Raw genomic sequence first — 259247 nt, 5'->3', positions numbered from 1 at the left:
GCAGTTTACATTATAAACATTGGATTTTAGGATTAGCAAAGTTGACAGGAAGTGTACAGAGATGCAAGTTTTTATATATATTATGACCCGGTGAGAAAGGGGTCTAGGGTTCCCTCTCAGCTTTCACCAGGTCTTACCATTACAGGGTTTAATTTTAAACACACTGTGTTTTTAACTCCTCCTTGATGAATCCTTGTTCACTGCTTTCCAATTATAAGGCAAAGAAAGCAGCCAAACATATTTTCTTTAGGTTTAAAGAAGAAAGGTTGAAATTTATTAAACTTAAACTCTAATTCGGTTAACGCCCGCAGATACGCGATGTGCCCGTGCTAGCATGCGTACACGATAAACACATACAAATAGAGGCAGAAAAGAGAAGAAATAAAGTGGAAAAGTTTGAGGCAATATCTGAAGATGGTTTTGGTTACTGTTCTTCAAGCTCGCTGTAGAGTCCTTGCTTAAAGGTCGATCTTGCTTTTCGTTGGGGCCCAGTGTTCTTCTTAAACGTCGTTCGATGTAGGAGACTTTTTTTCTCACGAGGTTCACGTCCTGAGTGGATTTGGAGTTCCGTGAGAAAGAGATGAGAGCAGACAGGAGAGGTCTTCTCAGTCCAGGAGGAAACAGTCTTTCTGCCTCTTTCTCTGTGGAACAATTCAAAAACCCTAGGTTGCCCAGCAGGTTAGTCATGTGAGCAGCTGGTTTAACCAGTCCTGGCTCTGTGGATTGTATCATCTTAGTAGGGCCTAGAATGTGCTTCCTTTCCTTAAATGTCTGGTGATCAAAATTCATTTGGGGTTAATTGGAGCAGGGAATAGTCCTTTGTCTCTCCAAGCACTATCTGTTCGTATACAAATGTTTTTCCAGCCAAGTGTCTCGTGATTTTTTTTAACAAGTCCTTTCTTCACTCCAGCACCAGTTTAAAATCAATGTTCATATGACATTCTTGGCAGGTGGGGGCCCAGCATGACACTATTTATAGATCCAATGCTCTATCACGTCTCAGAAACATTCCATAGTGCGTGTCGTATAAGGAATTACTTTTGATGTGCAATCTGTTAATAGTCAAATATAGTGTACCAAATAATTGTACCAGTATACCAACCCCGCTGAGTAGTCTGAGCCCCTGCTGAGTGGGTAGGCAATGAATTACATTGCCTAGTCCAGGATTAATGGCTGCAGGCTACTCTTGTTTAATTCAAACTCACTCAGTTTTAATTATTAATTTAATTTTTGTTTTACGCAGGAAAAAGGAAGTTCTGGTTTTAATTAAGTTGCTGAATTTTTTTGTTTAAAGATGGCTTTGAATTGAGCAGGAACAGCATGGAATTAATTTGTTCACATGCTATCTGTCAGATTGAATGGACCCACTTCCTGCAGGCTAAAACAGCCAATTCACAATTATATAAAAAAGTAATTGGGGAAAATGCTATGCTGATATTTATACTATATCTAGAAACAGTACCAAGACAGAAAGACTTGCCTCATAGCCACTGGACACCCCAAAACACTTTACAGCCAATTAAGTACTTGTGAAGTAAAAGCTGGAAATGCTCAACCGGTTTGGCAGCATTTTTGGAGACAGAAACAGTTAACATTTCAGGTCTGTGACCTTTCATCAGAAAGTCTGAGAGTTAGCATTTTCAGAAATGACCGTTTTATTTCACTTGGTTTTGACACAGCGTACTACCCAATTTTATACACACAAGTGAGAAGGTGGAGGTTTGATTCCCGGTCTGGACTAACTTACATGGTCTCAGCTGGGGTGTTACAAATGGTCTGACCATTCTGGCAGTTCGGGCAGGGGAAATGGGGGAAGGTCCTGCCCCTGATCATTATCCAGGGACTCCTATGTCCCACCCTCTCCTGAATAATGTGCATCCAACTGATGAGGATCCTCCATAGCCAAAAGGTCTGTTGACGTCAACAATCATGGATGAGGAATGGCCTCCAGCAGAGTACTGGAGAAATACTCGCACTGAACAGTAAAGTAGCAGGAGTTGGTGCTTTCGGGCTGCTGAATAAGGAAGTGGAAAAATGATTAAAGACAAATCAATCCAGAAAGTATGACTGGCCAAATCCAGAAAGTATGACTGGCCAATTCGCATAGTTCCTCACCATTCCACTTTGTTTCCTATTATTTAGGCAATCTCTGCACAAATCTTGCTTGTGTATAGTTGAATTTTATATAACACATATACTGCAAAGCGCTTTTACAATGAATTACTTTTGGAAAAGCAAGTCATTGAACTGTCAGTGTTACCATCAGCCATCCATTCAGTTACAGCCCCATAGGAGTTCATATAAAAGTGCAACTGAAACATTGTTGGTGCTCGCTATTCTCAAAGGCAATCCGGATGTTCAAAGTATGTGCCAACTAACCAGTGACATGCAGCCAGGAATGTAGGCATCATTTTGAAGAATTTCTCCTGATTCAGCCTTACAGAGACCAGGCATTTCTCAAACTGAGTTACTTCCATAGTGTCACAATGCATTTGAACAGCTTGAGGGTGGATCTGGATAACACCTTTGGTGCAATTTATTGAAGGGGTGCAGTTAGGAAGATGCACAAGAGGCGGGGCTGTGTTATGGTCCAAGGGACTCCATCTGGGCAGACCCACGAAGCAATGACACTACTTTCTCTGTTGCACTCTCCAATTTTTTTCTGTGCATAAAATTTTTTGTACAGCTTTCATTCCCTAGATTTATTGCCCAGCTTTTGTTAATATTTAATTAGTTTTATTTTAAACAAGTAACAATGTTGTGACTTGTGCTTGAGCATTATGGAGTAATCCAAAAACTTGTTGCTTCACCTAACTATATTCTTGTGTTGTGTCCTGGCCTTTTAAAGCCATAATTATCACTGGACTATTGTGATCCATGTCCAATTTAATATCTAAGACCTTGAATATTTCTCAGTTATATCCTGGCTTTGAGCAAACATATCTCTAAACAAAACAAAACTTTCAATTCAGAATAATCAGTTGATTTCTATCTTGCTGGGAGTGCAACAAAACAACTAATTCCAAAGGCAGCTGTGCTTCAGTTCTCAAATCTCTGCCTAACAAACTAGTTATTTCCTTAAAAGCAAAATACTGCGGATGCTGGAAATCTGAAACAAAAACAAGAAATGCTGGATTCACTCAGCAGGTCTGGCAGCATCTGTGGAAAGAGAAGCAGAGTTAACGTTTCGGGTCAGTGACCCTTCTTCGGAACTGACAAATATTAGAAAAGTCACAGATTATAAACAAGTGAGGTGGGGGTTGGGCAAGAGATAACAAAGGAGAAGGTGCAGATTGGACCAGGCCACATAGCTGACCAAAAGGTCACGGAGCAAAGGCGCAAACAATATGTTAATGGTGTTTTGAAAGACAAAGCAGCTCGAGGAACAGCATCTCATCTACCGATTAGGCACACTACAGCCTGCCGGACTGAACATTGAGTTCAATAATTTCAGAGCATGACAGCCCCCCACTTTACTTTCATTTTTAGTCATTTTTAGTTATTTTTTCTTCCTTTTTTTTGCATTCCTTTTTACATTTTTTGCATTTATTTCATTTCATCTTAGTTTGTTCAGTTTGCTTACCCACTGTTTTTTTCAGGTTGTTTTTCTTCAGGTTTGCACTTGCTGATGTTCTATATTCAGTATATTCACACCTAATCTGTACTAATGCTTTGTCTTTCAAAACACCATTAACATATTGTTTGCCTTTGCTCCGTGACCTTTTGGTCAGCTATGTGGCCTGGTCCAATCTGCACCTTCTCCTTTGTTATCTCTTGCCCAACCCCCACCTCACTTGTTTATAATCTGTGACTTTTCTAATATTTGTCAGTTCCGAAGAAGGGTCACTGACCCGAAACGTTAACTCTGCTTCTCTTTCCACAGATGCTGCCAGACCTGCTGAGTGAATCCAGCATTTCTTGTTTTTGTGTGTAGTTATTTCCTTAGCTCATCTATTTTAACAATTGCTATCAACCAGCATTGATCTATTTGATTAAAAAGCAGCAAACTTTGCACCTGGTCACAAATTAATAAGTGCAGCTACTTCCAACTATGAAAGCTCATGGAAATTAATAACTGACAAACTAATTGCTGATAAATCTCATTGGCCTTTTGACAGTTTGGATCATTGTCCACAACATTAAAAGAATTTGCATTTATATAGAATCTTTCAGGTCATCCCAAAGCACTTTACAGCCAATTAAGTACTTTTGAAGTGCAATCACTGTTGTAGGACTTTAATATTCAATGTCATGTACTTCTATTATAATGAAGTCCACAAAACACAGGCTGACTCAATTGTGACATAGCGTAGGCAGATTAGTGTCTTTTCTGAGACTTACCCGAGGCTTCATGTTTTAACATCTTTTATTACTTGTTTTTCTTGCCTGGTCCGAGTGTTGTATAAGCCACCCCTTTCTGCCTACCTCTCACTTCAGATCAATGATTTGCAAAATGAGTTCAAAAATAAAAGCAAAGTGCTGGAAATGCTCAACAGGTCTGGTAGGAGCGGTGGAGAGAGGAATAGAGTTGATAGAAATGAATTCTAGTTTAGTTCTCATGTTTTCTACAAGTCGACACGAAAACCTGGTCAGTAAAGAATTAACACCAAGCACAGCTCCCAAATAGTACATGTAAATGATGACTAGAATTAAAGAGCACAGATGGAGGTAATTTGGCTATTCATGCCAGCGTCAGCTATCCAATTAGGCCCTCCCTCCTGCTCTTTCCTTTATAACCTTGCAAATGTTTCCTTTGTGTATATACAATTCCCTTTTGAAAGTTACCATTAAATCTGCTTCCACCACCCCCTCAAGCAGTGCATTCCAGATCATTCCTGTATTAAAAAATCTCCTTTCCCTTCTGGTTGTTTGTCAATTAGCTTAAATTTGTTTCCTCTGGTCACTGATCCTCTTGCCAGTGGAAACACTTTCTCCCTATCTATCAAAAGATCCCTCATCCCTTACCTCTATTGAATCTCTCCTTACCCTTCTCTGCTCCAAAGAGAACAATCCCAGTCTATCTAGTCTCTCCACATAACTGAGGTCACTCCTCCCTAGTACCATTCTAGTAAATTTCTGATATCCTTCATAAGGTGTGGTGTCTAGAATTGGACACAAGGCTTAAGTTGATTCCTAACCAATGATTTGTAAAGATTTAATGTAATTTGCTTTTTTTACTCTACACCTCTTATGAAGCCAAGGATCTTGTATGCATTTTTAATAGGTTTATCAGCTTGTCCTGCCACCTTCAAAGACTTGTGTAGGAGAGTCCTTAGGTCTCTGTTCCTGAACCTTTTTAAAATTGTACCATTTAATTCATATTACATCTCCCCATTCTTCATTCCAAAATGCATAATCACTCTTTTGAACACCATTTTGTCTGCTAGATACAATTTGTGACCAGACCTGTTGGTGATAGCAACAGATCACATCTTCCCTCATGTGACAAAATAAATTTCACAGCCTGCGTGCGCAAGCAATGGGATTATTTTAGTGTGTGCTAGCCTGATCTCAGGGGATTATCCAAGATAGAGATAAACAGTGAGGTTGGGCTGAGAGGGGAAAACAGGAAATAAAGTACAGCTACAGTTCTTAGGACCTTAAATTTGAAAATTGACAGCTGTGCGAGTGAAGGAAAAAGTCAGGAAACTGCAAAATGATGCACCAGCTGCAATTATGTTAGCGGGAAGAGGCCTGGTGTTATCAGAATTTGTGTCATGGTGTTACCAAGACTTGCAGGATGTTTAAACCTTGCAGGGTGTTACTGTGACTCATCCTGTGCAAGACGTGTGGTTGCTGGGTCAAGCTGTTCAGTCACCACTTGACACTTCTTCAGAGCTGGGAAATTTCTGGTGATCGAATCATCCATGGTACAAGAGGTACCATATATAATAGGGCAATTACTGCCCTCTGGCTGCAAATACAGGGAGGCCGGGCCGGAGTGGGCGCTGCCGCGGGAGGCCGGGCAGGAGGGGGCGCTGCCGCGGGAGGCCAGGCAGATCGGGCAGGAGGGGGCGCTGCCGCGGGAGGCCGGGCAGATCGGGCCGGAGGGGGCGCTGCCGCGGGAGGCCGGGCAGGAGGGGGCGCTGCCGCGGGAATGTCCGTGACCGCTGGCTAATCAGAGCGCACTGTGCAGGGCGTTAAGATGGCGGCGCTTACTTACACACTGATATTTGCAGCCAGGGGTCAGTTGGTGTGAGATGGAGGCCGAGACTTTGGATCATTGAGCTGGAGTCGGAGTTTCCTCAGAGCGAGTGCGGGATTGAACGGGAGCGGCTCAGGACCAGAAGTCGGGGCCCCGGGGTAGTAAAAACCAGCGCCCGGACGCAGGCGGCGGGGGCAGCAGGGTGACGGTGGGGGCGCAGTCGGGGAGGGGAGGAGCCGGGAGGTAGGGGCGGGGCCGGAAAGGTGGGGGCGGAATCGGGGAAGGGTAAGAGCCCGGAGGTAGGGGGCGGGGCCAGCAGGGGGAAGGCGGGGCCGGAGAGGGGGTGGAACCCGGAAGTAGCGGCGGGGCCAGTAGGGGGAAGGCGGGGCCGGAGAGGGGGAGGAGCCCGGCAGTAGGGGCGGGGCTATCAGCGGGGGCGGTGGAGGGGAAGAGCGGAGGGGCGGGGCCGGAGAATGAATCTGAAGGATGTGGCGCGCTGGAATGTCCGGGTTTCCCTGGTTTATGCCGTTGGCATCTGGACCATGCTTGGTACCTACGGCTATTTCCAACTGAAGAGGAAGCGGGAACAGGCGACCATTGAGAGCAGCGCCGAGGACACTGCAGGTAAAATCACCCTGTGCAATACATCACTCTGTACAGAATAAACATCACCCTGTGCAATACCTCACTCTGTACAGAATAAACATCACCCTGTGCAATACCTCACTCTGTACAGAATAAACATCACCCTGTGCAATACCTCACTCTGTACAGAATAAACATCACCCTGTGCAATACCTCACTCTGTACAGAATAAACATCTCCCCTGTACAGAATAAACATCACCCTGTGCAGGATAAACATCTCCCCTGTACAGAATAAACATCACCCTGTGCAATACCTCACTCTGTACAGAATAAACATCACCTTGTACAGAATAAACATCACCCTGTGCAATACCTCACTGTACAGAATAAACATCACCCTGTGCAGGATAAACATCACCCTGTGCAATACCTCACTGTACAGAATAAACATCACCCTGTGCAGGATAAACATCACCCTGTGCAATACCTCACTGTACAGAATAAACATCACCCTGTGCAGGATAAACATCACCCTGTGCAATACCTCACTGTACAGAATAAACATCACCCTGTGCAATACCTCACTGTACAGAATAAACATCACCCTGTGCAATACCTCACTCTGTACAGAATAAACATCACCCTGTGCAATACCTCACTCTGTACAGAATAAACATCACCCTGTGCAGGATAAACATCACCCTGTGCAATACCTCACTGTACAGAATAAACATCACCCTGTGCAATACCTCACTCTGTACAGAATAAACATCACCCTGTGCAGGATAAACATCACCCTGTGCAATACCTCACTCTGTACAGAATAAACATCACCCTGTGCAGGATAAACATCACCCTGTGCAGGATAAACATCACCCTGTGCAATACCTCACCCTGTACAGAATAAACATCACCCTGTGCAGGATAAACATCACCCTGTGCAATACCTCACTCTGTACAGAATAAACATCACCCTGTGCAGGATAAACATCACCCTGTGCAGGATAAACATCACCCTGTGCAATACCTCACTCTGTACAGAATAAACATCACCCTGTGCAGGATAAACATCACCCTGTGCAGGATAAACATCACCCTGTGCAATACCTCACTGTACAGAATAAACATCACCCTGTGCAGGATAAACATCACCCTGTGCAATACCTCACTCTGTACAGAATAAACATCACCCTGTGCAGGATAAACATCACCCTGTGCAGGATAAACATCACCCTGTGCAATACCTCACCCTGTACAGAATAAACATCACCCTGTGCAGGATAAACATCACCCTGTGCAATACCTCACTCTGTACAAAATAAACATCACCCTGTGCAATACCTCACTCTGTACAGAATAAACATCACCCTGTGCAGGATAAACATCACCCTGTGCAATACCTCACTCTGTGCAGGATAAACATCACCCTGTGCAGGATAAACATCACCCTGTGCAATACCTCACTCTGTACAGAATAAACATCACCCTGTGCAGGATAAACATCACCCTGTGCAATACCTCACTCTGTACAGAATAAACATCACCCTGTGCAGGATAAACATCACCCTGTGCAATACCTCACTCTGTACAGAATAAACATCACCCTGTGCAATACCTCACTCTGTACAGAATAAACATCACCCTGTGCAATACCTCACTCTGTACAGAATAAACATCACCCTGTGCAATACCTCACTCTGTACAGGATAAACATCACCCTGTGCAGGATAAACATCACCCTGGTGCAGAATAAATATCACCCTGTGCAATAGTCCACCCCCTACAAAATAAATCCTCCTGCTCCCTAATGGTAAAGGTACTGTAATGTTGTATATAGCCCAATTGAAGGTAAAAACTTCACCCTGTGTAGTACGTTGCCCGTTGCAATTCATTTTTTTACCTGTACTTCACTCCCCCCCCCCCCCCCCCCCAGTGAAAGGCCCATCTCACTCAAGCATAGTGTAGCAACAATGATAGAGTAAATCTATTTTCATCTCTTCTCTAATACACCCACCTCCCCTGGTCCAAGCTAAAACTCCCCTAGTAAAACAGGTAGTGGATAATTTTCACCATTGTAATGTAGCCAGAATGATGGGTAATTATGTCCTCACTCAGTGCAGTAGGTCCACCCTTCACATGGTCAATTTGGCTCATTGTTTAGAAAAACACAATTCACATAAGTGAACAGTTGTGAAACCAATAGAACAAACTACCATCATTGATTTTTCACACCTATTATGTGTCCTGAAGGATATCTGAACCAGTCCATCAATACAACAGAGGAGTCTGGCTCACTCTTCCGACTTTTCCTTGGTCACATTATCCGAAAACATGTCAGTTTCCACATGTACGCTGACGACACCCAGCTCTACCTCAACATCACCTCCCTCAAGCCCCTCCACTATCTTTGATTTGTTACGCTGCTTGTCCAAGATCATGTGTTGGATGAGCAGAAGTTTCTTGCAATTAAATATGGGTAAACTGAAGCCATTGTCTTAGGTCCCTGCCACAAATTCCACTCCCTAGCCATGGACTCCATCACTCCCCCTCGCCACTGTCTGATAGTGAACCAGACTCTTTTTAATCTTTCATGCGATGTGGGGTCTCTGGTAAGGCCAATGTTTATTACCCCTCCATGGCCTTGCCCTCCTTATCTCTAATTTCCTCCAGTCCCACAACCCTCCCAGATCTCTGCCCACTTTCAATTCTGGCTTCTTGCACATCTTCAATTGTAATCACTCCTCCGTTGGTGGCCATGCCTTCTTTGCCTGGGCCCTAAGCTCTGAAAGTTTCTCCCTCATCCTCCTTGTCTCTCTAACTATCTTTCCTCCTTTAAAACGCTCCTTAGAACCTACCTCTTTGACCAAGCTTCTGGCTATCTATACCAACACATCCTTACGTGGCTCGGTATCAAATTTTGTTTGATAACATTCCAGTGAAGTGCCTTGGGATATTTTACCACGTTAAGGTATGATATCAATGCAACAAAAACAGAGAATGCTGGAAATATTCAGCAGGTCGGGCAGCACCTGTGGAGAGAGAAACAGAGTTAACGTTTAAGTTCAATGACCCTTCATTAGAAACTTCAACTCTGTTTCGCTCTCCGCAGATGCTGCCTGACCTGCTGAGTATTTCCAGCATTTTCTGTTTTTGTTTCAGATTTCCAGCATCCACAGTATTTTGCTTTTGATATAAATGCAAGTTATTTTCCAAAATGATTCCTTAGTGTGCTTTTATCCTTCTCCAGGTAGGTGTTTATTTGTAACATAGCTGCCCTACATTCTTAAACTATTCAAATTGGATGACTTGGAACACCTTCCCCCAATCAATGTTTTGGGGCTAATCATATTGGCCTTTCTTCTGCACTAAATAAAATTGTTAATTAGTTTTTCTTTTTTTAGAGGCCACTTGCCAACAGGAACTCCAAGAGGGAACCACTTTTGAGCTTCAAGAGGAAACTAGGAAAGAACTTGTAGAGACAAATGTTGTTGTAAAGGAAGGTTTTGTTCCTTTTTCATCCAGAATCTACGCCTATGGGAAGTCTGTCTTTGGTGTTCCGTCTGATACTTCAACGGAGAAATAGAATTCAGCATAATGACTGCTTTGGAATGCACTGTTAAAAGGCTTATGCTTCAGTTTTTCTCTGGCACTGAGGGTTTCTCAAATGAATGTACCCTCAATTTGTACAGTTGCCTGCACAGTGCAAACTGTGCTTGAGAGCCCGGTATCTCTAATCAAGTGAACCTTGTTTGATCTATTATCCTTGTACACAAATTGTGTCAATTTCTAATGGATAATATCTGTAGCATCAATACAGTGCTAACATCACATCTTGTGTGGAGTGAGACTTTAGTTCTGTTTTGAGAGAATCCAGCTATTTTTAAGTTCTGGAGAAAATTTGGTTCCAAACAGTTGAAGGTTTAAACGCACAATCTTTTTGTAGTTGAATAATCAAACTCTCCAGAACACCGCTTTGTAGTTGCAAACCCATCTCCTTTCTTTTATAACTTTCTCCAAAAGTGCTTTCAAAGTAGTCAGCTTGACGTGGCTGAGATGATTCTCTATTCAGAAGGCCTTAGCTTTTTAAAAGCCTGATGAAGATCCAAAGTAGAAGGGAATATATAATGTAAAACACTTCAGGGTCTATTGTATTTTTTCCATACTCACCTAAGAGTTATATATCACACAAATTCATTATCACTGTATACATCCATGTGTTCAATTGAAATATCAACCAACAGGTGAGAAAAGATCAAAACTTGTCTAAAGCAACATGCATTTTACTGCCATCACAATAAACCTTTTTTAAACTTTGAAAGAAAGGTTTAAGATGGTTACAATGGCTTAGCAGGTGAATAGGAATTTTAAATGATTGAATACAGCTCATTAATACTGGACTGTATAAAGTTAATCATTGTATATTTAAAAATTAGCAATTTGTTTTGGATTCCTGCTGATCCTGAGATTCACTATGTATGATTGTGTATAATTTTCATTGTGATGGATTGTTAATCATTTTCATTGTGATTGTTTTAACCTCCATGGTCAAAGTGACACTCCATTTGAAATTATAAGCAATCACTTAGAATCCACTCTTTTGTTGCTTGTATCCGGCACAGTTAATACACTTTGGATCCAAATCTGTTGTGAAGTTATGTCTCCGAAAGCTCATCAAATATCCAGAATGCAAGATTTAATTCTGAATTTGCCTGTAATTTGATTTTTGTAATGGTTTTTAAGTTGTGGAGGGATACATAAGCTATCTGCTCTCTGGCTCACATTATCTAAGTGATAGAGGAGCTGGAATTTTCTACTGTGCTGGCCAGCCCACCAGTTTTTGCTCAGTCTCTTTTCTGGATAAAAAGTTGTGGGAGTTTGGTGAGCGCAGAAGTGAAACACCCCAATTTCAGTAACCAAACCTTAAATTACAGAGGTTGGACTTAGATGGTTGTGGATACTGTCTGGCTAAAGCATGTAATGACTAACCTGGGAACTGAGTATATTTAGATCTGAATAACTGTATTTTTGATCATGGCGATCCATTATATCTAATCATATACCCAGAATTTTGATCTGTGATTTCTGATTTGAAGTTTTCAAAAATGTACAATTATAAAGAGCCAAGAGTGTACTTCTGATCTGTGACTTTTTATGTGTTGTGTGACTATTATAATCTAGCATATCCTCCAAATCAATGTGAACAAGGTGACTTGTCAACTCAGTTTCATCACACTTCCTGTGTTACACCTTTTTGCCTGTTAAATTTTCTATATTCATATTATTCCATTATTGCAAATTTCTTGCAGATGATTGGCAAACTTATTAATTGTAATTTAAATTTAGTTGTAATTTCTTAAAAAGTGGAACCAAACAAATCAGAATATTTCAGCTGCAATTTCTTTCTCAGTAACTGAAATTTCTAATGTCCAAAATAATGTTTGGAATATAATAAACATAAAAGCGCAACTCCAAGAAAGTATGATTACCAGACACAATAAAGGAAAACAAATATCAGGGAGAAAGACGGACAAAGGGACAGAGAAAGTCGTAGGCAAATCCGATTTTATTGAGCAGACTCAGAATGCATATATTTTGTCTCAGGCTGCAGAACCTTGGGGAAAGTTTCTGACTGTTTACTGCAGCAAATGGCTGTACAACCAGCAAGCACCCAGCTCACTGACAATATTTAACAATGATTTTGCATTAAATTACCAGTAAGCGGAGAATTTGCTAACTGAGCAGCTTTTTTAGTAACTATTTGGAAGCTTATTTCACCCTTTGGCAAGTTAAAAAGGGCAGAACCTGGTAGCTGAAAACTTCAATTAAAGCTAAATTATTAAAGCTGTTGTTATTAAGCAGCATTTTTCAATACGATTAAGTTTTAGTTTTACATTTCAGTTAAAAACATTTAGTTTTGCAGTTAAATTTTAAATTTAACGTTATGGTATTCTGGCCTCTAAAATCAGGTTGCCACCTACTTCTTTAGTCATTTTTAGTCTTCATTAACTCCTGGATTATAGACACTATTCTGGGGCTCTAGATACTGCTGTACGCTCGTGTTTTTAATTTCACTATCAATGTTATATCACCTCTTGCCCCTCGCCCCCACCCCCCACCCCCCCACTGCTCCACTACCCCTGCAAGCCCGATATTTTCCAAACCCCCTTCTCTCTTTCCTTGTTCGGCCATCATAGCCGATATCCTGTTAACCTGCTTCGCTAATATGCTAGGTACTAGTGATTTGTCCGAACCCATAAAAAACCCATGTGCCTCTGGTTGTTCCTGCCCCAACCCTGGCCTGGCTACTGCTTTCATGTGTGATGGAGAGCACCCCAGTGCCACAGATGCTGGTTTGCCAGGTGGCACCTCCTGCTATGGGCTTCCCATCTGTCCTGGGAGAATTTCCTCCAATATCTCCACAGCAGAAGACCCAATCCCTTTGATAGAAAGGTAACCACAGGATAACAAAGCTGCGACACCTTCTACATTCATTGGCATGGATGCTTTAATCACTAATAAAATTTCCTTCATTTTCTTAAACATAGAGACAGGACAGAAGGAGGCCATTTGTTCCATGATGCCTATGCTGGTTCAATGAAAGAACTACACAATTAGACCCACTCCCCTGCTTTCATCCCCATAGCCCTGCTAATATTGCCACTCCATGTATTTTATCAAATATCCTTTTGAAACTCATTGAATCTCTCTCAAGATTATTGCCGCTTAACAGATTTTCTATCTAATTATGTTCCTTGCTGCAACAAAGGGCTGAATTTTCCCAGCCCCATGGGACAGTCTTGGAGGCGGGCGGCCGGGATACTAAGGGAGGGGCACGTCAGGACAGCGGCCCGATGCATTCCTGCCGCCTGGGAACTTTCCCAGAGGTAGGCTGGGAAGCGGATCAGCTGCCCGCTCCACAGAGATGGGCAGCCAATTAATATTGTTAAGGCCCCACTTCGGGGCAATTTTACGGCCTCGGCAGCATTTTACTGCCAGTGGAGCAGTCCCCTGCTGCATGCGGAGGCTGCCAGCTCAATGGGGGTGGTGTGCCGTTAAAGCCAGAGGCTCCATGCCTCAACAACGGGGCCGTGGGCAGGAAAGGCCACACCTGCGACCCAAACGGTTTCGCCGGAGGGGTTTCTCCTCCGCTCCAAGGGACCTAACGGCTTCGGCCCTGACAATTTATTTTTTTATTCGTTCATGGGATGTGGGTGTCGCTGGCTAAGCCAGCATTTATTGCCCATCCCAAATTGCCCTTGAGAAGGTGGTGGTGAGCTGCCTTCTTGAACTGCTGCAGTCCTTGGGGTGTAAGTACACTGACAGTGCTGTTAGGAAGGGAGTTACAGGATTTTGACCTAGCAATAGTGAAGGAACGGCGATATAGTTCCAAGTCGGGATGGTGTGTGGCTTGGAGGGGAACTTGCAGGTAGTGTTCCCATGCATCTGCTGCCCTTGTCCTTCTAAGTAGTAGAGGTTTGGAAGATGCTGTCGAAGGAGCCTTGGTGAGTTGTTGCAGTGCATCTTGTAGATGGTACACGCTGCTACCACTGGCGTCAGTGGTGGGGAGTGAATGTTCAAGATGGTGGATAGGGTGCCAATCAAGCAGGCTGCTTTGTCCTGGATGGTGTTGAGCTTCTTGAGTGTTGTTGGAGCTGCACCTATCCAGGCAAGTGGAGAGTATTCCATGGCTCCGAGAGCGCCTGGTCCGTAGCCTTGCAGGTTACAGCACTTCAGGTGCATGTCCAGGTACCTTTTAAAAGAATTGAAGGTTTCTGCCTCCACCACCAATCCTGGCAGTCAATTCACACACCACCCTCTGGGTGAAAAAGTTTTTCTTCATGTCCTCTCTAATCCTTTTACCAATCACCTTAAATCTGTGTCCCCGGTAATTGACCTCTCCGCTGGGGGAAACAGGTCCTTCCTGTCTATTCTAACTGGGCCCCTCATAATTTTGTACACCTCAATTAAGTCATCGCTCAGCCTCCTCTGTTCTAAGGAAAATAACTCTAGCCTATCCAATCTTTCTTCACAGCTGCAATTTTCAAGCCCTAGGAACATTCTTGTAGGTCTCCTCTGTACTCTCTCTAGAGCAATTATGTATTTCCTGTAATGTGGTGACCAGAATTGTACATAACACTCCAGCCGTGCCCTAACCAGCGTTTTATGCAGTTCCAGCCTTACATCCCTCCTTTTGTGTTCTGTACCTCAGCCAAGAAATGAAAGTATTCCATATACCTTCTTTACCACTTTATCTTACAGTCTTGCCACCTTCAGGGACCTGTGGACATGCACTCCAAGGTCTCTCACTTCTACCCCCCTCAATATCCTCCTGTTTATTGCGTATTTCCTCGCTTCGTTTGCCCTCCCCAAATGCATTACCTCACACTTCTCTGGATTGAATTCCATTTGCCACTTTTCTGCCCACTCAACTAAACCATTGATATCATTCTGGAGTCTACAGCTATCCTCTTCAATATCAACTACATGGCCAATTTTTGTATCATCTGCGAATTTCCCAATCATGCCTCCCACATTTAAGTCCAACTCATTAAGATATACCACAAACAGAAAGGGACCCAACAATGAGCCCGTTGGAACGCCACAGGAAACTGCCTTCCATTCGCAAAAACATCCATCGACCATTACCCTTTGTTTCCTGTAACTGAGTCAATTTTGGATCCAACTCACCACATTCCCCTGTATCCCATGGGCTTTTACTTTCCTGACCAGTTCGTAAAGTAAACTCCCAAGAAAAGAATTAAAAAGACAACTTTTAAATCTTAATTCCGATCCTCTGTAAAATAAAAATTGCACTTTTTTGGTGGGAGTATTGAGCTTAACAAAGAGGGGAATGGAACACGTTCCATTTCACACATACAGTGTCAACATCTAGCACTCAAACAATATAGGAACTAAAGCTATATCTATTCTACACCAATATTGAGCCTTAACTCCAGAACAGCATCCCATATTGCAGCAATGTGATGTTTTTTGTTTTCTACACCAACCATTCTATGTTCTGACTGAGCAAGATTGTTGATTATTTTTGCCACAATTATTGATTTGTGGCTTTGTGACCTAGGATGAGTTTCTGGATTAAACTGCAACATATTTCTGATATGAACTCAGGTTCAAGGTTTTTAAGGGTTCACTGTCCTTTCTATTAAATTCATGGGAAGAAGACTGGTACCAGCGAAAGAAAGAGAGGGAAAGTATGTTAATGAATCACCCAAGAGTAATCGGGTTGGCCATCAAAATTGTTACCTTTACAAGATCAAGATGAATGGATAAGTCATTAACACGTTCAAACACTTCCAGTAAACATTCACCTATTAAGGATTAGAATGGGTCATTCTTCTGAACTCTACAGGAGCTAATTTAAAGAAGCTGGGTATGGGCAATACATTGAATCATAGAATAGTTACAGCACAGAAGGAGGCCATTTGGCCCATTGTGTCCATGCCAGCTCTTTGTAAGAGCAATAAAGCTAATCCCAGTCCCCCACTCTTTCCTCATAGTCCTGCGAATTGTTTCTCTTCAGGTACTTATCCAATTCCCTTTTGAAAGCCATGACTGAATTTGCCTCCAGCACACTCAGGCAGGGCATTCCTGATCCTCACCACTCGCTGTCCAAAAAGGTTTTTCCTTACCTCGGCATTGGTTGTTTTGCCATTCTCCTTATATCGGTGTCCTCTGGTTCTCGACACTTCCACCAATGGGAACAGTTTTGCTTATCTACTCTTGTCTAGATCCCTCATGAACCTGAACACCTCTATCAAATCTCCCCTCAACCTTCCCTAAGGAGAACAACCCCAGCTTCTTCAATCTATCCACGTAACTGAAGTCACTCATCCCTGGAACCATTCTTATAAATTTTACTGCACCCTCTCTAAAGCCTTTTCATCCTTCTGTTATGGCCACATGGTGAGGGCTGTGGGTGGTTCCCACTGTTCAACTCCCCACCTGACCACAGCAAGTGTTTTTTGTTATTATGATTTAACCCTTTTGTATTTTATTTGTCAAATAAACAGACAGCGACAGTTTTTTTTGTAGCTTTAACACAGAAGATTCATTATTTATTGAGCAATATGTCTTATCCCAAAATTGTTGCAACTGCATCCGTTCACACACTCCCTTGCACACACACACACACACACACACACACAAAAAGACAGATAGAGAGGAAAAGGGGTAAGTGGTTTTCAAGCGAGGTGGGGCTTCGGGGTTCACGGTAAAGCTGTTGAGTTCTCTCAGAAGTCAAATTCTCATTGGTTGCAGGCCTGAGGTGCTTATAGGTTTCCTCTCTTGGTGGAAAGTTCAGTTTGAAGACAGTGGATCACTTTCAATTCACTGCTGCATGGGTTCGAAATGTAGAATTCATAGCAGGGCACCATGCCTCAGGCTGGCAGGATTTTCTCCCCAGCTCTTAGCTGGGCAAGCTTTTTGGTGATGCATCTTTCTGGGTGTCTCTCTCTCTCTGTCTCTCTTTTCAGGTAAAAGTTTGTCACATCATATTCTGGTAGGAGAGTCTTTGGTTTCTTCCCCCATGGTGATCACACAATGGCCCAGGATGAGAATAATCCATTTATGATATTTCCACTTCATACCTACTTTGTTTCAAGTAGAACCCACTCAATTCAGGAATGTTTCAAGTTGGGTGTAATTGACACCTCTCAACCTAGTTATGCTTACTTTGTTCTAAACAGACAGTGTGGCAATGTTCAAATACACATGCAGTCATCTTTTGCAGCATGACCATTTTTAAAAAAGATAAAGTCAATATTTGTAACTCTTCAGTTTTAGTCTGTTTTAGATTTTTTCATCCTCACAGTTCTCGTAAGCGTGACACTTCCTAAAGTGTGGTGCCCAGAATTGGATACAATATTCCAGTTGAGGCCAAACCAATGTTTTATAAAGATTCATCATAACTTCCTTGCTTTTGTACTCTATGCCTCTATTTATAAAACCCAGGATACCATATGCTTTTTAACCACTTTCTCAACCTGCCACCTTCAACCTCTGGTCTGTCTGCTCCTCAACCCCTTTTAGAATTGCATACTTTATATTCCCTCTCCTCATTCTTCCTACCAAAATGTATCACTTCACACTTCTCTGCATTAAATTTCATTCTGCCACGTGTCTGCCCATTCCACCCTAGTCTAGGTCATTAATATTTATCAAGCAAAACAGGGGTCCTAGTACCGACCCCTGGGAAACACCTTTCTCCAGTCTGAAAAACAACCATTCACCACTGCTCTTTGTTTCCTATGACTCAGGCAATTTTACATCCATGGTGCCACTGTCCCTGTTTTTCCATGGGCTTCAACTTTGCTGGTGAACCTATTATGTGGCACTTTCTCAAATGCCTTTTGGAAGACCATGTGCACCATGGCAACTGCATTACCCTCATCAACCTCATCAAAAAACTAAAGCAAGTTAGTGAAACATGATTTGCCTTCAACAAATCCATGCTGGCTTTCTTTAATTAATCCACATTTGTCCAAGTGACTGTTAATGTTGTCCCAAATTATCATTTCTCAAAGCTTTCCCGTCACTGAGGTTAAACTGACAGGCCTGCAGGTGCTGTGTTTATCCTTACACCCTTTTTTGAACAAGGGTGTAGCATATGCAGTTCTCCAGACCTCTGGCACTGCCCCTGTATCTAAGGAGGTTTGGAAGACTGTGGCCAGTGGCTCCACAATTACTTCCCTCAGTATTCTTGGATGCATCCCAGCTGCTCCTGATGACTTATCAACTTTAATTTTAGCAAGCCTTTCTAATACCGCCTCTTTATCATTTTAGCTTATCCAGTGTCTCAACTACTTCCTCTTTCATTATGACTTTGGCAGCATCATTCTCCTTGGTTATGACTGATGCAAAGTACTCATTTAGTACTTCAGCCTTGTTCTCTGCCTCCATGCGTAAATCCCCTTGTTGGTTGCTAATCGGCCCACCCCTCCTTTTACTACCCTTTTTCTATTTATATGCCTAAAGAAGACTTTCAGATTCCGTTTTACGTTAGTTACCAGTCTCTTCTCATACTCTCTCTTTGCTTCTCTTATTTCCTTTTTTACTTTCCCTCTGAACTTTCCATATTCAACCCAATTTCGACTTGTATTATCCACCTGGCATCTGTCATACCCACCTGTTTTCTGCTTCATCTTATTCTCTATCTCTTTCACCATTCAGGGAGCTCTTTTTTTTTGTTTGTCTTACCTTTCCCCCTCATGGGAATGTATTTTGACTTTACCTGAACCATCTTCTCTTTAAAGGCTAAAATTGTTAAAATTGTTCTGTTACAGTTTTGCCTGCCAATCTTTGATTCCAATTTAGCTGGGTCAGATCTCACCCCATTGAAATTGGCCCTCCCCCAATTAAGTATTTTTTTCCTCTTGATTTCTCCATAGCTAACCTAAATCTTATGATACTAGTTTCCCTACTGACACTTGATCCACCTCATTCCCCAGAATCTGATGCCGCAATGCCTCATTCCTCGTTTCCTCATTGGGCCAGAAAGCTACTGATCAAGAAAATTCTCCTGAACACACTTCAGAAATTCTTCTGCCTCTCTGCGCTTTACACTATTACTATTCCAGTTTTAGGATAATTAAAGTCCCTCATTATCACTACTATTTAGTTTCTGCACCTCTTGCTCCTGGGATAATTGGCAGCTTCATTGGCCAACCCCTGGACAGGGAAGGTGTCAGAGGTCAAACTGCCAAAACATCCTCTTGAGGAGTACCACAGAAGAACAATGGTCAGTTGGGATGGTATGCTAAGACAGTCCAGTCTACCTTAAGAAGAGGTCCAACCAGGATGAGAGAACTCTTTGTTCTGGTTCAGTAATTGGGCTGACCAAAAGAGAGTTGTGGCGTGGACAGCTAACCAGGACAGTGTAGCTTATTTTCTATCTTTTCTTTCGCATGGGAGGACTGAAGCTAAGGCGAAATAAGATGAGATTTGCTCTAACTGTTACTCTGTACTTTCACTTACTGACTGTAATGTAAGGAAAATTAAGGATTTGTGTCTGAACTCATCTCACTGGAGTGTTAATCAGTCCGTGTTTTGGAAGACTTGATGCAGACAACGAGGACATGTGCAAGGATCTCCATATCCAGTTCATGTAACAAGGGAATCTCATTGATACACCAAAGTATGCTTTTGTATGTGTAGATACTGGGTAGCAACAGTAAACTCTTGTTGAAAAGGAACACTCTGCTTACAGGAGCAACCAGTAACCTGAATCTGGGAGATACCTAAGGCCGAACTGCAATTTGTAGCAATTGGCAGTGGGGACCTGAAAAACTGATTTATACTGGTGACAAAGGATGTGTAAAATGTTTAAAGTTCAAAAGTAAATGGAGCAAAACTGTTATGTTTAGCAGGAACTGAAATGAAAGAACTTGCATTTATATAGCAACTTTCACAACCTCAGCATGTCCCAAATCACTTTACAGCCAATGAAATACTTTGAAGTGTAGTCACTGTTGTAATGTGGGATTACAGCAGTCAATTTGCTCATAGAAAACTCCCAGAAGCAGCAATGTGATGATGACCAGATAATCTGCTTGAATGAATGTTGGTTGAGGCATAAATATTTGGTAGGACCCTGGGGAGGACTCCCCTGCTTTGAATAGTAACATGAGGTCTTTTAAGTGCATCTATGCAGTTTATGGTCACATCCAAACATGTAGCCTAGTGTGTCAGCCAAGATATTGTGGTTAAGCCTTTGGAGGGGGTCTCAAAGCAGAAACCTTCTGAATCAGAGGCAACTGTGCTACCCACTCTTTTCTTTCTTTTGGGCCTCCTTATCTCGAGAGACAATGGATATGTGCCTGGAGGTGGTCAGTGGTTTGTGAAGCAGCGCCTGGAGTGGCTATAAAGGCCAATTCTGGAGTGACAGGCTCTTCCACAGGTGCTGCAGAGAAATTTGTTTGTTGGGGCTGTTGCACAGTTGGCTCTCCCCTTGTGCCTCTGTCTTTTTTCCTGCCAACTACTAAGTCTCTTCGACTCGCCACAATTTAGCCCTGTCTTTATGGCTGCCCGCCAGCTCTGGCGAATGCTGGCAACTGACTCCCACGACTTGTGATCAATGTCACACGATTTCATGTCGCGTTTGCAGACGTCTTTATAACGGAGACATGGACGGCCAGTGGGTCTGATACCAGTGGCGAGCTCGCTGTACAATGTGTCTTTGGGGATCCTGCCATCTTCCATGCGGCTCACATGGCCAAGCCATCTCAAGCGCCGCTGACTCAGTAGTGTGTATAAGCTGGGGGTGTTGGCCGCTTCAAGGACTTCTGTGTTGGAGATATAGTCCTGCCACCTGATGCCAAGTATTCTCCGGAGGCAGCGAAGATGGAATGAATTGAGACGTCGCTCTTGGCTGGCATACGTTGTCCAGGCCTCGCTGCCGTAGAGCAAGGTACTGAGGACACAGGCCTGATACACTCGGACTTTTGTGTTCCGTGTCAGTGCGCCATTTTCCCACACTCTCTTGGCCAGTCTGGACATAGCTACCCACTGAGCCACAGTTAAAACTGGTGGAAAGAAGAGAGGGAGCAATGCAAATTCAGGGCTAATGGGAAAGAGACCTAACGCCAGGATGGGGCCGACGTTTAGGGAAGTTTGCACTAGCGTAACGCCAATGCAAAGGCTTTTGAGATGGCAGAGAAATACAGAACTTGGGGCCCAGCGTCTTATTAACTCAAATATGATCCCAAATTTTAAGGAAGGTGATGATATTGATAACTTATAGAAACTGAGATCAAATCTGTTCAGTAGCTATCGAAAATGGTTGTTGTGCTAGGAAACAAATGGTTGGAAAGCAAAGATGTAACAGACTATAAAGGCCTTTGTCATTTAATGTCCAGGGGCAGATTTATGGAAATAGTTCCAAAATGATTTCGGAGCTGTTACTTGATCAGCAATATAAAGCTGTCCGGCAGCTGGGTGTGTAGTAATGGGTAAGGGTTAATGTTGAGACAGTGTAAAGAATACCTTCTACCATGATGTAAGAGATCACATGTGAGAGAGACTTGAAGAGAGTTGCATCATGGCTTCAAAGGAGTCACACAGACTGGTGTGAAGCCGTACATAGTTATAATGTAACAAAGGTTAATGTTCCAAGTATTCAAGACTGAGGAATCTTTCTAAGCCAGACTAACTAAGCGTACTCAGGTGGCAGCACACCAACCAAACATACAACAGGGTTCACACATGTTAGGGCCTCACAAGTGCAAGAGAGTCACCCCACGGGTCAAATATCCAGTGAGCTAGCTGCTCAGTCCACAAGGGATGAGGGATAGGGCAGCTGATGAACTCAAGTGTTTTAAAAAGTAGGCCACTAAATGAACCTCTGCTGGTCTCTTAGAAATGCTGTGATGCAAATCAGGATACCACATGAGCTTGGAAAGTACAAGATGGCCAGATATGTGCTGGTTGCCACAGTTGAAATTTCCCTCTTCACCATTACTCAGTCACAGTGAATGCGATAGACGTAACAGGGTTTGAGCCACTAGAAGCTCCTTTGTAATCGTGCATGGCTGCCTGGTGAAGGCCTGCCATTGCTCAGATTCAGAACGTGGATGCCAGAGGTGAGAATACATTTATCCACAACATTTGATGGTTTGATAGGAAATGATTATGACACCGAAGGGGCTATAGACAAGCAGCTGAGGGTGACACAGTGAAGGACAAGCCTTGTTAGTCCTGTGGAGGCAGCTTCAGAAGCCACTGACTGAAGGGCACAAAGTCCTCTGCTGCTCCCATCAGAGAGGGACTTATGGAATAAGGTGATTTCAGGCAGAGGGCTTGCTGAGACAGCTCCACACCAAATAATTTTATTAATTTAGTCATCCAGGGTAGTACACTCGATGGGCGTTGGGATTTAGAGGTGGAGGGAAGGGCAGGCAGGACTGGAGGAGGTGCAGCTAATTAACCATTCCCGAGAATTCAGGGAAAGAGAGAAAAAGCTTACTGCTCACTTCACAGACTGAACTTAAAAAGATGCCTAATCTTAGGAGGCACACAGGGGAACTTGGGGTGTTCAGGAAGAGGTTCTCTATTACCCCTCATTCAGCAGGAGATAGCTTAATGAGTCAGTTCAGAGGGTGGAAGTGGGATGTCACGTGATACATTGTTTAGGCAGAGTAACCTGTTCAGTGAGCAAGGCTGATGGTGGACGACAGACATATAAGTGTGGACATCCCATAGCAAAACCCCCGGCTACAGGGGGCCATGCAGACAATTTGAGGGCCATCAGACAATGCAGGTATTCCATGCTGCACGATGCATAGAGCCACGTCTGGAGCAATGGTTCAGAAGCACCAGGTATAGATAGGGTTGACTTGACTCTTGGGCAACCTGTGGCCTCCTGGAGTCTAGGAGGATTGGCAGCTGTGCTTCATACCTAAAGTGATTGTAACCCAAGACAATATCTTAAGCAGACCTGTAATTTGCAAAGCTGCCCAATTAGGGATATTTATGGGATGGAGCCAAGGGCACTAGTAATTGGTTTGAGTCTATCTAAATGGTTTTAAATATGAAATGAAGCCCTATCCCATATGACTTGTTTATTAATATCTGCCTAGGATTGGATTCTTTTGGCCTCACCAATTTTCCATCCATTCCTGCCCTGGCCTCCTCCTCTAAGATATAGACTCCTTGAATGAGTACAGTTCCACAGTGCTGAGAGCAGTGTATTGATGGCGGGGAAGGTTGAGCTAGATGGGCTTACCACATATGAATTTACCGTCATGCTGTTTTTTTTCATAAAAGCAAATTCAATTGGCTTTCAATTAACCGACCTTCCCTATCTGCAGGGAATGTGCCAGCAATTCTTGGTTTTGCATCTGAAGCTTTATTCTCTCCTTTCTTTCACTGGGCAGTGATACTTTACAGCCCACGGTTTTAATAGCACCTTTTCGTGATTCCATAGATGATGAATCAAATCCTTCCCCATAGAGCTTTCTTTTTCTTGCCTTCTAGGGGAAGAAAGAAAAGGCAAAGGAATTAAATCCCATGGCAAAGTGGGCTGTGAAAACAAATAGAGAACTAAAAAACATGAAAGTAAAAGAGAGACCAAAGGAAAACAGCAGAAAAATGAACAGATAAGGTAGGTACACAGATTGCCAAAAAGAGATGAAGACAAAAATACAAACAAGAGAAAATGCTATGCTTATATGCGACTGAAAGATACTGATTAGACACTGAGCGGATCCTGACCCCAACCCCTTATTCTCTCCATCACCAAGACTGCCTACTTCCATTTATACGAACATACGAAACAGGAACAGGAACAGGAGGCCATACAGCTCCTTGAGGCTGCTCCACCATTCAATAAAATCCTGGTTAATCTACAACCTCAAATTCACTTACCCACCCAATCCCCATCTCCCTTGATTCCCTTAGTATCCAAAATCTATCATTCTCAGCTTTGAATATATTCAACAACTGAGCATCCACATCCCTCTGGGGAAAAGAATTTCAAAGACTAACAACCCTATGAGTGAAGAAATTTCTTTTCATCTCAGTCCCTTATCCTGAGACCATGCACCCTAGTTCTAGATTCTCCAGCTGGGGCTAAGAGCCTCTCTGCACCTACCCCGTCAAGCCCTCTCAGAATCGTACATGTTTCAATTAGATTACCTCAAAACTCTAGAGACCATAGACTCATTCTACTCAATCTCACCTCATAGGACAGTCCTCTCATCCCAGGGACCAATCTAGTGAACCTTTGATATACTGCCTCCAATGTAAATATATCTTTCCTTGAATATGGAGAACAAAACTGCACACAGTACTCCAGGTGTGGTCTCACCAAAGCTCTGTACAATTGTAGCAAGACTTCCTTATTCTTGTACTCCGATCCCCTTGAAACAAAGGCCAACATACCAGTTGCCTTCTTATTTGCTTGACGGTACCACCATGCTAACTTTCTGTGTTCCTTGTACGAGCAGACTCAAGTCTCTCTGAACAACCATTAGAAGTTTCACACCTTTTCTGTTCTTACTACTAAAGTGAATCACCTCACACATCCCCTTATTATACTCCATCTTTCACATTGTTGCCCATTCAGTTATCCTGTCTGTATCTCTTTGCTGCCTCTTTATGTCCTCCTCACAGTTTATACTCCCACCTAGCTTTGCATCATCAGCAAACCTAGATCCATTACTCCCATTTTTTTGTCAATGTTATTAATGTAGTTTGTAAATAGCTGAGGCCTCAGCACTGATCCTTGCGGCACTCCAATAGTTACAGCCTGCCAACTTGAAAATGCCCTGTTTATCCCTACTCTCTGCTTTCTGTCCATTAAAACAATCTTCTTTCCATGCTAACATATTACCCCAAACTTCGTGAGCCGTAATCTTGTGTATTAGCCTTTTGTGTGGCACCTTATTGAATGCACTTTGGCTATCTAAGTATACTACATCTACTGATGCCCCTTTACCTACCCTACTAGTTACATCCTCAAAAAACTCTAATAAGTTTGTCAAATTCAATTTCCCTTTCGTAAAGCCATGTTGATTTTGTCTGGTCATAGGATCATAGGAAATAGGAGCAGGAGTAGGCCATTCAGCCCATCGAGTCTGCTGCACCATTCAAACAGATCCTGGCTGATCATCTACCTCTATGCCATTTTCCCCCACTATCCCCATATCCTTTGATGTCATTATTATCCAGAGATCTATTGAATTCTGTCTTGAACATGCTCAATCATTGACTTCCACAGCCCTCTGGGATAGAGAATTCCACAGATTCATCACCCTCTGAGTAAAGAAATTCCTCCTCATCCCACCCTTAAATGGTCTGCCCCTTATTCCGATACTGTGTTCCCTTGTTCTAGACTCACCAGCCAGAGGAAACATCCTATCTACGTCTATCCTGTCACGCCCTGTAAGAATTTTGTAAATTTCAATGAGATGACTTCTCATTCTTTGAAACTCTAGAGAATACAGGCCCAGTTTCTGCAATCTCTCCTCATAAGACAATCTCTCCATCCCAGGGATTAGTCTGGTGAACCTCCATTGCACTCCCTCTATGGCAAGTATATCCTTCCTTAGATAAGGAGACCAAAACTGTACACAATACTCCAGGTGCGGTCTCACCAAGGCTTCATACAATTGCAACATACTATGATTTTCTAAGTGTACTGTTAAGACTTCCTTAATAATAGATTCTAGCATTTTCCCTATGACTGATGTCAGGTTAATTGGCCTGTTGTTCCCTATTTTCTCTCTCCCTCCTTTCTTGAATAGCAGTGTTACATTTACTAACTTCCAATCTGCTGGGACCGTTATAGAAAAAAGGAAATTTTGGGAAAATCATAAACAGTGCATCCATTATTTCTGCAGCTACCTCGTTTAGAACCCGATAGAGCATGGTTACCCGACCCGAACCTTACAGGATCCGCGGGTTTGGGTTGGGTTGGGTTGCACTTTTGGGTCTGGCAATGGGGCTCGGGTCGGGTCGGACACGCTCTATCACCACCTCCGGTGCGTGGATCCAATGTTAGTGTACTTTTTGGACTTGAAATGTTGTTTAGTTACAGTTTTTTAAAGTTTGTGCAGATAAGCAACAAAGTGAAAAACAGAAGCTAGGTTAACTGATGGTGGGATCGGGTCAGGTTGGGCACGGGAAAAAATGAAAGGACTCAGGCCGGGTCGGGCTCGGGTCGGATGTGGTTCTGTCGGGCTCGGGTCGGGTTTCATTTGCAGACCCGAACCGGCCTTTAGAACCCAAGGATGTAGGCCATCAGGTCCCGGGGGTATGTTGGCTTTTAGTCCCTTAAGTTTCTCTAATACTTTTTCTCTGCTGATATTAATTGCCTTAAGTTCCTCACTTTTATTTGTCCCTTGGTTACCCACTATTTCTGGTGTGTATGTAATTTGTGTTTTCTACTGAGAAGACAGATATTTGTTCAAAGTCTCTGTCATTTCCTCATTCCCCATAATAATTCTCCTGTCTCTGCCTCTAAGGAACCATTGTTTATTTTAGCTACTCTCCTCCTTTTTATATACTTGTAAAAGCCCTTACAATCTGTTTTTATATTTCTGGCTAGTTTACTCTCATTCTATTTTTTTCCCTTTTTATCAACTTTTTGGGCATCCTTTGCTGGCTTCGAAAACACTCCCAATCCTTAGGCTTACTACTCTTCTTTGCAACATTGTAAGCCTCTTCTTTTAATCTAATACTATCCTTAACTTCCCTAGTAAGCCATGGGTGATTCTTTCTTGATGAGTTTTTCATTTTTTAATAGAATATACTTTTGTGGAACATTTTGAATTGTTTCTTTAAATGTTTCCCACTGTTCATTTATCGCCATATCTTTACCCAATCAACCATAGCTAACTCTCCCCTCATACCTATGTAACTGACTTTGTTTAAGTGCAAGATTCTTGTTTGGGCCTGGGGTATGTCACCTTCAAACGTAATATGGAATTCAATTGTATTATGATCACCTTTCCCCCAGAGGCTCCTTTACTATGAGATTATCTAATTAACTCTGCCTCAATACACAATGCTAGATCTAAAAGAGATTTATCCCTAGCTGGTTCCAGGTTCCACAATGTATTGTTCCAGGAAACTGTCACAAAAACATTCTACAAATTCATCTTCCAGACTACCTTTGCCAATTTGATTTGTCCAGTCTATATGAAGATTAGAGTCCATAACAATTATAACATTGCCTTTGTTACAGGCTCCAATTATTTCTTGCTTACTGCTCTGTCCAACGGCACAACAACTTTTAGGGGGCCTATAGAGTACTCCCACCAGCATTTTCTGACCCTTTTTATTTCTAATCTCCACCTATACTGATTCTACTTCCTGATCTTCCGAACCAAGATCCCTTCCCACTACTGTCCTTATGTCATCCTTTACTGTGAGGGTTACTCCTCCTCCTTTTCCATTCTGTCTGTTTTTTCAAAATGTTGTGTAACCTAGATTATTTATTTCCCAACTTTGGTCACCTTGAGCAATTGCTCAAACTTGAACAATAAGTCCTGCTCACCCATTACCCTTGTGTTAGCTGTCTTACATTGGCTCCCAATCCAGCAATGTCTCATTTTAAAAATTCTCAGCTTTGTGTTCAAATCCCTCCATGGCTTTGCCCCTCAATATGTCTGTAATCTCCTCCAATTCTACCAACCCTGTGGGATCTCTGCACTCCTTCAATTTTGGCTTCTTGTGCATCATTGGGTTTGCATAGGATTACATCAGATATGGCACAGAAACAGGCCATTTGGCCCAACCACTCCATGCTGGCATTTATGCTCCACTCGAGCCTCCTCCCATCTTTCCTCATCTAAATCTATCATCATAACCTTCTATTCTCTTTCCCCTCATATGCTTGTTTAGCTTCCCCTTAAATACATCTAGACTATTCGCTTCAACCACTCCCTGTGGTAGTGAGTTGCACATTCTCAACACTCTCTGGTTAAAGAAGTTTCTTCTGAATTCCTATTGGATTTCTTGGTGACTATCTTTTATTGATGGCCTTTTGTTATGCTCTTCCCCACAAATGGAGACATTCTCTCTGTATCCACTCTATCAAATCTTTTTAAAATTTTAAAGACCACTATTAGTCACCCCTCAGCCTTCTTTTTTCAAGAGAAAAGAGACCCATCCTGTTCATCCTTTCCTGATATGTAGACCCACACATTTCTGGTATCGTTGTGCCTAACACGCACTTACTCTTAAAGAATCCGCGGAATCCGATTGGTGAAAGGTATATCAATATTTTATTCACACACTAAATCATCAAGTACAAGCTCTCACTACTTGTACAGTATACTACCCATCATGACACGAGGTGATCAGTCTCGGACGTGCGGCTGCTCTTCTGTTCTCTGAGCCCCTGGCTCAGGGTATCTTCTCGAGTGTTCTTCCCTGGGGTTCTCGTACCTTCCTCAGTTTCAGTCAGGGGTTAAATCTTGTTTCTTAGACCCGCCCCTCTTACTTACTCATAGGGGTCTGGTATAATGACATAATGATAATTCCTTATTTGGCTCAGTGAGAACCTGATCACAGCTTCCCATTGTCTAATATGAGTTTAATCATATCTAGTGTCCATGATGACTCCTAGTTTCTGGGATCCTCCTCAATACCTTTTCTATAATCATATCTACAATTCTTCAGCTATCTGTGTGCTGTGCCCCTTTCTACTCATCCCGCTTCAACACACTGTTCATTGTTGTGTTACTGGCCCTTTTGTTTTAATTAAGTTCTTATGTGTTTTTGCAATATGTATTTTTACTGTATGTGTTTTTATTGGGTCTACAGTATCAGACTTGTAAATCTTCTCTGCACCTTCTCCAGTGCCTTTATATCATTTCCATAATATGGTGAACAGAACTACATGTAGTACTCTTAAGTGTGGTCGAACCAAGTTTCAATACAAGTTGAGCATAACTTCCCTATTTTTCAATTCTAGCCCTCTAGAAATAAATCTTAGTGATTGGTTTCCTTTTTTTAAATAGCCTTGCTAACCTGTGGCACAACTTTTAGTAATTGGTGTATTTGTACTCCAGGATCCCTTTGTTTCTTTCCCCCACCTAGACTTGCACCTTCCAAGTAATAAGTATTCTTTTTACCAAAATGTGCTACCTCACGTTTACTTCTATTGTACTTCGTGCCAATTATTTGCCATTATTTTGCAAGTTTATTAATGTCCTCCCGTAATTTGTTGCAGCCCTCCTTAGTATTGGCTATCCCCTTCAATTTGGTGTTATCCGCAAAATTAAAAATTGTGTTTTTGATGCCAAAGTCCAAATCGTTAACGTAAATTGTGACCAGCAGTGCTCCCAGTACTGATCCTTGTGGAAAACCACTTCCCACCTTCTGTCGCTCTGAATAACCCTTTACTCCCACTCTCTGCTTTCTGTCTTGAAGCCAGCTTAGCAATCCATTCTGCCACTTGTCCCTGACTGCATTCTCTGACCTCATTTATTAGTCTATTATGGGACACCATATTGAAGGCCTTTTGAAAATCCAGATAAATTACATCAATGGCATTACCATTATCTACTCTCACTGTTACCTCCACAAAAATTCAATAAGGTTGGTCAAGCATGATTTTCCCTTTTGAAATCATTATTATATTCATTATTTTTCATTTTTAGTTGTTCTTCTATTCGATTATTTTCCAACCAATGTTAAGCTGACTGGTCTGTACTTCCCGGGGCACGTTCTGTCCCCCTTCTTAAATATAGAAATTATGTGAGCTAACCACCAGTCTGCTTTATCAATGTATGAATTATCAATTATGTGTAGTAATGCCTCTACTATATCTTTCCTAGGTGCTTTTAAAATTTGTGGATGCAATCCATCCGGACCAGGGGCTTTATCCTCTTTGTGTTTGATTAGTTTATTCAATAAATCCTCTTTTTTATTTTAAATGCAGTTATCTCATTACTCAGCTCATCATTCAATGTCATGTCTTCCTGTTCTTTCTCCCTGGTAAATACCGAAGCAAAATAATTATTTAGTATTTCTGCCATCTCTCTTATCGTTACTTGTGGTGTTATCCTGTCTGTCCCTTAATAGTCTTACTCCCATCCCAGCCTTCCTTTTTTATTAAAAGCAAAATACTGTGGACACTGGAAATCCAAAATAAAAACAAGAAGTGCCGGAAATTCTCAGCAGGTCTGGCAGCATCCGTGGAGAGAGAAACAGAGTTAATGTTTCAGGTTCTGATGAAAGGTTACAGACCTCTGTTTCTCTCTGCACAGATGCTGCCTGATCCGCTGAGTATTTGCAGCACTTTCTGTTTTTATTCCTTTTTTAAATTGATGTGTCTGTAAAATATTTTACTATTTTGTTTTATGTTCCTTGATAATTTAATTTCATAGCTCTTCTTTGCCTACCTAATTGCTTTTTTGACTTCTCTCCTAATCTCTTCATATTCTCTCTTATCGTGCACTCTTCTGCTGTCTGTGTACTTAATGTATGCCTCTTTCTGAACCCTCAGTTGTTGCCTTATGCCTCATCCATGGATTCTCACTAGTGTTTAGTTTGTTCTTTGCTTTTGTGGAATATATTTTGCCTGCACTCTGTTGAACACTGTTTTAAATGCTTCCTATTGTTATTTGACGTCGTTGTTTGCCAATATGGTTGCCCATTTTATATAGAAAATAAAATGGGATGGCCAAATCCAGAGCCCCCTGGATGTCAAGGAGCTTACATGGTATGATAAGGCAAAAAAGGAAAGCTTATGTCAGACACTGAGAACTCAATACTACAGAAAGCCAAGAGGAGTATAGAAAGTGGAGGGATGAAATCAAAAAGGAAATTAGGAAAGCAAAGAGAAGGTATAAAAGAACATTGGAGAACCCATAGATGTTTTATCAATACGTTAAGAGTAAGAGGATAATTATGGAAAGAGTAGGGCCCATAAAAGACCAAAAAGGTAACCTTATGTGTGGAGGTGGAAGATGTGGGTGTGGTTCTTAATGAATACTTTGCATTTGTCTTCATAAAAGAGGGGGCAATGTAGACATTGTAGTTAAGGAGGGGGAGTGCGAAGTATTGGATGTGATAAACATAGGGAGAGAGGAAGTATTAAGGGGATTAGCATCCTTGAAAGTGGATAAATCACCAGGGCCGGATGAAATGTACTCCAGGCTGTTAAAAGAAATCAGGGAAGAAATAATGGAAGGTCTGACCATCATTTTCCAATCCTTACTGGATGCAGGTGCAGTGCCAGAGGATTGGAGGACTGCTAGCATTGTTCCTTTGTTTAAAAATGGTTTGAAGGGTAGACTGGATAATTACAGGCCAGTATGTCTAATCTCAGTAGTGGGCAAATTATTGGAATCAATTCTGAGAGAGAGGATAAACTGTCACTTAGAAAGGCACGAATTAATTTTTTTAATTTATTCATGGGATGTGGGCGTCGCTGGCCAGGCCAGCATTCATCTCCCATCCCTAATTGCCCTTGAGAAGGTAGTGGTGAGCTGCCTTCTTGAACCGCTGCAGTCCATGAGGGGTAGGTATACCAACAGTGCTGTTAGGAAGGGAGTTCCAGGATTTTGACCCAGCGACAGTGAAGGAATGGCGATATAGTTCCAAGTCAGGATGGTGTGTAGCTTGGAGAGGAACCTGCAAGTAGTGGTGTTGCCATGCATCTGCTGCCCTTGTCCTTCTAGGTGGTAGAGATCACGGGCTTGGAAGGTGCTGTTGAAGGAGCCTTGGTGCGTTGCTACAGTGCATCTTGTAGATGGTACACACTGCTGCCACTGTGCGCGGTGGTGGAGGGAGTGAACGTTTGTGGATCTGCCAGTCAAGTGGGCTGCTTTGTCCTGGATGGTGTCAAGCTTCTTGAGTGTTGTTGGAGCTGCACCCATCCAGGCAAGTGGAGAGTATTCCATCACACTTCTGACTTGTGCCTTGTTGATGGTGGACAGGCTTTGGGGGTCAGAAGGTGAGTTACATGCTGCAGGATTCCTAGCCTCTGACCTGCTCTTTTAGCCACGGTATTTATATAGCTACTCCAGTTCAGTTTCTGGTCAATGGTAACTCCCAGGATGTTGATAGTGGGGGATCCAGCAATCATAATGCCATTGAATGTCAAGGGAAGTTGGTTAGATTTTCTCTTGTTGGAGATGATCATTGTCTGGCACTTGTGTGGCACGAATGTTACTTGCCACTTATCAGCCCAAGCCCAGATATTGTCCAGGTCTTGCTGCATTTCTACACTGACTGCTTCAGTATCTGAGGAGTTGCGAAAGGTGCTGAACATTGTGCAATCATCAGCGAACATCCCCACTTCTGACCTTATGATTGAAGGAAGGCCATTGATGAAGCAGTTGAAGATGGTTGTACCTAGGACACTACTCTGAGGATCTCCTGCAGTGATGTCCTGGAGCTCAGATGATTAACCTCCAACAACCACAACCATCTTCCTTTGCGCTAGGTATGACTCCAACCAGTGAAGAATTATCCCCCTGATTCCCATTGACTCCAGTTTTGCTAGGGCTCATTGATGCCATACTCAGTCAAATGCTGCCTTGATGTCAAGGGCAGATACTCTAACCTCACCTCTCGAGTTCCGCTCTTTTGTCCATGTTTGAACCAAGGCTGTAATGAGGTCAGGAGCTGAGTGGCCCTGGCGGAACCCAAACTGAGCGTCACTGAGCAGGTTATTGCTAAGCAAGTGCCGCTTGATAGCACTGCCGATGACATCTTCCATCACTTTACTGATGATTGAGAGTAGGCTGATGGGGCGGTAATCGGCCGGGTTGGACTTGTCCTGCTTTTTGTGTACAGGACATACCTGGGCAATTTTCCACATTGTCAGGCAGATGCCAGTGTTGTAGCTGTACTGGAACAGCTTGGCTAGGGGCGTGGCAAGTTCTGGAGCACAGGTCTTCAGTACTATTGCCGGAAAATTGTCAGGGCTTTTGCAGTATCCAGTGCCTTCAGTCGTTTCTTGATATCACACGGTGTGAATCAAATTGGTTGAAGACTGGCATCTGTGATGCTGGGGACTTCAGGAGGAGGATTAATCAAGGATAGTCAGGATGGATTTGTTAAGGGAAGGTCATATCTGACATACTTGATTGAAATTTTTGAAGATGTAACAAGGATTGATGAGGGCAATGCAGTTGATGTGGTCTACATGGACTTTAGCAAGGCTTTTGACAAGGTCCCACATGGTAGGCTGGCTAAAAAAAAAAGGGCCATGAGATGCAGGGGAATGTAGCAAGCTGGATACAAAATTGGCTCAGTGGCAGGAAACAAAGGGTAATTGCTGATGGATGTTGTTGCGACTGGAAGGCTGTTTCCAGTGGGGTTTCGCAGGGCGCAGTAGTGGGTCCCCAGCTTTTTGTGGTATATATTAACGATTTGGATGTAAGTGTAGGGGGAATGATCCAGAAATTTGTAGACAACATAGTTGATAATGAGGAGGATAGCTGTAGCACAGGTCGATAAGGTGGTTAAGAAGGCATATGGAATTCTTTCCTTTATTAGCCAAGTTATGGAATATAAGAGCAGGGAGGTTATGCTGGAACAGTATAAATCATTAGTTAGGCCACAACTTGAGTACTGTGTGCAGTTCTGGTCACCTCATTACAGAAAGGATGTAATTGCACTAGATAGGGCACAGAGGAGAGCTACGAGGATGTTGCCAGGACTGGAAAATTGCAGCTATGAGGAAAGATTGGATGGGCTTGGGTTGTTCTCCTTGGAACAAAGAAAGCTGAGGGGACATTTGATTGAAATGTGCAAAATTGTGTGGGGCCTCGATAGAGTGGATGTGAAGGGCCTACGTACCTTAGCGGAGAGGTCTGTGACTCGGGGGCATAGATTTAAAGTGATTGGTAGAAGGATTAGAGGGGAGATGAGGAAAAGCTTTTTCACCCAGAGAGTGGTGATGGTCTGGAACTCACTGACTGAAAGAGTGGTAGAGGCAGAAACCCTCAACTCATTTAAAAGGTGCCTGGATGTGCACCTGAAGTGCCGTAACCTGCAGGGCTACGAACCAAATGCTGGAAAATGGGATTAGACTGGGTGGCTGTTTTTTTCAGCTGGCGAAAACACGACAGGACAAGTGGCCTCTTTCTGTGCCATAAACTTTCTATTATTCTATTTTCCCAAGTTCTATTCTCAGCCCCTCAAAATCAGCTTTTCTCCAATCAATTTTCATTATACTTATCATCACTCCACCATTCATGGCTGTGTCTTCAGCTGCCGTGGCCTGAAGCTCTGGAATTTCCTCCCTAAATCTCTTCGCCTCTCTACCTCTCTCCTCCTTTAAGTCGGTCCTTAAAAATCTACCTCTTTAACCAGGCTTCTGGTCACCAGTCCTACTATCTCTTTATGTAGGTTCGTGTCACGCATTTTGTCTGGTAACATTCCTGTGAAGTGCCTTGGATTGTTTTCCCACATTAAAGGTGTTGTACAAATATAAATGTTTATTTCCACAAAAATACATCATGCTGATGTAACTAAACACCTGCGTGGAGCCTTGCTCACTCGTCTCGTCTCCCGCTGTCAGTGCACTATTTAAAGATAGTCAGTTTTTTTCAATTATTAAATGTGAATGATTGCAGAGTTGGTCACTGAAAGTTTTTTTTTTACGTTTTAGTTTTCTGGTGGCTCTTTGCACATGTTTCTTTTTCATTACAGTAAGTCCCATCCTTACCACGATGAGACCATGCCCTTTCAGTGACAGTGCAATATATGTTTGGCTATTTTATGCTACAGTTTTTGTGTTGCTTCTGCATCCATTAAGGGTCCGCATACACACTAAAAGTGCATTATAGAAGAAAGGTAACTGATATAATATAAATTCAAATTCTTTGCAGGGGCCGTAGGTTTAAAAGATGAGTTACTGTGTCTTACAAATTGAGGCTCAAGATGGGTGGGCTTGAGGTGTTACATATAGTCGAAAGGCAGTGTCTGTTTTATGATTGCCTTTAAGAGTGATGTTCCTTAAGATCTTAGAATGCCAATGAGCCAAGTACCAGGATGCAGTCATGTGACTACAAGCTTGGGGCACTCTGATACTTCAATACCTAGAGCAGGTCCTGTAAATAGTTAGCTCTGCACTGTATATAATAGTTATAATAAACCTGTTTTGAGATCTTCAATAAAGAGGACTCCATGCCTCTCATTTATGTTGCATCAGGCAACGTAAAAAGATCCTCATTATAGTGTCCTTAATTTTTGTGGGATATGAGGGATTGAGAGGTGCAGTAAGGCAATAAGAGCTGTTGAATCTGATTTACAATTTGACATAGTACAATGTAAACAGCCCCCAACCAGCCTCTCCAGGGATGCTGGTTAGGCTAATCTTATCTGTGCTGTTGATTGTTTTGTGCATTGATAAAAGAGTAATTTTAAAAACTGTGTTTGGTATTATGGTCATTATTTTATATTGGCATCAGTGCTAACATACCTCAATCAGCAGTGAATATATAGTGACATTACTCCATATGAGTTTGCTTACTAGTACTGTTGGGTGGGGAGGGTTTAAACTATCTTGGCAGGGTGCTGGGAATCTGAGAGTAGATTCAGCAGAGATGTTTGGGATAGAAATGTAATACTGTACTAATGTGCCTCCTGGCTTGCTATAGTCATATGACCTCTACCATGAGGCATTCACTGCAGGCATCCATCAGCAGGCAGTTCAATAAAGACACAGTACAAGCAAGACTGTTGTCCTGTGAGCTTGTAACATGGTGTCAGAGTGGAGCTGAGATTGAGTGTTGAAGAGCTGTATAGAAGCACAGTTACTAAATGAGGAACACAAGAATGTTCAGAGCTGCTGAAAGCTGTTAAAAGTCACAGGAAGCCACAGAAAAGGAACAAAGAAGCACTGAAAGCACTGGGTAAGACACGATGGCTGCAAATCTTCCTCTCCCGGCGCCGGTCAAAATGAAAGTTGATATGAAGCAGAACTGGCAGTCTTTCCACTCGCAATGACAAAATTATGAAATTGTGACAGATTTAATTAACAAACCAGAGCAACTATGAGTTGCTAGACTTTTATCACTGTTGGGGAGAGACTGTTACAAAATGTATTCCACCCGAAATCTTTCTGAAGAACAAAAGAACGGACAGCAGAAATTTTGAAAGCTTTGAAGGCACACTTTGAACCCCAGGTGAATGTAACTTATGAATGGTATGTGTTCAATATTAGGGCCCAAGGTGAAAAAGAGTCAACTGTGAGTGCATTAACACAGCTCGCAGAATCCTGTGAATTTGTGCAACTAAAAGATTATCTAATTAAAGACGGGATTGTATTAGGCATAAGAGATCCCGCAGTTAGAGCACGTCTACTGAGAGAGGAGAAACTAACTCTCAGGAAAGCGATTGACATGTGCATAAGCACTGAGGTTGTAAATCAGCAGCTAGAGCATATTCATGGCAGAACAGACCAGACCTTGCATTATGCTGATAGACATTCCAGGCTAAAAGGGCAGGATACAAATACTGCGGAGGATATCACACAAAGGAAAAAAAGGCATGTCCAGCATGGGGAAAGCAGTGTTCTCACTGTAAGAAGCCGAATCATTTTGCACCCAAGTGTTCGGCTAGAAGGAAACACAACAAGCAGGTACGGATGGCCACTGGAGAGACAAAGATTCTGACAAATCACTATACACCATACAACAGGTTGGTTCAGTCAGGTCGATAGGTGATAAGTGGTTTGTGACTGCTGGAATGATGACTGCAGAAGGAGAATATCAAGTCAACATAAAATGTCAGATAGACATCGGTGCGTCATGCAACATCATGACTTTCACAGACCTGTGCAAAGTGGCTCAACATGGCGATCCAAAAATGAAGCCCTCGAAAGTAAGGTTGAGGTTATATGATGGCACCATACTAATGTTGAGAGGACAAATTATTCTGAGAGCCCAATACAATGGCAAGAACCAAGATCTGGAGTTCCAGATCATAGACGGCAAGCAAAACCCACTCATCTCAGCTGTAGCAAGTCTAAAGCTTGGACTGGTAACACTCAATGTGCAAAAAGAGATTTGCAACGTGTTGCAGTGCACTAAACCATTGACCACAGAACAGATCCGAGAGGAGTAAAACTATGTATTTACAGGTTTAGGATGTCTTGCTAGAGAATATCATCTTGAAGTAGATGAGAGGGTAAGACCAATTCAGCATCTGCCGAGGAAAGTTCCAGCTGCCCTCAAGGCCAGCCTGAAAGACAAAATAGAAGAGCTGGAAAAGAAGGGAGTAATTAAAAAGTGACAACTCCTACAGAATGGATTAGCAGCATGGTAGCGGTGAAACAACCTGGAAAGCTGAGTGTATGCATCGACCCAAAGGATCTAAATAAAGCTCTGAAGAGATCACACTACCCCATACCAACCATCGACGGAATTTTGCCACAACTTGCAAAAGCACAAATCTTCACTACCCTAGATGCGAAGCATGGTTACTGGCAAATGAAGCTGAATGAAAGCAGCAGTTTTCTAACCAAATTCTGGACCCCGTTCGGGAAATACAGATGGTTGCGCATGCTGTTTTGCATTTCCACAGCTCCAGAGGAGTATCAACGCAGACAGCATGAGATAGTTAGTGATCTTTCCTGAGTGAAGCTATAGTGGATGATCTGCTAGTTTATGGATGTGGAGACTCAATGGAAGAAGCCATTGCTGACTGTGATCAAAACCTCTGGAGAGAGCGCGCCAGATGAACCTGAAGCTGAACAAGAAAAAAATGCAATTAAAGATGCCCGAAGTCATATTCATAGATTATGTACTGACAGTAAAAGGTCTTCGCCCAGATCCCGAAAAGGTGAGAGCAGTAGCAGTGATGGGGCAACCAACAAATGTAAATTTAATGCAAGGATTTGTTAGATTCGTCAACTATTTAGCAAAATTCTTGCCCATTTGTCATCGGACTGTGAACCATTACGCCAACTCACCGCCAAGGACGTGCAGTGGTATTGGGGCACTGAACAAGAAGCAGCGTTCACTAAAATCAAGGAACTAGTGACGGCAAAGCCAGTGCTGAAATACTATGATGTAAATGATGAAGTCACCCTGCAGTGTGATGCCAGCACGACAGGACTTGGAGCAACCCTAATGCAGCAAGAACAACCATTGCATTTGCATCCAGGGCATTAATGCAAACGGAATGATGCTACGCTCAGATTGAGAAAGAGTGTCTGGCTTTGCTTGTGAACATTTTCATCAATACCTACTTGGAAGAGACAAAGTGACAAAAAAACAAAGGAGTTGTTCAGTGATTAGTGGTGTATACTTCAATGCAAGGAATCTAGTGAATAAGGCAGATGAGCTGAGGGCGCAGATAGACACATGAAAGTATGGTATAATAAATATTACTGAAATGTGGCTTAAAGAAGAACAGGAAGGGCAGCTCAACAGTCCTGATTACAGGGTTTTCAGATGGGATAGAGAGGGGGATAAACAAGGGGAATCACAGTATTGGTTAAAGAAACAATCACAGCTGTGAGAAAGGGATAATATGCCAGAAGGAGCATCAAATGAGGCCATACAGGTTGAACTGAGGGAAAAAAAGGGGATATCACACTGCTGGATGTGTACTATTGACCCCCAAACAGTCAAAGGGAGATCGAAGAGCAAATATATAAGCAAATTGCTGAAAGGTCGAGAAAGAAAAGAACAGTAATGGTAGAGGATTTCTACTAACCCAACATTAACTGGGATAAAATCAGCGTAAAAGTATAGATGGCACAGAATTCTTAAACTGCATTCAGGAGAACTTTTTTACCAATGTGGAACATACCCAACAAAGGAGGGGGCAGTTCTGAACTTAGTTTTAAAAACAAAGCTGTGCAAGGTGGAAGGGTTATCAGTGGGAGAGCCTTTTAGTGGTATATGATCATTGGTCAGTCAGATTTAGAGTAATTATTGAAAAGGAAAATGACAGACCAAGAGTAAAAGTTTTAAATTGGGGAAAGGCCAATTTTACTAAGCTGAGATGTAATTTGGCAGAAGTGGACTGGAAACAGCTACTTGAAGGTAAGTCAGTATCAGAGCACTGGGAGGTATTCAAGGGGGGGATGGAGAGGGCTCAGAACAAATATGTTCCCAGTGAGAAAAAGGGTAGGACTCTCAAATCTAGACCCCTGGATGTATAAGAGCATACGGAGTAGAATTAAGGCAAAAAAAGAAAGCTTATGTCAGATACCGAAAACTCAATGCAGCAGAAAGCTGAGAGGAGTACAGAAAGTGCTGGGGTGAGATTACAAAAATTAGGAAAGCAAAGAGAGGGCGTGAAAAAATATCGGCAACTAAAATCAAAGAAAACACAAAGATGTTTTATAAATACATAAAGAGCAAGAGTATAACTAAGGAAAGAGTCAGGCCAATTAGAGAGCAAAAAGGTAACTAGTGTGTTGAGGTGGAAGATGTGGGCACGGTTCTTAATGAATACTTTGCATCTGTTTTCACAATAAAGAGGGACGAAGTAGACATTGTAGTTAAGGAGGAGGCGTGTGAGTATTGGATGTTTTAAACATAGTAAGAGAGGAAATATTAGTTACCAGGCCCAGAGGAAATGTATTCCAGGCTTTTATGAGATGCAAGGAAGGAAATAGGAGTGGCTCTGACTATCATTTTCCAATCCTATAATAAAAGCAAAATACTGCGGATGCTGGAAATCTGAAACAAAAACAAGAAATGCTGGATTCACTCAGCAGGTCTGGCAGCATCTGTGGAAAGAGAAGCAGAGTTAACGTTTCGGGTCAGTGACCCTTCTTCGGAACTGACAAATATTAGAAAAGTCACAGATTATAAACAAGTGAGGTGGGGGTTGGGCAAGAGATAACAAAGGAGAAGGTGCAGATTGGACCAGGCCACATAGCTGACCAAAAGGTCACAGAGCAAAGGCAAACAATATGTTAATGGTGTTTTGAAAGACAAAGCATTAGTACAGATTAGGTGTGAATATACTGAATATTGAACAGCAGCAAGTGCAAACCTGAAGAAAAACAACCTGACAAAAACAATGGGTGAGCAAACTGAACAAACTAAGATGAAATGAAATAAATGCAAAAAAAATTGTAAAAAATGTAAAAAATGTAAAAAGGAATGTAAAAAAAAGAAGGAAGAAAAAATAACTAAAAATGACTAAAAATGAAAGTAAAGTGGGGGGCTGTCATGCTCTGAAATTATTGTCGCTATGGGTACCCGCATGGGTCCTAGTTATGCCTGTCTTTTTGTGGGATATGTCGAGCATTCTTTGTTCCAGTCCTACTCAGGCCCCCTCCCCCAACTCTTTTTCCGGTACATTGATGACTGTATCGGTGCCGTTTCCTGCTCCCGCCCCGAACTAGAAAACTTTATCAACTTTGCTTCCAATTTCCACCCTTCTCTCACCTTTACATGGTCCATCTCTGACACTTCCCTTCCTCGACTTCTCTGTCTCCATCTCTGGGGATAAGTTGTCTACCAATATCCATTATAAGCCCACTGACTCCCACAGCTACCTCGACTACACTTCTTCACACCCTACCTCCTGTAAGGACTCCATTCCATTCTCCCAGTTTCTCCGTCTCCGACGCATCTGCTCTGATGATGCTACCTTCCATGACGGTGCTTCTGATATGACCTCCTTTTTCCTCAACCGAGGATTTCCCCCCACTGTGGTTGACAGGGCCCTCAACTGTGTCCGACCCATTCCCCGCACCTCTACCCTCACCCCTTCCCCTCCCTCCCAGAACCGTGACAGGGTTCCCCTTGTCCTCACTTTTCATCCCACCAGCCTCCACATCCAAAGGATCATCCTCCGCCATTTTCGCCACCTCCAGCGTGTTGCCACTACCAGTCGCATCTTCCCCTCCCTTCCCCTGTCAGCATTCCGAAGGGATCGTTCCCTCCGCGACACCCTGGTCCACTCCTCCATTACCCCCACCACCTCGTCCCCGTCCCAGGGCACCTTCCCCTGCAATCGCAGGAGGTGTAATACCTGCCCATTTACCTCCTCTCTCCTCACTATCCCAGGCCCCAAACACTCCTTTCAGGTGAAGCAGCGATTTACTTGTACTTCTTTCAATGTAGTATACTGTATTCGCTGCTCACAGTGTGGTCTCCTCTACATTGGGGAGACCAAGCGCAGACTGGGTGACCGCTTTGCGGAACATCTCCGCTCAGTCCGCAAGCAGGACCCTGAGCTTCCGGTTGCTTGCCATTTCAACACTCCCCCCTGCTCTCATGCTCACATCTCTGTCCTGGGATTGCTGCAGTGTTCCAGTGAACATCAACGCAAGCTCGAGGAACAGCATCTCATCTACCGATTAGGCACACTACAGCCTGCCGGACTGAACATTGAGTTCAATAATTTCAGAGCATGACAGCCCCCCACTTTACTTTCATTTTTAGTCATTTTTAGTTATTTTTTCTTCCTTCTTTTTTTTTACATTCCTTTTTACATTTTTTACATTTTTTACAATCTTTTTTTGCATTTATTTCATTTCATCTTAGTTTGTTCAGTTTGCTCACCCATTGTTTTTTTCAGGTTGTTTTTCTTCAGGTTTGCACTTGCTGCTGTTCAATATTCAGTATATTCACACCTAATCTGTACTAATGCTTTGTCTTTCAACACACCATTAACATATTGTTTGCCTTTGCTCCGTGACCTTTTGGTCAGCTATGTGGCCTGGTCCAATCTGCACCTTCTCCTTTGTTATCTCTTGCCCAACCCCCACCTCACTTGTTTATAATCTGTGACTTTTCTAATATTTGTCAGTTCCGAAGAAGGGTCACTGACCCGAAACGTTAACTCTGCTTCTCTTTCCACAGATGCTGCCAGACCTGCTGAGTGAATCCAGCATTTCTTGTTTTTGTTTCAGATTTTCCAATCCTTTCTGGCTATGTGTTGTTCCGGAGGACTGGAGGACTGCTAATGCTGTACCATTGGTTAAAAAGGGAGGAAGGGTTACTCCGAGTAATTACAGGCCAGTCAGCCTAACCTCAGTGGTGGGCAAATTATTGGAAAGGATCCTGAGGGACAGTATAAATCATCATATAGAAAGGCACGGATTAATCAAGGACAGTCAGCATGGATTTATTAAGGGAAGTTTGTATCTGATCTACTTGATTTTGAACTTTTTGAGGGGGTATCAAGAAGGGTCAATGAGGGTCGCGCACTTGATGTAGCCTCCATGGCCTTTAGCAAGGCTTTTGACAAGGTTACACATGGCAGCCTGGTCAGAAAATTAAAAGCTCATGGGATCCAAGGGAAAGTGAAAAGTTGGATTCCAAATTGGCTCAGTGTATGAAGTAAAGGTTAATGCTCAACGGGTGCTTTTGTGACTGGGAGGCAGTTTCCAGTGGGGTTCCACAGGGCTCAGTATTGAGTCCCTTGCTTTTCATGACATATAACAATGATTTTGACTTAAATGTAGGGGGCATGATTAAGAAGTTTGCAGATGATACAACATTTGGTCATGTGGTTGATAGTGAGGAAGAAAGCTGTAGACTGCAGGAAGATATCAATGGACTGGTCAGGTGGTAGAATTCAATATGAAGAAGTGTGAGGTAATGTATTTGGGGAGGGCAAACAAGGCTAGGGAATACAAAATAAATGGTAGGAAACTGAGAAGTGTGGAGGAACAGAGGGATCTTGGAGTGTATGTCCACAGATCCCTGAAGGTGACAGGACAGGTAGATAAGGCGGTTAAGAAGGCATATGGGATGCTTTCTTTTATTAGCCGAGGCATAGAATATAAGAGCAGGGAGATTATTCTGGAACAGTATAAAACAGTAGTTAGGCCACAGCTACAGTACTGCATATAGTTCTGGTCACTGTTTTACAGGGAAGATGTGATTGCACTAGAGAGAGAACAGAGGAGATTTACGAGGATATTGCCACAAATGGAGAATTTTAGCCAAGAGAAAAGATTGGATGGGTTGGGGTTGTTTTCTTTGGAACAGAGTAGGCTAAGGGGAGATTTAATTAAGGTGTAGCAAATTATGAGGGGCTTGGAATGAATGGATAGGAAGGATACTTAGCAGAGGGGGTCAATCATGAGGAAGCTTAAAGCCATTGGCAGAGGATTAGAGGGAAGTTGAGGAGAATTTTCTTTACCCAGAGGGTGGTGAAGGGTCCGGAACTCAGTGCCTGAAAAGGCGGTAGAGGCAGAAACCCTGATCTCATCTAAAATAACACTGTGGACAGGACCAGGTTCAGCTTGTGATGCCCTTCATGGTTGCCAACAGCACCGTGGGTGTACCTACCCCACATGGACTGCAGCGGTTCAAGAAGGCAGCTCACCACCTCCTTCTCAAGGGCAATTAGGGATGGGCAATAAATGCTGGCCTATCCAGCGACGTCCACATTCCGGGAACGAATAAAAAAGGCTGACGTTCACTTTCTAGGTTCACAAATTGCCATTTGATCCATGTGCTTCTTGGGTGCCAGTAGAATGTGCCCCAGCAAAGGTCAATCCCTCCTGGGGGGAGGTAAAGATGGTTTATAAACATATCCTCACCACCAAAGAAAACTTAGCTGACTGGAGATATCCAAGATTTCACAGTGTTGTTCTGTCTCGTATTATAAATTTCCGATCACTTTAGTTTCTTGGCAAAGTGGGGGAACTTATAAAGTGTCGTGAAGCAAACTCAGTTGTTGAGGAGAGGTGATGGGTGTGTGGGATAAGCCTGCTCTTGTACATTGCTGGCTTTTTGTTGTGTTAAGCTGCAGTCAGTGTGCAGCTCTGCTCCTGTCCTGTAGGGGAATCACTGCGCTGAGTTTCACCAGCCTGATTTTCCCCCCTGTTTCAACACTGCGACTGCACCAAGGCAAGAAAGCAAGCCAGCCAGTTTCAGCAACCACACCGCTGTCTTGTTACCAGTTAACTCTGTTAAACACCATGAAGGCCATTATTCAGAGAGTTGCAAAAGCCAGCGTGACAGGTCAGTCTGCATTTATGGCAAAGCCTGCTTTTTTCTTTGGTTGTGTGGGGGGGAGATAGGTTTTTCTGTTTGCATTATTTATTAATTGCTGGCACAAAGCAAGGCCGGGAACGCGTATGCACCTTGGAGGTGGATTTGGGATATTTAAGTGTGCGATAGACAGTGAACAGTTGGGTTGACAGGGCACAGGGCTGCTTGCTCCTCGCTTCTCAATAGCGATGTTCCTGAAGCTTATGAGCCGGCTCTCCGCTTCCTTCCGGCAGCGCCTCTATTTACAACCCACAGACCCAACCTACACTCTAATGTCTGGCACCTATTGTTCAGCGATGAAGGCTTGTAGTCCAATTAATTCCAGTCACACTGATAACAGGCCCTCCAGATCAGAAACATGCTCTTTGCAATTGGGCTCATTAATCAGTGATGGTTCACTGGGATTTCTGCAACCTTGAATATATTTACCGCGTTGGTGTTTAATAACGCTATATGAAAGCTTGCTTTCTAGCTGATGCACCTCAAATGTGTGTAATAAGCTTCTCCTGATAATTTATCATCCTAAACCCACCCCATTTCATCATAGTGTTCTGCTATACAAGTCAAGACACTCTCCAGCTTCAATCTAGAGTGCAAGTTGACAATCCAGATACATTTCACTCACTCGCTGCTTTTCTGTTACTGAAATCCTTTTGGAAAAATAAATCACACTGCATTTGAGCAAAACATTGTTCACTGAGATATCAGTGGCAAAACCTTTAGGATAACCAAGGCCTTGGGGGTAAAATACACTTGGAAGACTTGCATTTATATAGCGCCTTTCACGATCACAGGATGCCCCAAAGCGCTTTATAGCCAATGAAGCACTTTTGAAGTATGTTCATTGTTATAATGGAGGAAACACGGCACCCAATTTGTACACAGCAAGCTCCCACAAACTACAACGTGATAGGCCTCCTGGCATAACCTACTTCCTTATGTGGGTATCTGGAACAGTTTTGGCTTAATCCGGTTTCTTAAAAACTCTCAAAAGCAGATATTGGTAGTTCATATCTTCTAGACTGGCTCTATGCACGTAAGAAAACTTGTAGTATTGAAAACGTACTGATTTGGTGCTTGGATGATATTACTTTATTTAAATCCACATGGAACCCGACCAAGCATGTGAATGGTGAAACTATTGAAATGTACACTCGCCAGAATGTATTCGGTGCAACAGATGATGTTTACCTTAAAAGGGAATCTTGTCCTGAACAAGATTCCATCCTTGAGATTGTTTAGATTACACCGTTGGTTTTAATAAACTGTTGGATTTTGATGTTCATTTATACATAAGATTTGAAAAGGTTGAATTTATGAATGAAATGTTACCACTTGACCATTTATCACAAGGGCAGGCATTAGCCTGTCAATTTTAAGTAGACAGTTATTGATACTATTCAAGTGGCCTTGATGGAGATGAAGGAATAGATGGACTGCCTAACCAAAGAGAGATCCTGGGGGAGCGGGGGGATTGCTAGTGATCTTTGGGTATGGCTCACTAGCTAGAGGAGTGTCACAAAGCATAATGAAGAGGAATCTGTGATGACATAACAAGGGGAAGTTTCCATTGAACACATTGGGGATGCTGCAAATGATGGCGATGAGGAGTTAGAGCAAAGTGAGTTGGAAGGAGATATTTTGGTGGGTGAAGGGAAAGGGGAACAAGAGGATGAAAGATTTATTAGTCTACAAGAGGCCATTAAAGATGGGAGTCTTGAAAATATGAAAAGGGTGCTTGTATCATAACTTGCTGAGGGAGCAGGATTCTTCATGCCTTATTTGTAGAGTGACTTGGGTGAATGAAAATGAAAGTGATCAGTGATAGATCAAATACAAACTATAAATCTAACTTTGCTAATGGTACTGTGATCTTGGACACAATATAACTGTGATATTGTTATAAAGTAGGGCTATAGTACTATGATCCACTTAATTGACATTTATGCCTGTAATGATTTATAATCTGATAATTACTTACATACTTAATGTACCACTCCTTAGTTTTACAATGATGGTAACCATGTTACTGTTGATGTGATAATATAATTCTGAACTGGCCTTAGATTCATATGTAAACTCACAGCTTTGCCTTTCATATACATTATGGCCCATGTCCATCTTGGGACTACATACATGTACCTAATACATCCTTACCATCAGTTTATAGAATGATACAGCACAGGGGGAGGCCATTCAGCCAATCATGCTTGTGCTAGCTATTTGAACGAGCTATCCAATCTGTCCCAATCACGTGTTCTTTTCCCATAGCCCTGCAATTTTTTCCCCCCGGTTAAGTATTTATCCTTTTTGAAAGTTATTATTGAATCTGCTTCCATCACTCTTTCAGGCAGTGCATTTCAGATCATCATGACTCTCTGCATAAATGTTTTCTCCATGTCACCTCTTGCTCTTTTGCCAATTGCCTTAAATCTGTGCCCTCAGGTTACTCTCCATTCTGTCACTGGAACCAGTTTCTCCTTCTTTACTCTTTCAAAACTCTTCATGACTTTGAACACTTCTATCAAATCTCTCCTCAACCTTCTCTGCTGTAAGGAGAACAACCCCAGCTTCTTCATTCTCTGCACGTAACTGAAGTCCCTCATCCATTTACTAGCATTCTAGTGAATTCTTTCCACTCTCTCTAAGGCCTTGACATCTTTCCGAATGTTTAGTGCCCAGAATTGGCCACAGTACTCCAGCTGAGGCCTAACCAGTGTTTTTATAAAGGTTTGGCATTATTTCCTTGCTTTTGTACTCTTTACCTGTATTTATAAAGCCAATGGTCCCATTTGCTTTTTTAAACAGCCTTCGCAACTTGTCCTGCCACCATCGAGGAATACACCCCAGGTCTCTCTGTTCCTGCCCCCCTCCCCACCCCCCTCTTAAAATTGTACCATTCAGATGATGCATAAAATACCTATCCAGAGCTTGAATAAGATAGACTGATGAGATAATAGAACAGGACTAAGCTCAGAACATCCTTAAAACATTGGGAAGGATTCTGTTAGGCCCAGTGGTCTTTTTAGAATCCAGACCTGCCTGAGACAACCTTGATACTGCTCATAACATTTGAATATAATGGAGAAATATAGAGAAGTTGTTTACCAGGATTGTAGTTAGCAATGAAGGAGAAAAGTGGGTAAAGAAGGTCAGTTATCTGTATAGGAGAGTTAGTAACTACACCATCAGAAGAGAGGTGAATGCGTAGAAACAGCCATGCTGATGAGATGGTAAATGATAAATGGCACATAATAAAAACTGGGGGCGGTGGGTGTTCAGAATGGGAAATAAATGAGGACGTTGTTAAATTATTAATATTTATAGAGATGGATCTGAATTTAAATTAACTGTTTAGTGTGTGCAAACCACCAACCAGATGTTACTCTTTGTCAAATCCCACCTGCTCTGAAAAACCTACAGATACGTCCTACTGTGAGATTGTGCTCCTGCTGCCTTTGCTGAGTGTAACCAGCTTCGCAACTCAGTATGTTGAAGTATGATGGGGCGGTGGTGCCGTAGTGGTAATGTCACTGGACGAGTAATCCAGAGGCCCACGGCAGCTGGTGAAATTTAAATTCAATTCATTAAAAAAAAAGTCTGGAATTGAAAGCTGGTCTCAGTAATGGTGTCATGAAACTATCATCGATTGTTGTAAAAACCCATCTGTTTCACTAATGTCCTTTAGGGAAGGAAATCTGCCGTCCTTACCTGGTCTGGCCTACATGTGACTCCAGACTCTCAGCAATGTTGTTGACTCTTAAATGCCCTCTGAAATGGCCGAGCAAGTCACTCAGTTGTCAAAGGCAATTAGGGATGGGCAACAAATGCTGGTCTTGCCAGCGGCGTCCACATCCCATGAAAGAATCAAAAAAATGACCTGAAAGGTCTAAGCTTGATTATTGTTTGCTGGTTAAGTCATTCAAGTCAGCTTTGATTGCCAGTTTTAATGCAGTTTTTTGGAGGAGGTTCTCGGGTTTTATTTCTGGTGGAAAAGAGGATAAAAAAAAAATCAGTGGAAAAAGTCTAGACTTCAAAAATCCTGGGTGGATGTGGAGAAAATTAGATTTTATTTTCAGCATCCTTAAGAAAACAAGCAAACAACTAAAAATTGTACAGTCAAGCTCAATGAAAACCCACAGTTATTGACGCAGTTCATGGACACAACTTTTATGGGGTTTACCATTAGACTCTTACTAAGCTGCATTTAAGGGGAAGCTAGATAACATGAGGGAATAGCAGGATATGCTGATAGGGTCAGTATCACATTGCTGTTTATGGGAGCTTGCTGTACCCAAATTGGTTGCTGTGTTTCCTACATTACACCAGTGATTACACTTCAAATGCACTTAATTGGCTGTAAAACGTTTTGGGATGTCCTGTGGTCGGAAAAAACCACTACAGAAATGTAAGTCTTTTAGGGTTAGCTAATGTAGTGTGGGAGCAGGCTTGTGTGGAGCATAGACACTGACATGGACAAGTTGGCCCAATTGGCTCTTTTCTGTGCTGTACTTTCTATGTAAAAACTCCTAGGTTTAAGGGAAAGAAATGAAAAACAAAATTGAAGAACCTGACCTGGAATTTTGACTAGATCGTGCTAGTTTTGTTGGCTCGATCTGCCCGAGGTCGGCATAACTGGTGCAAAGGATCACGGAATTTTAAGTGTAAATTGTGTTCGGTGTAACTCAAGTTTCCAAAACACCTCACTAGAAATGGCCATGCCCACAACACTGGCCACGCCACCAGGGTAAATTAATCACCATTGGGAGTTTCTGCCAGTCGTGCTCGTTTGCAGGCCTGCGAGGAGGCTCCAAAAATTAAACCAGACTTTTTGGGCACCAGGACACAAATAGGTAGGTTTTGGATGAACTTGTTTTTAAAAATTTACTAAGGAACGGATTACTGTGCCCAATCTAACCAGAAAATAGTTTTGTAGAATTTTTTTACATCATTTTCGGCAATCCAAAATGGTGTTATCCAAGGATGGTGGGATGACACTGTGGTTTAAAATGCTTATTTTATGAGATAAACCCATTTTCAGCTGTATTAATCAAAACTAATCACGTTAGAACTCATAAATACATCAAGGGATTCTTTTTAAAATAAAAGTTAAAAAAAAATGTTTTAAAAGGCTGCCCAATTGCACTGGTTCATTACAGACTTTGTGTTTGGTGATTTGCAAGTAAGTGTCAGCAGAAACTCAACTGGGTGGTTGGGGGTGTGTGGGGGAAGAACAAACGAGACTTCCAAAGTGAAAATTTACCTGCTATATTTATGGTTAGAGCTCCAGTAATAAAAACTTGTACAATGTGCATTGGGGAACAGCTGTGATTCTGCTTTTAGTCCAACAGTACCTTGGTGAGTGCCCGGAGTCAAGCACTGTTTGGTCTCCTCAATGTTCAGGGGACTATCAATGTGGTAACAGTGTCAGTCACTGAAGTCCTTCCTTCATATCTAAACAGGAATGAACAGACTGATGGTTGCTGCACTCTTAAGAATATATTCCTCATGTGGCAACACATCCATTTTTTGAAAAGAGATCTAAATTTCCTAGCCCTCATTTCTTTTCCAACCACAAATGTGCATTTTATCTATAATCTGAGCACCACATATTCGGTGTGCATGCTCCTATCACAGAAGAGATGTACCACTCCGGATCTGATTTCTTTGTTAAGACGGTGGATAATTTCAAAGTTTTCCCTACAAGGAAGGTGGTGGCATAGTGGTATTATCACTGGACTAGTAACCCAGAGACCCAGGGTATTTCTCTGGGGACATGGGTTCAAATCCCACCACAGCAGAAGGTGGAATTTGAATTTAATTAATAAATCTGTAATTAAAAGCTAGTCTAATGATGGCCATGAAACCATTGTCGATTGTTGTAAAAACCCATCTGGTTCACTAGTGTCCTTCAGGGAAGGAAATCTGCTGTCCTTACCTGATCTGGCCTACATGTGACTCCAGACCCACAGCAATGTGGTTAACTCTTACATGCCCTCTGAAATGGCCTAGCAAGCCACTCAGTTGTACCTAACTGCTACGAAGTTAATAGAAAGGAATGAAACTGGACGGACCACCCGGCATCGACCTAGGCACCGGAAACGACAACGGCAAACCCAGCCCTGTCGACCCTGCAAAGTCCTCCTTACTAACATCTGGGGCTTGTGCCAAAGTTGGGAGAGCTGTCCCACAGACTAGTCAAGCAACAGCCTGACATAGTCATACTCACGGAATCATACCTTACAGACAATGTCCCAGACACTGCAATCACTATCCCTGGGTATGTCCTGTCCCACCGGCAGGACAGACCCAGCAGAGGTGGTGGCACGGTGGTATACAGTAGGGAGGGAGTTGCCCTGGGAGTCTTCAACATCGACTCCGGACCCCATGAAGTCTCATGGCATCAGGTCAAACATGGGCAAGGTAACCTCCTACTGATTACCACCTACCGCCCTCCCTCAGCTGATGACTCAGTACTCCACCATGTTGAACACCACTTAGAGGAAGCACTGAGGGTGGCAAGGGCACAAAATGTACTCTGGGTGGGGGACTTCAATGTCCATCACCAAGAGTGGCTCGGTAGCACCATTACTGACTGAGCTGGCCGAGTCCTAAAGGACATAGCTGCTAGACTGGGTCTGCGGCAGGTGGTGGGGGAACCAACACGAGGGAAAAAGATACTTTACCTCGTCCTTGCCAATCTGCCTGCTGCAGATGCTTCTGTCCATGACTGTATTGGTAGGAGTGACCACCGCACAGTCCTTGTGGAGACGAAGTCCCGCCTTCACATTGAGGATATTGTCCATCATGTTGTGTGGCACTACCACCGTGCTAAATGGGATAGATTTCGAACAAATCTAGCAATGCAAAACTGGGCATCCATGAGACGCCGTGGACCTTCAGCAGCAGCAGAATTGTATTCAACCACAGTCTGTAACCTCATGGCTCGGCATATCCCCCACTCTACCATTACCATCAAGCCAGGAGACCAACCCTAGTTCAGTGAAGAGTGCAGGAGGGCATGCCAGGAGCAGCACCAGGCATACCTCAAAATGAGGTGTCAACCTGGTGAAGCTACAACACAGGACTATCTGCGTGCCAAACTGCGTAAGCAGCATGCGATAGACAGCGCAAAGCAACCCCATAACCAACGGATCAGATCTAAGCTCTGCAGTCCTGCCACTTCCAGCCGTGAAAAGTGGTGGACAATTAAACAACTAACTGGAGGAGGTGGCTCCACAAATATCCCCATCCTCAATGATGGGGGAGCCCAGCACATCAGTGCGAAAGATAAGGCTGAAGCATTTGCAACAATCTTCAGCCAGAAGTGCCGAGTTGGTGATCCATCTCGGCCTCCTCCTGAAGTCCCCAGCATCACAGATGCCAGACTTCAACCAATTCGATTCACTCCGCGTGACATCAAGAAACGACTGAAGGCACTGGATACTGCAAAAGCTATGGGCCCTGACAATATTCCTGCAATAGTACATAGAACATAGAACATAGAACATACAGCACAGAACAGGCCCTTCGGCCCACAATGTTGTGCCGATCCTTTGTCCTCTGTCAAGGACAATTTAATCTATACCCCATCATTCTCCTTTATCCATATACCTATCCAAAAGCCTTTTGAAAGTCCCTAAAGTTTCTGACTCAACAACTTCCCCGGGCAAGGCATTCCATGCCTCGACCACTCTCTGGGTAAAGAACCTTCCCCTGACATCCCCCTTATATCTCCCACCCTTCACCTTAAATTTATGACCCCTTGTAACGCTTTGCTCCACCCGGGGAAAAAGTTTCTGACTGTCTACCCTATCTATTCCCCTGATCATCTTATAAACCTCTATCATGTCACCCCTCATCCTTCTCCGTTCTAATGAGAAGAGGCCTAGAATGTTCAGCCTTTCCTCGTAAGACTTATTCTCCATTCCAGGCAACATCCTGGTAAATCTCCTCTGCACCCTCTCCAAGGCTTCCACATCCTTCCTAAAATGAGGCGACCAGAACTGCACACAGTACTCCAAATGAGGCCTTACCAAGGTCCTGTACAGCTGCATCATCACCTCACGGCTCTTAAATTCAATCCCTCTGCTAATGAACGCTAACACCCCATATGCCTTCTTCACAGCCCTATCCACTTGAGTTGCAACTTTCAATGATCTATGCACATAGACCCCAAGGTCTCTCTGCTCCTCCACATGCCCAAGAACCCTACCGTTAACCCAGTATTTTGCATTCATGTTTGTCCTTCCAAAATGGACGACCTCACACTTTTCAGGGTTAAACTCCATCTGCCACTTTTCAGCCCAGCACTGCAACCTATCCAAGTCCCTTTGCAGACGACAATAGCCCTCCTCGGTATCCACAACTCCACCAACCTTTGTATCATCTGCAAATTTACTGACCCACCCTTCGACTTCCTCATCCAAGTCGTTAATAAAAATCACAAACAGGAGAGGACCCAGAACTGATCCCTGCGGCACGCCACTGGTAACTGGGCTCCAGGCTGAGTATTTACCATCTAAGACCACTCTCTGCCTTCTATCAGTTAGCCAATTCTTAATCCAACTGGCCACATTCCCCACTATCCCATGCCTCCTGACTTTCTCCATAAGTCTACCATGGGGGACCTTATCAAATGCCTTACTAAAATCCATGTACACCACATCCACTGGTTTACCCTCATCCACTTGCTTGGTCACCTGCTCAAAGAATTCAATCAGGCTTGTGAGGCAAGACCTACCCCTCACAAAACCGTGCTGACTGTCCCGAATCAAGCAGTGTCTTTCCAGATGCTCAGAAATCCTATCCCTCAGCACCTTTTCCATCAACTTGCCTACCACCGAAGTAAGACTAACTGGCCTGTAATTCCCAGGGTTGTTCCTATTCCCTTTCTTGAACAGGGGCACAACATTTGCCACCCTCCAATCACCTGGTACCACCCCCGTCAGCAGAGAAGATGAAAAGATCATTGCCAGCGGCTCTGCAATTTCATCCCTTGCTTCCCATAACATCCTTGGATATACCCCGTCAGGCCCGGGAGACTTGTCTATCTTCAAGTTATTCAAAAACCCCAACACATCTTCCCTCCTAACGAGCACTTCCTCGAGCTTACCAGTCTGTTTCACACCGTCCTCTTCAGTAATACACCCCTTCTCATTCGTAAATACCGAAGAGAAGTACTCATTCAAAACCTCACTTATCTCTTCCGGCTCAACACACAGTCTCCCGCTATTGTCCTTGACCGGACCTATGGTCCCCCTGGTCATCCTCATATTTCTGACATACGCGTAAAAGGCCTTGGGGTTTTCTTTTATCCTACCCGCCAAGCATTTTTCATGCCCTCTCTTAGCTCTCCTAATCCCTTTCTTCAGATCCTTCCTGGCCATCTTGTATCCCTCCAGAGCTATGCCTGTGCCCTTTTTCCTCAACTTTATATACGCATCCTTCTTCTTCCTAACAAGACTCTCAACCTCTCTTGTCAACCACGGTTCCCTCACATGACCATCCCTTCCCTGTCTGACAGGGACATGCTTATCAATGGCCCCTACTATCTGCTCCTTGAAAAAGTTCCACATTTCGACCGTGCCCTTCCCTGCCAGCATATGCTCCCAACTTATGCTCCTCAGTTCCTGCCTGACAGCATCATATCTACCCTTCCCCCAATTGTAAACCTTGCCCTGTTGCACATACCTATCCCTCTCCATTACCACAGTGAATGCTACAGAATTGTGATCACTATCTCCAAAGTGCTCGCCCACCAACAGCTCTATCACTTGCCCTGGTTCATTACCTAGTACCAAATCCAATATTGCCTCCCCTCTGGTCGGGCAGTCTACATACTGAGTCAGAAAAGCTTCCTGGACATACTGCACAAACACTACCCCATCCAAACTATTCGATCTAAAGAGTTGCCAATCAATATTTGGGAAGTTGAAATCCCCCATAATTACTACCCTGTGACTTCTGCTCCTTTCCAAAATCTGTTTCCCAATCTGCTCTTCCACCTCCCTGCTGCTATTGGGGGGCCTATAGAAAACTCCCATCAAGGTGACTGCTCCTTTCCTGTTCCTGACCTCAACCCACAGTGCCTCAGTCGGCAGATCCTCCTCGAAAATTCTTTCAGCAGTTGTTACACTATTTCTAACTAACAATGCCACCCCCCCACCTCTTTTACCACCATTCCTAATCTTATGAAAACATCTATAACCAGGTACCTCCAAAAACCATTCCTCCCCCTCACCTATCCACGTTTCAGTGATGGCCACAACATCGTAGTCCCAAGTGCCCATCCACGCCTTCAATTCACTCACCTTATTCCTGATGCTTCTTGCGTTGAAGTATACGCACTTTAACCCTTCTCCGTGCCCATCTGTCCTCTGTGACAGTGCTACCTTCCCCAATACCTCACTACACTCTTTGTCTTTCTGAGTGGACCCACTGGTCCCTGGATTACAAGTCCGGTTCCCATCCCCCTCCCAAACTAGTTTAAACCCTCCCGAACAGTACTAGCAAACCTCCCTCCCAGGATATTGGTGCCCCTCTGGTTCAGATGCAGCCCGTCCTGTTTGAACAGGTCCCATCTTCCCCAGAATGCAGTCCAATTATCCAAGAACTGGAAGCCCTCCCTCCTACACCATTCCTGCAGCCACGTGTTCAGCTGTGCTCTCTCCCTATTCCTAGCCTCACTATCACGTGGCGCCGGCAACAAACCAGAGATAACAACTCTGTCCGTCCGAGCTTTCAGCTTCCAGCCTAACTCCCTAAACTCACTTCTAACATCTGTGCCACCCTTCCTTCCTACGTCGTTGGTGCCAATGTGCACCACGACCTCTGGCTGCTCCCCCTCCCCTTTAAGGATCCTGAAGACGCGATCACAAACATCACGGACCCTGGCACCAGGGAGGCAACAAACCATCCGTGCGTCTCGCCTGCGCCCACAGAACCGCCTGTCCGTACTCCTCACCATCGAGTCCCCGATGACTAGTGCTCTCCCATTCTCCCTCCTTCCCTTCTGAGCCACAGTGCAGGACCCCGTGCCAGAGGCCCGGTCACTGCAGCCTGCCCCCGATAGGCCGTCCCCCCCAACAGTATCTAAAACTGTATACTTGTTGTTGAGGGGAACGACCACAGGAGATCCCTGCACTGACCTCTTCCCACCTCTAACTGTTACCCAGCTGCCTTTGATTTGTGGAGTAACGACCTCCGTGTAGCTTCTATCTATCAACCCCTCAGCTTCCCGAATGATCCTCAGTTCATCCAGCTCCAGCTCCAATTCCCTAACACGGTCTGATAGGAGCTGGAGACGGATGCACTTCCAGCAGGTGAAGTCGGCAGGGTCACCGGAGGTTCCCCTCACCTCGAACATTCTGCAGGAGGAGCAATACACTACACTGGCTGCCATTTCTTTTATTCAATTACCCCTTAGTTAAGTACAACTATAGATATTAACAAAAACAGTAAATAGCTTACCTGCTCAGTCCTTTTTGGTTAGAGGAGGAGGGTAAAAAGGGTCTTATTATTAGGTTAGAGGAGGAGGATGGGTGGGAGACACTACATGTGTAGTGGCTCGGGCTTACTCAGCTCCGCACCTTTAAGGAAAATACCTACCCAGGAGTCCTCGCTGCCGACCAGCTTCCGGTTCCTCCGGCGCCAAAAGAAACTCAAAGACAAGGAAAACAGTAAGTAAAACAGTAAGTACTTACTTTTAAAACACAGCTCCTGATGCCTTCACTCACCCAACGAAGAGTCGCTACCTTCTCCTGCTGCTCCGCCGGGAAATGAGGCCGAGTCCACGGAGCTCCGCACCTTTAAGGAAAATACCTACCCAGGAGTCCTCGCTGCCGACCAGCTTCCGGTTCCTCCGGCGCCAAAAGAAACTCAAAGACAAGGAAAACAGTAAGTAAAACAGTAAGTACTTACTTTTAAAACACAGCTCCTGATGCCTTCACTCACCCAACGAAGAGTCGCTACCTTCTCCTGCTGCTCCGCCGGGAAATGAGACCTGTGCTCCAGAACTTGCCGCGCCCCTCGCCAAGCTGTTCCAGTACAGCTACAACACTGGCATCTATCCTGACAATGTGGAAAATTGCCCAGGTATGTCCTGTACACAAAAAGCAGGACAAATCCAACCCGGCCAATTACCGCCCCATCAGCCTACTCTCTATCATCAGTAAAGTGATGGAAGGTGTCATCAACAGTGCCATCAAGCGGCACTTGCTTAGCAATAACCTGCTCAGTGACGCTCAGTTTGGGTTCCGGCAGGGCCACTCAGCTCCTGGCCTCATTACAGCCTTGGTTCAAATATGGACAAAAGGTCTGAACGTAAGAGGTGAGGTGAGAGTGACTGCCCTTGTCATCAAGGCAGCATTTGACCGAGTATGGCATCAAGGAGCCCTAGCAAAACTGAGGTCAATGGGAATCAGGGGGAAAACCCTCCGCTGGTTGGAGTCATACCAAGCGCAAAGGAAGATGGTTGTGGTTGTTGGTCAATCATCTCAGCTCCAGGACATCACTGCAGGAGTTCCTCAGGGTAGTGTCCTAGGCCCAACATCTTTAGCTGCTTCATCAATGACCTTCCTTCAAACATAAGGTCAGAAGTGGGGATGTTTGCGGATGATTGCACAATGTTCAGCACCATTCGTGACTCCTCAGATACTGAAGCAGTCCGTGTAGAAATGCAGCAAGCCCTGGACAATATCCAGGCTTGGGCTGATAAGTGGCAAGTAACATTCGCGCCACACAAGTGCCAGGCAATGACCATCTCCAACAAGAGAGAATCTAACCATCTCCCCTTGACATTCAACAGCATTACCATCGCTGAATCCCCCACTATCAACATCCTAGGGGCTACCATTGACCAGAAACTGAACTGGAGTAGCCATATAAATACTGTGGCTACAACAGCAGGTCAGAGGCTAGGAATCCTGAGGCAAGTAACTCACCTCCTGACTCCCCAAAGCCTGTCCACCATCTACAAGGCACAGGTCAGGAGTGTGATGGAATACTCGCCACTTGCCTGGATGGGTGCAGCTCCAACAACACTCAAGAAGCTCAACACCATCCAGGACAAAGCAACCCGTTTGATTGGCACCCCATCTACAAACATTCACTCCCTCCACCACCGATGCACAGTGGCAGCAGTGTGTACCATCTACAAGATGCACTGCAGCAATGCACCAAGGCTCCTTAGACAGCACCTTCCAAACCCGCGACCTCTACCAACTAGAAGGACAAGGGCAGCAAATACATGGAAACACCACCACCTGCAAGTTCCCCTCCAAGTCACACACCATCCTGACTTGGTACTATATCGCCGTTCCTTCACTGTCGCTGGATCAAAATCCTGGAACTCCCTTCCTAACAACACTGTGGGTATACCTACCCCAAATGGACTGCAGCGGTTCAAGAAGGCAGCTCACCACCACCTTCTCAAGGGCAATTAGGGATGGGCAATAAATGCTGGCCTAGCCAGCGTCGCCCACATCCCATGAATGAATTAAAAAAAACTTGAGGAATAACCCCCCCTCCTCAATGTGTTTTCGGCATATATTGGTAGTAATCTGTAAAATCTACTTGAGTTCAGGACTACTGTGAATACTGTTGTTAACTAGATAACTATTTTCACATTTATGAAGAAGCAGTTAAAACAATGTGACGTGAAAAGTGCCACTTGCTGTATTATTATGGGTTTTGTGGGTCTCCTGTGACTTTGCTTACTGTGAGTCAGAAGGTGTACTGTTCTTTAACAGTAGGATGCAGTATTATCCAATACACAGTGTATTATTAAACTATACAGTTGACCTTCTGAGCTAGTCTTTCTGGAGAAAAATAAACCAGGATTCTCCCTTCCTGCAACACTCTGTTCGTTCTTTCCCACTCGTTTGTTTTTCAGTGTTTTTTTTAGTTTCATTTTTTTTCCTGTATGTCTCTAACACTTCTGTCACTATGGTATCTGTCACTTCGTCTCATTCTTCCCTTCAGTCCTGCTCCCCTGTTGACATGACTTTTTCCTCTGGTGTGTCTCCTGTTCTTACCCAATAATTCTTCTGATGTACGTTACAAAGAATGTACAGTGCAGAAACAGGCCATTGGGCCCAACTGGTCCATGCTAGTGTTTATGCTGCATACCAGTCTCCTTCCACCCCTCTTGTATCGAACCCTATCAGCATATACTCGCATTCCTTTCTCCCTCATGTGCTTATCTAGCTTCACCTTAAATGCCTCTATGCTGGTTGCCTCCACTACTCCATGTGGTCGCAAAGTCCACATTGTAACCACTGCCTGGTTAAAAAGGTTTCTCGTGAATTCTCTGTTGGAATTATGAGTGACTTTTTAATATTTACGGCCCCTAGTTTTGGTCTTCCCACAAGTGGAAACATCTTCTCCATGCCCCGATGTCTACCCTAACAGGTCACCCTGCAGCCTTCTGTTTTCTAGAGAAAAGAGTCCTATCCTGTTCAATCTTTCTTGTTGGTTATAACCTCAGTTCTGCTATCATCCTTGTACATCATTTTGGCACTTTCTCTAGTGATAATATCAAGACCAGAATTGTGCACAGTACTGCAAATGTTGTCTAACCAAAGTTCTATGTAAGTTTAACATAACTTATCTGTTTTTCAATTCTGTCCCTTGAGAAATAAACCCCAATGTTTCATTTATGTTTTGGCCTTATTCTGTGTCCCTACTTCTAGTGATATGTGTATTTGTACCCCGAGACCCCTTTGCTCCTTCATCCCATTTAGACTCTTACTATCCAAGCAATATATGGGTTTCGCCAGGGCCACTCAGCTCCTGACTTCATTACAGCGTGGTCCAAACATGGACAAAGAACTGAACTCAAGAGGTGAGGTGAGAGTGATTGCCTTGGATATCAAGCAGCATTTGACCGAGGGTGGCATCAAGAAGCCCTAGCAAAACTGAAATCAATGGGAATCAAGGGGAAAACTCTCCTTTGGGTGGAGTCATACCTAAAACAAAGGAAGATGGTTATGGTTGTTGGAGGCCAATCATCTCAGTCCCAGGACATCACTGCAGGGGTTCCTTGGGGTAGTGTCCTAGGCCCAACCATCTTCAGCTGGTTCATCAATGACCTTCCCTCCACAATAAGGTCAGAAGTGGGGATGTTCACTGATTGTACGATGTTCAGAGCTCCTCAGATACTGAAGCAGTCTGTGTCCATATGCAGCAAGACCTGGACAACATTTAGGCATGGGCTGATAAGTGGCAAGTAACATTTGCACCACACAAGTGCCAGGCAATGACGATCTCCAATAAGAGAGAATCTAACCATCTCTCCTTGACATTCAACGGCATTACCATCACTGAATCCCCCACTATCAACATTCTGGGGGTTACCATTGATCAGAAACTGAACTGGAGCAGCTGTATAAATACTGTGGCTACAAGAGCAGGTTAGAGGCTAGGAATTCTGCAGCGAGTAACTCACCTCCTGACTCCGCAAAGCCTGTCCACCATCTACAAGGCACAACTCAGGATTGTGGTGGAATACTCTCCACTTGCCTGGATGGGTACAGCTCCAACAATACGCAAGAGGATTGAAACCATCCAGGATAAAGCAGCCCACTTGATTGGCAACCCATTCACCACCTTCAACATTCACTCCCTTCACCGATGCACAGTGGCAACAGTGTGTGCCATATACAAGATGTACTGCAGCAATGCACCAAGGCTCCTTAGACAGCACCTTCCAAACCCGCGAACTCTACCACCTAGAAGGACAAGGTCAGCAGACATGTGGGAACACCACCACCTGCATGTTCCCGCCAAGCCACACAGCATCCTGACTTGGAACTATATCGCCGTTCCTTCACTGTTGCTGGGTCAAGATCCTGGAACTCCCTCCCTAACAGCACTGTGGGTGTATCCCCACCAGATGGACTGCAGCAGTTCAAGAAGGCAGCTCACCACCACTTTCTCAAGGACAATTAGGGATGGGCAATAAATCTCTCACTTTTCCATATTGACATTCATTTGTCAATTACACAGCCATTCTGCAAGTTTATTCATGTTGTCTTGTATTTTGTTGCAGTCTTCCTCAATAGTAACTAAAGTTATTAACTAAAACTTCCAATTTGGCGTTATCTGCAAATTTCACTATATTGCTTCTGATTCCCAATTCCAAATTGTTTATGTGAATGGTGAATTGCAGTGGTCCCATCACCAATCCCTGTGTAACACCACTTACCATCTTCTGCCAATCTGGGTAGTTACCTTTTAACCCCCTGCTGTGTGTTTACAGTTGTTGGCCATAGTTGTGAACTTCTGGCTAAACTAGCAGCAATTCTAAACAGTGCTGCTCCAAGTCATTAATTGTGATCTTGCAAAGTATTGGTAGCCTGACCACACCTCTCTGATGTTGAAGCAAGCAGTCTTTGGTATGGAGAAAGCTGTGCTCATTTCTTTTTATTCTTTCATGGGATGTGGGCATCGCTGGCAAGGCCAGCATTTGTTACCCACCCCTAATTTCCCTTGAGAAGGTGGTGGTGAGCTGCCTTCTTGAACCGCTGCAGTTCCTCTCGTGTAGGAAAGGACTTCCAGGTTTTTGACCCCATGACAGTGAAGGAATGGTGAGGATAGTGTATGGCTTGGAGAGAAACTTGGAGGTGGTGGTGTTCCCAAGTGTCTGATGCCCTTGGCCTCCGTGGTGGTAGAGGTCGCAAGTTTGGAGGGTTGCTGTTGAAGGAGGCTTGGCGAGTTGCAGTACGTCTTGTGGATGGTACACACTGCTTCCACTGAGTGCCAGTGGTGGAGGGAGTGAATGCTTAAGGTGGTGATGGGGTGCCAGTTAAGTGGGCTGCTTTGTCCAGGATGGTATCAAGCTTTTTGAGTGTTGTTGGAGCTGCAGAGAGTATTCCATTACACACCTGTTTTGTGTCTTGTAGATGATGGACAGGCTTTGGGGAGTCAGGTGGTGAGTTACTTGCTGCAGAACTCCCAGCTTCTGACCTGCTCTTGTAGCCACAGTATTTATGTGGCTGGTCCAGTTAAGTTTCTGGTCAATGCTAAACCCGGGATATTGATGGTGGGGAATTCGGCGATGGTAATTCTGTTGAACGCCAAGGGGAGATGGTTAGATTTTCTCTTGTTGGTGATGGTCATTGCGTGGCACTTGTGTGGTGCAAATGTAACTTGCCACTTATCAGTCCAAGCCTGAATGTTGTCCAGGTCTTGCTGCAGATGGACTCGGACTGCTTCATTATCTGACGAGTTGCGAACGATACTGAACACTGTGCAGTCATCAGCGAACGTTCCCACTTCTGACCTTATGATGGAAGGAAGGTCATTGATGAAGCAGCTGAAGATAGTTGGGCCTAGGACACTACCCTGAGGAACTCCTGCAGCAACGGTGTCCCGAAATGATTGCCCTCCAACAAACACAACCATCTTCCTTTGTGCTAGGTATGACTCTAGCCAGAGGCGAGTTTCCCCCCTGGTTCCCGTTGACTTAAATTTTGCAAGGGCTCTTTGATGCTAGACTCGGTCAAATGCTGCCTTGATGTCAAGGGCAGTCACCCTCACATCGTCAAGGTGATGAGCCCGAATGACACTGGGTAAACTTGGTCTGGAGTAAGAGAAGTTGAAACAGGAAGTGTTGGTGATGTTGCAGCCCTGTATAAGTTAATGAGATAAAAGATGGACGGAGCTGAGGAACAACAATTAAGATGGTCATCAACTTGAACGTTCTTCCGCATCCACTGTGTATGTCACCTGAGCTCCCTCAATGGCTGGAACCCTGATGATCTCATCAGTACTGACACTCCTACAATTCTGGTCTCTTGTGCAGTCCTGATTTTCATGATTCCACCATTGGCTGTTGTGCTTTCAGCTGCCTAGACCCTAATCACCTACAAAGAATCCAGCTAAAAAAAAGATCTACGATTCGGTGTTACTGAAGGTCACGATTAGCTACGGCATTTACAGTGCATAACTCCACTACAGAGTGGTGGCAGTGTGGTGTTATAGTTAGCTGAGGTATGTGGAGTAATATCAATTTGCACTTCTAATTTTATTAACACATATGAAGTGGCAGTACAACCGAGTAAACAATAAGGGGAAAATGTTGTCTTATTAAAAAAAAAGATGTCACAGGAGGTTTGTAGAATTTGAAATGGCAAAATGGTCCCTCGTCAGGAATTTGGAAAAAATAGCAAATTCAGTCACTGTAAACAGCTCGACACAAAACTGCTCAATGCTCAGAGAAAGTGATTCTAAGGCAGTGAATTTCCCTCCCTAAACCTCTCCACCTCTCTCCTTCTTTGAAGACGCTCCCTAAAAGCTACCTCTTTCACCAAGCTTTTGGTCAGCTGTCCTGATATTTCTTTATGCGATTTGATAATCGTTTCTGTGAAGCACCTCAGGATGTTTCCCGATGTTAAAAGCGCTATATAAATACAAATTGTTGTTTATATAAATGGTGGGCAACAAATTGATTGAATGACACAAAGGACTGTTAACGTCAATCAGAATTATTTCCGACATTGAGGTTCAAAAGAGATCATAGTGAGACTCTCTTTAATTTAAAAGATAATAATTAGAAATAGAGGTGTATAATGACCCTTCAATTGTGCTACATCCTGTTCATGCAGAAAGTCGCAAAGTTATACAACTGTATGCAAATTTATGATCAATGAGTACACACCAGCCTGGCAGGAAGAATGCTGTGGGGTCTCTGGAGTTGTTGTGGACAGATGGGGACCTAGGGGGAAGATATTTGTTGTGGCACAGGGATGGCACAAAGGACAACACATATAACAGTATGAACCTTGTGTCCGATTGTAATCAGGATTTTAAGGGTGTATTTTGGTCTTTTTATTTTTCAGTGGGTGAAGAACAAATCAGCTCAATAGGACGAGGAATCTGTGTGCTATTGGGCATCTCTGTGGAGGACACCCAGAAAGACATGGAATACATGTGAGTGTACTTTAAAAATAAAATGCCTTTGTTCCATAAATAAATGTGTTGTTGCAAACCAGAACAGATGATGCAAATTATTGACCATCATTTTTATGTCTGGTGATAGAATGTGATGTTAGTCACCTAAAAAACTTTTGATTGAAAATATATTTAATAATTTTCTGCTGAATGCTGTAATTACTGAGCAAAGCATAAGGAATGAGGTCCTTATTACATAGCTTCTGGATCATATTTCTTCTGCTCAATGGGCAGTGCACTCAGCTCCTTGTCTCCTTGTGCATGAAGAATCCTTTCCTCCAGACAGCAAAGATATCCATTATTGACTACATTTTTTCACCTGGAATGCCTTTTCTTAATAAAACTACAACGAGACACTGAGTAATCAGACAAAAAAAAACTAACAAATGTTCTCGCTTATTAGAGGGGATCAACTAATGGAGAACTTTGTTATACTCGAGAATACTTCTTGTTATTGAAGGATGATGCTGGAGCCACTCTTTACCCAGTCTTGCATTTATTGTACAAAGTTAAAAAGATTACAAACATGCAGCTCCTCACTCAAACCTTCACCAATTTCAGTAAGTGTCTCCTTTATATATACTCAAGTAAGACCCTAATTAACACCTTCCACCCGCATATGATTAAACACAGCTAACAAACTAAACCATAAAAGAAAGGAAACTCAGAAAATTAAATAGTATTACATATAGTATCCATTATGTCCTCCGGTCGCCATGGTGCCTACTGATCACAGAAGGCCTCAAGTGTACTGGTGGACATCATGCTCCTTCTCTAGGGCCACCAGGTTATGGACATGGCCGTGGATGAGAGGCGGAACGCCAGATGATATCTGTAATGGAAGAGAACCGCTGATATGGGAATTAAAGTTTGCAGTTCCATTTTAATTTCTGCATATGAACATAAAAGCTACCCAAGTCCTTGCAGCTTGTAATATTGCAAGCCCCTCAGCTGCAATATGGAAGTTGCAGAATTATCGCCCTCTAACTGCCTCTGCATTTCCAATCTATAATTGGTGGTTAACACCTTTACTTTGATGTATTTTGTAAAGCAAAGGGAATATTGGGTGGAAACATCTTCACTTCAAAAATTTTCAGGTGGGAGGACCATTTGTGGCTCCCACCCTCACTTGTGTTGGAGGTGCCAACCCTGCGGCACAATCTTATGGGAGGCAGCATCCGCGTTTGCCATCCAATAAAGGACGGTGGGCGGGACACAGATAGGGAGGGCTGGCCCGTTGGCAGCCTGCTGGGAGAGGTGGGTGCTGCTGATGCAGAGGGAAAGTGTGAGGGTGCCTCAAAATGGAGGTGCTGTTGAAAGGCTTCAGAGGGTTGAATAAAAATGAAGGCCCAGAGCTGTTAGGGCCAAAGGTGTGGAGGGGGAGCCCTCCGCAGGAATGTGTTTGGCCACGGCTGTGTCCGTTTCAGCCTTGCAGCTCCGTTCTGGTAGCCTGGACAACAGCCTCCCATGTCCCTCTAACCTCCTGCCAGAAGGCTGCCTCCAATACATTACTGGGATCCAGACACAGTGTGGGGCCAGCTTGCCGCCTTTAAGATTGCATTGCTGCACAAATACTTTGGTTACAAAGATGGACAGCCACTGCCCACCTCCGGGAAAATCTGGAGGCGGGAACATGCGGGGAGGGAACCTGAACGCACCTCAGTCCGATTTTTCTAAGCCCCCTCGCCTCTCCCCGGCTGCCTCCATGGGCCTGGGAATATTCCGGCCATTGTGTGCACTTCCGTAATACAGTATTGCAATGGATAAACTAACCAATTGACTGAGGCACTCCTGGGCAAGCCATGATCATGAAATTAACAACTGCTTGTCCGTCTGGGAAATCACACGGAGCTTTAAAAATGGTGACTTTCAGCAGTTAACTTGCCAAACGAGCAATATTAAATTTGTTGCTTAATTAAGTACGCAAGGGGCCTGCCTTTTGGCTTTTGAGGTACTCATTGGATTACTGACTTGTAAGTCGCTGAAAACTATTTAACTATCATCCCTGAAGTGACATGATGACAAAAGGTTTAACTGAATACTTTACTATAGGACAGAATGTTCTTTTCTAACCCTTCACGCTGTAGACTGAAACATTACTGAGCTAGGATACTAATAACAGCATAAAATAGAGCTTTCTGAACAGCAATACTCTTATGTAAAGAATTAAACTGATCAGATACTTTCACATGGGGATAACTAAGTGAATAAAGCTGTTTGCACTATTGCCTTTTTTCAGTGTGGAGGATCCATAAATTGATGAAGTAATTTATATTTTAGTAGAACCCATCTTTTCTTTAATTTTTTTTTCCAATTTTGCCTCCTACACTCCTGACTTAGCCAACTCCTGCTGGAGTAATGTTCCCGAAATCCTGGAACCTCAGCCAAATCCCTGCTTTTCAAGTGTGAGTGTTGACAGGGCTTTTGACTGGACAGAGTGTGTCTCCACCAAGCCCCATACTGTCCAGACCTAGTCAAAAAAGCACATCTCAATGGAGGTCATTGGATTGCAGTTAGAAACAAGGCTCCTGGTTGATTCTTGTCTTTCTTCTCCGAGGATGCTTAAATAGACCATAGCACTCAACTGCTTCCCCAGTTAAAATCAATGCAAGTCACGATGAAGTAGTTTAATCTGCAGTATTATTAAACATTGCAGAAAAATAGATGTTTCTCTGTCATAATGCTTCCCCAGAGGGAAGTTCAGCCACAACGTCAGTCAACGTATTGGAAAAAAAATCAACAATGCTTGATTGCTTCTGCTAACTATACAATAAGCAGTTAACAACAATACAACCTTAAAAAGGAGAGTCTGTAGAATGAACAAAGCCAAGGTTCGATCACACCATTGACTGAGTGAACACTCTTTATGTTTACTGTCTTCTGCATTGGCGGACTCCTTCCCCGCTGACTTCAGTCTTCTCTCTCAATTAATGGCGCCAAGCTTCTCCAGGACCGGGAGCTGCCCATCAGAGTGCCAGCGGCAAAGGCAGTTGGCGGCCAGCTGGGGTCTTCTGCTGTTGCCTTGCCGACGACAGCAGGCAGCTCCTGTAGAGGACCAGCAGCATAAAAGGTGATGATGGTGTTGAAAGATCCAAACGTGAAGGTACTGCCCGCCATCCGACACAAGATCCCTGAGGGCCCCATAATTTTTAAACCGTTTAAAAAAAAGTTTCCCTTCACCTCACCCGACAGCTGTGCACACATGTGGCAACCCCCCCCCCCGGCGAAACCTCACGACTGCCGGTTCCCCATCTTCCAGGAGACGTCCAATTCAGAACCCGCTTCCAGGATCGTTGTCCGATTAGGGATGAAGGGCGGGTTGAGGATGCAGGAGGGCGAATCGGCACACGCGCGATTTAAAGGGCGGCCGGCGGCCTTCACTGTGGCAGCACTGAGAGCTGCTGAGGTGAATGGCTGAGAAGAGGGATGAGTGAGGTGGATGCGAGAGGAGGCTGAGGAACCGGCAACACCCGAGCACTGTCTGTGACATCAGTCTCCGGGAGTTACTTTTTTTTAATTATTTCCAAAATATACTTTATTCATAAAAATCTGCAAAAATTACATTGCCAAACAGTTTCAAACAGCACCAAAAAATACAAACATCGCAAGGGAGATCAGTTTCCTTCAATACAATCATGAGTTGCTTCACAACCCTTCCATTTCACATTTGTCATGCCAATTACATTTTTACATTTACAGCAAATGAAAATTTTCCCGATACAGTTCGAGGGGTTTCCCATGGGTCCAGCCCCTCAGTTCAGCTTGGTGGGGGGACCTTACGCTGTGGTCTTTCCCCCATTGAGCCTTTGCTGCGGCTGCCCCAAGCTTTAGTGCGTCCCTCAGCACTTAGTCCTGGACCTTGGAATGTGCCAGTCTGCAACACTCGGTCGTGGACAACTCTTTGCGCTGGAAGACCAGCAAGTTTCGGGCAGACCAAAGGGCGTCTTTCACCGAATTGACAGTCCTCCAGCAGCAGTTGATGTTTGTCTTGGTGTGTGTCCCTGGGAACAGCCCGTAGAGCACAGACTCCTGTGTTACAGAGCTGCTTGGGATGAACCTCGACAAAAACCACTGCATCTCTTTCCACACCTGCTTTGCAAAGACACATTCCGGAAGGAGGTGGGCAACCGTCTCTTCCCCACCACAGCCACCGCGGGGGCATTGTGTGGAGGGGGCGAGACTTCGGGCGTGCAGGAAAGATCTGATGGGGAGGGCCCTTCTCACCACCAGCCAAGCTACATCTTGGTGCTTGTTTGAAAGTTCTGGTGATGAGGCATTCCGCCAAATGACTTTGGCGGTCTGCTCGGGGAACCATCCGACAGGATCACCCGTCTCCTTTTCCTTGAGGACATTCCGTGCAGACCACTGCCTGATGGATCGATCAGGAGCTACTTTTGCAATGGCGTGCCTCTGCCTGCGGATGACCTCAGACTTGCTGAGTTCAGATTGCATGTTGTTTACACCCCCACCCCCACCTCCACCCCCACCTCCACCTCCTGCTGTGCAATCGCCTCCTGTTAGTCGTCGAGCTGCAGACACTGTGGGGGTCCCATGCACTGCTGGTAAAATACCACTTCCCTGGAAAAATGGCTGCTAATTGATTCGATAGCAAGCTCAATTGGCTTGCTGCTGCTGTTGGGTAGGTAGCTGGCCCGGCACACAAGCCGTCTCCAGGCAAAGCAGGGGGAGGAGGGAACGAGTTCCGGTCCGACGCCATTTTTAAAACTTTTTTGGAGTTCCCCTCCTGCTCCCCAAACCACCCCCCCCCCCCCCAAGTGCCTGGGAAAATTCCCCCCATAATTTCAGCTGCAGCATAAAATCTAAAGAGCCAGAGGCATTGATATGTGTAAAACATTTGCAACCTTTTGACCTGCACTGAACCAAAGTCATTGTGGGTGAAGGGTGAATCTGTAGCCTTTGGTCATTGAGTGTTACCAGTGAAGCTTCACCCAGAAATCTTTATATAGTTCATTACTGAAAGCCTTCTGTTTAATGACACCGACAAACTGATTGACCCTGACAAGTGTTATGTACATAAGAAGTACGATGATACAACATTCACAGACTAACTATGAAGAGCTATGAAAGAACAAATGTTGTCTTTAAGAAAAATGAACCTTTATTTGAAAAAGTGAACAATGGTCCAAAATGGCCACCAAAGAAAAAGCCTTCTGTGTAACCAAACAATCTGACAAAGACAAAGGTCAAATCTTCAAAGCCAAAAGGTGTTAATGAATCCCATCTCATACCGATCCTAAAAACATTCCAGAATTGAATGTCTTCTTCGAAAACAAAGGAGGTGTGAAATAGCCACGTCCTGGGCCATTGTGTGATCACCATGGAAAAGGAACCAGAATGTCTCCTAACAGGAGGTGAGAGGTGACCCAGTTTTACCTTTAATCAAAGACAGTTAGAGAGAGAGAGACTGACCCGGTAGGTGAAGCTACTTATAACAGCTGGCATTCCAGCAAGTCAGAAAGCACCTGCCTTACTGAAATAATCTGACATCTACATAATACAGCAGAGTGAGCTGGAAGTGACCCACCATCTTCACCAGAACCTTCAATCAAGAGAGAAATCTACACTCATTTCAGACCTGCAACTATCTAGAACTCGCTTCTCAAGAGAATTCAACAGGATTATTGTAACCCTTCTTCCCCACTAAAACCCATCTACCACTTTCCTTTCTCTATCTGTTTCTTGTGTGTGCGTGCGATCAGATGTGTGAATGAATGAAGTTGTGATAATTTTGGGATAAGACATATTGATCAATAAACAATTGACTTTCTGTTTTTAAAACCTATAAGAAAACCTGTCGCTGTCTGGTTATTTGAAAAATAAAACCCCAAGGGACTAAAACTCTTAATACAAATACACTTGCTGCAGTCAGGTGGGGAGTTGAACAGTGGGAACCACCCATATCACATCACGTGGCTGTAACACAAGCCGCTTACCTGTGCTGTCCATTCAAGCAGCCTTTAGTTTTGTGGCAAAGTATTGTCCATGGTGCAGTAGCAAAATGATGGGATTTGCCAACTGTCGCGATTTGACCAAGCTCACGAGATGACTCGTAATTTGCCCCACCGTGTACAGATAAAACTTTTCGCTGAAAACTTACAAACCAAGTTTGGGCATGATCTTGTCATGTTGCAATCAGCATCATGATCGTTTGTTAAAATAAACTTTTTTATAATATGTTTTTGACTCTGATGTGCTTACCATCTGGTAGCAGCCTGCAATTTCTTCCAGGTAATTAATGGGGTTTGTTTAACAGTTTTGATTTGGGATTTGACTGATTCTAGGCCATGTTCAATTGTTGCGGTCATTAACCCATCACCATTGGCTGTAAGAGAAACTTCCAAGCCTGTTTGTGAAGAAAATGCTGAGACTAGGATGCTTTGGTGGAGACTGTTTATTGCTCGCCACAGAGCTTACTTCTCCACTCCTAACAACACCCTGCCTGTACTGGCTGGCTCTTACTATATACACATTTGAGTACAATTAACTAATCAACATCCAACACTTGTTCACCCTATTATCATCAATATCAGGTATTTAACATCCATTAACAGAACCTTAGACCCTAACATTGGTGGCTGGACCTTCAGCTACCTTGGCCCTAAGCTCTGAAATTCCTTCCCTCTCCACCTCTCTCTGCCTTTAAGATGCTGCTTAAAACCTACCTCGGGGACCCAGCTTTTGATCACATGCCCTAATATCTCCTTATGGGGCTTGGTGTCAAATTTTGTTAATCTCTCCTGTGAAGCACTATGGCATGTTTTACTGTGCTAAAGATGCTATATAAATGCAAGTTGTTGTTGTAGAGAAGGTTAGATGGATTTACAGGGTAGAGTTTCTGCTTTGGCCACAAATGGTGATCTGGCCGCGAATTATGCCCAAAAGTGCAGTAGTTTTGAGAAATTTCTTTTACTGCGCCAGCTTCTGCTCCAAGTCATTTGCATTTTGGCAAACGCAAAATCTGCCATGAAGCATGCAGCTGGACAGTGGCTGGAATTTTATGCTGCCCCAGCGGGTTGGATGGTGGCATGGGGGTGGTGTAAAATTGAGTGGCAGGCTCTGGCAGGCCTACCCGCCCTGATTCCGCCTCCGGACAAGTTTACGGAGGTCAGGTGGTGGGTGGGAAATGGCCTGCCCGCCCAAGGCCAATAAGACCCTTAAGTGACGGTTAAGTGGCCACTTAAGGGCCCTCGCCCGCCTCCATGGGTATTTTACCAGTGGCAAGTGGGTGTGCTGGGGACATGAAAGGCCGCCCAGCGATAGCTGCCAGCCTTTCCGCGCCCTGGGGGCGGGGCATGGCAGTGGGGCACAAGGTTCCAGATTGAGGGCTGCCCCCATCTCACAACCCACCCCTGGGACCCAAGACACCCCCTCCCCCCAAAGGACCACTCCAACCTCACCAGGGAAGGACCGATCCCCCTGGTGAGGCATGCCCCTACTTACCCCCTCTTGGATCCAATGCCTTGGCTTGGCTGCAGTCCCAGCAGTGGCCACCGCTCCCGGTGGCGCTGCTGGGACTAAGAGCTGCCGGCCTGCTGATTGGTCCGCAGCTCACTGAGGCGGGACCTCCTCCCTCAAGTGGGTGGAAGTCCCGCCTTGGGACAATTAAAGCCCGGGGACCATTAAAATACGGGACGGATGCCCAGGCTAAGCGGAAGTGGGTCGCCACCGACTTTCACGTCGGAGTCCGGCTCCCGTCCATCCACCGTAAAATTCTGGCCAGTGTTTCAGGACATAATTAAAAAAAAATCCTTTTGTAAAAAAATGTCCTCCATTATATTTAAGAGTGGTAATTCAGTGTGTTTTGATTAATATAGCTAAAAATGGGTTTATCACAAAAAATAAGCTTGTTAATCAGAATGTATAGTCCCCCACCTGTAAGGATCCCCATTTTAAATAACTGAAAATGAAGTTATACAGAACCAATTGCTAGTTATATTGACATACATTAGTCTGTTTCTTAGTAAACTAAAAAAAATTCAAAGGCTTGGAAAACATACCTATTTGTGTCATTGCGCCTAAAAATAAAAGCTTAATCTTTGCAGTCTTCTTGAAGGCTCAGAAACGAGTGCAAATAGCAGAAACTCAATGGCGATTAATTCAATCTGGGCTACAGCAATATTTTTAAAACCAGTGCAGAAAGTCCTGGAAACTTGGGTTATGCTGGACAGGCGCTTAAAATTCATCGTTCTTTTGCATTGGCTTGGCTGCTATCGGGTGAATTGTGCCAAGAAAACTACTGCAACCCCAGGCCACAGCATCCAGGATATCTCAGAAAATATACTGGGGTCCAAAAAGATTATTTTCTTTCAAACTGTTCTCGACTCAGCTCCATAGCAATACTGGTAGTTTGATTGGTTTGTGCTCAAAAAACAGGCTTTTGAAATTGAAATGTCTGTGGAACAAAGTCATTAGACAAAATACTGCGCTGTAAATTTGTAAAAAAAAAAGAGATAGAAGCAGTTGTCACGATGAAGACCTGACTTATTTTGCTATTGAGCTACATGTCAGTTTGTTTTGCCTCTTGCTATTCCTCCACCACTTGTGCTGCCTATTGGCTGTAGTATAACTGCAACTGGTGCAAAGCTGGCTTTCTTCTTTCTCTGCCAATTTTCTCCCTATTAGTCTTCTTCTCTTGAAGGCACTGAGTCCGTGTTGGACCTGGTTTGCGCTCTGATACCTCACCCAAGTGGTCATTCACCGAAACTATTTTTAGAGTTTTTACCACCACCATGGACAACAAATCTGGGATCTTCCTGTTCTACATAGGTATCAGCCGTGACTTAGTAGTGCACTCTGAGACAGAAGGTTGTGGGTTCAAGTCCCAGCCCAGGAATAGTGCACAGAATCTAGGCAGACACTCCTAGCGTGTGTGCGTGTGTGTACTGGCCATTATAACACTGCATTTCCATTCCTACTGCTGCAAAAAAGAAGTATGGCTAAGACATTACTACGATTGTGGAATTAATGACACAGTCTGGAGTAGTTTGTCATATACAAGTTGGTTGAATGTTTTCCTAAATTATCTATTGATTTGATTTTGCAACAGGGTTCGCAAGATTCTGAACTTAAGGTTGTTTGAAGATGAAAATGGGAAGCACTGGTGTAAGAGCGTGATGGACAAGCAGTACGAGATTCTCGTCGTCAGTCAGTTCACACTGCAATGTATTCTGAAGGGCAACAAACCTGATTTCCACTTGGCAATGGGAGCTGAGCAGTCGGAGACCTTCTACAACGGCTTGTTACAAAACATCAGAAAGGCCTACAAACCAGAGCTTGTTAAAGGTATGGAAAAATTCTCAATCATGTTTCTGCTGTGCTGCCTGGAGTGTGGGGAGAAGAAGTCAGTAGGGGTAGATTTAACTTTAGCAGGGGAGTTAGTGGATTAGCCACCGTTTTACAGTTTGTCCAATTTTCTTTCTACTGACAGTCTGTTCGTAGAGAAATGGCGTGTTCCATCAGTGTGTGACTATCACAGCCCATTGGAGTAAAGCACTTCGTACAACAGGGGGTCTCAACCTTTTAGCTTCTGAGACACCCCCTGTTATAAAAAATCTACAGACCCCTTGTGACACCAGTATTTTTTCTGTATAAAAATTAGATAGACAATTAAACTTATATAGTTATTGTAAACTTACTTAATGTGAAACTTGTTGGTGCTGGATACCAGTTCAAGGCTCGGGGGAGGGGAATAGGCACCATATCAAGGCCTGGGGAGGGGAATAGGCACCAGATCGAGGCTTGGGAGAAGGGAATGGGTACAGATCACGGCTTGGGGGAGGGGATTGGGCACCAGATTGAGGCTCGGGGAGGGGAATCGGCACCAGATTGAGGCTCAGGGGAGGGGAATCGGCACCAGATTGAGGCTTGGGGGAGGGGAATGGGCACCAGATCGAGGCTCGGGGGAGGACTGGGTACAGATCACGGCTTGGGGGAGGGGATTGGGCACCAGAATGAGCTCAGGGGAGGGGAATGGGTATCAGATTGAGGCTTGGGGGAGGGGAATGGGCACCAGATTGAGGCTCGGGGAGGGGAATCGGCACCAGATTGAGGCTCGGGGGAGGGGAATGGGCACCAGATCAAGGCTCGGGGGAAGGGAGTAGTGACCGTTTGCAAGGTTTCTTGTGCCTGTGTGAGTAGCGAGGCTCAGTTACTGGCTGTTGGCTGAATTGAATGGTTGTGGCATTCAAGTGCGGGTTTAAAAATTCATTATAGAGAAAGAGGTGTAGGCAGATGTTGCAAGGCCTACATTCTACACATTGGTCACTCTTGCCAGACCCCCTGAAAGCTTCTCGCAGACCCTCGGTAAGAGAACCCCTGTCCGACAGGATCCCCACTAACCTCTTGAACCGGTCCTGTTCCTGCCAGCTGTGGTCATTGCACCCACTAGTTTCCTTGTCAGTTTCTTGAGTCCTATCCAATCAGTCCCTTTATTTCTTACCCCTTCTGATCTCCTTTTATTCCCCCAAAAGTAAAAGAAGATCATAAAATATGTTTAATAAAGTAATCTTCTCTGAGCCGTTCAGTGACGCATTTACAATAGATAATAATCACTGGTACTCGGTGGAGCTGAAGCTAATGGAAGATATTGGAATGTAACATGCAGCCTGAGAGGGTGATGGAAGCAGATTCAATATTAGCTTTCAAAAGGGAGTTGGATAAATACTTGAAAGGGGAAACACAGGCGCAATGGGCCGAATGGCCTCCTTCTGTAGCAGTATGATTTCATGATTCTAAGTGCCTTCATGCCAGCGGAAGCTGTATTGCTCGAATTCTGGTTTGGCTAAGAGTGACGACAACAACAACATCTTGCATTCATGTAGCACCTTTAACATAGTAAAACATCCCACGCGTTCCAAACAGATGTTAGGACAGCTAAACAAAAGCTTGGTCAAAGAGATAGGTTTTTAAGGAGCGTCTGAAAGGAGATGGACAAGTTTAGGGAGGGAATTCCCGAGGTTAGGGCCTTGGCAGTTGTATGTAGGCCGCTGAGTGTTGTAGGGCTGGAGAAGGTTCTAGAGCTCGGGAGGGGGAGGTCATGAAAACAAGGAATAGAATTTTTAAAAAGTGAGGCATTGCTGGACCTGGAGCCAGTGTGGGTCAGCGGGCACTGGGGTAATGGGAGAACAGGGTTTGACACAACTTGGGATATGGGCAATAGTGTTTTGGATGAGAGCAAGTTAATGGTGAGTACAAGGTGGGAGGCTGGTCAGCAGAGCATTGGACTAGTCAAGTCCAGATGTAACAAAAGCATGGATGAGGGTAACATCAGGGTTCAAATCAAGCAGGGGGAAGTAAGAGGTGCATGTTTACACCATCTGCAAGCTTGCAAATCAGAAGAGAGTGTGGGATGAGTGGGAAGTTGGATGTGAGAAGGAGCTTAAGTATGAGGATACCGCCACCTTTGATGCTTTTAGCCCCGCCGCTTGCCATGGCCTCAGCAATAGGTGCTCCACTAGGTGGCGCTGCATTGGCACATACGCCAATGCAGCCTGGCCGCAGAGAGCGGGGGTGGGGGAGGGGTGGGGGGGAGAATGGCCGCAGAGAGCGGTGGGGGGGGAGGGTGGGGAGAATGGCCGCAGAGAGCGGGGGGCGGGGGGTGGGTGGGGAGAATGGCCGCAGAGAGCGGGCGGGGGGGGGGGGGGGGTGGGAGGAATGGCCGCAGAGAGCGGGCGGGGGGGGGGGGGGGTGGGGGGAATGGCCGCAGAGAGCGGGGGGGGGGGGTGGGAGGAATGGCCGCAGAGAGCGGGGTGGGGGGGGAATGGCCGCAGCGGGCGGGGGGGGGCAGGAGCAGAGCGCACCCGCCGCCACCAAGGTCTTCGTCCGCTTCCTCCCCCGCTCTCTCCCCGCACACCCTGCGTTATGCGATGACGTCATCTGGGCATGCATGTACCAGTCCTGGCAATTTACGTGATGATGTCATCCGCGCATGCGCCAACTGGCCCTGGCAATGCAGAAAGCAGTGCACGTGCAGAGACCAGGAGCCCATGTGACCTCCCCACCGGCTGCGTTGTCAAGAATCACTTTGTAATAGCCGGCCCCACCACCTCCATGGAACTCAGGACATGCAAGTGTGCTTGTCACCTGCTGATTATCTCCTGTTGCCTCTGGTTGTGTGCACCTTGTCCTGCAAGGGAAAGCAAAGTGTCTCGGTGAGTGTTGTGCAATCTTTTTGGGTGATGTCATCCATGGTTGAATAGCTGGCAGTGTGTGCAAGCTGTGAGATGGGGATGTGAGGCTTGCAGCAGTGCTAAGTGGGTGAGGGTGAGGTGAAGCATATGGATGTTAGGTTTGAGGCCTGATTGACAGAGATTGTTGAAGGTGAGTGAAGGAGGTGTGGTGGATTGAGCCGTTTTAGAGACTAGTGGTACAGTTGGTAGGATATGGCATTTGAAGATGGGTTCACTGACCTTGACCACTCCTATGGGTCATTGAACTACAGTTTGCCAGTGACTGCAATGTTGCTCACTCTGCACCAGATTTGCAAGCCGCGCTCCATCTCTTCAATTCTGCATACAAGAGACTCGGCCTGTCCTTGAATGTTGCCAAAACAAAACTCCTATCAACCCACAGCTGGTCAGCCAAATATTCCACCTCCCATATATGTTGAACGAGAGACACTGGAATATGTTGTGCACTTCCCATACCTTGGCAGCCACCTCTTTCGAAAGGCCACCATTGACGAGGAGATCCAACACCTGATCAGCTGCGCCAGCTCAGCCTTCTACAAACTGCGGCAGCAAGTGTTTGACAACAAAGACCACCGCAAGTCACCAAAAGTCCCAGTGCACAGTGCAGATGTTGTCGCCACACTCCTGTACTGCAGTGAAACCTGGACTGTGTATCAGTGACACATAAGAGCGCTAGAGAAATTCCATCAGCAATGCCTCTGCCGGATCCTCCGGATTCAATGGGAGGATCATCGAACAAGTGCTAGTGTCCTTCTTGAAGCCAGTTCCACAAGCATTCAGGCAAAACTCCTGCAAAACCAACTTCGATAGAGCCATAGAGTCGTACAGCATAGAAACAGGCCTTTCGGCCCACTGCGTCCATGCCAACCATAATGCCTATCTATACTAATCCCACCTGCCTGCATTAATTCCATATCCCTCTATGCCTTTCTCATTCAAGTACCTGTCCAGATGCCTCTTAAGTGTTGCTACTGTTCCTGCCTCCACCACCTCCTCTGGCAGCTCATTCCAGATATCCAATATTCTTTGTGTGAAAAATTTACCCCTTTGATCCCCTTTAAACCTCCTCCCTCTCACCTTAAATCTATGCCCTCTAGTTTGTGATTAACAAATTTGCTGTGTGAATACTCAAATGTAATAATCAAGTTTGATTACAAAATGAACACGATAGACTGGCCGAAAACCAGCTCCCCCGCCAGGTCCTGTTTTCTCAACTCTCAAATGGCCAGCGTTCCAGGGGAGGACAAAGAAAACGTTCAAAGACACTCTGAAGCTCTCTTTGAAGCGCAGCAGCATTGACATTGATAACTGGGAGGAGCTTGCTACTGATTGTTCAAAATGGCCACTCTTGAAAGGCCTGGCTGTAATTTTTTGACTATGCCCACTAGTCCTAGCGGAAATAGTTTCTCCCAGTCCGCCCTATCAGTTCCCCTTCTTTTCTGTATAACCTTTTTTCTTCTTCATGGATCAAATCTTAAAGTGATGAGATGGATGGGCTCTTGGGATTTTCTTTTTCAAATGGGCAGTATGTAAAACAGATTTCATCACAGGGGAGTGCTCTCTTCAACCTGCTTTCATGAATAATAAATTTAACAGGTCTGCAGCATATTCCCACAAGTCTTCATCACGGAAGGAAATGTATTACAAATCTTTGCAATAATACATTTCTGGGTTTGACCTATTTCTGTCTCTACTTAGAGATACACATACTGCATTTTACCAGTGGTGAAAAAATACTTCTGTAGATTTATTTAACTGAAAAGAGAAAACTGTGATTTTTTTTTTAAACGCATCAAATTTAAAAACTCACCTCTATTTTAGGTTCTCCACGACAATGCAATCTCTGTATAAGGCTTTTACACTTTGGCTGCAGTGTTACATTTTACGCTTGGAGATTCACTACAGCCCGTATCTCATTATCATAGAAATTTACACACAGAGGGAGGCTATTCAGCTGTTGGATCCGAGCCGGCTCTCTGCAGGAGCAACTCAGGTAGTCTCACTGCCCCCGCCTTTCCCCCGTGGCCCTGTGAATTTTTTCTCTTTAGGCCATTATCCAACTTCTAGTTCACTGTTGTATAAAGTGTAGATGCAGAATTCTACAGCAGGGCACGTGCCTTCGGGTTGCTGGCAACAAGCTTCTGGTTTACTGCTTTTCTTCTTTCTGGAGTGTCCCTCTCTAGGCTGCTTTTTAAGGTAAAGCTGTGTTACTTCTCGCCTCTGGGTAGGAGACACTCTGGTCTCTTCCCCATAGTGATCACACAATGGTCCAGGATGTGGCTACTTCACATCTTTGTTTCAGAAAAAGACATGCAGTTCTGGAATGTTTTAGGATGGGTGTAATTGACACCTTTTAGCTTTGACGTTTTTCCTTTGTCCCTGTCAGACAGTTTGAAGATGCAGAGGCCAAACCCTTTTTTCTTTGGCGGCTATTTTGGAGCATTGTTTACTTTTTAAAAGGAAGGTCCATTTAAAAAAAAAAGACAAAGTCAGTATTTATAACTCTTCAGATTTTGTTCATAATATTTGTATCATCGCACTTGTGTGTGTGAGACACTTAAAACAAAATCAAAATAGTCTCAACAACAATTTGCATTTATATCGCACCTTTAACGTAGTAAAACATCCCAAAGTGCTTCACAGAAGCATTATTAAACAATATTTGACACTGAGTCACATAAGGGGATTTTAGGGCTGGGGACCAAAACCTTGGTCAAAGAGGTAGGTTAGAAGGAGCGACTTAAAGGGGGAGAAATTTAGGGAGGCAGTTCCAGAGCTTGGGACCTAGAGAGCTGAAAGCACGGCTGCCAATAGTAGAACGACAAAATTGGGGGATGCACAAGAGGCCAGAATTGGAGGAACGCAGAGGGATATAGGACTGGAGGAGGTTACAGAGACAGAGGAAGCAAGGCTCTGGAGAGATTTGAATATAAGGATTAGAATTTTGAAATTGAGGAATTGCTGGACCACAAGCCAGTGTAGGTTTGCAAGCACAGTGGTGATCGGTGAATGTGACTTGGTGCGAGTTAGGATTCTGGTAGCATCGTGACAAATTAGAGACAGCGGAGGGATCAAGAGATATGGTGAGAGCTGAGCGTTGTCCACGTACATATGAAACCTGACGTGTTTTTGGATGATGTTGCTGAGGGGTGGGGGGGGGGGGGCAAGGGTAGATCTTTGGGGTCTCCAGAGGTAAGGGTGCAGGAGAGGGAAGAGAAGGCATTGCAGGAAATATTTTGGCTATGACAGGGTACACAAGAATGGACCAAACAGTCCCACCCACTTTGACAAAGGAGGAGAGGCCTTGAGGAGGATGGTGTGGTCACCTGTGTTAAGGGCTGTCGACAGGTTGAGAATGATGAGAAGAGATAGTTTACTATGGTCGCAGTCACACAGGATGTCATTTGTGATTGATTAAGTTGATAAGGAGAAGTTTTCAGGGTTATAGGGAAAGTGCAGAGGGATGGGACTAATTAGATGGCTCTTTCAACGAGCCAGCACAAATACTATGGGCCGAATGGCCTCCTTCTACACTGTATGGTTCCAAGTTATTAATTTTAAACAAAACTGAACAGGGATTGTGTTCTCTAAAAGCTATTTGGCAAACCCATTTTGTATTCCGATGAGAGGACATTGCCCCGAAATGTTTCTCTCTCCACAGATGCTGCCGGACCTGCTCAGTGTTTCCGGCAATTTATGTTTCTCAGTAAATAACTAAATGGTGCAAATCACATTGAGACCAGCGACTGAATAACTTTTGGCAGCTCATGGTCCTGAAAAGGAAACAGTTTTGTTTGTTTTCTTCTCGCTTCCGAACAGGTTTCTCCCTCACAGAGGCGGGATTGTATCAATTGTAGCTCGAATTAGCAGTAGCTCAGTGAGTCCAAATAATATATCTGAGCCTTGAACTTCATGTCAGTTGGGCAAACTAACTGGATTAGCAATGTGATTATGTGATTTTCTTTACAGACTGCAGATACTGAGAAAACAATGACCATAAGAAGGATTTTCCATTTTAGAGTAGTTCCAAATCTCCCTATTACATGTAATGCAGCAAGTGTATTATTGTGCTGCAGTGGCCCAAAGCCTGACGCTTAATAGGGCAAGCTGAATTGATGGGCTGAGAATTTTAGAGCCTGTGGTTGAGGATATAAAAACTTAACCTTACACAAACTTTCCTTTTGACGCTTAGTTTTGCACAGTGAGTCAGAGGTATATAGTATACAGGCAGCAGACCCCATTGCCACATCTACTTTCAAATGTTTGCACCGTTCCCTCTCGGCAGTGGTAAATGTATCCCAAAGCTTTTCCCCCTTTCTCTCTCTCGCCTCCTGTCACGTTTGGTTAGTATTGAAGTTCGGCTCTTTCCTGCCCTCCCTGACTTTATACCTCTCTTGTTTATGTCCTCCAGCTTGTTCTATCTTTCATAATGCGCTCCTTGGGTTTCTTGCCCTCTCCTTCGAGCACCCTGGGGTGGAAATTGTTTTCGGCCTGATTTTGGGCCTGGAACAGGCACACCAACAGAGTGCATGCTGCTTGCCCCAACTGAGAGGCTAGCCCAAGGATGAGTCCTGTAAGGGATGGAAGAGAGCGGCAAAGTGGGTCGGGTGGGGGGCGGTGAGGCAGGAGCGATTGGGATGTCGTGGAACCTTTCTGGAAAAGAGAAAACCTTTTGTAAACCATATCTTTTGTTGGTGGCCTCTACTTACTGAAGAATCCTGGGAAGTGGAGGCCCAACTCTTGCTCCACTCTGCGAGGTCCAATTTGGTAGAGGGGGCCCAAAACTGGTGCTTGGCCCCTTATTTATGCTTTAGGCAGTTGACCTGAATGCCTGAAAATTTCCCCGAGCAAAATCAGGTCAAACGAGCACTGGATGTTTGTCCCCAAAGTGAACCCTCGTTGTGTCCGTTCACCCGTAAAAACGAGTGCCCCTCGATCTTTCTACTGGCTTTTTGTTTCTCCTCTACCCCTGAATTCCCCCAATTTGAAATGAGAAAGCAAAAATCGTTTTATAGAAGAGGGGAGTATAATGCATGCGATTGTAAAATTAAAAAGTGGTAAATTATAAAGATACACTTTAACAATTCCCTTTCATCCTAATCCCTTGGCAGTAAAAGCTGTGCTTTATTTTTTGCAGTTCAGTTTTATCTGATATGTACTAGCTGCCGTGGTCCTGAACGCTTTCTCACTAGGCATCATGTCATGCCCTATATATTAGGGTGACCATATTTTCAAAAGTGAATCCGGGGACATGCTGGGTGGGAGCACAGAAAAAGTAACGAGGACGGAAAACATAGGTTGCGTAGCACAGGCAAGGCAAAAGTTTTTGGCAACCTATATTTCAACATATATAGACCACTAACACAAAACAAATGAGCATATGATTACTTCAGATGTGACATCACACTATTCAAGCGCATTCAGACACCATTTATAAATGATGTGGTAGTACTGTGTTAAATTCCAGAAAGCTTGTTATGGAAAGATAATGCTGGAGCTTACATTTACTCTGTTTCACATTTATTGTCCAGTGTAAAAGGATTACAAACCTGTAGCTCCTCACTCAAAACCTCCACCAGTCCCAGTGAGTGTCTGCTTTTCAGTGCTCAACTAAAACCCCAATTAACATCCTTCCCCTGCATATAATCAAACCATTGACACACAATTAACATATTGTTCAGGAATGTCACCCGTTTGTACCCACTGTCTATAAGGTCTAGTCTATGTCAGCTCAGCTTTGTGAAAAGAATTGGTAATGGACCTTGAACTTAGTAGTACCTTCGTGTTCTTCTATAGATGACCTGCCTCCACTCGAAATGGAAAATACTGACTGGCATTTTGAACATAATGCCGATGTTTCTTTCGCGGTTGGTCATAAATATGGAAAATCCTTTTGAAACTGGTTGTTGCAGCAGCAATTGCACTTTCTTGACAACGCCAATCTCGCTTCACACTGAGTCTCGAATCATCCGCCATTCAGTCAGCGATGTAGCTATGACAACTGCAGTGGTGCTGTACCATCTGCCTTATAGATAATAACAATCATAGAAATGGTCTGGAAATTTCCCTCGTTTATTATTATTAGTATTTAGACATTTATCAGACACCTTTATCCAAGATGACTTACACTGTGCGTTTTGTGCTGTACCTTATGCAGTAGGCATATTCCAACATGAGAAATTAACAGTTAGGGTATCCAGGATGAGTTTTGTGAACCAAGGTCTCTTCCAGGGATATTGTCTGTATATCAGTCTCAACTCTTCCACTGGGGACTGGAGAGCAGGGCAAAGACTTGACAAGTAAGAGGAGAAGAAACATAACCAACATGAAACTAAATGGAGACATAAAGGAGGAATCCAAGAATTAAGGATGGAAGTGAGAAGGTGTTGGCAAAATGCCATGGAGCCCCAGTATAGCATGGAATAATAGGGTAGATATTAGCATCTGTTGTTCTCCGTATGGGGAGTTCCTGACCTCAGCCACATCAGTGTGAGACAGTGATGAACTGAGACCATGGGCCCAGTAAGGAAAGAGAAACAAATCGAAGGGATGGTTACAAAGGCAAAATGCTGCAGATGCTGGAAATCTGAAACAAAAACAGGAAATGCTGGAAATACTCAGCAGGCCAGGCAGAACCTGTGGAGAGAGAAACAGAGCTAACATTTAACCAGAATTGGAAAAAATGTTACAGGCGTATCAGGTTTTAAGCAAGCGCAGAGGCGGGGAAAGGAGGAGTAGGGGGTGTGAGTGCGAGGAGGGGAGGAAAGAACAAAAGGGAAGGCAGGGAAAGATTAAATGAACAACAGAATCATTACCAGTCTCTGCTTTCTGAAACAATGGGAGCAGAGGTTATGATCTGAAATTGTTGTACTCAATGTTGAGTCTGGAGGGTTGCCAAGTGTCTAGTTAAAAGGTGAGGTGTTTGTTCCTCACTTCTTATGAGCTTCAGTGGAACAATGTAGGAGGCCTAGGACAGAGTAGGAATGGCGGTGGGGGGGGGAGAATTAAAATGGCAAGTGACTGGAAGCTCAGGGTCATGCTTGTGGACTGAATGGTGAACCAAGGAATGGTTACTTTGGGCTGCATTCGCACAATCCTGACTGAAACCCGTGAGGAAAGCAACTGCCTGCCCTCTTAGTCAGGGAAAGGTGCTGTACGCTACAGGGAAACTTGACAAGGATTAAATATGTTGCTGCACAGTAAAACAAGTAGCGGATGAATGAACCAATACGGATCGGAGAGGTGCTGGATTAAATCCTCAGTCTGTGTTGGGCAAGCTGACCTTTGACGGAGCAGCGCTATCTGGGGGCACCCCGTAGTTTCCTCCTTCCTGGACAAGTGAGGAACAGGGAATCGCCCAAGATTCCCAGTCACAATTGCAATCCAGTGATTCCTGAAAAGTGTCCGTGTGGTGGAGGACATTGACTGTTACATTTTCTCCTGTCAGAACGCAGTGCAAGTCTAGCATCAGAGATGAAGAATGGTTATTTAGATCAGATTCTGGAGTTGTTAGTTTTTTTAATTAAAGGGAGTAACTAAGTAATCTAGAGGTAAGTCATGGCAGGAGAGCTCGCATCCGTGATATGCTCCTCCTGCACTATGTGGGAAATCAAGGACGCTTCCAGTGTCCCTGACGACCATGTGTGCAGGAAGTGTATCCATCTGCAGCTACTGGCTACCTGCATTACGGAGCTGGAGCTGCGGGTGGATTCACTGTGGAGCATCCGCGATGCTGAGATCATCGTGGCTAGCACGTTTAGTGAGGTGGTCACACCATAGGCAAATGCTGCAAAGGCAGAAAGGGAATGGGTGATCCCCAGGCAGAGTAGAGGAAGACAGGTAGTGCAGGAGTCCCCTGCGGCCGTCCCCCTCTCTAACAGATATACTGCTTTGGATACTGTTGGTGGAGATGGCTCAGGGGAAAGCAGCAAGAGCCAAGTTCATGGCACCATGGGTGGCTCTGCTGCACAGGAGGGGAGGAAGAAAAGTGGCAGGGCTATAGTGATAAGGGATTCAATCGTAATGGGAACAGACAGGCGTTTCTGTAGCCGCAAAAGAGACTTCAGGATGGTATGTTGCCTCCCTGGTGCTAGGGTGAAGGATGTCTCTGAGCAGCTGCAGGGCATTCTGAGAGGGGGCGGGCGAGCAGCCAGTAGTCATGGTACATATCGGTACCAACGATATAGGTAAAAAAGGAATGAGATCCTACAAGCTGAATATAGGGAGTTAGGACGCAAATTAAAAAGTAGGACCTCAAAGGTAGTAATTTCAGTATTACTACCAGTGCCACGTGCTAGTGAGAGCAGAAATAGGATATATCAGATGAATACTTGACTGGAGAAATGGTGTAGGGGAGAGGGATTCAGATTCCTGGGACATTAGGATCAGTTCTGGGGAAGGTGGGACCAGTACAAGCTGGACGGGTTACATCTGGGCAGGACCAGGACCAATTTCCTCCGGGTGGGGTGATTGCTCGTGCTGTCGGGGAGGGTTTAAACTAGAATGGCAGGGGGATGGGAATCTGAGCAGGGAGACAGAGGAGGAGGAAACAAGGATAGAAATGAAAAACAGAAAGGTAAGAAGCAAAAGTGGAAGGCAGTGAAAACAAGGGCGAGAAACAAATGGTGCCAAAGTGCAAAATAAAGCTAAGATGACTAACAATGTTAAAAAGACGTCTAAAGTCATTGTGTCTTAATGAGCGGAGCATTCGCAATAAGGTAGGTGAATTAACAGCGCAAATAGATATAAATGGTTATGATATAGTTGCGATTACGGAGACAGGGCTGCAGGGTGACCAAGCATAGGAACTGAACATCCAGGGGTATTCAATATTTAGGAAGGACAGGCAAAAAGGAAAAGGAGGAGGGGTAGCGTTGTTAGTAAAGGAGGAAATCAATGCAATAATGAGGAAGGATATTGGCTCGGAAAATCATGATGTGGAATCTGTATGGGTGGAGCTAAGAAACACCAAGAGGCTGAAAACATTGGTGGGGTTGTCGATAGGCCCCCAAACAGTAGTGGAGATGTAAGGGATGGCATTAAACAGGAAATTAGAGACTCATACTGTAAGGGTACAACTGTAATCATGGCACTTTAATCTACATTTAGATTGGTCAAACCAAATTAGCAATAATACTGTGGAGGAGGATTTCCTGGAGTGTGTACGTGACGGTTTTTTAGACCAATACGTTGAGGAACCAACTAGAGACCAGGTTATCCTAGACTGGGTATGGTGCAATGAGAAAGGATTAATTAACAATCTTATGGTGTGGGGTCCCTTGGGGAGGAGCGACCATAACATGATAGAATTCTTCATTAAGATGGAGAGTGAGGTAGTTGAATCCAAAACTAAGGTCCTGAATCTAGATAAAGGAAACTATGAAGGTCTGAGGTGCGAATTGGCTATGGTAGATTGGGGAACTTTACTAAAAGGGTTGATGGTAGATAGGCAATGGATAATATTTAAAGAATATGTGCATGAATTACATCAGTTATTCATTCCTGTCTGGCGCAAAAATAAAACCAGAAAGGTGGCTCAACCGTGGCTTACAAAAGAAATTAGGGATAGTATTAGATCCAAAGAGGAGGCATATAAAATTTCCAGAAAAAGCAGCAAGTCTGAGTATTGGGAGCAGTTTAGAATTCAGCAAAGGAGGACAAAGCGATTGATTAAGTGGGGGTGTTGACCCTCAAACTAGGGTGTCAACTGACGTGGCGGACAAAAGACACCTGAACGAGATACTTCGTATAATCACTTTTATTGATACTTAAATCACTTATCTGCTGTTTTTTCACTTGTTAAATCACAAGACCCACGGCTTGGACTTAAATTTTACTACCCGTTGTGAGGTGAGTTGATCAGTCTCCCTCTGATGGGTTCTCTTCACTGAAGTGGACTCAGGGTTCCCTTTCCGCGATGGTCCTGCAGGTCGTCTTCCTTTGGAGGCTCCTCGCCTCCTCTTTATCCAGTTGTTCCCAGCCTCGAGAATGTTCTTAGTCATGTACACCCCTGCCTTGGAGTCATCCGCTTTGCTTAGTGCTAGTTGCAAAGCAAAAACAAAATACATCTACTGGGCTTGTTCTTGTTTTCTGTCTTTGTCTAGCAGTAGCACATCTTATCACACACACTGCTAATTCAGCAGGGTTCGTTTCTCACAGTTCTTGCCCTTGTGTAAGGCTGGCTATTTTTCCCTTCATGCTTTCCAGATGTTTAGCTGTTAGCAATCTGGCTATAGTCCCCACTTTGATCCATTAAGTGTTCGCAAATTGGATCATAAAGGAGCCCTGATCATGCCCCACTTTGCAACAGCAGATATTCAAGTCCAGGCCATGTTACATTTACTTATATCTATCATTCGTTCGAATTTTCCCGCATACCAGTCCATTTCCAACTTACCTTCCATTTCAACTTTCCAACATTTAAACATAATACATTTGATACATCGAAATCACAATCATACCAATAATCACAATGTGCGTAACAATTCTTATCCATGGATGTATCTGTAAGTTGGTATCCCAATTTAAAATATCATCCCACCTGTTGGTTGCTTTAATTGTTTCAATCTTTCGCCCAGTTCCCTCGGCTTTCTGAATGACTTTGACAAATGTCTGGTGGGTTTTAGCTAACTGTTTTTTGATCCATTGCAAGTCCTCAGGTAAAAGGTTAATGTTAGTTTCGTAATTAATACACACTTGTCTGTTCAATGAAACACTAATAGTCAGTTCAAATTTGATGCCAACACACCATGTAAATACCGAACCAGGTGCCTCGACGTCCAGTTGTGGCCCCGGGAATGGTCCATGATATGGATGACCCTTACTTTCCGATGCATTACAGGTTGGAGCCACTTTGTGTTCCCTGGATATCACGACCTCTTCATATGGCTGTTCTCTGAAAGTGTGGGCTGGGCCAGACCTTGGTTCGGTGGATGTGGTGTTTAGCCGTCCGCACATCACAAACACGATTAACAGCTTCATTTCAAATCACTTATTTGTAAATCACAAGGTAATTTCTGCTCTTATTTATAGTTTCTTATTACAGGCAATTAACCTGACTGAGATCAATATCATCGTCCAGGTGATTTAAACGCCTGTTCCCCCGTAAGCGAGTCCAGGTCGGGGAGATCGGTATCTGCCTAGGTCTTCTTTGTCTTTGGTCCTGATTCAGGGCTGGTTGTTGTTGGGTCCCTTGAACATTCCCTATGGCCTGCCCTGCTTGCGGCACCTGTGGCAATGGCAAAGGGATAGGGGCTGGAGATGATGGCTCACTCGCGCCCAGCAACACATGGTGCTGGTGGTTACTCTGTTTGCCGAACAATTTTAATTGGTTTACATGATACCATTGGTCTTCCCAGAGTCCAGCAGGACTTTGTATACCAAGGGACTAGCTTTGTCCACTCTGGAGTGGGGGACGAAATACTTAGGGGACAAGAATGTACCTGGCCGGTGGACCTGGAGCACACTTCCTGTCCTGTATCATATTCGACAGGCTTCACCTTGCTGTCGAACGTCTGATCGACAGTGACTGTGTTTACTTGTTCACCTGTTGGGAGGTGTCATGGCTCTCCGTCTTGGGCACTTTGCTTTACCAATTCGTCTGTTCGTATGTTCCAAACTGGGGAAGATTTATGGTGCGCTTTCACTTTGATTATACCATATTCTTGTCCTTGGGCTGTCTGGATGATGTGTTTTAAGAGGGGCGCAGATGGTAAAGGTTTGCAGTCCATTGATACAAAGCCTCTTGTTTCCCACAAAGGCAGGAAATCAGTCAAACTGCAGCACACATACATGCTGTCTGAATATAGATCTACTGGTGGGGGAAATTTGTCAGTGTGGCTAACCACATATGCTATTGCTGCTAACTCGACAGTCTCAGCGCTCATTTTAGCTGGCAGTTTTAAAGCTATCTCTGCTAGCGGTGTACCTTGGTAGTCTTCTGCATAGATGCCACATCCTGTTTTCCTAATTCTGTCCTCCATTATGGAGGGAGGATCCATCAACAAAAATATTTAGGGTCTGATTGCCAGGGTCCCCCCCACCCTTTTTGTTCTGGCACAAATGGTCCCTTGGGATCATGCGCTGTCAATACCTGGCATTCATGCATACACCATGACTGATCTATTCCTTTGGATGTGTTAAGGGTGGTGCGGGAACCTCCAGTATCCCATAAAAATTCGGTGGGGTAGCCTCCTACCTCACCTTCCATCAGAGGTTGTCCCACACTATCCCATTTGGCGCTACACACCCATACTGGAGAGGCCTGACACCATCATGCGCTCAGATTTTGGGCTGGGCACTGAGGGTACAGAAGGTTGGGACTGTCTGTCTCCACGACTGGGGCCTTATGGGCGAACGCCTATCCCTGTTCCCAAAGTCCCTCCAATGGTGGAGGTGGTGGGGGAAAATGATTTTGATCAGGTCCCTGATCTTGGGGAGGTTGGCGGGGTGATTCTTGGCACTCTCTAGCCCAATGGCCCAATCGACTGCAATTATAACATTGGCCCTGATTGATAATTTGATTTTGATTCCGGCCTCTGCCTACTGGGCAGCATACGGGGGTGGAGGCTGCCTGGAGTTGTTATTTCCCTGCGCCCCTCTTCGACCTTCATTTTTCCATACAGGGCCCGGACTCTGATTTTTAACCGGGTTCATTTGCCCTTCTTCAGACCACTGCCTTGCATTCTCCTGCGCCTCCCTTTCCCAGGCGAGGGTCATGTGACGAACTGCCCACTGTTCGGTATGGCCACTGTCCACTGGGTCAAAAAGCTCGCATGCTTTCCTACTGTTTTCCTTTGCATGAGAGCTCAATGTTCTGACCCACTGGGTTCTCTTAGGGGCTTCCAATTCTGCCCAGTTAAGGCCTGACCCAAAGACATCGTTAAAATGGACCCACAATCTATTGGTGAATGCTGTTGGGTGTTCCCCTTTGCGCTTCCTGCATTTACTCAGTAAATCAATGGGGTCCCCTTTGTCGTATCCCATAGCTGACAGAATGGCGGTTTTGGTTTCCTTGAAGATCCCTTCCCCTTACCTGTATCCTCAGGCAGTGCAGTGAGGATTGTTTTCCCCAAACACATGAGTACTAACCTTTGCTCTTCCCCTGCATCTAAACCATGTAGGGTCCCAAGTCTATGACAATGACTAAAGAACTCCTAAGGGTCCTGTCCCGGCTCCAGAGGCGTTACCTGCTTGGCTATTTCCGACAATTGTGCCACTGTAAGGGGAGTACTATAAGAAGTACTTCTGTTTTCAGCAGGCGCACCTCGGGTCATTGTTATCGGGTTCATTGGTACCGTCTCAGGCGGTGCAGAAGGGACCACTGGCTTGTTGTTGTGTTGTGGCGGTGGATCAACCCAGCCCCAATCATGCTCTCCTTCCCCTTCTTGTTCTCCATAACTACAGGCTGCTTCATCTAGGCTGCCCCAACCCACATTGTCATCATCGTTCCCTTGTGTCTCCCGAAAAGCACATATCATACCTCGGCTGGCGGCAAGTTGACTTTTTAATCTATCTATTTCCCGCTGACACTTACTATGCTCGGCTGCTTTATGCTGCCCTTGTACGTGGAACTGGTGCAGCGCTTTAAGGGCTGCCTGCAAATTGTAACCTTTTTCATTTAAGTCGAACACCACCTTATTAGCTGCCTCTTTCTCCTGCCCTGCTTTCTGTCTCTCCTGGTGCGCCTGTTCATATTGAGTTTGAAACTGACTCATATGAGTAACGTACATTTGTACTTTACACTCTTCCTCACACACCTTTTTTTTTTCAAATCATCTGTCTCTTGCCTTGAGACTTCTGACTGTCCCCTCGAGTTTTGCTTTTAACCTAACATTCTCCATTTCCTTTTCACACAATTCCCTCATACAACTGGCTATTGCTGTAGCCTTACTAAGCTTGGAGGCTTTGCTTGTTATTTCCCAGCCTCTTCCCAGTGTTTCTGTCCAATGGGTCCCGGGCCCTCAAACACCTTATCAGCATATTCGAACCACTTGGGCTATTTATGCTTTAGGTACTCCCGGAGCACCTTCTCCCACTCTGGACAGGCATCCATCATTGTGCGGTTTGTCTGGCACGTCTGTGGGTCAGACACGGTGTAACTTTAAAGCGATCACTTAACCGTACCCACCCAGGGACGCCAAAATGTTGACCCTGAAACTAGGGTATCAACTGACATGGCGGGCAAAATACACCTGCACAAGATACTTCGTATAATCACTTTTATTGATACTTAAATCACTTATCTGCTGTTTTTTCACTTGTTAAATCACAAGACCCACGGCTTGGACTTAAGTACTACCCGTTGCAAGGTAAGGTGATCAGTCTCCCTCTGATGGGTTCTCTTCACTGAATTGGACTCAGGGTTCCCTTTCCACGAAAGTCTAGCAGGTCGTCTTCCTTTGGAGGCTCCTCGCCTGCCCTTTTTATCCAGTTGTTCCCAGCCTCGAGAATGTCCTTAGTCACGTACACCCCTGACTTGGAGTCATCCGCTTTGCTTAGCGCTAGTTGCAAAGCAAAAACAAAATCCATCTTCTGGTCTTGTTCTTGTTTTCTGTCCTTGTCTAGTGGTAGCACATCTTATCACACACACTGCTAATTCAGCAGGGTTCGTTTCTCACAGTTCTCACCCTTGTGTAAGGCTGGCTATTCTTCCCTTCATGCTTTGCAGATGTTTAACTGTTAGCCATCCGGCTACAGGGGGAAAATAGAGTATGAGAGTAAACTTGCAGGGAACATAAAAACTGACTGTACAAGACTGTGAAGAAAAAAAGATTATTGAAGGCAAATGTAGGTCCCTTACAGTCAGAAAAGGGGGAAATTATAATGGGGAGCAAAGAAATGGCAGAACAATTAAACACATACTTTGGTTCTGTCTTGACAAAGGAGGACACAAATAACCTCCCAGAAAGGTTAGGGAACCAAGGGTCCAGTGAGAGGGAGGATCTGAAGGAAATCAGTATTAATAAAAAAAAGTGCAAGGAAATTAATGGGTTTAAAGGCTGTCAAATCCCCAGGGCCTGATAATCTATATCCCAGAATACTAAAGGAAGTGGCCCTGGAAATAGTGGATGCATTGATGGTCATCTTCCAAAATTCTATAGACTCTGAAGCAGTTCCTATATATTGGAGGGTGGAAAATGTAACCCCACTATTTAAAAAAGGAGGGAGAGAAAAAGCAGGGAATTACAGACCAGTTAGCCTTACATCAGTAGTGGGGAAAATTCTAGAATCTATTATAAAGTTTGTGATAGCAGAACACCTGGAAAGCACAAACGGGATTGGACAAAGTCAGCGTGGGTTTACAAAAGGGAAATCATGCTTAACAAATCTACTGGAGTTTTTTGAGATGTTAGCTAATAGAATAGATAAGGGAGAACCAGTGGATGTGGTGTATTTGGATTTTCAGAAGGCTTTTGATAAGGTCCCGCATAAGAGGTTAGTGTGCAAAATTAAAGCTCATGGGATTGGGGGTAATATACTGGCATGGATTGAGAATTGGTTGACAGACAGGAAACAGAGAGTAGGAATAAACGAGTCTTTTTCCAGGTGGCAGTACATATTAATGACTTGGGTGAGGGAACTAAATATAACATTTCCAAGTTTGCAGATGACACAAAGCTGGGGGGAATGTGAGCTGTGCAAGAGGCACCAATTTGATTTGGACAAGTTGGGTGAGTGGGAAAATGCATGGCAAATGCAGTATCACATGGATAAATGTGAGGTTATCCACTTTGGTTGTAAAAACAGAAAGGCAGATTATCTGGATGGTGATAGATTGGGAAAGGGGGAGGTGCAACGAGACCTGGGTGTCCTTGCACACCAGTCGCTGAAAACAATCATTCAGGTGCAGCAAGTTGTTAGGAAGGCGAATGGTATGTTGGCCTTCATTGCAAGAGGATTTGAGTACAAGAGCAAGGATGTCTTACTGCAGTTATACAGGGCCTTGGTGAGACCACATCTGGAGTATTGTGTGCAGTTTTGGTCTCCTTATCTGAGGAAGGATGTTCTTGCCATGGAGGGAGTGCAAAGAAGATTTACTAGGCTGATTCTTGGGATGGCAGGATTGACGTATGAGGAGAGATAGGGTCGATTAGGCCTATATTCACTAGAGTTTAGAAGAATGGGAGGGGATCTCAGAGATCCTATAAAATTCTAACAGGACTAGACAGGCTAGATGCAGGGCGGATGTTCCCGATGGCTGGGGAGTCCAGAACCAGGGGTCACAGTCTCCGGACACGGGCATGCCATTTAGAACCGAGATGAGGAGAAATTTCTTCACTTAGAGGGTGGTGAACCTGTGGAATTCTCTACCGCAGAAGGCAGTGGAGGCCAAGTCATTAAATATATTCAAGTAGGAGATAGATATATTTCTTAATGCCAAAGGGATCAAGGGATATGGGGAGAAAGTGGGAACAGGGTACTGAATTAGATGATCAGCCATGATCCTTTTTGAATGGTGGAGCAGGCCCGAAGGGCCGAATGGCCTACTCCTGCTCCTATTTTCTATGTTTCTATGTTGCTGATAGCTGTGCACAAGCTGCTGCGGAGAACTTAAGAAGGCAAACAATAATGGCAAGTAAATGGAAACTGAAAACTTTAGAGATGGTAAAACTGAAATTGACATCCGAACAGAGTAGTCAGCTGTGGTGAAATGAGTAACTCAAATTATCTGTTTAATTTTAGACGGCAAGTTTGGAGCCTACATGCAAGTTCACATACAGAATGACGGTCCGGTCACTATTGAATTAGAGTCGCCTACGGGTCCCTCTGACCCAAAGCAGGTAAGGGGAAGGACTTTCTCTCCCTGTGGCTGAATGTTCATGATTAGTCGATATTTAATAACATGTGACTGGAGAAAGTCACCTTGGCCTGGAGAATTAAATTCCATGATTTCAGACTTTAATGTACACACATGTCTTTGGAATAATTACTGCACGGCATTCAGAAAACTCAGCTCCTCAGATTCATGCCATTTCCCCCGAAAAGAAGAGAAATATGTCACTTTGTAAAATTGCCTGTAAACATAATTCTGTGTAACTTTACTTTTGTATCTGGTTTCCTTTTGACTTTTTATGCTCCTCAAGGTAAGTGAAGTTGGTGCTGTGGAATTGACTGATTTTATTTCATCTGGCTGGACAATATGTGTCTGCTCCAAACTCCCTGCAGCGTCAATGTGACTGTTTTTCATTGGCCGTACCAGCCATCTGGTGGCCTCTCCTAAGATTGTCAATTCAGACCCAATTCAGGGCAGTTTTGTACTGTGGGCCCATGAATGGAGACTGTTCAAACTCAGTGCATGTACCACCTTTCCAGGTAGTGGATAGAGGAGAATTATTTGGGCTGAATTTCAACTCAGCTCTCAGGCCAGCCTGTAACCCAGTACATCACCCGATCCTCATAAAACAGTTTCTCTTTATTGCTGAGGAAACCTTACTATGCAGTCATTATTTGGACAATATTATACAGTGGTATCCACTGTGACTCTGAGTATCAGCACCTTTTCAAATTACAGGTTTTGTAATTGTACTCACGATTAGTCTCATTCACTGATGATTCCTGTAGAGGTTTGGAAGAAATTATTACATTTTAATAGCATTGTCAGGCAAAGGGAAAGAAGCTTAAAAAGAGGAAGGATGTTGTTATAGATATGTGACTACAGTCCACAGAGGGGTAAACAATGTTGCTGCTTATTCCACTCAGTAGGAATTGGTTGTTCTTGTTGATGAAGGGGAGAGAAAGGATTTTTTTCTTCTGTCTTTTCACATTTCCCTCGGACCATGTACTGACTGCAACTGAGGTGGAAGTTTGCTCTTCATAACTGTGCACTCTTGAGTGGGCTGCCCCTTTACCCACCTTCTCTTGGCTCAGCTTGGCATTCCTTTATCCCTCCCCCCCACCCCCCCCAACACACCTCCAGGGCTGGGATCAGTGTCTCTGCAGTGGCGGGAACTGCGGGTGAGAGGGATTGCAGGTACGAACTTTCTACGATGACTCGTGCTGGAGTTTTAACGGACTGTGCTGTTTATAGGCTCATTACCTTTCAATGGGAGTTAGGCTTGTGTTCTAGTGACTGGTACTGAAACATGGTGACATTACCAACAAGCACTGTTGTGCGTTAAAACTTATTTAGTGGGCCTCTTTCAGGTGGAGCCAGACTCTGTGCTGTAGAAGCAGGGCTTTAGGAAGAAATGCAACTAGCTTTCACCTCAGCAATGCCCCTTTAATTTAAATTTGTGTTCAGTAATCTGCTCCCCTGCCTGACCACTGATTTCACTTTTTGCACAGCTGAAACACTGGGCAAATTGTTTGCAGAAGCCTTGGGATTGTTTTTTCTCAATAGTATGGAAATTGGACTGAAGCTGGAGTTTTCATGTTACGGTGCTGACTGTTTTCTCGGCTGGGAGGCCGGTGGGTTGGGAAAAGAGTGGGAAGCTGTGTTGGGATGGCTCCCTGATGCTGTCCCGCCACCGGGGAGGTTTCCCAGCAGTGGAACCAGACGTGGATCAGCTGCCCGCCAACTACAGCCCCGATTAAGGGCGATTTTTTTTTTCCCCAGCACACTGGCAGCAAGATGCCAGCGGAGCAACTCCCTGTTACATTTGGAGGCCGCCAGCTTCATGGAGGTGGCCTCCCTGCGGCTGTCAGAGGGCCATTGGAGCGGGAGGCTCCATGCCTCAAAGAGGGGGCTACAGGCATGGAAGGCCATCGCACCCCCACCTACCCACAAAGGGCTATCTGGAGGGGACTGTCTTCTTCGCCCCTCTGATTTTAAATGTTTTACTTACCCGTTTTGAGGCACCCTCTGGATCCCTGACCTGCCTCAGCAGTTCCCCTCTCCCCCGGTGGGGCTGCCGAGGCTTCAGAACTGCTGGTCCTCTGACCAACATCCTGTCCACCATCCTTAATTGGACGGTGGTAAAATCCTGCCCTTAATCTCTATCTATTTTATTTTTTATTTAGAGATACAGCACTGAAACAGGCCCTTCGGCCCACCAAGTCTGTGCTGACCATCAACCACCCATTTATACTAATCCTACATTAATCCCATATTCCTACCACATCCCCACAATTCTCCTACCACCTACCTATACTAGGGGCAATTTATAATGGCCAATTTACCTATCACCCTGCTGTGGGAGGAAACCGGAGCACCCGGTGGAAACCCACACAGACACAGGGAGAAACTCCGCACAGGCAGTGCCCAGAATTGAACCCGGGTCGCTGGAGCTGTGAGGCTGCGGTGCTAACCACTGCGCCACTGTGCTGCCCTGACTGAGCTGCACTTTTCCTGGGCAAGAGCTTTGCAAACAGCAGTTTTCTTTTTTTGCAGAAAATCTGTAGAAATCTACGAAACGTGAGCCTTTTATTTTGGTTCCCCTCGCTCCTCACACTCACCCACCCCATAAAACCCATTTGACGTGGGGAAAGTCTTTTCAGCCTTGTTTATATTGTTTGGTCAGACCAGACAATATGGGCAATGCGACTTACCCTTGCTGAAGTGGACCTTATTCAATTTCAGGTCCTCTTCCTAATAAAACATGAATATAATGTGTCTGTGTAGAGTTCTTGTGAGGGACTGTTGCAGCAAAGTAGTAGCTGTAGCTATAGCTGACACTGTGGATGGATGTGACGATCAAGTCTGGATTACACCACCAGGGCACCATATGTATAACAAATCTAACAAACTGCTCACAGACTGTGTTAAACCTGTATCCCTAAATTAATCAAATTGCAATTGCAGCACTTTATAAAAAAAACGCACCAGTCTGCAATTAAATACATCTGTAAGTTTTAAGGAATTGCTTGCAAAACTTCATTTTGTTATTGTTGCAGCAAGAGTTCTTGGTATTCTTTTTGCTATCTTCTGAATTTCTCTCTGGACAAATGCCCCAGCTCTAGCCAAGGGTGGGCACAAGATTTGAGGACCACTGCTCATGGCCTGAATGAACTGGATATCAGCAAGTGTGCCCGAGTGAATGTGTTCATTTTATTATTTTTGTTTTTGCCTCTTTCCTTCGGTGGAGATGCCCACAGCAACACAGCCAAGGGCAGGAGAGCAACAAGGTGGGGAAATCAAACCTGTATCTTTCCTACTCACACTCGCGCTATCACTGCACCAGTCTCACTATTTTAAATGTGTTCTTCTGGCTTAAACTCCGACTGTAAATGGCCGCGTTTGCTGACAACACAACCACTAGGTGGCACAGTACTGGCACATGCACAAATGCAGCCTCATCGACTGAAATGTCACTGTCTGCGACGTCTCGGGCAGCTGCCAAGAATAAAGATGGCGCTGCTCAATTTAACGGAAAAGAAGAATTGAACCCAAACCCCCTCAATGGCTGTGATTGCCGCCTCCATCTCCCACCCCCTGTGATTGCCGTTTCTCTTCACCACTCCCTCCCGCGATTGTTGCTTCGTCCCAATCCCATCTGCTCGCCACTTCATCCCACTGTTCCCTCCCGCTGCTCGCTCCCCGTCTTGCTGCCCGGAGAATTGGCGGTATGGAGTGAGCGGGGTGCTCGTGGCGAGTTGGGGAAGCGACGGGATGGAGCGACGAGCAGGTGGGCACAGAAGGGGAGTGGCGAGCAGGCGGGTGCGGAAGGGACCAGGGAAGAGAAGCAGCGATTGCGGGCTGGAGTGGGGACGTGAAGTGTCCAATGAGGCAGCGATTGCAGAAGGGAGTGAGGTCTGTTGGGGGGGTGGAGGAGCTGATTGTGGCCTTTCAGGTGTGAGGCAACGCTCGGACATTATTACATCTGACATCATTGCGTGGTGATGTCGCCGTGCGCATGCGCGGACTCATACTGATAAGCTGGCAAATGTTCGGACACACTGACGATGTCGGCGATCGCTCTGCGCATGCTCTGCGTTGTCAGGAGACATTCTGATTGTAAATTGAGGGATGCATCGGCATTGCTGTTATTACAATTAAGTTTCACTGGGGGGCAGCATTGCAGCATCAAAGCCCCCAATGTCGGAGCTTTTTACTGGAGCCACAATAACACAAGGAAATGAACCATCTGTAGCCCAGCCCATTGGTCCTGAGTCCCAGCAACATTTTAGATAAAACTACATTTTATATGTCAGAACCTTTTGGTTCATTAAAAAAAAATTAAATTTGTAAGAGCAAGGACTAAATGCCGCAATCTGCCATTGCCTGTCTGGTGCTAAAAGCCTCATCTGGCTGACCATTAACGCAACATCACAATAATAGTGACACTTATTTGAGTTTGAATTTCACACAATTCTGGAAGCTTGAACAATCAAAATTTGAAAAAAGAAGCTTTTTTTGTTGTTGTCATGGGTTTCTTACTGTCTCTGGAGCCAGTCTCGTTGTCCAACCTGTTGAAAAGCAGAGCTATTTTTTACATTTCCTTAGTGACAAGCTATGCAATTGTTTAGTGTTAAATACTGTGGAGATGCGACCGCTGTTATGCTTGGATTTCATTGTGTAGTAAAGTTGTTAATGTACACACTGATTTTAGAACTGCATTTTCTCTGAAGTCCGGTGCCCATTTCTGGCATATTGCCAATAGAAGCAATACAGGCATTCCTGGCATTTTAGGATCATAGGAAATATGAGCATGAGTAGGCCATTCGGCCCCTCCAGCCTGCTCCACCTTTCAACTAGATCACGGCTGATCTTCTACCTCAATGTCATTTTCCCGCACTATCCCCATTTCCCTTGATATCTTTCATATCTAGAAATCTATCGATCTCTGTCTTGAACATACTCAATGACTGAGCCGCCACAGCCCTCTGGGATTCCACAGATTCACCACCCTCTGTGTGAAGAAATTCCTCCTCATCTCAGCCCTAAATGGCCGACCTCTTATTCTGAGACTGTGTCCCCTGGCTCTAGACACCCAGCCAGGGGAAACATCCTTCCTGCATCATCCCTGTCAAGCTGTGTAAAAATTTTGTATGTCGCAATGAGTCTCTCATTCTTCTAAACTCTAGGGAATACAGGTCCAGTCTCCTCAATTTCTCCTCATAAGACAATCCCACCATCCCAGGGATCAGTCTGGTGAACCTTTGTTGCACTCCCTCTATGGCAAGTATATCCTTCATTAGGTAAGGAGACTAAACTATACAATACAATACTCCAGGTGCGGTCTCACCAAGGCTCTATGAAATTGCAGTAAGACTTCTTTACTCCTTTACTCAGATCCTGTTGCAATAAGGGCCAACATACCATTTGCTTTCCCAATTGCATGCTGCACTTGCATGTTAGCTTTCAGCGACTTATGAATAAGGCACCCAGGTCCCTTTGGACATAAACACTTCCCAATCTCTCACCATTTAAGAAATACTCTGCATTTCTGTTTTACCTACCAAAGTGGATAAGCTCACATTTTTCCACATTATATTCCATCTGTCATGTTCTTGCCCACTCACTTATTTGTCTAAATCCCATTGAAGCCTCTTTGCATCCTCCTCACAACTCACATTCCCACCTAGTTTTGTGCCGTCAATAAACTTGGAAATATTACATTTGGTCCCCACATTCAAATCATTGATATAGATTGTGAATAGCTGGGATCCAAGCACTGATCCTTACGGTACTCCGCTAGTCACAGTCTGCCAACCTGAGACTGACCCACTTATTCCTACTTTTTCTGCCCTTTAACCAATTCTCAATCCATGCCAGTATATTACTCCCAATCCCATGTGCTCTAATTTTGCTTATTAACCTCTTGTGTGGGACCTTTATTGGAAACCTTCTGAAAATCCAGATATACCACATCCATTGGTTTTCCCTTATCTATTTTGCTAGTTACTTCCCCAAAAAACTCCCAACAGGTTTGTCGAACATGATTTCCGTTTCATAAATCCATGTTGACTCTGCCAAATCCGACCATTATTTTCCAAGTGTCCATTTATTACATCCTTTATAATAGATTTTAGCATTTTCCCTGCGACTCATGTAAGGCTAACAGGTCTGTAATTCCCTTTTTCACACTCCCTCCTTTCTTAAATAGTGGGGTTCCATTTGCTACCTTCCAGGAACCGTTCCAGAATCTATAGAATTTTGGAAGATGACCACCAATGCATCCATTATCTCTACAGCCACCTCTTTCAACACTCTGGGATGTAGATCATCAGGTCCAGGGGATTTATCAACTTTCAGTCCCATTAATTTCTCCAGTATTACTTTTTACTAATACTAAATTCTTTCAGTTCCTTATTCTCGCTAGTACCTTGGTTCCCTAGTCTTCCTGGGAGGCTTTTTCTATCTTCCTCCGTGAAGACTGACACAAAGTATTTGTGTAGTTTCTCTGCCATTTCTTTGTTCCCCATTATAAATTCTCCTGCCTGTAGTGGGCCCACATTTGTTTTTGCTAATTGTTTCCTTTTTACATACTTATAGAAGCTTTTACAGTCTGTTTTTATGAAATTCCAGTACAGACTTTCCTGACGTATTGCTGACACAGGCTGGGACATCAGGCCAAAGTATCTAACTGATGAGTTCTTGAAGTTTTGACACCGAGGCTACCTCCTGCTACTGTGATTCATTCTTTAACTTCTAGCTAAATACTGAAACCTTTTTGTAAATACTTTTGCTTTAAACTAGTTAAGTGCACTTTACCTTTCAGTTAATAGCATACAGAATCTATTGGAAATAATAAATGGCAATTAATTTGTCTTTCTTTCAGCTTAAGCCATGTCAGTGTTTGTTGACTGTGTCAGTTTGCCTTGTATCATAGCAGTCACTGGTATGTGCTTGCCATCTAATTTACTGTTCCATTAACGTCTATGACCTGTTATATCAAACGGTGATACTGAATGATGTGTCAGCAGGTATTGAGGGCTAGCTATAATTGTCCTCAGCAAAGAACAACAATAATTTGCATTTATATAGTGCTTTTAACATAGCAAAATGTCCCAACTTGCTTTGTGTCAATTGGATATTAATTGTGTTAAATTGCTTGCAGGTGGTGGACATTAACTGGGGATTCACTTGTACCCCTGTAAATAGAAACAGACTGAAACAGTGGTTATATAATAAAAGCAAAATACTGCAGATGCTGGAAATCTGAGACACAAACAAGAAATGCTGGAAGTACTCAGCAGGTCTGGCAGCATCTGTGGAGAGAGAAGCAGAGTTAACATTTTAGGTCAATGTGACCTGAAACATTAACTCTGCTTCTCTCTCCACAGATGCTGCCAGACCTGCTGAGAATTTCCAGCATTTCTTGTTTGTGTTTCTTAAACAGTGGTTGTTGGATTAGGAGGTGCATGCTTGTAATGTGTAACTCTGTAAATAAGTGCTTAGAAAAGGGTGTAAAGATTGTTCTACCCTTCATTAACTGGATTGTAACGCTTGACACCCCTTAAAAACCCACCACTTTGACCAAGCTTTTAGTCACCACTCCTAATATCTCCTTTTGGCTCAGTGTCGATGTTTGTCTGATTATGATTCTGTGAAGCACCTTGAGATGTTTTACTACATTAAAAGCACTATAGTGCAAATTGTTGTTGAATGAGCTGGGTCGTTACTGAGCATTAAGAATTGTTCATGGGGGAGGCAGAAGAAGTATTTGACGTAACAGAAGAAAATGTGGCCTCTGTTTAAACCCATCCCCATTTTATAATCAGCGGATATCCAGTGTCTGAGTGAAGGCATTAACTTAATAACATACATAAATTGGGCTCCTACAAAGCAGTTGGCAGCTCGAATTGAAACGAACTGGTGCTATCCTCTCCAAGCTCTGCTCAGTTAGTCAGAGATGCTGAATCTGGGGTTGGGGCGGAGACACCAATTAAAAGGAGCATGCTGGAGGCTCAGCAGCAACTGTACAAGGTAGTTGGCAAAATGCTCGCATCTATTATTAGGACCTATTAACAAGACACTTAGAAAATCATCATATAACTGGGCAGAGTCAACACGGATTTATGAAAGGGAAATCATGTTTGACAAATTTGTTAAGAGTTTTTGAGGTTGTAACTAGCAGGCTAGATGAGGGGGATCAAAAAGAATTCGCTGAGGTGCCACATGAGATTATTACACAAAGATTAGGGCTCATGAGTTTGGGGGTATTATAATCGCATGGATTGAGGGTTGGTTAATTGATAGAAAACAGAGAATAGGAATAAATGGGTCATTTGTGGGTTGTAATTGTTTGGCTGCTGCAAGGATCAGTGCTGGGGCCTCAGCTATTTACGATTTATATTAATGACTTAGATGAGAGGACTGAGTGTAATGCGTCCAAGTTTGCTGACGATACAAAGCTAGGTAGGAAAGTAAACTGTAAGGAGGATACAAAGAGGCTGAAAAGGGATAGTGGGTTCAGTGAGTGGGTGAGATCATGGCAGATGGAATATAATGTGGGGAAATGTGAAGTTCTCCAATTTGGTAGGAAAAATAGAAAATCAGAATATTTTTTAAATGGTTGTAAGACTGGGAAAAGTTGGTGTACAGCGGGACCTGAATGTCATGTACACGAATCAGAGAAAAGTTAACATACGGGTACAGCAAGTTTTTTAGGAAAGCAAATGGTATGTTAACTTTTATTACAAAGAGATTGGAGTTCAAAAGTGAAGAAGTCTTACTGCAATTATATAGGGTCTTGGTGAGAAAACAACTGGAGTACTTGTACACAGTTTTAGTTTACCTTACCCTAAGGAAGGACATACTTTCCTTAAAGGATGTGCATCAAATGTTCACTAGATTGATTCCTGGAATGAGATGGTTGTCCTCTGAGGAGAGATTGAGTAGCTTGGGCCTCTGTTCTCTGGAGTTTATAAGAATGAGAGGTAATCCCATTGAAACGTATAACATTCTTAAGGGACTTGACAGGGTTGATGCTGAGAAAATGTTTCCCCTGCCTGGGGAGTCTAGAACTCAGGGCCACTGTTTCAGAATAAGGGGTTGGCCATTTAGGACTGAAATGAGGAGAATGTCTTCACTCAAAGGGTTGTGAATCTTTGGCATTCTCTACCCCAGAGAGCTGTGGATGTTCAGTCATTGGGTATATTCAAGACAAGAGATCAAAGGATTTTTGGATACTAAAGGAATCAAAGGATATGGAGTAAGGGTGGCAAGGTGGAGTTGAGGTAGAAGAGCTGCATAATCCTATTGAATGGTGGAGCTGAATGGCCTACACCTACTCCATTTCTTAAGTTCTTTTGAGGTACTGGCAGTGGAACAGAAGATAGAGGAGTCCAGGTCTAGTATTTGTGGAGTGATGTTGCAGGGCTTTTCAACCATGCAGTCTTCTGTTGAGCGTCTGGCTACCTAAGTTTCACACAGTCAGCTTTAGCAGTGGAGGAGCAGCAGGAGGTGAGGCAAAGATCGCTGATGGTTGAAGAAAATGAAGTATGGAGCCATCAGATGTAAGAGCTGGTAACTCTCAGACATGCAAGCGACGTGAATCATAGAACCTTTTGGCCAGAAGGAGGCCATTTGGCCCATCGTGACTGTGCTGGCTCTTTGAAAGACCAGCCATGGTTAGTCCCACCCCTTGGCTTTTCGTTCATAACCCTGTAAGTTCCTAACCCTCAAGCATCTGTCTAACTCCTTTTTAAACTTAGGTTCAGAGAGCTCAGGGTGCAGACTGACAGAGTCTAGGCTTAGTGATTCCCTTATGTGTGCTGGGGTGCTGCTCGAGATTAAACAGCTAAAACTATAGATCTTATCATAACAGATTATGAGTAAGTGTCCTGCTGCTCTCCCACCTGGGATACACCTAATTATCAGGGCATCCAGGACAAAGCAGCCCACTTAATTGGCACCCCATCCACCACCTTTAACATTCACTCCCTCCACCACCGATGCACGATGGTAGCAGTGTGTACCATCTACAAGATGCACTGCAGCAACTCACCAAGGCTCCTTCGACTGCACCTTTCAAATTCGCGACCTCCACCACCTAGAAGGACAAGGACAGCATGGGAACTCCACCACTTGCAAATTCCCCTCCAAGTTACACATCATCCTGACTTGGAACTATATCGCCGTTCCTTCACTGTCGCTGGGTCAAAATCCTGGAACTCCCTTCCTAACAGCACTGTGGGTGTACCCTACCCCACATGGAGTGCAGCAGTTCAAGAAGGCAGCTCACCACCACCTTCTCGAGGGCAATTAGGGATGGGCAATAAATGCTGGCCTAGCCAGCGACTCCCACATCCCCCGAACAGATATAAAAAAAATTTGCTTGCAATCTAGTGTTGAATCCCAGAGTCCAGACCAGAGGTCAACCTCTCCAAACTCTATTAATGAGCCAATTTGGCAGGTCAGTCATCAACAGGGTCTCGGAGTACTTCAAATCTGTCTGGTTCCGTTATCAGATCACTAACTCTACGATAGAGGGTTGACTTGATTCCAGCTGTGTCACCTTGGAGCCAAGGACAGTCTTTGTACAAGAAAACACTATCAACCTAAACCAGCTTTTAGGTTTGGGTCACTATTTCAACACACAAAATTTGCCATGAATATTTCCCTTTTGTTTTCTTCTTTCAGCCCCCGATATTCTGAACAGCGATAAATTGATGGCCTCCAATTTGTTACTGAAATGTTTCAGACCTTTCAGCTGTATGTCACCATGTTAATATCTGTCTATAGAACATAAATGGCAATAAAAATTCGGATAAAATGTGCACTGTACCTTTCAAAAACTTCCATAAATGTGGATTAGCCTTGTACATTAGGTTTTCCTGTTCTAATGATAAAATCGCCCTCCTAATGCCCAAGTTTTCCACACTGGTCATTGAACCCTGCGAGGGGATCCCAATAATTCCCTGAGGACATGAAATAATTGGCAAAGGAACCAGAGGAGACATGAGGAGAAATTGTTTTCATGACGAGTTGTTATCATCTGGAATGCACGGCCTGAAAAGGTGGTGGAAGCAGATTCAATAATAATTTTCAGAAGGGAATATAGGTGAGAAGGAAACATTTACAGGGCTTTGGGGAAAGAGCAGGGGAGTGGGATTAACTGGTTAGCTCTTATACTGCAAGGTGATGAGATTTCTGAGTATCCGCCATCAGGCTTCTGTATTTTTCTCTAATTGTTGATCTATGGGCACATTACTGAACACTAATAGGTAAAACTGTTTGCAGTTATGGAACTAATTCCTTTTGGGTAGCTGGAAATTTCTTTTGGAGGTTAGTATAGAGGGTGGTGGCAGCTCTGTCAGTATTTGCAGGGGGACCTCAGGCGTGTGTTAATACTTGCAGGGTTCCCCAATGCAGAAGTGTTTGAAAGTCACTGCTGTAATTTGAGAAATGCTTTTAATTAAACACTTTGGCAGTAATATTCATCTTTGGCCAAAATGGGCAATAGCGAAGCAGCCTGTTATACACTTTGCTCAATTTTCTGTCAATTGATGTCACTGGAATGGAAAATCAGGTGGAGTGTGCCAGTTTGCCCACCATTCCCCATTTGTACCCTCTGCCAAAGTTTAATTTTACCTCCTAGTCTGCAAACTAGTATCATATGTTATCTTTTGTAATGCATGTGGTACTGTTCATCCAGATCTGGAATGTCTGTACAAGTCAATACGTTGTACAGCAGTAAGTCTGGATGTGTTGGTTTTGAATTCAGCCTTTCAAATTGGAGTGTGGCCAAACTGAACAAACTGAAGGCAGTTTGCAAACTGTCTTTAGTGTTTTGTGGAACGATGTGGCCGCTTCTGGCTCAACACATCCTCGTTCCAAGCGCGCAATTGTTTCAATTGTTAATCAATCTGGCAGCTGGACCTTCTTATCATTCTGAAAAAGTGGGCGTTGTCCCAGATCTGTCTGTCAATCATTTTATATTGCACGGAGACGCGCTGTTGCAATTTTTAAAGAAGTTTCACCATTGTGCACCATGTGAATAACCATGACATTAAAGAGTGCTTCATCGCAGAGCTCCTGGAGGACAGCTGATGGATCTGACCAATGTCAAATTTGACCACAACTCCCTACAAGTCGAAATCTTTCAAAAACTTTTAATTGATGATTTGTAGTTCCTTAATGGTGTGTAGCAAACTCCGTGCTGTTGTCACATATTGTTACTATCACCAGGGGGTGCCATTGGCTTGTGAGAGTTAAGGTTATTTTAAGAGACTGGATTAAACCTTTAGCTGAACTATTTAGGTGTTATATTTTCATAGTTCTCCCAAATCTGCAGTAACATAAGATAACATCCTCTTTTTATAAAATGATTCCTAAGCTCTAACAAGGTTTCTGTATCCACAAGAACACAAGAAAGAGGAGCAGGAGTAAACCATATGGCCCATCGAGCCTGCTCCGCCATGCAATACGATCATGACTAATCTTAGGATTCAACATCATTTTCCTGCCCGCTTGCCATACCCCTTGATTCCCTGAGACCAAAAATCTATCTATCTATTTCAGCCTTAAATATATTCAGTGCTGGAGCATCCACAACCCTCTGGGGTAGAGAATTCCAAAGATTCACAACCCATTGAATGAAGTAATTTCTCCTCATCTCAGTCCTAAATGAGACTGTGCCCCTGTGTTTTAGATTCCCCGACCTGCAGAAATAATCTCTCAGTGTCTACCCTATCCAGCCCCTTTAGAATCTTCTATGTTTCAATGAGATCTATGCTCACTCTTAACTCCAGAGAATACAGGCCCAATTTACTTAGCCACTCATCATAGGACCACCGCCTCACCCCAGGGACCAATCCAGTGAACCTTCGCTGTACCGCCTACAATGCAAGTATATCCTTTCTTAAACGTGGAGACCAAAACTGAACCAAAATACTTTCCTGTCATTTCGCCAAGCTTGTGTCTAAAGTGTTTTCTATATTAGTTGGACAAAGAATTGGGACGTCATGTTACAGTTGTACATAACGTTGGTTAGGCCGCATTTGGAGTACTGCGTGCAGTTCTGGTCGCCGCACTACAGGAACGATGTGATTAAGCTAGAGAGGGTGCAGAAAAGATTCACAAGGATGTTGCCTGGTTTGGAGGGCTTGAGTTGTAAAGAGAGATTGGATAGGCTGGGTCTGTTTTCCCTGGAGCGAAGGAGGCTGAGAGGGGACATGATAGAGGTATATAAAATTATGAGAGGCATAGATAGGGTAGATAGCCAGAGTCTGTTTCCCATTGTAGGGGTGACTAAAACTATAGGGCATAGAATAAAGGTGGGTGAGAGGAGGTTTAAAGGGGATCAAAGGGTAAATTTTTCACACAAAGAATAGTGGGTATCTGGAATGAGCTGCGTGAGGAGGTGGTGGAGGCAGGAACAGTAGCAACATTTAAGAGGCATCTGGACAGGTACTTGTATGAGAAAGGCATAGAGGGATATGGAATTAATGCAGACAGGTGGGATTAGTATCGATAGGCATTATGGTCGGCAAGGACGCGGTGGGCCGAAGGGCCTGTTTCTATGCTGTACGACTCTAAAGTAAACAGCTGGGTGCACTGAAGGTACTGATATTGTATTGCTACAATCATCGTTCGAAGTGGAGTCTAGTGTCAGCAGTCACCTTCTCACCATAGCATGAGACTAACAAACTTGTAGTCAGCACCAGCAGGTAGTATTGAGTATTAAGCATCTTGAGGAGGCATATCTATGATCAACATGTTGATTTACATTTGCTACAGACCATTTGACCTGATTTAAGTCATGGTATCTGAGTGAAGACTGGAGTTTAGGTTACATGACTGGTATTTGGTGATTGGAAGGTCTGGTAGCACTGTGAACATTGGCCGTGTATTGTCTTGTGTTAAACTTATTCATGAGCTCCGGTTTGATGAATATGTTCTCATGACCCGCCACCAGGATGATATGTACACGATTATGACCCGCTGTGCAACAACTTGTCTGCAATTTGACATGACAGTCAGCCTTAAAAAGATGGGGGTACTCTTCCAACCAACCCCAGGCAAGGAATAAACGCTGTCGTCTCACCTCGAGGCAGTGGAACAGGAGGATCCAGAACATCAGGAAGGCATGACAGGTGAGTGGCATAACACTTTCAGGTCCCAGTCGGCACACTCTGACTTGCCCAGCATTCTGTTGCTCCATCTGAAGCATGTTGCAGTGGAAAGCACCCTGCCCTACACCTTCAGCAGAGGGGGAACAGTGGAGCTGCATAAGCTGCTCCTGTGCTGCTGTGAAGGCTGGCAGCAGGGAAGCGCAGCTGAGGATGGGTGAAGTGTTGGTCAGGTGAAGTGCCCTTCCAAGCAGTTGGCACTCATTTGCCAGCCAGTGATGGCACTCTCTGACAGAAGGAGCGCTTTGCAAGGCAGTCTCTCACCTGGTGATGTCCGCAGCTTCACAGCTTGTCAGTTTCACTGAGGTTTTCCCTCCCTCTGTGCTCTCACCTTCTCCAGCCTGCCTGGTTGGAGACACAGGGACTGCTTCCCTGTTGGGAAAGAGGAATTCTACACAGAAGATCATCTAAATTGCCTCCTTAATGAGTTTAATTGCCTTCCTGCTTCACCTGCGGGAGTTCCCAACTTCTCCATCAACCCATCCCTGGGAGAGATGGGAGGAGGTGGGAACATGTCTGGATACTGGCTCAAAATGGCATTTTTCCCCCAATTTTCAAGTCTTTGACCCCCACGTCCACCTCTAAACCCATATCCAGCGGCCTGGCAAAAGTCCCCCCCCCCCCCTATGATTGTACGTCATGCTGCCTGAAGGAGCTCTGGCAGCAAACATGGAGAAATAAAAAAGGAAAAATAATTAAGAATTATTCAGATCAACTGTAAATAAAATGCATTGAGTTTTGGGAACCTAGGCCCTGAAGCCTGTAATTTAATTTATTCTTGATTGCAAACATTTAGAATTCTTATTAGTTTTTGCTTAGCTAGAACAAGTTTTAAAAAAAAATTAAATGAGCTCCAATCACCTGTAATTTTCATTTTAATCTTATCTGTTCTGTGACCACTCTAAATTTAGTGAAATTAGTTACATTTGTGCATATAGAAATAAGTGGAAAGATTAAAGCAAGACCTAGGAGTTTTCTGGAGTATACTATGTTGGCAAGCTATCATAAAGTATAGCAGTAGGCTTTGTATTCACTATTTCTGTTTTTACCAATGTCTAATTATGCAGTATTGAGCTCTGTGGCCCCTCCAAGGCTAATGTTGTACTCCAATAACAATATTGCGTAGATGTTAAAGTTAATTGGAATTCCTAGTAGATTCTTAATTTTTTAAGGAACATGAAGAGTTCCTTTTTAATTTGACACGGGTGAAGAGTTCAATCTGTGTACAGATGTCACATTGATTTGAACCATCATGAGTTGGTGCATTGGAGCTGGAGTTGTACGTTAAGCTCTGCTTTGCCTATACGATGATATACTTGACCTTAATCCCACACTACAAGATTAAAATCAGTAGGTGTGCATTCTTTGTCTTTCTAGTCTGTGGCAATGTTCTTGAACCACAAAACTGCGAAACCAAAACATGAATGCATTTATATCAGTGTTTTCAATTACTTACATACATTGTTACTTGAGGATCTGGGCAGAAATTCAAGTCTGTGTTGTTTGTGAATTTTTTTTTTAAATAAAAAATTGCAAGCTTATTTAGCTGTACAAAATTACACTCACAGACTCAGAAAACCATAAAGACACGATCACAGTAGATCAGCCTGCACTTGTGGTCAGCTTAGTGTCAATATGACCCGTACCATTTTGTGTTGTCAATTATGATAATTTGTTTCAGTAATGATGAGGTGTTTTCATTTTACAGCGGCAGATATTGGGTCATCCAAGTGTCCTGCCATTGAGAGGTGGGTGCTTGTTGGCATATTTAAATTGGGTTCCTTTAGTGCAGTCGGGAGCCCCATTTGAAATTAACTGGTGCTGCGCATGTTTGCCGGAGATCGGGAAACCGGCATTGAAATGGAGTTAGGAGCTGGTGCTCCACAAAGTAAGTGGCATTTTGAGCATTTCTTGGTGGGCCGGGGGAGCCTTCAATCTCTCCCAGCCCTCCTGAGCCCATTGAGGATCCCCTTTGGTTCGGCTACATTACCATCCTGCTCAGCATGGGTGAGTTTCGTGGAAAGCTCCATAAACAGACAGTCATCCCTTTGTAAACAGAGCTGAGGGGCCCAACGGCTGCTTTAAATGGCTGCTGGGATCATCTGACTATCGCCCTGCCGAATAACGGAGTCAGATGTATTTCAGATGCCCTCAGTGCGCGGGAAATTGTGCCCTGAAATTGGAACCTTCAGTCCCTGGTTACTGTCGAGAAAGCAGAACAATGAGGACCAATTTCCTGCTCTTAAGAGGTGAAGTTGTTTTTGACAAAAGCAAATCGTTCTCCAGTTTTACATCACACCCGACTTCTCCATTCACTTCAATGGGAGAAAATGGGATGGGGAGTAAAACTGGCTGCTGGTTTGCCATCACCTGTTGTGCCTTTTCCAGGGCAACTTAGGCCTGGGGATCCAGGCTGGATTTTATGGTCCCAGGGCCCTTAATTGGTCTGAGGCGGGACTTCCACCTCATTGAGGCAGGAAGTCCTGCCTAATGGAGCTGCCGGCCAATCAGCGGGCAGCAGCTCTTAGTCCCAGCAGCGCCACAGGGAGTGGTGGCCACTACTGAGACTGCAACCCAGCTTCGAGAAGAAGAGGAAGGACGACCCCGGGAAAAGGTAAGTTTTTGCGACCTCGCTGGGGGTGATCAGTTGAGCCCCAGCGAGGCATGGGTGGTTGATTGGGGGGAACGGGGGGGGTGTGTTGGGCGTTGGGGGTGGTTGGGGCATCAAGGGCTGCCCTCTGTCGGGCACAGGGTTCCTGATCATGAGGCACCCCTCCCAGGCCGTCAAAAAGCCGCCTCCTTTTAACAGGCGGCTTTTCTTGGGCCTGGGCGGCTTGTCTGCCAACGGTAAAATAACCGTGGTGGCGGGCGGAGGCCCTCAAGTGGCCCTGCATAAAATGGCAGTGGAGGCGGGAGCGGGTTGGGAAGGGCCCCCCAAGCCTCCCACCCCATTTTACACCCCCCTCCCAGCCTATCTGGCCACCATCCCACTCTTTGGGGGGCTGGGGGCGTAAAATTTCAGTCTTAGTGTTCTGGTCGGAAATTTAAATAAATGGCTGTCATATGGACCAGAATAAGAAACATGACAAATGCGGAAGACCAGTTTCAGCTTTTTAATTGCATAATTATGGACAGTTGTGTTTTCTTTTACTGCTTTTTACCTCTCTGAAAGTTAAAAGTTGTTTTTATATAGTGTCTTTCCAAGCCTCTGAACATCCAAAAGTGCTTTGCCGCCAATGAAAGTTTTGTTTTGGAGTGTTGTAATGTAGGAAAACAGGGCAGTCAATTTGCACACAGCAAGGTCCCACAAACAGCAATGAGATAAATAACCAGATACTTTTTTTTAGTGATATTGGTTGAGGGGTAAATAGTGGCCAGGACATCGGGTGAGCTCCCCTACTCGTCTTGAACCCATAGCCTGTGATGAGAAAGCGAGCACTGAGACAAGGCTGGCAATCCTAGTTCTTTGATGAAGCATTAACTGGGAAAAAAAATCTTTCCAGTCTCCAGAGAGCCAATGGAAATGTCCCAGTGCTAACAGAAATGGACGAGACATGTAGAACGATGCTGATTTGCAAGTGGAACATCATGAACATTGCAATGTCAATCAGAGGAGAAAGATTGTGAACTTACACTGTTCATTTAAAAATTAAACTATGGGCTCTGAAATCTATAGGGGTAACATTCTGGGGAGCTGTGTCACTAACCCCTTCCCCCCACCCACCCCCAAAGCATGTGGGTTGGAACAGGTTCCCTCAATATCGCTGACAGACACCTGCGGAACTAGGACTGCAGTTTGGGTACATTCCATTTCGGGGAAGGCTGTAAAATGTAATGAAAGCTGCAGCTTCACCCCAGAGAAATGCCAGTTTATAACGGGGCTCAAAATTACTTTTGAAATTTTCAAAATCTTCAGGGGTCTGAGCAGGCCCCGTGTACGGCAGCAGTCAGGCCCCGTGTACGCCAGCGGGCAGGCCCCGTGTACGCCAGCAGTCAGGCCTCATATACGCCAGTGGGCAGCCTCTGTATAAGCCAGCAGGAAGGCCCCGAACACGCCAGCAGTCAGACCCTGAACACGTTAGCAACGAGCCCTCATATATGCCAGTGGGCAGGCTCCCTATATGCCTGTAAGCAGACTGTTTCGCCTGCCTGTATTGGACATGCTGGCCTCACCAGTCGATTCCCAAGCTGCGGATGAGGAAACACCCAGATAAGGATTCCCCTTGTCCACCCTCCAAGCCGGGCCCCACGAGCCTGGTTCCTGGTCTAGTTCCCAGCCGTTCCGTCACGCTCCTGCTGGATTTATGGTGGGGCTTGCACCAGAGAGGCTGCAGAGGTTTGGCAGACGGATGGATTATATGCTGAAGCTGATTGAAGAAACAGATGTTCCAAAGAAGCAGTTACTTCTGTTCTGTGTGAGACGAGAAATATTGGCACAAAATCTCGTGCTTTTATTTTGGTGACTACCTTTGAAGAACTTGGACAGCAACTAGATTCCGTTTGATACAAATGTGGTCTTGCAAATCTGTCAAGTGTAACCTAATTGATCTGACTCCTTAAAGTAACCGCATCAAAGTACCCTACCATAGGGCTTGTTAACACTGTCCTCAGAAATGTGGAAATAATTAGATTTTAACACTCAATTTGTATATAATTTCCTTAGTGGGAGGCAAAGAAATGAGAGAGACAAAACCTAATAAATCTAGCATTCTCTGCAAGGTTTGGAGTGTTGGGTCACACTTTGGCCCTTCTGCACAGAGCCATTGCCATGCTTTAAATACTGAGTTTCCTTTTATAAATGACTTGAACTAGAAGATGTGAACAGAATGTGGAAGTGCTTAGTAAATACACAAGCGTTGGTTTTGGTTGGGTGATTCTATGGGATTATATGAAGGGATGTTTTCAGCATTAATGGAGCGTTCAGTTTAATTCAGTGTCTAATTTCGTTAGATATTGACTTGTGGATCCTGTGGGACTCTCATACGAAAATGAGAAATCTATGGTGGATCTTTCTTCTTTAAGCTGCTTCGGTGCCTTCCGTCCTCTTATTTTTTGTCTCCCGTACTTTATTTCTACTCTGCCTGCCTGTATGTCCATCTGTGTGCCTTTCTCTCTGTGCCTGTATGTATTTCATACGCTTCTTGTTGTGTCTGATACTTTGTCTCTCTTTCTTATTTTCTGTCCCTTTTGTTTAAGTCTCTTGACTCTCTCCCCTCTCCTCAGTGTTCTTCTCATGTAGTATCTCTCTTTTTATTTGTCTCTCTCTCAGTCTCCCTTTCTCTGTGTCTTCCTTTTTACTCTTTCTGTATGTCTGGTATTCTATTTGCCTGCCATACACTTGATACACCCCTTTCCTTTTTGTACATTTCATACTCTTTCCCTTTCCTGAGTGTCAGCTGTGGCTCAGTTAGTAGCGTTCTCACCTGAGGCCGATGGTTGTGAGTTCAAGTCCCACTCCAGAGCTTTGAGCACAAAAATCTAGACTGACACTTCAGTGCAGTACTAAGGAAGTGCTACACTGTCGGAGGTGCCGTCTTTCGGATAAGACGTTAAACTGAGGCCCTCTTGTCGGGTGAATGTGAAAGATCCCATGACACTATTTGTAAGAAGAGCAGGGGAGTTCTGCCCAGTGTCCTGGCCAATAATTAACCCTCAATTAACATCGCTAAAAACAGATTATCTACTCATTATCACAATGTTATTTATGGGGGCTTCCTATGTGCAAATTGGCTGCTGCATTTTTCTACATTGCTATAATGACTACACTTCAAAAGTACTTCATTGGCTGTAAAGTGCTTTGGGATGTCCTGCGGTCGTGAAAGGCACTATATCAATGCAAGTTTTTTTTTCTTCTTTACTGTCATGTATCAAGTAGACTTGAAATCCAAAACTCTGGTAGCTGCTGGAAGTATGGGTTTTGTGTTGTCCTGAGGGAGTTGGGGGCAAGGGTCTGGGTTGAGAATGAGCCTGGTCATGGATGGCAGGACCAGGGCATGTCCTAACTCTAGGAATGAAAATACTGCTGTGTTCTACCTATCATAAGAACATAAGAAATAGGAGCAGGAGTAGGCCATGTGGCCCCTCAAACTTGACCCACCATTCAATAATATCATGGCTGATCTGCCCCAGACCTCAACTCATCTTTCGTGCCAGCTCCTCATAGCCCTCAACTCCCTGATATTTCAAAAATCTATCTACTTCCTCTTTAAATACTTTGTGATCTAGCCTCCACAACTCTCTGGGGTAGAGAATTCCAGACATTCACTACCCTCTGAGAGAAGAAATTCCTGCGCATCTCAGTTTTAAACTATGTAACTATGTCCCCTAGATCAAGATTCCCCCACTAGTGGAAACATCTTCTCAACATCTACCCTGTCAAGCCCCCTCAGAATTGTGTACGTTTCAATAAGATCACCCCTCATTCTTCTAAACTCCAATGAATAAAGTCCTAACCTGTTTAGCCGTTCTTGATAAGACAACCCCTTCATCCCAGGAATCAGCCTAGTGAATCTCTTTTGAACTGCCTCCAATTCCAGTGTATCCTTTCTTAAATACGGGGATCAAAACTGTACACAGTACTCCAGGTGCAGCCTCACCAACACCCTGCACAGTTGTAACAAGACTTCCCTATTTTTAAACTCCAACCCCCTGGCAATAAAGGCCCAAATTCCATTTGCCTTCTTAATCACTTGCTGCACCTGCATGCTAACTTTTTGTGTTTCATTCACAAGAACACCCAGATCCCTCTGTGCTGCACTTTTTTGAAGTCTCTCTCCATTTAAATAATAGTCTGCCTTTTGATTCTTCCTACCAAAGTGCATGACCTCACACGTTCCTACATTAAACTCCATCTGCTAAGTTTTTGCCCACTCACTCAACCTATCTCTATCCCTTGCAGATTCCTTATGTCCTCTTCACAACATGCCCTCCCACCTATTTTTGTATTGTCAGCAAATTTGGATATATTACACACTGCCCCCTCCTCCAAGTCATTAATATAGATAGTAAATAATTGAGGCCCTAGGACTGATCCTTGTGGCACTCCACTAGTTAAGTCTTTCCAACCTGAAAAAGACCCATTAATCCCGACTCTCTCTCTTCTATGAGTTAACCAATCCTCAATCCATGCTAATACCGTGAGCTCCTATCGTGTGCAATAATCTTTTATGTGGCACCTTATTGAATGCGTTCTGGAAATCCAAATACACTACATCTACCGGTTCCCCTTTATCAACTCTGCTTGTTATATCCTCAAAGAACTCTAGCAAATTTGTCAAACATGATCTCCCCTTCACAAAACCATGTTGATTCTGTTTGATTGCGTTAAGCTTTTCTAAATGTCCTGCTCTTTCTTCCTTAATAATGGACTCTAGCATTTTCCCAACGACCGATGTTAGGCTGACTGGCCTATAGTTTCCTGCTTTTTGTCTCCCTTCCTTCTTGAACAAGGTATCATATTAGCGGTTTTCCAATCTGCTGACACCTTCCCGCAATCCAGTGAGCTCTGGGATGTTTCAACCAATGCCTCCACTATCTCTACAGCCATTTCCTTTAAAACGCTTGGATGTAGGTCATCAGGTCCTGGCGACTTGTCTGCCTTTAGTCCCATTAGTTTGTCAAATACTTTGTCCCTTGTGATAGAGACATTAGCTGCTTGCTTATCTGATATCTGTGGGTTAATCTATCGATTAATCTATTGATTAATCATTATGGCTGGGCTGCTATAGATAGCTGATGCAGGACACATTTTTTACTTTTGTTTATTCTTGCTGTTACTCATAGAATCATACAGCACAGAAGGAGGCCATTCAGCCCATCATGCCTCTGCTGGCTCTTCGAAAGAGCTGTCCAGTTAGTCCCACTTCTCTGCTCGCTCTGCATAACCCTGCAATTTATTGCTGGTATGCACAGCAGCGGAGTCTGGAATTCTTGGGGTGAGGGGGTAGGTGGGGTCGAGGTCTGTGTGCCTTTGTGCCTAGAAAGCTACAAGAAGTATGGAGCCAGAAACTGTGAAGCGTTGAACATGGCTTTGTGCATGTATTGCAGAAAGACCACTGCAGAAATACATTTTAAAAATAGATAAATGTTGTGCATATTGTAGTTTTCCTTCTGGTGACAATTAAGTTTAAATCGAAACGGAGAGAACTCATTACAGCAGTTTCCGCCCGCCCGCCGCCCCCCCCCGCCAAGAAGTAGTTCATTCAGTGAACTCACATGTCCAGTTTTAAACAATCTCTATCACAGGTACTACCCAGAGGCTCCCAAAAGACCCCAGGCAGGATTTTTGCCCTCATGTGGGGCTGAGTATGGAGGTGGGTGTGAAAATTTGCACGCCGGCAGCATCTCACTCCCAGGCCATTTTCCCAGAGGTGGGATTGGCAGCTGAAGGGCTACCCACCACTTGCAGCAGGTAGCCAATTAAGGGGAGGCTTAATGGCCGATTAAGGCCTATTGTCAGAGGCTGACTGGAATTATCCGATCAGCCTACGAGCCCCCTGAGGCATCGGGAACTAGGCCAGCTGCTTGGCTCCCGGCAGCAGACTGGGGGAGGCCTTGGCTCCCGACAGGCATCAAGGCCTTCCCTGCCTGCCTGGCCACAGCTGCGGCTACAGGGCTGCCCTCCCCCTCCACAATGTTGGCCCGGTTGCTCAGGCCATTTTTTATTTCAAAACTTTGAAAATGTGCAGAGAGGATGCCTCACGATGGAGGTGCCCCCTTTCTCTTATTTGAACTGCAGGCTGCTGCTCCGTCCATGCTGGAGGGCCTCATCTGATCTCTAATTGGCCAATCAAGGGAAAATCACTGCTGGGTGACTGTCCCCCACACACAGTGCGGGATTGTGACCTCCACTTGACCCCAATCCAAAAGGCAAAATCCTGCCAACCCCCCCCCCCATCCCAAAGCTGGGCCCATGTTAGTAGGCTAAGTACAGCCTGCTGTTAGGCTAAATATTACATTTTGTGCACTTGCTGACTTTAGTTATTGTAGGAATGGAGAGTGAAATTTTGCCAAGAATAAGATTTTGACAGGCATAAAAATGCAGGCCTCATGAATGCGGCAGACTGAAAACAGCTGGAGCACGTGCAAGGCCCAGGAAAAATCGTCAGAAAAACCTTGGTAACAAGTGGTAACACTGGGAATCTAGTAAACTGCAGCCCCAAGAGTTCATTTGTAGAAAAATAGAATACAAAAGGAGAGAGGTCATATAGAACTTTGGTTATAGTGTACAGTTCAGTCTCCATTCTACAGGACTGTGTGGAGGAATGTTGCTCCTATGATTTCACAGATAAAAATAGGCACATAAATCTAGATTTTCTGATTTGCATTATTTTAACACTGGTGGTCACCCATTTATTTTAACCTGGTTAATACCAGCGTTAAAATAATGTTGATCTGAGTTATTTGTAGGCTGTATATTCACCAATGGAAAATGCGCCAAAAGGTTTTGAAAAAAACATTCAGCCTTTTCCGTAAAAGGTTTAGAGGGTTTCAAACGTTAACTCTGTCTTTCTCCACTGAAGTTGCCCTGAGCTGCTGAGTGTCTTCTGCTTTTAGTAGTTTGGTTATTTGGTTTTCTGCTGGTTGCTGGTTAATGAATGGCAGCTTCGGTGAAAATGTGAAGCGGATTCATTTTATGCTGGTGAACCATTACTGATCTGTAGCTTGTGCTACCGGTCTAGTGAACGGAACTGCTTTTGATTAACTTTAGGACTTGAGTGTGTTGTTAAAGTGCGTATGGCAGCGAAGGATTGCTTTCTGAGGTGAATTAGCGGCTGATGGTGGCTCTTAGCTGGGCCTTGGGTCAATTAAAGGACAGACTGCTTCCACCCCTCCCCCTCCCCTGTTTTTTTAAAGTATCACCCCTGAGGTTAATTAAGTATTTTACAATATCCTTTTTGTAGTATGGAGACTGAACTGTACACTATAACCAACGTTCTATATTACCTCCCTCTTTTTGAATTCCATTCTTCTAGAAATGAACTCCAGAACCTTGCTCTCTTTATGGCCATGTCAGATTCTGTTGCTACTTTCAGTGATTATCTATCTGTATTCTTAGATCTCTTTGCTCTTTTACTCCAATTTATTCTTACCTTCCAGGAAATATTTGGCCTCTTTATTCCTCCCGCCAAAATGAGCCACAACATACTTTGCTATGTTCAATATCATTTGCCTTTGACCTGCCCGCACTGCCTTCCTGTTTTTGATGCAGTTCCTCCAGTCCCAACGTTGTATCATCTGCAAATTCCGACTTCCTAGCTCCAAATTTCTAATTCTAAATTATTTATGAATATGGTGAACAGCAGTGGTCTCAGGGCAGAATCTATGGAAGGATTTTCCCTGTGGGTTTCTGGACCCCACCGTCAGGCTCAAGTGGGGGTCCGAAGCCCCCACTGTGTGGGAAACAGTCACTTAATGTGATTTTCCTCGGAGCTGCCAATTAATGGCCAGAAGGTGGGCTCGCTGTCCAATTAGGGATAGTGGTGGGCTCTCGAGGCTGGAGGGCCAATCAGAAGCCTTCCAGCTTGAATGCAGCAGCAGGATACCATGGCAGTTAAGTGAGGGAGAGGGCACTTCAAAATGGAGGCAGGCCACCTCTGTGGTGGTGCAGGTGGGGGGGAGGGGGCAGGTGGTGTTGTGGAGCTCCTCTGCAGCATCCTGGCAGTCGGGGAGGGATCAAGGCCTAACTGGAATGCTGCCACAACTCTCTGCCCGCCTGCCCTCGTCCGCCGCCCGGAGGCCGTCTCCACACGTTTAAACCGGCCCTCTGCAGCCTGCGGGAATCTGGAGGCCAACTGGAAAATTCTAGCCGGCGTGCTTCAGCTGGCCTTAAGTGGCCCTTGATGAGCCTAAGCGGCTACCTGTCGCATGTGGGCGATATCCCTGCCAACACCCCCCCCCCCCCCCAGTCCTGCCTCTGGAAAAATGATCCAGGTGTGGGATGCAGCCAGGGAACTGGCATGTAGGCCGGTGGTGCTTTTTTAGTACCCCCCGCCCCCGCCCCCCTTCCCACTTCTGCTGCCGGCCGCAGTGAGGCCTAAAAATCAGGTCCCATGTCTCACTTTCTGCCAGTCCAAAGTACTTCCCTTAACTCCTCTGTCTTTCTTGTAGCTATCAATCAAACCATACTGTTACTTGGTCCGGGACTGCACATGCCCTGACCTAGTGACCCCTCATGACGTATATCAGTAAAATGTTTTCCGTTGCTGGGTAAGTTTACCTGCATTTTTCAAATGACTGCCTTGCTTGCATTAACCATTTAAAAAAAAAATGCGACAGTAAAATTTGTATGTGTGACAGTGTGAAGGACACAAACACTGGTTAGATGGACTGTTTTTATTATATGGAGTACAACAATTCAGCAGAATTAATTAAAAACTTGGGAGAGGAGGCAACAAAGAGAGGTATTGATTTATGTCATGGCCAGGTGATTTCGTGAAAAATAATAATGATATCTCGGAGGGTGGGAGTTGGGATGGGGGAAGAACTGAAATTCTAGCAAAAGTGATGCGTTTCATGTTGACAGTTTGAATGCACATAGCTGAAAGATTCTGCTCACATCATTTACAAGACGGTGAAGAGAAAAAACAGAAAATGTCTTGGGAAAGACTAATTTGGGTTTGCAGAAGATGTGGAACACGAGAGGCAAAATGGATTATGAGGGTCCTGTGTGAAAGGCGTATAGAGCATAATCTAGAGGCTTTATTGATTTGGAAAAGTCTTTTAGAATGAAGTAGTTCAAACTAATGGAGGTGCTGGGGAATATTAGTGTGTATGAGAGAGATGGATGTCTGATAAAGCTCAGTATATGGGAAAAACTGCAAGGGTTAGGGTAGCAGATGGTGAATCAGACAAATGGAGAAAGTGGTGGGTAAGGAAAGTAAGGAGGAGGTGTTGGCGATGATACAAAAAGAACATAGTTTGATTGTTACCATCACAAATGTAAATGAATGTGCTGAGAGGATGGGATGTTAAAAGAGGTGATGGAAGGAAAGAGATCATGAGGGAGGAAAAAGGATTCTTCTAGACCATCTGAATAGTGGAAGATCATGTGGAGAATTGAGGAGAGAAGCTTTGGCAAAGGGAGAATTGAGCCAGACCTGACATAGGCAGATGTGAAGAAGCTGGTATGTGTGTTTGCTTTTTTCATTGTTTTTGGTCATCACTTGTCGATAGGTTCTAGCACGAATATGGAAGGTTTACTTAATTTTGCAATATAATTGCAAAGCATTGTGAAAAACACTTTTTTTTAGAGGTCTGATGAGATTCCAGAGTAGGTGGTTGCAATAACATTACTTACTATAGTATGGCATGGAATGTTGGAGTTCCTGTCCGTCCCATAAGTAATATATATTTGATTATATTCAATATGCACGAGCAGATAAAGACTGACAACCAATGGTGGTGATTTCATGTTGGCCTGATAATTACATCTCAATTTTGAAATTCTCATTTTCCAAATCCTTCATGGCCTTGCCCCTAGCAATTTTTATAATCTTCAATTCCAATTCTGGCCTCTTATGCATTCTTGTTTTTATCATTTCACCATTGGCAGCTGTGCCATTGGCTGCTTTGACTGTAAGCTCTGGAATTCCCTCCCCAACCTTTCCAGCTCTCTTTCCTTCTTTTAAGGTGCTCCTTAAAACCTACCTCTTAACCAAGCCTTGATTCATCATATTCCAATTAAATATTGCAAAGACTGAAGCCATTGTTTTCGGTCCCCGCTCAAACCTGTTCCCTAGCTCCTGACTCCAGCCCTCTCCCTGGCAACAGTCAGCAACTTAGCCAGTCAGTTCACAACCTTGGTGTCACATTTGAGCTTCTGATCTCATATTCATTTCATCACTAAGACCACCTATTTCCACCTCTGTAACATCACCCAACTTCACCCTGTCTCAGCTCATCTGCTGCTGAAACCCACATTCATGCCTTCGTTACCTCTAGACTTGACTATTCCAATGCACTCCTGGCTGGTTTCCCACATTCTACTCTCCGTAAACTTGAGGTCATGTGAAACTCTGCTGCTCTTGTCTGAACTCTCACCAAGTCTTCCCCTAAGACCCCTGTGCCTGCTGACCTATATCAGCTCCTGGTCAAGTTTCGTCTCGATTTTAAAACTTTCATCCTTGTTTTCAAATCCCTCACTGGCCTCACCCTTCCCCATCTCTGTAATCTCCTCCAGTCCCACAACCCTTCAAGATATCTGCACTCCTATAATTCTGGCCTCTTGTACATCCCTGATTTTAATCGCTCCACCATTGGTGGCCGTGCCTTCAGTTGCCTAGGCCCTAAATTCTGGAATTCCCTACACCTTTCTGCCTCACTTTCCTCCTTTAAGACACTCCTTAAAACCTACCTCTTTGACCAAGCTTTTGATCATCTGACCAATATCTCCTTTTGTGGCTTGGTGTCGTACTTTGTTTTATAATGCTCCTGTGACGTGCCATGGGATGTTAAAGGCGCTATATAAATGCATGTTATTGTTGATATTTACTCTCTGGTGAAGAAATGTTGTCAGATTTTGTCATAATGGCTGCCACAATCGTTACTTGTTTCCATTGCTGTAATAAAAAGTTTGCAATGTATTTAGTAGGCACATTTCTTCATAATTGACAAAGTGTCCTCAAGGGAATTGGCAAGTCATTGGGAAAGCAGTCCTGTTGTTTGAGAGAGCCACAAACCAATGCGCTTTCAAAACACGCTTTATGTGACAAAATAGACAAAGGGCTGAATTTTATCAGCCCTGGAGGGCCAGGAAGGTGGTAGTGGGGGACCCACAAAGTAGCAAGGGAAGACAGCGGAGTGGAGTGCCCGTTGCCTTCCCCATGCCATTGAATTTTGTCAGGGGCTGACGCCTTCCCGCCCAGTGGCCAGCAGCTGCTGGGAGCCCTGCCACTTTGGGAGACTGCCCAATAAAGTCAGGCAGCCTTCCTGCGGCCTGCGGGGGCTGGGGAGAGGTCCTCCTGCTTGGGCAGTCTGTAGCCGGCCGAGGGACCCCGGTGGTGAAGGCCACCCCTGTGCCAACACCTGACCCTGACGTTGAGAGGATAGGGTTAAGGAAGCAACTGTACCTGGCCTAGGGACACTGGCCCCCCCGCATAATGGAGAACAGTGTTACTTCACATAGCAAAGCACAAAACCTACCCCAATTTTTTTCCCAATCTCTTGCTGGAAAATGAGTAGAAATTAGTAACTTTTGGGATTGGAGAGGGAAGAGGTGAATAATAACTAACTACTCCTCTTCCCCAAAGGGGAAATAGAAAATTGTCAGAGCAGGGTGACACCTTGCAATTGTTATTTTTCCCCGGCCTGGCATAGCATGGGTCAACTGCAAGATCAGACTAACTGTGAACTGCCCTAGCTGCAGAGGTGGTACACCAGCAGAATGATTTTATTGCAAAATCATCTTTGAGGAAAATTGCTCAATTTATGACTGAACAATGGCCTGATTTGTGCTGTGGATTTGCACATTGTAGGGACCGTATTGTAAGTATCTAAACCCAATTTCATTAAGTGGCCTCAACAGCGAATGGAGACTGTGTTGGGTTCAGAGCCATTTTCATAAATATCAAAAGATTGTCATGAACTCCTGGTGCCTTTATTCTCTTGTGTTTGCCGCATTATTTATTCTCCAGTTTTCTCCCATTCCCCCAATGTGTTGATGCCCTAAATGATGCTTGGATCCATTGGCTGCTCCTTATGTGAGTGTTGACGATGCGTGCCAGTAGCCTATTCTCCAGAGTGGACCATCACAGCTGAACCTGGATCTGTCTGCACTGATGACTTCCAGTTTTCTCTGCAGACCCCTGCCACCCTGCCCCAAAACAATTGTCTGTCTGCTGAGTTAGCTACACTTGTTCACCGTGTTCTCGGGCTAAGGAGGGGCAATAGCAGTTAAGTTTGCCGATTTTTCATCTGAGGCATGCTGGAAAGTGTGGGCGGTATTTTATGCTCTCCCCCCCCCCACCTCCTCCATGGTGAGTTTGGAGGTGGGGAGGGCATTTAATCGGTGGGGTGTGGGGGGTGGGGGGGAGGGTACTGAACCCCATCATCCTCCCGCCTGCACCCCAGTTAAGTCCGTGGCGGGAAGGCTCGTGGATGGCCTTCCCGTCCCGCTGCCAATTAAGGCCCTTAAGGGGCAATTAATGCCCATTTAAGGGCCTCTTCCTGCCACCGCTGGTATTAACCCAGCGGCGGGTGGACCTGTTGCCACCCGGGGGGAGAGTCCCCTCGTTCAAAGGTACTCACTGCTTGATTGAGAAACCGGGCATCGGGAAGGTAGGGGGCCCATTGGGAGCCACCCCTGCACTTGCTGCCTATCCCCCTACACCCCAATTCTCCATGACCCCCACATTGCGAAACCCCTCCCGCCATCACTTACCTGTGCCCTTGGTTGCTCTGTGATCCTGGGCCTCCGATAGGTGTCTTTCCTGCAGTAGCCACTGCTTCTGTGGTGGCGCTACTGAGCAAAAGAGCTGCTGGCCTCTGATTGGCCGGCAGCTCTCAGTGGGACAGACTTCTGCCCCGGGCGTCCTGATCCCGGGAAAGGCCTACTGCTGACCTCTCAAGAGCCTGATTGGCTTGTGATACATCGGGCCTACCCATTGGCTCTCCAGCCCATGGCCAAGACTCCCATCTCCTCTGTAAAATTCCCCCCTATGTATCTGAATGCTCTGTGGGAACAGGATTGGGCTAAAGTGTGTTGGTCACTGTAACAACAACCACTTGTTTTAACTATCACCTTTAAAATAGTAAAATATCCCAAGGCACTTCGCAGGAGTGTTATCAAACAAAATTTTGCACTGAGCCACAGAAGGAGATATTAGGGCAGATGACTGAACGTTTTGCTGAAAGAGGTAGGTTTTAAGGGCGTCTTAAAGGAGGGAAGAGAGACGGAGAGGTTTTGGGGGAGAATTAGGGCAGGGCCGCCAATGATGGAACAATTAAAATTGGAGGAGGACTGGGACTTTGGAGGGCTGGCTGTAAGGCTGGAGGAGATTACAGAGATCGGGTGGCCACAGAGGGATTTGAAGACAATGATGAGAATTATAAAATCGAGATGGACTGGGAGCCAGTGTAGGTTAGCGAGCAGAGGGGTAATGGGTAAACGGGACGTGATCCAAGTAGAATACTCTGCCAACACTGACAGTCTAGGTTGATACACGAAGATTGCTTGCCTGGGGTGAGATACCAGAGGACCACTGATATTTGTGGGTCTGTAACCCTAGCATGAGGCAGCACCTTCAGGGAAGACGGCAGAAAACTGGAGGTAAAGAAGTCTATGTCAGCCAGATATCTTTTTTTCAATTATCTTTCTAACTGCTGGGACTAAGTATTAACTGGGGGAGGCACCTGCAAGGGGAAACAATCCTAGAGGGTGGAGCTAATTCTTCAGTGACATGTATCACAATTTTTCCTTCCAGATTTAGACCCAGTAGTTGAGTACTTCTCTCTAAGCTCAGTGTTGCAGTCAAAATGCTACTTCCGAGCATAATTAGGTCTGCTAGGTTACCATAACATTTATTTATTTTCAACACTGAGCATTCTAATAGTGCGACAGCCTTCCATGTGAAACCCACAAAGTGGCAAGAATTTACGTGACGATATCTGGATGTCAGTATTTTGTGTAAAGTAGGTTTGTGCCAGGATCTAACAGCTCAATGACATTGTGTACTCGGAGGCAGGATGCAAGTGTAATGAATGTTCGGACTGTGGAAACAATGAAATGGAGTAAGGAATGTGATGCACACCGGTTCCAATCTGCACATTTATTTACCCTATAGATGACCGACGGCAGAATGCAGACTGACTCCCTTTCCCTCTGGTTCTGTAACCTTTCTGCTCTCACATGGTGATGCAAAAAATACTACAGTAATATAGGTACTCCAAACATTACGCATGCCTGAATTAATATATTAACCCTAAATTGAATGCCTGAACCACAATTTAAATTCAATTAATAAATCTGGAATTAAAAAGCTAGTGTAATGATGACTGTTGTCGATTGTTGTAAAAACCCATCTGGTTCACTAATGTCTTTTAGGGAAGGAAATCTACCGTCCTTACCTGGTCTGGCCTACATGTGATTCCAGACCCACAGCAATGTGGCTGACTCTAAAAATGCCATCTGAAATGGCCTAGCAAGCCACTCAGTTCAAGGGCAAATTAGGGACTGGCAATAAAGGCTTGCCGAGTCAGTGACGCCCATATCCCACAAAACGAATAAAAAAAAAAGCAACACTTTGCTTTAAAATTACACTTTATCTGAAAGAAAGGGATGTTTTCTGCAGTCACAGGTAAGCGTGCAATGTTATGAGATCTTGGTAAGGTCAATCAACAATTTTTGTCACTTTTTTTTGTCTCCTGTACCCTCCTGAAGGCATTGACTCCTTGCGGGGTTACAGTTCCATGGATTCCGGTCATCCTCCAGTATCTCGCCTTTAAGTGCGAGTCCTGACAGAGACTGTCGGATAGGTTTTTAGGGGCACCTCAGGTGCACTCAAATCTGTCTCATACAACATCCACATAAGCACACTTCCAGAATTGTCCGCTGGAAAGTAATCAGGGATGGAAACGCTGCTTGATTGTCCTCTCCCTCACCCAAGGTTTTGTGAGGCCAGTTGTTGAGTCTCCTATGAGACCAGTTAACCTAGTGCAGACCAGAGGTTGAGTCTGGGACCTTCCTGACGTTCATGGTTCAGCCATTCAACGACTGAACCCATTGAGCTTTTTTGTGAGGGAGGGGATTAAGAGAAAACCAATATTTAAACAATCAAAAAACAAACTTCTCTGATGGACAGTATTTAGTTGGAAACTTTGAATTTTCCTGCTTCTGCATTGTTTCTTGGTAAGCTACAGTATTCCTAATTTATTGCTCAGTTAGACTTTCAGCCGCTCTGGTGCTGCACCTTATAAGGTAGTTAAAAATGATTTCCATACATGAATCATAAATTCAGAATAATGGCAGTGGGTATGTTTCCAGCTGCAAGCCCAGAAGGCATTGATCTTATTTAATCAAGTTTGTCTGCTTTGACAGAAGGAGGCCAAACATTCTGCATATGAAGTGTAATTTAGTCCGTTATGATTCAACATTTCCTTCCCAACTTTCTGGCAAGTTGCACTGTCGGAGAAATATTTTATATCACAGTCGTGAATATGAACCCAGTCAGGAGATACATCTCTATGATGTAACACAATATGCCTTGCGGTGGGCGTCTTTGTCTTGGGAACCTCGTCAGATCTTGTTTGCCCTTCTGATTTCCCTTTGTGTAATTGCTCCCATTCTGTCTCTTATAGGAGGCAGAGGTGACATTGCCCTGGGTAAAGTCTTTCATCCTGACATTCAATCAGCTCTTCTAATTATCAAGGCTCTCTTTACAAAGCACTAATAAACTCAAGAAAATGCCTTCAGTTTTGAGTCAGCTGTACCTCACCACCAAACTCTCGACTGCTCCACTCCCTCTGAATTGCATGCTGCTTGTCTGACATCCACTACTGATTGAGCAGAAATTTCCTTCTAACTAAACATTGGGAAGGCTAAAGCTATTTTCTTCAGTCCTTACCACAAATTCCATTCATTCGCCACTGATTCCATCCCTTTCCCTGGCCACTGAATGAGGCTGAACCAGACTGTTCACAACTTGGCATCCCATTTGACCCCGAGATGAGCTTCCAACCCCATATCCTCTTCATCACCAAGACTGGCTATTTCCACCCCTGGAACATTGCCTTTCTCCACCCTGCCTCAGCTCACCTGTTAATGAGACCCTGATCCATGCCTTTGTTACTTCCAGGTTCAACTATTCCAACACTCTCCTGTCTGGCCTCCCTTCTTCCACCATCCGTAAATTATGCTAACTCGTACCAAATCCCGTTCAATTGTCACTTTTGTACTCACTGACCTACATGAGCTCCCAGTCCAGAAACTCCAGATTTTAATTCTCCTCCTTGATTTCAAATCCCTCCATGGCCTTACCCCCCTCCCTATCTCCTGTAACCTCCTCCAGCCCCACAACCCCTCCAAGATCTCTTCACTTCTCCAATTCTGGCAAGGTGCGCATTCCCAATTTTAATCATACCATCATTGGCGGCCATGTTTTCAGCTGTCTAGGCTCTGTTTTGAATTCCCTTTCTAACCTCTCTGCCTCTGTCTTTCTTTAAGATGCTCCTTAAAACCCACCTCTTTGACTAAGCTTTTGTCAACAGCCTTACTATCTCCTTCCACGGCACATTTTGTCTGGTCATGCTCCTGTGAAGAGCCTTTGCATGTTTTATTGTGTTAAAGGCACTACATAAATGTAAGTTGGGTGTGAGTGAATGGAAAATAGCAATCTCATGGCTCTTTCCCTGACAGCTGGCAAGGTAGCAGGACAGATCGATAAGGTGGTTAAGAAGGCATATGGAATCCTTTCCTTTATTAGCCGAGGTATAGAATACAAGAGCAGGGAGGTTATGCTGGAACTGTATAAATCATTAGTTAGGTCACAACTTGAGTACTGTGTGCAGTTCTGGTCATCCCATTACAGAAAGGATGTAATTGCACTAGAGAGGGTACAGAGGAGATTTACAAGGATGTTGCCGGGACTGGAAAAATGCAGCTGTGAGGAAGGATTGGATAGGCTGGGGTTGTTCTCCTTGGAACAGAGGAGGCTGAGGGGACATTTGATTGAGATGAACGAAATTGTGAGGGGCTTGGATAGAGTGGATGTGAAGGGGCTATTTACCTTAGCAGAGAGATCAGTGACTGGGGGACATAGATTTAGTGATTGGTTGAAGAATTAGAGGGGAGATGAGGAAAAGTTTTTTCACCCAGAGGGGTCTGGAACTCACTGCCTGAAAGGGTGTAGAGGCAGAAAATCTCATCTCATTTAAAAGGTGGCTGGATGTGCACCTGAAGTGCCCTTAACTTGCAGGGCTAGGAACCAAATGCTGGAAGGTGGGATTCGTCTGGGTGCCTTATTTTTTTCAGCAGACGCAGACACGATGGAACAAGTGGCCTCTTTCTGTGACATAAACTTTCTATGATTCCATAATTGCCACTTCAACAGCAGTAACCCAAAGTTAGTGACCAGTCAGCCTGATAGAAACCATGCTATTATAAATCAGAATTCAGTTACTGCTGCTAGACTCAATTCCTGGGATAAGTGGAAGGAATTAATCACCTCTCCACGTTTGGATGATCTCTACAGAATTTCTGTTTGCAACAATGTGAATGGGACATAGATGTCATTGTTTTGGAGCTGTCATTGTTTCAACATGGCGTGCATTTAGATTGCCCTGTACCTTCCTAATGCCATGAGTCAGAGTTGTTGGGCTACGAGATATAGTGCATGTGGCCAAGCTTTGCTAGTTTCATCTGAAACATTCTGGTTTCCTTGGAGCACAGCTTCACACAAGCAGGCATTATGCAGCAGGCACATACTTGATGTAAACTGCCATGTTGTAAGTTTCTGAGGATACCAGAATGCCCCACTGTGTGCAGCAAATAACCCTGCCTGGCACAGATGGAGCCATGTTATTTCAGGCCAGTCAGTTACAATGAGAAAATGGATTAGAACAGCTATGAAAACCTGCCTGCCTGGCTTTACAATTTCAGTCTTAGTTGATTCAGTAGGTTAAGTGGTAAGTACACCAAGGAACTGTTGCAAAGACTTGGGATTGGGTTGGGGGGAGGGGGGGGGGGGTCAGTGATTTTAACATCACTCATCCAGAAGCTGATGGAATTCAATTGGCCACCATTTTACACCCAACCGGATTTTTACTTTGCATTGACTTCTGGAGACTGAATATATATGGTACTCAAGTCATAGTGAGCTTTTCAATTTGGCTAATGCTAAATGTGAAGCGCATTCCCTTCTCTATGGTTAGAGTTATTCGGTAACTGTGCACAGAAACAGCTCTGATAGGTCCAAAGTTCACTCCTGGAAACCAGTCTGAACTCAGACGTTCCGCAGTGTGCTGCGATTGCCCCATAATGCGCTTCTTCTGGCTATTCGAGGCCGTTTGGTGGCTTTCATTCTTGGCGGTCCATCCTGCTCCTGCTCACCCCTCCGACTTCGGATACCCTCGGCTGCCTTCCAGTTTGGGAACCTCTGCACCAGATATTTACTGAAGTAGAAAAGAGATTTAAATGTGACATATAAGGAAACAATGTACTTGGCGATCGACTAGGAAAGCATATTTTAAAGTTTTTCGCACAAAGCCTTTTTCATCAGTGAAGTTTCTTTTCCCAAACAGCAAAGCATTGCCAGCATGTGTACAATTGTATTAGCAAACCCGATATGGTGACGTATATTTCTGTTAGTATCTCTGTGTTCTTCACAGTGTTTCCAAGGCAGTAATTGAAGTTTTATTTACACTGGTCTAGCGGCACCTTATTAATAACATCTTTGAAGCATTGCAGAATTATAGTACGATTATATCCCCTTTCCCCCCCTGCCCCGCCAATGTTCCCCCACTCCCAAACCAGGAAAGAGGATGTGTAATTGAAGTGACAAATGCAGCTCTGCTTACTGCCTGCTGACATAAAGTTAGGGAAAACAGGATTGTCAGCTCTTTGCTATGGCTAGAAATGTGAAAGAGGTTCAGCTGACCAGGTAACTCCTTAGGAGTTTCAAAACTCCCCATTGTACAGCACAAGCAGTGTGAGACTGCCTTGATCAGGTTTTGGCACGATTGGAGAAGAATGCTGAGTTCAACAGGGATACCTGCAGTTTTTTATACTGCACAGCTTGAGATAGATACAGTCAGTTTTTTTTTCACGAGTCAGTACTTTATACATTTCTGGCCTTGCTTTGCAATTTTTCATGTTTTTATCTTTTCCTTTAGGCTTTTCTGCACTGTTAGAAATTCTGGGTATGAGAGTAAATTAACTCTTTAAACCCTTATTCTCAAAATTATTCTCTAAAATGATTCAAAGTGGTAACCTTTATTGATGACAGTGGTTGGATTTTATTCTGTCATCACAAATAAGACCTGACTCATGCTAATGTCTGAGCAGCAGTATCAAAACACAACAGCATTACCATTATGCCCTAGGTACAATCTCCACATAACTACTCCCTGGTGTTATGAACACTGGACCTTGTAACATGAGTATATCTTAAAAATTGTGATCTTTAAAAGCTCAAAATGGGGTCTAGAAGGTCAGCTGACCTCCCCTCCACTCTGCAAAAGGTTACCAGGACAACAGAGAGAACAGATCAAAGACTGTCTTCTGAAGAACAGAGACTGTAGCACTAACACCTGAAGAACCATGGGTTTCGCCCTCTTTTGTATTGTAAAACAAGGAGTCAGCCATTGAGAACATGCAAATTGAACCAGGCGGGTGTTAACACCTGGGGACAATGGAGAGGCCGAGTAGCTTTGTGGAACTCAAACTGATGGTCTCTGCATTTTGGAGCAGAGCAATAAACTATTGAATTCTCAATCCAGATAAATTTAACAGACTTTCTGGAGAAAAAAAGGCTGTAAGGAAGGAACCATCAGGTTGTGGCCTCAAACAGGCTGTAAGAAGAGAACCCATTGGGGTGTGGCCTCGGCATACTTTAAGAGAAGACACCCAGCAGTGGCAGCTAGAGAGAGAGAGAGAGAGAGAGAAGGAACGCCTGCTGTCTGAAGATATACAGCGGAAGGCTGTGGAGATTTGAATCTGTTTTGAGGGTCGAAGCTTGCGGAAGAGTAAAGGGCCCACAGGATCACTGGAAATCACATTATTCATGAACGTCCAGGTTGGAAGTGCTTGGAGAAGGGAGCGAAGAAAATATTGATTTTTGAAAAATCTGGGAGATCCAACCCATTGCAGTTTTGGACTTTTAACTGCAAAGGATTTCATCATCAAAAAGGACTGTGTAATGTATAAGTGTGGTGTGAGATTTTCAAGTGTTGAATATGTAAAGAAAATACCTTCGTTTGTAATTTGGGGTATCAGCTACTGATAAAGTACGATTCAGTTAATTGGGGTTTTGACTATAATAAAAGATTTAGAACGTGAAATCTTGTGTAATTTATTAAATTTTTTGAGGGGGGGGGATTCTGGGGAGTGAACAAAAATCTGTCAGATGGAGTATAATGTAGGAAAATGTGAAGTTGTTCACTTTGGCAGGAAGAATAAAAAAGCAGAGTATTACTTAAATGGAGAACGACTGCAGAATTCCGAGGTGCAGAGGGATCTAGGTGTTCTAGTGCATGAGTCACAAAAATGTAGGTACAGCAGGTATTAAAGAAGGCTAATGGCATGCTATCCTTTATTACGAGAGGAATTGAAAATAAAAGTAAGGATGTTATGCTTCAGTTATACAGAGCATTGGTGAGACCACATCTCGAAAACTGTGTGCAGTTTTGGTCCCCTTATTTAAGGAAGGATGTAAATGTGTTGGAGACAGTTTAGAGGAGGTTTACTAGACTGATATCTGGAATGAGCGGGTTGTCTTATGAGGAAAGTTGGACAGACTGCACTTGTTTTCACTGGAGTTTAGAAGAGTGAGGGGAGACTTGATTTAAGTATATAAGATCCTGAATGGTCTTGACAGGGTGAATGTGGAAAGGATGTTTCCTCTTGTGGGTGAGTCCAGAGCTAGGGGGCACTGTTTTAAAATTAGGGGTCGCCCTTTTAGAACAGAGACAAGGAGAAATTTTTTCTCTGAGGGTTGTGCGACATTGGAACTCTCTGCCTCACAAGGTAGTGGAGGCGGGGTCATTGAATATTTTAAGGCGGAGGTAGATAGATTCCTGTTAGGCAAGGGAATCAAAGGTTATCGGGGGTAGAAGGGAGTGTGAAATTCGAGACACAAACAGATCAGCCATGATCTTATTGAACGGCGGAGCAGGCTAGAAGGGCTGAACGGCCTACTTCTGTTCCTAATTCGCATGCTCGTATATCTCGTCTTTTTCACATTAATATCTCTCTGAGGTCGTAACACTGGTAATGCCCCATATGCCATCACGTCAGTCAATGCGACATGTATCCTCTACAATCTCTGTGCTTGGGGAGTCCCTTCTTATACTTTCTTTACACAACAAAGTCCAGGAGATCAATTTAACCCAATCATTACCTCGCTATTATTTGAATGGCCCAATTACACAAGGTGTCATTTATCCATCTGCCCACCCAAGCCAGGTCAAACTCTCAAAAGCTCTAGCTTCCAAAGCCCAGGCTCTAATCAGCTCCTAAACATTCCAGTGCTAGTGCCTGGCCAAAGCAAGGAAACATAGTGGCCTTGGCACCGAGGTGTCTTGTCTGGGATTCAAGGCACGATTGTTTTCTCTGCCCACTATCTGGGACTCTGGGATTCTGCTAAGCTGTTTATCTTTTAGTTCTCGTACAGCAGCCTGCCTGTTTGTGCACTCTGCTAGATTTCTGTTGAAGTTTGCTTTTTAATGATGTGGTCAATGAAGGCCCAAACCACAATTCTCCATCAAGTCACCTCTCAGCCCCTTTTACCTCGAGCATATCACAAACAGGATTAAAAATTTAATTCAGTATAAGATTCAGTACAACAATGAAATTAAAGAAGTGTACAGTCAGTCATAGCATTTAAGTTAGTTTCCAATAATTAGCAAGAAAACCTGATGTAGGGATTTCCCAGGATTCTTAGACTACGAGGTTTCCTGAAAGCAGTTAGCTTGTTATCATGAAATGTGCAGAACCTGCACTTTCCCTTTTGTCAAAACAAACATTATTCAAAATTAATGTCCTGAAAAATCAAGAAGAACGTAGCATTTTACTGACTTAAAAAGAAATAAGGATTTTCTCATCTTGCTCCTATGTGAACTTAGACAGTGAGAGAGGAGCTGGTGGGAAAGTAAAGATATTTAAATTCTCAAACCCGCTGCTAACCACCTCCAACCTGCCCACTTCCAGTCTTTGCGGAGGCAGGTCGGGGGGGCAGGGGGGAGAAGTGATGGTGGAGCAGGCAGCCAGTCCACTCTGAGGCAGGTCGGCCAGTAAAATCTTTTAAGGAGGCTGAATGTCTTCATTTTAACAGTTTTATTTTTAACTCAAGGAGGCTGGGATTTCCGGGCCTTGGGAATCCCAGCAGGTAAAAGGAGGTCAGAATGCCCAGATCGATAAGGAAGTGTCTTTATTGCACTGCTTGTGGGCCAGGAGGAGCAGGATGTTTTCCCCCGGGTTCAACAAGCTTACTTCCATGTGATTGGAAGCCCGCATCCCCCACCCCGCCGGGTTCGACCACCCCACCCCTACAATGTCAGATTTATCTGACATCTGTTCCCCGGCTGCTTTCGCAACGGACAGGCAGTTGGCCTGTCAACCTGGGTGACTGTCGGATAGGAAACCTGTTGGAAAAATTTATTGAGGACATCTGAAATCCTCCCCACCTCCCCCCACCCTTTCCATCCCTGAGTAAATATCTGGGCCTGAGTGTCAGTTAGTTATTCAGCGGTGTATAGAGGGAATTGCAGTGAAAGCTGAACCATGTCTGCCCCTGATGTCCATAGATGTGCAATCTTCAACCATCTACAAGACACAAGTCAGGAGTGTGATGGAATACTCTCCACTTGCCTGGATGAGTGCGGCTCCAACAACATTCAGGAAGCCCGACATCATCCAGGACAAAGCAGCGGTACCCCATCCTCCAACTTAAATATTCGCTGCCTTCACCACCAGCGCACAGTGGCAGCAGTGTGTACCATCTACAAGATGCACTGCAACAACTCGCTAAGGCTCCTTCGCCAGCACCTTCCAAAGCTGCAACCTCTTCCACCTAGAAGGACAAGGGCAGCAGATGCATGGGAACACCACCACCTGCAAGTTCCCCTCCATCCTGACTTGGAAAGACATCGCCGCTCCTTCATTGTTGCAGGGTCAAAATCCTGGAACTCCCTCCCTAACAGCACTGTGGATGTACCTACACCAGATGGACTGTAGCGTTTCAAGACGGCGGCTCACCTTCTCAACAGTGATTAGGGATGGGCAACAAATGATGGCCTTGTCAGCGATGCCTACATCCCATGAAACGAATAAAAAAAGTGTGGGGATCAAACCCAGGATCCTCCTGGTGTGTATGAGTCCGTGTCACCCCGCATGGTGTGTTTATCCAGTGTGCCTCTCCTGTCCCTCTGTGCAGTTGTCAACAATTTTATGAGGCATCCATAGTCACGTTATCTCCAGCCATGCGCTTTGTTATATTCCTGATGCAAAATGATAAACTACTCCCTTTCACAGCATAGCCAAATCTGGTAGTATCAAGTGTGCAAACATAAATATAGTCCAATTGTTTTAAATTTTACAGAATAATCTTCATCTAAAAACAGGCCGAGTGGAGGAAGACTTTTTCATCTTGGCAGGTCCACTGTTTTGACTGAGTTGTAGTCTTTGATAGCTATAGCTGTGTGCTGTTGCCCACTATCAGCTTAACACTATTTCCTAGCCCAGGGGTTGGCAACCCTTTTTGTTTTACCTGAAGAGCCTTTTCCCCCAAAATTTGCTTAAAACAATAACTATTGGGAGCCGCACGACAAAAATTCAGCATTTCTAAACCAAATACATGACAAATTGCCAACTGTATCTGGTCGAATGTATAATTTGCATATGTAATAAATAAAATACATGTATTGAATTTATGTATCAATAGAAAAAAAGTCGAAATTAAATTAGACCTAACTCTGAATTATCGTGTTTTATTAAGTTTTAAAAATTTTTTTCCTTCGTGTCTCCAGCGTCTACATGTTCAGGTTTTATGTGTCAACTTGCATGAATTATGTATAAGCATGTTCAAAAAGAAAATGTAAAAATTGCGGACCATATTAATTTAATGGAAAAACAGCACATTTCCACTTTGAATAAAAAAGTTATAAGTAATTTACATATAAAACTGAAAGAATGCTTTTTATCTCTGTTTTTATATCAGATCTTGTAATAAACAGAATTTCATTCCTATAATTTTGTCAGTAAAGTCATCAGTGAAACAAACTTTAACTTAAGATATGTAGAATTAAGGCAATTTTTTCAGCTATTGATCCTCATGATAATAAAACCTTTAATAACACATTCAGAAAAATTTATCGTTGCAGCTATATTCGAAACAGTAATGGTCACAATCATAAAACCTGTTCCTCCAACCAAAGACATCATCTATAACCATGGTGTAGCTATACCACTCAAATTGGTTTATTTATTTGATTTTTTTGTTAAAATAACCATTTTAAATCATAAAGTGCAGCATAATGAGTAGCCTTTTATCCACACAATAAAAACATGGCTCTTACTTTCCTTGGCTTAATATTTTGAAGCTTTTTTCATGATGACATGACCCAACTGGAAAAGGTTGGGAGCCGCAAATGAGATGTTAAAGAACTTCAGGCAACTCCGCACCCGCAGGTTGCAGACCCCTGGCTTAACCCATTGGAACGAGGATGAGCATCTATTTGTTCCTTCTCAATGTGAAAGGCCTAGGATTCAACTAACTGATGGTCTCACCATCTTCAAGCTCTGTTAAAATGGAACTTTTTTTGTTCAGTGAGGAGAACCAAGGCAGTAAATTGGAGTTGAGGTACAAATCAGCCATGATCTAATTGAATGGTGGCGGAACAGGGTCGAGGGGCTGAATGGCCTCTTTCTGATCCTGTGGACTGTAATAGAAAAAGAAATGAAAAGACTTGCTCTCGGGAGGGGATGAAAATGTGTTGCTTTCATATTTACAGCATATTTAAAGAATGAATCAATTCAGTGGGTGGTCTCCCGAAATGCAAATTTCCATTTCGGTCTTCCATTTCTACCTGCGGCCCTTAAAAGAAAATGATCACTTGAATTAGCTGCACTTATTTCTTGCTCTGTGGAACTTTGTAAACATCAATGTTTTTCACTGGAATAAAGTGAGTCTTAGATAAAACAACTCCCTTGTCGTGTCCGCTCCATAAGATGGGGATCTATGTGTTGTAGAAAATAATTGGGGCTAAGCTTGTGTCAGGCACAGCTCAAAACTTTTTTTTTGGGCTGCATTATGTATCATTTTCTGGTTTAATAGCAAATAGGTTTCGAACACGATTCTTTACCATGGAGTAACACCAAGATGATCAGTGAAGCAACAGCACGTTGCTATTCAGGTTGCCATACTGTGGAATGAAGAGCATTCTATCTCATTGGCTCATTACTATGTTGGAGCTTTATAATTGTGCAACAATTGCCCCAACTTTTTCCGCATTGTGATTGATGGGACACTGAATGTTGGCATCAGGAATCGGGAAGAGGGACTCTTCCATAGCATTTATGCAACTAGCATTGACCATCTGGTTAAAGAAAAAAAGAGGTAAGGAAAGGTTGTCTGGCCTGGTAGTAGAGTGCATTGGAGCTCCAGTATATTGCGCAGGGAGGGGCAATGCATGAGTTAGCGCATCTGATTTCCCCCTCTTCTGAGTTAGTTTATCAAATAACCTGTCATGAGGAGCAAAGACTAGAAAACCTCGCCTTCGGCAGGGAGAATAACTCAAGCACATTTTTGTGTATATCCTAGTGGCCAACATAGGCAAAGCCTTGGTAGTAGGCTGGAGATAATACATGATATGGGGCACTATAGAAAGTGTGGAGGAAGATTAGAGAGAGGCATAGGTAGGAGTAAATGATCCATAAAGTCAATGTAAGCCAAAACATTGCAAACAATGAGTGGTCTTTGATCAAAACAGGATGACACACAGTAACAAAGCACAAATTAGTCTGGGCCTGAGTTTGTGATTATCCAGTGTGCCTTCAGGTAGCCTACTAACAAACCAGTACATTCACCAAAAAGTCTCAAAGATGCCGCTTAGCCCACAGTGTTTTGAACAAGTTACAACATGTCTTGTGGCAAAAGCGAAATAACGCCATTAAGATAGATGAAAATGTTAATGGGTATGAGCCTTGGATTGTGAAAGCAATTGGCTGGAAAGGTTCCAGTTGTCCTGCCTGGGCCAGATCCTCTGGAAATGAAAGGGAAAAAAAGAGCCTTGTGGAACTCGCAGGTTTAACAGCATTGCAAAGACTGCCTACGCGGTCTGTGTTTTTGAAAAACAAATTTTGAAGATGGTGAGGACCTCCCCAAAAAACTTGGGAATACCAAATTGCCTGAGGTCATCATTAAAATGGATGCTAAGAGGGTGAAGAAGATACCATTTAGGGCTGAAGGGCATTAGGCTACTTATTCTGTATGTCAAATAGTCTGTAAAATTGGTTTAGGACTTGCCTGGATGGAAATTAGCTGCTGTAAATACTGTTCGCTAATTTTGGAAAAACATCAATAATTAATGAATAGTAATTGGAGAGTGGAAAGTATTGAATCTATTTAAGCATCTGGTGGAATCTTATTCATTTGGGTGTAGATTAATACTCATAATACTAATAGGGCAATTATAAACCACTCAACTTACAGGTACTTGCAAAGTGGATTTTAACACAAGTTGCAGTGGTTGAGTGCCAGTATTACTAACTCCTAAAGGAGCATCCAGTTTCTTTTGAAGTATCAAGAGCAAGGAAAAACATCTCTTAAGTAGAAGGCTGTGAATAAACTTTACGCAATCATTACATTTCTGCGGCACATGCTACATTCCACTTGCTGGCAGGCATCCCCAGAGCAATACGTGAGAGCTCCAAATTAATTCATAGAACCCAGAGAAAGGGTTAGAAAATAATTTTAAACAGGAATTGGACAGTTATTTCAGGATGAGGATCTTAAAACGTTACGGAAAAAAAGTGGGGGGTTGTGGTACTAAGCATAACTGCTGTTCCAGAGAGCCAGCACAGGCACAATGGGCTGAGTGGCCTCCTGTGCTGTAATATTCTATGATACTTGTTTCTTTGCGTTCCCTTCATTTTACTTCTTGTCTTTCGGTTTCGTTGGATTCAGCCTCTTCTGTTTCCTCCCATTCTCAGCTTGCTTTCTGCCTGCTTTGTGTTTGGACTGCCCTTTTTTTAAGGTTTGCTTGGGAAAAGAAAAATGTTCCCTCTTTCTGTTTTGGTGGAAAGTTTTCCACTGATGGCAGTGTGCAATAAATTACATTTACCTTTTCTCTGGAAATGTTAAGTGTTCCACCAGAACAGGTTTACAATGTTGTTAGAAATAACAATCAGAAGACGTCTTTCCACTGTGGTTACCAACACTCAGTGACATTCTTCACCACTTGTTTAACTTATTTTATCGCACCACCTTGTGCATATAATTATTGGCAACACATAAAATAAAGCAGAATCTCAGCACTTGGTCAACACTTCCGAGATAGTGAGCTCGCTTTGCATTAGCCTTTCTGTCAGGATCCCTATATGGATGTGAGAGTAAATGTGGAAAATCCCATCATTTTACTAAGTTTTGCCATCCAGTTTTGCACAATGGCCTCCATTTGGATGACCAGCATTTAAAATAGCCACTGAGCAATGTTATTCCATGAGATTTGGGGCAGAGAGGGAATTGGTTTTATGCTATCTGGATTTCCTGCATCATTCATCCTATAATGACCTGGAAAATGATGCTCTAATGTTACATATAAATTACAGCATAGAAACAGGCCTTTCGGCCAAACTGCACTATGCCAGTGTTTATGTTCCACCCGAGCCTTCTCCCACCTTACTTCATCTCATACTATGAGCATATGCTTCTATTCCTTTCTCCCTCAGATACTTATCTAGATCTCCTTTAAAGGCAATTCACTGATATCTTCTACCCATGTGCCTGCATATTGGAGCTGCAGGATACTTATCGGACTTGTGGCTGCCAAATGATAACAAGCAAGGCAGAAAAGAAAGCGGGTTGGGGTTTAAACAAAAAAAAACACATGGTAATGCAGAGCACTGGAGCTCACTGTGCCACTATATGCTAATACAGGGGCTGGCACATGTGGTTCTGTGCACATTGAATACCTGCTCTTAAGCTGTACAGTTACAAGGATTCTTTTCCACTGTGAAGATGGAATATCAGAGGGGCAGGTGATCATGAAGGTCCCCTCTGCTGCTAGCTGAAGAGCAAAATCAATGGACACTTTGGTTTTAATTTAAAATCTCACTCCAACCTGATGGGCAGGAAAGGGTTGGAAGAAGGTTTAAAGTCATGAAGTTCATGATCCTGGCCACTGTAATATTCAGCTCATTGACAGGGCTAGTCAACTTTGCTTAAAAGGTACTGCAGTTGTCCCGCCGTCACTCTTGTCCCACTCTTGGCTGAAATGCTGACCTATCAAAAAAATGGAGTAGCCATCCATTTCTTCTCTTTCAATGTACAGAGTGTATATTGACATCACTGTGTTGGCCAAGGAATTGGAGGCGGGGCAGGACTTAGGACAGAATTCGCAGCAACTGTGTATTTTACAGCAAGCAATGTCTAATTGCTCAGCAAACGGAGTCCACTTAAATGGCTTAGCACAGCAAACAGTCTACAGAGTCTGTTTAAAAAGAGTTGCTATGAACTACAGCAAACAGAACTCATGACCGAAACTGCAGCAACTTCTCCCGATAAAAGCTTGGTGAGTTCGCCAGAAAAATGCAGTGAGTGGAAGATAGTTACATAATACCAATTGTGTGCATAAAATCAATGCCGGTCACTTACAGCAGTGCGGTCTCCAAGTGTGACTGATGGGGGAATTACCCAATCACCTCTATTCTAGCCTCGAATAGTGGTGACACCATATGCAACCTTCAGTGTAAGACATCCAAGACCCAAATATGATACCGCATTCGGAACAAGGATTAACAACCAGTTCATGATAAATCGCGAATAATAAAAGCAGGAAGTGCTGAAAATATTCAGCTCAGGAAGCTTCTGTGGAGCGAGAAATATTTCAGCTTGATGACCTTTCATCAGAACTGGACAATGGTAGAGATGAGCAACTTTTAAACAAATACTGAGTCAGGGAAAGGGGATGAGGACGAAAGAATGCAGGGGAAAATCTGTGATAGGACGGCAGGCAGGAGTGATTAAATGACAACAGAGATGATGGTGTGAGGCAAAAGGGGGCGATAATGAGACAAGTAAAGAAACAAAAGACGAGTCCAGAAGAGGCGTAAATGGTTACAGCAGAATAGCAGAAAGAGAGGGAAGCATGGAAAATCTGCAAAAGAGAAGATGGCTGTCGTGGCCCGGGAATGTGATGGAGAAAGGTGGATTGATTCTAGGGGTGCAGACCACCCCACTGGCCCTAGACTGACAGGGTATCTCCTCCCCGCCCCCAACCACCAGCTCCAAACTCATTCTCCATTACCAGAACCCGCTCTTCGCGTGAAAATGGGAGAGGTGGTTAAAAGCTGAAGTTATCTCAATGTTGAGCCTCGAAGGCTGTAAAATGCCTCATAGAAAGGTGAGGTTCTGTTCCTCAAGCTTGTTTTGAGCTTCACCGGAACGGTGTAGGGGGCCAAGGACAGAGAGGTCAGAGTGGGAATGAGATGGAGAATTAAAATGGCAAGTAAGCGGAATCTCAGGATCATGCTTGTGGACTGAACAGCAAAGAGACTGAAAAATCTACATTTGGTTTCCCCAATGTAGAGGATACGGCATCGTGAGCATACTAAGTTGGAAGAAGTACAAATTAATTGCTGTTTCACCTGGAAGGAGTGTTTGGGTCCCTGGACGGTGAAAAGGAGGAGGTAAAAGGGCAGGTGTTGCATCTCCTGTGCTTGCATGGAAAGTTGCCACGGGAAGGGGAAAGGCTGTTGGGGGTGATAGAGGAGTGGACCAGAGTGTCACAGAGGGATCAGTCCCTTTGGAATGCTGAAAGGGGAGGGAAAGATGCATTTGATGGTGGCATCGTATGGGAAATGGCGGAGGATGATCTATTGAATGTGGAGGTTGGTGGGGTCGAAGGTGAGGGCAAGGAGGACCCTTGAGAACAAGGGGCAGCACAGTGGCGCAGTGGTTAGCACCGCAGCCTCACAAGCTCCAGCGACCCGGGTTCAGTTCTGGGTACTGCCTGTGCGGAGTTTGCAAGTTCTCCCTGTGACTGTGTGGGTTTCCGCCGGGTGCTCCGGTTTCCTCCCACAGCCAAAGACTTGCAGGTTGTTAGGTAAATTGGCCATTGTAAATTGCTCCTAGTGTAGGTAGGTGGTAGGAGAATGGTAGAGAATATGGGATTAATGTAGGATTAGCATAAATGGGTGGTTGTTGGTCGGCACAGACTCAGTGGGCCGAAGGGCCTGTTTCAGTGCTGTAACTCTCTATGACTCTATTGAAGTTCTGGGAGGGAGGGGAAGAGATGAGAGCATAAGTATAGAAATGGGACGGACATGGTCAAGGGTGCTGTCAACCACACTGGAGGAGAATCCTTGGCCGAGGTAAAAGGAAGATATATCAGAAGCACTGGTGTGGTAAATGGCATCATCAGAACAGGTGAGATGGAGGATCTGGGAGAATGGGGTAGAATCTTTCAAAGGAAGTGGGTGAGGGGAATTAATCATTATCCTCTTGCCTTACAATGCTAATCTGAATCAAAGAGAAATGTGTTTAAGCCCTGGCATGTAATCTGCATATTTGCCTTTCCTATCTAAATATTTCTGAACACCAGTTGGTGTATGTTAGTTACCGAGTCTAATTCTTGTATGGAATATATTTGGATTTGCAAAAGGCCTTCAACACGTTACTGCATATTAGACTTATGACTAAGGTCAAAACATATGGAGTCAGCAACAAATGGCAGAATGGATAGCAAGCGGGATAGAAACAAAAAACAGAGAGTAGGGGATATAAGGGTAGCTACTTAGATTGGCAAAAGGTATGAAGTAGTGTTCCACTGGGATGGGTGCTGCGATCGCTATGGTTCACCGTTTACATTGGGCTCAGGAATTAGAAATACAATTTGGAGGGTGTCATTAATACAAAGGAAGAATAAAACAAAATACAATAATAAACTTTCAGAATGGGCATGCAGTTGGTAAATGAATTTCAATATAGATAAGTATTTTGGTAGGAAGATTAAGGAAGCCACATACTGCTTGGATAAGAAGGGGGTCAAGAGCAAAGAGGTACAGATACACAAATTACTAAAAGTAGCGATACAGGTTATTAAGACCATTTAAAAAAGCAAGCAAAGCACTGGGGTTCATTTATATAGGGATAGCATTGAAAAGCAGAGAAGTGATGTTAAACTTGTATTGAACCTTGGTTAGACCACACTTGCAGTACTGTGCACAGTTCTGGCCTCAGTATCATAAAAAGGATAGAGAGGCATTTATTGCTTGGTTGCTCATTCTTTCCCTCTTTTTTGTCTGCCATTTTATTCTCTTTTCTCCTTTTCCAGTTGTTTTTTACCCCCTGATACTTCCTCCCCATTTTTGCTGAAAGCACTGATTCACATGGAGAGGTGGTACAAACATGCCACTTGGAACCTTGCCCAAATGGTTATTTTATTTATATACATGACCCTGGACCAATGTGTGCCCCCAGGATATTCAGTCATGACTGCCATTAAAGCTGAGCTCGATTTGTCCTCTCACACCCTGGGTGTGATTAGAAATGGAAACCCTAGTTGATTAATTTGCTTTCCCTTCTCCATAGTCCAGATGCATGAAGCCACTTGGAGCTTCCTCACCAGCATCCCAGCTGAGACAGTGCCCAGTTAAATCACCATGGACCAGAAGGTTTCTGTTTGCTTTGCTTTGGCCCTGTGTTCCTTAAATAAACCTGATCGATTTCCAGCTGAATTTTCTTCATCATTGATTAATGATGTGCAAGGATGAAAATTCCTAACTAGGTCAGCTGGCATTGTAAGGGACATATGAATCCCAAGTATTTCAAGAACAACCCTGTGAGATAGTCTGGTCAGATCAATGGTAATTGGTCGCTTCTGTAACTGCACAGTGCAACAGTCGTCAGACATTTTTATCTTGCATTGTAGGCAACTTTTGATCTTCCAGAACAAACAATACAAAGGTCATTGCCAGAGATCTCCAGATTTGTAGGAATCATCCATCCATCCATTATATAGATTTAAAATGTAATGTAAAAATTATAAATATGCAAACAGGCCAACGATCTACATTTATCAGGAATTTCACGTTGAGAGCAGTGCCTGCTTGTTTGCTTTTACAATTGGTGCAGCTCCTATGTACTGCTGCTGATAAGGGGATTACATCATGTGACATGAGTGAGTGGGAATTCTCCCACTAGTTTCCAGGATCTGAATGTCCTGACCATTTTTGTGGAACAGCAACAGGGAGGAGCTGGGAGTGGCTCAGAGAGGGGTTGGGGGAGGGCAGTGCCAGCATGACCTGGATGGGGGCACAAAGAGCAACAGCATGAATTGGGAGCAGGAGCAAAGTGCCAGCTTAAACTGGGGGTTGAGGGAGAAGGGTAGCATCTGAAATTAAGGAAGGACGGTGGGGGGAATGAAGCACGGCAGTGCAAACTTGGAGCGGAAAGAGAGATGCTAGGGTGAGATGATGCATGATGAGATGTCAGAGAGAGAGGAGCACTGGTCTGGACTGAGGATGAGGGGAAGAGGAAGAATATCTCTGAACTGGGACTTTGGCTGGGGTGTGGGTGACAGGGGAGAGAAGAGTCCTTTCTCATCGGAACAGCCTGAAAATAGCTTAGCAATTGAATTTAACCAGAGAGTGTAAATCCACAATAGACTCTGCAAGGAATGCGATATAATTCTACAAGTTTGAATTTTGCACAGTGCTAATGATCGATTGTTGGGTACACACACAGTTTAAGCTATGGAAAGCACATGCCACACTGTACTTTCAGTGTAACCTCTACAGGGCGAGCTTTGGCTGCACCTCACCCAGGCTGGCAGCGAGGACCCGTAGGCCTGTCTGGTGCGCTGGCCTGCCGCTGGGTGCCCTCCTCCAGGCAGTTGATCTGCAACTGCACCCCCCCCCATCGCGTTGGAAACTGGAGGCCAACTGGAAATCCGAGTCGGCCTCCTTAACTTCCCTTTAGCAAGGCTCTTAATGAACCTAATCGGCTTCCTTCCTCATGGGGGCAGGCAGCCCTGCCGGCCCCAAAACCGGGTCAGCCAAAATGGCCGACGACCGGAACAGGGACAGGAAACCAGCGTGCCGGCCCTTGTGCTATTTTCAGGCCTCGTCCGCCTCCGTTCCTGACTTCGGTGGGGCCCGAAAATCCTGCCCATGGTAAGTGCTTTGCTTGAGAAAAGCTCATTCTTTGGCCATCAGTTTCTAACATTTAGTGTGGGTCAAATGAATTGAGCAGTTACAGGAGAGAATGGCTTGGTGGGATGTTGAGACAGACTGTGCTTTCCTGCTTCTGTAGTCCAGTGAACAGACATCTAGACAAAAGCCTTTTCCATTGTCTTTAACCTCAGTTGACCTGACTTTAAATATGGGCTTAAGTTTGTTGTTTTACAATGTATTGTGCTTTATTGTTGTAAACTTAATTGATGAAAGTAAAACTTCAAATGGTTACTCTGTTTTGTAGACATCAAAAGCCCAGCTTTTAAAAAAATTGCCATTCCTAGTAATTTAAGCAATGTTGCACTATTGCCAGTCTATAATGAACTCTATCGCTACAGATCCTATTTATATTCTCTCTGCGCATTCCTCCTGGCAAAAGACACATGATTTCAATTACGCATCTACATACTGTGTGGAAAAAAATAAACTCCTGGACACAGACCAGCACAGATGCATAGACATTATGATGACTTTTTCATTGCTGCTGCTGTGATACTGAATCATTGGCTGTTGGTGTTCTTGCTGCCACAGTAATTGATTATTGGCTCTCAGGAAGCAATGCAGGTATAAAATGGAGCCCCCTTTATATAGTAGCATCTCTTCTACTTGAAGCAGTTCCGTGGGGTGTTGGGTGCCTGGTTTCTCTGACATCCATCCCATTTACGCAGGGGTGACAGATTTCAGAGTATCCACAGCGATGGAAAAACCATTGAACAAGCAGGAAATTATGCATGCAAAATTGCTAACAAGTCATAATCCCAGATCCCCCTTATCCTGGCCTCTTGAGCATCCCTGATTTCCATCGCTCTACCATTGTCGGTTGTGCCATCAGCTGCCTACTCCCTAAACTCTTGGATTCCCTCCCTAAACCCCTGTACCTTTCTCTCTCCTCCTTTTAAGATGCTCCTTAACACCTACCTCTGTGACCAAGTTTTCGGTTACCAGTTCTAATATCTGCTTATGTTTCTGGTAATTGTTCCTATGAGGTACTTTGGGACATCAATGACACTATATAAATACAAGTTGCTAATGCTGATATTGGGGCAGATCCATGTGTTTAAAGTGACCACTGGCCTGTACAGAACATGTTGAACACTGTGCCCAGCCAGAGAATCAACAAAAGCCCGGTCACCACTGACTGTTTACGTTCATCAGCCGTGTCTCCGCTGCCTCTGGGACAGGCCAGGAAACCATTTGCTGATATGATTCTTTGCTGCAGTGGCCACGCAGATCCCACCAGATTTATGTAACATTGCTGACACCAAAGTCAGGGCATGTCATTAAGACTGGGAGAAGCTGAAAACTTTGTGAGAAGTTTAAAGTAAAACTGATGTTTTGACGAAGATAAACAAGGGAATAGCAATAGAAAGCCAGTAAAATTTTCTGCTTAAAAAAAAGGATGGTAGTTAAACAAAAATACAGTGGAACTTCGAATGCCCAGCATAATGGGTTCCTCCTGGACATGTAATTACAACAGTAACTGCAATACAAGTACTTTATTGGCTGTAGAGTATTTGGGATGCCCTGAGGCTGTGAAAGGTGCTATAGGAATGCAAGTCCTATATTTCTATATACTTAGTCTGACATGGTTGAGATTGAGTAGAATAGTTCTATATTCTCTAGTGTTTAGAAGAATGCAAGGTGATCTCATTGAAATGTATAAGTTTCTTAGAGCACTTGACCTGTTAGAGGCTGAGAGGCTGCTTCCCCTGAGTTGAGAGTTTAAAACTCGGGGCCACAGTCTCAGGATAAAGCGCTGTCCATCTAGGACCGAGATGAGGAGAAATTTCTTCACTCAGAGGGTTGTGAATCTGTGGAATTCTCTACCTCAGGGAATATTCAAATCTGAGATCAATAGATTTTTGGATACTAAGGGAATCAAAGGAACTGCAATAGGGCAGGAAAGTGGAGTTGAGGAGGCTTGATGGGCCATACAGCCTACTCGTGCTCCTATTTCCTATGCTTTAACAATGGGAATCATTTTGTGAGTGGGCGCTCTTGGCAGAGAGTCCTGTCCATGTTTCCCTCAGGGGACATGGCGGCGTAGTGTAATGTCACTGGATCTGTAATCCAGAGGCCCAGGCTAATGCCCTGGGGACATGGGTTCAAATCCCACCCATGGCAGCTGGTGGAATTTAAATTCAATTAATTAATAAAAAATCTGGAATTGAAAGCTAGTTTCATGGCACCATTACTGAGTATCATTGATTGTCGTAAAAACTCATCTCGCTCACTTACGTCCTTGAGGGAAGGAAATCTGCTGTCCTTACCTGGTCTGGCCTACATGTGACTCCAGACCCACAACAATGTGATTGACTCTTAACTGCCCTCTGAAATGGCCGAGCAAGCCACTCAGTTGTCAAGGGCAGTTAGGTGTAGGCAACAAATGGGACTTTGTTTTTTTGTTCTTTTAGTGGCTTCACCAAACTACACATAACTCAGGCAGCAGAAAAGACTTCACCTCCATTGCATGTCATTTAGTAGCATAATCCAGTGCTTAGACCACTTGGGTACAACCAGTGGCATCATGGTTTTCGTGTGTTTTGTAAGACTCAGATTTATTTACCACCCATGAATTCACATTTGACCAAGCTTAGTCCGAGACCACTTGACAATAGAAGCAAGGCACCTACTTTTGTATCAAGTATATTTTCATTTTTTTCCCCGTCCATCAACTTCCACTTGCCTCTGGTACCTCACTATACAACCATTTGGACAGTTGTCAACTCTGGGGGTGGCAAAACAGACAATCCCTGTCCTTGATGCATTTGGTATCCATATATGGACTGGAGCTATTGATCAGCAATCATTAGCTTCTCCCACTAACCTCACCCCCCAACCTCCCCACCCCCGCAACCACCGCCGGCCACTGCAGCCAACACAGAAGGATGCAGAGGCCACCTGTAGGATCCCCATCACTGCCTGTTTCGGGGGTATGTTTTCAAAGCCATTTCTTCCATTTGGTGCGCAAAGTTTTGCAATGTTTCGACAAGCAGTCGGAGAAATGGGCAACAGCAGTTTGTGGCAAGTTCTCTCCCATTTGTATTTTTATTCCTCAAGTTGCAGGACAGCCTGTTGATCATAAAATAGCACAGCACAGAAGGAGGCCATTCATCCCATCGGGTCTGCACAAGCTCTTTCGAACAGCAATCTATTTAGTCCCACTCCCTCACTCTTTCCCCATATCCTTGCAATTTTTGCACCTTTAAGTATTTATCCATTCTGTATCCACCGCCCCGTCAGGCAGTGCATTCCAAATTTAGCCACTTTTTGTCTCAAAAAGTTTTTAATGTCGCCCCTGGTTCTTTTTGCCAATATTGACATTAATATAGCCATATGGTTCACAACAGGCGTCTGCATGTTCAATGTAATCTTGTTCAAAACCAAACCGCTTTGAAATAGAATGGAAAAACAAACCAATTAATGAGCTATGTATTTTGATTGTGTCTTTTTGTGAGTGGTAATAACTTATTTCCTATTCAATGGGAAATTATTTTTGTAATGGGCATATCATGTGGAATAATCTCTGCAATCAGTCTCTGTAGCTCTCAGCAACAGTGTGGGGATTTAATCTTTCTCTTTAACAAAGAAGATTATTTGACCTGAGCTGATATGAAATATCATACATGAGAGGCAGTAAATGCTTTTTGGACGTAGTGCTAAAGCTGTTGATTTGCTACGAGTATTTCTGTGTAATCAAAATAGCTTGTGCTGTTGCTTGAATGAGAGAAATGTGACGGGTTGTAGAGATTTGTGTCTCATGGGAACTTGGTTACAAAGTGTATTTGAAACTTACCAACATATGAAATTGGTGGGCAGAAAAAGACCAGCTGGATTATCAAGACTGCCACACATCGTGATGGTCCAGCCATAATGGCCAAATACTTCTCTCTCCCCGTGCCCCCCTCCCCACCCGCATCCCATTACCGCAGTCAGGAGAGGCAAAAACCCAGAGAAAAGAATCCAAATCCAATAAGCGAAATAATACCCTGAAAATTCCTCTGGGACTTCCTCTGTTGATCGAAACCAGTCTAGGAGATCACATGGACCAATTATTATTTATAAAGCCAACTTTGGTATCCTTTGACTGGATATTGTCTTGTCCTAAAATAGTTTGAATCTTAATGGATCTGAAATTTACTGGTGCAAGCGAGAGAGAGGGGGGGAGTTTCATGCTCTTCCCCCGTGGTGGGTTTGGAGGCGGGTAGAGCATGTACGCAGGTGGGATGGGGGAAGCTGCCACCTTCCCGCCTCCGCCGAAATTAAGTCTGGGGCAGGAAGGCCTGTGAACGGCTTTCCTGCCCGCTGCCAATTGAGGCTCTTAAGTGGACAATTAATGCCCAATTAAGGGCCTCATCCCGCCACCGCTGCAATTAGCCAAGCAGCGGGCAGGCCTGTCGCCGCATGGGGAGCACGGCAAGAAAAACCATACGAGTCGCTTGCGGCTCTTGTTGGGTGGGGGTCCCTTGTTAAAAGGCACTCAGTACCTGAACGACGGACCTGACATCGGGAAGGGGGGTCCCACTGAGAGCCACTCTACGGCCCTTGCTACTGACTCCACTTACAACACTCTCCCCCGTGACCCCCACCCCGCGAGACCCCTCCCACTGAGACTTGCCTGTGGCCTGGGTCCAGCGAAGCTTCTAGGCCTTGGGTGGGTGCTCAGTTAAAGAGCTGCCAGCCTTTGACTTCCGTCAACAGGGTCCTTGATCCCATGGAAGGCCTGTCGCTGTCCAGTTAAGTGCCTAATTAGCACTTGATTCGGTGGACCTGCCACAGAAGGGGCAGCGTGAGGTTCTCACCGGCGCTTTTGCCGGGGGTCGAGACCCTTGTCAGCCGGATAAAATCCCAGTTATAGAGAGAGAGAGATTCCGTGACCTTATTTCATGAACTGAAATATGAAATATCGTACCTCAGATGCAATAAATGCTCTTTGTACATAGTGCTACTTTTGTTGATTTTGTGCAGTATTTCTGTTTAATTCACTGCAGGATCAGTAACTATCTTGGGAGTCAGTCCTTACTTCTAATATGCCACTGTTTCAGAACACTGAGTAGAATGTAGCAATCTCCTCTACTGTCATAATCTCCCTGAAGCCTATTTAAAAGGGCAGAATGAACTAATGTTGGATCCATTTTACATTTTGGATCCCTTGTTTAACATAGACATAAAGCCGCACTGGCCTAATTACATTAAGTCAGTAGTATTTTTCTTTGACTCTAATTGGGAAAAATATGTCATTTAACCATTCTTACCTCTGTAGCTCTTTGGTGGGATACACTGTCATTTGTCATAGAAAAAGAAGTTGTGAAGTAATTGTCACTTTTAGACAGCCTGACATGTGGCAGGCACTCGAAGCCATAAAACGTAACAATTAATGTCTGTTGCAACCAGGATCTGACAATTAGTTCAAGTCTACTGCCCACAACTTGTCAATACTGTCTAAAAGAAGCCGGCTGAGTTTCTGCCTAGATTTCAGAAATTATCAACAAATATCTTGGCAGCTAAACAGGCAGCCGGCCATCAATGACCAAAATCTGACCTTCTTCACTGCGCTAGTCATTAAAGTGAGGGACGTTAGTTGCGAACCAGATACTGGAACAATTTAAATCAAATAAGAGCATTGAGACTCCCTCAGCCAACACCTAAAAACAGATTATCTGGTCATTATCATCTTGGTGTGTATGTGGGACCTTGCTGTGCACAAATTGGCTATATTGCAAGTGACTCCACTTCATAAGTACTGGAAAGCATTTTGGGGCATTCTCAGGTTATGATAGGTGCTGTGTAAATGCAAATCTTTCCTTTAATTCAGCTTTTACTAGAGCAGAGCTTCAAGCATGGAATGACAATACACTTTTGGTTCAGTTAAATTGACGAAAGGATCTGGTATAATATATGTTGTGAATTGTACCTTCCATTCCCCCCTCTCCCTCTCCTAGCTAAAGTGACAGTATTGTTGATGATTATATGTAGGCTACATTGTTCTCACAGCAAGTAAATCTGTTTGTGTTCTGGGTGTGAACTGAATGTGACTGAATCATTGTTTTGTGGGAGTTTGTAGGAGGAAGAGAGAATTGCTGCTGTTTGCCTCACCGTCATTATGCAGACACGGGGTTAGATTTTCCCTCTGGGGATGGAAAACAGAGGTCAGACCTGTTTCTAGGGTGGGGGAAACAGTCACTCATTGGAACTTTCATGAAGGCACCCCCTTAATTGGCTTGGAGATAAGCTCGCTGTCAAATTAAGGATGGCAGGTGGGCTCTTGAAGCTGGAGGGCCAATCAGAGTCCTTCCGGCTTGAAAGGAGCAGCAGGCTGTAATGGAAGGGAAGTAAGAGAGAGGGTGCTTCAAGATGGAGGTGCCCTCTCTCCAACCTTTATAAACATTCAGTTAAAAAATGGCTTTTACAGCCAGGTCACCACTGTGAGGGGGTGGGGGGGACCCTTCTGCAGGGTGGCCTGTAACTGTTTATGCACCCAGTCAGGCAGGGACAGCTTCTAGGCCTGCTCCGGGAGGCCATCTCCAGGCACCGAAACCTGCTCTGCCGCCTGCGGGAACCTGAAGGCCAACTGGAAAATTCCAGTCAGCCTCCTTTAATTGGCCTCAACTAGGGCAATGAGTCTGACTGCCTGCCACCCTGTTGGCCCCCAATCCCATCTCTGCAAAAATGGCCCGGAGGGGGGATGGAGCTGGGGAACCGGCACCTTGGCTGGCGGGACTATATTTAGCTCCCAGCTGCCTCTGAGCCCTGCCCCAGTGAGGACTGAAAATCCAGCTCAAAGTATACACATCCATCAATACAGTACTCCCTGTCTGCACTGCATAGTGCTACTCTTTGTCAGTGATTTCTCTTGTTCCTTGGATTGTTTAGTAGTGTGCCTGTAATGGAACAGTGACATCCCATACCAATATCTGTCTGAAATACAGACCTTTCCTGATAATTCAAGTTATTTTTTTGCAATTAAAATTGAATTATCCAGTATTCCAATTGAACGACATAACATATGGAAGTGGGAATTTAGTGCAGACATTGATTTGAATTATCTGATGATTTGAATTAAGCTACTTGGAATAAGAGTAGACTATAGTTTTTAATATAATAGATAATTACAATGTCCTGTTGTATTGTTTGCAGTGACTCGAATGATGTGTTGCTTTGTGCTATGTAATGTAAAACATGCAGCATTAAACCAGTTCCTGTTAACAGCGGGGAATAGAGCTTTTGGCACTCCAGGGACATTCTCTGAGCTTGAGATCAGGTTGTGGATTGTGTGTAGTGGAGGCGGAGGCCAGTTGTGGGGCGGAAGCCAGTTGTGGGGGGGAAGCCAGAGGTGGGGGGGGGGTGGGGGAGGTGGTGGGTGGTGGTGGGGTCATTGGTGAGCATTTGAGCTGTGATTGGGATCCCAGAGTAGGAGACAACAATAGGACGAGGCAGGCAGCGTCAGGTTTGACGAGTTCCAAGGGATGGTTCTGTGCAAAAGCATTCATCCCCTATATTGGAGAATCAGAGGGTGGGGGGTGTCTGACAGATGTATGCTGCAGTGTTGCTACTGGAGATCTAGGTTTTGAGGACTACATTGGGGTGAGAAAATGAAGTTTAAAAAGGGATGTAATAATATGCTACAAAGCTTTTCATTCCTCAAATAAACTTGAATGAAGTTTTTATTTATTTAAACAAAATTGTTTTCAGATCTCCAGCATCCGCAGTATTTTGCTAAAGTATTTCCAGCACTTTGTTTTTACACTTTCTACAAACTCTGCCCTAGAAGTCTTTTTTTTGGTTCTTTTTAATTGTGCAAATTGAGCAGTAATTCTTACTGCCCAAAATAAACCCTGCTTACAGGCTAAACAGCAAGTGCCATCATTCTATCTGTAATTGGTAATTAATTATGTGAATGCAACTATGTGCTGGAAATGGAACAGTTCCTTGGGGACGGTGTCATAATCACCATAACCTGCTTGGGACTTTATTACTCATTAGTAAGGATGACAGATGATGCTTGTTTTCAGGAAATTGGTTGTAGTTTTGGACAGGATGAAGAATGACCCTCTCACAGTTCCAAGGTACTCTACAGAAGCCTTACCAGACAAATTACAGGTACCCAGCCAGGTAAAGAGGTTTGATCCTTCGGGTTGAACTGTGGGATCCTCTATAAGGAATCCATTCGGTATGTGGCAGTCTTCCAAGTATTAGGCCATTGATCATCAAGTCTGAGGGGAGATGGCCAAGGGGCTTTGACAATCCAGAATAGCCTCCTAGATTTGAGACTGGTTGGTGGTACATTGGTCGAGTCGGCCTGGATTGGCATGTCTTTGCTGATGTTGTGTTTGTGTTCTCTGAAGACTGCATATTCGTGGTACAGGTGGGGTGGTCAATAAATGCCAGCCTTGCCAGTGATGCCCGCATCTCATGGATGAATCACATTTTTAGAAAAAAGCATGATGGCCTCAGACTTGCAGTGAACTCATGTCATTCTTAGTTGGTCCCAGAACAATTCCATCAAATGATTTTTAAAAAAGCTTTATAAAACTGAACCCAGCAGCAAAGGCACCCAGTTCCTTTGCTGTTGGCTGCAAGGCAAGTCGGACAGTTTTTATTTCTGCGTGAGTAGCAGAGACCCACTTTTTCAAGGGTCTTGTGAACTGCCGTCAGATTTACTAGTTCTACTTCAGGTTGATGAGGACTGATGGACTGGGGAAGGGAGTGTGGTAATTTGCCACTGCTCCATACATCAGCGCAGTATCATGTAAATGACTTTAGTGTGTCAAAAGGTTGAGACCTTGCAGCTTAGGCCATGTCTATGTCAATTTATCACAATGTGTTGGGAGAATTTCCAACTTTAATCCCCAGTAGAGGTTTTTAAGATGGCAATCATTTGGAACGAAATGAATGTTATGTCGCATTCATAGGCAAGGGGAGGTAGCAAAGTGCCCTGTATCTATAAGTAGTCCAGACTAAAATAATTTGATAATTTTTTTTTTTCTCTTTTCAATTGTAGTCCAAACTTGTGGTATTATTCTGTGCAATGTACAGAATGCTTGATGGAAAGCTCAGGTGTGATATCATTCACTTGGAAGAGGAGCCTGTGCAATTATACTTATTTAACAGGTTGTGAATTACTCATCCCATCTTATTCAAGGGGCAAAACCTGCACCTGACAGCATTCCTTTTACTAGATTCTTACACGAAGTACAATATATCCAGGGGCGGAATGAGTATTTTAAGGGAATGTGGTGTTGCTGTTTAAAAATTGTACAACTTCTCCGAGAACATTATATATTTCTTTATAGTTAGTTTGAAATGTTAGATGATAACAGGCGCTCAGCTCATGACTGACTCCAGATCAGGTACAATAACTAATGCAATAGTAAAGCCATTGTGTTTGCCCTGTGCTGTGAGCTGCCTATTGAAATGTATCAGACTACAGGTTTGAGGAACGCACAGTTACATAGATTCATGGACTGATGCAGCACAAAAGGAGGCCATTTGGCCCATCATGCCTGATGCTGTTTAAGTTTTTTTGTCTGCTGGCACTAAGAGTTCTACATGAAGTAATTCTGAAATCCAAGTTCTCAATGGCTTTGAAAACACAGCACAAAACTGCCTCTATTTCACACTAGCTAGGCAATCGCACTAAGAAAGACTACAGAAAGACTACAGAAAGACTAAAGAGGGAAATGGAAAATGTCACACAGGTGACAGTATGGATAATGTAGTAGTTATGGGGAAGTTTTATTCTGTATCTCAGCATGTGGCACCTTGTTGGACAGAGTAATGGATGTTTTATTTTGTATCTAACCACCTTTCCTCGGAGGCCTCGTTTTTAACCATGAGACAGTCCAACGTGCCCCACAGCTATGATCAGATCTAACACAAGAGTTTGAATTTCACACTTAACTTTACTGCCGCACACGACTGCTAAAGATTCTGGCTGCCCCAATCTTTATGCAATGTGTAAGACAAATCAAAGTTGATACACTCAGCTCTGGAAACATTTTTACTGTTAAACAACATTTCATGTGTTCATAATTGTACTTAACTTGGTGTCTGGCAGCAGAAATTTGAATCGTTCACTCATTTGAATGTTTAATAGGGCTCCAGAACTCGCTTCACTCAACCCTTAGGATTATAGGGAGCAGTGTATAGCAGGTAACATTTAAAACAGCCAAATAAAGTGGTGACAATATGAAGTACATGTGACCAGTTTATGGGATACTCTTTGCTTGCAATGGTAGCTAATCTGGAACTATGGAAAGACAAGTGATCACATTACATGCATGATTGTAGCTGAAGCCTGTGTTTTATATGAAATCTGATTCTTAATGGAGAACTTTCTTCATCGATAGGTATTTGTCAACCTTGCTTTAGCTACAAAAATGCAACATAATACACAAGCCATGTCAGAACGCATCACATCATGCCATCACTAAAATAACAACATGTCCCTTTCCTGCCACCAAAGAAAAAAGGTTCCGAAATGCTTATGTGACAAGAAGGGGAATTTCTGCCTTTTCATTCAAGTTTGGAAATAACTAAGTTAAAACTCAAGAAGTTTCAAAACAGAGGCTAGTGGCTAGGCTGTCTACAGGAACCTGGCAAGGTTGGTTCATTTGGAAATGCGTTAAGATAAAGGGGTATTGTTCTAGGTATAAATTGTTTTGTGTGCTGTTGGGACATGAACAGGTATGGGAAACCTGATGAAGTGTGAGCCCGTGCTCATTAATGTTTAATGCAAATACCTCCTTTGATAATGACTGATTGTTAGTGTTGGTTTTCAGAGGGATTTGGGCCACAGAAGAAGTCTGTTATTTTTAGTTCTGGCAGGAGATCCAAGCTCTGGGCGAACTGGAATGGCACACAGATAATATTGCATCTTGAAGGTCTACCAAAATGACAGGTTTGTCTGTTTCATTCAAAGCTTGGTAGGGCTGATTTTAACTATAGATAGTGGGGAGAAGGGCATTAGTGGATTGTATGCCCATTATACACACCAGTTGAATTTCCTTTGCATTGAAGTTAATGGAAAGGGAAATCAAGCAGAGTGTATAACGGCTGATGATCGTCTGTCGCTCATTCTCTGCCACAACCAAAAGTTAATCAGCCCCAGTGTTTTGTCAAGTTTAATAAGCACTGTCGATTCCATCCCTCCCTGGCAACTGTCTGAGGCTGAACCAGACTGTTCGCAACCTCAGTGTCATATTTGGCCCCAAGATGAACTTTTAACGACATATCTATGGTGTCACAAAGACTGCATGTTTCCACCTTTGTAACATCACCCATCTCTGCCACTGCCTCAGCTCTTCTGCTGCTGAAACCCTCATCCAGCCCTTGTTACCTCCAGAATTGATTATTCTAATGTGCTCCTAGCCGGCCTCCCACATTCGATCCTCTGTAAACTTGGAGTCATCCAAAATTCTGCTGCCTGTGTTCTAACCCGCACCAAGTGCCATCCACCCAACACCTCTGTGCTCACTGACCTATACTGGCTCACGGTTAAACAATGCTTCAATTTTAAAATTCTCATCCTTGTTTTCAAATCCCTCCATGGCCTGGCCCCTCCCTATCTCTGTAATCTCCAGTCCCGCAACCCTCGGGTAATCCGCACTTCTCTAATTCCGGCCTCTTGTGCATCCCTGATTTTAATCACTCCACCATTGGTGGCCATGCTTTCAGTTGCCTGGGTCCGAAGCTCTGGAATTCTTTCCCTAAACTTCTCCACCACTCTTTCCTCCTTTAAGAAGCTCCTTAAAACGTACCTCTTTGACCAAGCTTTTGCCATCTGATTGAATATCTCTTCATGTGGCCCAGTGTCATATTTTGTTTTATAATGCCTCTGTGAAAGTGCCTTGGGACATTTTATTATGTTAAAGGCACCATATAAATGCAAGTTGTTGTTGTTCTAAAAAAGTGGACTAATCCTTGTGGACTGACTGACCAGTTCATAAGAGACTTGTTATCTAAAAACTGTTTGGATGCAAATACAAGAAAAAAAAACTTCTGGGGAAATAGCCCAAAATGTAACAGTTTCTTCATAAAGATAATGATTCCTTAAAGGGCTACTGTCAGGAAATCCTATTTTGCCAGTATAGAAACAGACAATTGTGAGGTATTGGAACAGTTAATATCTACGTAAATTGATCTTGTCTGCAGTGAAGTTAAATTTGACGGGTTTCAATGGTCTTAGGTTATATTAACACGTATGAAATGCTTTTAATTTCGGCTCTATGTTCTGATTGTAAGCTAAGGTTCCTATTGATGGTGCCCACTTTTTTGAAAAAATGGACAGCCTTTCAAATGACAGAATGAATCCAGCAAGTTTACTTTGATTTTGCTGCTGTGCTGATAATAGTGGCAGCCGATCAGGAACCAGTGACACTCATGCCCCAGTAAACCCAACATCAAAGCTGCTGGAGAATCCCTATTCAAGTGCACATTCCTGTCCGCTTCAGAACTTCCTATGAAGCCAGACAAAAGATCTCTCTTGGCATTTGGTCTAATCGTTCAAGCGAGTCCTGCAAAATATTTCTGGTCGTTTAACCCTGGATGCTTTGAGAAGAGGCATAGCAGGTGCGTGAGACTAACAGTGACCTCACATGGTGTCAAGTTGCTAGGTCCCACCTCCCCAGCACTGAAATGGTTGATTTATTGAGGGAGTAAACCTAATTATTTTAGATGTCCCAAAAATATTGAAGGGTGCACTAAATATGTTGCGGAGCTCGGTTTGTTTGGTAAGGGGAAGGAACCAAGCCTTTAAAATAGAACTCACTGGCACCTTCGCGTTATTCTCCCTATTGGTAAAACTGTTTTATCATACTTTAAACCTTGACATAATGTTGCTAACAAGCGTTCCATCTGTGGAGTCATTTCAACAACTTTGTTTGAGACTGACAACTTAATTCTCACAGTCATTACTGGAGAGCAATTGGGTGTTTGCTGGAAATCTCATTGCAGTGTGGAATTCATTACTGCCAGTGGTAGCGACCTTGTGAGCACAGTTTAGTGGCAGTCAATCTCTTGAAGAAATGCCCAGATTTACTGTGTCGTGATGCATTTATAATAGAATGATTTTGCGCATCACTGCAAGTAATTAAGAATGTTCACTGCTGCACATCTGTGGAATAGAGAATCCTGAACATTGTACAGTGAAACGTTTCAAACTTAGGGGCTAGTCTAAGGATGAGCACAAGACGGTAAACTTTCTGAATATTTACGTAGTCCCAAGTATTCACAAGGGATGAGCAGCTTGCCCTCTCCAGATAGAGAATAAAACAAAGTAATATTAAATGACGGAGGTGGAAGTCCAAGACAAGGCTGAGAGGTCTGAAATCACTGGCATATGGATGGTATTTATTGTAGACTGCTGAAGGAGACAGGGAGGAGGTTTGTGAGGCACTGACAATGGTTCTAAAGGTGTCACTGGACACTGGCGCTCCCCTGGTAGATTGGAAACATGGAAATGGGATGCCCATATTCAAGAAGGGAGATAAAACGGAGCGAACTGTAAACGCATTGGATCCAACTCTGTTTCGTGTAACATGTTGGAATGAAGTAAACTTGAAGAGAATCTGTATTACAATAATCTGCTAAACAGTAGTGGATTCAGGAAGAAAGGTAAATGCCTGACCTCTCAAGTGGATTGTGGGAAGCAGTAGAATCTAATGCATCTGGACTTCCAACAAGGCATTTGACAAAATCTCACATGAAAGGCAAAGTCAAACTCAAAGCATGGTAAATGCTGGAAATAGGAAAGAAATTGATTGGAGAGTAGAATTCAATGAATATTCATTAAGTAGGGTTGGGGGGGCAGTACTGAGTTGGGTGCCCCAGAGCTAGAGCCCAGATTTCAACCCAGCATGGGTTTGAAACTTAATTGCTGGTCCAATAAACAGGCTTGGGGTATTTTAATTCCCAGCCATCCTTAGAATCTCACGTTGGGGGGGGGGGGGAGCGGTGGGGTTGGATTTCCCACCCGGTTCACTGACAGACCAGGAAACCTGCCCACTTCCTGAGCCGCAGTTTTGGAGGGTCAGTCGGAGGCCTATTTAAATAGGGAATGTACCTTGTAAAGTGAGGTTGCATTCCCTTCTGCATGATCTTCCGTTTAGACTGGCGGAGGAAGCAACTGCATTCACATGAGATACAGGCAAGCCTCCAGACTCTCTGAAACCTCCCTGTGGAGGTCCTGTGTGAAGTGGTCAAGGCAGAAGTTATCTTGCCGAGCAGTGGGAGGAAAATCCTTAACGCACCATGATAGAGACATTGGCGAGATTGTCAACTCCAAGAACATCACCCCCACCACCTGGATGGCATGTAGAAAGTGCTTCAATGACCTCACAAGGGTGAGCATAGCTCTTCCTTTCTCCATCCCTTTCAACAACATACAGCACAATCTCCCCACTCCCCCTACCCCCGCCCCCCCAGCACTCTCAACAATTCCATTCCCTGATTTATAATTAAATGTTAACTTAATCATGAATGTAGAGTCAAGAAACTGCTGAGGAAAGCTAGTGGTGAGGAACCTGAGGGAGCAGATGAACCACTGATGGATCAGTAAGGAGACTGACACTTGGAAACACAGTGAGTGGGGAGGATAGGGAACTTTGGCCTGATGGTTCTGAAAGGGCCAAGGGTAGTCTGGGGCCTGTTACCCTGAGTTACCTTTGCAGCACCACCCAAGGCAGCTACGTTGCTCCCCCAACAATGCTACCACATCCCGGCAACTCTCAGTAATTTAACTGTCCTGCTATGCTTCCAAACCTTTTCCCCAGTCCTGCTGAATGCAGAAGCCCCAGGCTTTAGTGCTCCTCCATGTACCCAGATTCCAGGATGTTATCTTAGTGCTTCCACATCCCTAGTCCATATTCCTAGTGATTCCTGATTTCAGAACCACCCACAATGATTCCAGACTCTCAGACCATCTTCCCTGGGCCCAGGACCACTGACCCCTCGTCCAGGACCCATCCCAGTGTCCTTGGACCCTCTATTATTCCTGGGGACACCTGCCTTCACAGTGCTCCTCAAGTCTTTCTCCCTCCAAAAAACAATTCTGCTAGATTTTAAGAACTCATCCCATTAGTACCAGATCCAGAGCCCCTTCTTTACTCCTCTATAATCTCAGGGCTGTTTTCTGACACTGATAATCCAGACTGCCTGATACCCCAATTTAGCATAACTTTCCTGTTCTTATAAAACCTTACTTACCATGAGCAATGCCATGGGAGATCTATTAATGGTTTAAAACATTACTAAGCTGGCTAAGCAGTTTTCAAAGTTGATCACTTTGGGAGAGCATTTGGCTCCCACAAATAAATGTTACATTAGGAGCCTGGTTAAAAGACTTTTGGAGCCAAGCCACAAAGCAAATGAGTGAAGAAATCTGTGGTGACTAGCTGAATGGCATGAAGTGCTTTTGGAACCTGATTAAGCCTGTTCATTATTAAAATTTTAATGCACTGAGAGAATGTTCCACGATGTGTATTAAAATTTGAAAGTGATATGGTCAATAAAGTTGCACTTGTTTGCAGTGTAGGACCATGGTGATATAATCAGCAACCACCAACATTGCACTTTGCATTGTAGACTGTCTTAGGGAATCTCTGCATAATTACCGGTCATTTCCAGTTTAAGAAAAGTACTCTGAATAAAACCCATGCTGTTAATAGTCATTGACATATGATTTGCGATAACCTTAAGGCTCCTTATTATGCAGAAATCCTCACTAGGCAGTGGGGAGGGGGGGAAGCACAGCTGGGTGCAGGGTGGGAGATCGGCATAAAACCAGGACCATTTTAGCACCCGAGCCTCATTTAGATAGTCCAGCCCTGCTTCCTGGTGGGAGTGAGGCTGGGGCTGGCAGGTGGGAGCAGAACTCTGGTCAGAAGTCTGAGGGCACAAGGGAATAGTATCTGGCATAGCTTCATAGATCTACAGCATGATAGAGCTGATGGCACTGGCTTCATGCGGGCTTCCCGAATCCGTGAGCAAAAATGGTTTTGCAGTGCCAGTGATGTCATTATTATAGAGTAGACTCTATAATAGCCTATATTCCCCGGAGTTTAAAAGAACGAGAGGTGATCTAACTGAAACATATAAAATTCTTAAGGGGCTTGACAGGGGAGATGCTGAGAAAATGTTTCCCCTGCCCGAGAAGTCTGGAACATCGAGTCCCAGTCTCAGAATAAGGGGTCGGCCATTTAGGACTGCGATGAGAAATATTTTCAAAGGGTTGTGAGTCTTAGGAATTCTCTACCCTAGAGAGCTGTGGATGCTCCATCTTCGAGTATATTCAAGATAGAGATTGATAGATTTTTGGGTATTCAGGGAATCAAGGGATTTGGGGATAGTGTGGGAAGATGGAATTAATATAGATGTTCAGCCATGGTCTTAGTGAATGGCAGAGCGGGCTCGAAGGGCTGAATGGCCAACCCCAGCTTCTATCTCCTATGTTCCTATGTAAAGTAGGTCCCCGCTTGCATGGGATGGGCAGCTGCATCGTGTCTGTTCTGAGTTAAAGTGGCAGTGAGCAGGAGTGTGTCGACAATGCGGCATGACTTCTGTTTCTCCGCCACCTAATTTCTTGTCTGCACCATTGCTGCTGGGACAGGTGGGCAGAGAGGGTTAAGATCAACTCCATAGAGTCTACTGTACTGTTTAAAATGAGAAGTATTAAGTAGGAGGGAATGCAAGGGAGTAAAACAACCTTTTGATTCTGAAGATGTGTATGAAGTACTTGAACTTTAACCCTTCAATTTTGTTTGTACTTTAAAAATCTCATCTGCCTATCCACTTTATTTTACATATTTTCAGAATATGCTTTTATTTAAATACCATGGTTAAAGCATAATAGTGAGTCAAAGCATGGTATGTGCTGTGTAATACTTCAACATACACTCCTGGAGCAGGTCAAGAAAGAAAACAGCAATAAAGTAATAGTATTTAAAGAAAACACCTTGGAGAGGGTGTAGAAGTGATTTGCTAGAACGACACCAGTGATGCGAGACGTTAGTTATATTGAGAGACTGGAGAAGCTGGGATTGTTCTCCTTAGAGCAGTGAAGGTTAAGGAGAGATTTAATAGATGCGTTCAAAATCATGAAAGGTTTTGATAGAGTAAATAAGGTGAAACTGTGTTTCTGGTGGCATAAGTGTTGGTAACCAGAGGACACAGATTTAAGGTAATTGGCAAAAGAATCGGAGGTGAGATGAGGAGAATTTTTTTTACGCAGCCGAGTTGTTCTGATCTGCAATGCGCTGCCCGAAAGGGCGGTGGAAGCAGATTCAATAACAAGTTTCAAAAGGGAATTAGATAAATACTTGAAGGGGAAAAGTTTGCAAAGCTTTGGGGAGAGGGCAGGAAACTGGGACTAATTGGATAGCTCTTTCAAAGAACTGGCACAAGCATGATTTTTCATTGACAAGTCTTCTGATAATAAAGCAGCTCATGCTTGTTTACTGCAGGACCTGGATAATATCCAGCCTTGGGCTAACAAATGGCAGATAACTTTGGTGTCACATAAGTAACAGGGAATGACCATCTTGATCAAGAGAAAGGCCAGACATTTCCCTTGACCTCCAACCCCATCACCACCATCAACAACTTGGGGGTCACCAGAAGCTTAGGTGGACCAGCAATATTTACACTGTGGCTGCAAGAGCCGGACAAAGGTTGGTTTATCTGTGACCCGTGACACACCTCCTGACCCCTCAAAGCCTAGTCACCATCTAAAATGCTCAAGTCAGTGATGGGATGGAATACTTGCCGTTTTGCCTGGATGGGTGGAGCAGCAACAACACTCAAGAAACTCGACATTATCCAGAGCTGAGCAATTTTCTTTTCTTATCTTTTGTGCCATTTGACTCAATATCCACCCCTCCACGAACTACGCACTGTGGCTGCAGTCTGTATAACCTGCAGAATGCAGTGCAACAAGTCACCAAGTTTGACAGCTGCTCCCTCCCCTGTTACCTCTTAACACCGAGAAAAACCAGAGCAGTAATAGTATGGGAACACCATCACCTCAAACTTCCCCATCAAGTCAAATATTATCCTGATTTGTGCATCTATCACCCATTTGTTCACTGTTCCTGGGTCAATATCCTGGAACCACTACCTAAGCACCACCATGGGAACATCATCACCACAAGGACTGTAGTGCTTCCAGCTGAAAGCTGACCACCAACTTCTCTGAACATCTAGGAATGGGTGATCAACGCGGCCTTGCCAGCATTTCTCACATCCAAAGAACAAATAATTTTTTTGGGACTGCATTGTGAGGAGGGTCAGTGGAATTAAAGTACAAGTTATCCATCCATCTAGTTTCTATTTCCAATTAAAATTTACAGCTAACATTTATCATTTTATTTACTTACCTAAGGACGTGATCGATGTCTCAGCATGTTAGTTAGATATACGTTCTACCAAATAGCTCTTCATTTTTAACCCTTGTCTCTTGATGCTCAGATGCGAGCACCACTGTACCCAGAGTATTCTCTATGATTTATTCTTACAGTGTTTTATGTTATGTGTCTTCAGAACATTTTTAAATAGGTACCATTAGCTGTCTCTATTCAAATCACTAGCTTGACTAGCAAGTCTTTCATAATTTTCTAATTATCTGCTGCATTTTGTGGCTTGGTGTAACTCTTACCGTCTGTTGGTTGTTAGTTCAGATGCTAACGTATATTGAATCCTTAGCTTTGTTTTGGGTGGGGTTGCGGGGGAGTGGGGGAGTGGTGGGGCATGAGATTTATGACCATCTGTGAATTTGGCAATGCTGCTGATTATATATGTACCATATTATTTTGTTTAGTGCTGATTTGATCAGGATTGGTTTGCTTTTAATTATTGCAGTTTGGTAAAGTTTGCTTTTTTTTAATATCGCTGGGCTTTTATGTTTTTTTCAGTGCACTTGCAATGTCTGTCTGTTATTCTAAATTTTTTTAACTGAGACCCCCTTCAGAGATTCCTGTTAGCATGGCTCAATGAGTAGCACTCTCACTTCTAAGTCAGAAAATTGTGGGTTCAAGCATCACTCCAGAGACTTAAGAACATAATAAGGGCGAATGGCTGTCACTTATTTTGTGTGCTAAGAACTACCCTTACAATCAATTTAAGATTGTCAGTGAGGCTCGCAGTATGGTACTTTTGTGCGTACTGGAAGCTACATATCTTAATACACAAAACCATTTTCTTTGCAGACATAAAGAGCATGTACACACATTGCGCCTGTTTCAGCTAAAGAAAATAAGTAACAGCAATTCGCTGGTTCAGTCCTCAGGGAAATGCCTTGATCAATTAGAGTCAAGCTGCCTGGTTTAAATTTCAAACAAAGCTTGGCAGTTGACTGTCCATCACCATAAACTGGTGCATTCTCCATGGCAACGCCTCTACCAATCAGAGTCCACTTGCCAACCAATCAGCACTCTCTTCTCATACAGTATAAATTGTTGTTTTCTCTTACATTGGTATTCTTGCGAATTGTTCTGATGAGTGCAAGATGAAAATCTTCGACAAAGTGTCTCTATTTTGAGCAATACTCAAGTTCTGTACTACCAAACGACTATTAACATACTATAGACTTGATATTTCAGTGCAGTACTGAGGGAGAGTTTCAGTTACAGAGGTGCCATCTTTCAGATGAGATGTTAAACCGAGGCCTCATCTGCCCTTCCAGATGGACATAACAGATCCCGCAGCACTATTGAAAAAAAAGCCGGGGAGTTCTGCTCAGTGCCCTTGCCAATATTTCTCACTTAACCAATATCACTTGAAAAAAAAGATGATCCAGTCATTATCTTGTTGCTGTTTGTGGGAGTTTGCGTTTGCCAATTAGCTGATGTGTTTCCTACCTTACAACAGTGACTACACTTGATAGTAGAGCACTTTGGGAAGTCCTGAGGTCATGGAAGCAACTATATAAATGCAAGTCTTTCATTATTTAAAACCTGCAAATAGGTTTTCTTTGTTGTGAATACTTTTCCAAATGATGAAAGCCACTTTACCAAATTGACTTGAAGATGAAGTTTGTTCTAAATCAATGAAACACAAAAACACCTCATGCTTAAAGATCACAAATGTAATAAGCTAGGATTAGAAACATCTTCTACCAAAGCACGCGTACCAACTATATCCAAAGGAGTTCCAAATTACTTTCAAAACAGATCAATGAGCATCCAACTGTGGCCACAGACTGCAACATGGTGTCACCTTGAAAGGAACGGTTTGAGCATATAAGAAACCTTTCCGTAGATGTAAGTTTCTTAACTGAACACAACTGCATCTCCTTTCTGTACAGAGTTGGCACGTGGATCGCAGTTAAGGGCATGAGACAGAAAAAAGTAAGAGGCCTCAATCTTTGTAATTATCGCTTTCTTTAAATAAAAAAAATCTCAATTAGTTAAAAGCTACCAACTTCTTTTGCAGCTCATTGTTTTAATGAATATAATTGAAGCGAATAGTCAAATGTTGTGGAATAAAGAAATATTAGGCATCTTGCAGTGTAATCTGACTTCTGCTTCATCTTCTGCCAATGTGCATGTTTATTGCAAGATAAAACAGAATGAAGTGCCAGTCTCTCTTTACATAATGTACAGTATAGTAGATGGAAACAGTAAATGCTGAAAATACTCTGCAAGTCTGGCAGCATCCAGAGAGAAACAGAGTTAACGTTTCAGGTCGATCGTCCACCTGATTCATTGACTCTATTTCTCTCTTTGCAGATGCTGCCTGACTAGCTGATTTATTAAAGCATTTTCTGTTTTTATTTCAGGTTTCCAGCATCCATAGCGTTTTGCTTCTGTACAGTATAGTAATTCAGGGCAATCTGGAGGATTCTCTGAAAAGTGTGCATTATGTAGGATGTTACTCTTCATCACTGAACTGCTAATAGGAATACAATGAAATACAAGCTGCTGTCTAACCTATAGTTTGTCAGATTACAAATTTGATATGAAAGCAACATGACAGCATAAATAACAGATTCAAAAATCACTTAAAACTACCCATCACTTTTCAAAGATGTGCAGTACTTGTCAGCATTTTTATAATCTAACTCAGAGTAACTGTGATTACTATGATTAGCAACAATTCAATTGCTTCAGTAATAAAAATTCTGAAAGATGGACAAACGTGAAGAGCTTTTATGTTACATATTTTAATTAAATTCTGGAAAGCCGCCAAAAGGAAATATCAACTTTATGAGCATTGGGTTCCCTGACTCTTGGTGTCAGATTTTTGCCTGATTATACTCCGGTGAAGTGTCTTGGGACTTCTCTTGACTCCTCCACTGTTGCTAAATTATCAGTTTGCCTATCCAACATCCAGTACTGGATGAGCAGAAATGCTCTCCAATTAAATATTGGGAAGACTGAAGCCATTGTTTTCCGTCACCTCTCCAAACACCGTTCCTTAGCTACCGACTCCATCCCTTTTCCTGCCAATAGTCTGAGATTAAGCCGATCGGTTCACAATCTTGGTGTCACATTTAACCCTGAGATGAGCTTCTGACCTCATATTTGTGCCACCACTAAGACCAACTATTTCAATCTCTGTATCGTTGCCCGATTTTGCCCCTCTCTCAGCTCATCTGCTGCTGAAAACCCCATTCAAGCCTTCGCTACCTCTAGACTTGACTGTTCCAATGCACTCTGGCTGGTCTCCCACATTCTACTGTGTGTAAACTTGAGGTCAGCCAAAACTCTGCTGCCCGTGTCTTAACTTGCACTAAGTCCCGTTCCCCTATCACCCTTGTGCTCCGTGACCTCCATTGTCTTCCGGTCACGCAACATCTTGATTTTAAAATTCTCATCATTGTTTTCAAATCCCTCCATGGCCTTGCCCCTCCCTATCTCTGTAATCTCCTCTGGCCTCACAAATCCCCCCAGCATATCTGTGCTCCTCTAATTCTGGCCTCTTGTACATCCCTGATTTTAATCGCTCCACCATTGGTGGCTGTGCCTTCAGTTGCCTAGGCCCTAAGCTCTGGAATACCTCCTCTACATCTCTCCATCTCACTTTCCTCTTTTAAGACACTCCTTAAAACCTACCTCTTTGACCAAGCTTTTGGTCATCTAACCTAATAGCTCCTTTTGTGGCTTGGTGTCTTACTTTGTTTTATAATGCTCCATTGAAGTGGGACATTTTATTATGTTAAAGGTGCTATATAAATATGTTATTGTTGTATATGGCGACAAAAATAAATAGATTGGTTGCAAATTGGAATCACCACACGAAATGTATATTGAGACCTGCTAACTTTCTACCTCATTGTTGTGGGCTCATTAGTAATCTAATGATGTGTTGCTGAGATTTTGCTTTGTCCCTGCGACTGACCCCCCAGATGTGCAGCATCAGAGTTGAGAGATCCTCATGTAAAATCTGTGATCCCTTGTGAATCAGGTCACTGCATTGATACCTGTCATTTAACCTGAAGTCACACCTGCTCAATCCTTCATTTGATTTAGGCAGGTTCTGTGGTAAATGCGATTTTAAAAACAAGCCGTGTGATCCCAGCCATCTTCGTTGATACCGTTTCCACCCCCACCTCCGAGTTATGGGAACCTCTGTTCCAGAACACTTTCCAGTATTGTGTATATATAAGGATAAATTACATAGGAACATGGAATAGGCCATTCAGCCTCTGCTATTCAGTTAGATCAGAGCTGATTTGAACCTCAACTCTATTTACTTGCCTTAGCTCAATATCCCTTGATCCCCTTACCTAACAACAATCTGTGAATCTCAGTCTTGAAAATTTCAACTGACACCCAGCATCCACAGCTTTCTGGGGGAGAGTCGTCCACATTTGCAGTATCTTTGTGTGAAAAAACTCCTTCCAGAATTTGACTGCTTAATGGCGTAGCTCTAATTTTACGTTTGTGTGTCCTTGTTCTGGATTCTCCCACTGGAGGATATAGTACAGGAGACCTAGCATCATAAAATGGTTACAGCACAGAAGGAGGCCATTTGGCCCATCGTTTTCATGCCAGCTCTCTGCAAGAGCAATTTAGTCGCCCCAATCTCCCATCCTTTCCCTGCAGCCCTGCATTTTTCTTTTCTCTTCAGCTGCTTATCCAGTTCCCTTCTGAAAGCTATGATTGATTCTGCCTTCACCACACTCTCAGGCAGTGCATTCCAGATCCTAACCACTCGCTGCGGAAAAAAGATTTTCCTCATGTTGCTGTTGGTTCTTTTTCCAATCACTTGAAATCTGTGTTCTTTGGTTCTTGACCCTCCTGCCAATGGGAACAGTTTCTCTCTGTCTGGACCCCTCATGATTTTGAACACCTCTATCAAATCTCTCTGCTCTTTACTCTTTACCTGCACCATTAATGTGATGCCTGGAACTCCAAAGTTTTTCTTACTCGGGAAAGAATGCTAGTAGAGTAAAGTATTGATAGTTAATAAGATAACTCCTGAACTCTAATTTGTACTTCAGTTTTGTTTAAAAGTCACTGATGTACTATCATTGTAATCCTTTCTTTGTGCGAACAGAAGAGAGAGCCAGTTTGTTCATAGCTCTTATTTCATTGTCCGATTTGCAGATGAACAATTGCTTCCTTATTAATAATGACTCGATTCCAAGCAAATCATTACATTTATATACAGTAGCATGAAAGAGAGGATGTTATTTTGTAAAGTGAATAGCCTCGATGGCAGTCTTGTATTACTGGCACTATTTGTTTTGATAGGGGCAAACAGATTTAACTAAACATGCACTAAACTAATAATAAATGGCAGACTTGTGGAGGTGGATGAATTTATAATGTGAGGAGGAACAGCTTTCTAAACTTCATCATTGTAAAAACTGGAAACTGTCACCCAGACATTTACATTTCTTGACAATGTGGGGACTCTGCAATTCACAACATCATGTGCAAGACAGGACCAAAAAAAATGCCAGATATTACCTCGGTATATTGTCCTACATTGTCCCTATCCTTATTTCAACAGGGGAAAGGGAGGATGGGGAAGAGTGGAAATGGAGGATGGGAGAGTGATTCATGGGAAAAGCCAGAGGTGGATGGAACATTTGAGTGCACCAGTAACTCATAGTAATTCACTTAAATTGCATTGATTACTGCTAGTAATACTATTAATATTCAGATTCTCCTCATAACCAATAGTAATATAATAACTCACTGATAGTCTATATGTAACTGGTAGTAACATCTTACTTGAAACTATTAGTAATCCTATAACGTGCTGACATGTTTTCCCTAAAATCATAGTCAGAACTCTCCTGAGCAGTCTGATCCCCCAGTTGATTCCACTTTTAATAGGCTCAATCGCTCCCATCATCATCTCCTTGGACTCTAGTTTGGATTCACGTTCTGTATGAAGGTGACAACTCTGAACTGGGAACCTCAGTCAGAGCTGATCTGTACTCCACATGTCAAAACAGGGTGGCACAGACTGACCAGAACCAAATCAACTCATATCCCAGTCTCCATCCCCCCAAGCCTCCATTCCCCAGTCTCCCTGCCTCTCCTGCACCCACCCCCATTCCCTCAAACATTTTCCAGTCTCCTTCTCTCCCTCGAGCATTTCCCATTCTCTCCCCCTCGAGCATTTCCCATTCTCTGTCCCTCACACATTCCCCAGTCTCCTTCTCTCCCTTAAACATTCCCCAGTCTCCCCCTCTCCCTTGAGCATTTCCCACTCTCTTTCACTCCCCCTGAGTGCCCATTTCCCAGTCCCTCTCTCTCCCTCGAGCACTCGCCAGTCTCACTCTCTCCCCGATTGTTGACTTCCGAAGCTCTCCCTGACCCTCGAAACATCATCACCTTGTCCGGGCTTCCTGCGGCATCAGTTGGAGAAACTAAAATAAGTTGAAACTAGTCCCAGTGGGTTGAATCTCAAAAATTCTCAAGACGACCCAGCTTGTGTTTTCCATTCAGTTTGGTACCGATCCTTCAGGCGCAGTTCCTGTAACAATATCAGCACTAGATGTACCTTTTTATTAATAACATTCCTAACCAACTTGGGTCGCCATTGTCCTTTAATTTGTCAATGAGCCAGAATGATAATTATCATTGACCTAAATAAACATAGAGATTCATAACATGATCAACAGAGTCATCCGGAATCATTTTAGCTATTGTCGGAATAGCATCGAACAAAGGTGGTTAATTATTAATAGGTACGCCATGAAATTGCCACGAGAGGAGCTGATTGAAATGCTTGTCTGAGCAAACTGTCGTCATCTTCATGGGTTGTTTTTCAAAATGACTGTTGCATCGAGAATATGCAGCATCCTGATTATTTAGCGACCCATCTCGGCTATAACTGCATACTGCTTTGTTTCCTTAATAAAAAAATTCATATGTTTCTTTAGCTATCATTTATTTCCTGGTACAATTTTAAAAATAGCCTTAATTATTTATGTGGAACTGAACATTTTTAACTTTAAGGCTCCTGAAATCAATATTCTCTGTTGTTTTCTATCTGTTCAGTGCCTGCAGACTGCAGTTATACTGCCACTTTTTGTGTGACTGCAAAAACTCTTGCCTGCTCTCTCCTAACGTCAGAGTATAGCGGCTGCAGGAGCAGAGCTCTCTGTATTTGTATACGCACACTCTCCCATCATAGGGGGAGTGCAATTGGCAGAGGAACTCTGGTATTACACAGATCCTGTCGAAAACCACAATCCAGTGCTGCATCACATGGAACCCTTTCCCTCACATTAAGTGTTGCCAGACTTCTGTGTTCCCTCTCCCCTCACTGGTGACTGACACTAGGCATCTATGAGTCAAGCCTCAGATTCTACCCCTGCCCCCTCCCAAGTTATACCAAACCTCAAGTTTACCTTGCATAGTTCTGCCAGACCCCAGGATCCCCCTTCGCAATAATGCTAGATCAAAGGGCTCCCTTCCTCAATCTCTTACCATCCCCTTCCCGGTTCTTCCATGCCCCATTTCCCAAAGTCCAAGACCTTCCCCCAATGCCAGCAAAGCCATGGACTGCCTCCAACTGCAGTTAAACTACAGTCCCTCTCCCTGGTGCCTTACCTCCCAATCGGGGTATCTTGTATAAAGTTCTTGCGATATCCTGAGCTCATGAAAGGCTCCATATAAATGCAAGTTCTTTTTAAACACACAATTGTTGTATCACAGTGAATTTTCTGACTGACTGTGAGCAGTACAATGAGAGTTTTATGTATTAAAAGTATTCAGTGTAGCTTGCACTTTTTGTAAATGTCTGACTTGCTTCCTATAATACCTTCCCTGGCCTGCTTTGCTGCTGCGGTAACTGTAAATCAACAGCCTTGATATCACAAAAGCAAAATACTGCAGATGCTGGCAATCTGTAATAAAAACAGAAAGTGCTGGAAATACTCAGCAGGTCAGGCAGCATCTGTGGAGAGAGGATCAGAGTTAACGTTTCAGGTCTGTGACCTTTCATCAGAACTGGCAAAGTTAGCAATGTAATTTGAGCACGTGAAAGAGGGGGAGGGTAGGAAGAAAAGCAAAAGAGAAGATCTGTGATAGGGTGGAGGGCAGGAGAGATTGAATAACGAAATGTTTCATGGTGCAGCCAAAGGGCGTGGTAATGGGACAAGTAAAGAAACAAAGGGTTGGATTTTAACAAGCCCTCGACGTCGTGATCCCTGGTGGGGTGGGGGGAGCCTGGAAATGGCTCTGGATGAGACCTGCCATGGACCTCGACGCTGGCAGGGCCTGTGGCAGCACTGTGGCGGCCTCCCCATTGCTGGGCGACGGGACCTCAATTAAAATATGTAAATCAATAAAATTAATAACTTTAAATACACTTGCCTGAGATCTTGAGGCCCCGCCGCAATTTTCGGTGCGGCGGCTGGCACTCAAACGCCTTCAAATTCCCATCCGGGGAAACGGGGCGACACACTGGTGGGGAGGGGGGAAGAGGTAAGATTTTCAGTGGGACTGGGGTGGGGGGGGGGTGGAAATGGGGTCAAATAAAAGTAATGGGTGTAGGGGATGGTGGGAAATGTTGAACCTTAAACTGTGTGCAGTTTGGGGGTGGGAAGGTCAAATAGTTAATGTAATTGTTATGGGGTGGTGGTGGGAAAGGGGTGTTATAAACTTATTTATATAGTTTTGGGGGGATCTTTCTTTAAAAATGTAAATATGCTGACAGGGAGCTGGCTGCCCTTTAAAAATGGCACCAGTGTCTGTGCACAAGCAGCTGACACCATTGCTGGTGACGGACAGCCTGTCCTCTCCACATGGGAGGGGGTAAAAGGGCAGGTATTGAATCTACTACGTTCACATGGAAAGGTGCTGTGAGAAGGGGAGGGGGTTTTGGGGGTAACTGAGCAGAGGACCAGGGTATTGTGGAGGGAATGGTCACTTCGGAATGCTGAAAGGGAAGGGGAGGGGAGGGTGTGTTTGGTGGTAGCGAGACGCTAGATTTTGCAGAAATGACAGAGAACGGTCTATTGAATACGAGGGCTGGTGGGGTGGAAGGTGAGGACAAGGGGAACCCAATCATGGTTCTGGGACTGAGGAAAGGATTGCAAGCTGCAACAACTCATGGGTACCAACACTCCTCTGGATCCTTCTTTTCTTTCACTTCGTTCTGACCCCACCCCTTCTTCCAATCTCACCTCCTTGCTTTGTATTCACAATACCCTCTGACCTTGCCCTCTAGTCCTGAACAATCTGTCCTCAGCAAAGGCCTCAGCCGTATCCCTTTATGCCCCCATCTTAATAGTCAGAGTTCAGGGCCAACATGTTCCCATAAAGGTGAAGGGTAGGACCAACAAGTTCAGGGAACCCTGGATGTCAAGGGATATAGAGGATTGGATAAGGAAAAAAAAAGGAGGCTTATGGCTGATTCAGAGCACTGAAAACAGTGGAGGCACTAAAGGAGTATAGAAAGTGTAGGGGGGTATTTAAAAAAAGTAATTAGGAGAGCGAAGAGGGGGCATGAAAAAACATTGGTGGGCAAGATAAAGGAAAATCCCAAGACATTTTATAAGTATATTAAGGGCAAGAGGATAACCAGGAAAAGAGTAGGGTCCATTAGGGACCAAACTGGCAATGTGTGTGAGAGCTGGAGGGCATAAGTGAGCTTTTAAATGATTACTTTTCATCATTGTTCACTATGGAGAAGGATGATGCAGGTGTCGAGATCAGGGAGGGGGATTGTGATATACTTGAACAAATTAGCATTGAAAGGGAGGAAGTATTAGCATTTTTAGCAGGCTTAAAAGTGGATACATCCCAGATGAGATCTATCCCAGGCTGTTATGTGAGGCAAGGGAGGAGATAGCAGGGGCTCTGATACAAATTTTCAAATCCTCTCTGGCCACAGGAGAGGTGCCAGAGGATTGGAGAACAGTGAATGTGGTACCATTATTCAAGAAGGGTAGCAGGGATAAACCAGGTAATTACAGGCCAGTGAGTCCAACACCAGTGGTAGGGAAACTATTGGAAAAATTCTGAGGGACAGGATTAATCTCCACTTGGAGAGGTAGGGATTAATCAAGGATAGTCAGCATGGCTTTGTCAGGGGGAGATCATGTCTAGATGAAGGTAAAGCAGTTGATGTAGTCAACATGGACTTCAGTAAGGGTTTTGATAAGGTCGGACATAGGAGATTGGTTAAGAAGGTAAGAGCCCATGGGATCCAGGGCAATTTGGCAAGTTGGATCCAAAATTGGCTTAGTGGCAGGAGGCAGAGGGTGATGGTCGAAGGTTGTTTTTGCGATTGGAAGCCAGTGACCAGTGGTGTACCACAGGGATCGGTGCTGGGACCCTTTCTGTTTGTAGTGTACATTAATGATTTAGACGTGAATATAGGAAATATGATCAGTAAGTTCGCAGATGACACGAAAATTGGTGGTGTCATAAATAGTGAGGAGGAAAGCCTTCGATTACAGGATGATGTAGATGGACTGGTAAGATGGGCAAAGCCAAATGGAATTTAATCCTGAGAAGTGTGAGGTGATGCATTTTGGGAGGATTAAGAAGGCAAGGGAATATACAATGGATGGTAGGATCCTAGGAAGTACAGAGGGACCTTGGTTTACTTGTTCATAGATCACTGAAGACAGCAGTACAGGTAGCTAAGGTGGTTAGGAAGGCATATGGGATACTTGCCTTTATTAGCCGAGGCATAGAATATAAGAGCAGGGAGGTTATGATGGAGCTGTATAAAATACTAGTTAGGCCAGAGCTGGAGTACTGTGTACAGTTCTGGTCGCCACACCATAGGAATGATGTGATTGCACTAGAGAAGGTGCAGAGGAGATTCACCAGGATGTTGCCTGGGCTGGAGCATTTCAGCTATGAATAGACTGGATAGGCTAGGGTTGTTTTCATTAGAGCAGAGAAGGCTGAGGGGGGACCTGATTGAGGTATACAAAATTATGAGGGGCATTGATAGGATAGATTGGAAGAAACTTTTTCCCTTAGCGGAGGTGTCAATAACCAGGGGCATAGATTTAAGGTAAGGGGCAGGAGGTTTAGAGGGGATTTGAGGAAATTTTTTTTCACCCAGAGGGTGGTTTGAACCTGGAACACACTGCCTGAAGAGGTAGTAGAGGCAGGAACCATCACAACATTTAAGAAGTATTTATATGAGCACTTGAAATGCCATAGCATACAAGGCTACGGGCCAAGTGCAGAAAAATGGGATTAGAATAGATGGGTGCTTAATGGCCAGTACAGAAACGATGGGCCGAAGGGCCCGTTTCTGTGCTGTGTAACTCTATGACTCTATGAATTTCGAGCTCGGCATAACACTGAGCTTTTCCTCCATTGCCTTTGCCTCCACTCTCACTTCTTTAGCCAGGAGTCTTCCCCCTCCACCGGTTTTACCCATCTCCAGTATTCTCCATTCACCTGGACCCCTCCCTCTGATCTCTTGCCCTCTCGAGATCTTTTCATTGAGAACTGTCGGTGTAACACCGGCCGTCTCAATTTCTCTTCTCCCTCACTCGCTCAACCTATCTCTCTCTAAACTTGCAACACTCCATTCTCTCAAGTCCCATGTTCATGTCATCATCAAACCTGCTGACAAGGGTTCTGATGTTGTCTAGCATACTGACCTCCACCTAGCAGACGTTGAATGCTTCTCTGACACTTCCTCCTACTTTCTTCTGGACCATGACATCACCACTGAACATCAAGCCATTGTTTTCAGGTCTGTCACTGACCTCATCTCCTCTGGAGATCTTCACTCCATGGCCTCCACCCTCTCAGTTTCCCAGCGCTGCACAAACTGGACTGCCCTTGTAGACCTATTGTTTCAGTTGTTCCTGCCCCATTTTCCTATCACAACAATTTTTTCCCCCTTGCTCTTCCCATCCACATCCATGACTCTTCTGAAGTCCTCCATCACTTTAATAATTTCCAGTTTCCTGGCCCTAACCGCCTCCTCTTCACTATGGACGTCCAATCTCTGTACATCCCCCACCAGGACGGTCAGAGGGCTCTTCGCCTCTCCCTTGAACAGAGGCCCAACCGGTCCCCATCCAGCACCACCCTCCTCCACCTGGCTGAACTTGTTCTCACATTGAACAACTTCTCCTTCAACTCCACTCACTTCCTCCAAATAAAAGGTGTTGCTATGGAAACCCGCATGGGTCCTAGCTAAACCTGCCTTTTTGTGGATATGTGGAACATTCCTTGTTCCAGTCCTATTCAGGCCCCCTCCCTCACGTCTTCTGGTACATTGATGACTGTATTGGTGCCGTTTCCTGCTGTCTTGCTGAACTGGAAAGTTTCAATGACTTTGCTTCCAATTTCCTCCCTTCTCTCACCTTCACATGGTCCATCTTCGACTCTTCCCTTCCTTGACATCTCTGTCTCCATTTCTGAGGATCGGCTCTCAACCAATATTCACTATAAGCCCACAGACTCCTGAAGCTTCCTGGACTACACTTCCTCAAACCCTTCTTCCTGTATGGACTTTATTCCATTCTCCCTGTTTCCCCTTCTTCACCTGATCTGTCCTGATGTTGCAACCTTCCATAACAACGCTTCTGACATGTCTTTTTTTCCTCAACCGAGGATTCCCCCCCTCCCCGCCACCGTGATTGACAGGACCCTTGACCGTATCTGTTCTATTTCCCATATTTCTGCTTTCCCCCTTCCTGTCCTTCCCAGAACCATGATAGGATTCCCCTCTTCCTTACCTTCCACCCCACCTGCCTCCATATTGAGTGGATCATCCTCTGCCATTTCCGCCACCTCCAGCGCGATGCTACCATCAAACACATCTTCCCCTCTCCTCCCCTTTCCAAAGAGAACGTTCCCTCTGCGATACCCTGCTCCAGTGCTCAGTTATCCCCAGCACACCATTCCCGTTCCTATGGCACCTTCCCATGCAAGCACAGGAAATGCAGCACCTTCCCTTTTACATAGAAAATAGGAGCAGGAGTAGGCCATTCGGCCCTTCGAGCCTGTTCCGCCATTCATTATGATCATGGCTGATCATCCAACTCAGTAACCTGTCCCTGCTTTCGCCCCATACCTTTTGATCCCTTTAGACCCAAGAGCTATTTCTATAGAAACATAGCTCCTGTCTTCTCACCATCCAAGGCCCCAAGCACTCCTTCCAGGTGGAACAGTGATATTCCTGTACTTCTTTCAATTTAGTATACTGTATTCGCTGCTCATGATGTGGTCTCCCCTACTTTGGGGAGATCAAATGCAGATTGGGTGACTGCTTTGCGGAACACCTCCGTTCAGTCCATCAGTGTGACCCGAGCTTCCAGTTGCCTGTCATTTTAATTCTCCACCTTGCTGCCATGCTGTCCTTCCTGTCTTTGGCCTGTCGTAATGTTCTAATGAAGCGCAATGCCAGCTCGAGGAATAGCACCTGGTCTTTCGACTGTGCACTTTATAACCTTCTCGACATTGAGTTCAACAGTTTTACATTGTAACCCCTGCCCCTGTTTTGTTTTGGTTTTCTTTGCTGGTTTGGTTTCTTTCTGTCTTGTTTCTCTCATTTGTCCCTTTTATTTCAGAGGGTAGCTTTTAAGGATCCTGCCATTCACAATATCTCCTCTAGACACATCTTTTATTTCATTACGTGTCCCATTACCACTCCCTTTGGCTTGCACCGTGAAACCCTTTGTCATTTAATCTCTCCTGCCCTCCACCCTATCACAGACCTTCCCTTTTGTTCTCCATCACACCCTCCCCCTTTCACTCGCACAAAACCTATTACAATTCTAACTTTTCCCTGTTCTGATGAAAGGTCACTGACCTGAAACGCTAACTCTGTTTCTCTCTCCACAGATGCAGCCAGACCTGCTGAGTATAGGTATTGCATTCAGCATTACACCCTATGATTAGAAAACAGTCAACCTTCTGATTCACTGGTACAAACCTGATCTGATCATATAGTAAATCTGATACAATTGTTTTCCATTTGTAAACATATTTGAAATGTTATAGTTTTGTTATCTGTGCTGCACTGGTCATTCGTTTGGCTTTGACAGTTCGATAAAAACAGAATGAAATATTAGCTTGTGCCGTCTATATCACACAACAAGGTGGTACTGCTTTGTTCATATCTTTAGGGCCTAGAAAATCAGGAGGTGTCCTCTGAGAAATCACCAATCCATTTTAGATCTTGTGACTGGGAGTCCCCTGGCTTACATTTTATTCTGTAGCTAAAAAAAGGTTTGCCTTTGAGTGCTGATTGTCTCTCCAAACTACATTTAATAGTTTGCATGGTATATAACATCTACCAGAAAGAGCTAAAAAGAAAATAGCTGAATGCTAGAAATCTGATACATAAAAAAAAAATCAAGCAATGTTAGAAATACACAGCGAGGCCTGTCAGTAACTGGGAAAAAGAAGACAGATTAATGTTTCCGTTTTTCAGACAGTCTATCTTTTTTTTTGCAGATGCCTGCTGTGTATTTCAGCATTTTCAGTTCCTATTTTGTTGGTAAATATGTACATCAGTGGGCTCTCCTCACAAATGGAATAAGGCCTGAATTCCACAGGAATCCTGAGGATTCTGTATGCTAGACTAAAAGGGAACAAATTCGCTCTTTGGGAGAGCACAGTCTGCTTTCAGCCCTCAGAACTATGTTTGAATCCAGGCCAGACTGACAAGATGAAAATCTCATCTGTCTGCTCTGAAATGAGTTTGAATCAATGCAACTTACTTCCAGTTGGGCACAATAGTGCTCCAAATTTATCACTAATTTGGTAAGTCTTATTTTGGGGGTGTCACATCAGTGGTGGGGGAAGGGTAGTAAACTGATCAAAGTTACTTTAAATAACCCAACAGAGCAGCAATTCAGAAACAAAGTTGGGTCTTATTGTTATAACAGATGTAGTCCAGAGCAAAAGTGTCCTCTTGATGTTAAGTCCAGAAATCTGAAGCTAAGTTTCAAAGAAGATCTGGATCTAGATTTTTCCAGATCTTTTCCGCAGTTCACAGATCAGAATAAAAATGTCAGGTTATAGACAGAAGCAGAGTCTTACAGTTTTCAAATGTAGTCCATCGCAGAAGCATGATCTTGATGTCTGGTGAAGCCAGGAATTTGAAGCCAGGTTCCCTTGATGCAGAGCTTGATACACACATAGGGAAAGCAATTACCACCTTTGGCTGACCTGTGATACGCACATGGGATGACATAAAGCTGACCCTTAGGACCAAGCTAATGGTTTATAAGGCCTGTGTTCTCGGCACCTTGCTGTTTGTCTGTGAAACATGGGCAACTTACAGCTACCAGGAAAAGAAGCTCAATAACTTCCATCTTCGCTGTCTGCGGCACATTATGGGTATATCCTGGCAGGACAAAATCACAAATGTGGCAGTGCTCTCAAAGACAGAGCTCCCGAGTGTGTTGGTACTAATCAAACAGAGGCAGCTTCAGTGGATTGGACACATCCACAGGATGGAAGACGGTCGTTTATCCAAGGGCCTTCTGCATGGTGAGGTAGCCGGGGCCAGATGACCAGTGGGGTACCCAAATCTCCACTTCAGAGATATTTACAAGTGTGACATGAAGGTACTAAATGTCGACTATTGCACTTGGGAGTCACTAGATGGCAAAAAAAGGAAATGGTGACACATCCTGTGGACTGGTGTGCACTACCACGATGACCAGTTGCTATAGCAGCTTGGCAACAGGCACCAACATCAAAAACAACAACTCTCAGCGTCACTTGGCAGCTTCACGTGCAGCACTTGTGGGAGAACCTGCCTCTCAAGAATTGGCCTTCACAGCCATCAACAAAGCGGCACCAAGAGAAGGCACCCCACCTAAATGGATTGTTTGCTGCGTGTCCATCATCTTTCGTAGATGGCAGAATGCCAAGCATTTTGGGAGTGGAGCTCCTTGGTTTGTCTAAAAGAAAAAGAGGGAAATGATTGGTGACGCCATGCAGCCACTTCCGGGTCGTGGGACATCAGATGCCACTTCCAGTTCAGCTGTTCTGATGCTGTCACACAATTCCACCAGTTGATATGTCATTACCAGAAAAGTCAGCTTAAGGCAGCTTGAGTAGACCACAGAGAGCAGTGATATTTACTTACACTGATTTTTCCACAAACACTGAACAGGGGAATTTGACTGCCTTATATAGACCAATGGTAGAGGATGTGTGCATTGGACATGTGATGCCGATGCAATAAAGGGGCCCCTTTATAGGTTTGAGTTAAGTTACATTGTTGGATCAGTAGTGGAGGGAGTTTTACTCAGCATCGTATCCATGCAGTGTCTGTCTTACAAATGCTTAATGTATTGGAAAGTGACCATTCCACAGCCCTGAAGTCCATGTTCTGTTTCACAGCACTTAAATTCCTTAAAATGGAATTAATTGTGAGAAGTGTATGCTGTTTAAAGTATATTTGTACATAACTTCCTCTGCCCAGTTCTGCCTTTTTGCTTATAAATACATACACACATGTACACACATGTTGCTTCCAAGGCTTTGTAATTTCCACTGAGTGAGATTCCCAATAAACTCTTGCTTGACGAAAGGTCACAGTTGAGTAGACCTGAAACATTAACTCTGCTTCTGTCTACACAGATGCTGCCAGAGCTGCTGAGTATTTCCGGCACTTTCTGTTCTCATTTCAGAGTTCCAGCGTCTGCAGTATTGTGCTCTTATTATCATAATTATGTGGTCAGTTATCTCTTTTTTTTTTGTGGGACCATCCTGTGCACAATTTGGCTGCCCTGTTTTCTTACAACAGCAATTATGCTTCAAAAAAACTTCATTGGCTGCAAAGTACTTCGGGATCTCCTGAGGTTGCGAAAGGTGCTATATAAATGCAAGTTTCTTTTTTCTTCTTCTAAGTGTGCCTGACTGCAGTAGTTTTGATTTAGTTCCAAACTTTCAATGTTAGATATGTCATGTCACCTTGGAGCCACCTCAATGTCAAACAATCCTTCAACAACTGACATCTGTGGCTTTGAGACCTGGTGAGGTGGCAGCAGGTACTAAAGGATTCTGACAAGTGGTGTGCTGAGTAGCATAATTCACCATCAAATGTTCTCTTTCGAGCAGAGAAGTCTAAAAGGAGATTTGATAGAGTTGTTTCAAATCATGAAGGGTTTAGATAGAGTAAATGAAGAGAAACTGTTTCCAGTGACTGAAGGATCGATCACCAGAGGTCACAGATTCAAGCTGATTGGTAAAAAGAACCAGAATCTTTTTTGCTAACGGATGATTAGGATTTGGAATGCACGGCCTTGACAGGATTTGGATACAGATTCAATAATACCTTTCGAAAGGGAAATGGATACTTACATGAAGGAGAAAAAAAATTGCAGGGATATGGAGAAAGAGTAGGGGAGCAGCGCTAACCAGATAGCTCTTCGAAAGAGCCAGCACAGGCTCAATGGGCTGAATGGTCTCATTCCATGCTTTACTATTCTATGGCCTGAATTTTATCAGCGCGGCGCGCTCCACGGTGATGCGCTTTCAACACGGCGGCCTTCTGACACAGAAATGCCGCCGAAGAGCCCCTGCGATGTTACGTGCATTGGCTCATTTAAATAGAGAGGGGTGGAGCAGCTGCCCCCGCTGACATAGAGGGAATGGCCTCTGCGTCCCCAGCAATGGTGTCCGGCATCACCACACAGGTGCCGGCGCCATTTTTAAAGGGCTTTAAGCCCTTAGAATTACTTTTAATTTTTAAAGGTGCAGCATTCTTAATTTTTTATTAAAAAATAATAAAGATGTGCATGGCCCTTCCCCAACCCCCCCATGGTCATGACAATGCCCGAAATGACCAAGACATGCCTAATTCCCTACCCGAACTTTACCCCCCTAAACTTCTAACATTTGGCCTATAACCCCTTCCCACCATTCCCACAGCTAATAAAAATTGATTTCCCCACTCCTCCACCTCGCCTGCCCTGAAAATTTTATTCCTCTCCCCTCCCCACCAGGTTCTCGCCTCGGAACTCCATGTGGAGTTCCGAAAATGCGCGGAGCATGAGTGGCGACTGTAAAATTGGCGTGGGACAGCCGCCACCTGCAGGTAGGTACATTTACATCTTATTAACGTTACTTGGCATAAGCAGATGAAGGGCCCACCGCCGCCTGGCGGGATGCGCACCAAAGGACCCCTGCCGCCTGTAATTTGCAGCGGGCCCTTCTCGATGATGTTGCGGGTTGAGGCGGGCCTCTCCCGTAGAATTTTACCGGCACCCGCGCCGTGGCCTGCAGCGTCGAGAGGCTGGTAAAATTCAGCTCTATGAGTGCATTGCCAATATCCTCCTGACCACTGGGCAGCACAGCCTCGTTGAGTGGTGGTTCTCCCAGTTGGAGGTGTGGAGCTTCAGCAGAAGCTGCTTGTCTCTGTGCAATCTAAGCTTAGTAGACATCAGGTTCTGGATATAGGACCAGATGTTGTTGTATGACAGCCATGTAACACCTTCCAACAGCTTGTTGTCTCAGGGTTTCCTCATCCGTTACGTTACTGACACCTACCTTCAGTCTGATGGGATGACCTACAGAGGCAGCTTGCATTGTGCCTGTTTCCTTGAATGTTTTCGATATCCATGTTCAGTGCCATGAACCAAGCTTACTGATCACCATGTGCTTCATCCTGATCCTTGTGGGAGGGGCTTCCTTTTTTCCTTTTGAACAAAAGTGAACCCACAAGATAAATCAGATGGTTGGAAACCAGAATTTTTGAATTTGGATCTGAAGGCATTTACCTGTGAGCATGTAAACCCTGAATCATGAATCACCCCTGATGTTGGCCATGGCATACATCACTGCATATTTTCTTCTTAATTTTCTTCAGTCTGTTCGGCAGTTCCCTAGAAATGAATTGCTGTGAAACACTAGAAAGCAGTTTTTAGCTCAGACAACTGGTGAGGCCAAAATATAACAAAACTGTTGAAGTACCTCAATAAGAAGCTTCACTTGGTCAACAGTGTGCGACCTGAAGTATCACCACAGGAGTGAATAGTGAGGAGCCAATTTACTTGGAATTTAATCAGTTAGTTGCATCTGTTCCTCCTCTCCAAAAAAAAAAAGAAATGAAATAGTTTTCGGGGGATGAAAATAAGCGGAAACTCAAGAGCCGATATTTGAATCAGCATTAAAAATGCCTCAAATGGAATCTAATTGGGGTGTGGAGTATCGACATGTATTGTTATTTAAACCACCCCCCTTACAATAGTGAACATTTTCTTCCTTCATATTTCCCAGAGTCACAAGTTTTGATCCATTTCATTCTGGCACCTCAGTTTTGATTTGCTGAAATCAATGAATTTGAAAAGAAACTGAACCAATCAAATCACTCCAATTAAAAAAAAACTTTGTCCACCATTTTCCTTTCTTACAACTCAAATATCTAGAGCTATAAACAGCAGGCCATAATTTATCCCTACCCTGATACAGGCATGATGGGCCGAATGGCCTCTTTCTGTGCTGTCTGAATGTATGATATCGAAACACTGCTTGCTTTATTTCCTTGACCGCTCTCCCTGATAGTATTACTGCACACCTGCATCCCCATTTTATAACTTCACTCGAACATTTTCGCAAATCAAGAATACTGTAATTTCCCATTCCTACTTGTGGGCACAGCCCCCAGATGACAGACCCAGCTCTCTCCGTCCCCAATATTTCACACGTATAATTTATTGTGCACATTTCTTTTGCTATTTGCAGTTTTTTTAAACATTCTTTCCATTTTTATGTTTTCCCGTACAGGGGTTGTCAACCTTTTTGTTTCTGAGGCCATGTTATAAAAATTCCATGAACCCATGTAACACAACACAAGTATTTTTGTTCTGTATAAAAATTCAGTTACACAATTTAACAAAGAGTTGGCACAGACACAATGGCCCAATTGGTCTCCTATTGTGCTCTCTGGTTCTCTAAAAGACTCCCTCCATACTTCCTATAATAATATCATGAATCCATTTATAAAGAGAAGTATATGAGTTACAAATGTACAGGAACCCCACTGCAGTCCATCAGATAGCTGAAGAAAATAGCAACGTGTGACCAAGAAACCCCCCCCAGAATATTGGCATTACTTAGTGCTAGTTCTGGAACATTCCCCATGCCAGGCAGCAAAATCGCCAGCAACATTAGATCTAAACAACTGACTTTATTTATAAAAACTCTGCTTCTCTTTCCACAGATGCTGCGAGACCTGCTGAGTGGTTCCAGCATTTCTTGTTTTTATTTCAGATTTCCAGCATCCGCAGTATTTTGCTTTGACTTTATTTATAGATAGTTTACTTCCAATTAATATATAACTAATGCAAAGATTTGATGAATTCTAGTTTGTTAAGGTCAGGATATACATATTGGGAAGGATTAATTGCTCTGCAGCACAGTCATTTAGCTATAACATTTGTGGTTTCAAATTCATAAAATTGTAAGTTTTACTTACAAATCTCTAAGCAAAAGGTTGTGTTAACATATTTGGCGGGATTTTTAGTGTTTATTTGCGAAACTATGGCAAGTAAGCAGCTAATGTCTTTAATAAATTCATTCTTCTTTGTAAATGTAAGTGCACCTGTAACTGTAACTTTAAAATGGTCGATAACCACATGACCTATCAAATCTTCTTTCCCAATTAGAAAGATATTTGAATCTCTACGCTTTGTGGTAATCTCACAATGATTAATTGGGATTCTGCTTCTCGACTGAAAAACCAACCAGTCGAACCGGATTCTCAATGTTCAGTGTTACTATTTGAGAATTAAACGCGCAATGCAAATGAGGAATTGATCATTTGAGGAGGTGCTTGCAGCTTTAAAGCAGAAAATTATAGTTTACTGTTTTCAGCCTGTCGATTTTTTTAACCAGGTATCAGTATTCATAATATCAAGAAATGTGATGCCGCTATCGCAGACGAAATGTATTTTTACATCAGCTGCAGTTCCAGAGAGGGATCAAACAGATCCCTCTGCAATGTCTGTCAAGCTGCCCTCACAAAATCAATAGCCTTGACATTGCAATCCTATTTACCGCATTACATGGGCTGACTGGCTAATCATTTCATGGGCATTAGCCTGGTGTGTAGAATTAAAATGAAATGTGTTTCAAAAACACCGTTACAGCACGTACCAGACTAAGATGCTCGCTGATTTCCTTTGCATAGCTTTGACACATTCAGGAAGTAATCATTTTATTTAATAAGTCAGTTACAAGAGTGGCATTCACTGATCCCCGAAGTCAGTGTTACAGGATGTTGAACAGCAGGGTTGGACCAGTAACGCGGGCAGAATTTTCGATTTCCGTTGGAGGTGGGACTGAAGGCAGGTGAGCTGGAAGATTGAGGTCGAAGAGCGGCTTGCCAGTTTGCTGGCATTTTCCCACCTCAGGCCAATTTTGGTAGAGGCAGGTTCAGGGGGTGGAGGGGGGTGGTGTTGGCGCGGGGGTGATGGCTACCAACCTGCAAATAGCCTATCAACGCAGTAAAACGGCCAAGTAAGAGCAAGGTTCTGAGACCAAAACACGGCCAATGCATAGACAGCTCCCGGCAGCAGACCAGGGGGGTCAACATCCCAGTATCGATTTAAACCTCCCCCCACTGTCCCTCCCGCCCCACAATCAACATGTTGAGATGGGCACAGTTGCGTCTGCAGGCTGCCCTGTGGAGGGGTTGCCCCTCCATTGTAATTGTTTGCCAGCTGTGGTCAGTTTTAATCTAACGTTTTGCAAAAGTCGTCAGAGGGTGCCTCCATCCTGAGAGGCCCTCTCTCTCCTGTATACATCAGCAGCCTCCACCTCTGCCTGGGCTGCCGATATGTCATTGCTGGAGGGCCTCCTTTTGACCCTCCAGCCTCAGGAGCCTGCCTGAGTCCTTAACTGGACAGAGAGCGCAATCGTCAGGCACCAGTGCAATGCGGTGTTGCGACCCGGAAAGGCACCTGATGTCGGGATTCCAATTCGAGAACATAAATCCTAGAATATAAATATAAATACGGACTGTAAAAGCTTCTATAGGTACGTAAAAGGGAAAAAAAGACAAATGTGGGTCCATTACAGGCAGAGACAGGAGAATTTACAATGGGAAATAGAGAAATGGCAGAGAAGCTAAATAATTACTTTGTGTCTGTCTTCACGGAGGAAGACACAAGAAAACTCCCTGAAATAATTGAGATCCAAGGGTCTAGTGAGAATGAGATACTGAAAGAAATTAGGATTAGTAAAAATGTAGTATTGGAGAAATTAATGGGATTGAAAGCTGACAAATCCCCAAGATCCGATTTTTTTATTTATTATTTGTTTATGGTATGTGGGTGTCTCTGGCTAGGCCAGCATTTATTGTTCATCGCTAATTGCCCTTGAACTGAGTGGCTTGATAGGCCGTTTCAGAGTCAACCACATTACTGTGGGTCTGGAGTCACATGTAGGCCAGACCAGGTAAGGATAGCAGATTTCCTTCCCTAAAGGACATTAGTGAACCAAATGAGTTTTTACAACAATCGACAATGGTTTCATTGTCACCATTAGACTAGCTTTTTTAAAAAATTCCAAAAATATTACTTGAATTCAAATTTCACCATCTGCCATGGTGGGATTCAAATCCATGTCCCTAGAGCACTAGCCTAGGTCTGTGGATTACTAGTCCAGTGACATTACCATAACACCACCACCTCCCCATCTTTACCCTGGAGTGTTGAAAGAGATGGCTACAGAGATAATGGATGTATTGGTGATCATCTTTCAAAACTATACATTTTGCGGTGGTGCCTGCAGTTTGGAAGGTTGCAAATGTAACTCCATTGTTTAAGAAAGGAGGAGAGAGAAAACGGGGAACTACAGACCTGTTAGCTTGACATCGGTAGTAGGGAAAATACTAGAATCTATTATAAAGGATGTGATTACTGGACACTTAGAAAATAATGGTCTGATTGGGCAGAGTCAACATGGATTTATGAAGGGGAAATCATGTTTAACAAACTTGTTAGAGTTTTTTGAGGATGTTACAAGCAGAGTGGATAAGGGGGATGTGGTGTAGTTGGACTTTCAGAAGGCTTTTGATAAAATCTCACAAAGGAGGTTCGTAAGCAAAATTAAAGCGCATGGGATTGGGGGTAATATACTAGCATAGATTGAGGTTTGGGTAACAGGCAGAAAACAGAGAGTAGGAATAAATGGGTCATTCCCAGGTTAGCAGGCTGTGACCGATGTGGTATATCAAGGATCAGTGCTTAGGCCCCAGCTGTTTACAATCTGTATCAATGATTTGGATGTGGGAACCAATTGTAATATTTCCAAGTTTGCGGATGACACAAAACTAGGTGGGAATGTGAATTGTGAGGCGGATGCACAGAGGTTTCAGGGGATTTGGACAAGCTGAGTGAGTGGGCAGGAACATGGCAGATGGAATATAATGTGGATAAGTATGAGGTTATCCACTTTGGTAGGAAGAACAGAGGTGCAGAGTATTTCTTAAATGATGAGATATTTTGATGTCCAAAGGGACCTGGGTGTCCTTGTCCATAAGTCACTGAAAGCTAGCACGTAGGTGCAGCAAGCAATTAGGAAGGCATTGATAACATTGTATGTTAGCCGTTATCGCAAGAGGATTTGAGTACAGGAGCAAAGACATCTTGCTTCAGTTGTATAGAGCATTGGTGAGGCCACACCTGGAATATTGTGTGCAGTTCTGGTCCCCTTGCCTTAAGAAGGATATACTTGCCATAGAGGTAGTGCAGCGGAGGTTCACCAGACCGATTCCTGGGATGGTGGGTTTGTCCTATGAGGAAGAGAGGCGATCTTATAAAAACTTACAAAATTCTTAAAGGGATAGACAGGGTAGATGCAGAAAGGATGTTTCCCTTGGCTGTGGGGTCTAGAACCAGGGGACACAATCTCAGAATAAAGGGCAAGCCATTTAGGACTGAGATGAGGAGGAACTTCTTCAATCAGAGGGTGGTGAATCTTTGGAATTCTCTGCCCCAGAGGGTGGTGGATGCTGAGTCATGAGTAAGTTCAAGAGAGCGATAGATTTCTAGTTGCTAATGATGTAAAGGGATATGGGGATAGTGCAAGAATATGGCATTGAGTTAGATGATCAGCCATGATCTAGAATGGCAGAGCAGGCTCAAAGGGCTGAATGGCCTACTCCTGCTCCTATGTTCCTAACTAAAATCCAGCCCATTGTGTCTTTCATCCATCTAGGAGGCAGGCTGCCTCTGCACAAACAGAATTCTTTGTCTCTTATATATATCAGAATGCTGAAATTTGTAGTGTGTTTATGTTTTAAAAACTGAGATATTTAATGCAGTGTGAGATGGGTATTCGGAGGACACATGTGACCTTACACAAAATCTGCCCAGAGACAAGCCAGGGGTCTTGGTTACCATGAGAACAAGGAACCCAGATCAAAGGTCCCTTTGAAAGCAGGGTGCAAGATTGTAACACATGAAGGACAATGGGTTTCGCTCTCCCAGACGCTCAGATGGTTAACAGGGAGCCAGGGGCTCTAAAATGCAGATTTGAGTTGCAATTTTTAACACCTTGAAACAAAAGAAGGCGAAGGTAGTTTTGCTATGGTCAGACCGATGGTCTCTGAGAATTGTTAAAGGCAAACAACTATTGATGTTTGATCTGGATAAATTCGAGAGGCTTTCCTAGGTCTGGGAGCTGAAAGGAATAAACGAAGACCAGCAGATTGCTGTGCAGCCTAAAGAGAGAGTGAGAGAGAGGCCAGTGGGCTGTTTCTGGAGAGACAGCTGCTCTCAGATTACTGATACAGCAAAAGGCTGCTAAGATTTGAACCCGGTTTGAAAGCTCGATGTTTGCGGAGGAAAAAAGACCAATGGGGTCACCAGAGATTGTCTTATTAACGGAAGTCCAGTCGAATGTGATCAGAAGAAGTGAGCGATGAGGACATTGTCTTTGAGAAGGACACTGGGAGATCCAACCACTGCAGCTGGGAGGAGTTTGGGACTTTTTAACAGCAAGGATACCTTTTTCGATGAAAACACTATGTAACGTATAAATGTGGTATGGGGTTTTCAAGTGTGTTAATAAGATAATGGGAAATACCTTTCTCCATTATTTAATGTATTAGCTTCCTACTAAGTACTGTTTAGTTAATGCTGATTTTTAGTTTAGTTGTTACAATAAAAGTCTTAAAATATGAAATCTTGTCATGTAATTCTTTAATCAGCCACAAGAAAGTTCATAGTACTTGTTTTAAAGTTGGCGGTCTCTACCAGTCTAAGACTTTTGTCAATCTTTTAAACTTTGTGTCTGTCCATGTCTGTTGAGGGAACTGTTACATCAACAGCAATACCTCTGGGGATCGTCAAATGTTTAGCAATAGGTAGTTAACATGAAAGCATTTAAGAAACATTTTGAAGACTTGGCGGACCCATTGAAACCTTCCGTGGACCCCAAAAGGGCTGCGGTCCTTGTGTTGAGACCTACGCTGTAGTGGACAGGGCAAGGTAGGGAAGTATGAGGTGCAATTTAACATCAGCCACCCAGCATTCAGCCTGGAATGTGTAATTTGATCCAGTCAGTGGCAGTCAGTCTAGAGACAGGCCGTGCAGCCTTCAAACTCTGCCTGAGATAGTTGCAGGTGCATAATGGCACTATTGTCATAACCCCTCGGAGGTCACACACAGCTCGGTGCTAACATTCCTCTCACCCTTCAGATCGTAGTTCAGATAACGCACAGTGCTAACAGTCTTCATAATACAGATGTGCAGAATAATTACATTATCCACTGTGTCCTAAATATTTAAAGTATCTATTTATCTAACTGCAGCAGATTAAGAAAAGACTAATGATTTATTTCCCCAAAAAATCAAAATCACTTGCTCTATTGTATGTGAGCAGAACTCTTCTTTTAAAAAGTGTTTTCAAATTCTTTCTCTACTGACATGATGACATCCTTCCATTTGCACATCCCAGTATCCATTCCTTAGGAACAGCACACCATGTAAATAAACCTGTCACATACCAATCTAGAAACTGTCACATTTGGAATTGTTACATTTGAATGTGTCAACACCTACATTTGTTCCCAACTGGATCAATAATCATATTCATAAACTGGTACCCTGCCATGGAAAGACTGAGAAACTGATGGTGAACGTATGGCACCTTTGCATTAAAAAGGGTTAATAAAGGAAGCCAGTTGTTTCCGGCTGGTTTCTTCTGGTCTACATGACTTTGGATCTCCGCAAGGGGGAGTGATGGGAATTTACAAGTGACTTCTATTCCAGCACTTAACCTTCCCTCAGCAGCAGCGAGTAGCCTCTAATTGATCTTGCAATGTTTGGCGAGGTGAGTGATTGGAATCTTGAAATTCTGAGTGCTCCTTCCACTCTTTGCACTTGGTCGCTGCCTGGGCATATCGACGTTGTTTGAATTGGGCGGCATCTTCGCGGATGCTTCTTCTCCATTTTAGGCGGTCTCAGGCAAGAGATTCCCATGAATCGGTGGAGATGCCACATTTTTTCTGAGGCTTTAAGGACATCCTTGCAGCGTTTCCTCTGCCCTCCAATAGCCTCTTGCCGTGACGGAGCTCGGAGTTGAAAGCTTGTTTTGGGAGTCTTGTGTCAGACATGCGGATGATGTGGCCTGCCCAGCATAACTGACTAACCATGACCAGTGTCTCAATACTGGAGATGTTGGCCTGAGTGAGGACACTGATATTGGAGTGCCTAACCTGCCGCTGAATTTGCAGGATCTTGGGGAGGCACCGCTGGTGATATATCTCCAGGGCTTTGAGATGTCTGCTGTACAGTGTCCATGTTTCCGACGCCTCCAGGAGGGCAGGTAACACTGCGGTCCTGTAGACTGTGAGCTTGGTGCCAGGTTTGAGGTCTTTGTCGTCGAGTACTCTTCCTCAGACAACCAAAGATGCACTGGACACTGGAGGCAATGCTGAGTTTCATCGTTGATTCCATATATTCTGAGGCTGACTGGCCTTCTCCTGCCATCTCTGGGAAGAGCAGCCCCCCGCACACCCTCACAGCCTCCACCATGACCTTAAGTGATGTATCTACGAGTCGTGGGGCTGCCCTTCACCTGCTGGCATCCATCTTCTTCTTCCTTTTGATTCTTCAAATTTGATATCCACAACGTACAGTTTTGCCAATATGCATGTTTTTGGCGTCGTTTTAAATACTCAGGCCTCATTCAGGCCTCTGACTGATCTGCCTGCCTATTGTACCTAATTGGACGCCAATCCTGGAGGCACCCTCTTAATTGGCTGGTCCCTGCAAAATTCACCCGGAAAGGCCCTCTACTAGCAGGGATAGCTTGCCGACCTGGATATGGTCCTGACACACTGTCAGAATATAAATAGATTCCGCCTATTATCTGGAAAACCAAATGACGTTTGTGCGACTACTCCAGAGTCATAGCTTGGAATCAATTTGCTCAACCACTGACAACACTGAGATTTTGGGCTTGAAATTCATTGGCCTCAATTTTTGGACATGGTAGCCACAATTCATGACCTGCCTGCACCTACAAAGAACAAAGAAAATTACAGCACAGGAACAGGCCCTTCGGCCATCCAAGCCTGCGCCGATCCAGATCCTCTATCTAAACATGTCGCCTATTTTCTAGGGGTCTGTATCTCTTTGCTTCTTGCCCATTCATGTATCTGTCTAGATACATCTTAAAAGACGCTATCGTGTTCGCATCTACCACCTCCGCTGGCAACGCGTTCCAGGCACCCACCACCCTCTGCGTAAAGAAATTTCCACGCATATCCCCCCTAAACTTTTCCCCTCTCACTTTGAACTCGTGACCCCTAGTATTTGAATCCCCCACTCTGGGAAAAAGCTTCTTGCTATCCACCCTGTCTATACCTCTCATGATTTTGTACACCTCAATCAGGTCCCCCCTCAACCTCCGCCTTTCTAATGAAAATAATCCTAATCTACTCAACCTCTCTTCATAGCTAGCGCCCTCCATACCAGGCAACATCCTGGTGAACCTCTGCACCCTCTCCAAAGCATCCACATCCTTTTGGTAATGTGGCGACCAGAACTGTACGCAGTATTCCAAATGTGGCCGAACCAAAGTCCTATACAACTGTAACATGACCTGCCAACTCTTGTACTCAATACCCCGTCCGAGGAAGGAAAGCATGCCGTATGCCTTCTTGACCACTCTATTGACCTGCGTTGCCACCTTCAGGGAACAATGGACCTGAACACCCAAATCTCTCTGTACATCAATTTTCCCCAGGACTTTTTCATTTTCTGTATAGTTCACTCTTGAATTGGATCTTCCAAAATCCATCACCTCGCATTTGCCCTGATTGAACTCCATCTGCCATTTCTCTGCCCAACTCTCCAATCTATCTATACTCTGCTGTATTCTCTGACAGTCCCCTTCACTATCTGCTGCTCCACCAATCTTCGTGTCGTCTGCAAACTTGCTAATCAGACCACCTATACTTTCCTCCAAATCATTTATGTATATCACAAACAACAGTGGTCCCAGCACGGATCTCTGTGGAACACCACTGGTCACATGTCTCCATTTTGAGAAACTCCCTTCCACTTCTACTCACTGTCTCCTGTTGCCCAGCCAGTTCTTTATCCATCTAGCTAGTACACCCTGGATCCCATGCAACTTCACGTTCTCCATCAGCCTACCATGGGAAACCTTATCAAACGCCTTACTGAAGTCCATGTATATGACATCTACAGCCCTTCCCTCATCAATCAACTTTGTCACTTCCGCAAAGAATTCTATCAAGTTGGTAAGACATGATCTTCCCTGCACAAAACCATGTTGCCTATCACTGATAAGCCCATTTTCTTCCAAATGGGAATAGATCCTATCCCTCAGTATCTTCTCCAGCAGCTTCCCTACCACTGACGTCAGGCTCACCGGTCTATAATTACCTGGATTATCCCTGCTACCCTTCTTAAACAAGAGGACAACATTAGCAATTCTCCAGTCCTCCGGGACCTCACCCGTGTTTAAGGATGCTGCAAAGATATCTGTTAAGGCCCCAGCTATTTCCTCTCTCGCTTCCCTCAGCAACCTGGGATAGATCCCATCCGGACCTGGGGACTTGTCCACCTTAATGCCTTTTAGAATACCCAACACTTCCTCCGTCCTTATGCCGACTTGACCTAGAGTAATCAAACATTACTGTTCAGATCAAGGTGGGTAAGACACAAAATTTATCTACCCACCTTGATCTGAGTGGTTGTGGTGTTAGCTGGTCTGCCTCCAACACTGCTCTCTCCTTCTTAATGCTGCCGGCGAGCTCTGCACACAGGCCCCGGCAACGTTTCTGCAGACCACCTTAAAGGCAGGCTGCACAAAAAGATTGCTGCAATGGAAATTTTTGCAAATTGAATACCAAGACAGATAGGGGGATGCAGTACTGGAGGCTTTAGTGGTGGAGGTGAGCAGCAGGAGAGACACCATGGTGCCTTAGATTGGGGGTGGGGTCAGGAGTAATCGCCCAAAATCTCAGTGTTGTCTGTGGTCGAGCAAATTGTATCCAAGCTATGACTCTCTGCGTCCTGTGCAAATTTCCACATTTGGCAGATAATGAGTTATGCAAACCCAGTATGTAGTCCTTAGTGAGTATAATTAAAAAATGTTCTTTTTGGCAATCTGTACACATTGGGCCGTGCAAAAATCTCAACTAGCTCTTCGAATGTGTCCATGAACACAATGGAGCCTCGGATATAACAACTAGTCACGTTCTTTTCCGTATACTGAAGGTGGGAATTCTTCTGATTAACAAAAATTCTAAAATCCCACATGCTAAAAGGGAATTTTAACTTATTCAGTCGCCTTGAAGCAGTGGCGTTGGTTATAGACCTTTATTCAGGGCTGTTTTGCAGTGGTAGACTGCTTTTTTGAAGCTGTTTGTCAACTTCTCTTTGATTTATAGTGTGTATGTTCACTGGTCGGTGGACTGGTAACTCGAAAATCTAAACTTAAATGGATCACCCAAAAGAACCAAAGGGAATTGTTTATATGCAGAGGGTTGTTAGGATGTGGAACAACCCCCTTAGAAGCAGTGGTGGCCACACAATCCATTATTGAAAAAGATTACATTTAAAACCGTATGAGGAAAGGAAGAGCAACTAAAGGGGTAGCTCCTTCAGGGTCAGCACAGGTATGATGGTCCGAATGGTCTGCTCCTGTGCTATGATTCTGTGGTCTGTTGAATATTGTTTTCACATCATGTAACAGGCAAATGATGTGTTCACTTACTCTCAGCAATTTTTTTTAGACACTGCTACTGAAAACTGGAGAAGGCTGCATATATTCTGCAAGGTACCACAACCATTTTGAGTATTCTATACATGTATGCTACATATAGTTATTTACATTGAGGCTTACTGAAATGCCCGAATGAACAAACATTTAAAGTCTCAGCGCAGGCACCGTTATCATAGAATGATACATCATCGAAGGAGGCCATTCAGCCCGTCATGCCTGTGCAGCTCTTTGTTGGCCTGATTATTTCTAATGCCAGATACTTCAGAGTTGCATTGTGAAATTCCGGTTGGAAATGTTCCAGGTAGAGAGTTCTAAATCTCTCTTTGTAATGACGTCGTAGTTTAGTAAGCTCTTGTGATACAGTTTTATTAAATAGAAATCAGTGGCATTTGGAGGTGCAGTACTGTACTGTATGCTTTCAATCGAAGTTGAGGCTGCTGTATGTAATGTTCTTCAACCATTGAATCTACAGCCATTGAATGACCTAGTACTTTTATTAGCAAAGCGATAAGACATGTTTAGTCTGTAATATTTATAAATTGTTACCTTTCAGAACAATGACCTTGGTGTCTTTGTACCCACTTCACCAAGATAACTATATTTAATATATACTTATTCTGAATTAAGAATGGAAAGCCCATGTCTATATTGCCTTTTGCATTAGACTGTAGTATTAAATAGTTGCAGCTTGGAAGAACACAGCAGGTTCTGACTCTAGATGCCCACTTCAGGTGAGATTTTCAATGTTTTATGAAGTTATAAAGTTTATGGAGCATCAAGCTGTACAATGAGCTTAAAGAAGGACTGCCGCCACTTGGAGTTACACAGCAAGCTCTCCTTGGCATGTTTCACCTGAGCTCAGTATCATAAACAGATTGGACCCCCTGCACCTGTGAATGTACAATAATAATATGTTATTATTAACAAGGATAATAATCTATAACTGTCGTACAGTTAGCCAGCTGTTGGAGTGCTGGAGGAAATTCAGTTGTGTTGATGAGCACACGTCAGCTTTAATTCCCTGACTAACAATCTATTGGGACCAGTGCAGACATATATCAGAATAATCTCCCTAATAGTGGAAGGTGTCAGAGTATGGAAGATCCAATTGGATCTCATGGGCCATGCATTTAACACCTTACTAGGAAGGACTTAGTAATGTTAATACACATGTGTCCAAAATAGTGAATAATTGTTAGACAACAAATGAATGAAATCAGAAGGCACTGTGAAATCAGCTTATAACTGAGGCAGTGCAACAACTGAGAGCATTCTAATAAGTTGGGTGGTGCATGTGTGCAACATAGGGCAAAAAGAACTCCCTCCTGGCGTCATAATGTAATACCTTCACAATATTCAGTGTAAAGGCCTGCTACCTGACCCGATGACATGTGTCAGGTTTGGGTTGGGTTGGGCTGCTCTTCTGGGTCCGGCCTTCAGGCTTAGGTCGGGTTGGGCCGGGTCCGGGTTGGACACACACAAAGCAAGGTAAGGGTTAAAAGATAAAAACTTACCTGAGCTGCGAGTCCGGGACATCAAGCAGGGAAACTGAGTCTGCGCAGTGAGCGAGTGAGTGTCTCTATGACGTCATCACGCTCATGCTGTAGCTTCCGGCGGATTGGGAGTCGGAAGGTAAGTAAAGGGAACATTGCGGTGGTCGGGTTGGGCTCGGGTCAGGTCGGCCTCGGGGGGAAAATGGAGGGACTCGGGCCGGGTCGGGCTCGGGTCCCATGTGGTTCCGTCGGGTTCGGGTTAACTTTTTTTGGTGACTTGAGCAGGCCTTTAATTCAATGTCTGCTGTGGTTCAGGTGAACTGTTACTCTGGCCTGAGTCAGAAGGTTGTGGGTTCAAGTCCCACTCCAGAGACTTTTAAGTGCAAAAATCTAGGCTGACAGAACCAGTGCAGTACTGAGGGAGTACTGCACTGTCTGAGGTGTTGTGCTGTGTTTTCTTTTATGCAGAGTTGTTAAGCAGCTCAGTGAGTCTTTTTAAGGATAGAGGAAGGCTTGATATTCAGGTTCAACACAATATTCTTTATTACCATAACTATTTACATTGTATGAGCTCTGCATGTTACTCAGGTCCAGGTCTTGTCAGTTGACACCACCAGATACACGTGCATATATGGAGACACCATCTTGTAAGGTGACAGTGATTATACAGCCTGCAGATAAAGCACACACAGCAGCATGTAGAAGTCGTTACCTTTTAAAAAGAGGTGGATAATGCTTCAAAAGATGACCGCCGAAAGTCAGACGGCCTGGTCTGTGTATTCGAGCACTGCCTCACTGTCTGTTAGGACAGAAGGATACTTTCCAGGCTAAGAGGTGTCAATTACACCCATCCTGAAACCATCAAGAGACATTGCTGAATTGAATGGTTCTACTGAAACAAAGAAGCTATGAAGTAGCCACATTATAACGGGATTATACTCTTCCAGGCATTAATGAATGGCCATGGATTCCACATCCTTGTCCATTGTGTGGTCACACCAGGGGAGAAAAACCATGTGTCAGGTACCAGAAATTTTAATTATGAATTGTGACCTTAAAATGTAACCCTCTGGAGACAGAGAGAGATCACAGGAACATCATTAAATGCCTGTCCAGCCAAGAGCTGTGAGTGATCCAGCAAAAGCAGGGGAGGAGCCCTGCTACTAATTTTACACACTTCAACTTGGTGCAGCAGAGAACTGAAAGTGACCCGCCACCTCCAATCTGAAATCTTAACCACCAGAAATCTATAACACCTCAACAAGTCAAGACTACAAACAACCCAGGCTGTATCTTCAAAAGAGACTGTTCTATTTAGAAGATTCAGCAGGTTTACCGTAAACCACGAACACCTACCACACCTTGAACCCTTACCCTTTGCCTTCTATCAGTCTTCTCTTGAGCGTGCATGTGAGAGTGAATGCATGTGTGGCTGGTGTTCAAACATTTCAGGAATGAATATTGTTCAATAAATAGTTAATCTCCTGTTTTGAACCTGCAAGAAAACCTGTCACTGTCTGTTTATTTGACCCCAAAGACACTCGGGGGGCTAACTCATCATTTTAAACAAAACACGATTGCAGTCAGTTGGGAGGTGAACAGTGAGAACCACCCACAACCCCTGACCACCTGACCGTAACAACAGTGACAACATTTCAAAAGTACTTAATTGGCTGTAAACTGCAGTTGACTCCATCTGTCCCCTGGCAACTGTCTGAGACTAAACAGGACGTTCTGCAACCTTGGTGTCCTATTTGACCCCGAGTTGAGCTACTGACCACAGAAGCGGGCATTACTAAGACCGCCTATTTCCACCTCCATAACATCACCCGATTTTGCCTCGCTTTCATGTCATTGGCTGCTGAAACCCTCATTCATGCCTTTGTTACCTCTAGACTTGACTATTCCAACACACTCCTGGCTGGTCTCCCACATTCTGCCCTCTGTAAACTTGAGGTCATCCAAAGCTCTGCTGTCCGTGTCTTAACTTGTACCAAGTCCCATTCCCCTATCGCCCCTGTTCTCACTGACCTCCATTGGCTTCCAGTCAAGCAACGTCTTGATTTTAAAATTCTCATCCTTGTTTTCAAATCCCTCCATGGCTTCGCCCCTCCCTATCTCTGTAATCTCCTTCAACTCCACAACCCTCCGAGATATCAGCACTCCTCTAATTCTGGCCTCTTGAGCATCCCCAGTATTAATTGCTCCACCATTGGTGTTCAGTTGCCAAGGCCTTAAGCTCTGGAATCCCCTCCCTAAAACTCTCTGCCTCTCCACCTCGCTTTCCTCCTTTAAGACACTCCTTAAAACTTACCTCTTTAGCCAAGCTTTTGCTCATCTAACCTAATATCTCCTTTTGTGGCTCCGTGACCTATTTTGTTTGATAATACTCCTGTGAAGCGTCTTGGGGTGTTTACTATGTTAAAGGCACTGTATAAATATAAGTTGTTGTTGATAAGTGTTTTGGGATGTCCTGAGGTCGTGAAAGATGCTAAGTAAATGAAAGACTTTCTTCCTATACTATGCACCTGTTTTTTAAATATTTGTGTATTGTCATGCAAGGCCCCCATCTGCCAAGAATGAGGCACATTAATTTTGTCATGAACATTGATTTTAAACTGTTACTGGAGCAAGGAAATGACTTGTTAAACAGATCAGCCGTGGCTGGAAAAGACATTTGCATATTAACAGATGGTGCTTGTGTAGACAAGGGACCATTCCCTGACACATCCAACTCACAATGGATGTTGATCACTGGACAGTGAGGGGGTGGGGAAGCGCATTTCAGAGCCTGCTGGTGTGATGCAATCCATAGGGGCCAGGACTGGTTGGACCAGCTGGTCACATGACTAACTGGCTGTTCCAGCATTCTTTTGATCTGGCCCCAAAGAGTTTGAACTGAGAAAGACTATTTGCTCCTGGACTGAGAAGATCTCTCCTGTCTGCTCCCATCTCTTTCTGACAAGCCTTTGAATCCACTGAAGACACATGAACCCCAAGAGAGAAAAGTCTCCTACAGCGAACAAGGTTTAAGAAGAATACTGGGTCCCAACAAAAAGCAAGAACTACCCACAGTCAAGAACTTGAAGAATCGTAACAAAAACTCTTCAGATATTGCCTCAAACTTTTCACTTTATTTTTTCTTCTCTTTTCTGTCTCTATTTTTGCATGTGTGTATCGCGTATGCATGCTAGCGTGGGCGCGTCGTGTATACGTAGGCGTCAACTGAATTAGGGTTTAAGTTTAATAAATTACAATCTTTTTTCTTTAAACCTAAGAAAGTCTGTTTGTGCTGGTTTCTTTGCCTTACAATTGGAAAGCGGTGAACAAGGATTCACCAAGGGGGAACTAAAAACATGGTGTGTTTAAAATTAAACCCTGTTACGGTAAGACCAGGTGAAGGCTGAGAGGGAACCCTAAACAGCTTTCTCACCTGGTCGTAACAGTATATATATTTAAATGATTGCATTGCAAATTCTGCAGGCACTTGTAAAGCACTCCCATTACCACTGTTACATTTCTCACCCTCATTAAGACAAGTATATTTTGCAAGTGGTAAATATTTACTGTACTTTCTGCCCCTGTCACTATTGAGGCTGAACCATGTCTCTAATGACTTGTACTTTATGGCGGGTAGCTATTATCAAATAGTATAGTAAGCGTTTTTATAATTAAATCTGCTCTTTGCAGTTACATAGCTAGAAAAAAAACTGCAGTTTAAATTTTGACTGCTCACATTTGTAATGTTTGGAGCATTTCTGCTTCATATGAGAAGGAGAAAAGTACATAATTCATATCGATAAGTACATTCTCGGCTCCTGGACAAATAATTACCATAGCACACAATGCAGCATCGACTACCGCTTGAACTTCAAGGGCTGAATTTTTGCCCATCTCCCCCACTGCCGAAATCGGGAACGGAGGTGGCGGGGTCCTGAAGATACCGGTGCCGGCCGGCGTGTCAGTTTCGGGGTGCTGCTCCCGGCACCACAATGTTGACCGGGGGGGGGAGGGTGGGCCAGGGATCCTGCTCTCCTCCCCATTGAGGCCAAATAAAGTAATTTAAAAATCTTGTTAAGAGTTGTTGAGGGAAGGGGTGTTGTTATTTTGAAGGGCGGGGAGGGGGCGTTGCTTGGCGGGGGGACACACAGGTTTCAGGATCTGTCTGCTGCAGATCTGCTGAAAGGAGGCGGGTACAGAGTGGGGAGCCAGTCATGGCTGCCCCAGGGCATCACTTCGGCTGCATAAGAGGTTTAGCGGGGCAGATGGGGGGGCACGCCATTTGGTAAGGGGGTGCCCTTGGCACTGCGCAGGAGGTGAGCACTCAGCGCTTGGACATTGAACAGAGTCGTCATCCCCATGACAACGCGGGGGCAGAAGAGCAGGGGGCAACGCTGCCAAGGACAATTGGGCGGCCACCTGTCCACAAGTAAGGCTGCTGCTGGCAACGGCGACATGAATGCCTGTCAGATTCTGGGCTGAGTGGCGATGAGGAGCAACACCCTCTGCAGGAACGGCAGAACCCAAGCAGCAGGAGGGCACGGGAGAGGAAAGAGGGGCAGGAAGGCAACGGAGGCCATACCGTCAACACAGGATGTACCGCTGAAGGCAAAGCTACCTGGAGATGACCGAGACCCAGTGCCACAGGAGACTGCGACTCCCTAGGCAGATGGTCCCAGAGATCTGTAACCTCGTCGCTGAAGACCTCACACCTCACAGTACTGGTCGCCTTGCCCTGTCAGTAGCCATCAAAGTCACTATAGCCTTGAAATTCTTTGCTTCTGGCTCCTTCTAAGGGTCAGCTGCGGAACTTAGTGCATCTCACAAACGGCTGCACACCACTGCATCTCACTGGTCACTGATGCCCTCTTTGCCAGAACTGGACAGTAAATTCATTTCGCAACAGATGTGACCTGGCAGGAACAAAGGGCATTGGGTTTCGCTGCCATCCCTGGCGATCCCTGTGGCCATCAATGCACCCAGTGACTGCCCAATCAGATTCATCAAGAGGGAGGGCAAGCCCTCCCTCAGTGTTCGGCTGGTTTGTGACCACAACAAGAGCTTCCTTCATATGTGTGCTCACTTTCCTGGCAGCTGCCATAACTCCTTCATCCCTCGCCAGTCCAGGCTGCTTCGGATCTTTGCTCCAACCCCCAAAGTGCGTGGATGGATCCTGGGGACAAGGGAGATCCCTGGAAAAGATGGTTACTGACCCCTTACAGGAGCCCCAGACAGAGGCAAGACTACCAATGCCACCTGCTCACTAGGACAACCACGGAGCAGGCCATCGGGCTTCTGTAGATACGATTCTGGTGTCTGGACCGGTCAGGTGGTGCCCTTCAATAGCCTCCTGCAAGGGTCTTGGTCATTGTGGTGGTCTGCTGCACTCTCCATTACATGGCCCTCCAGAGAAATGTGGACCTCTAGGATGGTGAGGACTGGGAATGAGACAGCTCATCGGGGGAGAAGCAGGAGGTGAGAGAGGAGGAGTAAGAGGAGGCAGAGGGAGATGATACTGATCAGAGAGGTGCCCCTGCTGCACAATGAGTTGGCCTCCTTTGCCACTCTCTCCCTCATGGCCTCCAGCATTAGACCCAGCTTGGCATCGATGAAGTGAGGGGCAGCCCTGCTCTGGGTACCAGGCCCCTAGCTCCCCTCTGACATCTCACTTCTCTCTGGTACTGTGGAAGTCTTTGGCGCGATCAGCAGATTTCACCCTTAAGGCAACCAGCAGCCTCTGTGATAGCTGCTGAGGGGAGTCTAAATCAATCCCACACTTCCTCTGACCCACCTCTGTCTCTGCCCCTACTGGCTGTAATTGGACAGGAAACCTGTCTCCATGCCATTTGAGGGCTCACCCGCCCAAAAATCTGAACCCTAATCAGTTTCCTACCGGAGGCGGGTTTATGACCCGAAAGCAAACCCTGCTCCTGTTTCCCGCCTCCATGGCAAAAATTCATTCCCAAGGTTCAAATTTCTGGGACACTGGAACCAGTTCTGGGGCAGCATCAGCGCCCTCCATATGATGGAGGGCTTCATTTGAAAAAGGCTGCGATCAATGTCCTTTGCTGAGAGAGTAATCATTGTTGCAGAGGAGGGTTTAAGCAGACCTGAACGGAGAAGGGAATAAAGATGAGGAAGCTGAACGGAAAAGGATGATTTAGGAGACGGGGCTAAAAGCTGAATCTATTTGGTTAGAGTTGAGGAACAAGAAGTGAACCATTACCCGATGGAAATATGTTATAGACTGCTGAACTGTGGCAACAGAATTGAGGAAGACATAGATAGACAATTTAGAAAAAGATGCATGAACATAGAAGGCTTTGTTGTATACTGCTTTTATAATATGTAGATTAAATGCATCTTCTTAATTATTTTGGTGCAATGGAGCATACTTTGACCAGTGTTCGATATAATCTTAACACTTTTACAATTGATCTTATTGACTGTATATACCGCTCTTCAGTTGCAATGAAATTACTGTGCCTTTGGTCATAAAACAATTAATCTCTGTCCCAGTGCTGACTGAATCTCTTAATTACACTTTTTTGTAAAGCTATTAATTCAGGGAAGACTCTATTGATGATTGCATCTCTGCCTCGATGTTTGTGACCAGCTTTGCTGCTCCTTGTGCGATATTTGTCAAACTGAATTACTCAAATTATTTTTGGTTGCTTCTCTCTCATTGGCTGGGATTTTATGTATCCCAGGAGTGGGTGAGAAGGTAGGGGAGGTGATGGGAGGGGGGGCTGTAAGATCGAGTGGGAGACAGGGGAGGCAGGATTGGTGGGGCTGCCAGGGCCTTTGCCTACCCGCCCCTGCTGCTATTTAAACAGTGGCGGGTTAAGTGGCAAGTGGCCCGCCCACTTTTAGGCCAATTGAGGCCCTTAAGTGACCAATTAAGGGCCTCTTCCTGCCGCTGCTGGTATTTTACCGACAGCAGACGGCCACTTCGCCACCTCAGGAGGCTACTCAGTAATACCTGGTGGCCTCCTTGTAGGCTGGGGGGGGGAGGTGGTCCTCCTGTTCGGGCATCCTGTGCCCCATGGAGGGCTCCCTCAGCAGCACGGGTTGCCCCCGCTAAAACTACCACCCACCACCCCTGCTCTCCAACCCACACCCCCCCTCGTCGGGGCCTAGATGATTGTCCCCGGTGAGGCCCGACCCCCACTTACCTCTTTGCAGGGCAACGTCCATTTTTCATCTTTTGCTGGGTGCAGTCCCAGCAGTGGCCACCACTCGCAGTGGTGCTGCTATGACTGAAGAGCTGCCCCAGCCTTCTGATTGGCCAGAAGGTCTAGGAGGCAAGACTTCCTGTTTCAGAGGGGCGGAAGCCCTGACTTCTTCCAATTAAGGGCCTGAGCCATGGAATATAGCAGCATGGCTTCCGGGCCTGGTGGAGGCAGATTCTCCCCCATCTTTTTAGCTGGTGGGCAGGGCCACCGCCTCCTCGTGAAATCCCAGCCATTATCTTAAGTTCCTAAGACAACTCGTCCCTTTGATTTTTTTAGGCAATATATGACTTATCCCCAAATTCGGATTTCTCTTCTGTTGCCTTTATCTAGCTCTACCTTCTTTACCTGCTTTGTATGTCATGCATCTCACTACTGATGATTTGTTTCGATGAGAAAGACTCCTTCAATGGGTAAATGCATTCTGGAGTGTGGAAGTGAGCCACACAGACTGGGAAGCTTCAATCTCTGGTCTGTTTTGAGCTGGGTGATCTCAGTCAGAGCAGCAGTGCAGGGGTGAGGTGGAGTCATCAGGTCAAAAATCAATATGGGTTCCCATTCCTGCTTCCTGTCGACTGACCTATGGTGGGTCATATGTGGGCATCATGTGAAGATAGGATAGGCTCAGGTGTGGTACAACCAATCATCAAATAGAGTGCATACACTGTCCAAACTTGCACAAGAAGGGCTGAATTTTGTGGAGGCAACAGTAGTCCCAATGCTGGGCCGAGAAGGCAAGGGGAACCCTGCCTCAGCTCTTTGGAGCCCCATTGGTGCAATTTAATGGCACTCGGGCACCTAACTGCCCAGTGCCATGATCTCTATCCCTTTAAGGACAGGGATCCCACCTCCAAGAGCTGCTGGCCAGTTGGGGGCCAGCAGCTCATTAGTATCAGCAGCCCCACCAGGAACGGTGGCCACTGCCAGTACTGCACCATGCTGGGACCAGGACTAGCGTTGGAGCCCTGGACCCCAGGTAAGTGTCACGGGGTTTCTGGGGTCAGTCTGGCAGGTCCTGGCGAAGGGAAGGGAGGGTGGTCATTGAGAGCGGGGGTTGTGTTCGCGGAGGGGCGGCCTTTGCCGCTTAAGGCCCCCCCATGGGTCACAGATTTCCCCTTGTTTTACTGGGTGACCTCCCCACATCGTGGAGGTCCCCCCTCCCCTCCCCTCCCCCACTGCTGCTGGTGAAATTGTGGCGTGGCTACTGATTGCCTGCTTAAGGGCCCCAATTGACCTGTGGTTGGGGTAGCCATCTTTGGCCTTTCCCACCCCCGACTTAATTGCAGGGCACTCTGCGCCCCTCCTTCCATTGCTATTTTGTGCGGCCCCCCACCTTCAATCAGGTCTCCTGGGGGTCCGTAAAATCTGCCCAAAGAATGGCCGTTTGAACAAAGAAGCAGTAGGTGCCCAACGTGAGTTCCCATGTTCAAGAAAAAAATTGGTGGGTGAGAGGGAGGTGACGTCTCAGTGCTGAAGCCAATTTCAAAATCAGAATTTATTCACGTTCCCATTTCGTGGGCTAACAAATATTTGCATTTATATAGTGCCATCAGGGTAGTAAAACAGCCCAAAGCACTTCACAAGATTGATTATCAATCAAAATTTAACACCAGGCTAAATAACGAGATATTAGGGCAGATGACCAAAAGCTTGGTCAAAGAGGTAGGTTTTAACAAGCATCTTAAAGGGGGAGAGAGGTGGAGAGTCGGAGAGGTTTAGGGAAGGAATTCTAGGGCTTAGGGACTTGTCAGCTGCAGGCATGACCGCCAATGGTGAAGCGAAGAAACTTGAAGATGTGCAAGAGGCCAGAGATCTCTGAGGTTTGTGGGGCTGGAGGAGATTACAAAGATGGGGAGGGACTAGGGCATGGAGGGATTGAAAACCAGGATGAGAATTTTAAAATCAAAGTGTTGTCAGACTGGGAGCTAACGTAGGTCAGCGAGCACAGGGGTGTTGGGTAAATGGGACTTGGTGCGAATTAGGATGAAGGTAGCAGAGTTTTGGATGAGCTCAAATTTAGAGGGTACACGGTGGGAGGCCAACTAGGAGCACATTGGAGTAGTTAAGTCTAGAGGTAGCAAAGGCATAAGATGTATTTAAAGCTTTGCAGGATACTTTTAGAACAGTATTTGCTGGGCTCTGCTTGCTGCAGCACACATGCAGCTTGACGTGGCTTTGCTCATTCCAGTCTTGGTACTTCTCAGGTGATGGCAGCCACTTCCTCGGATGAATTCAGCCACTATCTGAGACACCGCTTTGGCACTACAACTGGTTCAGCTAAACATGGGCGTTGTATTCAGAATCTGATTTAAGCATCCTGGATGCATCAGTGCCACAAGGAGAGGCTTCCACCATTAGTCCCCTGTGATAAAGTGGCTGGACACACCAGGTCAATCCACTGATTGGTCCTGTTATATAAAACTCCATTGATTGATCACTATGTTGTGGTCAGACTCTGATAAAGGGCTCAAGTTCAGGAAAAGCCCGACGGACCGAATCAATCAATAAATTGCTGCAACTGTTACTACTTCTATTGACTGAGCACTATAGAATGACCAGACTCTGGCCAAGAGATGCAGTGATTGAAATTCCACGAGGAGTGTAGCATTGAGATGCTAATATACAATGACAGTTCCAAATGACTGCTTCCTAATGTGAGGCTACACGAACAAAATGACAATGTACTCCAGTTGCCGTGTGAGGACTTGGTGCTTACCTCAGTTATAGTGGAGTCAGAACCCCTCCATTAACATACTGACAGCAGACCTGAAGATGGCATGGTGGAGCTGAAAAAAATAGAGGAATAAATTACTCTGCTTAGCATAGTAGTGTGGTCAGTGTTAAACTGTTGAACATTTTCTCCCTGCTTCCGCACCATTACCTCTGGTGTCTCCTAAGGATCTATCCCTGGTCCCCTCCTATTTCTCATCAACATGCTATCCCTCAGTGATATCATCCAATAGCACAGCACTAGTTTTCACACGTACACTGACTACACCCAGCTCTACCTCACCACCACCTCTCTTTACTCCTCCACTGTTGCTAAATTATCAGACTGCTAATCCGACATCCAGTTCTGGATGAGCAGAAATTTCATCCAATTAAATACTAAGAACGCTGAAGCCATTGTTTTCAGTCCCCGCTCAAAACTCTGTTCCCTAGCTTCCAACTTCATCTGTGTCCCTGGCAACAGTCTGAGATTAAGCAACTGTGTTCACAACCTTGGTGTCATATTTGACCCCAAGATGAGCTTCCGACCTCATATTCGTGCCACTAAGATCACTATTTTCATCTCCGTAACATCATCTGCCTTAGCCCCTGTCTCAGCTCATCTGCTGCTGAAACCCCCATTCATGCTGTCATGCAGGCCCCCATCTGCCAAGAATGAGGCACATTAATTTTGTCTGAACCTCGATTTTAAACTGTTGCTGGAGCGAGGAAATGGCTTGTTAAATAGATCAGCCGTGGCTGGAAAAGATATTTGCATATTAACAGACCGTGCTTGGAAGGACAAAGGACCATTTCCTGACACATTCAACCCACAATGGACCTTGATCACCAGGTATTGTGTGTAAGAGGAGCATTCCAGAGACTGCTAAAATGATCTAATCCAGGACTGGTTAGACCAGCTGGTCTCATGACTAATGGCTGTTCCAGGGTTTTTTGAACTAGCCACAGAGAGCTTGAATTGAGAAAGACTGCTTGCTCCTGGAGTGAGAAGACCTCTCCTGTCGGCTCCCATCTCTTTCTCACAAGCCTCTGAATCCACTGATGACACATGAACCCCCCAAGAGAGAAAAGTCTCCTACAGCTACCAAGGTTTAAGAAGAATACTGGGCCCCAACGAAAAGCAAGAACTACCTACAGTGAGCTCGAAGAACTGTAACAAAAACTCTTCAGATATTGCCTCAAACCTTTCACTTTACTTTTTCTTCTCTTTTCTATCTCTATTTTTGCATGTGTGTATTGCATATGAATGTTAGCTTGGGCACGTCGTGTATCCATAGGCGTCAACCGAATTAGGGTTTAAGTTTAATAAATTTCAATCTTTCTTTAAACTCAAGAAAGCCTGTTTGTGCTGGTTTCTCTGCCTTATCATTGGAAAACGGTGAACAAGGATTCACCAAGGGGGAGCTAAAAACACAGTGTGTTTAAAATAAAACCCTGTTACGGTAAGACCAGGTGAAGACTGAGAGGCACCCCTAGACAGCTTTCTCACCTGGTCGTAACAATGCCTTCAATACCTCTAGACTTGACTACTCCAATGCATCTATGCCTGGTCTCCCACATTTTACTCTCTCTAAACTTGAAGTCATCCAAAATTCTACTGCCTGTGTCTTAACTTGCGCCAAGTCCCGTTCATCTATCACCCCTGTGCTCGCTGACCTCCATTGGCTCCTGGTTAAGCAATGTCTTGATTTAAAAATTCTCATCCTTGTTTTCAAATCCCTCCATGGTCTCACCCCTCCCTATCTCTGTGATCTCCTCCAGCCTCACAACCTTCCAAGATATCTGTGCTCCTTTAATTCTGGCCTCTTTTGCATCCCTGCATTTAATTGCTCCATATTGGTGGCCACGCCTTCAGTTGCGTTGGTCCTAAACTCTGGAATACCCTCCCTACACCTCTCTGCCTCTCCACCTACTTTCCTCCTTGCAGACACTCCTTCAAACCTACCTCTTTGACCAAGCTTTTGGTTATCTGACCTAATATCTCCTTTTGTGGCTTGGTGTCAAACTTTGTTTTATAATGCTCCTGTACGTTTTATTCCGCTAAAGGCATTATATGATCTAAGTTGTATTTTATTTTTTAAACATTAAAAATACCATGGACACTGGTGAAATATATATACCTTTTAAAAACATATATCAATATCTAGCTGCTATATTTTATTGTGTTGGTTTTCCTTTAAAGGCACCTTATTCTCAAGAAAATGTATCTGCTATCCTCCTGAGGGGACACTACTTTGGTGCAAGTTGCTGGAATGTAACAAGTAGACGTTCCTATTCAGTTGTGATAGATATCACTCTTTCAGTTGATAGGCTCATCAGCCATTGCTGTGACCCCCATAGGGATACAGTGTGAAAGAAGGCACATAGCCATTGGACAACGCTGTGACCTACCTCTCAAGAGTAAAACTAACCTGATCTCCTGCAGTGGGTGAATCAGTGGGTTACTATGGAAACCTTTCAGGCCTGAGAAACATGTCTCGATAATAAATTGCTGTGTAATAATGTATTCATTTCATGCATCTACATTGCTGGCAACCACCGCCTCTTCTAGGGCTTTTCTCTCTTTTTGCAATTTGCTTCATCATTCAAAGTTGATTTGTTCTAAGCCAAGCTTATCCTTTCTGCTTTTGATGCCCTGAAATCCACAATTAGATGAGTTACATCCAACTGTCTGTCCTGTAAATGGTTCTGTTCATAACGAGCACATATTTTTGTGTGACACATTAAGCCAGTCACAAAGAACGTACAGTAGTCATATTAAATACTGCTGCTGTCATTTTTCTCGCTGTTCTGGTATTGGAGATAAACATCAGGCGCCACTGAACCACTGAGTGACTAGTCTATATACATTATGTAGTCAGTTGGACATAATATCGAATGTTATTTTGTCCTGCAGTTTTTATTCATAATACATACAGTTTATATAGACTACTGTAAGTTGCAACAAAATAAAACTCAATTCCATTACAAATAAAGCCTAATTTGATTACATGTCTAATCACGTCAGGCATTTGCAGAAGGTTGCTGATAATTTTGTTTCACACTGTAGGCAGCAACCAAGGTTTTCGGACAATGGCATTAAGAAAATTACCTCCCACAACCTTTACCTCTGACAAACATCCATCCTGGAGTTATCATTGACCGCAAACTCAACTGGACCAGCCATATAAATACTGTGGCTACAAGAGCAGATCAGAGGCTGGGAGTAACTCACCTCCTGATTCCCCAAAGCCTGTCCGCCATCTACAAGGCATAAGTCAGGAGTGTGATGGAATACTCTCCACTTGCCTGGATGAGTTCTTTCTTTCTTTTGGGCCTCCTTATCTCGAGAGACAATGGATACGCGCCTGGAGGTGGTCAGTGGTTTGTGAAGCAGCGCCTGGAGTGGCTATAAAGGCCAATTCTGGAGTGACAGGCTCTTCCACAGGTGCTGCAGAGAAATTTGTTTGTTGGGGCTGTTGCACAGTTGGCTCTCCCCTTGCGCCTCTGTCTTTTTTACTGCCTGATGAGTGCAGCTACAACAACACTCAAGAAGCTCAACACCATCCAGGACAAAGCATCCCACTTGATCGGCACCCCATCACCACCTTAAACATTCACTCCCTCCACCACAGGCACACAAGATATACTGCAGCAATTCGCCAGGGCTCCTTCGACAGTTCCTTCCAAACTCACGACCTCTACCACCTGGAAGAACACGGACAGTAGATGTATGGGAACACCACCACCTGCAAGTTCCTCTCCAAGTCACACACCATCTTGACTTGGAACTATATCGCTGTTCCCTCACTGTCTCTCGGTCAAAATCCTGTAACTTGCTCCCTAACAGCACTGTGGGTGTACTAACGCCCTATGGATTACAGCAGTTCAAAAAGATGCCTCATCTACATCTTCTCAAGGGCGTTTAGGAATGGGCAACAAATGCTGGTCTTACCAGCAATACTCACATCCCATGAATGGATAAAAAAAGACAGGATTATGTAGCCTGTGATTTGAATCCTGTGCATTATGGGGTTCAGATGAACCTTGTGGTCATCTGTGTCTATATTGAAAATGCTGGTCCCTTTAATTAAACAGGACTTAATTCAGTGTCAATAGAAAGCAGGTGATGCTCATTGCAGTTCACATTTAAGGGCTGGGTTTTTTCCCCAGTCATTAAGTTTCCTCTGGACAGAGAGTTAGTCCAAAAGGGAAGAGTGGGAATATATATTTGGACTGAACTGTGAATTGCCAATAAAACAGTTGTGGATCAGAGAATGTTAGCTTCCTCATTTTGGTGAACGGATATCTGCCTGTTTAAAAATCTGAACCCCCAATGTATGTTCCTGACTAGTAACACACTGCATCTTAAGTATTGCAATGTATACACATTATTCGGTCACAATTTTCAGAGAAGAGAGTGATTGTTGTACTTGTTTAGTTGAATGTTGGTGAGCTTAATTTGAGTGGATTGCTGAGTGGTTAGAGTTAATGTATATCTTAGTGTAATTATATTTTTAATAATTAATTTATGATGTGGGCATTTCTGGCAAGGGCAACATTTATTGCCCATCCCTAGTTTCCCCTATGTAGGTGGTGGTGAGCCTGATCCTCGAACCATTGCAGTCTATATGGTGAAGGTGCTCTCATAGCACTGTTAGGTAGGGTGTTCCAGGATTGTGACCCAGCCACAGTTAAAGATTGGTGACGTATCCAAGTCAGGAGGATGTGTGACTTGGAGGTGGTGGTGTTCCCATGCATCTGCTACCCTTGTTCTTCTGGGTTATGGTGGTCGCAGGTTAGCAAATTGCTGCAGTGCATTCTGTAAATAGTAAGCACTGCATTCACGATATGACAGTGGTGGAGGAGGCGGATGTTTAGCTTAATGAGTGAAGTGTTGGAGCAAGTGGATTGCTCTGTCCTGAATGGTGTTGAATCTCTTGAGTATTGTTGAGCTGCACCCTTCTTGGCATGCTTCTGACTTGTGCCTTATAGATGGTGGAAAGGTTGTGGGTTGTCAGAAGGTGGCTCACTCGCCTCTGGCCTTCACTAGTATCCATAGCATTTATGTGGTACTTTGCTTGGGCACTTGCATGGCGTAAATGTTATTTGCCACTTGTTAGACCAAGCCTGAATGTTGTCTGGGTCTTTCTGCATACTGGCATGGACTGCTTCATTAGCTAAGGTATTGCCAATGGATCTGAATGCTGTGCAGTGTATAGTCCTACCTCTGATCTTATAATTGAGGGAAGGTCATAAATGAAGCAACTCAAGATAATTGGACCTAGCACACTGCCCTGAGGAACAGCTGCAGCAATATTTTGGGGCTGAGATGATTGGGGAAGGAAATCTGCTGTCCTTACCTGGTCAGGCCTACATGTGACTCCAGACCCACAGCAATGTGGTTGACTCTTACATGCCCTCTGAAATGGCCTAGCAAGCCACTCAGTTCACCACCACCTTCCCAAGGGCAATTAGGGATGGGCAATAAATGCTGGCCTGGCCAGTAACGCCCACATCCCATGAATGAATAAAAAAAACCACAACCATCTTCCTCTGTTCCAGGGATGATTCCAGCCTGAAGAGTTTTCCTTCTGATCCCTTGGTGTCAGTTTTACCAGGACTTCTTGATGCCACGCTAGGTTGAATGCTGCCTTGATAACAAGGGCAATCACTCTCACCTGATAAAGTTCAATTCTTGTGTCCATGTTTCGACAAGTATGTGTGTAGTGAGGTCTGGAGCTGAGTGGTTCTGGCAAAACCCAATGAGCATCGGTAAGTAGGTGCCAATTGTTAGCACTGTTGATGGCTCCTTCGACACTTTGCTGATATTTGGGAGTAGGTTAATAGGGTGATAATTGGCCAGCTTAGATTTATGGACAGGACATTCCTGGGCAATTTTCCATATTGTCGGGTAGATGGCAGTATTGTCACTGTAGTGTAACAGCTTAGCTAGTTCTGGAGCACAAGCCTTAAGCACCAGCACGGGATGTTGTCAGGGCCTTTAGCCTTTGCTGTATCCACTGCGTTCAGCCGTTTCTTAATATCACATGGAGCGTATCGAATTAGCCGAAGACTGGCATTTGTGATGCTGAGGACCTCAGGAAGAGACCAATATGGATCATCCACTCGGCACTTCTGGCTGAAGATAGTTACAAATGCGTCATCCTTGTCTTTTGTACTCACTTGCTGGGCTCCCCCATTGTTGAGGGTGGGAATATTCATGGACCCTCCTTCTCCTGTTAGTTGTTTAATTTTCTGTGACCATTCATGATTGGATGTGGCAGGACTGCAGAGCTTTGATCTGATCCATTGATTGTGGGATCGCTTAGCTTTGTCTATAGCATGCAGCATCTGCTGTTTTAGCATGGACGTAGTCCTGTGTTGCACCTTAACCAGGTTGGCACCTCATTTTTAGGTATGCCAGGTCCTGCTCCTGGCATGCTCTCCTACACTCCTCATTGAACCAGAGTTGTTCCCCCAGTTTGATGGTAATGGTAGAGTGAGGAATATTCTGGGCCATGAAATTACGATTATGGAGTACAATTCTGCTGCTGCTAATGGCCTACAGAGCCCAATGGATGCCCAGTTTTGAGTTACAAATCCTGTTCCAAATCTATTGATTTATTAAGTGGTAGTGCCTCACACCACGATGAATGGGTGGGTGGGGTCCTCAGTGTGAAGATGGGACTTTGTCATGGGTAGTTGCATCTATGACAGGTAGATTGGTGAGGACAAAATCAAGTAGGTTTTTCCCTCATGTTGGCTCTCACTACCTGCTGTAGGCCCAGTCTGGTAGCTATGTCCCTTAGGACTTGGCCAGCTCAGTCAGTAGTGGTGTTATCGAGTCACTCTTGGTGATGGACATTGATGTCCCCCATCCAGAATACATTCTGTTCCGTTGCTACCATCAGTGCTTCTTCCAAGTGGCGTTTAACCTGATGCTGAGACTTCAAGGGGTCTGGAGTCAAAGTTGAGGATTGTCAGGGCCACGCCCTCCCAACTGTATGCCACTGTGCTGCTACCTCTGATGGGTCTGTCCTGCTGGTGGAACAGGACATACCCATGGATGGTGAGATGTTGGCTGGATAGTATGATTCTGTGTGTATGGCTGTCAGGCTCTTGCTTTGTCTTTAGGGCAGCTCTTCCAATTTTGCACACCTCCCCAGATGTTAGTGAGGAGGACTTTGCAGGGTTGGCTGGGCTGTGTGTGCATTTGTTGTGTCCGATTGCAGTGCCTAGGTTGATGCTGGATGGTTTGTTCGGGTTTATTCTTATTATAGCTTTTCATCGTTGTTTGATTTATGACTAGATCATGGCTTGTTAGGCCAGTTAAGAGTGGGTCTGGAGTTACATATAGGGCAGACCAGGTAAGGACTGCAAATTTCCTCCCCTAGAGGACATTAATGAACCAGATGAGTTTTTACAGCAATTCAGTAGTTTCATGGTCACTGTTACTGACACTAGCTTTTTAATTCCAGAATTCTTTAATTAATTGAATTTAAATTGCCTAGCTGCTGTGGTGGGATTCAAACTCATGTCGTTGGATTATTAGTCCAGTAACCCAACCACTGTGCTACTGCACCCCTTCGTGCACTTGGACATGCAAACTGCATTTAATAAAAGGTCCATGCGAAAGATTATTTATTAAGCCCAAATCAGGGGGGGATTCAGGGCAAGAAACTGGCTGATGGGTAGGACACAATAGGTATTGGTTAGAGCAATAATGCTAGGGTGGGATGAGATATTGAGTGGAATGCCCCAGAGATCAGTGTTGAACCAAAACTGAATGTTCTGTTACTTCAGATATTATGGAGTCAGCTGTTACATAAATATCCATGCAAATCTTTTCAAACTTATGTAAATAGTTGTGGTCTATAATGACTTGCTTTTGCGTAAGATCAATCTAATCAGCTCTTTGATGTTCAGAATCCATGCAATGTTTTATTGCCTTATAGTCACAAGATCACTAGATAGATAGGAAGGGGAAGGCTGTTAGCACAGCTAAGTTTATCTATTCAGAAAGAACGTGCAGTCCCCTCACCATAGCATTTACCTGTTTCTGAAATAATTCTACAGGTTTAGTCTCCTTTGCTGTATGTCTGTGTGCGCCATCTACAATCATTTTTGGTTGAAGGAACTCTTTTCAAATCGATTAGTAATTTTGGATCCCCCATCCAAATTATAATATACAATACTCATAATACCTAGATGAACTTGTACTTTGGTGCCCTTTCTTTAATTTTAAGGAAGTACAATGTAGTCCTTAAATATTTTTTTTTAAAATTCTTTCTTGAACAAGGCTGAACTCACCTGGTGTCCGCCACCACCTTGGTAACTGTGGGTCTACCTTGGTGATCTTCCTTCCAATCTCAACACTCTTCCATGTGCACTTCTCTGTGATGATCCACTCTACGCTGCACTTGTGGCAGCTGCACTCCATTTCCGCCTCCTGGCTAGTACCAAGCATGCCTCCAGTTGCTTAAAGCGGGTGCAGGAGCAGAGGGAACTGGGCGTATATGTGCATAAGTCATTGAAGGTGGCAGGACAGGTTCCGAGAGCAGTTAATAAAGCATACAGTATCCTGGGCTTTATTAACAGGGGTATAGAATACAAGAGCAAGGAAGTTATGTTGAACTTGTATAAGACACTAGTTCAGCCTGAGCTGGAGTATTGTGTCCAGTTCTGGGTGCCACACTTTAGGGAAGACGTGAGGGCGTTGGAGAGAGTACAGAAAAGATTCACGACAATGGTTCTAGGATGAAGAACTTCAGTTATGAAGATAAATTGGAGAAGTTAGGACTGTTTTCCTTGGAGAAGAGAAGACTGAGAGGTGATTTGACAGAGGTATTCAAAATCATGCAGGGTTTGGACAGAGTAGATAGAGAGGAACTATTCCCACTTGTGAAAGGATCGAGAACAAGAGGGCACAGATTTACCATATTTGGTAAGAGAAGTACAAGTGACATGAGGAAGAACTCTTTCACGCAGCGAGTGGTTAGGATCTGGAATGCGCTGCCGGAGAGTGTGATGGAAGCAGGTTCAACTGAAGCATTCAAAAGGGAATTTGACAGTTACATGAGAAGGAAGAATGTTCAGGGTTACGGGGAGAAGGTGGGGGAATGGAACTGAATGAATTGCTCTTTCATAGAGCTGGTGCGGACACGATGGGCCGAATGGCCTACTTCTGCACTGTAACAATTCTGCCAGTCATTCACATACCGGTTGACTATTTTGCGGACCTTCTGAAAAGCCTCTATGGATCCTCAGGGAGTCTACAAAATGCACTGCAGCAACTTGCCAAGGCTTCTTTGACAGCACCTCCCAAATCCGTGACTTCCAGCACCTAGAAGGACAAGGGCATCAGGCACCTGGGAACACCACCACCTGCAAGTTCCCCTCCAAGTCACACCTGAGTTGGAGATATATCACCGTTCCTTCACTGTCACTGGGTCAAAGTCCTGGAACTCCCTCCTTAATTATTAATGTACCTTCACCACATGGACTGCAGTGGTTCAAGAAGTTGGCTCACCAACAACTTCAAGGGCTATTAGGGCTCGGCAATAAATGATGGTCTTGCCAGCAATGGCCACATCCAGTGAATGAATAAAAAAAATTATATGATGTACCACAGTCGACTTGCATGGTCGCTTCCTCAAAGAAATGAAGGAGCTGGTCAGACAGGATCTTCCATGTCTAAGGCTGGGTTGGCTGCTGTTTAACAGGTGGTTTTTTACAGACAGTGCTCAAATTTACTCCTGTTAATTGATTCTATTATTTTAAATGGAATTGAAGTAAGTTTAAGTTTAATAGATCTGTAGGTGCTTATGTCAGTTTTGTCACCCATTTGAAATCTGGCTATCACATTAGCCTGCTTCCAACCTACTAATACCTCCCTGGTGTCCATTGACTCCCTCATGATGATGGACGGTGTCTTGTAAATCAGGTCTCTCAAAACACTGAGATAAATACCATCTATCCTTGAAAATTTATTCACCTTAAACTATTTCAGCAGGTTTAGGACTTCCATCCCATTTATGTTGAAGTCTTGAGTTATGCCTTGTTACTGCAGTGATGTTAATATCTTCCCCAGAATTGCAGATCTTAATTGTTCCTTTTTGCCTATTGTGATTGGAGAGGACGTGATGCTTCAGTTGCACAGAGCCTTGGTTAGGACCCATCTAGAGTACTGCATTCAGTTTTGGGCACAACACCTCAGGGAATATACACTGGCCACGGAGGGGGTGCAGTGCAGATTTATCAGAGTGATACCAGAACTTAAAGTGTTAAATTATGAGAACAGGTTACATAGACTTGGCTGGTATTCCCTTGAGTTTAGAAGATTAAGCAGAGATCTGTTCAAGGTGTTTAGAATGTTAGAAGAATTCGATTGGGTAGATAGAGAGAAGCTAGTTTCTCTGGTGGCGGAATCCAGAACAAGGGGGCAAAATTAGACCAAGGCCCTCGAAGAGTGAAATCAGGAAGCACTTTTTCACACAAACGGCAGTGGAAATCTGGAATTCTCTCCCCAAAAAGCAGAAATTTACTGGACTGAGATCAACAGATTTTATATCAGGGTATTAGGGGATATGGATTAAGACACAAAATGGTGGGACTGGCTCGAGGGGCTGAATAGCCTCTTCCTGTTTGTATCAGCATTTTTGTATTTTTGGAAGTCCTCAAGTGTTCAAGCTGCTCTGGTGAAGCTGACAACCTTCAACAGTGAGCGTTTTGTTTTTGTATCTGACAATATACATGGCAATTTTCTACATATTTTCACAAGCACCTATTAACCTTATTTAGAGAATTTAGGTATTTTCTGCCTATCTAATTAATGCCATTTTCATTTAGTTCCCACATGTGCAAAGTGGGGAAAAAAGCAAATTGCAAAGTCAAGCCAACAATTTCAGTGTTTAGAGCTGAACTCTGGGTGTCCTTTTTGTCCCAGCTGAAGTTATTTGTGTTGCCATGGTGATTGATTCAGTGGAGGATTTATTTTTGTGAAAGCAGGTCAAAAATGTTCTTAAGGTCCTCTTTCATCTTCAGCCTGGAATATTCTTCGATCAGAATAACAAAATCAGAAGAGCACTTCGATTTATATCGAATTACAGAAGGAGGCCCTTCAAACCTTCGCGACTGTGCTGACTCTTTGAAAGAACTATCAAATTAGTCCTGCTCCCCTGCCTTTTCCCCATAGCCCTGGAACATTTTTCCTTTTCAAGGATTTATCCAATTGCCTCTGAAAGTTACTATTGAATCTGCTTCCACCACCCTTTCAGGCAGTGCATTCCAAATCATCGCAACTTGCTGCTTAAAAAAAGGTTTCCTCATGACACCTCTAGTCCTTTTGCCAGTCACCTTAAATCTATCTCCTCTGGATACTGACCTTTCTGCCACTGGAAACAGTTTCTCCTTATTTTTTCTGTATCAAAACCCCTCATGATTTGATCACCTCACCGTGACATCTATAAGGAGAGCACCCCCAGCTTCTCTAGTCTCTCCATGTAAATTTATATATTGATTATTTACTCCATCCATCAATATCAGCGACCACACTCTGGAAGTGGTTCAAGAGTTCACCTACCTGGGCTCAACCATCACCAGCAACCTGTCTCTTGATGCAGAAATCAATAAGCGCAGGGGAAAGGCGTCTGCTGCTATGTCCAGACTGGCCAAGAGGGTTTGGGAAAATGGCACACTGATACGGAACACAAAAGTCCGACTGTTTCATGCCTGTGCCCTCAGTACCTTGCTCTACAGCAGCGAGGCCTGGACAACGTATATCAACCAAGAGTGACGTCTCAATGTATTCCATCTTCGCTGTCTCCGGAAAATCCTTGGCATCAGGTGGCAGGACCGTATCTCCAATGCAGAAGTCCTCGAGGCAGCCAACATCCCCAGCATGTACGCCCTACTGAGCCAGCGACGCTTGAGATGGCTTGGCCATGTGAGCTGCATGAAAGATTGCAGGATCCCCCAAGGATGTATTGTACAGTGAGCTCGTCACTGGTATCAGACCCACCGGCCATCCATGCCTCCGCTTTAAAGACGTCTGCAAATGCGACATGGACCACAAGTCGTGGGAGCGAATTGCCAGCGATCGCCAGAGCTGGCGGACAGCTAGAGAGGTGGGGATGAAGAGAGGCGAGTCAAAGAGACTCAGCAGTTTGCAGGTAAAGAGACAGCAGTGTAAGGAGAGAGCCAACTGCGTAACAGCCCTGACAACCAACCTTACCTGCAGTGCCTGTGGAAGGGTCTGCCACTCTAGAATTGGCCTTTATAGCCACTCCAGGCGCTGTTCCACAAGCCACTGACCACCTCTAGGCGCTTACCCATTGTCTCTCGAGACAAGGAGGCCAAAAAGGAAAGGATTTACGTATTATGTTTAGAGAATTAGGGCGGCACAGTGGCGCAGTGGTTAGCACTGCAGCCTCACAGCTCCAGGGACCCGGGTTCGATTCTGGGCACTGCCTGTGTGGAGTTTGCAAGTTCTCCCTGTGTCTGCGTGGGTTTTCTCCGGGTGCTCCGGTTTCCTCCCACAAGCCAAAAGACTTGCAGGTTGGTAGGTAAATTGGCCATTATAATTGTCACTAGCATAGGTAGGTGGTAGGGAAATATAGGGACAGATGGGGATGTTTGGTAGGAATATGGGATTAGTGTAGGATTAGTATAAATGGGTGGTTGATGGTCGGCACAGACTCGGTGGGCCGAAGGGCCTGTTTCAGTGCTGTATCTCTAATCTAATCTAAAAAAAACATGAGCATTTGTGAATTGCACACATATGGGATTAATGGATGAATGACCAAGTGAAAAAATGAATATTTTCTGTCAAATTTGCAAAATGTAAATCAGATCCGTGCAGTCGTTCCCAAATATTATACAATGACATCCCGAATACTGTGTCAACATGTGACTCACAATTAGATTGATTTTGCTGAATTTTGAGATCCATTTCTTCTGAGACAACAGATTAGCTGCAATTACTCGAACTCTGATCAACCCCCAGGCTTTGTAGATTGGCGTCTTTATTAATTCCTTCCCACACTCCTTGAGCTGAATTTTATTTGCGCGCCACATTCTGCGGCGGCACAGTTTGAACTCGGCAGCCTTCCGACATGGAAGTGCCGCCGAAGAGCCCCTGCGATATAACGCGTGGGGGCTCATTAAATAGAGAGGGCAGAGCGCCCGCCCCCGATGACGTAGAGGGGCAGGCCACCGTGTCCCTGGCAACTGCATCCAGCGCAATTTTTAAATGGCTTCAAGTCCTTCACTTACATTTCAATGGTTAAAGTGGCTGATTTTGAAAAAGTTTTGAAAAAAACATTACGCACACTTCAAATCCCCTCTCCCACCTTCTCTGTGAATAATGAGTAATATTTGTCCAACCCCCACCCAAAAACATTAAAGACCTTGTCCCCCCAGACTTTATTTCCTTTAACTGTCAACCCTTTCCCACCATGCTTTCACCCAATCCCATTCCTTCATCCCGTCCCCCCACTCCCGCCCTGAAAATTTTATTCCTCCCCCCTCCCCACCATGTTCTCGCCTCGGAACTCCATATGGAGCGCGAAGGACGAATGGCGGTCGTAAAATCGACGTGGGACAGCCACCACCTGCAGGTAAGTTTATTTTCATCTCATTTTGGTTCATTTTAATATGCAGATGAAGGGCCCAGCGCCAGGCGGCAGTGGGCGGGCCTCACTGAGGTCCACCCTCCGCTGGTAATATGTGGCGGACCCTTCTCGACGTCGCAGGTCGAGGCAGGCCTCACCCCGCAGAATTTTACCGCCCCCCCCTCCCCTGCTGCGACCAGCGGCGTCAAGGGGCTGGTAAAATGCAGCCCTTTGTGATTTCCTCCGGTGTTTTCATGTCAAGGCTGCGTTTTGTTTTGCATAATTGCTGAAATGCACGTATATCCCCAGTGCTAAAACTGACTGCTAGCTGCTGTAATTTTTTTTAAAAAAGTCAACGTCATTTTGCATTTCCAGCAAGAATCATAGAATGATACAAATGGAATGGAGGCTATTCAGCCCATTGTGCGTGTGCTGGCCTTTTGGTAGAGTTATCCAATTAATACCACTCCCCTGCTCTTTCCCCATAACCCTGTAAATTTTTTCTCTTCAAATATTCATCCAATTTCCTTTTGAACGTTATTACTGAATCTGCTTTCAAGGCAATGCATTCCAGATCACAACAACTCCCTGTGTTTTTTAAAGAGGTATTTTATGTCACCGCTGAGTATTTATTCTATCAATAACCTTAACTCTGGTTACTGATCCTTCTGCCACTGGAAACAGTTTATCCTTATTTATGCTACCAAAAGCATTCAGGATTTTAAACACCTCTATCAAATTTACTCTTAACTTTCTCTGCTCTAAACGGAACAACCTTAGTTTCTCCAGTCTCGCTACATAACTGAGGTCCCTCATCCCTGGACCATTCTAATCAATCTCTACTGCAGTATTCCCAAGGTCTTGACATCCTTCCTAAAGCGTCGTGCCAGAATTGAGCACACTACTTCAGCTGAGGCCTAAGCAGTATTTCGTAAAGGTTTAGTAAAGCGTCCTTGCTTTTGCACTCTATGTCTCTACTAATAAAACCAAGGATCCCATTTTAACAGCCTTCTCAACTTGTTCTGCCGCCTTTAAAGATTTGTGTACATACACCCCCAGGTCTCTCAGTTCCTGCACCCCTTTCAAAATTGTAATATTTAGTTCATATTGCCTCTCCTCATTTTTCATTCCAATTATAAAGAATTTTGTAGAATATACAGCACAGAAACAGGCCATTCAGCCCAACCAGTCAATGCTAACGTTGATGCTCCTCTCAAGCCTTCTCCCATCCTTCCTTATCTAACTCTATCAGCATAGCCCTCTATTCCCTTCTCTCTCATCTGCCTCCCCTTAAATGCCTCAAACTTTTCCACTTTATTTCTTCTGCTCTTTTCTGTCTCTATCTGCATGTGTATATCATGTATGCATGCTAGCGTGGGCGCGTTGCATATCCGTAGGCATTAACCGAATCAAAGTTTAAGTTTAATAAAGTTCAACCTTTTTTCTTTAAACCTAAGAAAGCCTGTTTGGCTAGTTTCTTTGCCTTATAATTGGAAGTTAGGATTCACTAAGGGGGAACTAAAAAAAACCGGTGTGTTTAAAATTAAACCCTGTTACGGTAAGACCGGGCGAAGGCTGAGAGGGCACCATAGACCCCTTTCTCACCTGGTCGTAACACTATGCTAGTGAGTTCTACATTCTCACCAATCTCTGGGTAAAGAATCTTCTTCTGATTTCCCTATTTGATTTCTTCATGACTATTTTATATTTATGGCCTCTTGTTTTGCTTTTCCCCACAAGTAGAAACACTCTCTCTGTCTACTCCATCTAAACCTTTCATAATTTTAAAGACCTCTATTATGTCATCACTCAGCCTTCTCTTCAAGAGAAAGAGACCCTGCCTGTTCATCCTTTTCTGATACGTGTAACCTTGCATTTCAAGTATCATTCTTGTAAATTTATGTTGCATCTTCTCCGGCGCCTCTATTTCCTTTGAATAATATGGCGACCAGAACTGTATACAGTAGTCGATGGGTGGTCTAACCAAGGTTTGATACAAGTTTAGTGTAACTTCTCTACTTTTAATTCTATCCCTCTAGAAATAAATCTTAGTGCTTGATTTGCTTTTTTATGGCCTTATGAACCTGCGACACTACTTTTAGTGATTTGTGTATTTGTAAACTCCGATCCCTTTGCTCTTCTACCTCATTGATATTCTTCTTTTCTAATGAACATGTGACCTTATTTTTCTGACCAAAATGTAATACCCCACACTTATCTATGTTGAAATTCATTTGCCAATTATATGCTCATTCTGCAAACTTATTAAGATCTTTTAATTTGTTGCAGTCCTCCTCAGTGTTGAGTATCTCTTCCAATTTGGTGTCATCTTCAAATTTAGAAATTATGTTTGGTTCCAAAGTCTAAATCATTAATATATTACGTGAACTATAGTGGTATCAGCACTGACCTTGTGGGACCCCACTTTGCACCTTCTGCCGCCTTTACCCTGCTTTCTGTATTGCAGCTACCTAGCTATCCATTCAGCTACTTGTCCCCTAACTCTGCAGTGCTTTGATCTGATTTATTACATGGCACCTTATCAAAGTCCTTTTGAAAATCTAGATAAATTACACCTATTGCTTTACCCTTGTCTGCTCTCTCAGTTACGTCTTCAAAGAATTCAATGAAATCAAGCAAGACTTTCCCTTTTGAAACCTGTGCTGACTATTCATTCTTCCCCCAGTTCATGCCAACACTATTCTCTCCTCCCTGTTCATGTGACACTATTCTCTCCCCATTCACAATTCTCTTTGCAGTTGTCAATTCCAGTGGCATTTGGTGTGATTTTCTCCGAGCTGCAACCATTTGTCCTGAATTCCAGTCAATCACGGAGTCAGGAATCTGTGAATAAACAGGGGACAGCAGAAGGAAATCACAATCCTGAAGCCCCTGAAACCAACCTGCGGCGTGAAAAATCAACCCACCTGCAGCATTGATGGTACTCGGAAATATTTCCTTCAAATGGATCAGAAAAGTATTCTGTTGCCAGGTTTGGTTCTCACCTTGATACCAAAGCAAACATACAGACCATTTTATAGGATGGCTATATTCACTTCTTGCTGTGTTTTTCACTGCACATTCAACGTGTTGTTTCAATATGATGTTGTCAGTGACGCATTAGTGATCGTGATGGTACAGCAGGTTTATGATAAGCAACTGAGTTGGTCACAACATTTTTCAAAGGGAACAGAATGGGTGGCGAAGTGACTCAGTTTGAGCTTCTCTCCCGTTTTAAAAATAATATTTTGGTTTCCTTGGGCTGAATTTTATAAGCCCGCCAAATCACCAAAGAGCTGCTGCAATGCCAAGCGCAGCAGCTCATTTAAATAGCCGGGGCGTGCTGCCTCCCCGATCGCATGGAGGGGGCAGGCCGTCCGTCTCCGGCAAAGGCATCAGCTGCCGGTGCACAGGCACTGATGCCATTTTTAAAGGAGAGCCAGCCCTACCAGCATATTTAAATATATAAACATTTAATGAAATTAAATAAATACATCTCTTTTGCCCCTCTCCCACCCCCCCAATAACAATTAAATTAATTATTTGCCCTCTTTCCCCCCCCCCAAAACACTTACCTTTACCATCTGACCTCCCCCATCCCCAACTACACAAACTTTAAACTCTAACCCTGTTCCCACCATCCCCTAGCCCATGATGTTAATTTAACCCTGTTCCCCACCCCACCCCGCACTGAGAAACCTACCTCCTCTCCCCTCCCACCAGTGTTGCGCCTCGTTTCCCCGGACAGGGATCCGAAGGCGTGGGAGTGCTGGCTGCTGCGCCCGAAGATTGCAGCAGGACATCGGGAGGCGACGTAAGTTTATTTAAATTAATTATTTTTATTGATTTAAATATTCAAATTATGGTCCCATCGCCTAGTAGCAGCAGGTCTGAGGTCTTGTGTGCAACAGAACCGTTAAAAAGAGGCTTTCATTATATTGGGAACGGTTCTCTTATTACCGAGTGATTTGCTGTTGACAGCTCCTCAGTATTAATATGAAGAATGAAGACTGGACATAGGTAAATAGCTTCTGTTATTCTGTAATAAAGAACCCTTCATTCAAATTACCAATAATCCTCATAGTGTTAGGTACGTTGGTGTTAGAAACCAGTAATACAACATTGAGCGGCTTCTCATTTCATGCTGACCCACTGGAAGGACTTCCTAGACGCCACAATGCTGGCCCTGAGACCACTGAATGTCTATAGCATATATGGTGCCAACCTAAGCCGTTCGGCACTTTTAACATTTGTGACTATGGCAGTTGATGAATATCCTGTAAACCTAGAAGTGGAGAAGTGGAAATATTGTTGTCGATTCTCTTCACCGTGCAGATTTTGACAGTGTAGATTATTTGGGATCCGCAGAGGAAAACTGGCACGCAAAAGATCTAGAACGAGGCAACTTTTACTCTCGGCACTCTCTGTTACTGACTGATGCTGTTTTTGCCTCAATTCCTTCTGGGACATTTCCCTTCAACATCCTGGGTGGGATAACTATTGCTGTGACCAGATATAAGACTGGAGAATAGATGTGTCACTAAGTTGACCTGAAGTGTTTGTAGAGAGCAGCCAAAAGCCCAGAGACCTTGGGTCAGGTTTTGTTGTCCGAATAATGGTGCGGCTAATGGTGCTCATTGTTATTTTTGCGTAAATGGTGCAACGAGGGGCAGATGAGTGATTAAACATGGATATCCAAAACCTGCCACTTTGTCATTAGCATCTTTCTGTCCGCCTCACCAGTAACACGCATTGAATTTCATGACGTTGCTGAATCTGTGCAGTACATACGAAACTGCGACAGATATTTAGGGTTAGTAACTACAAGCATTAGTATGCGTTTAATGGTGTGATAAGTGTTAAAGGACTGCCAATCAACCTCTCTGGCATTGAAAGTTAACTATTATAAGTGTGGTGTCTCATTCCTTCAGGTTGTCAATTGTTTAAGGAGATTTTTAAAATGTCAAACTTTAATTTTCTTTACTTGTTTCTTTTTCTCTCTCTTAATCCAGTCTTCCTTTTCCTTTCTCTGTTTCTCTTTTGTACCTGATTTTCCATTATATTCATCCCCTTTTTTTCCCACCCTCCTCAGTCTTCCCGCTGTTTATTTCCCAATGCTTAAATCTCATTGGTTAAGGAGATGCCCTGTTGCTTGCCCTATTTCCCTTGGTACACCGTCATCAGCCCACACCTCCACTAACTTTGCGGGCAAAAGTTTTGGAGCTACAAGGTGTAGCTTCTGGTCCAACTAATGGCAAACATTGTATGATACCCTGCTAAAGCAAAATCTGGCCCCTTGTATTCCAGCAACCAGTTGTCCAAATGAAGAGTTTGACAGACCGGAGAAATGTGGTCAGATATTTTGCTGCTGATACTGTGGGAGTTTCTTGCATTGATGCACCGTACTGATGTGTGTCTGCAGCAGCTCTTGTTCCACATGCTCTTTGCTTATCTTTGACTATCACTAGTAAGGTGAAGTTACCTTTAGCGGCAAAGGTAGAAGTTAAATTTATTCTCAAAAAATTTTACAAAAGGGAATCAGTGCTCAGATTTACAGAAGTATTTTATCCGATACCAGAATAGGAGAACCAAAGTTAAATTTAACTCATGAATATTTGATATGGAATAGATTGCTATCTAGTGGTAAATAATGGATCTGATGAACCGCTAAAAAGGGAATTGGGATATATCCTGACTGACAAATGAGTAGAGGGATTTTTTTTTTTTTATAAGTTCGTTGCTGGATGTGGGCATTTCTGGCAAGGTTATTGTTTATTACCCATCCGTAGTTGCTTTTGAGAAGGTGGTGGTGAGCCACTGCAGTTCATTTTCTGGGTTGCTACAGTTCATGTGGTGAATGTACTTCTGCAGTGCTGTTAGGTAGGGAGTTCCAGGATTTTGACCCAGAGACGGTGAAGGGATGGCGCTATATTTCCAAGCCAGGATGGTGTGTGACTTGGTGGAAATCTTGGAGGTGGTGGTGTTCCCATGCAGCTGCTGCCTGTGTCCTTACAGGTGGTAGAGGTTGCGGGTTTGGGACGTGCTGTTGAGAATACTGACGAAGTGGGAGAGAATGCAAAATAATCCAGTTTAGTGAAAGGAGATGGTTGATAGAGTGAGCTGGATGGCTTGAATGGTGTCTTCACATTTCTGCTTTCTGGGAGAATGGGCTGAATAGAATTCACCATGGCAGCCCGCAACTCTGAGGTTTCCCATTTGAGCTCGAGGAGTATCCCCCAGCTCCTGACACGTTACAGAGTAATCATTAGCAAAGAGCTATGACAGTATGTTGAAGAGCAGACAATCTGTCATTAAGTTTAGTGAATAAAACTTCTCTTTTGTGTGCTTTCAGCTTACAAAACTGGAAAAACAGCAGCAACGAAAGGAAAAGACAAGAACTAAAGTACCTTCGGAATACACCAAGGAGAAAAGTGCCTCACGCAGCAAAGATGATCCCAGTGCTAGCAGTGGTGCTGATGGGGACGTTTCATCTGAAAGAGAGCCTTAAATCTTCAGTGTCGAACACTGGTATGTATCTACTCTTCCATTGTGTAGCTCCTGGTTTAATTCTATCTACTCTTCCGTTGTGTAGCTCCTGGTTTAAATCCATTCTGCATTTTACACTGTTTTAGCCCACTTCTCTTTCTGCGAACTTTATGCCCAGTATAGACTTTGATCTGCAGTTGGATTGGCGAGTCTCAGTTATCCAGCCCTCTTATCAGAGTGGTATCACTGGATCTCTACTGTTCCGCAGTCATTTGCTGTTACAACAATCTGGCAGATCCCTTTAATAACGACTGCTGAGAACAGCAATTGAAATGAGCAGCATTTCATCAAAGCCCCAACTATCAGTCTGCAAAGCTGTCCTGAAATTGAGAGTTGTAGTGGAAGAGAAGGATTTGATGGGTAAGCAAAATCAGTCAGAAATTTTCTGAATTGGAAGGCGGGGTACTTAAGTGTTAAGCTATCAACTGTACTATTTTACTCAAAACTGGAGATGGTCAGGTAAGCATGAATAGGCCCACGTTAACTCTGTTGCAGGCTCGCTCGGCATTGATGACAAGGTATAAACCAGGCTCACAGACACGAAAGCTGCTGTCTCTTATTTTCTGGAAATGGATGTATAAGCTTTTAAAGCGGACCCTGCATATTAAATGGTTCAGTTCCTGGGACAGAGAAAGCTCTTGGCTCCCAATTACAAGCATTGCTCCTTTGGACCAGCTGCTCTCTCAACTCTGCTATTGGTTTGTGGGGGGGATGTGGGGGAGGGTTCCTCGGTTCTCACCTGGCCAGCTGGATATCACTGCTGTTTGTGGCGGTGAAGCCTTCCATCACACGGTTAAGACAACTCAACCTGTTTGAACGAACACCTCATGCTACTTGTTAATGAAGTGTCAGCAGTGCAGAACCATGTGGCCTAGAACATCCTACCCTGAGAACAATGTGTGACAGATGGGTGGGACCAACAGGGTCCAATTTAGACTGAAATAGCAAAGAACAGAACTTCCTATTGTGTGTAAAAATAACTTGTGCTTTTTTCATGATCAGTCCAGGTTTTCGAGCAGTCATTTTCCAGACATTTAGCTCAGTGGAAAAGTGCAAAGTGAGGAATTTCTGTTGTGTTTCTCTCACCAATTTGCTACTCTCATCTCCACTGCTGGAAGTGTTGATAGCTTGCTGAAGTATGGTTCCAGAGGCGCCGATTGTCCAGTTAGTTATTATTCATAGAGTCATAGGGCTGAATTTTTGCTTTGGGGCAGGAAACAGGATTGGGACTGTTTCCCGGTCTAAAACCCACTCCTGGGGGGAAGCAGTCCCTGACCTGGGATTTTCGTGGAGGCGCCCCCTTAACTGGCATGGAGACAGGTTCCCTGTCCAATTAAGGGTGGCACACAGGCTCTTTATAGCTTGAGGGCCAATCAGAAGCCTTCCAGCCTGTGAGGAGCAGCAGGCTGCAGTAAAGGGTAAGTAACTGAGAGGGCCCTGTCAGCAACTTCTTTGAAAAATTTAAATAAAAAAAAGAAACACCCAGGCTATCACTTGGCTAGGGGGAGGGAGGAGGGAGCAGGGTAACTCTCCATAGTGAGGCCATTGGCTGAACCCACATCCAGGCAGGCAGGGAGAACCTTTAGGTTGGCCTTGAGCACTGACCCCCACTCCACCCTCAGCCTGCGGCTGGTTGCCTGCCTCCAGGCAGTTAAACTGTCAAGAAACTGGAGGCTGACTGGAAAACCCAGTCAGTCTCCTTTCTGCGACCTTAATAAGTCTCAATGAGCTTAATTCGCCACCTGCCTCACCGCAAAAATAGCCGGTGCCAGGAACAGGATCGGAAAGCTGTGCTGGTCTTTTCAGGCACTGTCCGCCTCTGTTCCTGAGCTTGGCGGGGCCCAGAAATTCATCCCATAGAGTGATAACGGCACAGAAAGAGGCCGTTCGGCCCATCGAGTCCATGCCTTCTCTCTGTAGAGTCAGTCAGTCTCATTCCCCTGCTCTATCACTGTAGCCCTGCCAGTTTATTTTTCCATTTCCTTTTGAAATCATTCATCGTGTCCGCATCCACTACCTTTGTAGGCAGCGAGTTCCAGGTCACTGTTACTCGCTGTATAAAAATTTTCTTCTTCACTGCCCCCGTATTTCCTGCCCAAAACCTTAGATCAGTGTCCCCTAGTCCTTGCATAGAGAGCTAATGGGAACAGCTTTCCTTTGTCTACCTTATCTAAACCTGTCATGATCTTGTACACCTCTGTCAGATCTCCTCTCATACACAAGTCTTGACCATGCTGTAAGTGATATCGTAGTTGAGGTTCATCCTGCTCTCACATCACATGCAGGTACTTCCATTATGAGTCAGCGGATCGTTATCTGCACTCCTACCTGACTTACCCCTCTGTGATCTCGGAGCACCAAGGCCCGTCGTAATGACTCGATCACCAACCCCCACTTGGATCAGTTAATTTAGTACAAACCAGAAACTGAAGCTAACCCTGGGGTTAATGGTGGGGCTGAATATAATAAACCGGGGAGAAAGTTGACACAATTAACTAAATAATGATATGGGATTGATAAAAATGCAAGGGCCCTTGCCACATCAGCAGCACGAATCAAATAAAGATCAAGGCTTCATCAACAAAATTGCTTCAGAGGGAGGAAATTAATAAAATAAAGATTGTGGCTGTTGTGGGGAAACTAATTATCGGAGCTGATTGGCAGGGTTGGAAAGATGCGGTACTGGCAACCAGCTTTTCCAGCTGGGTACAATCTGGAGTGGGGGTGGGGGTGACAGCAGTGGCTAACGGGTCCACAGTACTGGGATACCAGTGATGTCGGTGAGTGAGTGAAAGCAGGAGTGGTTGGCAGAATGATCCAGAAAGTGGAAGTGGCCATTCGCATAGGAACATCAATGGGCTATTTAGCTCCTCAATGAGATCATGGATGATTGGCAGCCTAACTCCATATACCCACCTTTGCCCCATATCCCTTAATACCTTTGGTTAACAAAAATCTATCAATTTCAGTTTTAAAGTTAACAATTGATCTAGCATCACTTGTCATTTGTGGAAGAGACTTCCAATCTTCTACCACCCTTTATGTGAAGGAGTGTTTCCTAATTTCACTCCTGAAAGGTCTGGCTCTAATTTTTAGATTATGCCCCCTAGTCCTGGGCTCCCCAACTAGTAGAAATAGTTTCTCTCTATCTACCCCATCTTTTCCCCTTAATATCTTAAAAACTCTGATAAAATCACCCCTTAATCTTCTAAATTCCATGGAATATAACCCTGTTTTGCTTAATCATTTGTAACTTGACCTTTGGAGTCCAGGTATCATTCTAGTAAATCTACTCTGTACTCCCTCCAATGCCAATATATCCTTCATAAGGTGTGGTGCCCAGAACTGCTCACAGGGCTCCAGGTGTGGTCTAACCAGGGCTTTGTATAGCTGTAGCATGACTTCTACCCCCTTGAATTCTAGTCCTCTAGATATAAATGTCAGTGTTCCATTAGCCTTTTGATTATTTTCTCTACCTGCTCATGACATTTTAATGATCTAGGTACCTTGACCCCCAACTCTCTTTGGACCTCCACTTTCTAGCTTTTCACTATTTACAAAGTACCCTCTTCTGTGCATTTTAGGTCCAAAGTGGACGACCTCACAATTGCCTACACTGGATTTCATTTGCCATATTTTTGCCCATCCACTCAATCTATCAAAATCTCCTTGTAATTTTTATACTTCCATCTACACAGAAAGAACATTTGGCATAGAAACAGGCCCTTTGGCTCAACTGGCTTGTTTCGGCATTTATGCTTCACATGCACCTCCTCCCACCCCTCTACATCTAACCCTATCAGCATATCCTTTTATTCCTTACACCCTTATGTGCTTATCTAGCTTTCCCTGAAATGCACCTGTTATTTGCTTCAGCCACTCCATGTGGTAGAAAGTTCCACATTTTCACCACCATCTGAATAAAGAAGCTGCTTCTGAATTACCTAGTGGAATTACTAGTGCCTATGTTACATATATGATGACTTGTAGTTTTGGAGTCTCCCACAAGTGGAAACATTTTTTCCATGTCTAACTGTTTGAACCCTTTTACAATCATAAAGTCTCTATCAAGTCACTCCTCAGCCTTCTCCTCTCTAGCGAAAAGTTCAGTCTTTCCTGATGGGTATAACCTGTCAGTTCTGTTGTCATTCTTGTAAATTTTCTTTGTAAGACTATTTTTAGACAACACTGGGGGGATGGAAGAAAGAGGCAAAGCAGTAATGGCACTAAACACAAGGCTGGTGAGTAGAGTAGGCCCCATGAGTGGAGTCCTCACTACTCAGCAAAACCAATAGTCACAGGGACAGCAATTTCTGACCCAATTTTTGTGGGCCCTGAGAGAGTACAGTGCAATTGCCTTTACATACCTCTAACAAGATGCCTGCTGTTCTCAGGGAAATATTCTGATACAGCGACAAATATTCCAGACTGCAATTACAGTTGACGTAAAGGGCTGGAGTTTGGTTGACTGATGGTCATGTGATATTAGCTGCCATAACATTATGTTCACAGGTACAATACCATTGGAATGTTGAAACCATGCATGGTTTTTAAGATATAATGGAAAGATATCATTAGATAAAGAAGTTTCTTATTTACCGCAGAGAGTTTCTGTCAAGAGACTTCAATTGTACCAAATTCACATTTATAAAGGCAGATAGTCTTTTTTCCCATTGCTTTTACTTTTCCCTCTTCTCCTGAAGACCACAAGCTATTGATGGTGTCTCCAAGACAGCATGCCAGGCATCTTAGGGTTCAAATTACATTGGGCTTTGAATTTACGGATTGAGGGGGGGGGGGGGTGGTGGGGGCGGGTTGGGGGTGTCAGAGTACAAGAGTAAGGAAATCTAGCTGCAGTTGTACAGGGCTTTGATGAGACTACACATGGAATACTGTGCACAGTTTTGGTCTGCTTATCTAAGGAAGGATTTTAGCCACAATCTTAGTTGAATTAATTTCCAAATGAAGCCCTGATCTTCACCCTTGTTGATGAAGCCTTGAACTTTTCATAATTCAACATTGACAATCCGACGGGCAGCCGCCACACTCTCAAAAACCTGGGGAGGTTAAACTGCAGGGGTGTGAACCCAATTGGTTCCTCCATGCTGCCATTTTAGTTGGGAAGGGGGAGGGCTAAAATTGCGACTTCTGCTTCTTTTTATTGTTACCCTTTTATTTTTGTTTTTCATGAAGGTGATGGCTTGTGCTGGATGCAATTCTACTGTGCCAACTGATCTCTGGTTCCTCTTCCAAGTACCTTGCCTTCAGGTCTGAGATTGCATAGTTATGGGCAAGATTTTAACTCACTGAAAGCCCATCTACTGGCACAGAGTTAAAATTGGGCCTATACTGTGTGTTGGCAAGATATTAGATCATGAGCATTCTCAGAGGCAAGGTCAATGCAGTCCTCACCTGGCTGCAACAAGGGCAACCTTTCCTACAGCGTTCACTAGATAGCTGTCTGGAGAGGGATCCCTGGCCATTCATTTGCCACCCCCTCCCCCCTTGGCCTAAGTACAGAGGCCAAAAAAAGTAGCCTGGCTGAAGTGGCCAACTCAGCCCAGGCCAGAGATTGGCCCTGGGATTTTCCTGGCCTCTGTTGCTCAGTTCAGCCAGTGCATTTACAAACTGAGCTCCTCAAGGAACACATTGGTTTGTTTCAGACTGCAGCCCTGGCTGAGAAGCACCCCAACATTCATCGTATTTAACAGGTTTATATTGCGAAGTATGAGCGTTATAAGCCGCGGAGGATCTCCCTGCCAGGGTCGGCAGTTGTATAAATGTAACACCATGACAGAATTTTGCCTTTCTGTGTTAGGCAGTTGGCTTTAGTCATTGCTTAAGTATTATATCAGCCATGGGCAATTAAATCATCTTTGACTGGTAATTTTGCTTTGAGTCAAAGCCTTTAGTTTAGGAATTAATAGTGTCTATAAATTCCCATCAATCTTTTGTGAAATAAACAGGAGCTCTCATTGACAATAATATTTGATTTTGGTATGTTGGACCTTTTTATTAGGCAAGGGTATTAAGGGTTATGAAACCAAGGTGGACAGGTAGAGTTAAGATACAGACCTAATTGTATTGTGGAACAGGCACGAGGGGCTGAATGGCCTGCTCCTGTACCTGTGGTCATACACAATTATACTTCTGCAATACAACTCTGCTGCTGTAGAAGATTCATTGCAAAAGCAATTTCTTAATGCCTGTCACCATTTATTTTCCCTCCATTTCCTGTCTTTAAAGATTGCTTCATTTCAATTTGAAACAAAGACTTTTTAGTTCATTTAGAGAGCAACTCTGCTATGTACATTTGGGTATAAAACCAGTACATGCGGCGTCATGTCTTGGGAGAGCTGGTTCTGAAAGAGGCTCTTATCTGATTGGATGATTTATCTTGCAAGTTAATTTAGTGCAAGTGGTAGGCACTTATTCTTGGGTGAATGACAGGAATTGTTTTGCGATCGTTCATCAGGAGTTTGGTGGAAGTGATTATTTAATAAAGTGATTTATTTAAAAAAATAATTAACTATTATTACTAGTGCAGTATTTATCCTGCAGCATTTCCTCTTTACATGCCCTTCATACAGGTTGGTCTGATAACTATGCAATTAGAGCCTGCACTTCTGGCCAAGTGGGCATTGCTTGGGCTCGACCACGTTTGGAATGAGTTTTCGTTCCATTCTGCAGGCCACTTCAACTAAAAGTTAGAGTGTTCCATGGAACATAGGAACATAGGAAATAGGAGCAGGAGTAGGCCATTCAGCCCCTCCAGTCTGCTCTGCCATTCAACTAGATCATGGCTGATCTTCTACCTCAATGCCATTTTCCCGCACTATCCCCATATTCCTTGATATCTTTAATATCTAGAAATCTATCGATCTCTGACTTGAATATACTCAATGACTGAACCTCCACTGCCCTCTGGGGTACAGAATTCCACAGATTCACCGCCCTGTGTGTGAAGAAATTCCTCCTCATCTTAGTCCTAAATGCCTGCCTTTTATTCTGAGACTGTGTCTCCTGGTTCTAGATCCCCCCACCCCAGCCAGGGGAAACATCCTTCCTGCACCCACTCTGTCAAGACCTGTAAGAATTTTGTATGTTTCAATGCGATCACCTCTCATTCTTCTAAACTCTAGAGAATACAGGCCCAGTCTTCACAATCTCTCTTCATAGGACAATCCCACCATCCCAGGAATCAGTCTGGTGAACACCTCCGCTGCACTGCCTCTATGGCAAGTATATTTTTCCTTTGGTAAGGAGACCAAAACTGTACACAATACTCCAGGTGCGGTCTCACCAAGCCTCTATACAATTGCAGCAAGACATCTTTATTCCTGTACTCAAATCCTCTTGTAATAAAGGCCAACATACCATTTGCCTTCCTAATTGCATGCTGCGCTTGCATATTAGCTTTCAGTGACTTATGAACAAGGACAGCCAGTTACCTTTGGACATAAACACTTCCCAATCTCTCACCATTTAAGAAATACTCTGCATTTGTGTTTTTCCTACCAAAGTGGATAACCACATTTTTCCACATTTTGTTCCATCTGCCTTGCCCTTGCCCACTTGCCTAGCCTGTCTAAATCCCCTTGAAGCCTCTTTGCATCCTCCTCACAACTCACATTCCCACCTATTTTGTGTTATCTGCAAACTTGGAAATATTACATTTGGTCCCCAAATCATTGATATATATTGTGAATAGCTGGGGCCCAATCACTGATCCTTGTGGTACCCTACCAGTCACAGCCTGCCAACCTGAAAATGACCTGTTTATTCCTACACTCTGTTTTCTGTCCATTAACCAATTGTCAATCCATGCCAGTTTATTACCCCCAATCCCATGTGCTCTGACTTATCTTACTAACCTCCTGAAAGCTAGGGGAGTGGGGGTGGGGTTGTATACTCTCACAGCTGTATTCTTCACCTGCTAGAGGTGCATCAGCAGCTAACTGATCAGGAATTGGGCAATGATGGACCTTGAGGAGAAATTAATCACCTACAAGTAATGCATTCTCCAAAACGAAGGCAGTTCGGAAGCCCAAGAGCGGGGAAACAAAACTAAGGAGATCGACGTTGAGAATAAGAGAGGGAGAGAGTTTTTGAATTTCTGGAACCTGAGGGTAAATATTTACATCCCGAACATGGAAGTCATTTAACACAAATGATCTTTGTCCGTCTTACTATTATATAAGCTGCCTGACTGCATACATTTGCTTCGTCATTATTGCAAATTGCATTTCAGCTGCCACATTTTAGCATCTACTTTTTGATTTGCTGATTTTCCTTACAGCCCCAATTCTCTGATCTGCCATTGCTCCATACATGCTGGCATCTCTGCCTGTCTCTCCCATTATAACACAACAGTCCTGTTGCACCTGCCCTGGCACTTTGTGTCGTTCCCCTGCCTTGAATAAGCTGTCTCCATTGCACCATGCGCCATTCTCATTGTAACATTTTGTTCAAATGTTTAGCTCATTAAATCCAATTCAAACCACATCCCAGCTTTAACAAAAGTATATATTTGCATGCTGCACTTCCATGCTCCTGGCATTTGTATTTTAAAAGAAATTGAATTTAATAACATAATGTTTGAAAAATATATTATGTTTAACACCTTCTCAAAAGCAATCCACTGGGAAAAAAAATGTCAGATCATCGAATGGTTACAGCACAGAAGGAGGCCACTCGGTCTGTCGAGTCTGTGCTAGCTCTCTGCAAGACCAATCCAGCTAGCCCCACTCCCTTGCCCTCTCCCTGTAGCCCTGCAAATTCCTTTCCTTCAAATACTTAACTAATTTCCTTTTGAAAGCCACACTCTAATCTGCCGCCACCACTCTTTCAGGCAGTGCACCCCAGATCGTACCACTTGCTGCATAAGAAATATTTTCCTCATGTCGCCTTTGGTTCATTTGCCAGTCACCTTAAATCTGTGTCCTCTCGTTCTCGAACCCACCACCGATGGGAAACGTTTCTCTCTATACTGTCTAGACTTTGCATGATTTTGAACATCTCTATCAAATCTCCTCTTGCCCTTCTCTGCTCTAAGTAAAACAGCCCCAGCTTCTCCAAATCTATCCATGTAACTGAAGTCCCTCATCTTGGAACTCTTTCCAGTAAATCTTTTCTGTACCCTCTGTAAGGCCTTCACATCCTTCCTAAAGTGCAGTGCCCAGTATTGGTCACAATACATAATCAATCATTGGGACAAAATTCTGCAGGCGAGTTGGTCTAAATGGTTAAGATTATATGGCATAATATCCCTGTATGGCAAAAAGACCAAAAGCAACACAAGGAAAAAACTTAATTATGCAGTGAGTGGTTGTGATCTGGAATGTATTCACTCCAGCAACAGTTTAAAATCAATGTTCATATGACAAAATTAGTATGTCTCACTCTTGGCAGGTGGAGGTCTGTATGACAGTAGCAATTCAGGCCCTGGACCACCCTTTCAGGCAATACATTCCAGATCACAACCACTCACTGCATAATTAAGTTTTTTCCTTGTGTTGCTTTTGGTCTTTTTGCCAACCACCTTATATTGGTGTTCTTCCTCCCTATCTACTCTGTCCAGCCCTCTCATGATTTTGAACACCTCTATCAAATCTCCACTCAACAACCCAATGATGTTATTGTATGATCCAACCTACTATCACTGATGGCACAGGAAATTAACAGGTATTGTATTAAAAATTGGAGCATCTGCCCATCACACTCCAGCTGTCACCCTGTCAACACATGCAAATTCCTGTGCCACACGAGAAAAGTACAAAGAGAGGTAATTGTTTGAAAGTTGCAGGGAAGCAATCATTAATTGAAAATACCTTACTGGCACAGGGATCCAAGACCTCAATTATTAATCCCATTCGCCACCCACACACCAGTTAGTCATGTGACCAGTTAGTTTAACCAGTCCTGGCTCTGTGGATTGTATCATCTTAGCAGGGCCTGGAATACGCTTCCTTGCTTTCAATGTTTGGTGATCAAAATTCATTTGGGTTAATTGGAGCAGGGAATAGTACTTTGTGTCCACAAGCTTTGTCTCTTAGTATGTAAATGTTTTTCCAGCCAAGTGCCTGGTGATTTTTTTTTTAACAAGTTCTTTCTTCACTCCAGCAACAGTTTAAAATCAATGTTCATATGACAAAATTAGTATGCCTCACTCTTGGCAGGTGGGGGTCTGTATGACAGTAGCAATTCAGGCCCTGGACCACCCTTTCAGGCAATACATTCCAGATCACAACCACTCACTGCATAATTAAGTTTTTTCCTTGTGTTGCTTTTGGTCTTTTTGCCAACCACCTTATATTGGTGTTCTTCCTCCCTATCTACTCTGTCCAGCCCTCTCATGATTTTGAACACCTCTATCAAATCTCCACTCAACAACCCAATGATGTTATTGGTGCGCACCTTATTTTTAATCCCCACACAGGGAGAGTCTTGCACTGTCTGTTGCCTGGCGACAGCATTATGGTGGGAGCAGCCGACTGGCCAGAAGAGGCCCAGGTAAATTTTTTAACTTTGCCTATTTTTAAGTGCCTTGTGGGCCTGGAAGAGCAGCTGCAAACCCCAGGCCTTAGCAGGACCGGCTTCTCCAGTTCTGATGGCAGCCCTGATCTTTCATGCTGCCCATTTCCCCAGCTTTGGCCTGGTGGCTTTACCCCTTCCCCAGCTAACTCCCAGGGTTTGTTACCACAGGTCCCCAGGTGCAAGCTGCTAATTTGTGCCCCCAGTCGCCGGCCAGTTGGTCAATCTGGCCAGCAGGCTGGCGTGAATCTGCAGTGATTTATTTAAATAAGGTCCCGTCATGAAGATCTCTCGGAATGCATCGTGCAGCACTACAATCAGGTCATAGCCATAAACCCGACCTTTGTCAAACAGCTCTTCTCGGATTACCAGTTCTGAAGCAGACTGAACTGCTGATTATCATGTCAGCCCCACTTGGCGACCAAACCACTTGGGCTGTACTGCATAAGGGAAACAGAGTTTGGTCACGCTGGTCCCAGGCTGAATATAAGTGACTGTTCTGTCACCATTACAGAACACCTTTCAGGTTGGGTTTCAAAAGGGTCGTCCAACTCCCTATATTTTGAAAAGCAGATATGTTTTCCCTGGGGAGATTTATTAAGCTAACCATTGCATTAAAATTTCTCATATATATGGATGCACTGCGGCTGGCTGTGAAATATAACTTCTGCTACGCTGACGAAGCTGACTGGTATCTCTTGAGAGACAGAGTTGGGAGATCATTAAAATCTTTTCCATGAGTGGAATGTAAGTTATTTGACAACTGGGTATGATGTTCTTTTTCCACCTATTTAAGGTTATCAATACCATGCTTCTGTTATCACAGGTTTTGAGTGAATTTGAAAGGTAGATGGTTCACTAATTCTGCTGAGGTTGTAAGGCCACTGACCAGAAACTCCTGGCTATTAGTTTCAAATGAATCTGCTTCACGGAGACATGTTGAACATTAACTGTGTCTGTGCTTTCCCGCACAGGAGAGTCTCTGCATCTCGCTCTCCAATTATTTCTCCTGCTTTGACTTTGATATTAACTGCTCCCCCCGACAGGAGGGTGGTGGAGAGAAGTGGGGAGGTGGGGGGGCAGGTTAAAATCTTAAATATGGGAAACATGACCTCAAAACAGCGTGAGCATGGCTGCAGCCTTTTTATGGCAGTGGATATTGGGGTGTCCCATGGAGAAGAGGGACCCTTCACTAACGTATATAAATCAGGCTCCCGCTTGTGATCCCAATTTAAAATTTGTGGTTGCAGAATGTGTTTCCCAGGCATTGGGAAATCCGGCAGGGAAAGGAAGGCGGGAGCAGCTGGCTCCACATTCTAGTACTCCTTGTGTGCCAGGAGGGACAGGAATGTTACCCCCACCCCCTAACGGAAGTTTTTGGCTTCTCCCCTATGGCGATCACCCACCTGGATGGAGGAGGCCCTGGGACCAAGGTAAGTGGGGTCGGGGTCGCTGGGACCAGTTAGGCAGGCCTTGGTGAGGGGGTGGGGTGGGTGGTTGGTGAGAGCTAGTTGGGGGAGGGGGGGCGGCCATCGCCACCAGGGGACCCTCTGTGAGCCATGGATTGCCTCTAGAGGAAGATACCACCCCAAAGCCTGCTAAGAGACTGCCCGGTATCACTTTGCAATGTCTCCAAGTGGCGGCAGCCCCCTCCGATATTCGCTAAATGACAATGGAGGTGGAAGGTGACCCGTAAGTGGCCTTTAATGGGTTGCATGAGTGACTTCACTGGCCTCCCAGTGAATTTCCTGTCTGCCATGGTGCGCGCGGCAGTCAAAATGGCATGCGGGTAGGACAACGTTGGGCATGCCGTTCAGTGCCACCCCACGCCATTTTGTCTGCTCACCCCCTATGCCTCCCAGCCCGTCTCCAAGGGCTGGAGAAAATCCAGCCTTCAGCCTCTATAAAGCCCAGGATCCTGTATGCCTTTTTAACCACTTTCTCAACCTGCCCTGCCACCTTCAATTAATAATGTACATATACTCTCCAGATCTCTGTTCCTACACCCCCGTTAGAATTGTGCCTTTTATTTTATATTACTTCTCTTCATTCTTCCTACCAAAGTGTGCCACTTCACACTTCTCTGCATTAAATATCATCTGCCACATGTCTACCCAATCCACCAGCCTGTCCATGTCCTCTTAAAGTCTATCACTGTCCTCCTCACAGTTCAGAGTACTTCCAAGTTCTGTGTCATCGGCACATTTTTAAATTGTGTCCTGTACACCCAAGTTTTAGGTCATTAATATAGATCAAGAAAATCAGTGGTCCTAATACTGGCCTCTGGGGAACTCCACTGTATACCTTCCTCCAGTGTGTAGAACAACTGTTCACCACTCCACTCTGTTTCCTGTAACTCAGCCAACTTTGTATCCATGCTGCCGATGTTCCTTTTATTCCATGGGCTTCAACTTTGCTGGCAAGCCTGTTATGTGGCACTTTAGCAAACACCTTTTTTGAAGTCCATATACACCACATCAACCTCCTCAACCCTCTCCGTTACCTCATCAAAAAACTCAATCAAGTTAGTTCAACACAGTTTGCCTTTAACAAATCTATGCTGGCTTTCCCTTAATCTGCACTTGTCCAAGTGAGTGTTAGAAATAAACCAGATTATCGTTTCTAAAAGCTTTCCCACCACCGAGGTTAAACTGACTGACCTACAGTTGCTGGGTTTATCCTTACTCCCTTTTTTGAACAAGGGTGTAATATTTGCAATTCTCCAGTCCTCTGGCACCACCTCTGTATCTAAAGGAGGATTGGAAGATTATGGACAATGCCTCCACAATTTCCACTTTTACTTCTCTCAGTATCCTCAGATATGTCCCATCTGGTCCTGTTGACTTCTCAACTTTAAGTACAGTCAGCCTTTCTAACACCTCCTCTTTATCAAATTTTAGCCCATCTAGTATCTCTCTGACCAGCAGCCTGAAGAAAACCAAAGTGCTGTTCCAACCCCCACCCCGTGAAAATTATAACCCACCACAGACCAATATCGATGACAAAAGTCTCAACACGTTGATCAATTCATGTATCTGGGCAGAGTTATTTCAAGCGATGCCACCATCAGTAAAGACATTGATGGTTGCTTGTCCAAAGCCAACAGCTCTTTTGGTCACCTCTCTAAACAAGTCTGGAAAAATCACTCCTTGCACACTTCCACGAAACTCCAGGTGTACAGAGCTGTTTGTTATCACTACCCTCTTGTATGGCTCAGAATCTTGGGTTCTGTACAGTAAACAAATTAAACTACTTGAATGCTTCCATCAGTGCTGCTTCTGCTCCATGAATATCAAATGGAAGGACGACGTTACAAACAGTGAAGTCCTAAGCAGAGCGAATTTATCCGGCATTGAGAGTATTCTCCTACAATGACAGGTGTGCTGAGCAGGGGCATGTGTCACGCATGGAGGACACCAGAGTGCCAAAACCAGTGCTGTATAGAGAGCTGTGCCTCGGGAAGTGGAATCGAGGTGCTCCGCAAAAATGTTTCAGGAACCAGCTGAAGAAACAGCTCTCCCTGGCTGATATCGAACAATGGATGTGGGAGCAGGAAGCTGCTTACAGGAACAACTGGCGCTCAAAAATCAGAAATACCATGCGCCGGTTTGAGTCCTTAAGACGCGAAGCTGTAGGACAGAAACGTCGAAGATGGAAGGAAGCTGCTTCTGCCCGGGCTCCCCCAGGTCAAGATTACCTGTGCAGCAAATGCTCAAGAGCCTGCAGATCTAGAATTGAACTGTTCAACCTGTAGCAAGCGTGCCAGCACCCACAGAGCCAAACCTTCCCTTGATTTTGCCTGCAAAGAACTAGCCATCATCATCATCAGTATCTCAACTACCTCCTCTTTCATTATGGCTTTGGCATCATCTTTCTCCTTGATAAAGGTAGATGCAAAGTTCTCATTTAGTATCTCAACCATGCCCTCTGCCTCCATGGGTAGATCCCCTTTTTGGTCCTTAATCAGCCCCACCCCTCATCGTACAACCCTTTACTATTTATATCCTTATAGAAGGCAGTTGGATTCCCTTTTATGTTAGCTGCCAGTCTTTTCTCATACTCTGTCTTTGCTTTTCTGATTTCCTTTTTCACTTCCCCTCTATATTCCGCCTGGTTCTCACTTGTATTATCAACCTGACATCTGTCATATGCACCCTTTTTCTGCTTCATCTTACTCTCTATCTTGTCATCCAGAGAGCTCTGGCGTTGCTTTCCCCACCTTTCCTCCTTTCCCTCTTTAAAGGCGGCCCATTGTTCCATTACAGTTCTGCATGCCAATCTTTGGCTCCAATTTACCTGGGACAGAACATTTCTCAGCCCACTAAAATTGGCCTTCCTCCAATTTTGTATCTTTACTTTAGAGTGGTCCTTGTCCTTTTCGGGGCTAATCGAAACCTTTTGATGCTATGATCACTGCTCCCTAAAAATTCCCCAACTGACACTTGATCCACTTGACCCACCTCATTCCCCAGAACAAGATCCAGCAATTCCTCCTTCCTCGTGGGGCCAGAAACATGCTGATCAAACCAAATTCCACCTGAACACACCAACCCTGCCCTTTGCACTATTACTGTCCCAGTCTATATTAGGATAATTGAAGTCCCCCATTATCACTGCTCTATAGTTTTGCCCCTCTTTGTAATTTCCCTTCAAATTTGCTCCTGTGTATCTTTCCCACTAGCTGGTGGCCTATTGATTACACAAAGTTGTGTAATGGCACCTTTATTGTTTCTTAACTCTAATGAATTAGATTCTGTCATTGACCTCTCCAGGGCATCCTCTCTCTCCAACATTGTAATATTCTCCTTAATCAATACTGCCACTGCTCCTCCATTCTTTCCTTCCCTATCTTTCCTGAACACCTTGTATCCAGGAATATTTATTATTCAGCCCTGCCCTTTTTTGAGCCAGGTCGTCGAAGGAAGAATTTTATGGAAGCTTTCACCTTTGGCTTTAGCTGGTGTTGGCTTCACTAGGCACTCATTGCTCCCTCTGCCTCACTTCCCACTCTAGACTAATGACATACCCAAAAATGGGGGAAGCCAGTATTGTTAATATTTAGATTGTACGTGGGACACTAGGAGCGGTGCTGGGTTAACATCAATATGGCTTAATGTGGTGTCAACGCAGGCTTGTGTTCCTGATTTCCCCCTCTGCCAAGTTCCCATTTTCAAATGGAATTTGTGTTTTCACTGAATTGTACTATTTGAAACAAAATGATTCGACATGGAGAAGAGGGGAGTTTAATTTTACCATGTCCCACTCGTTGGGAAACTGATGGAATTGGACGTAACACTGGTCTTACACTGTCTGATTTTACTCTGCATTGAAGTCAATGGAGGGTAATATTACACATTAATTTTCCACCCAATCACGTGGGTTTCCCACCAGCGAGTTAGGCTATAATTATCCCTGTGATTTCACTAGGGTTTCATGATTGTATCCAGTGTGAAAGTGAGTGGAGAGGTTTAGAGAGGGAATTCCAGAGCTTAGGGGCCCAGACAGCTGAAGGCACGGCCGCCAATAATGGAGCGATTAAAATTGAGGATGTTTAAGGGGCCAGAATTGGAGGAGCGCAGAGATCTCAGGGTTGTGGGGCTGGAGGAGATGACAGTGATAGGGAGGGTCTATGAAGGGATTTGAAAACAAGGATGTGAATTTTAAAATTGAGGCATTGCTTATCAGTTAATGCTTTAGCTTCTCCATTATCTGTGAAGAATCAGAACTCAAGGAAACAGACTCAGTTGCAGAATGTTATTGTTAAACACCAGCACAAATCTTGAAACCTGCTGTAGCAAAAAGGAATTTAACTTGTTCAGTCCCACTGAAGCAGTCACCTGGGCCCGTAGGCTTTTATAATAATAAATAAAACAGAAAATGCTGGAAATACTCAGCAGGTCAGGCAGCGTATGTGGAGAGAACAACAGTTAACATTTCAGGTCGATAACCTTTCAGCAGAACTGGGAAAAGTTAAGAAATGTAATAGATTTTAAACAAGTGAAATGGCGGAGGGTGGAACAAGAACAAGGAGAAGGTCTGTGATAAGGTGGAAGACAGGCGAGATTAAATGATGAGCCTTAGGATTTTAGTCAGTTCTATTAGCTGTACACAGTTTATGGAGTTGTTTTGGAGCTTGTCAGCTTTTCTGAAGTTGTATGTGAACTTTCCTGAGTTTTGTCTTCTTCTTTGGCTTCCTTGTCTCGAGAGGCAATGGGTAAGTGCCTGGAGGTGGTCAGTGGTTTGTGAAGCAGCGCCTGGAGTGGTTATAAAGGCCAATTCTAGAGTGACAGACTCTTCCACAGGTGTTGCAGATAAATTTGGTTGTCGGGGCTGTTACACAGTTGGCTCTCTCCTTGCGCTTCTGTCTTTTTTCCTGCCAACTGCTAAGTCTCTTCGACTTGCCGCTCTTTAGCCCCGCCTTTATGTTTTGTAGGCTGACACATAATAAATGTCAGTTCTTTCTTCCTGTACTTTTTACTGCCTGCCTGATTTCACTCCCTCTTTTCCTCCTGCTGTATTTCACTGCTCCCGAGCCCAATGTGATTGTTGCAACTAAAAAGCCACTCAGATTTATGATCATCATTTAAGTAGTTCCCACTGGCACTGGAGATAAAAAGGAAACTGAAACAAGCTTTCCGAGGAATTGTTTCCATTTTTGTTCAATGTGGGAATTGTGCAAGAGAACAGGGATGCCTGTAAAGATGGGAGTCCAGCAAATATGGACTTCAGTCTGAGGGTGCACAGTTTTCATAAGCTGACACAGAAATGAAAAAAAAATATCACTAGGATTAATATCTTAAATCTCACTGTCAATGTGGGTATGGTGATAAAAAGTCTGTGACTTATTTTATAAAACCAAACATAGATTGCAGCGCTTCAAGAAGACGGCTCACCACCACCACCTCGAGGGCAACAAATGCTGGCTTTGCCAGCGACAGCCACATACCAGAAATGAATAAATTAAAAAAATTACCACCCTGACAGATCCTGTTGACATTTCTGCTCAGCAGAGAGGACTGACGATGACCTTATTTCAAGTGCCATTTTTATTTACCCAATTTGAACTGTAGCTTGATGCGTAATACACACCAAAACGACCCTACAGGCATCACCTGACTATCTTCAAAATACTTGGAGGTAATTTGCCAGTGGCAGAAAATGCTGCAAATTGCAGGAGTTTCTCAGCACAACGTGATAGAGGACGGAAATGGAGCTCAAGGGGAACTCCTTTCAAAAAAGGAAATTGCCACTGGACAAAGAGGATAAAAGAGCTGTAAATGTGAAGTACTCCAGAGTGGGGGTGGGGTGGGGGGGGGGGGGGTGGGGTGGAATTTTCCAGCTCAGAGGAGATCGTTCACTCAGTGCTGGAGTGAGAGCAACAATAACTTGCATTTATATGGTGCCTTATTGTAGCAAAATGTCCCAAAGCATTTCACACAGGGGTAATCAGACACAAATGGATGCTGAGCCACAGCAGGAGGTATTATGAGTGTTCTTGCTCTCAAGAGTTTTAAAGCGATGCTTAAAGGTGGAGAGGGAGATGGAGGTGGAGAGGCAGAAGGTTTAGGAAGGAATTCCAGAACATGGGGCCTTGCCAGCTGAAGACACAGCCACCAATGTTGGGGCAAGGAGGGGAATGCACAAGAGACCAGAGTCAACCTAATGGAGGGTTTGGTGGAGGGGCAGTTGGTAGGGGGAGTGTAGGCCTGCAGGAGGTTAAATAATCCAACTGGATGTTCTAGGCAGAAGGTCTACACTTAGGGTTGCTCTCCTATCTCCTCTTGGGTAAATTACTTTACTCTGCCAGTGGTGGATTGGGAGAGCACTGAGGCCCTTGCTGCTTTTTTGCTACCTCTTTCACATGACTTTCCTCTTTAATAATGAATAGTCCGAAAAATCCTCAAAGTCCTGTTTCTTCATTCCATCGTTTTAAGAAGGCAGATCGAATCAGGAGTTGCCCTTAAGAGGGTTAATTTTACACATCTGGCTTTGAACTTTATCGCGCCCGCAGAGGGGTTGTCTGGTAAACCAGTGTTCATCTGTCCCATAAATGTCATTTATTTTCTCCCAGTGGAATAAATTAAAATAAATATTTGATCTACCATCTGCCCAGTTATGCGACATAACCTCAGGATTCCTGATATCAAATGATTTTCTAGTGGCCTGACACACCATTTATGTAACTGGAACTAAGAGAGAAAAAAAGCCTCAATGTATATTTCTGACCAGAATTCATTTTAGGGTGAGACATTGATTATTAGTTTCATTCAATAAAAACTATTTGGTTGAAACCTTTTGTTTCAGACTCCACTATTCCAATCTTTCTCAAGGGCTAAATATATCTTTCAATCATGGCTGAAGGAGCTAGGAAAAACGTCAAATATTTTTTTGAATTTTGTTTCAGTGCGTGTTTACAAACTATGGGAGGTGGTTAAAGTTACTCTTCAGGGCAGCCGTCCCTGGTGAAGTGAGCTTGATCACTGTTATTGTATCTCTAGGACCTGGGTTTAAATCCGACCCAGTCAAATATGATGATGAACTTCTCTTCGTGATTCGAAATGCAATTAGTCCCATACTGTCTTGTCCCATTTCCTAGTGCCTCAGAACTCTGCTGCATTAAATTGAACTTATAGTCGGCAATGCCGGTGAAGATGGCTAATGTGCGAACTGAAAGAAACTGCTAAGATTTTAATCAGTGCATTGCTTAGGTAAAGCAGAATGTGTATGTCATGTGATCAGACTACCAACATTGCAGTATTAGCAGAATAGATAAGGGGAAATCAGTGGATGTGATATATTTGGATTTTCAGAGGGCTTTTGATAAGGTCCCACACAAGAGGTTAGTAATAAAATTTAAGCACATGGAAATTGGGAGTAATATGCTGGCATGGATTGAGAATTGGGGCGGCACAGTGGCGCAGTGGTTAGCACCGCAGCCTCACGGCTCCAGCGACCCGGGTTCAATTCTGGGTACTGCCTGTGTGGAGTTTGCAAGTTCTCCCTGTGTCTGCGTGGGTTTCCTCCGGGTGCTCCGGTTTCCTCCCACAGCCAAAAAGACTTGCAGGTTGATAGGTAAATTGGTAGGTGGTAGGGGAATATAGGGACAGGTGAGGATGTGGTAGGAATATGGGATTAGTGTAGGATTAGTATAAATGGGTGGTTAATGGTCGGCACAGACTCGGTGGGCCAAAGGGCCTGTTTCAGTGCTGTATCTCTAAAAAAAAAAAAATTGGTTAATGGACAGAAAAGTGAGAGTAGGAATAAATGGATCATTTTCAGGTTGGCAGGCTGTGACTAGTGGGGTACCACAAGAATCAGTGCTTGGGCCCCAGCTATTCACAATCTATATCAATGATTTGGAAGTGGGGAAAAAATGTAATATTTTCAAGTTTGCTGATGACACAGAACTAGGTGGGAATGTGAGTTGTGAGGGGGACGCAAAGAGGCTTCAAGGGGATTTAGACAGGCTAAGTGAGTGGGCCACATCATGGCAGATGGAATATAATGTGGAAAAATGTGAAGTTATCCACTTTGGTAGGAAAAACACAAATGCAGAGTATTTCTTAAATGGTGAGAGATTGGGAAGTGTTGATGTACAAAAGGACATGGGTGTCCTTATTCATGAGTCACTAAAAGCTCAGGCCGGTGTAGCATGCAATTGGGAAAGAAAATGGTATGTTGGCCTTTATTGCAAGAGGATTTGAGTATAGGAGTAATGAAGTCTTGCTGCAATTGTATAGAGCCTTGGTGAGACCGCACCTGGAGTACTGTGTACAGTTTTGGTCTCCTTACCTAAGGAAGGATATACTTTACATAGAGGGAGTGCAACAAAGGTTCATCAGACTAATTCCTGGCATGGTGGGATTGTCCTATGAGCAGAGATTGAGGAAGCTGGGCCTGTATTCTCTAGAAATTAGAAAAATGAGAGGTGATGTCATTGAAACACACAAAAATCCTTACAGGCTCGACAGGATAGATGCAGGAAGGATGTTTCCCCTGGCGGGGCGGGGTGGGGCGGGGGGTTGCTAGAACCTGGGGACACAGTCTCAGTATAAGGGGTAGGCATTTAGGATAGAGATGAGGAGGAATTTCTTCACTCAGAGGATGGTGAATCTTCAGAATTCTGTACCCCAGAGGGCTGTGAAGGCTCAGTCATTGAGTATGTTCAAGACAGAGATCGATAGATTTCTAGATATTAAAGGGATCAAGGGATATGGGGATAGTGTGGGGAAATGGCGTTGAGGTAGAAGATGAGCCATGATCTAGTTGAATGGCGGAGCAGGCTCGAGGGACCGAATGGCCTACTCCTGCTCCTATTTCCTATGTTCCTATATTCGTGGAGTTCAAGAGATTTACCACAGTAGTGCCCCAGTGGATATTTAGGCTGAAATTACCTCTATCCCAATAGAGATTGGTGCTGCATTTGTTTTCTTTATTCCTTACTAGTTTGCGCACAGTGTGTGGTAACAAAGCGCTGTAAGTACTCAGTTGACAACCAAGATGGGAGGAGTGCACTGTCTTTCTCTAGCTCCTTTTCTCCACAGGTCACAACATATATTTAAATGTGTATCCAGTTACCAATGTGGCCAATTATAAAATCTATCTATTTTAGTTTCAGAATAATATCCACCAACCAGGTTTCTTTAATAAACAACAAAAGTATTAATTTATTATAAATCAAGACTTAGTCAATAAAGATGCAAAGCTTTAACACACAGTTTGAAGTATGACAGTAAATATATACATTCTCTTCTAAATACCCAACACACACACGCACACACACACCCTCGTTAAAGAAAAATAAAGTACTTTGGCCAAAGTACTTGTTAATTCTTGAAGAAAAAGGATAAGATACGTTATGTTCCAGATGGCATTATAGTCTGGTGTCTGAGTACATATAGATGGGTCACTGGGATCTTTTCAGAAGCAGTTCATTCAGGAGATGGTGAGAGAAGGTCTTCCAAAAGCTCCTCAGGAGAAATGTGGCATCAGGCATTACAGCTATCACACTGGATTTTTTGCAAGATTCTCAGAGGTGGGTGTTTCTTTCAGCAGGCAACAAACCCAACTGACTCAAAACAGTATTCAAAAATGAAACCCACTCTTGAGCACCATAAATCTTGACATGTCACTTCTCTTGTAAACAACTCCCATAGTCAGAAGGCACCTGTTGTTTACTTAGCTGAAGACATGTGACAGCCAGTATATGTTTTTTAACAGATTCCTTTCAGTGACCCTTCAATCCTCCAATGAATCCATCTCCACAATTCTAAAACATGAGTCCTCAAAAAATATATAAAAATGGAAGTACTTTCATAACAACCTGCAGAACTGGGACAGCTCTATTAAGCCATTTGGCAAAATGCTTTGACTTCTGCAAAATCTGGTGAGTGCCACTCACAGAACAGAATCACAGAATCGTTACAGTGCAGAAGGAGGCCATTCGGCCCAACATGTCTGCACCGGCACTCATATTATTCTGTGTTCTACAGAGAGACTATTCCCCAGTCAGGAATGGCTTGTGTTATGAATTAATTAATTTTGAATGGACTGTTTAAATGCTATACTAGTTGTCTATTCTTCCGACCTCCCCACTACAACTTGTACCATACACATTTATATCAGGTATTGAATAGAGAAGGTGGTTCCCCTTTGATCCAGTTTTACATATGGTAAAATGGAGGCACTGATGGTGAAAACTGTTAGAAGTACTCCTATTACTTAAGGCTCATTTGAAGAACATTTCATTTGATGATGCTGGTAATTCACCTGGTAGAACATTAAGGGATTTGAAGCAAGTTGTTCATGTAGGGAGGATAGTGCCATATAGGCTCGCTACTATCAGTAACTTTAAGAATGTATAAGGATGTTTTCCTTAGGCATAGGCACTGCTAGCCCATTCACCAAATGAGGGCAAAATATAGCACTCCATTGTGAAAAACTAGAAGCCATAAATAGTCACTAATAAATCCAATAAGGAATTCAAGAGAAACTTCATTACTCAGAGTGTGGTTAGAAGGCAGAACTCATGACCACAAGGAGTGGTTAAGGCAAATAGCATAGAGACATTTAAGGGGAAGCTAGATAAAGACATGAGGGAGAAAGGAGTAGAAGGATATGTTGATAGAGTGAGATGAAGTAGGGTGGATGAAGACTCTTTGCCTCTTCTACATCCTATTCCTCAAGAAAACAAAAAAGTAACATACTGATTCGAACTGGCTCTTCAACTCCATGCTATTGGAACAAAACAGCCTGGGAAACAATGAAATTGGTGAAAGGTACAAATGACATAGGAAATAGAAACAGGAGTAGGCCATAAAGCCCTTTGAGCCTGTTGTACCATTCAATAAGATCATGGCTGATCCTCTACCTCAGCTCCACTTTTCTGCTCTAACTCCATATCCCTTGATTCCCTCAGTGACCAAAACTTTATCGAACACAGTCTTGACTATACTCAACATCCATAGCTCTCTTGAGTAGACAAATTATCAACTGGGCATCACTTGCTTTTCATCCCCCTTAGTGTCTGTCCTTATTTGAAAAGTGTAACATTTATTAATTTTATGCTGAAAATTATTATTTGGTTAACTCTTTAATGTTGAGTCTTACCCCTTTAAGACAAAAGTAGAAAAAGTGCAACAGTCTAAAGAACTTCTGAAATTCTTAAATTGTAAATCATTTAGAAGAGCCTTGTTCCACACATTTGATTATATAGTTTGCTTTACACTGAAATGGAGTGAGATTTTTCACTGCATAGGATGAAAGGGCTAAGTGCATTAAATCCTATTGAGCAAGCCAAAACTGAGATTACATGGGAAATTTAGGACAAATCTGTTTACAAGGTTTTCAAAATGTTTGATCACTAACATGTCAGTTGTTAAATCTCAAGTTTTATCTTATAATGTGTTGCCTTCCATTTACTTCTCTGGTCATTGATGCAACAACATAGACCTAATGAAAGCTGTAATTGGTGATGTGAGCTTATTGATGCAATTATAAATGTATATAATGCACAGTTATACTAAGGTTAACAAGTCACTGCTCAATTTATATAGATTCACATCAGCCAGAGGGTTGCATTCTTTTAATTAAAGGATAAATACAGGAGAGTTAAAAATATACACGGCAAGCCATTGATTAATATTTTTTCTTCTTCTAAAGTAAACTGCAGGTTTTAAGAGACTTTCTTTTGGGAACGCTGCACTGGATTATGGATCCCTCTTGATTTCAAGGAATATTCAGACTGCATTGACCTCCACTCCTTATATCAGATGTTGACAGTACAAAAGAGGAAGAAGGGAAATGAAACCAAAGAGTGACCAAGCTCTTGAATTCTGAAATGTAGTTAATGAATAAATAATGTTCAGAAATGAGTCCTGTGAATCTTTAACTCTGATCGCTTTTGTGATTTTTCAAAATATTCAGCTTTTCATAATATCTTCAAGTGTTCATTTTCCACAAGGCATTGGGTGTGGTGGTTCCAACGGTTGTTGTCATAGTATAGCACAACATTGGGTTGTCTGTAGCAGCATATAGAGCATGTACTGCAAGTCATAAGCACAATTAAGAGAATCATCTGACTAAACTTGGTAACCAGACTGAAACCCAGGGTAAAAGATCAAGGACTAACTATTTATCTGGTTAGATGAATGGTATGATAACAAATACACGGCTCTGTTTTTGATAAAAATCCAGGTATTTTCCAGTACTAATCAGTGCAGGGTATTGAGAAAGCATCACCTAGAGAAAGCTCTTGTTCCCTTTATATGTAGTTGCTATACTATATATTGTATATTCAATATAACATTTTCTTGTTGGGATTTACAGATTTTTGTGCTTAAAATAGTTGAAGCTGAGAGCTTGAGCTCACAGAATGCCCCATTGGTCTTAACAGTTCCCAATAGTAGCCTGTCTGTCCCCCTTTCTCCTTTAGATTCCTCTTGTGTTTGCTGCCCTTTGTTCCTTTTGTAGTATGGTTGCACAGAATTACAGGAAGGTAAAAACAGGAAAATATGTAAAGCGGTTTGAAAGATGTTGAATAAGGATGAAACACAAAAGGGAATAACAGTTAAAGAAATAACTGACAAAAAAGTGAATCAAATGAAGTTAAGCAAAAAGAATGTGAGTTTTTTAATTATGGGTGGAACTTTCAAGGTAAGGTATATTGCTCAAATCCTGCCGTATTCACAAATAATAAACCTTTGCTGCACAAAGAGAAACTTGAGGCGGCGCAGTGGTTAGCACCGCAGCCTCACAGCAACAGCGATCTGGGTTCAATTCTGGGTACTGCCTGTGCGGAGTTTGCAGGTTCTCCCTGTGACCGCGTGGGTTTCCGCCTGGTGCTCCGGTTTCCTCCCACAGCCAAATACTTGCAGGTTGATAGGTAAATTGGCCATTGTAAATTGCCCCTAGTGTAGGTAGGTGGTGGGGATGTGGTAGGGAATATGGGATTAATGTAGGATTAGTATAAATGGGTGGTTGTTGGTTGGCACAGACTCGGTGGGCCAAAGGGTCAGTTTCAGTGCTGTATCTCTAAAAAAAAAATCCCAGTGCATCCACATTACATTAATATGAAGCCTTTCAATTTTTTTAAGGTGCTTACTGTTCAGGAGGAAAGTTTCCTACGAATGCCCCTTTATCAAAAACTCAAAGCAAATGGCTGCTGAAATTTCAATTACCATTCTTCTGAATTTGTCATATATAATTGTACTTACACTATGTTAGCCCATCAGGTGAGGTAAATGAAGGGTCTTCTGGGCAAAACAATGTAAAGGACTGGAATCTGCAGACTGTCATTACACAGCACTGTGGGAGTGTGGATATTCTCACTACACTGAGAGTGTAAATATTGTCATTATACTGGTAGTGTGGATGTTGTCATTATGCTGAGTGGGCTCGATTTAACCAGCCCCTCGATGCTGTGGGTCGTGGCAGGGAGGCCTGTAAAATGCTCGCGGGAGCGGCCCACCATGACCCACGATGCCAAGAATGCCCCGCTGGATATTAACAGTGGCAGCAAGGCCTCGGTATGGCCCACCTTCGTAAAAATATGTAAATGAGGGTAATAAACATGCAAATCAACAGACCTGCCGCCGCTGCCTGCTATCCCACGCCGATTTTACAGCCATCTGCCGCAACTTGCGTGCCTGCGGAGACACTGGTGGGGAGGGAGGAGGATGAAATTATCAGGGCTGGGGGGGAGGAGAGGGGAAAACTATTGGTCGTGGGGATGGTGGGAAGGGATTGAGGGTCAAAGATGCTGAAGTTCGGAGGGAGTTTGGATTTTCAAAAGGTTTATGTATTGAGGACTCAGTGCGGGGTGGGGGGGTGTTGTGGGAGAGCGGATTCAAAGTTAACTTAAACTTTTATTGACATTTTTATCACACAAGTGGTTTGAAATATTTAAATCTGGCCTGAAGGGCTTGAAGTCCTTTAAAAATAGCACTGGTGCCATTGCCAGGGATGTCATCGGCAGCGGCTGCTCCATCCCCTCCATTTAAGTGAGCCCCTGGGCTCCGTGATGGTATTTCTGTATCGGGAGGCCGCCGACTTCACAGCACGTTGCCATGGAGCACGGCGCGCTGATAAAATTCAGCCCAGTGTGTGGATAAGGTCATTACACTGAGGGAGTGTGGATATTGTCATTACACTGAGGGAGTGTGGATATTGTCATTACACTGAGGGAGTGTGGATAAGGTCATTAAGTTGAGGGAGTGTGGATATTGTCATTACACTGAGGGAGTGTGGATATTGTCATTACAATGAGGGAGTGTGGATAAGGTCATTAAGTTGAGGGAGTGTGGATATTGTCATTACATTGAGGGAGTGTGGATATTGTCATTACAATGAGGGAGTGTGGATAAGGTCATTAAGTTGAGGGAGTGTGGATATTGTCATTACATTGAGGGAGTGTGGATATTGTCATTACAATGAGGGAGTGTGGATAAGGTCATTAAGTTGAGGGAGTGTGGATATTGTCATTACATTGAGGGAGTGTGGATATTGTCATTACAATGAGGGAGTGTGGATAAGGTCATTACACTGAGGGAGTGTGGATAAGGTCATTACACTGAGGGAGTGTGGATAAGGTCATTACACTGAGGGAGTGTGGATATTGTCATTACACTGAGGGAGTGCGGATAAGGTCATTACACTGAGGGAGTGCGGATAAGGTCATTACACTGAGGGAGTGTGGATATTGTCATTACACTGAGGGAGTGTGGATAAGGTCATTACACTGAGGCAGTGTGGATAAGGTCATTACACTGAGGCAGTGTGGATAAGGTCATTACACTGAGGCAGTGTGGATAAGGTCATTACACTGAGGGAGTGTGGATAAGGTCATTACACTGAGGGAGTGTGGATATTGTCATTACACTGAGGGAGTGTGGATATTGTCATTACACTGAGGGAGTGTGGATATTGTCATTACACTGAGGGAGTGTGGATATTGTCATTACACTGAGGGAGTGTGGATAAGGTCATTACACTGAGGGAGTGTGGATATTGTCATTACACTGAGGGAGTGTGGATATTGTCATTACACTGAGGGACTGTGGATAAGGTCATTACACTGAGGGAGTGTGGATAAGGTCATTACACTGAGGAAGTGTGGATATTGTCATTACACTGAGGGAGTGTGGATATTGTCATTACACTGAGGGAGTGTGGATAAGGTCATTACACTGAGGGAGTGTGGATAAGGTCATTACACTGAGGGAGTGTGGATATTGTCATTACACTGAGTGAGTGTGGATAAGGTCATTACACTGAGGGAGTGTGGATATTGTCATTACACTGAGGGAGTGTGGATATTGTCATTACACTGAGGGAGTGTGGATAAGGTCATTACACTGAGGGAGTGCGGATAAGGTCATTACACTGAGGGAGTGTGAATATTGTCATTACACTGAGGGAGTGTGGATAAGGTCATTACACTGAGGAAGTGTGGATATTGTCATTACACTGAGGAAGTGTGGATATTGTCATTACACTGAGGTAGTGTGGATAAGGTCATTACACTGAGTGAGTGTGGATAAGGTCATTACACTGAGGGAGTGTGGACATTATTATGATCCTCATAGAGACCACCAACAAATGAAAAGAATCAAATCCACCAGCTGACCCCAAATTAGGAAAGCTAAAACCAAACAGACAAAATTTCACTTTTATACATTTAACATTCAATCCAAAACCAACATAAATGAAACATGAACTAACGATTTAATCACAGTCAATATATGTCTTAAAGGTTACACGTTAACATGCAAGAATGCATGGTGAACCTGCACTGAAGAACAGGTCCCAGACATGCTCAGCTATTTGACTGCAGGACAACATGAAATGGTTAATATAGCCAGTAGAATGAGACAACATTTTAAATCATCAAGGCATAGACAGATACTCCATAGAGAAACTGACTTTAAAATAATCAGGATAGAGTTAGACATACTGGTACCTGTCAGAGGGAGTAAAATTAACATAAAGAGTGATATGGAGTTTGGATAAAGAAAGTTGAGGGCTAGCTCTATTACTTAGCAACAAATATCCACAAGAGAGCTGGAGAATCTTTTAAATCCATGCATGATTGATTGAATTATATGTACTTATGTACTAATAGTTTAGAACGTGATTGAGTGAAGTGATCTGTGGGTGGTGAGTGCCAAACCTGTAGTAGAATGTAATATATTGGGCATTGGGTTGTTACTGGGCAGATTATGTAAATAGACTGTGTGCATCATCACAGGAAGTGATGTAATATAATCTGTACAGAACCTGGTGGTGAGTTGTTGAGCAAACCTTAGATACAAGACGTATTCAATAAACACCCATTATTTTAACCATCAGACTCATATATTCTGTACTAAGTCTTGATAGTTATCAGAATATTATATGGTGGCAGCAGTAAATTAAAAAAAAGAATATGGAGAAATATTTGCCTTTACTGGAGAACTTTGAAAAAGTAGCTGGAATGAACCAAGCCGAGGCATGGCCAAAATGGGTCTGGAGATTTGCAAGGTATCGTACTGCATCAAGTCCTGTACTGGCCGTGACACAGTGGAAAGAAATACATTGAATGTCATCAGTAGATGAGAGTTTGGCAAAGCTAGGGACGAGCTCAATGTTTACCAAATTGACACAAACAGTGCATTTTGGCAATTACCCTTAGATGAGGAATCTAAGCTTCTAAAAACATTCATTTGGAAGAATTCTGTTTTAACAGATTACCATTGGAATAACATCAGTGTCTGAGATCTTGCAAAGGACGATGTTGAGGGTTCTGGAAGGATTGGACGGAATTATTTACCATATGGATGATGTCCTAATCCATGGAGCCAATTAAAAAGAACACGATGCTAGAGTGAGAGAGTACTACAAAGATTGGAAGAAGCAGGTCTCACACTGAAGAAAAAATGTGGTTTCTTTTGCAGCCAGTGGTAAAATTTCTTGGACATATCATAGATGGGTCCAGTATCAGTTTAGATCCATAAAAAACAAAAGTGATGAGGGAATTCCCAGAGCCTTCAGAGGTTTATGGGAATGGTGAATCAAGTAGGAAAATTTCTACCCAATTTAGCGACGATCAATGAGCCATTATGACAGTTGTTGAAAAATGATGATGTTTGGTGTTGGAAAGAAGCCCAGCAAGAATCATTTGAGAAAATTAAAGGAATGTTAATATCATTGAAGGTGTTAGCCCATTATGACCAGAGCTATCCACCATCACAGCTGAGGATGCGTCATCTATGGGATTGGGAACAGTCCTATTTCAAGTGCAGCGAGATAGGAGATGCAGACCTGTACATTTTGCTTCTCGTTCTCGAAACAGAGCAGAGATACGAAGCTTTGGCAGCAACCTGGGCATGCAAAAAATTTTCAGATTACATCCTAGGACTTCAAAATCGAAACAGGTCATAACCCGTTGTTTACTCTATTAAACTCAAAGGAGCTTGCAAAATTCCCCCTAAGAGTACAGAGGTTTAGGTTAAGATTGATGAAATTTGATGTGTAAACTGAATACGTTGCAGGAAAACAGCAGATCACAGCAGACGCTTTATCCCGTATTTCAGCAGCAGGACCAGAAGAAGGAGATATTTTATTTTCTTGAAGAAGTAGAAGTTTTTGCTTTGACTATAACAACAACTTTACCTGCTACAGCCCAGAAACTCAGGAATGTGCAGAAAACAGACGGAGTATGTGCGAAAATCAGGGATTATTGCTTGAACAGATGGTCAGAATACATGACACATTACCCTGTTCTAAGACAGGATTACAATCAGAGGGTCCATCTAAGCATAGTTGATGATTTACTGATCCACGATGAGAGACTAGTTATCCCTAGGGTCTTGAGATTAGACACCTTGAAGAGATTGCACCAAAGTCATCTGGGTATTACAAGGTATCGAGTCAGGGCAAGACATTTAGTATGGTGGCCTGGTATTTCGAAAGAAATTGAAGAGATGATATCGAGACGCGTCACATGTGCTATCAATCAGCAGGAGAGCAAAGAACCACTCATGTCATCTTTGTTTCCATCTAGACCTTGGGAGCGTCTAGGAATGGATCATTTTGAGCATAGAGGTAAAATGTTCCTAATAGTAATCGATTATTACTTGAAGTTAAACAGCTACAAGATCAAAGTTCAGAAGTTGTAATCGCATCCTTGTGAGAAATTCTTGCTTGCATGGAATTCCAGACATTGTAACATCTGACAATGGGCCACAATTTGCAAATTGAATGCTTCAGAGAGTTTACAGAAGTATATGGCTTTGTCTATATCACTAGTTCACCAAGGTACCCTCAAGCTAATGGTGAAGCAGAGAGAGGACTATGAAGACATCGTTGAAAAAGAATGAAGATCTTCAATTAGGACTTCTAAGTTATCGGTCGACACAACATCAGAATGGTTTAGCCCCATACGAATTGCTCATGGGAAGAAGGTTGAAGACCCAACTTCCAACACTCACAAGTACACTCAAGCCACAATTAGGTGCGGAAGACTTGGAAAAAAATGAGGGAGAGAGAGCATCGAGATCGGTCAAATCAATCAGAAAAATATGACAGATATCATAGAACAAGAATCAGACAGTCAATCAGTTTGTGTTCGAGACCAACATTGATATGGAGAAGGGGTCGAACAATCACGATCATACATTGTCCAAACTGACCAAGAGATGATCAGAAGAAACTGAAGGTCATTGTGGTGATATCAAAGAAGCAGTAAATACAGGAGAACCAATCATCTCAAAGGTTTGATGAACCGGTGATGCTGCAATCAGCCATCAACCCAGAGGACAACCTGAATGAAGAACTTGACTCATCCAACAGTTCTACTGAAGCACTGCAGATTCAGAAGGGGGAACTAGACGACTCAAAACCTCAAACCCCTTCGAAAGAAAGAAGAACTCGTTATGGCAGACTTGTGAAAACGTCACAGCAATTATCAATCTGAAAAGAGAAGTCAGAATCTTGAGGGGAGATGTAGTATAATGTAATATAGTGGACAGTGGTTTATTACTGGGCAGATTATGCAAATAGACTGTGCATCATCACAGGAAGTGATGTCATGTAATCTGTACAGAACCTCGTGGAGCATTGTCGATGAAACCTTAAATACAAGACGTGTTCAATAAACCTCTTATTTTAACTGTCATAATCTTATATATTCTGTACTAAGCTTGATAGTTATCAGAATATTACAAAACCAATGGTTAGTATTCAGGGATCAGGATCATATTTGAAAAATTTTCACCCAGGTGCAGGAAATCTTGAGAATCAGGCATAAATTGCATATTTTTCATCACCCACAATCCTCAGGGATAGTGGAGAGGGGAAATAGGAATCAATGCTTCAAAAGCCATGTATAGATTGAAGGTCTGCTACCTGATCCAAAACCATGGGACCCAACGACATGTGTCGGGTTCGGGTCGGGTCGGATTGCACTTCTGGGTCCAGCATATGGGCTCGGGTCAGACATGCTCTATTGCAGGTAAGTGGCTCCAATGTTAATTTAATTTTTTGACTAGAAAGGTGGTTTTGTTACAGTTATTTTAAGCTTGTGCAGATCAGCAACAAAGTGAAAAACGGAAGGTAAGTTAACTGATGGTCAGGTCGAGCGTGGGAAAAATGGAAGGACTTTGGCCGGGTCGGGCTCGGGTTGGATGTGGTTCTGTCAGGCTTGGGTCAGGATTTTTTTTGCAGACCCGAGTTGGCCTTTAGTACAGATCACCACACTTGATGGGCTAAGATGCTGCTTATGTATCTCATGGCCACAAGACAACAGGAATCTCACTCTATCAGACGATGACAGGTAGGTTAATGATATAGCGACTATGGTGACATGGCCGTGTTACATGTAGTCTTCTGGTTGCTCCATCTAGAAGCGGCTACAGAATGGAAAGTCTTTAAGGTAGTATCCATAGGAACTCTGGAACAAGATGTTCATGTATTCTATACATCCCATCCAACCATCTTAATCCATCAAGGGTATACTTGGGATAGTCCAAATCTTGAGTGTTGTACAGAGAAAGAAGGTGCCATTGTGATGTTAGGGATCCTGGAAAGCCAGCTTGTGGGTTTACTTTAGATCAAGAATCACCAAACTGTGACATGAATATCCAGTGGTGGGAGGAAGACCAAGGCAATCACTAGTACTTGAACATGGGAATGTACTCTGTCACCACCAATGCTTTGAAATGAAGTATAGGACAGAGATGGTGTCCCATCTCAAAGCAACTCAGATCACCCGGATAGGGAATAATGTCGTGTTCCCGGTATAAATCCATAATATCACTGAGCTCAGGGTTAACTTTGGAATGCAAGAGGAAGCATCAAAGGCAATAATCCAGCTGGGACACCCCATACCTCCTCTGTCCTACAATTTAAAATCCATAATAAAAAGAACTACATCTTCTCAGAAGCACCTGGTTATGATGCGACAAGATAATGAGCAAAGAGAGAAAGGAATTGAAAATCTGGGAAACAGTCGTTTGGTGGGAAACAGTTGTGAATGTAATTCAACATCACTGGCTCAGAACTATTTCTACTCGATTTGCATTGATGCACATAATAACAACAATTGTGATAATGTTCATCCTCTGCTACTTGAGGAATCTGACCTCAAGACTATATTGCTATATATTTCACCCTCAAACCAGGGAGTTTTGGGCTGGTTAGAATTAGCTTCACTTTATTATTTACTCAATTCTTTAATCTGATACTAACACATTAGTTAAAGGGGTCAGTTATATTTTACACCAATGTATTTAAAAGAAAGCAATTAGTCCTAAAATCTTGCTTGAGTTATATAAGTTCTATATTTTTTAAATTGTGAACGGCTTGATTATGTAGCTTGAATATAACTTTAATAATGCCTATTTATAATGTATTGTCTGTGTCAGCACAAAAAGGTTGAGAACTCTGATAACCTTCAGCAATCTAACTAAGAAAGAATCTGTTTTTGTCCTGTATGTGTCATCAAAATAGTATTAATAACCAAAATGAATAGCGCCTTTCACAGCTGTTGACAGGTACCCTATCACCTCAAGCCCCAAATAGGCTAGCAACTGACATCACATGGTCTGAGCCAATCATCAGGCCTGACAAAGTGGCCTGATGGTCAGAAAGGGTTAAAAGTCAGGGTCCACAATGCCTCAGTGTGCAAAGAACAAGAAGAGTCTCAGAGTGAAACCACAGAAGTAGAATATTTCCAGCACGTGGCATGGAGGGAACAAAAGAACTGAAGAGGTCTTCATGTCACCGGCGACCAAAACTCAAGTGGAAAGCACAACCATGAAAGCTGTAAAGCCACTACCTGAATTTTGTTAAGTATAACTCATTACTTCTTCATAAAGTTTTCCTGAGTTACTACACCAAATATCCTGCTGCCATATTGGTCATAGTCGGTTCTAAAAGATTTTGTATTGATTGTCGGAAAGTCAATGCAGTAACTAAAACAGACTCTCGTCTAATCCCACAACTTGGGGATTGTACTAACAGAGTGGGGAATTCAATCTTTATTAGCAAAATTAAGTTATTGAAAGGTTATTAGCAAGTGCCCTTGACCGACCAATCTAAAGAAATTTCGGCCTTCGTGACCCCAAATCGCCTATTGCGGTGTAAGGACATGCTGTTTGGTATGAGAAATGCATGGACCACATTTCAAAGGTTGACCTACCAAGTGGTTGCTGGACTGAGCAATTGTGTTGTGGACCTTGATGATCTGTTGGTATGCAGTGACACTTGGGAAGACCATGTTAAACACTTAAAGGCCCTGTTCAACAGGTTAGAGAGAGCCAATTTGGTAGTAAACTTAGTGAAGAGTGAGTTTGCTAAGGCTAGGGTCACCTATTTAGGGCATGTAGTGGGTCAAGGTCAAGTGTTGCCTAGGGAAGGTAAGGCTCAGGTAATAATAGACTTTCCAGTCCCCATGACAAAAAGGAAATATTATGATTCCTAGGGTTGTGTGGGTTCTACTGGAAGTTTGTTCCTAACTTTAGTACAGTAGTAATTCCACTGATGAATTTATTAAAAAAGGGCGTGAAGATCCAGTTGACAGAATCCTGTCAAATGGCGTTTGAAAAGTTGAAGCCATTTTAATAAATGAACCCATTTGAGCGGCACCAAATTTTAGCAAGCCTCTTAAAGTGGCTATTGATGCCAATGATGGAAGAGTGGGAGCAGTGTTCCTCCAGGATGATGATAATGGAATTGAACGACCAGTCAGTAATTTTTCTGGAAAAGTCAATGAGCACTAGAGGATATACTCCATTGAGAAGGAGGCTTTAGGTCTCGCATTGGCTGTTTAACATCTTGAAATATACATCAATAGTGGCAAAGGGCTTTCCTGAAACTACTGGAGACGCCAATCTTTATCCCCAGCTAAATCATTCCCTAGCAACAAATCCACCCCTTCAATATGCAAATCTGGGACAATTCCCACTGTTACCACTCCGGTGACTAAATCAGATTGCAAATTAACATTATGCAATGGAACAGATAACTGAAGCCCCCCCCCCCCCCCCCCCCTCAATGCCCCACACCATGACTTTCTCATTCATAGCACTATTTGGGGGAAGAGCTACATCTTTTGCTGCCATCAATGCACAATTGGCTTGCCTGCTTCATCAGACAAATATGGGGACACTGTGCCCCTGAGCCCAAAAATTCTATGTCCTTCAGGGACTTGAGTTAGTTCATTAGCACACAAATGTGAACTCTTCTGTTCACATTTCAACATCACCAAAGCCACTGGCTTGTCAACAGCGCCACCTACTGGGGCGTCCTTTTCAGGATTGGCCTTCGGTAAACCCACTAGAGCTCCGGGTTCCCCCCTTAATTTTCAGCATTCTGCCTTTATATGCCCTCTTTTATTATAAAAATAACATGTTGGTCCTTTGGACTCAACCCTAGTCTCCTGACTATCTTTTCTACCACACTGCGGGGGTTGGGGGTTGGGGGGGTGGGGTGGTGGTGGTACCTATATCCCTCCTCTCACTATAAACCAAGTCTCTTCTCATTATCTATTCTTTTATTCTTCCAATTCCTTTGAACATTCCCAAACTGGGGCCTATAACTAATGCTTTTCTGGATCATTTCGTAGTTATCTACCATTTCTGTGGCATTCTTTATTTTACCAACTGTATGTTCTTCTAGGTGTGACCTTATTCCTGAAGGGATATTATTTTAAAATTCCTCCATTAGGATTACTTCCCTAATGCTTTCAAAGTCTTTTTCAATCTTCAGGGACCGATACAAATATGAAACATCTTTTCCTTCTCTCTCGCAAATTCCGTAAATGTCTGACCCTGTTTTTTTCTTAAATTCCTGAATTTTTGACCGTAAGTCTCTGGTACCAACTCATAAGCATTGAGAACTGCAGTTTTAATCATTTCATAATCACTTGACCATGCGTCCGAAAGTGTTGAATATACCTCTAATGCTTTTCTCACTAACACACTTTGCAATAACATTGTCCAACTTTCCTTTGGCCATTGCAACCCTTAGCCTTTTTCAAAGGATACAATGTACATTTCAACTCCTTCCTCACTGAATTTAGGCATGAAGCAAACATTCCTTGCTAAATCAAAACAAGGAGTCAAATCGTATTCATCCCCAATCCTTCCTGTCACTCCCCATTTGCTTCAATCTTTTCTCTGTCCAGTGCAACGTATCTGGCTTCTCTTTCTTTTTGTAACTCTCTTTCTTCTTCTTTCTCCTCAAATTCATACTTTCTCAGTGCAAATTGAAATTCTCTTTCTTTTCCCCTTTCTTCCCTTTCCAGTTGCCTCATAGGGTGGTAGTGAGATAAATTTAATACTTTCTCTTGTGAGGTTCAGCACCACTACTTGGACAAGCCTTTCTGTGCTATAACCCATCATATCTCACTACTCACAGTGACTAATCCTGTATTAAAGGGGGAAGTTTATTCAATGGGACCTGGAGCCAAATATCTGACAATGGTGCATGTGATAAATGAAAGAAACCTGGCCTAATTATTTTAATATGCTGGATGAAGAGATGGAGCAATTATACTTTGTTATAAATAAATTTAGGGATTAATTAAAGTCTTTGCGTTTTCAGCTCAGATAGACTGCCACCCTTAGCTACATTAAAAATGTTTGAGGGCTGATTTCCCTGTTCTTGCGGTTGGGTATATTCCATCGCCTGGACACAGCACATTGTGGAACATCAGTTGGGAAGGAGTGCATGGCAATCAGTGAGCCTGATTGATTCTCCAGTCAATGGACAGTGAAACAAAGAGCTGGACTCTCTTCTATGCTTCGCTTTCCTCCCTGTACTGTGCCCTGACAATCCTTTACATCTCGGCGAACCAATACACATGAAGGGGTAGGGGGGTGGCTTTATTTTGATTCATTTCAATTAGGCAGGTGAGCTGCGTGGTACCTGAGCGACATCTCGATGCAGCTTACCAAATTGAGGCCTCAAGATCAGGCTGGGTTGGCAGCCAGTAAGGTGGGTTGCGAGGCTGTCAGGCTCCCGACCTTATTTTGAGGCTATTACTGACCCATTAACTCCAGGCGAAGAGAATAAAAGATGACAGTGAGGAACTAATCCACCCAGGGTCGCTGACAGCTCAGTGATCTAATTGACCCAGGCCATATCCACTATGTCAAGATGCAGT

The 259247-nt window shown here is 44.0% G+C and overlaps 2 protein-coding genes across 2 annotated transcripts; both read left to right on the top strand.

Annotated features, from left to right (window-relative positions):
- Window positions 1–6577: 6577 nt before the first annotated feature.
- On the top strand, window positions 6578–11870 carry LOC137376759 (small integral membrane protein 26-like). Its single transcript, XM_068045754.1, has 2 exons — window positions 6578–6769; window positions 10134–11870. The coding sequence occupies exons 1-2, from the start codon at window positions 6619–6621 to the stop codon at window positions 10313–10315; spliced, it is 333 nt and encodes a 110-aa protein (XP_067901855.1). The 5' UTR covers window positions 6578–6618; the 3' UTR covers window positions 10316–11870.
- A 32075-nt stretch (window positions 11871–43945) lies between these two features.
- dtd1 (D-aminoacyl-tRNA deacylase 1) lies at window positions 43946–246477 on the top strand. The gene is made up of 6 exons (XM_068045753.1): window positions 43946–44105; window positions 62978–63068; window positions 72157–72392; window positions 91982–92079; window positions 222378–222553; window positions 246266–246477. The coding sequence occupies exons 1-5, from the start codon at window positions 44063–44065 to the stop codon at window positions 222531–222533; spliced, it is 624 nt and encodes a 207-aa protein (XP_067901854.1). The 5' UTR covers window positions 43946–44062; the 3' UTR covers window positions 222534–222553; window positions 246266–246477.
- Window positions 246478–259247: the final 12770 nt, after the last annotated feature.

Source organism: Heterodontus francisci, chromosome 13 (assembly GCF_036365525.1).
Source record: "Heterodontus francisci isolate sHetFra1 chromosome 13, sHetFra1.hap1, whole genome shotgun sequence".
Lineage (NCBI taxonomy): Eukaryota > Metazoa > Chordata > Chondrichthyes > Heterodontiformes > Heterodontidae > Heterodontus > Heterodontus francisci.
Note: the sequence above shows the minus strand (reverse complement) of the source record. Positions and strands in the feature narration are given on the sequence as shown.

Coding starts and splice junctions, on each gene's coding strand:
- LOC137376759 (XM_068045754.1), top strand. CDS start 6,619: ATGAATCTGAAGGATGTGGCGCGCTGGAATGTCCGGGTTTCCCTGGTT. Junction 6,770..10,133: donor CAGCGCCGAGGACACTGCAG/GTAAAATCACCC, acceptor TTCTTTTTTTAG/AGGCCACTTGCCAACAGGAA.
- dtd1 (XM_068045753.1), top strand. CDS start 44,063: ATGAAGGCCATTATTCAGAGAGTTGCAAAAGCCAGCGTGACAG. Junction 44,106..62,977: donor TGCAAAAGCCAGCGTGACAG/GTCAGTCTGCAT, acceptor TTTATTTTTCAG/TGGGTGAAGAACAAATCAGC. Junction 92,080..222,377: donor GTCCCTCTGACCCAAAGCAG/GTAAGGGGAAGG, acceptor GTGTGCTTTCAG/CTTACAAAACTGGAAAAACA.